The sequence below is a fragment of the Notamacropus eugenii genome, chromosome 7, assembly GCF_028372415.1.
Source record: "Notamacropus eugenii isolate mMacEug1 chromosome 7, mMacEug1.pri_v2, whole genome shotgun sequence".
Lineage (NCBI taxonomy): Eukaryota > Metazoa > Chordata > Mammalia > Diprotodontia > Macropodidae > Notamacropus > Notamacropus eugenii.
The window spans coordinates 122,829,274-123,117,631 of NC_092878.1; the positions used below are offsets into that span (position 1 = coordinate 122,829,274).

Sequence of the window (288,358 nt, forward strand, 5' to 3'; positions counted from 1 at the left end):
TGAACTCATAACTCCATTGAAACTATTCTTTGCAAAGTTACAAAAAATGATTTGACCCATTAAATGCAATATATTTTCTCAGTCTTCATTCTTTCTGTTCCTATGGACTCAATTGCCATCTCTGTACAAGGAAACTCCCAGACTGATACAGCTAATTTTAATCTCCTGCCAACTGCCTCCAGGACATCACCTGGCTGTCTCATTGGCCTTTCAAATTCAAAATGGCCAAAATGAAACTCATTATCTTTCCCTTCAAACTGCTGTTTCTGTTGAGGGTATTACCGTACTTAGAGTCACCCAGGTTCATTACTCAGTTGTCTTTGTTTCTTTCCTCTCCATTACCCCCTATATTCAATCAGTTTTCGGGTTAAATCAATTCTACCTCAAAACATCTGTCCCATCTGACCCTTTCTTATCACCTGTCCCCTAGGCTATTTTGTTGTTATTTCAGTTGTGTCTGTCTCTTCACCCCATTTGGGGTTTTCTTGACAAAGATACTGGAGTAGTTTGCTATTTCCTTCTCCAGCTAATTTTACAGATGAGGAAACTGAGGCAAACAGGGTTAAGTGACTTGCCCAGGGTCACACAACTAGTAAGAGTAAGAGGCCAGATTTGAACTCAGGAAGATGAGTTTTCTTAACTCCAGGCCCAGCACTCTGTGCACTATGGCGCCACCTAGCAGCTACTCACTTGATATTGCTTTTTATTTACTTAATCTATGTCTTTATGTCTTCTTCTAGACAAAATGTTAGCTCCTTGAGGGCATGGATTGTTTTTAAAGATTTTGGTTAGGGTCAGGTTGTTGTCCTTGTTATTGTTTTTTTACCTTTGTATAACAAGAGCCTAAAACAATGCTTAGTTTTTGGCTGGAGCTTAGTAAATGTTGGTTGGATTTAACTGAAGAAGCCCATGATGCATATTAAGGACATTCTTGAAGGTAGTAGACTGGATACTGGCATTGGAATCCCAGCTCCATCACTTACTGGCTTTGGGACCATAGACAGGTTATTTAACCTCTCTCAGAAAGCTGGAGATATTTGGGGGCCGTTCTAAATCTTTTGAGATAAAAATCATGCTGGGCAACCAAATTCTGCCACAAAAAGCATCTCTTGGTGTCACTGGCAAGGACAAACTATGGGTCCAGTGGTCAACTGATGCAACCAACCAAGCATGGAAGTTCTTATGTCCTGTAATGGTAATTTTAAGTGGGGAGATTTTTCTCATTCATTAATAGGCCCATGTGACCTGCCTGGGTCAAATGAGTCTGAGTCACATGGAGTCTATGGTGGAAGAAGTTTGCTGAATGGGTGGAACAGGTTAGGTGGAGCAGGAAGAGGCAGAGTTGAGAGGAAGTTAGTCTTGAGAGCAGTCAGAACTAGGAAGGATGAAGGCTGCTGGCTAGTGTGAGTGAAAGGGCTTGTTTGTGATTTTGTTTAAGAGGGTCTGCTTGCGATTTGTTTAATGGATCTGGTTTGTGGGAAGCCTAGCAGGGGGAAGTCTTAGGGCTGGTGTTGTCCTTTGCATTGTTATTGTGTATAGATTTTTGTTGCTGTGATGGATTTGAGTCGGCATAAATGTTTTGGTTCTGTCTTCCATGTGGAGAGTCTGTGGTATTTTGCCATTCAGAATTGTGCAGGGATATTCATGTGGGTGCTGTGAATATTGCATTGGTGTTACATGTCCTAAGATTACAGATGCTTAGTACCAAGCCTTTGGCTATGTCTTCATCACCAGTTTGGTTTCTCATTTGACTTATTGTTCAGGATCTGTTGATACTAAGTCTTCAGCTAGTCATCTTGCCTTGGGGCCATGGCTTTTGTTGAATGTGAATGTTTAGCTTGGAGAGGATGTCTGTAATTGGTCAAGCACATATTACCTTCGTTACTCTCACATCCTGTCTCTTCTTAAAATGACATGGTCTATTAAATGCCAGTGATTGCTGCAAGGGTGCATCTATGAAGTTTTAATGTGTTTAGGTAAAGGGTAGACAACACTGGTGATGAGAAGGTCATAAGATGCACAAGTCTTCAGTAGCAAATGAGTGTTGCTATTGCTGTTTCTGACTTCATTCCTTCCAAGGACTCCTGGCCATTTCTGATAGTCTCTGTCTGTGCTGGTGTTAAAGTCACCCAGAATTGCAAGCTTGTCCTTCTTCAACATATTGATGATGAACATCTGTAGGTCTTCAGAAAATTTTTCTTTGACCTCATCAGAGTTTGTCATGGTAGGAATATAGGTACTGATGATGGTGGTGTGACACTTTCCTGCAAGTGGTAATTACATTGTCAAGAGCCTGCCGTTCACTCCTTTTGGGAAGTATATGAGCTTGTTAACTAGATTAGCTTTGATTGCAAAAACTGTGCCAGCTTCACAGTACTCCCCATCACTTCAGTCACTCTAGGAAAAAAAAACATATATAAAGCTCTGATTTCAGTACTCAAGTCTTCACTGCTTTCATTTGAATTGTTTTAGGAAGATTCTTAAGATCACCTGGCAAGATAAGGTCCCTGACCCTGAGGTCCTTCCTTGAGCTGAAATGGCCAAGAAATCAAACTCTACTGCAGAGAGTACAACTCTGATGAACTGTTTGAATGTCAGATGTACATTTGCCTAAAAGACTATTTCACAGAAAACACGCAAGAAAAGCACTCACATGGAAGTCAGAAGAAGCGATACAAGGACACTCTCAAGGTGTCTCTGAAGAACTTTGAAATCGATTGGAAGACATGGGAGACACTGGCACAGGAGCGCCCAGGATGTCATGTCTGCATCAAGAAAGGTACTCAGCTCTTTGAACAAAACAGAATTGCAGTAGTTCAAAAGAAACACCAGATGCGCAAATTTAAAGATAAATCTGTTTCAAATGTTCATATACACTATTTGTGCCTGAACTGAGCTTCTACTGGCCTGAACAGCCACAGTCAGACATATCATACCTTTACCCCTACACAGTGATGTCATTTTGGTCCTCTTGGAGAACAAAGAACAAGAACCAACAACCTAAGGCTATGCTTAGGGTGTAGCGGTATTTCTCCTCATTCTGACAGTTTCCTGAATGGCCTGAGTTTGTCCTTCATTCTGGAAGAGGACCAATGACATCACAAGGGTGATGTCATCACTTGCATGGGTGGGTGCAGTGAAAATGTGCTGGATTTAAAGTTAGAGGACATGGGTTCAAATCTTACCTCTATCACATACAATCTAACTTGACCAATTCAGAATTCACCATCTTCTGTCATAAAAGTTTATGGCTAAGCTGTGCACCAGCTCTAAAGGTTTTATATGTACTTTGTAAATCTAATTATTGCTAAATTAGGGACATGGTCCTATACAACTGGGGCTTATAGTTTATAGTAGTATTTGGAGCTGGGGATAACTTTCTCTGGCCATTTAGTGGCCTTAGAAAAGAATTCCTCTCCAGGAATCCATGACTTGTGGTCTATGAATTTGTTCTTTTGAAGTATTTTGATAGCTATATTTCAGTATAATTGAATTTTATGTTTTATAATAAACTATATTACATTTTATATAATTATACATTTTATGAATTCGAAAACATTATTCTGAGAAAGGGTCCATAAGCTTCACCACATTGCCCAAGGGGGTCTATGACACACAAAAAAGGTGTCATATCATATACTTAAGTCCTATCTAGTACATCTGGTTTACTTTAAAAATCTCTAATTTCATCTGTATAAGTATTCTCTCCAACAATGTAGAAACACTTCAGTACCATAGTAGACAGTTGCTGTGGTCAAAAAAATTTTTTTTCAATCTTAGGTGAAATTTTTCTAGAGTGGTGCTTGAATTATAACTACAGAGCCCATGTCTAGGGCCATACATAATTCTTTTCCAGCTTGGTCACCTCTGTCAGAACTTATATTCTGTTAGGCATAGCCTGTGAGTATCCAGACTTTACCAGGAAGCATTGGAGTAGAATAGCAAACTTTATTAAGAGCTTTTGTGAGGACAGCACTATGATAGACATAGGAGGGAAGGAAAAAGGAAAGAAGGAAGGAAAAGAAACATTTATTAAGCACTCACTTTATGCAAGGAGCTGCACTAAGCACTTTCCCAAATATTATTTCATTGGGTCCTCACAACAACCCTGTGCTATTATTATCCCCATTTTTATAGCCAAGAAAACTGAGGCAGACAGAGGTTAAGTGGCTTTAAATTCAATGGGTGAAGAAAGGAGGAAACGTTCTCAGATAGAGGGGACCATGTGACCAAAAAGCCGGGAGGTGAGAGAGTATTGCCAACAAGGGAGGAAGAAATATGATTTGGCTGAAATTCAAAATATGTGGAAAATCATAATATGAAGTATTATCAGAAAAGTTGTGTGGCTCCAGACTGTGAAGGGCCTAGAGAATATTAGGCAATGGTTACTGAAAAGTCTTTGATCAGATGATTGACATGGCTGGATTATTTTTTTAAAAAAATCATTCTGGTATTGATAAGACATAGGGTTTGGAGGAGAAAGGAGAGGGTAGGAAGCCAGATACACTGGCTATTTCAGAAGCATAACTAGGTGGTCATAAGGACAAGTACAACATGATGACTGTGGGAGTAAAGAGGAGACACCATCTCAACTGATGGGAGAAATATCATAGAGATGGAGTTGAAAGGAAGGGTTCGGATAATAAACAGCTTGGTGTAGTGGAAAGAGAACTAGCTGCCAAGCTAGGAAGGCTTGGATTTGAATCCTAATTTTGTTGCTTCCTACCTGGGTCCTCTTGGGCAAGTCACCTAAATTCGAGCCTCAGCTTCTTTAGCTGTAAAATGAAGAGGTTGAAATAGATAACCTCAGTATTCTCTTCCCCCTCTGATTCTAGTCATTGCTATACCTTGTCTATGGTAGGTATTGCACTGATTCTTTTCATCTCTCCCCAAATACTGCCTCCTCTGCGCTCTGCCATCCCTCATTAAATGCATGGTTGTTTTAGTAAAAAAAAAGAAAAAATGGGGGTGGTTGCTTTAAATAATAGCAGCTCACATTTGTATGGGAAGGTTTTCAAAGTGTTTATATATGATTTTGGTTTTTTTTGGATCCTGTGATATAGATGCTCATATCCCCTATTTTACAGGTTCAGAGAAGTTACGACTTTTCCATGATCACACCGCAACTAGGGAGGCAGGATTCAAATCCTGGTAATGCATGGCTCTACCCACTCCTCCATATGTGTGTGTGTGAATGTACACACCTACATATACATATCTATACACACACACCTATACACACATACATATATATGCACATACACACACATGCGCACACATATGTATATGCACATGTTGTGATGTTTGTGTATGCATGCATATGTGTATATGTGCACATATGTATGCGTGTATATGGTATTCAACTGAGTATGGATCAGTTCTCTGCTGCTTTTGCTAATTTTGGCTTGACATTTAAACAGACGTTCTCCACCAGCCAGCACCATAGCATCCATATGTGGAACCATCAGTTATAGCAAATGGAGAAATTTGAAATGCTACGGATAAGGTCACTTACCTTGGTAGTCAGTATACTTTTCAGGGATGTGCACAGATGATGAAGTTGATGATGCATTGCCAGAGCTAGCTCAGTGTTTGGGAGGCTCCAGAGGAAACTGTGGGAGAGAAGAGACATTAGACTGCTTACCAAACTGAAGGTCTATAGAGCTGTTTTGCTGAACTCATTGTTGTATGCTTCTGAAACCATGCCAGGAAACTGAATCACTATCATTTGAATTGTCTTAGGAAGATTCTGAAGATCATCTGGCAAGGTAAGGTACAAACAACTGAGTTCCTTACTCGAACTAAACTACCAAGCATTGTGGTGGCAAGCAAAATAGGATCTTTTGCTGTTTTTATTTTAGTATAATCAAGTGCCTCTGATTGAATCTTGCCTTTTTCAATCAAGAGTCTTTACTCTTGACTGTAAAGCACAGAAACAAGAATTTCTTTAACTAGAATCAGTATATGTCTTTGTATATTTAATAATTTTAATGTAATTAAAGATCTTCCCTAGTTTGATTAGGGAAAATTCGTGGGAAGGCCCAAGTCTTTTGTTGATGAGGCACTGGTTCTCAAGGGTTGTGATGTCCTCTGGCTCTAAAAAAAGGTATACATACTCGGAGTTGGGGTTTTGCTTTGGGGCTTACTGACTAGAAGTGTTTGTTTGGCCAGAAGAGAACTCTGGGAAGTAGTTAAGTAGCCCCCTGGCTTTGAAAACCCAGATGACCAGTGCTTCCCTCTCTGGCAACTATGGTCAGACAGTTGAACCTGTCTGTTGAATTCAGGCAGAGGAAGCCTTGTCTGTTCATCTTTGATTTTTCTGTATTTTCTTTGAAATTCAGGGTGCTGACTCCCCTGAACTAGATGAATAATAATATGTGCTTGGTTAAAGGAATGATAAATGTGCTTGATTAAAAGTGATTGTTAACCCCTCAAAAGTTGTCTTTCCTTTTATGAATGCAGATCTAAGAACCTGTGGTAGCAGTTGTATGTTGGGGTGCTTACTGATACAAGCATTCAAACTGTACTTCAGAGAGTACAACTCTGATGGGCTGGCCACAGATGGGCTGGCCACATTGTTTGAATGCCAAACATATGTTTGCCTAAAAGACTATTTTGTGGAAAATTCACACAAGGCAGTCATTCACAAGGAGGTCACAAGAAGCAATACAAAGATGTTCTCAAGGTCTCAGAAGAATTTTGGAATCCACTGTGAGACTTGGGAGACATTGGCACAGAACTGTCTATTGTATCTGTTTCTCTGTCTCTGTCTCTGTCTCTGTCTCTCTGTCTGTCTGTCTGTCTGTCTGTCTGTCTCTCTCTCTCTCTCTCACACACACACACACACATACACACACGTGCAGTACCATCCAAAATAGCCCTTCCCACAGAGACTATGGTCACTGTTGTTTTATCTTTAGGAGTGAATAGAATCTTTGGGAAAAAAATAATTTAACTGATGTCTGAAGAGTTAATTTTCATGACTGAGAGAAAAAAAAAACTAAGAGGAATTCGCCTAGGTCTTCTGTCCCTTGTTTTGCATATTTATTTTGAGAAAGTATTGGTGATCAATAAAATGTAACAAATTCTTAAAAGAACAATAAAGGAGACAAACTTGAGGTCTGGTTGTTTGTTTTTTTTGGTTTGGTTTTTTAGCAAAACAAAACTACGGAGATTTGGTAGACTAGGCTTAGTGTCCAATGACATCTTCAAAATCAAGGCAAGATAAAGAAAGATTGAGAGCTTCCATTTAAAGTATAGACTTCTGAAATAATTATAAAATGATGCATAATGAGCTGAATGATTTTAAGTTTGTTCCTTTTTTTTTTTTTAGCATGACCTTATGTGTCTAATAGGCTAGCTTGCAAATCAGCTGTATGGAAGTTCTTTCAAGGGAAGGGTCATTGTTTCCAAGGCACTCAGCCAAACAGTAATATTTGTTGAACTGATTATAAGAAAGTTGATATCTCTATTGATTGCAAAGCTGCAAGCCTCACCATTTCAGGAGAAATTGATGATGGCCACAAGCATATGGCAAATTGATAGGAGTAGAGAGACAAGAGCTACACAAGGTGAGAGCAAGGGTGGGTGGGTTGTGGTCTCCTTCTTGAGAAGTAACATCAGCATTGATGAATTGACAGATCTGTTTGAATAGATATCTATTGAATGGCTATTATACACACACATATAGGAGAGAGTACCTCAACATGCATATAATTTGGAGAGAGAAAACAAACAGATGAAATATATACATGATTAAATAGTTCAAGATTACAGTAGATGAGATATAAAAGGAGGTACTTATTAATGAATTATACATGTGGTGACTGATGTCTACACAACATACTTTATGTCTGTATACCTGGCTTGGCTAGGAATGCCTCTGCCCTTTGTTCTAAAAATCTTGGTATGTGAGCCTGAGAGGTTCAAGATAGAAAAATCCAAGATTTTGAAGCAATCAAGGCAGGTCACTCTGTAAAGGGAGGGGGAAAAGCCTAAAGAGATTCTCCTTCCTCCCTCCTCCTCTACCGATTTCACCTCCATTGCTGGTCCAATGACTAAGAAGGTTTATTTTTCCTTTCTTCCTTTCTTTGTTCCTTCCTTTCTTCCTTTTTTTTCTTTCTTTATCCCTTTCTTTCTAAGAACTATGGAAAAGCTTCTGAGTTTTGAATTGAAGGAGAATGGCAGAACCCATGTTTCATGAAGAAGAGGTATCACGATACCAAGGACTTCATATGAAGTCAAACGGGAATGAGAGAGATGCTATAATGTAGTAGACCTAATGGACTGGCACTAAGCAGCATCTGGCAAAAAAATGCCTGGTAGAGGCTAGACGTTCAGAGGACAGCGTCCAGTGGAGTAGATTCTGCTGGAGACCATCAGGGAGCAGATCCTACTTGAGCCATTTAACGGTATTCCTAGCAGACATCAGCTCCCTTGCAGCATGGGAGACATAAATTGTCCCCGTGCATATATGCCTTGACCAGCTATGTTCCCTGCATGTGTTTATTTTTAGTAAATGTGCTTCCAGGTTTATGGGGGAAATGTCTAATAGCGCCTTTTTTTTTTTTTTACTACACCATTTTATTAAATGTTTTTGTTTTGAACTAATTGTGTCTTCTGGCTGATTATTAAAGGTAACTGTATCAGTAGGGGTTCAAAGTTTTTAGTGGGTATAGAGAAAGCAATTTGAACCATTTCTGAGGGAATTACCCTGCAAGTTCCGAGGTACCCCTAAGCACCACATTTCCTTTTTTTCATAATTCATAATCTTTATGGCAGACTGCAATAAGTTTTACATTGGACTGTATTTTAGACATTGCCTAAAAATCACCCATTCGCTGAAAGTTATGTTCCTCCAAAGCAACTAATCCATTCTCAGGGAAAGATTTAGGAACTACAGGAGGCAGAGAGATATAAGCAATGAAGATGTTTCTTATTCAATATTTCTTTTTCCAGGAGAGAAGAATTTGTCTCCAATAAAATAAATATTCTCTTATTTAGGCAGCTCTCTAGGAGTTTAAGTGGAAGAGGAGGTGCCAGTCTTCATTGGTAGAGGGAATTTCTCACTCAGAATGCCTTACACTGATGAAATCACAGGTTAGAATGGGGCGGGGGAGAAACTATTAACTCTGGATGAAAAACACAGCACTCATTTGTCTGAAGATTGATATTGGTCTCTGAAATATCTGAGGAATCTTCAACTGGCACAAAATGAATGTTAACAGAAAATCAGTGTTAACCTCAAGCTGTGCTTGATTAATACTTTTTTACGTTTGCAACAGACCAGAACTTTTTACCTAAGACTAAGACTTGTGGGCAAGGAGGTCAAGAGAATTCCACTTGGAGATCTAGGCTTGGCCAAAGGACTTTGGAACAGTTGCAGAGAGGAAAAGCAGGCATTTGTCATTGGGAAGACTTTGTAGAGCAGGAATGGAAGGCCCCTCAGTCTGTATTTAGCTTGTATGTACTTGGTTATATCTGTCTCCCCTGTTAGAAATGTCAGCTTCTTGAGAGTAGGGACTATGCTTTTATCTTATAGCCAAAGTACACATATAGTTATGTACATATGTAGCTCTTACATATATAGTTATATACATAGAACTTAATAACTAAAATATTGGTTGATTGATCAGGGAGTGGAAATGGAGATCAGGGCACAGATTTGTTTGGGAAAGGAGTGCACAAATAGAGGCAACAAAGGAGAAGAAATAAGGAACAGAAGCAGCATTTGATAATGGTACTCCTCATTCCTCCAGGCTACCTCCCACTAAGATTCCCCACCCCCACCCCTCCACTCCCAGAGTACTGACCGAAGATTGTGAGTCCAATCCTAGCCCAAGGAAAACATGCCTGAAGCAAGGAATCATTTCCATGCTGGAGCTTCCCAAAGGCAGAGAATGGCAATAGGGACATAAAAATATTCAACAAGAATCTTTCCTTTATTCTTCTGCAGCTGAAATACACTCTCCAGCAATGTTCTCTGGAGAAAATTTGGAGGGAAAACCATAGGGATTAAGGTGAAAAGCTGAGGTCAGCCAGATACACTGAAGGAGGCTTGTTGTGGTCTGGAAAGAAGGGAGTATGGGAAAATTCTTGCTGTTCCTAACAATGGGAAAAAAAGTTTAGCTTGGCCTCAGCAGGACAAATAAAACTTGGGTGGCAAGAGGGGAATGAGGAGAAAGAATACTTTTAAAGATTCTTCTCAGAGTGGAACAATTCCTTGTGAGGTAATCTGATTCCTGAGTTGGATCAGAAAGGATTCCAGACAAATGAATTACTTTAAAGTCATGTACATGGTAGGTAGTAAGGTCTTTCTTTTATGGAGATAATAAAATGGATTATTTTAAATATGGATGACAAATTTAACCTCATTCTTTTGATGGGGGATTAATAATAATCAAAATTTACATGAACACTTTAAGCTTTGCAGTCCTATCTTCACAAAAATCATGTGAGGTAGGTAGAGTAAGTTTTTGTTTTTGTTTTTGTTTTCAATTTTGCTTGTGTTTTGAAGCTGGGTTTCTCCTATCTCCCCCAGGCTGAAATTGCAATGGGCACTCATAGACCTGATCCTACTTCTGATCTGCAGGAAAATTTTAACCTGCTCCATTTTTCCAGTCCAGGAAGGTTTGCCCCTTCTTAGACAGCCTGGTGTCCTCTGCTCCTGGGGGCTCATCATCTTGGTGCCAAAATTAGTGTGGCCACCCCATTAGCATTTGCCTTACTGAAATTCTGAATTCCTGGACATCTACCAACCTTAGTCTCCTGAGTGCTCATCACCATGTTTGGTGCAAATACTCTCATATTGAGTTGGTTGGTTGTTTGGTGGTTGTCCTTCATTCTCGAAGAGGACCACGATAAAGTGACGTTTCAATGTGTATGATTCTGGTTGATCAGACCAATAAGAGCTTGGAATGCTCTACCACAGATTGGGCACAGATAGTCCATGTGAACATTAGGGGTAGTTACTCCAAATTCGCGCATCCTATATTTCCTTTGTACTGTTTCAATTCTGCTTTGCTCATAGAGCACAGCACCTTTTCTTATGTGGGCACACCATGCTGAGCGGTCCTGTGCCAGTGTCTCCCATGCTGCACAGTCTAATCCAAAGTTCTTGAGAGAGATCTTGAGAGTATCCTTGTATCACTTCTGACCACCATGTGATTGCCTGCCTCATCTGAGTTCTCCATAAAATAGTCTTTTTGGCAAGCGTACATTTTGCATTCAAACAATATGGCCAGCCCATTGGAGTTGCACTCTCTGAAGCCTAGTTTGAATGTTGGCAGTGTAGTTCAAGCAACGACCTCAGCATCGGGTACCTTATCCTGCTAGGTGATCTTCAGAATCTTCCTAAGACAGTTCAAATGGAAGCGATTCAGTTTCCCGGCATGGTGCTGGTAGACTGTCCATGTTTTGCAGGCATACAACAATGAGGTCAGCACAATGGCTCTGTAGACCTTCAGTTTGGTAGTCAATCTAATACCTCTTCTCTCCCGTACTTTTCTTCAGAGCCTCCCAAACACTGAGGTAGCTCTGGCAACACATGCCTCAACCTCATTGTCAATGTGTACATCTCTGGAAAGTATGCTACCAAGGTAAGTGAACTTATCCACAGCAATCAAAACTTCATTTGTTGTAACCGATGTTTCCATGTATGGGTGGTGTGTTGGTGCTGATGGTGCACCTGTGTTTTCTTCATGTTAATTATTAGGCCAAAATTAGCACAGGCAACAGAGAACTGATCCATACTTTGTTGTATCTCAGCTTCAGAGGCTGCATTGAGTGCACAATCATCTGCAAACAGAAAATCATGCACCAATACTCCTTCCACTTTGGTCTTGGCTTGTAGTATTTTCATATTGAAGAACTTACTATCCGTATGGTAGTTGACCTTGATACCATGTTCATTCTCATTGAAAGCATTTGACAACATGGCTGAAAACATCATGCTAAATATCATGGGAGAAAGCACACAGCCCTGTTTCACCCCATTGATGACTGGGAAGGCCCAAGAGCATTCTCCACTATCTAAAATCCAGGCAAATATGCTATCATGAAATCGATGTACAATGTTGATGAACTTCTCTGGGCAACCAAATTTTGACATAATTTTCCATAAGCCCTCATGACTAACAGCGTCAAAGATCTTGGTCAGATCTACAAGCGTTGTGTACAGACCTCTGTTCTGCTCCTGGCATTTCTCCTGGAATTGTTGGGCAGCAAATACCATATCTACTGTTCCTCAGTCCTTTTGGAAGCCACACTGGCTCTCAGGTATATGACCATCTTCCAGGTGAAGGATCAGCCTATTAAGGAAGACTCTAGTAAGAATCTTGCCAGCAGTGACTAAGAGAGAGACCCCCCTGTGATTGTCACAGGACAATCTATTCCCTTTACCTTTATAGAGATGGACAATGGAGGCATCCTTGAACTCCTGGGGGATAACCTCCTCTTGACATGTAACCTGGAAAATTTCAGTCAGCTTTTGTATGAGCAATGAATCCCCTGCCTTATAAATCTCAGCTGGAATAGAATCAGCACCAGGTACTTTACCACATGAAAGGAGCCTAATGACCCTCAAAATCTCTTATTCAGTTGATGGAGGGACTGACTTCAACCTGAAGTCAACAATCAATGGTCTCAGCATTGATTGATGACGGTCTGTTGAGAACACTAAGGAAATGTTCAGCCCATCTCTCTAGAATCATGTCCTTATCACTCATCAATGTGGTTCCATCAGCACTGAGTAACTGTGAGGCATCATGGGTTTTTAGTGCATAAACAGCTTTCAGGGAATCATAAAAGCACTTTGGATTGTTACTATCAGCATAAAAGTGTATTTCACCTGCCTTCTTACTGAGCCAGGAGTCCTGCATCTCTCTAAGCTTTGCTTGTGCTTTACTTTTGATGGAATTAAATGCTGCCTTCTTAGAGGTGGATGAACTGTCCTGCTAGTAAATCCTGTGGATTTCTCATTTTTCATTTAGCAGCTTCTGGATTTCTCCATCATTTTCATCAAACCAGTCTTGGTGTTTGCAAGTGTTCTAACCCAGATGAGCAAATACAGTGCTGTATGCCAAATCTCTGAAAGCTGCCCACTCCTTTTCTGCTCCACTGTTGCCAACTATGTGTTGGCTCAACTTTCCCCTTAAGTCAGGAACAAACTTCATGCTCAGAGAAGAGCTCTACTTTGTTGACATTAATTCTTCTGGTAGTCATTTTGCCTTGGGGACAGCACTTTTGATGAATGTGAATATTTAGCTTGGAAAGGATAAGTCTATGATCAGTCCAGCACTCTGCACCACACATTGCCTTTGTCACTGTCACATCCTGTCTGCCTCTTCTCCTTACAACCACATAATCTATTAGATGCCAGTATTTGCTGTGATGGTGCATCCATGAAATTTTGTTGCATTTAGGTAAGCAGAAAACAGTGTTGGTGATGAGGTCATACAGTGCACAAATCTTCAACAGTAAATGACTATTGCTTTTGCTGTTTCCAGCTCAATTCCTCCCTAGGACTCCTTGCCAAGTCTGGTAGTCTGAGCCTGCTCTAGCATTAAAGTCACCCAAAATTATAAGCTTGTCCTCTTTTGGCATATTGACGATAATGGTCTCTAGGTCTTCATAAAATTTTTCTTTGACCTCATCAGGGTTTGTAATGGTGGGAGCATAGTCACTAATGATGGTGGCATGGCGTTTTTCTGCAAGTAGCTATCACTTTGTCATGAGCCTGTCATTCACTCCTTCTGGCAGGCATACCAGCTTGCTGACTAGATTAGTTTTGATTGCAAAACCTATGCCAGCTTCATGGTGCTCTCCTTCACTGTGGCCACTCCAGAAAAATGTGTATCCAGCTCCAACTTCAGTAAGCTGGCCTTCATTTGCCAACCTTGTTTCACTCAGGGCTACTATTTGGATGCAATACCTATTGAGGTCTCTTGCAACAAGAGCAGTACATCTTTCAGGTCTACTGGATTTTATGTTGTCTGTAAGTGAGCGCATGTTCCATATGCCGATGGTGAGTGGAATCATCTTTGTAGATGTTTTTGTACATTTTGTACGTTTCTTTGTGTTTTGACCACAGAGTAGAATTTCCCACCTGCCACAGTGATCAGGCCAGGGTTGGGTAAGCAGACAATGTATAGGGCACCTTTTCTAGCCCCCTTCCTCACACCAGGAGGTGAGCAGTGCAATCCTTTAAAGGCTGCTCAGACACTCAGGGGGCTGCCGAGTCCCACTGCTGCTTCCAGTAAGAAACGACCCTATGGCCTATGTCACCTGTGTGCAGGGTTGTGATTACAACTCCCAGTGTATCCACACCTGCGTCTTCATCACTTCCCTGTTGCCACAGGACTTTGAGGTATAATAGTAAAATGGTATGGGTGATGTCTTTTGATTTGTGTGTAAACTGGATTTAAGTGAAGCAGAGTTGCACGAAGTCATCAGCCTTACTCTTTCCTCCAGAGTCGTCATAGTTCAGTGGCAGGACAGAGTCAAGATGGCTGTCAATGGCTCAGGATGCAGTGAATGACCTTGGCATCTTCGGTGTCTAACCAAGCTCTAAGCGTTGCACGTCGCCTGCTTCAGCTGCCTTCAAAGTCGTTGGAACAAATTGTTCTCATTTGCCCATTCCACCAGGGTAAGTCTTCACATGTTTGGGGTAGATGCCCCACTAACTTCTCAATGGGTTTGAGACTGCTTGGTTATCCCCTACCTGTTTTGGCCCATCTGCTGAAACGGTTGTAGGGTGTGTTCAGGGAGGACCAGTATCTTTAGTGTGATGGCTGCCAAGCCCTTTTCAGGGCTCTTTCCACCTTTGGTGTCTACCTACTCCACTCAACTCTCACCTGTGGTTCCAAGAAGCTGCAGCATGTGCAGCAGCCACCCCCTGGTAAATCATAGTCACTTAATGATAATAATAACAACAACACTAGCTAACATTTGTATAACACTTATTGTGTGCCAGACACTGTGCTAAGTACTTCAGAATTATTGCCTCACTTGATCCTCGCAACAACCCTGGAAGGCAGGTGCTATTGTTATCCCTGTTTTACAGACAAAGAAACTAAGGCAAAGAGGTTCAGTAACTTGCCCAGGGTCATACTGCCAATAAGTATCTGAGGCTGGATTTGAACTTGGATCTTCCTGACTCCAAGCCCACTAGGCTTCTTGCTATCCTCTAGAAACTGAGTCTCATTCAGTGAATGAGCTTTTATTAAGTACTTATTACATACTAGGCACTACAAAGAAAGATATTAAAAAATATCCTGTCCTCAAGGAGCCCACATTGTAAAGAGAGAGAGACAAAAAACATGTAAGTCACTAGGTCTATACAGTATAAGTATACAGAAAGAGTAGATGGATGGCAACCTCTGAAAGGCTCTAGTCTTTCTAGACTGGGAAGGGTCTCCTGCAGAAGCGTTATGTGAATACAAGTCATTCCCCAATTGATAAATGGTCAAAGGATATGAACAGGCAATTTTCAGAGGAAGACCTCTCTCAGCCTCAGTTTTCTCATCTGTGAAACTCAAATGCAAAGTGCTTTGCACACCTTAAAGTGGTTATGTAAAATGTTTGCTATCTTTATCATCAATATCCCCATAGGCCATCCTATAGGGGTTGGAATCCTTTCTGCTAAAAACTTCAGCAAGAGTCAAAACTCTAGTGCCAAAGCCTTATTTACTTGGCAGCTGTCTCAGTTCAGCCTTTTTGTCTTGATGTTCTCTCTATATGTCAGTGATTCCTAGGAAAACCCATTGTAGTACTCTACAATGAATTGTCAAATAGTTGAGGACAGGGTATCCTAACTGTAATCTGTAATATGATTGGTTTGGGGTAAGTACTGGCTCAACTGATTCCTCTCAGAACACCTTTAATCCCCAGTTTTTATTGAGAGAGAGAGAGAGACAGAGAGAGAGAGAGAGAGAGAGAGAGAGAGAGAGAGAGAGAGAGAGAGAGAGAGAGAGAGAGAGAGAGGAAGAGAGAGGAAGAGAGAGAGAGAGACAGAAACCCTGATGAGGTTCACAATCCCCTAAATCCCTTCTTTTTTGCCAGTGAAGAGGACTAGTAGGTTCTCTGAAAGTAACTTCCTACAGAGCTTAGGAAGGGCTATGGCTCCCTCCAGGATCTTCCTTATGTCGCAGTTCCCTTTTTGCTATACTCCCTGCTGTAATCGTCATGGCAAGAGTTTTTTCTCAAGAATTAGGACTTTTTGAACAGGGAGGGGGCTTACTTAGGACAAGAAGATTCCTTGTCATTAAAATTGATGGCAGAATAGTCAAGTGAACAGAACTAGAACATTGTACACAGTCATAGCAATATTGTGTGGTGATCCACTGTGAGTGACTTAGCTATTCTGATCAAGACAGTGATCCAAGACAATTCCCAAAGACCCATGATGAAAAATGCTACTTTCTCTAGAGAAAGAACTGATGAACTATGAGTGTGGATTCAAGTATACTTTTTTAAACTTTATTTTTTTATTTCTGTGTGTGTTTCCTTTTGCAACATGGCTAATATGGAAATACGTTCTGCATGACTTTACATGCATAGTCAGCACCATATTGCTTGCCTTCTCAAGGAATGGGAGAGAGACAAAAGGAAGGAAGAAAATTTGGAACTCAAAATTTTAAAAAATGAATGTTAAAAATTTTAGCATCAATAGGAGGAGGAGGAGAAGGAGGATATATTATATTATAATTGCTTTATAAACCAGTTCGGATTTCTCAAATTCAATTCCCCAAGCTCCCTGCTGCCCTGACAGGGGCAGCCTCAGCAATGAATTATTATTTTTAAGACTAGCTAGGTTCACAGGACAATCTAGCTACTTAACTCATAAGCAAACTACATAGAATGAATATAAAATCTCATCACTATTTATTACCCAGTGTATTAGAAAATGCATCTGCATTTCTAGTTGGAAAATATGTTCCTTTGCTTCCTAGGAGCAAGTGTTAATTTCATGATTGCAGTCACCAATTTGCAGTGTTCTTTGAACCCGTGAATATAAAATCTGACACTGCTTCCATTTCTTCTCCCTCTATTAGCCAGGAAGTGATGGGATGCCAAGATCTTAGTTTGTTTTTTTTTTTAATGTTAAGCTTCAAGCCAGCTTTTACACTTTCTTGTTTATTAATTCGTCTTTACTTTCTGCCACCAGAGTGGTATCGCCTGTATATCTGAGATTGTTGATATTTCCCCTAGCAACCTTAATCTCAGCTTTTGATTTATCCAGCTTGGCAATTTACATGTACTCTGTATAGGAGTTAAATAAATAAAGTGACAACATACAGCCTTGTCATGCTTCTTGTCCAATCTTAAGCCAATCAGTGACAGTAGCAGCAGAAAGCAGCAGAAGTAGCTGCTTCTCTAAATACCAGTGAAGGATGAGTGAAACACTCTAAGCACATTCAGGGTAAAATGATGATAACAGGGGTGTTCCTGGATCACACCAAGGAGCCAAATGACGCAAGGTTGAGAAGCATCTACATATAGTCAACTGCTGGAAGTCAGAGCTATGGGGAATCTGGAAGGAAAAGTATTCCAGCCACAGAGATAATTGAAAACTAAACCTTCCTGCACCTTGGAGAATGATTTTTCTAGGGATTTCTCAAAGGGAAGGCCCATCACTATATGGGGAATATGAAAATCAATCTATTGATTGAATGTTCCCCATTATTTTTTTTGCTATTCTGTCCCAATTAAAATACCTAGTTAGTTTATTTGTGGTTCCTCTAGAAACTGGGTCTCATTCTGTCTAGGTCTGATCTGTTAGTAAATTAGGCATTGGATAGTAGCTCAAATACTACATTGCCCTTACATTAAATCCACTGATGCATGGGAATTCCAAAGTGTATAGAATATGTATTGCACATGGTTTCTTTGAGGACTGCCTGGCTGCCCCCAGCTAACATTTATATAGCGGTCACTCATCTAATCTTCACAACAACTGTGGGAGCTAGGTACTATTGTTATCCATATTTTATAGATGAGGAAACTGAGGCAAACAGAGATTAAATTACTTGCTCAAAGTCACATAGCTAATAGGTTTCAGAATCTGGATTTGAACTCAGGTCTTTCTGATTTCAGGTCTGATATTCTATCTACTACACCAAAAGGTTTACCCAAGTCACCAAAACCATTCTTTACCGAAACAAGGCTGACAGAAAAAAAAATATTCAAAATCAACAATGGGGCATGTTAGAAAAGCTGAACTGGGACTCATGAGCCCTGCTCCCAGGTCTAAAACAAGCTGTCTGTGTGACTTGGGACAGATGGTCTCATTTTGAGGACCTTGAACAAGGAAGCAGGGTGAAATGATGACACCAGAATTTTTGCCCAGTTGAGTTGAACATGATTTTAAGGTTCTTTGAAACTATTTACCAGAGCTTCAGACAAGGAGCAAAATTGTCAGTTTCAATTTTCATTTTCTTTCCTTTCCTCAGTCCATGTTTGGTGGAAGATCTAATAGGTAGTTAGTAGAGAAGAGAATGAAAAGTGATTTATGTATCCATAAATGGACCCTCAGCCCAGGGAGAATGGTTTAGCTAAGACTGAGTTTTGTTCTGAAAGTTCATTGGCAAGATAATTAGAACATATCTTCCCAAAGAAACCATATGCTATACACATTTTCTATACACTTTGGAATTCCCATGCATCAGTGGATTTAATGTAAGGACAACGTAGTATTTGAGCCACCAACCAATGCCCAATTTACTAACAGATCAGACCCAGACAGAATGGGACCCAGTTTCTAGAGGATCCATAAATAGATAGAGCACTGGTCCTTCCTGGAATCAGGAAAGGCTGAGTTCAAATCCTGCCTCAGATATTTGACCCTAGCTATGCGAACCTGGGCAAGTCACTTAACCCTGATTGCCCCACAAGAAAAGAGAAAAAAAGGGAGAAAAAAATTAAAGATTAGCTATTATTATTATTATGATACCACAACTGGGTATAAATTATAAAGAGACCAAAGAAAGGGGAAAAGGACCCATACATACGAAATATTTATAGTAGGTCTTTTTGTAGTGCCAAAGGATTGGAAACAAAGGGATGCACATTCACTTGGAATGAAATTCTATGATGCAGTAAGAAATGACAAAAGGGATACATTCAGAGAAACTTGAGAAGCTTTGTATGAACTGACCCAGAAAGAAGTGAGCAAAACCTGGAAAAATGCATATAGTAAAAATAACATTTTAATGATAATTTGAAAGACTTGAGAACTCTGAGCAATACAATGACCAACTTCAGTTCCAGAGAACTAATGATGAAACAGTGCTACCTCACTTGACAGAAAGGTAATGAACTTAGGGTACAGAATAAGACATATATTTTAATGTGGGAATTTATTTTGTTTGGGGCAGCTAGGTGACACAGTGGATAGAGGGCTAGGCCTGAAGTTAGAAAGACTCATCTTCCTGAGGTCAAATCCTGCCTCAGACACTTACTAGTTGTGTGACTCTGGGCAAGTCCCTTAACCTGTTTGCCTCAGTTTCCTCATCTGTAAAATGAGCTGGAGGAGGAAATGGCAAACCATTCCAGTATCTTTGCCGAGAAAACCCCAAGTGGAGTCATGAAGAGTTGGACATGACTGAAAATGATCAACAAAAATAATTGTTTTTTCTTGACAGTGTAAATTTGTTGCAAGGGTTTTCTTTTCCATTTCAATTTGGGGGTAAAAGGAGTGGGAAGGACAGAAAAAAAAATTTTTGGTAACTAAAAAAAAAATGAATTTAAAAATAATGGTTTAAAAAGAATAATTTAACCCATATAAGATTGCACTCCATCTTGGGGAGGAGGGGGAGAAAATCTAAGACTTATGGAAGTGATTGTAGAAAATTGAAAACAAGTAAATTATTTTAAAAATAAAAAGAATACTGTTGGATAAAATGAGTTTTGATTATTATCTGTAGATTTAATTCATCTACTTACTTCTTATTTCCATTAGAAAATATAGCCTGCAACTGACTATTGCCTTAAAGTTCATTCATTTAATTTTGGGCCAACTGTCCATGGGAAATGTTCAGAGGGCAGTGTTATCAATGAACTGTGGCCTATCATCTTCCCAAATTCTGTTAGTTTAAAATATGTCTGCATAAAACTAAATAAATATTTGAATGCATCTTTTAGAAAATAACAAAATAAATATTTCCATCATGTAGTAGTGTTCTTTTTTTTATGAGAATTCATGATTTCTATGGAAATTTCCCGGAAAGTCTCTAATTCTCTGCCTTATTGAATGGAGTGGGGGTGGAAATAATGTCTTCCTTTCTTCATATGGGCAGTGGGTCTGCTCTGCCTGGTTTTGGGGACAGCCTCATAGCCCAGGGAGGGCTGGGGAAAGAAGGTACAACTGGAGGACAAAGAGTTAAAGGAATTCTGCTTGAAATCTCTTGGCTTTACCATGGCCTCCTAGAGACTGGATGTCTTTCATGGTGAAAACAAATATGTGAAGGGGTCTCCTCCTCTTCTGCAAAGAAGAAATAGAACATCTAGAAACAGAAAAATCTAGGTGGGATTTCAAGAGAGATTTGTTCCTTCTGCACTTTCCGACAAAAACAAGTTGATATTGCAAGGAAACAAACCCCCAAAGCCCCAGCTACTGGTGTCTATTTTAGAAGTGTTTTTGCAGCCCTCTATGGAATATAAGCAATTGGGGGGCAGAGACTATTTCATTTTTGTCTTTCTATACCCTATCTAACAATGTTTGGTTCCTAGAAGGTGCTTTATAAATGCTTGCTTGATTGGCCATAACTCTTAAGATGTTAACTCTTCTATGGCAAATGGAGCATGAGAAGATTTCACAGCCCTCAACTTACTGCAAACATGACTCTAAAGCATATTATATAGAAAAACAAGGAAGCAAATGGTCTATATTTAGCTACAAATGTGGGTTTTCAAAATGCAAGCTTTCAAAGAAAAAAATCAAGAAACTCATTTCTAAGAACTACCAAGAAACAGGATTTGGTCAGTCTATGATAATTATCTATTTATTTTCCTTTTTAAAAAAAAATCCCTTAAAGTTTAAGTATTCATCCTGTTCCCTTTCAATCCCCTTCTATTTCAGAAACTTGACTTCAAGTGGTTTGATTCACAAATTTAGTTTAAAACAACCTAATCTGGTAGGGAAATCCTTGAGCCTTGGTATGTTCTATACTCAGGGGTGGCTGAAGCATCCAGGGAATAACCTAGTGACAAAATTCTATGGGTAGCAGAGAGAATCTTATTAGCACTTGAGCAATTTTTAACAGTTCAATAAAAATTTATTCAACATTTATAATAATAACTCACATTTATATAATTCTTTAAGATTTGCAAAGAAATGTCCTCATGACCATCCTGTGAGGTAGTTCTATCAATGAGTCATTCAACAAACATTTCTTGATGTTAAGTACCAGGCATTTTACTAGGTGCTAGAGATGCAAAGGCAAAAATGACATGGTTCCTGCTTTTGAGGAGCCTCCAACGTACACGTGCATGCTTGTCTGCATGCAACAACACACATGTCTATACAATATATGTGCACATATGTAAACATATAATATACACACGTGTATTTCTGTACTGCTATAGTGTGTGCATATTCTGCACATGCATGCACATGCATGCATGTAAACACACATGCTAGGATAGATGATTGGCCCCTATTTTATTCCAGTAAGTATTAATTAGTTTGATATGATTCTATAGGGATGGTGATTATAAGTTCTAATAGAAGATCTCAGAGCTGTGAAGTACAGATTGTAAGTTCACTTGCTTAATCATAGGAACCTAACTAGAGGGCCTCTAATCTTGTTTTTCTTTATTATGGTGACTCAGCCCAGTGTGACAGAGGTGACTCAATGACATGGAAAGTCTCTCAGCTATTTTTGTTGTCTGTCTGTCGACCTTGTCATTTCTCTGTTGCCCAACATGGGGAGATGACCATGAGCACTTGGGCAATGAGAGGCCCTGGTGGCCAGCCCACGGGTATGCTCCTTGGCTTGGTAGGACCTCCTGAAAGGTCAAGATAGATCTGTCACAGTCTGTTCATTAGCCCATTTGTCAACCAGTGGGATTCTGTATTTTGTATAGACCCTTTCCAGAGGGTCAAGGACAAAGTCTATCCACCAATAAGTTTATATTTTTGATCTGTTCCACCTGTATTGTCTGAGGATCAAGTACTATAAAATTAAGGCACTAGAGGAAGGAGCCTTCTCAGATTATGAAGAAAATCTGAGGTCCTCTTCATTAGATGGGGCCATGGACCCTTTAATAAAGTGCCATTAGCTCATAGCTCTGGCTCAGTGGGTTTTTTCTTATAAATTGGACAATATTGAAATCCTCACGATGCACAATATGTATATATGGCCCTGTGTGTGTAAATATATTGGTGGTGGTGGTGTTTGTCCTTTGTTTTCAAAGAGAACCAATGACAGCATGGTGGTCATGTCTGGACTCATGCACTGTCAGTCTCACTCTCTCTTCCAGAGTCATTGAAATCCATATATATTCATCCACATATATCCATATATATTGTGTTCATATATATTAAACATTATATATCCATATATTATATGTTCATATGGACTATTTGTACCCGACCTGTGGTAGAACATTCTGAGCTCTAATTGGTCTGATCAGCCACAGCTGGACATATTGAAACTTGACTCTAGCACAGTGACGTCATTTTGGTCTTCTTTGAGAAGAAAGGACAACAGCCAACCAATAGATGTAGACAGATAGATAGAGAGATAGAGATATCAATATGGATATAGTTTTACAGATATAGATATATAGATAATGCTTGTACTAATAATATATACCATATGTTTAGTTTTATTTTTAGTTTACGTGTAGTTGTTAATGTTGTCTCTACTTGCAGATTAGGAACCTGAGAGATCATCCTCATCCAAGGCTGTGTCTAATGTCTTCTAACAATGAACATAGCTCTTTCTATTACACAACATTATCTTCCTGCTTACTCAAGTACAGCACATTTCTAGATAAGGAGATATAAAAATAATGAGATATAAAGATAAGTGTGACAGATTTCCTGCCCTCAAGGAGTTTATAAACCGGCACAGGAAATGTCATGCACACACACACAAAAGAACTTGGAATACATATTAGCATATGACAAGCTCATAAGAGCAAAAATTCAGGGTGAGGCTGCGTGGGGCAAGGATTACTTTTGGCTGGGATAGGGTGGGGATCTGGGATGATTTCGTGGGTGTTATAAGGAATGAGATTTGGCAGAGTGGGGATGGCAAAAAGGTAAGGGCCAGAGGCATGTTAGTAGTGGCAAAGGAAGCGCTGAAGTGCTCGTGGGAGTGAGGGATGGGTCACCCTCATTCCTCCAGCTGAGCATGCTGTTTATCAGGGTTGCCAGAATCTTCCAGGCCCACTTCTTAGAGGTCTGAATCAGAACCAAGAACTGCATCACCTAACTACCCACCTGTCTGGAAGGATTATGTCACACAGCCATTCATCTGACCAAATTCACAAGTCCAGTAGGGAACTTAATTCTTTGGATTTGATTTAGCACCTGAAAAACTAGGGACACTCCCAGAGATTATGTCCTTCTTGGCCGCTTGGTACAATCACAAGAATCCTTGTTCTGGAATCTGGCAACCTGGATTCATATTGTGCCTCTGATGCTTACCTCCTGTGTAACATTAGGCAAGTAGCTTAAACTCCTTGGTCTCAGTTTACTCATCTGTAAAAATGAGAGGAGTAGATTATATGGCCTCTGAGATCCCTTTCAGCTCCATTTCTTGGACTTCATAGTTTAAGAAGAACATTGATAATAACAGTGTCCACATGAAGGCAACTAGAACAGGAAAGGCCTTGAGTCTATGCTATATGAAAATAAGTGGAAAAAACTGGGCTGCTTAGCTTGGAGAGGAAAAGACTCATGGGTGATATGATTACTGTTGTTTAGTTATTTTTCAGTCATATCTTTTGTGACCCCATTCGGATTTTTCTGGGCAGAGATATTGGAATGGTTTGCCATTTTCTTCTACAACTCATTTTACAGATGAGGAAATGGAGGCAAACAGAGTTAAGTGAGTGTCTGAGGCTGGATTTGAACTCATGTCTTCCTGACTAGAGGCCCAGTGTTCTATCCAGTGTGCCACCTAGTTTCCCCATGGATAGGGTGGACTTGTGTCCAAGTGAGGGACTATGATGTGGAAGAAGCACGAGACTTGTTCCGTTGGCCCCCAGAGGACCAGAACAAGGAGAAATGGCTGTGGTTACCAAAAAGAAAATTTAGGTTTTAAGTGAGGAAAACCTCCCTAACAATGTCCCAAAGTGGAATGGTCTTCCAGAGCAGATAGATTCCTCTTCAGTGGCAGTCTGCAAGAAGAGGGTGGATGACCACTTGCTAGAGTGACGCCTTCTTTCAGGGCGGGGTTGGACTTACCAGTAGCTAAAGCACTTTCCAGACCTTCAATTCTATGATTCTGTGTTAACTAAGAATCCTGCTGAGTCAAAAGTTGTGAGGGGGGGCAGGTCTACTATAGGAACAGTTACACTGGGAGATATAGTATGTCTCATACCCAACTAGGAGGGTAGGAAGGACAAAACAAAGGACATAAGCATTTCTCAAACCCTTATTGTATGCCAGGAATTGTGCCAAGCCCTGGGGATAAAATACAAGCGAAAAGAAAGATGGTTTTGCCTTCAAGGAGCTTATATTCTGAGGGGGAAAAACAGCATGTGAGAGGAAGATGAAAAATAAAAGGGAGGGAGAGGTGAAGATGCCTGGTGTAGGGGAATGGTTTGGAAGTAAGGAATGCAGCCAACAAAGGGAGGCCAGGTTTTGTGACTTGGGCCCTTCCACAAGATATAAGCTGTAGGAAGAACTCTCCAATAGGGAGGCAGGACTTTGGGAGGGATATCTCTAGGTGAGCAGATCTCATGGGGGGGGCTGGGTTCTTCCAGGAAGCCCCAGATGCTGAGGGAAGCTCATTAATTAGTAAAGGAGGCTTAGTTTTGAACTCTAGAAAGTCAGGAACAGGAACTTGGACCATAGGTATGGTCTTCCCATAATGCAATGTGGGTCAATAGGGACCCAGAGATGATGTTCAGAGATGACAGTCGCTGCTGGACAGGAACATGTTGCCCTGGTATGTGCTGGCGACCTGAGTCAAAGCTCGGGTGGCCCCATCCTGGTTATATCTCTTAATGAAAGAGTTCAAGAGTCCTCTTCCAACTCAATATTGGTGGTTTCTAGTCTCTGCTATCCCTCAATAACAAACATGCTTAGAATCAGCATTGTATACATATATAACAACTACCAATGTAGCACTAAGATGTTAGATAAGTACAGCAGTGCCCTCTGTATTTGCTAGATAAGGAACAAGTGAATAATGTCTTGTGTATAGTAGGAATGTCATAAATACATATTGATAAAAAAGTGTGGAATGTGCCCAATCTACAAGTCAGTTTGGTAACATACTGATACACTTTTTTCCATAAATATGTTGAGCTCTGCCTAGGCTAGGACAACTCGGTGGCACAGTGGATAGAGTTCTAGACCTGGAATCAGAAAGACTCATCTTCATGAGTTCAAATCCAGTCCCAGATACTTCCTAGCTGTGTGACCCTGGGCAAGTCACTGAATCCTGTGTGCCTCAGTTTCTTCATCTGTAAAATGAGCTGAAATGACAAACCACTCCAGCATCTTTGCCAAGAAAACCTTAAATGGGGTCATGAAGAATCAGACATGACTGAAACGACTCGACAACAACACTAACAAAAACCACAAAAGCCTATGCTAGGACACTGTGTATTCTGTAGAGAAAAGCATTGGGTTTTAGTCAAGGGTGTACCTTGCCTTAAATACCATCCTCCCAGTCCCCCAGGCTCACAGCCTAGGAGTCATCCTCACTACCTCTCACCTCCCATTATCAGTCCTGTTTCCAAAGCCTATCAATTTTACCTTTGCAACGTCTCCTGAATACATCCCCATTCTCTCCTCTCCTCTAACATTGCCATCACCCTGGTGTAGGAATTGATCATCTCAAGCCTGGACTATTGCAATAGTTGCTGGTGGGTCTGCCTGCCTCAGGTCTCTCTCCACTCCAGTCTGTCATCCACTTAGCTGCAAAATGATCTTCTCATCTGACCATGTCACCACAGATCTGACCATGTCTCCCCCTCCCACTCAATCAACTCCAATAGCTTTCTATCACCTTCAGGATCAAATATAAAATCCTATTTGGTCTTCAGAACCCTTCATGAGCTATCTCCCCCCATCCCACCCTTCCTCCAGTGTTCTTATATCTTACTGCCTTCTTTCCCCCCACCCCAACTTGGATCAAGGGATACTGGCCTCCTTTCTTCCTTGCACAAGATACTTCCTGACTCCAGACATTTTCACTGACTGTTCCCTATACCTGGAATATTCTCTCTTCATCTCTGCCTTCTGGCTTCCCTGGCTTTCTTCAAATCCCAACTAAAATCCCACCTCCTACAGGAAGCCTATTCTGATCCCCTTTAATTCTAGTGCCTTCCCTGTGTTGATTACTTTTTATGTGTCCTGTCCATAGCTTGCTATAACATCATCATTTCTATGTTATTTGCCCCATTAGAACAGGAGCTCCTTGAAAGGAGAGACCATTTTTTTATCTTTCTTTATACCCCCAGCACTTAGCACAGCGCCTGGTATATAATAAACATCAAATAAATATTTATTAACTGATGGATAGACTTATATTTCATTAAGTTTTGGGCAGATTGAGGAGAAACCACTGAGGTTAAAAAAGATATCAGTTCCCTGAGCTAACTTTGTGAAGATGGAATTGTAGTGTAGAGGACAGAAAGCTAGCCTCAGATTCAGCACGATCTGGGTTCTAGTGCTGCCTTTGACTTATAGTGGCTGTGTGATCCAGGGCAAGTCCCTTAATTTCTCTGCGCCCCAGGTAATAACTTGCTTTGCAACTGCTCCAGTGAAATCTTAGATCCTGATAAAAGCAACCGCAAAAAAAATCTGTGCAAAGAGAAACTTGGTCTTAGACGTTAACTGCTGTGGAGGTATTTACAATAGCAGGGATGTTTACATCTTTATTGATCTCAGACAGCCCTTTTTAATAGATGGCCATAAATTATGCATGGTCCAGGCTGTGGAACAAATTGTAAGGGATCCACCCTGAAACCAAGTAGGAAGAGGACTGTTAAGTCAGCTGGCTTACAGAAAGCACTTGTAACAATAATGTATTTGCTAGAACTACCAGCTATGTGAAGAATGTTTCATAGGCTAGAGTATAAATAATACCAGGACTAATGCTGAGAAGATGATGCAGCACCTTGGAACACAGCCATAAGGAGCTGAAACTAAACCTCACATGAAGAAAATTCAGCTGAGAGTCAAGGTGGCCTGGAGCAGCACAGACGATCATGTGAGTAAAACCATGCTGAGATAGAAGGGTGGACCATTCCCTTACGAGTCGCAGCCTGATGCTGGGAGTGACTGTGTCCCATGTCTCAGGTGAAGGAGGTGAGAGGGCAATGGTTGGTAAAAGGAGAAAACAAAAGGGAGGGGTGTGACTAGACATAGACTCATCTGAAAAAGATCTGAAGGATTTAGTTACCGGCAACTTTGATACGTCAACATTGTGATGTAGGAGCCATTTATCAGAATGACTTCATCAAAAATCTCTAAGATTTCTTCTAGTTTCAAATTCTATGATCCTCACTTGAGCTCTGGGGTTGAATTAAGACTAAAGTGAATTTTTGGTCTATGGTTTAAGTGTACCACCAATATGGTGATCAGAGGGTCACCCGGTTATCTAAGGAATGCTAGGTTTATTAACAGTGCAGGTTAAAGCTCCCAAGTAAATTGGAAATGAGATCAAGCTGTGAGTGGCCACTGTACTTCCACCCTTGGAGAAATAGGGAGACCCAGTCTCCGCAAAAGAAAAAAAAGAATTATATAATGAAGATGATTCTATCATCCTGATAATGATTAATATGGGACAACTCTGAGTATGGCATTAATAAGAAGTCATGGTTCTGTTGCACTTTCAGTGTTGACAAAGCACTTCCCTTATAACAATTTTGTGAGGAAAGCAATGAATTTCCATTTTACACATGAGGAAACTGAGGCTGAGAATGGTGGCTTGATCAGGGTCATACAGTCAGTAAGTGTTGGGAATCATGACTAGAACTCATATCTCCTGACTCTAAGATCAGTTTTCTTTCCATTCCTTATGTTGCCTACACTCATGTCAGGGAAGACTGAGTGAAGTAACTAGGGAGGAGAAAGATTTCACCCCACCACAGGTTTGTTTTATATTTTAGAGGTTAGTATTTGTACAGGGTGTACAGTGATGTTTCTGGTTGCTGAAATCCCTAAAGAGGGCAGTGGTCCCATTCCTTAGAGTATACGTAGTCTTGCTGACAATCCACAGGCTGGGTGAGCCTACTCCTGAAAATATGAGAGGATCCTTAAAGGAAAGACCCTGCCCCTAATTCAGAGGATCCACAGATATTCTGTGACTGTTTCTTGTCTAGGTGAAGAAGAGCCTTTTAATTGGCTGCTGAGCTGTAACGGAGTGTGTATAACAGAAAAGGCCAAATTGCCCTATCACTTGCCTGGTGATGATAGAGGGAAGAAATGATATAAGCCTCCAGGTTGGGGATGAGGTCTCATACCCTGATCTTCCCAGTGTGGCCTGGGAATGCATGGTCTTGATGTTTTTTCTGCCCCTATTGTGCTTATTCTTTCTTGATTCTAGGTGAAGATGTACGGGAGATGGAATGACCTCATGAGCTTTGAAAAGTCAGAAGAGCCACTGGAGTGCCCATCAGGAGAGAGTTGGAAGGAGCCAACCATAAGGAAGTATTTGCTTAAATAAGGTTAGTAATGGAATGGATCAGTCAAGATATTCTATCCTGCAAGCAAGAGAGAAGCTTTTCTATCAGCTGTGCTGTATTGAGAAGTGAACTCAGTGGTAAAAATATTTTGTGATCACCACTTTAAGTCTGAGGCTACTTTCCCTAAGACTGAGGAGTGTATAGGGGAAAGCAAGCATTCCCAGTTTCTGATATATTTGTACTTTGGTTCTTAATATATCTTTTTTTAACTAAATACCCCTTTGCAAAAGCTACTTGATGTCAGTTGGTTATGGTAATTACAAGGAGATATCAACAGGTTAAATGGTATTAGGATGCTAATCTCTAACAATGATATTTGGAAAAATATGTTTCTCCACTCTCTAGAATAAGGGCTTAAGCTGACAGAATTAAAGTAATCTCATTTCCTTCAGGGGTACCCCTGAAGAACCTAGAACATTGAGGGGGAGACATTCCAGCCATTTTCTGGGGACCAAACTTGTTGGTGCACATGTGAACTGGAGAGTAAGACCAGAGCTTACTTCAGAGGAAAGAGAAAAACTTAAGGAATTTCAAACAACCTGAAAACATTCATGACTTTGGCACTGCAGAAAGTACAACCTGACCTGTGAAAGGGTAGCAACTAATACAGTATAAAGAGCTAACTGTTTCTGGTTATTTGAATAATCCAGTCCCACCTAATCCAACAAGAATTTTCTTTAACCATTTATTGAAGGAAAAAAATGATAGGGAGGACTGGACCCTGGAGTGAGGGGAAGTCACATGATAAGGATAAGGGGTCAATTTTAAGGCTGGGGAGCATAGATGGCCCTGGGATTTTGAGTGTGGGAGGTGAGATTGCTGCCTGGATACAGTCACCCAAGCTAGGTATTCAGCTCCACATAACTGCCCTTTGTTTAATCCAGTTCCAATTTCAGAGGTATATACGTGTGAAGATACTTTGTGTGTGTGTGTGTTGTGTGTGTGTGTGTGTGTGTTCCTTGTCTGATGGCAGGGGAGCAATACAAAAGAATCACTTTTGTTCCAGGGTGGGGAAGTGGGTCTGGAAATCAATCGTTATGGCAGAACAGAACATCATCTCCCTAAGTCCAACTCTTGGTGATAGGTTGGGAAACTGGGGTTCAAAGCAGGTAACACAAGGAAACAGGAACTGTTTCAACAAGCATTTATTAAAGACTTACTACATGAAAAGAACTGGCCTTAGAGTCAGTAGGTCAAGTCCTGAGTTCAAATACCACTTTCAACCCAAACTGTATGACAAGATATATAAGCTCTCAGTGTTCTAGGCCAGTGGCATTAAATTCAAATAAAAACAAGAGCCACTACATGTTACATAAAGATCCCTGAGGGAATAGGTTAAGTACACAAAACACAAGAGTAAATGATTATAGTAATCTACTGTTTGATAAGACTCCAGTTTCTGGGATGAGAACTCACTATTTGACAAAAACTACTGGGAAAACTGGAAAAAAAGTATGGCAGAAACTAGGCATAAACTCAACATCTCACATAGAAAACATTATGAAATGCAAAATGGATAATTCTGATTATATAAAATTTAAGAGATTTTGCACAAACAAAACCAATGCAACCAAGATTAGAAGGAAAGCAGAAAACTGGGAAACAAGCGTTTCTGATAAAGGCCTCATTTCTCAAATATATAGAAAATTGAGTAAAATTTATAAAAGTTCAAGTTATTCCCCAGTTGATAAATGGTCAAGAAATATGAATAGGCAGTTTTCAAATGATGAAATTAGTCATATAAAAAATGATCTAATTCACTATTGGTTAGAGATGCAAATTATAACAACTCTGAGGTACTGTCTCACCTCCAGCAGACTAGCTATTATGACAGAAAATGAAAATGATAAATGCTGGAGTGGATATGGGAAATTTGGGACCCTGATGCATTGTTGGTGCAGTTGTGAACTGATCCAACTATTCTGGAGAATAATTTGGAACTATGCCCAAAACACTATAAAACTATGCATACCCTTTGATCCAATAATATCACTGCTAGGTCTGTTTCCCAAAGAGATCTTTAAAAAGGGGAAAGGCCCTACATGTAGAAAAATATTTATAGCACCTCTTTCTCTGGTGGCAAAGAATTGGAAATTGAGGGGATATCTATCAATTGGGGAATGGCTGAACAAGTTGTGGTATATGAATGTAATAGAATATTATTGTGCTATAAGATGAATGTAATGGAATATTATTGTGCTATAAGAAATGATGAGAAAAAGAAAATAAGAAAAACCTGGACTTACATGAACTGATGCTGAGTGAAGTGAGCAGAACCAGGAGAACATTGTACACAGTAACAGCCACAGTGTGCAATGATCAGCTATGACTGACTTAGCTCTTCTCAGCAATACAATGATCCAAGACAATTTGAGAATGAAGGACAAACACAACAATTTCAACAATGGAAAATGCTATCCACATCCAGAGAAAGAACTATGGAATCTGAATGCAGATGAAGTATACTATTTTCACTTTTTGGGGGGTGGCTTTTCCCTTTTGTTCTGTTTCTTCTTTCACAACATGACTAATGTATGTATATGTTTACATGATTTCACATATACAGTCTATATCAGATTGCTTGCTGCCTTGAGGGGGATGGAAGGAAGGGAGGAAGAAGAAATTTGAAACTCAAAGTCTTATAAAAATGAATGTTGAAAACTATCTTGAGGGGGCAGAGAAAGACACACATACACTAGCTCTTACCCCACAGCCCATAAAATACCTGTAAAGAAGAACTCTCAACAAATCTAGAGCAGCAGAAGCCACAGAACAATGGAGTGGAGGAAATTTCTAGCCCAGAGTGATCTGAAAGATTGACAGGAAAGATCTGTCACACTGGAGGTATACACACAGCCCTGCTTTGGCCCTGCAGCACTAAAAGGAGCAGATCCAAGCAGGCTTCAGGGACAGAATCTCCAGCGGCAGTGCAGATCCCTCAACCCAAGGTCAGTGAGAGGATTTTTTCGGCTGGCTGAGAAGGGAGCAGGGTGTCCCCATAACTCAGGCCTCCTCAGGTGGCATCAGTGGAGGCAGCAGCAGATGGGGATTCCAAAGCAGACAGCAGCCCACATCTATTGTTGAAGGTCTCATTGGAAAGTCCCTGAGGGAACTGAGCCTATGTGGTGGCCCTGCCCTAACCTGAGCAGCTGATCTTAATATCACACTGAATATCGGCCCTGCCCCCTCACCCCTCCCACCCCACCCCTACCACCCCATCCCCTCCTGAAGTCCCTGAGAGATTGGAGCAGCTTATCTGAATGAGCCCCCAGTGCTGGCTTGGTGGAACTGGAGGTGAGGTGGGTGTGGAAAGGAAACTCAGAAGTCAAGGCTGGGAAAATGCCCAAAAAAGGGAAAAAAAAGGAGACCATAGAAGGTTACTTTCTTGGGAAACAGGTGTCTCCCCCATCCTTTTGGAAGAGGAAGAATAAGGCATACTGTCAGAGGAAGTCAAGGCCTCTACCTCCAGGGCCTCCAAAGGGAACTTAAACTGGGCTCAGGCAATAGAAGAGCCTGAAAAATGAGTTAGCAGCTTACTAAAGGAGAACCATAAAAATGCTGAGGAAAATAACAGCTTTAAAAAGAGGCTAACTCAATTGGAAAAAGAGGTCCAAAAAGTCAATGAGGAGAAAGAGGCTTTAAAAAGCAGAATTAGCCAAATGAAGGAGAAGGTTCAAAAGCTCACTGAACAAAATAATTCGTTGAAAGAGAAAACTGAGTTCAGGGAAATGAATGACTATAAGATAAACCAAGCAGTTAATAAACAAAACCAAAAGTTTTAAAAAATAGAAGATAATGTGAAACATCTCATTGGAAAAATGACTGACCTGGAAAATAGATCCCAGGAACAACAATTTAAAAATTATGGGAATACCTGAAAGGCATGATAAAAAAAAGAGCCTAGACATTATCTTCCATGAAATTATCAAGGAAAACTGCTCTGATATTCTAGAAACAGAGAGCAAAATAAATACTGAAAGAATCCACTGATCACCTCCTGAACGAGATCTGAACACAGAAACTCCTAGGAGTATTGTGGCAAAATTTCAGAGTTCCCAGACCAAGGAAAAAATACTGCAAGCAGCTGGAAAGAAACAATTTGAGTATTGTGGAAATACAATCAGGATAACACAGGATCTGGAGGCTTCAATATTAAGGTATTGAAGGGCTTGGAATGGAATATTCCAGAGGTCAAAGGAACTGGGATTGAAACCAAGAATCACCTACCTAGCAGATCTGAGTATAATACTTCAAGGGAATAAATGGCCATTCAACAATATAGAGGACTTTCAATAATTCATATTGAGGAAAAGACCAGATCTGTATAGAAAATTTGACTTTACGATACAAGAATCAAGAGAAGCATGAAAAGGTAAACAGGAAAGAAAAATCATAAAAGACTTTTTAAAGCTGAACTGTTTACATTACTACATGGAAAGAAAATATTTATAACTCTTGAATCTTTTCTCAGTATTTGGGTAGATGGAGAAATTGTACATACACATACACATATACACATATATAGACAGAGAGTACAGGGTGGGTTGAAACAGAAGAGATGATATCCACACACAAAAAAATAAAATAAAATAAAATAAAATAAAAATTAAGGGGTGAGGGAGAAAAATACCAGGAGGAGAAAAGGAGAAATGGAACAGGGCAGACTATAACTCATAAAAGAGATAAGAAAAATCTTGTTCAATGGAGGAGAAAAGGGAGAAGGGGAGAGGGGAAAAGTAAAGCTACTGTCTCCACATATGGCTGAAGGAGGGAATAACATGCTCACTAAATTTGATATGAAAATCTATCTCACACCATAGGAAAGTACGGGAGGAGGCAACAAGTGGGGTGAGGGGAATGATAGAAGGGAGGGCAAATGGGAGAAGGGAGTTACTAGAAATAAACACTTTCGAGAAGATACAAAGTCAATTAAAGGGAAAAAAATAAGGGGGGATAGAGTAGGACAAAGGGCAATATAATTAGTATTATACAACATGATTATTATGGAAGTCTTTTGCAAAACAACACATATTTAGTGTGTATTGAATTGCTTGCCTTCTCAGTGGGGTTGGGTAGGGAGGGAGGGAGGGAGAGAAGTTGGAATTCAAAGTATTAGCAACAAATGTTGAGAATTTTTATTGCATATAATCGGGAAATAAGAAATACAGGGAATGGGGTATAGAAATTTATCCTTCCCTACAAGAAAAGAGAGAAGATGGAGATAAGAAAAGGGTGGGGTGTGATAGAAGGGAGGATACATTGAGAGAAGGAGCAATCAGAATGCAAGGTATTAAGAAGTGAGGGGAGGGGAGTGGTGGGGAGAAAAATTGGTCATGTTACAAAGTGAGGTAAAAGCAATTAGTATTAAAACAACTGACCGAATTAATTAATGAGAATAAACCAATGACACCTTTAGTTTGTGGAAAAGAATTTTAGTCTAAATTTCCAAGAGGAAGGTAACCTCAGGTAAAATTTGGCATTGATGGAAAGGTTAAGGTTTTAATGGTAAATTTGATGTTATGATTGCTATTTAATCAGGAACCAGAACATGTACAGAAAGCCATTAAGATCTTAAGACTTGCCTCAAAAGATATTCCTTGGCCAAAGTGAAATTATAATCACATTTGAAACCTGGTTATTGGAACTTGCCATTTTTAGATTCTATGGGACTATTAAATGACTGTTCTGAGTCTAACTCCAGATATGGATAGCAAGAAAGGCGGTCTGAGCCTCCAATCCATGATGCCAGTAAGCCTGTGAGATGCTGGTATGAACTGCAAAAGGTGATCTCATGGGAAGGGTGGGAGAGCAGTTATTCGGCCTGGGGTGAGGGAGGATTCTCCTGACTCAATTTCCCCACTGACACCTGGCAGACTTTAAGCCTGACTGGATGCAAGTTGATAATCTACTCCTGCCTGGAACTGACATGAAGTTGGGGAGATATTGTTTCCCTGCAATGTCCCTACTCTTGGTGGCAATTTCCTATGGTCCAAAGGTTTATAAGCTTAATACCAGATCTATTAAATTATAAATTATTGCTAGGTGAACATCCGAGGGTAAGTCTAAAATTAAGCTATTAGGCATAGGACTTTAGGCCAACAACAAGTTAGGGTCCTTTAGTTGTTAGTAATACTGTGGAGACAATTAGGTCAAGAACTTGTGAAGTTAGCAAACATAAATATTATTTGTGTCTCAGATGGTTAATTTTTTTAAAAAAAATTCTTTTGTGGTCTGTATTGTAAATGCTTTAAAAAGAAGTATCACCTGACCAAAAAAACTCAAAAAAACAAAAAAAAAAAACTATCTTTACATATTATTGGAAAAAATAAACTACTTACAAAAAAATCCCTGAGGCTTGAATATTTACTTAGAAAAACATATATTAATTTTGTCTATTTTTATTGTATTTTAAACATTTTCTTAAATTTTTCTTAAGTTTATGTTAATTTGGTTTCTACAGTACTCAGGAGTGTTTTGGGCTGCATATAGCCCATACGATACATGTGTAACCTTAGGCAACTCTCTAAGTAGAAGAGAAAGTACTAACCTGCAATACTGGAGGGAATTCCCTCCTCTGGAAGTTCTCTATATTAATGTAATCACAGGTCCAGTCCCTTTTCCTAGCACTGCATAGTAGGCATTGAGGATGCAGAAACACTCCCATTCCCACTGCTTTCCTGTGGACAGTTTAGAAAACAAATTATTTTGGGGGATTGGGGTGCCTGTGAATAGGTGGAAAAAAACTCATTAGCAACTCTCCCCACCTACTGTCAAGGGGCAGGAATGCCATTGGAGGCAGACTACGGTCCTCACAGTAAACCCCAAAGAACTTATTTCCTGATGGATTTCCTTTCCCAATTCCAGTTGTTTTTACATTGAACCTATGGATATTCATAACAGCCCACAATGATTCCCAGACCTAATTGACACCCAATAGACTAACAAAGTGTGAGAGTTAAGATAGTTTTATACAAAGTATAGGCCTCTCACTCTGGGTTGGGCAGATAAGAGTCCAAAGACCAGCAAAATAAGGAAGTCATTCCATAAGAACACTGTTTACTGAACCTCTGAAGAAGCACATGTGTTTGAGGGCTAATGGGTGGTTACCATATGAAAACAGTAATAAATTCTTGGCTTTCAGCAAGCAGTATAGATTGAAATCATGCCTGCTCAAGAGCTAACAACAGAATGAGAAACTAAAACCTCTAGGAGATATTAAAAACAAAGATTAAAAAAAAAGTGAGGCCAGGGGAAAGAGTACTAGATTTAGTCAGAAGACCCAGCTTTGTTGCTTTATTGATTCTGAGCTGTGTGACCCTGGGCAAATCATTTCTCTCTGGTGTATTGTTTCATTGTCTGTGAAATTAGAGGATTTGACCAAATGATCTCTTTAGACATTTATTAATAAAAATGAATTAACATTTATCAATAAATCAATATTTAACATTAATACATATTGATATTTGTTAGCAAATTGACAGTTTATTAATGAACAGGCATTTATCAAGTGCCTATTGTGTGGCAGGCACAGTGTCATTGCTGGAGAACACAAAGGGGAAAAGAGAACAATCCTTTGTTTCAAGAAGCTTATGTTCTATAAGGGGAAACAGTGTACACAGATACAGCCATGCAGGTAGGAAAATTAAATACAAAATAAATATGTTAGACACATAGTAATTTCTTGAAGGAAGGCACTAGTAGCTGGTGGAGGGACTCCTCTTCCTCCTCTTCCTCTTAGCAACAATCATTTATATAGCATTTTAAGGTTTGCAAAGTGCTTTATAAATATTTTGTCCTCATAACAACCCTGGGGAGCAGGTGTTATTATTATCCCCTTTTTACAGATGAGGAAACTGAAGCACAGAGGCACTTGCCAAGGACAAACTGTATCAGCAAGGACCCCAGCATATATAGGAGAGCCTGCTGTACAGGTTCTTAGATCTGCTTTTCTAAAAGGAAAGCAAAGTTTGAGGGGTCAACAATCACTTTAATCATTCACTGATTTCAGGGGGAAAAGTCAGTACCCTGAACTTCAGAGAAAATACAAACACAGAATTAAAGACCAACAGACAGGGCTTCCAATTGTCTGACCATAAGCAATACAAACATCACAAATCAACAGACAGATCCAACTATTTGACCATTATATACATACATAATCACCAGAGAGAGAAGCACCAACATCTGGGTTTTCAAAGCCAGGGGGCTCCTTAACAGCTACCCAGAATCTCAACTGGTCTAATCACTGAAACACTCTTGCAATAATTTGAACCCCAAAGTAAAACCTCATCTCAGAGTATATAAATATGCACAAACACACATACACACACACACACACACACACACACACACACACACACTTTTCTCTGAAAAGTGCCAGAGGGCATCACAACCCTTGAGAGCCAGTGTCTCATTAGAAATTAACAAAAGGGGAGGAGCCAAGATGGCAGAGTAGAAAGACACACATATGCTAGCTCCAAACCCACAGCCCATAAAATACCTGTAAAGAACTCCCAACAAATTGTGGAGCAGCAGAAGCCACAGAACAACGGAGCAGAGGAGATTTCTGTTCCAGAAAGCCCTGAAAAACCGATGCGAAAGGTCTGTCATGCACCGGACCTGGAGCAGAGCCCAGCCCTGCCTTGGCTGAGTGGCACTGAGAGGAGCAGATCCAAGCAGGCTTCAGGGACAGAATCTCCAGTAGCTGCACAAGTCCCTCCACCCACGGGTGCTAAAGGTCAGTGAGAGAGTCTTTTTGGCTCTCCGAGGGGAGTGGGGTGTCCCCATAACTCAAGCCCCCTCGGGAGGCAGCAGTGGAGGCAGCAGCAGACAAGGGCTCCCAAAGCAGGCAGGAGCTCAGATCCATTGTTGAAGGTCTCTGCATAAACCCCCTGAGGGAACTGAGCCCTGTGAGATGGCCCTGCCCCCACCTGAGCACCTAAACTTAGTCTCACACTGAATAGCAGCCCTGCCCCTCCCAAAGCCCTGAGGCTGGGAAGCAGCATTTGAATCTCAGACCCCAATTGCTGGCTGGGTGAATCTGGAGGTGAGGTGGGTGTGGAAAGGACACTCAGAAGTCAAGTAACTGGCTGGGAAAATGCCCAGAAAAGGGGGGGAAAAATTAAGACCACAGAAGGCTACTTTCTTGGTGAACAGATATCTCCTCCCTTCCTTTCGGATGAGGAAGAACAATGCTTACCATCAGGGAAAGATGTAGAAATCAAGGCTTATGTATCCCAAACATCCAAAAGAAATATTCCATGGGCTCAGGCCATGGAAGAGCTCAAATTTTGAAAATCAAGTTAGAGAGGTGGAGGAAAAACTGGGAAGAGGAATGAGAGAGATGCAAGAAAAGCATGAAAAGCAGGTCAACACCTTGCTAAAGGAGACCCAAAAACATGCTGAAGACAATAACACCTTGAAAAATAGGCTAACTCAATTGGCAAAAGAGGTTCAAAAAGCCAATGAGGAGAAGAATGCTTTCAAAAGCAGAATTAGCCAAATGGAAAAGGAGGTTCAAAAGCTCACTGAAGAAAATAATTCTTTCAAAATTAGAATGGAACAGATGGAGGCTAATGACTTTATGAGAAACCAAGAAATCACAAAACAAAACCAAAAGAATGAAAAAATGGAAGATAATGTGAAATATTTCATTGGAAAAACAACTGACCTGGAAAACAGATCCAGGAGAGACAATTTAAAAATTATGGGACTACCTGAGAGCCATGATCAAAAAAAGAGCCTAGACATCATCTTTCATGAAATTATCAAGGAAAACTGCCCTGAGATTCTAGAACCAGAGGGCAAAATAAGTATTCAAGGAATCCACCAATCACCACCTGAAAGAGATCCAAAAAAGAGAAGCTCCTAGGAACATTGTGGCCAAATTCCAGAGTTCCCTGGTCAAGGAGAAAATATTGCAAGCAGCTAGAAAGAAACAATTCAGGTATTGTGGAAATACAATCAGGATAACACAAGATCTAGCAGCTTCTACATTAAGGGATCGAAGGGCATGGAATAGGATATTCCAGAAGTCAAAGGAACTAGGACTATAACCAAGAATCACCTACGCAGCAAAACTGACTATAATACTTCAGGGGAAAAATGGTCTTTCAACAAAATAGAGGACTTTCAAGCATTCTTGATGAAAAGACCAGAGCTGAAAAAAAAATTTGACTTTCAAACACAAGAATGAAGAGAAGCATGAAAAGGTAAACAGCAAAGAGAAGTCATAAGGGACTTACTAAAGTTGAACTGTTTACATTCCTACATGGAAAGACAATATTTGTAACTCTTGAAACTATTCAGTATCTGGGTACTGGGTGGGATTACACATACACACACACACACACACACACACACACAGAGCATAGAGTGAATTGAATAGGATGGGATCATATCTTAAAAAAATGAAATTAAGGGGTGAGAGAGAAATATATTGGGAGGAGAAAGGGAGAAATGGAATGGGGCAAATTATCTCTCATAAAAGAGGCAAGCAAAAGACTTTTTAGTGGAGGGAAAAAGAGGGAAGGTGAGAGAAAAACATGAAGTTTACTCTCATCACATTCGACTCAAGGAAGGAATAAAATGCACAGTCATTTTGGTATGAAAACGTATCTTACAATACAGGAAAGTGGGGGAGAAGGGGATAAGCAGGGTGGGGGGGGATGATGGAAGGGAGGGCAATGGGAGGAGGGAACAATTTGAGGTCAACACTCTTGGGGAGGGACAGCATCAAAAGAGAGAATAGAAGCAATGGGGGGCAGGATAGGATGGAGGGAATTATAGTTAGTCTTACACAACATGATTATTATGGAAGTCATTTGCAAAACTACACAGATCTGGCCTATATTGAATTGCTTGCCTTCCCAAAGGGAATGGGTGGGGAGGGAGGAATGAAGAGAAGTTGGAACTGAAAAGTTTTAGAACAACTCTCGAGTACTGTTCTTGCCACTAGGAAATAAGAATTACAGGTAATGGGGCATAGAAAGTTATCTGATCCTACAGGACAAAAGAGAAGATGGGGACAAGGGAAGGGAGGGATGATGGAAGAGAGGACAGTTTGGTGATAGGGGCAATCAGAATGCTCGGTGGTTTGGGGTGGGGGAGGGGACAAATGGGGAGAAAATTTGGAACCCAAAATTTTGTGAAAATGAATGTTAAAAGTTAAATAAATAAATTTTAAAAAAAAGAAATTAACAAAAGGTGTGGACCTTCTTACAAAACAAATCTCCGCTAATCAAACTTCTCTTAATGGGCAGGCCCATTAATAGATCGAGAAGATCTTTAACTCTCATTAACATAATTAACATTACAGATACATAACCAGTAAAGGTTTGAGGTCAAAATCCAATTTGGATCTTACTGACTCCAAGTCTAGCACTTTATTAACTGTGTCACCTAGATGCTAGTAGGAGGTGGTACTTAAGATAAGCCTTGAAGGAAGCTTTTGAGATGGGTATAGATGCAAGAGTGCTAGAAACTCCAGTGTCTCAGGGCTACTCCTAGAACCCTGAAGGGGACAGTAGTCAGCCATCTTTGAGGGACTCAGCCTGTGAGTGTGAGTTGGGAGAATAATCTCAGGAATGATGCTGTACTATGGGAAGTTCATTTTAGAGGTAATCTCTTAGGTCTCTTCCTACTTTGAACTTATGAGGTAAGGATCATTGGATCATTTCCCCCATCTCTATTCCCATGGTAGTTATTCAGGGAAGTTTAGAATGCATGTCTAAACTACTTACTACTTTCATAGTTGCATAGATAAGTGGTAGTTTCACACTTCAGGGTTGTGGATCTTAACTAATATTAACTTATATTTTACTTCATGCCCAAGAGTGACTTGATCTTTCTTTGTGGTAGTTTCCTTAACTGAACAATGAGACAGATCATATTAATCTACCTGACACTTTTGTTATAAGTGGTATTGTACCTTAACTACTAAAAATTTGTTATAAAACTCTAAGCAAACTTTGACTGGCCCCACACAAGTGAAGGTGTGATCAAGAGCCATGGTGAGTCTGACTGGGTTTAGTGAGCTGTGAAGGTTTTGTCTTCAGTACCTGAGACAGGGTAATCGGGTCTCACTGACTGCATGGGCTACATTGATTGGCTCCAGCAAATTGCATACATTTACAGCACAAAGTATCAGAAAGAGCATTAGACAGGAGGCAAGTCACAGTCCCTCCCCCTCTGCCTCAGTTTCCTAATCTGTACAATGGGGAAATGAAGTAGATAAGCTCTTAAATCTCTTACAACTTGAATTCCTATGATCCAGATTAACTGAAATTCATACCATACTGTATTTCTATCCATCCTACCTTAAAGTGTGATAGAAACACTTTATCAATAGTGATTCTCAATTGTTCTATTGAGGTCCATTTAGAAAAACTTTATAATCATATAATAAAGCTGCTTTCCCCCAAATTTTGATGCTTTCTTTGGAATTTCACAAGTCTAAAAACCACTGGGTAGTATTTTGGAAGAATCTGAATACTTACCATCACAAGGTACCCAAGAGATATTTTTAGGACCAATTAATTCCCTAACACATAGGACAAGGAAATTAGATTACATGATGGTAACAATCCTTTCTTACTCCCAAATTCTATAGGATTCTAAGTCATGCTGGAAATGAAACATACCTTTTTTATTATTACATGTGGTCATTTTGTAGTTGTGCTATTTAGTATTATGGTTTTGATGGATAAAGGTGTTATCAAAGTGAAAAAGATCACATTTCACATTTTATTAGGTGCCTTGAGTTATGCTTTATAAAAACAACCCAACTAGGATAATTCCCAGTGAAAATCTGAGAAGTCCTAGGTGTTATCCATAAAAAAAATAAATCAAACTGCTAAAATTAAGAAATGAGAACATTATGGATACACACTAGAGATCAAAAAGCTGAGAATGCTATTGCTTGAATAAATTCAAGAATGATACCTAAAAATTGACTTTGCATATCATGCAAGTATTTTTCATGATCATTACATATTTTTATAAAGTGTGAGAGGGATAAGATTGAACATAAAGTTGAGTGGTACCAATATCCAGAAAGGAACACCTGTTTTATTGAAGCCCATTTAGAATGAATGGTCATTAAATTAGTACAAGACATTGAATTAATACAGCTATACGTAAAAAAAAAAAAAAGCTATACATAACTACAGCTGGAGAAGATTCCTGTCAACAAAACAGCTGCCATAACTGGCACACAATTTCTTAGGATACAATGAGGGCTAGAAAGGAATGAGTGCCTGGACTGGTTTGAGTCTATGGAGTCTCTTGCAGATAAGTAAGCTAACTTGTTCTTAAAGTAGAGTCAATAAGCATTTACCATGTGTCAGATAGGGTGCTAAGCACTGGGGTTACAAAGAAAGACAAATAGTCCACAAAAGAGATAGTTAACCAAACAATTTCTCTTTTTGTTCAGTCATTTCAGTTGTGTTCAACTCTTTGTGATCTCATTTGGAGTTTTCTTGGTGAGGATACTGGAGGGGTTTGCCATTTCCTTCTCTAGCTTATTTTATAGATGAGGAAATTGAGACCAGATTTGAACTCAGGTAGTCTTCCCGACCTAGGCTTGGCACTCTATCCACTGTGATGCCTAGCTGCTCCACTACATTACAGAATTGTTTTATGTTCTAGGGGTGCAAGATGCCAAATGATTCAGTTTACTCTTAAGGAACTTATATTCATCCTTCTCCTCCTCCTCATCTACAAGTATTATGTGCCTACTCTGTATCAAGTACTATGCTAAGCATTGGAAATACAAAAAAAGGCACAACATGGTCCCCATACTTGAGGAACTCAGGGTCTAATTGGGGAGATAAAGATGTACAAAGATCAATAGAGACAGGGCACTGACATTAAAAGGTATCCATCAGGAAAGACTTCTTATATAAGGTGGGATTATAGTTGGGACGTGGAAGAAGCTAGAACAGGTAGATGAGGAGGAAGAATATTCTTTTTTTTTTTTTTTTTTTAATATTTTTTTATTTTTTTAATGTTTAACAATCACTGCCATACAATTGCGATTTTATCCCTCCCCACCCACCCCCCACTACCTCCCTCCCTCCCCACGACTGCATACAATTCTGTATAGATTCTACATATACTTTCCTATTGAGTATATTTTCACTATAGTCATGCTATGTAGTCAGACTAAGATAAATGAAAGAATCCGTATAACAAATCAGAACATGATACACAAACAGATACACATACACAAACATGATCTGCTACATTATGTGAGTGACTTCCATATTTCTCTCTCTGAGTGTGGAAGGCATTTTGTCTTGAGGTCCACCATTGGGATTTTTTTTTTTTTTCAGAAGTTCTTGTGTTATTACAAAAATCTAAGTCTACCAGAAAAAGCTCTCACACACTGTGGTTGTTGCTGTGCATAAAGTTCTCCTGGTTCTGCTCCTTTCACTCAGCATCAGGTCATATAAGTCCTTCCAGGCCTCTCTGAAGTCTTCTTGTTCATCATTTCTTATGGCACAATAGTACTCCATTACATTCATATACCATAATTTATTCAGCCATTCCCCAATTGATGGACATCCCCTTGACTTCCAGTTTTTGGCAACTACATAGAGTGCTGCTATAAATATTTTTGTACATGTGGGACCCTTTCCCATTTTTATGATCTCTTGGGGATATAGTCCTAGTAGCGATATTGCTGGGTCAAAGGGTATGCACATTTTTGTAGCCCTTTGGGCATAGTTCCAAATTGCTCTCCAGAATGGTTGGATGCGCTCACAGCTCCACCAACAATGAATTAGTGTTCCAACTCTCCCACATCCTCTCCAGCATTTATCATTTTCTTGTTCTGTCATGTTTGCCAATCTTATAGGTGTGATGTGGTACCTCAGAGTTGTTTTGATTTGCATCTCTCTAACCAATAGTGATTTAGAGCATTTTTTCATATGATTATAGATAGCTTTAATTTCTTCCTCTGAAAATTGCCTGTTCATATCCTTTGACCATTTATCAATTGGGGAATGACTTGTATGATTATTCATTTGGGTCAGTTCTCTATATATTCTAGAAATGAGGCCTTTATCCCCGAGCTTAGCTGTGAAAAATTTTTTCCCAATTTACTACATCCCTCCGGATTTTGGTTGCATTGGGTTTGGTTGTGCAAAAACTTCTCAGTTTAATGTACTCAAAGTTATCCATTTTGCATTTCATAATGCATTCTATCTCTCCTTTAGTAAAGAATTCTGAGGAAGAATATTCTTGACATAGGGAATAGTCGGAGAAAATGCCAGAGTGTGGAGATTTTTCAATTAATTAATTTAAAAATTAATTTATTCATTTTAGTTTTCAATAATCACTTCCATATATTTTAAATTTTCTCCCTCTCCTTCCATCCTCCCTCCCCAAGATGGCATGCAATCTTATATGGGTCCTACATATATATTCTTATTAAACACATTTTCACATTAGTTATGTTGCAAAGAAGAATGAAAAAGAATGGGAGAAACCATGAAAAAACCCCAAACAAAACAAAACATAACATAACAAAGGAGAAAATAGTCTGCTTCATTCTGTGTTCTGACTCCATAGTTCTTTCTCTGGATGTGGATGGCATTTTGCGTCGAGTCCTTTGGAAATGTTTTAGGTCCTTACATTTCTGTGAAGGGCTAAGTCTATCAGAAACAATCCTTGCACACTGTGGCTCTTACTGTGTATAATGTTCTCCTGGTCCTGCTCACTTCACTCAGCATCAGTTCATATAAGTCTTCCCAGGTTTTTCTGAAGTCTGCCTGTTTGTCATTTCTTATGGCACAATAGGATTCCATTACATTCATATACCACAAGTTTTTCATCCATTCCTCAATCGGTGGGCAATCCCTCAATTTCCAGTTCTTGGCCACCACAAAAAGAGCTGCTATAAATATTTTTGTACATTTGGGTCCTTTTCCCATGTTTATGATATCTTTGGGATATTATCCCAGAAGTGATATTGCTGGGTTAATGGGTATGTACATTGTTATAGCCCTTTGGGCATAGTTCCAAATTGCCCTCCAGAATTGTTGGATCAGCTCACAGCTCCAACAACAACAAATTAATGTTCCAACTCTCCCACATCTGGAGATGGAGAATATTATGAGAGGAACAGCAAGGAAGCCAGCTAGCATCAGTGTACTACAGAGCAGATGGTGGGGTGGATCTGGGGATGGGGTGTAAAGCAAATGATAAATAAATGCTGAATTGAAAGTATGATCCTATTATCAATAGAAATTGTAAAGTTGGAAGAATATTTGTGGGGCCAAACTGATAAGATCAGTCTTGGTCACACTGAGTTTGAGGTGCTAATAAGATACCCAGCTGGAGATGTCTAACAAGAAAATTGAAATGCAGACCCAGAGCTCAGGAGAAAGTAAGCTGACATATAGATTTCATAGTTATCCCAGGCTGTTGGACTAGCTGATTGGAGGTCTGGCTTGAATTTCAAGATGCAGAAAGTGACTCAGTGAAAGATATGTGGTCACAAAACATTATTGTAAGAGTACATAAGAACAAGGTAGAAACTGGAAGGATAATTCCTAGTGTAGTCATTGAAGGCCATGAATTGGCAGCCACATAAGCCGTGTGTTCGGCCTGAGTGCTAATTTCCCAATTCTAGGGTTCATGACAGTCTATTGGTATGGACTGTGGCACTCAGGGCACTGACTTCTTTGCTCCTATAACTTCAATTTCCCTTTGGGTTTTATACCCTTCGGAGATGAGGCAGAAACAAAACAAAACGTAACACAGTTGGATTCTTCCACAGAGGCTCATACAATGGAGAAATTCTCATGATCATCTAAACCTTGGGACTCTGGTTGAAGGTTTAATCATTGTCTTAACCCCTCCAAGATGGCCTGGTTTTGGGTATCTTTATTTTTATTTCTTTTTTTATTAATTTATTTAACTTTTAACATTCATTTTCACAAAATTTTGGGTTCCACATTTTCTCCCCTTTTGTCCCCTCCCCCCACCCCAAAACACCGAGCATTCTAATTGCCCCTGTCTGCCAATCTGCCCTCCCTCCCTCCCCACCCCTTCCCTTTGGAAGGCAAGCAATTCAATATAGGCCAGATCTGTGTAGTTTCGCAAATGACTTCCATAATAGTAGTGGTGTGTAAGAACTAATTATATTTCCCTCCATCCTATCCTGTCCCCCATTACTTCTGTTCTCTCTTTTGATCCTGACCCTCCCCATGAGTGTTGACCTCAAATTGCTCCCTCCTCCCTGTGCCCTCCCTTCCATCATCCCCCCCCCACCCTGCTTATCCCCTTATCCCCCACTTTCCTGTATTGTAAGATAGGTTTTCATACCAAAATGACTGTGCATTTTATTCCTTCCTTTAGTGGAATGTGATGGGAGTAAACTTCATGTTTTTCTCTCACCTCCCCTCTTTTTCCCTCCACTAAAAAGTCTTTTGCTTGCCTCTTTTATGAGAGATAATTTGCCCCATTCCATTTCTCCCTTTCTTCTCCCAATATATTTCTCTCTCACTGCTTGATTTCATTTTTTTTTTAAGATATGATCCCCTCCTCTTCAGTTCTCTCTGTGCACTCTGTCTCTATGTGTGTGTGCGTGTGTGTGTGCATGTGTGTGTGTGTTATCCCACCCTGTACCCAGATGCTGAATAGTTTCAAGAGTTACAAATATTGTCTTTCCATGTAGGAATGTAAACAGTTCAACTTTTTTAAAGTCCCTTATGACTTCTCTTTGATATTTACTTTTTCATGCTTCTCTTCATTCTTGTGTTTGAAAGTCAAATTTTCTTTTCAGCTCTGGTCTTTTCATCAAGAATGCTTGAAAGTCCTCTATTTCATTGAAAGACCAATTTTTCCCCTGAAGTATTATACTCAGTTTTGCTGGGTAGGTGATTCTTGGTTTTAGTCCTAGTTCCTTTGACTTCTGGAATATCCTATTCCATGCCCTTCGATCCCTTAATGTGGAAGCTGCTAGATCTTGTGTTATCCTGATTGTATTTCCACAATACTTGAATTGTTTCTTTCTAGCTGCTAGCAATATTTTCTCCTTGATCTGGGAACTCTGGAATTTGGCCACAATGTTCCTAGGAGTTTCTCGTTTTGGATCTCTTTCAGGCGGTGATCTGTGGATTCCTTGAATACTTATTTTGCCCTCTGGTTCTAGAATCTCAGGGCAGTTTTCCTTGATAATTTCATGAAAGATGATGTCTAGGCTCTTTTTTTGATCCTGGCTTTCAGGTAGACCCATAATTTTTAAATTGTCTCTCCTGGATCTGTTCTCCAGGTCAGTTGTTTTTCCAATGAGATATTTCACATTATCTTCCATTTTTTCATTCTTTTGGTTTTGTTTTGTGATTTCTTGGTTTCTCATAAAGTCATTAGCCTCCATCTGTTCCATTCTAATTTTGAAAGAATTATTTTCTTCAGTGAGCTTTTGAATCTCCTTTTCCATTTGGCTAATTCTGCTTTTGAAAGCATTCTTCTCCTCATTGGCTTCTTGAACCTCTTTTGCCAATTGAGTTAGCCTATTTTTCAAGGTGTTATTTTCTTCAGCATTTTTTTGGGTCTCCTTTAGCAGGGAGCTGATCTGCTGTTCATGCTTTGACTGCATGTCTCTCATTTCTCTTCCCAGCTTTTCTTCCACCTCTCTAACTTGATTTTCTATGAGACCTTCTATGGCCTGAGCCCATTGAGTGGGCTGGGATATAGAGGCCTTGACTTCTGTGTCTTTGCCTGATGGTAAGCATTGTTCTTACTCATCAGAAAGGAAGGGAGGAAATGCCTGTTCCCCAAGAAAGTAACCTTCTATAGTCTTATTTCTTTTCCCTTTTCTGGGCATTTTCCCAGCCAGTGATTTGACTTCTGAATATTCTCTTCACACCCATTTTGCCTCCGGATCCTCCCAGCCAGCGCTTGGGGTTTGAGATTCAAATGCTGCTTGCCAGCCTCAGGGCTTTTGGCAGGGGCAGGGCTGCTATTCAGTGTGTAATTAAGTTCAGGTGCTCAGGACGGGGCAGGGCCACCTCACAGGGCTCAGTTCCCTCAGGGGGTTTATGCAGAGACCTTCAACAATGGATCCAGGCTCCTGCCTGCTTGGGGAGCTCCGGTCTGCTCCCATCTCTGCTGTTGCCTCCCGAGGGGGCCTGAGTTATGGGGGCACCCCACTCCCCTCTCGACCCACCAAAGAGACCCTCTCACCGACCCCTGTCACCTGTGGGTGGAGGGACCCGCATGGCCGCTGGAGATTCCATCCCTGAAGCCAGCTCGGATCTTTTCCTCTTGGTGCCTGTACTCAGCTCCCAGTCCTGGCGCCCAGTCCGCAGCATGAAGGACCCTCCACGAGAGGTTTGCAGGTCTTTCTGGAACAGAAATCTCCCTTTCTCCAATGTTCTGTGGCCTCTGGGTGCAGAATTTGCTGTGAGTTACTTCTTTGTAGATGTTCTATGGGTTGTGGGTTCGGAGCTATGTGTATGTGCGTCTTTCTACTCTGCCATCTTGGCTCCATCCCCCCTCCAGGTATCTTTAAGAAAGAGGCAGAAGCTACTCAAAGTAGGAAAGATAAACAAGACATGTAGTCCACTACTACCATGTGAGTAGCTATGGAGACTTGCTGAGAAGATTCATGGGCCACACTAACCATCCACTCTCCTCTCCAGGAGTTATCTGCCATAGAAAACAGGAACAACAACACTGGATTTGATGTCTATGGATCTGGGTTTGAATTTTGACTCTGATATTTAGTAGTTGTGTGACTTTGGACAAGTCACTTAACTTCCCTAGTCTCCAGTCTCCTCATCAGTAAAATGAGGGCATTGGACTAGATGAGTTGCTTCCAAGGTTCCTTTTAGCTCCAAATCTATGATTCTATGGTCTTTATTTGAATCTGGCATTCAATTTCACTTTTGTGTTGACTAGCCCATAAAAATGGTAGTTATGGCAAAAAGATAAGAAATGGAAATCAAGGAGATAAACATAGGCAAAGAGGAAACAAAACTGTTCTTTTTTGCAGATAATATGATGAACATTAAACAAGAACACAAAAGAGTCGACCAAAATTAATTGAAACAATTAATGAATTTAACAAAGTGGAAGAACATAAAAAAAATCACATAAATCATCAACATTTCTATATATTACCAACAAAACCCAGCAGGAAGATAGAATATTCCACTTAACTACATAATTATAAAATACTTGAGTTAATCTACTAAGGTACACATGGGAATTTCATGAACGCAACCACAAAACACTAAAGGAATAAAGACAGACCTTTGACCAGTCGATGATTAAGATTTGACTTAAATAGTGGGTCACATTTATTTAGCACTTTAAAGTTTACAAAGCAATTTATAAATATTTTCTCATTTTATCTTGGGAGATAGGTGCTATTATTATTCCCATTTTACATATGAGGAAACTGAGGCAAATTAGTTAAATAACTTTCCTAGCATCACACAGCTAATAAATGTTTAAAACCAGGTTTGAACTCAGATCTACCTGATTGCAGGCTCAAAATTCTGGCTACTACACTTCTACTGCCTCTAGCCACTTGTTTGAAATTCAAAGTTCAACTGCGACTTCATGAAATATCACAGAGAGAATGTGCCTCATGTGTGATCTAGTGAGCTCAATTGTGTGTGACCTTTCATGTTAGTAATGTTCTATCTGTTATCTCTGGTGCAGTCAACAGAGTGCTGGGTCTGGAGTGAGGAAGGTTTGAGATCAGATCAGACCTTAGTTGTTTACTAGCTGTGTGACCCTGGCCAAGTCACTTAGCCTTTGGCTGCCTCAATTTCCTCAAATGTAAAATGAAGATAATAATAGCACTACCTCCTAGGGTTGTTGTAAGGATAAAATAAGATAGTATTTGTAAAGTGTTTAGTGCAGTGACTGGAACATAGTAGGGACTTAATAAACACTTATTTCTTTCCTTTCTTCTTTTCTTCTTTCTAACTTATTTTAAATCCCTATTCATCCTTAATCAGTCACTTACTTCTGGGACAACAAAACCTTTAGGTAATATGGCCAACAAGAGCAGTGTGAATTTTTGTGAATATTCTTCAGTGGATTGATTTGTGATCTCTTCAAAGTGGTTCTTGTTCCATCAGCAGGGACCATAAACTCATCCATGCCTCCCTCCTTACTTATCCTTGTCTGTGTCCTCCCATAAATCCTACACGTAGGATCCTCCCAGTGTACTTTGACTCTTTTAACATTTTGTGGGTGAATTATGAGTGCCATAAAAATAACATCAACAAAATGAATTATTCTTTTGTATAGAGAAAGCAGAACAATTTAGTGAAATGGATATTGGATTTGAAGTCTGAGGATCTGGGTTTTAGTAATATTGGTTCTGGTAATAAGTACCTATGTGGCCTTACATGATCCTTTGGGACTCAGTTTCCTCATCTGTAAAATGAAGGGGTTAGACTAGACATTTCTAAGGTCTCTTTTACCTCTAAATCTTATAATGTGTGACAAATACTCTGAGAACACAATCAATATTTTTAAATATGTACAGGTTATTGGAAAAATGTTTGCCTTTTTAACCAAGAACCTAGATTTTTAGATTTCACATTAACTACATTCTCTATTATAATGTCTAAAACACTATTTAGTTTTCAGTGTGGTATTGCTGCTGCTTCCATTCCCATGGTAAATGTGGAGGGGTCAAAGTGTGATGGTCAAGTTGATACCTCTGAAGATGTTCTTTCCTTGACTCTCAAATTGATTTCTCCAGTTAGTTCATATCAGAATTCCTTAGCCTTCAAAGGCTAATCATTCTACCTGAATGTTTCTCTGTTTGCATTGAAGTGAGAAGGGCAAATTTGTTTTGATATCAATTTGTTTTGTTGTGGTTTTAAAGTTTTGTTCTTATGCCCAGAAATTTTACAATGGTCATATCTTTAGAAACCTAATAAATTAATATTATATGAGGAAGTTACTTGTTCTTTTATTTAAGGCAAAGACTAATTGCTGCTATTCCTGCCCTCCCACTCCCAATTACCACTCAACTTTCAGGCTACAGGCATCTCTACTGCCATTTCATGGTGATAAAGGAGCCTACCTATTGTGAGCTGTGTTGCAGCAGTCCTCCCTGATAATGGCTGGCGTGGATCCCATGGTTTGCAGCATCTAAATGGTATAAAGTACTCCCTTTTAAAGACTGAGAAAAGGCAAACAAGAACAATGAAAGATTGATGTGCATTTTCCCTTACAGATTCAGAAGAGTTGTAACAGAGCTGACATTCACAAAGGTTTGATAGATACTTGGTAAGGGGTTACCTATCCATGATTCACTCCAAATGAAAGGCTCTGAATCAGAGAGGATATAAGAGTGTAAGAAAAAAAGCCATTGGCTTGCCTAGTTAGAGAGAGCTCAAAAACTTAAGAATTACTGGCTCAAATGTAGATGGAGACATTTAGAATGAGAGGTAAGCCTTTTATGAAATTGAGAACAGAATAAATTTATATTAATTAAAACTCCTTGTCCCAGGCTATGGCAACTGCTTTTTGGAGGTTTCACAGAAAAGGCAGATAGGCCAATCTATTCTAAAAGCAGTTGACCTCATTCTCTAGGGCAATGGCTAAACATAAAATGGATAGTTTCAGACTAACCTGGGAAGACTTGAATGAATGGATGCAGAATAAAATGAACAGCTTGAAATTATACAATAATTACAAATATTACAAATGGGGGAATGGTTCTGAACTCTTCTTCATGAGAGAGGCTAACTATCTCCTTTCAAGTTTCTAAGGGTACACCTGAGGATCTGTGGAGGGCTTTCTCTAATAATATTGAATTGAGACTCCATTCTGGTGCATTTTCCCCATTGTTAGCCACCAGCAATGAATGTCCTAGTCCCATTTAACCAGTTAATGTAAATAAGAGATTTGGAAAGAGATTTTTCTTTGAAGATATAGGAAAAATGTAAATAGAAACATTTACCCCAACACCTGGAGGGTATGCTATACCAATCTAATCTTCGGGGATGGCATGCACAGACTTCACATAATTTTTACATAGTATTTGTCCCACTAAATTCACTTCAAAATTTGACCTGACTGATGGGTGGATGAGACTGCATCTGTGCTAAAATGGACTGGGCTTGGGAGGTCACTCAGAATTTCTTTCCTTGCTACCTGCCTTCTGTAAAATCCTGGCAGGACCTCTAGATCTCAAATTTCTAGTGGCTGACTCTCCTGACCATTTGGAGCACATGAGATCTTAGCCAACTACAATCTCCTTCACTTAAAAGCAGGAAAAAATAGATACCACAAAGGCAGAAGAAATATTAGGACTATGCATTCCCAGGTTCATCCCTGTGCCAAGTGAGAGAGGGCCTGAAGGATTTTAAAAAGCACAGACAAGCAATTCAGCTTTGAAAACTGCAGGTTGTACTTACTATAAACTTTAAAAAAAGTGAGTAGAACATATAAATCTGCAATTTCATGTACAATCTTCCTTTTCTGCTCCATGATACAAATGGAAATGCACATCTTATTTGGTATTTGTTAAGTTCAGAATAAAAATAAAATTAAGAAGAATGCACTCTTATTAAGACAAATTTTCACTCCTAAAAGGGAAGAAAGGGGGACTAACTAGACAGTCCTAAAGGTATGTGGTAGGGAGGAGTGGATCAAAAGAGGAGAAGGTCAAGGTAAAGGCTATATAATAAAAGATTATGGAATGAATGATGCAGGATTAAGAAGTCAGATGAAATTCAGTTTTACGCTGATAGTAACAATCCAAAGCACTTTTATGATTCCCTGAAAGCTATTTACGGACCAGAACTTATGGTGTATCACAACTACTCAGGGCTGATGGAGCCACATTGATTAGTGATTAGTAGTGATGGAACAAATGAATGAATGAATCGAGAATGCACTCAACATAGAGACAAGGGGTGAAACAAGGATGTCCATTATCACCATATTCAATATGGTACTACAAAACACTTTTCACACAAATAAAGTCAGATCTAAGTAAATGGAAAAACATCAATTGATTGTGGATAGACCAAGCTAATGTAATAAAAATGACAACTCTACCTAAATTAATTTACTTATTCAATGCCATACCAAACTACCAGATAATTATTTTCTAGAGCTAGAAAAAATAAAACCAAAATTCATCTGGAAGAACAAAAAGCCTAGAATATCAAGGGAACTAATGAAAAGAAATGCTAGGGAAGGTGGCCTAGCCCTACCAGATCTCAAATTGTATTATAAAGCAGCAGTCATAAAAACCATTGGTTAAGAAATAGAGGGGTAGACCAGTGGAATAGGTTAGGCACTCAAGACATAATAGTCAATGAATATAGCAATCTACTGTTTGATAAACCCAAGGACCTCATCTTCTGGGATAAGAACTCACTGTTTGACAAAAATTGCTGGGAAAACTGGGTAACAGTGTGGTGGAAACTGGGCATAGGTACCAATGCCTGACACAGTACACAAGAATAAATTCCAAATAGATACATGATCTAGGTACAAAGACTGATACTATAACCAAATTAGGGGAGCAAGGAATAGTGTATTTGTCAGAATTATGGAGAATGGAGAAATTTATGACCAAACAAGAGATAAAGAACATTATGAAGTACAAAATGGATAATTTTGATTACATTAAATTGAAAAGTTTTTGCACAAATAAACCCTATGCAACCAAGATTAGGAGGGAAGAAGGAAACTGGGAAAGAATTTTTGAAACTAGTGTCTGTGATAAAGGCCTCATTTCTAAAATATATAGAGAACTGACTCAAATGTACAAGAATACAAGTCATTCCCCATTTGATAAATGGCCAAAGTATTTGAACAGGCAGTTTTCAGAGGAAGAAATTAAAGCTATCTACAGTCATATGAAAAAACGCTCTAAATCACTATTGATGCAAATCAAAACAACTCTCAGGTACCACATCACACCTCTTAGATTGGCTAACATGATAAAACAAGAAGATGATACATGTTGAAGAAGATGTGGGAGAATTTTAACACTAATTCATTGTTGGTGGAGCTGTAAACTCATCCAACCATTCTAGAGAGTAATTTGAACTATGCCTAAAGGGCTACAAAAATGTGTATACCTTTTGATCCAGCAATACTGCTTCTAGGACTGTATCCCCAAGACATTATAAAAATGGGAAAGTGTTCCACATGTACAAAAATATTTATAGCAGCTCTTTTTGTGGTGGCCAAGAACTGGAAATCAAGGAGATGCCCATCAATTGAGGAATGGCTGAACAAGTTGTGGTATATGAATGCAATAGAATACTGTTGTGCTATAAGAAATGATGAACAGGAAGACTTCAGAGAGGCCTGGAAGGACTTATATGAAATGATGCAAAGTGAAAAGAGCAGAACCAGGAGAACTTTGTGCACAGCAACAACCACAGTGTGCAAGGCATTTTTCTGGTAGACTTAGCCCTTCACAGCAATGCAAGGACCTAAAATATTTCCCAATGGACTCTTGAGGCAAAATGCCTTCCACATCCAGAGAAAGAACTATGGAATTGGATTGCAGAATGAAAAAGAACATTTTCTCTTGTGTTATGTTTTGTTTATGGTTTCTCCCACTTATTTTAATTCTTCTATGCAACATGACTAAGGTGAAAAATGTATTTAATAAGAATGTATATGTAGAACCTATATAAGATTGCACGCTGTCTTGGGGAGGGATGGTGGAGAGAGGGGAGAAGGAGTGGGAGGGGGAAAAAATCTAAGATATATGAAAGTAATTGTAGAAAACTGAAAACAAGTTAATTTATTAAAAAAAAAATAAGTTGCTGAGCCTCAGGTCCAATAACTGCTGGGTCACCAAAGGCAGAGGAAGGGTGTCAATAATCATGTGAGAGCTTGCCCTCTGGACTTTACACTCCCAGACTATGCCAAGCTCCCTTTAAACCTCCTGATTCAAAATAAGGACACTTGGATTCATCTGATGCAATAAAGAACTAAAGGTTTGTGGGCAGGGGCAATGTTTCCTTCAGATAATCTGATTAGTTTTCCATCTTTCATGTTATAGGCAGGGCAACCTGGGAGATTACTAGAAGATTCCTAGTATAGGAGTATAGCAGGGGTTTCAGTAACCTCCTAGTAATCAAATCGATGTTTAGGGATAGGAGTTCCAGTAAACCATCATTGCTGGATTGAGTCCCCATGATTGGCCACTGAGCCTGAACTTCATGGATATATTAAAGGGGCTACCCATTCCTTGGTCATCTCTTGTCCTTCTGACTTCAACATATACATACTCTGAACTAGTCACCATAGGGATTCTCTCCTCAAACCATGACAAGGATGTCTGCTTAAGGGAACTGATCCCAAACGTTGAATTACTTCCCTTTTGTGTGTTCTTCTCTTTGTTCATTTGAATGAATGAAAAAAATGCTTATCAAGTAGTTATTATGTACTAGGTACTATGCTAAGCACTAGAGATACAAACAGAAAAAGTAAGACAGTCTTTGCTTTCTAGAAACTCACACTCTAATTGGGGGAAACAACATTTTAGTTCAGCTTCTATGTGGATGGAAAGGCCCCAAAGTCCTGAGGGTACCACTGTGGCAAAGCTTGGGGCACCATAGGGCTTTTTAGTAGCTCATGTTATAGTACTTGGAGGTCTATATGGTAAAGAATTGGAATATTTAACATTTTTTGTATCATAGACCTCTTTGGCAATCTAGTGAAGCCTATGGATCCCTTCTCAGAAGAATGTTTTTGAAAGCATAAAATAAAATCCATAGGACAACAAAGTAAGCCAATTATAATGAAATAAAGTTATCAAAAATATTTAGAGTAGATGGTAAGGCTTAGAAGACTTAGTACACAGTGGCAGGGTAGATAATAAAGACTGCTGATCTTCCATCTCATGGAAAGGAATAAAGTTGGTGATATTCATCTTATCAAAGTGTTGTGAGTAATCATGTCACTCTTTCTGACTGGCAGTTCTAATGGGGTCTAGATAGTCTAGAATTTGGGGAAAGTATCAAGGGAAAGCAAGGGAGGAAAACAGTGTGGTTAGAAGACCCCCCCCACTATGATGGGGTCTGAGTGTCAGGGAAATGAGCAAAGGGAAATGGAGGATATTGATCTCATTGATAGGGTTTCCTGCCAACTGGTCATCCTGAGTGGAATCTGGGTGGCTTGGGAGTCAGGAGAGGGGACAAAGAGAAGGAAAAAAGTTGGGAGGGTGAACCTGATGGTGAGTACTTCTTTCCTGTGGTAGAGTGCCTTGTGAAAATGAGAAATGCCTAGAGGCTTGTAGTTACAGCAGCATCCTCCACTAGCAATTTTCAGCAGTGTCCCCAGGGAAACAGGGACAGCAGTCAGTGGTGCCAGTTCCAGTGGCAAGAAGTTGAAACAGCATTAAAAAGAAAACTGCTAAGAGTGAAAAGTCAGCATCAGAGAATAATAAGCCATTGGAAAGAAGAGACTGTTTAGTGTTTGATCAGACTCAATGGGGGTAAAATGTAAGACGGCTAATTAACAACCTTGTAAAAGATGAAAACCTGTCTCATTTGCCAAGGAGACTTGAATACTGGCTTCTCAATGGACTGCAAATAGTAAGAAACTACTAGATTCTGTTCAAATCATTCTGTCATGTGTGCTATAATTTTTCTGTGCTTGATACTTCCTTTTCTGCATAGGAATAAAGGATCTTTTCCATACTCAATTTCATATTTTTACATTTCCATGCTTTTTTTATGCCACCACTACCACCACACATTTTGGGAAATGCTAAATTAGAGGTAATAATAGAATTATCTGGATAGAAGTATCCACTGTAGGGGTGATGAGCCAATGAATATGAGAACTGGGGATCTGACTTCTTTTTATTGACAACTCAGGCTTCCTTAGCAATGAACCTGGTACATATCTTGGAACAGAGTATGGAGAGATGAACACCAACCCAGCCCCTGCAAGTCCTAGCAACAGTTTCTATATTAGAGATTTTCAGCACAGGAAATTCTAGCATGGAAGAATTCAGGTATTAAGAGTTTTTATAAAGGGGGAGGGTAATAGTGCCAGACAGGAGGAGGGGGTGTGTGTGTTCATCCTTTGTTGCCAAAGAAGACCATACCATCAGAGAAATAATGACATGACTTACACTTTGTTTTGAGTGAGGGCTGTGCAGATTACCAGCCTCACTTCTCCTCCAGAGCCATCTGAATCCAGTGACCAGATATTCTTCAGGATGACTGGAGATGACCCAGGATGAGGCAATTGGGGTTAAGTGACTTGCCCAAGGTCACACAGCTAATGAGTGTCAAGTGTCTGAGGTGAGATTTGAACTCAGGTCCTCCTGACTCCTGCACTGGTGCTCTATCCACTGCACCACCTAGCTGCCAAAGGAGGAGGGGGTATATCAAGAGCAGAGATATGACATACCTTCTCAATGGAGCTCCCAAAATAAAGACTTGGTCTCTGCCTCCTTCCCCTCTTCACACTATTACATTCTCTGATTCTATAAAAGTTATTTAACCTCTCTGTGACCCCGTTTCCTCATCTGTAAAATGAGAGGGTTGGAGTCGATGATCGCTAAGGTTCATTCGACTCTAAAGTTATGGTTTATCCCCCAAAAGGACCCGTTCAGCAAATTAATCATTTAAGATTCTAGCAAATGTGTTACCTATTTTCTATTGCTCTTCTTTTTATCAAAGTGATGCCAGAATGCAAATTTGTCATTAATACCAGATGTTCTTCTTTTCTTAACTGGGGAAATAAATTTAATTCTCTCACACTCTTTCACACTGCCGTTAAAATTATTAACAAAGAAAGCGAGCAGTGAAGAAAAATATTTCATCACCACCAGGTTGCCTAGTAAGTGGTGACTTTTTATTGCTCATGATAATTAATTAAATGGGTAGAATTAAAAATAGCCCTTGGTCAAGTATATCTCCCTCCCACTTCTACAGTGACAGAAAAGAAGAGGGACCATAAAGTTTCCAGACCTTCTGTAAGTATTACTCTTACTATTGGAAGCTAAAAGGAACCAGAAATTGCCTCATCCAAGTAAATACTTAATCTCTTTGCCAAAACACTTGGCAAGAAAAGGGCAACACTAGTTGAAGTACAAGCTCATTTACAAAACATTTCAGTGGAGGAGGGCAGATTATTTTAAGTAAATCTTTATAAAGCAGTGAAAAAAACAGCGAGGAAATGAACCTGCAGAGATTTTGGCGAGAGATTCAGCTGAATCAGATAATTCTTAGAACACTGAAAGTGGAAGAAAGATGAAAAATACATGCAAAACAGAACTTATCTGATAGTACTTTTGAAGAGATCTATTTTCATATGACAAATGGAACCATCACATTGACACTCCACCATCTCTGTACTTGATACACTAAAGGGAGAAAGTGGAAGTTGAAGTGATTAAGTGGCCAGTTGCCACAAAGTATCATTTAAGGAACAATTTTTCAAACTATCTCCAAGGAGAGAAGATTACAACTGAATGAAAAAAATCACAGGCAGTGGTTCTATCCAAAAAGATTATCAAGAAGATATCCCACCCCTGCTTTTTCACCTCTATATAATCTTTAACCTATTGGTCTACAAATGCATTGAGGATATCCTTGATGAAAATATGAAGACAAACAGGCTTTTGCAGATGATTTTTATGTAGCATCCACATCTTATGGCAGAACACACTTTTACAGGAACAAAACTTAGAGATATGAAGAATGTAAGATGCTTCTATGTCTCTTATATTTGATCCTATAAAATAAAATAAAGTCTTGCAGGCTTTCCACAAACATGGTTTCTCCCCAATGTGTTAAAATTATATAAAGCTCTATAAGGGACACAAGTATAAAGACAATTTTGTTTTATGATCTGCTAAGTTTGATTTCAAATAAAGTACAAAGCAGAGGCACATATGCTCACCTCAAGTGTTTCCCAGTGTCATGGAAGATATCCTATGCAACATATAAACTCTTCTATCCAAAAGAGAGAAAGTTCCCTATTGACAGTGAAGTTCTCAAATGCTTCTATTCATAGAAAATTGTAATAAGCCATAGAATACTGCAAAGTCTCCTGAAATATAATCCATGGTATAACCATACCTCTTGGAAACACCAGTAGATGAGAAGCACATTACTGAAGCTGTTTTGTAGGATAGGCAGCCTATTGAGTTTGTCTATCAGTATCTGTGTCTTATATACAACCTGTGTACATAGAAAATGAATTGGACCCAGAATCTAGGGTAAAGAGGCAAGACCTCTTGTGTTGGCCAGAATGTACCCTTTTTCATTCTGTTGCACCAAGCACAGTCTCTATTATTTGCATAGAACAAGAGACATGATGGTAGTAGGAGGAAAGGGGAGGGGAGAGTAGTGAACTTGAAAGTAATTTCTGTACCACAGCTTTACCTAGCTCTTTTGTAGTTTAATAAAGTAGAGGCCTGGGGATATTTTCTGGGACCTAATGTGTAATAACCAGAAGGGATTTGGGGTCAGAACTCAGATGAGAAACAGAAGGAGTCAGAGGAGGCTGCAGAGGAGCAGTTAGGTGGGTTTTTGTAAAATAGATTTAACCTTGTTGTAGGGGCTTCTGTTGACTTTCATTGGTTGCCTGACTACATAGGGTGACTGATATTCTTCAGCTAGGTATTGGAAGACCATCGGTCCATCTTTGTCATGGAAGGGTTTTCTAGTCATTGTACCAGATGGTAGCCGAGAACAGCAGCTGTCCCTGAGAAGGACAAATAATGGAGAGCAGGTCAGCCACCATAACGCCAACAGAAAGAAATAGTGGGGACAATTCTTAGCAAAGAGCATTGAACTAATACAGAACTCTATGCCCAGCAGAGAGCAGTAGAGACACCACAATGACATAACCAGAGGATATCTACAGCTTTGAAATGTTTGTGGGAGTTGCTGGCAGTGTACAACGTGGCACGACATGTCTCTGTGCGCTAGCCATGTGGGTTCTTCTTTGTCAGTATGTTCTCAATGTATGTACCATCCATTCCTCTTCTATGTGTGCATGATCTCCCTCATTTTGGATGTAGTAAATTGTAAGAGTACCCTATGTGGTCAGGGAAGTGTTTTGTTATTTGCTATGACAGTTAACGTAAATATATTTTGTTGAGATTAAATGTGACCTTGGGTTAGCTGGGAAAAAATATGCACATTGGTGGGGGCTTAAAAGCTATGGTTTTGAGTGGGTTGAGACCCACAGAAGACCATGAGTCTGGGCTAGCTTTGGCGGTGGCCCAGATATGAGGGAGACTGGAGTACAATTGGGAAACAAAAAAGTTTCAGTGGTTCCAAGTTGCTCACACAACTCCATCATCACTGATATATTACATCAATATTCTAGTAATGATGCTTTGACTACAAATCTTGGAACATAATGATTGGATCAGAATCACAAATAACCCAATGGATAGAAGGTACTCATGAGAGATATAAGTAGCTACAGAATATAACCAAAGAAAGTACATTTAAGAAGTGGCAAAAGAGACATTGGGCATGTGGGACCAAAAGAAGGGAGGGTCATTTGTATAGATGGAAATTCCAAACACCATATTGATAACCTTGAGATTTACTAAAATCAGATAAAGAATCCTACAGCATTTGGGTAAATTTCCTATGAGGATATATGGATGAGAATCTACTGGTGGAGAAGCCATGGAAAAGTTTTCATTTGGACTTATTGAAGAAGAACTAAGGAAATAAATGATTCATTAAAGTATTAAAATACGAACCTAGTTAAGGAACCAAGTTATTTTTCATGCATGATGCAATTGATAGAATGCTGAATCTGGACTCAGGAAGATCTAGGTTTAAATCTTGCTTCAGATTCTAACTGGCTGTGTCAACCTAGGCAAGTCACTTAGCCTTTATTGACCTCAGTTCCTTATCTATAAAATGAGACATTTGGAGTAGATGTACTTTGAGATCCTTTCCAACTTTTGATCCATATGATCAAAACATTGGACAGTGTCATTGCTAATATAATGGCTATACTAATTCAGATGGTCTTTATTCATTAAAGAATATTTATCAGAACCCCTAACCATGGTTGGTATTTTCTATTACTTAGATGCATTTGAAATTGTTAAAATTGTATTCCTTTAAACATCAACTATGGTTAATCTCTTCATTTAATTCAGATTGGAGATTCAGAGATGGAAAGAGTTAGAGTTAGAAGATATCTTGGAGATCACTGAATTCAACCTCATCATTTTACAGAGGATAGAACTGAATTCTAGGGAGGTCAAATTACTTAACCAAGGTAGTAAGATAACTACATTTGGAACTCAGGTCTTCAAATTCAGTACTTTTCACTCTGCCATCCTACCTTCCTCTAATCTACTCAAGCTAATAGGGTTTAACTATTTTGTGGTAGTTGAACCAGATACTATCACTGAGCCAAAAATACCAAGATCATTCCAACAGGGGCCCTAATATGAAAGAAATTTATCGTTGCATGGATCACATAACTTAGTAACAAAGATTGCTAGGTTGGACAAAGGTCATTGTATCAGAAACATGACACAAAACTTCAATATGAAGAACTTTTACTATTTGTATTTCTTACTTTGTATTAATTTGTATAAGTTTGTATTCCATTAATACAGATTGTGGCAGCAAGGTGGTGCAGTGGATAGAACTCAGGGACTGGAGTCAGGAAGACTCATCATCCCGAATTCAAATCCAACCTCAGACACTTATGAGCTGTGTGACCCTGGGCAAGTCATTTAACCCTGTTTGCCTCAGTTTCCTCATCTGTCAAATGAGCTGGAGAAATAAATAGCAAACCATTTTTTTTTTTTGCCAAGAAAACCCCAGATGGGTTCACAAAGAGCCAGACATGACTGAACAACACTTTATTAATAACTATGACTATTAATTTTTTTTGGTTCACAAATAATTCTGAAGTTCAATGGGACTGTGAGCCTTATGTTCTAGCTATTGTCATTGCTACTCCTGTATCCTCCAGACAATTTGCAGAAAAGAAGTCTGTCCCCCACAACTGAAAGTACCTTTCCAAAAGATAGATTTATCTGATAGGTATGAATAAAATTGAGAATACTGATGAAACAATAAGCAAAAATGAGTCATAATCTGTGGTAGGGAGGGAAACTTGAGGCATTCCTCTCAGGCTAAGTATTGCCAAGTGGTTGCTGATTTACATGGTAAAGGAGGGCTTCTTTATTAGTAGTTTTCTACACCAAGCATTCAAACTATGCTTCAGAGAGTGCAACTCTGATGGGCTGGCCACGTTGTGAGAATGTAAAATGTACACTTGCCAAAAAGACTATTTTATGGAGAACTCACATGAGACAGGTGATCACATGGTGGTCAGAAGAAGTGATACAAGGACACTCTCAAGGTCTGTCTCAAGAACTTTGAATTTGACTGTGCAACATGGGAAACATTAGCACAGGACCGCTCATCAGAAAGGGTGCTGTGCTCTATGAGCAAAGCAGAATTGAGACAGGACAAAGTAAATGTAGGATGCACAGATTTGAAGTATCCACCCCAAATATTCACACGGACTACCTGTGTCCCACCTGTGGTAGAGCATTCCGAGCTCGTATTGGTCTGATCAGCCATAGTCGTACACACTGAAACTTCACTTTATCATAGTGATGTCATTTTGGTCCTCTTCGAAAATGAAGGACAATAACCAACCAACCTACACCAAGGAAATCAACAGTCTAATCAACAAAAAGAACTGTTGGAGTCATTTCTGGAGTGGCCCCTGAAAAGGCTTCAAATGTTCATAAAGAAGTCTGAGAGGTGCTATAGGGATGCAGAACTTTGTAGCAAAGTAATAGTATACGCATACATATATACACTTGTCTCTTCTAGGAAATAGGGATAGGGTCTCAGTTAAGATCCAAGAAGTATAAACCAAAAAGCCAGTCTAGGTCAGGAAACTGAGGCCTGGAGAGGCTAAGAGACTTGTCTAAAGGTCACAGAGAGTAAAATAGCACCTGACAGCTGAGTCAGGATTTGTTGTATTATACTACCTAGCAATGTCGATTGTCTGTGTGATACAAAAGTCACAGAGTACCTTGAACTTGAGGGAGTTTCTCTACATAATCCAAATGTGGAAAAGGGATATCCCAGGTGTTTCAGAATAAAAGGATTTCTTTTTTTAAAAATTTTGTATTATTTTATTCAAAGTTCTCAGAGGGTCTTCACTTTTTCTTCTCCACATCCTGCTCTGCAGCCTCCTTGAGTCATTTTCCCCGGATTCCAAAGAGTAGCAAATGCTTTGAAATTTTCTCCTCTTCAGTAATGACATGAGATTTTCTTTCTTGTAGACATTTCTGATGGGCATGACTAGTCCTGTAAGCTGGGTGGCCAACTTGAGTTCTTCAGCAGAGCTATCTCCCTTCTTGGGTGCAGATGGTTTCCTTGGGAAGGAGATTAGTTTGGAACAATATTCTTTTGGCCACTGCACATTTGCTTGGAGAGACTGCAGACTTATTCGGCGACGAGGGTCCACAGAGATACCAATGGTCCATAGTACTTTTTTATGGATACCACCTACCTGAAGCTCTTTCAAGCTTTGATGTGGTATCAGACAGTAGGGCACCTCACGATGGGCCAGATAGGACCAGCTACAAGCCATGAACAATTTGACAGGCTTTTGCTTGACGAGCCCTTTGCCTTCTGATCTTTCTGGCTGGCAGGTTAAGCCATGTGGTAACTCGTCTTTGCCAGTCTTTGTGGAAATGGGGCTTCAGAATCATGCCATTTTGGCTGGGTGCCATGGGTGCTTAGAGCTCTCCTCACAGGCATCTCAGCTGACTGCAAAGCTAAAAGGATTTTTAACAATTATCACCATCCAAAACTAGAATGAGTTATCTCAGAAGGCAATGTATGGCTTCAAGGATAGAGTAGGTGCCCATTTGGGGCATGTTGTAGAATAGACTTGTCCAGAGATGGGTTAATTAAATGACCTCTGAGTTCAATTCAATCTGTGAATTTTTAAAAGTTTATAGTCTTTAGAACGGTCTATCCAGGGAACTGATTTATCTGGCCCAAATCTAGGCTTTTGTTACAGTACATTAATAAACATAATAGCTAGCATTTATATAGCCTTTAAAGGTTTGCAAAGTATTTTACAAGGATTGGTTTATTTTATCCTTATATCAACCCTGGGAGCTAGGTGTTATTATTATCACCCCCATTTTACAGATGAGGAAACTGAGGCAGACAGGGTTCACAAAGGTTAAGTGTATCTGGTGTCATACAACTGGTAAGTGTCTGGGGTCAGCTTTGAACTTAGGTCTTCCTGACTCCAGATCCAGAGTTCTATCCACTGTATCACATAGCTGGTTTTAAAACGAACTGTTTCTGTACATTTGGTTATATGAACACAATAGCAGAATGGGGAAAGTGGCTAGAAAGCAACTTCACAATCAAGAAGGTGTGTTTAAATCTTGCATGACACACAACTGAACTCAAGGCAATTCTTTCAGCCTAAACCTTGCCAAATAGTTGTTGATTGGGTTCAAATGGAGCCACTAGACTATGCCTTAAACCCAAATCACTCTGGCTGTCACAGACTGGCCAATAATAAGTCCTAGCCCAAGTCTTGCTTGCTCATTTTTGAAGTTTTAATGGCTCAGAGTGAGTGTAAATAGCAATTATTTCTGTCCTGCCTAGAAACCTTAGGGGTCTTCCCCTCCCAGACTGATTGATTGATTTTTTTAGCTGGCAAAATAAATCATCTTTTGCCTTTTTCTTACCTTAAATCACTGAATTAGTGACTGGGTGTTGCCTCAGACAAACTGAGAACTGGAAAAGACCTTAGCTTAAAAAGGTCAAGGTCTCCCCCTGCATCTGGGGCCATCTCCCAGTGTCTAGCCATTGGACTCAGACGACCCTGGAGAAGAGAATGAGGCTGATGACTTTGCACAGCCCTGCCTCATTTAAGTCCAATTTACTTCCCAGTCTAGACATCACCTCCTGTTGTCATTGCTCCTCTTTGAGAAGGAAGGACAAACAACGACAACAACAAAGAAGTGTTCTTTATTAGGAGTTTCCTAAGCCAAGGAAGTCAGGGGTCTAATCAGTTATGAAAAGAACTACTGGGGCCATTCCTATAGTGGCCACCAGAAAGGCTTTGAACACTCCTGAAGATGGTTGAGAGGTGCCATTAGGGTGCAAAACTTTGGGGCAAAATAATAGTATACACACACACACATACATATATTCCACATACATCTATACCTAGACAGACAGACAGACAGACAGACAGACAGACAGACAGATAGATAGATAGATAGATAGATAGATAGATAATATGAACTCCTTGAGGGCACAATCTATTTTTACTTTTGTTTTTGTACCCATTACATTTAGCACAGTAGCTGGAATGTGGTAGGTGCTTAATGATTTCATGTTGCTTAGATCCTAGGACCATAAAATTAGATTTAGAAGGAATTTTAGAGCCCACAAAGTCCAGCTTCCTCATTTTACACATGACATAGGCACGGAGGGGTTAACACACTAGTTCATAATCATTTAGCTAGTAAGAATCTGAAGCAGGATTAAACTCAGGTCTTCCTCATTCCCTATTGAGCTTGTTGTTGTCATAGACTTGGGAGAATTGGCTTGAACCAATCTGGCATGTTTAGCAGGATTTTGGGAAAAGGGGAGGATATCATGGAGATAAGCCACTTTGGGAAGGCCTTGCTTCTTGCTTGTCAAAGTAATCTATGGGACTCTAGGGGCTGTCTGGGGCCATATTTGCAGACTTCAAATGCTGCCTGAGGGAACAATTTACTTCCCATGGAGTAGACAAGGCACCTAGGAGCACTGTCAGCTTCTCAGAGATGTGCCAATTGTTTCCACAGCTCCATGGTCTCTGGTGCCACCTTCTGGGGATGGAAGGATGACCAGCAACTCTACCTTCATTAGGTACTGACAGCTGGCTTAAAGGACCAGGAACTGATATATATGGAAATGTCCAAGTCAGTCATTTTTCAGTCACGTCTGACTCTTTGTGACATATTTGGGTTTTTCTTGGCAAAGATACTGGAGGTGTTTGCCATTTTCTCTTTTAGCTCATTTTACAGATGAGGAAACTGAGGCAAACAGAGCTAAGTGGCTTGTCCAATGTCATGTAGCTAAGAAGTGTCTGAGGCTGAATTTGAATTCAGGAAGATGAGTCTTCCTGACTCCAGGTTGGCACTCTATCCACTTGGCCACATAGATGCCCCAAAATCAGTGTGGAGGCTTGATTGAAGGAATTTCCTAATCTACTTGGTAAGCCTTTGTTTGGGACACCTGATTGATTCTCCATATGGAGGGTAGGGATACAACCCTTAGTGCCTCTTAGAGGATAAATATAAAAACACAGATCCTATTATTACATCTGAAAAGCATCTAAAAGCATCTATCTTCTCATTTCACAGGTAAGAAATGGAGGAAGAGGGAGTTTAAATTTCTTACCCAAAATTACATGTGTAGTATCAGATGCAGCAATTGAACCCTAGTCTTTTGACTACAAATTTCTTACTCATTCCACTTTATCATGTTGGCCCCCATGGGTTTCACTGATGTTGGCTGAATGGTTTGGCTTCCATTGTTGGGGGACAGACTGTTTTGGAAGGAGTTACTCCAGTGCAGCCAGTCTGTGAAAGGAAGACTTTCATTTTATCTAAAAGATTTTGAAAGTTTTTCAAAAGGGGCACTGGGTGCTGGTGGATGGTGGGAATCATCTGATCAGAAAGACGCCCTGAGTCCTGAGTTGGGATCCAAGCAAGCATAAATCAAAAGGCCATGTCACACCAGTAAGTCCCCAGGAGGCCTGGGGCGGGGGTGGGGTTCCTTTCGAGTACTCAGGCACATGGAAAGGGTAGCTCAGACTGAGAGTTCTTTACCAAAGGTAGGAAACAAGAGCAGGAGTTTCAAGAAGATGGTAGTTCGTCTGACTCAATCCATCTCCTGAAAGCTTCGGCAGTTTTGTGGCATTTACTTGCCCTTCCTGAACTGAATGGTTCCTGTGATCTCATGCCAGAGCCCTTAGCCTGTTCTGACTCATCTGTGCCAGAAGACCATGGGCACAGACTCTGAACATCTAGGATATTCTTGATGAAATTGTGAATGAGGAACCTCTAGGTTCAGTGTGCTCAAGAAAAAAGCTGTGAATGGGGCTCCATCGTTACTTTATCTGTCATAAGAGTAATAATACCTAACATTTATACAGCTTTCACTATGTGGCACTGTTCTAAGGGCTTTACAAATATTTAATTTTCACAACATTCCTGGGAAATAAATCCTATTTATCCTCATTTTACAGTTGAGGGAACTGAGGAAGGCAGAGGTTAAGCAATGTATTCAGGGTCACCTAGATAGTGTCTCAAGCTGGATTTGAATTCAAATCTTCCAGAATCCAATTCTAGTGCTCCTCTATTCACTATGCCATGTAAAACAAGCAGTAACACAGATGAGATGATCCTCCCTTTTCCGAAGAGTCTAATTATGCCAGGATAAGAAGGCATCTGAGATAACCATGTGGTAGCAACAGCATGCAAAAGCAGAAAGGATGTTTTAAACTAAGTCATATATTGCAAGACATCTCCCTGGTGACCAACAGCCCTCTTGGGCATCAACTGAATAATGGAGATGCTCTCCTTGTTTCAATATAGTTTCAGCAACACTGGGCATTTTTGTCAGGGCCATTTAGAAAAATCACTGAAAGAAGAGATGTTGGGTTAGGTCATCCTAGTACAAGCTTCAGGAACCTAGATGCTTAACTAAAGCTGGGCCCACAGAAAAGTCGCAAAACCCAGATCCCTAAAGCAAAAAGCAAACCTCAAAACCATCATTCTTGGGTAAATAAAAAATAAGAAGAAAAAACTCTACTTTTCATATCTATCATATGTCTGTCATCTATCTATCCATCCAGTTGGTCAGCCATCTATCTATCTATCCATCCATCCATTCACCCATCTATCCATCCATTATCCATCATCCATCCATAAATTCATCCATTCATCCATCCATTCATCTATTCATCTATCCATCCATCTATCCATCCATCCATCCATCCATCCATCTATCCATCAATCTATCCATCCATCCATCCACTCATATATCCATCCATCCATCCATCTTTAATCTATTCTTTTGTCCTGTCTATTATTCTATCCCATCTTCCTATCATATATCTCTCTAGACAATGATATTGATATATATATATGTTGCAGTTTTAAAATATAAACGCACATGCACATAACACATTTATTGTTGCAAATTGCAGGAATACCACTGGCATCCTCCACTTTCTTGTGGTGCAGAGATATTTTTTTCTTCCTTTTTCTTTTTTTCTTCTGGTCATATCCCTTCTGTTCCAGAAACATTTATTTCTTAATGGCAAATCCGTTAGCTAGCTGCTGTAAATATTGTTAGAGACTAAGTGGGTATCTTGTCAGTGAAGGGAGAGGGGGATATCCTATGGAAATGTTTGGTGAATTGTATTCTGCCAGATTCTGGCCTAAAAATCACAGACTGACCTTGAAGCATTCTGCTAGGCCCCATAATTCCTTTTCATCCTGTTTTGATGCTCTGTCTAGTATGGGCCCAGAATTGTCAATTTAGGCCATGTGATCTTATGCTGTCTGAGGGAGTTAGTGGTCAGAGCTGAGTGGGTCATTGTTGGGGAGGAGTGGATAGCTTTCCTTTGGAAGGGAGGAAATCCATGGAATCTTTGCAAGAAATCAACCACCTTCATGATGCTGTTTCTCTAACAGGGGTGGAGAACATGCTCCCCTTGAGAACATGATGGACACAAGTGGCCTCGAGGATGCAGGTTCCCTACCCCTGCAAGTCTAACTCTTCCCATCGCTCCTTGTGATTCACTTTAGACCAGTTCAGTGCTTGGTTTTACCATTCAGGACCATTATAATGGCTTCAATACATCTTTCATGACCACTCCAATAAGTGATATGCCAACTGAATGAGGTCATAGAATTATTGATTTAGAGTTGAATGTGACCTTAGAGATTACCTAGTCCAACTTTCTCTTTTTAAGGAAGAAGAAAATGAGATCTGGGGACTTACCCAAGGTCACCCAAGTAGTATAGTAGTCAGCAAAGTCAGATTTGAAATGAGGTCCTCAGACTCCAAATCCAAATGACTCTGTTGTTGTTTTTTGTTGTTCAGTTGTTTCCAGTCATGTCCTACTCTATTTGGAGTTTTCTTGGCATTTCCTTCTACAGCTCATTTTACTGATGAGGAAACTGAGGCAAACAGGGTCAGGTGACTTGCCCAAGGTTACATAGCTAATAAGTGTCTGAGGCCAGGTTTATTATATATGGCATTCAATTATACTAAAACAAATTATAAAGGTAAATGAAAATATAAAAAAGGGATTTGGAATCCAAAGAGAAGTATGTTTGTTTGTTTTCTGAGTTGAATGAATAGTAATGTGGCCAATTTCTGGTTAAACTTAATGTTACAAATTTGACCACCCACTTCCAGCTCAAACCAGCTTGGCTCTCTGCTCCCATGTTTCCTAACATAGGATACACCAATCTAAGCCCTTTCTCCTTGACCTGGGCCCCATGATTAATCCTTTTCATTCCCACACTTTCTTTCTACCCCTTTCCAAGTTTCAATAACTCTATCAGGTTTGCTTTTCAGTTCCGTGTGTTCTCTTATTTCTTATTTTCCTGCTAGTGTCTGCCTACTCCCTGAGAGGAGGGATCATCAGTTTCCTCATCTGTAAAATGAGTTGGAGAAGGAAATGGCAAACCACTTCAGTACCTTTGCCAAAAAAACTATTTCAAATGGGGTCACTAATTGTAAGACACAACTGGAATGACTGAACAACATTTTCCAGGTGAGGAAACTGAAGGCAGAGTTCAAGTGACTTGCCCAGAGGTATACAGCTAAGAAGTGTCTGAGGCTGGATTTTGAACTCAGGTCTTCCTGAGGTTCAGGTCCAGTTTTCTATCCACCTTGTCATCTAGCTGCTTAGGTATATAAAATGTCAATTGAAAAATATTGCCCAGAGAGCTTATTACTGGTACTTATTCCTGAAGGAGGTGGGGGAGCAAATCCTAGGATTAGTTGGATTGGGGAGTAAGAGTATTTTTTATGTATCCAGAGAGAAGGATGAAAGATTGATGTTGATTGAGGACAGGCACTAAGGCATCAGAAGCAGCGTCCTTGTACTCCTCTCTAGTGAGTAGGAGTTTAGACCATCTACTGTAAATAGAAGAGGTTGGGGAGACTGGAGGAAAGAAGGGAGAAGAAAAGGTTTGGAACAGGTGCCGAGAGGAACGAGATAGGGAACCAAAAAGGGTAGAGATAGCAGAGGAGGACTGTCAAGCAGCTGAAGTTAATCAACACAGATCTGTAGTGGGTGAAGTTGCCTCAGTTCCATCATTTTTGTTAGCAAAGTTTGGCAGCCCTAGAGCAGCATCAGAGAAAAAAAGATAATGAAAGTTGGTCCCTGAAGAGGGGATGAGAAAATGTTCCTCCTTCTCTCCGCTGCAGATATGGGGATTCTGAGTAGGAAATGTTGCCTATGCTGGATCATTTGATGCGTTGTTTAATTTTACCCAATTGATTTCCCCTCATTTTCTTTTTTCTTTTTAAATTTTATTTTTCTTTCTTTTTGTTTGATGGAATGAAAGGCTCACTGTTGGGAAAGAGGGAGAGATGAATGTGCAAATGAAGATGATGTAAAAAAAAGATATGTCAATAAAAATTAATTCAAAAAAAGAAAAGGAAGATGGTTAATTTACCTGAGCATGAGGATCCATAGGTAGGGAGGGAAAGGAGGAATGTCAGTGTGAGGGATTTTAAGACAGTAGCTGGCGAAATGTTAAAGTGGATCATCTCAGAACCAAACCTGAGAATACAGACAGTGGAAGCCAGAGTGTGAGGATGGACTGGGAGAACAGGGACAAGTGAGGGACCCAAAGGTCATAAGGGTAAAGAGTAAATTTAGTATGAGTGAAAAAATAGAAGAGGCTTGTGATTAGAAAGTAAAACCTGGGGTTCCCCCATTGCCCAGTAAGACAAGCCACACTGCATCTTCTCTGTAGTGATCTATAGGCTCTGACCCTAAAGGCTATATCTAACTAATAATAATAGCTAACATTCATAGGGAACCTTATGATTTGCAAAGCATTTTTACAAATATTATCTCACCTCATCCTTACAGTGGGCCATTCCACCGTGGTGGAAAAACATCAGCCCCACCCTCTGTCCTGGAGGGAGAGGTTGTAAGACTTATTATGAGAAGGAAGAAACCAAGGATCTTTTTAAAGATCCACTGAGTCTAGGGCTCTTCCTGCTGGACAGCCAATAAGAGGCTTGCTTCATCATTCCAAAGTCCATGCTTCTAAGCTGAACTTTCTCCTAAAGAGTCCAGGTTATAGGCTCAGTTCTCCATGGGGATGTACACTAATCGAAACCCAATAACAACAATATTTGCATTATTGACCTCATAAAGTTGTTATGAGAAGTTTAAGAAGGAATTTATATGAAGTGCTTTGTAACTATAAAATGGTATATAAAGGAGGGTTTTGTTTTTAACAGATAAGGAAGCTGATGCCAGAGAGTTTAAAGGGCTTGGTTCAAAATCTGCCTCAAACGCTTTGTCACTGTATGGCCATGGACAAGTCTCTTAAGCTTTCTTTCTCTCTGTCTCTGTGGGGAGGGCAATTTTAAGTTTAAGTAACTTGCCCAAAGTCACACAGCTACTAAGTGTCAGTGTCTGAGGCTGGATTTGAACTCAGGTCCTCCTGACTCCAGGGCTGGTGCCCTATTCAATGCACCACCTAGCTGCCCCAACTTAATCTCTTTTAACCTCTAAGTTGTCATCTATAAAATGGGTATGATCATACCTACTGAGACACTGAGAGGTTGTAACTGGCCTAGGGTCACACAGCAATACCTACTTCCCAAGGTTGTTATAATGATACCTGGAAAGCACTTTGCAAACCTTAAATCACTTTATAAATGTTAGCAATTATATCATTATCATTATCCTTCAATGCCTCATAGCTAAATAGTGGAACGGCAAAGATTGAGCCCCCTGACTCTCAATCCAGATTATTTATACTATACTATGTAGAACAAAAGAAAAGGGAAAGAGATATTGTGATTAAAGTCATGCTGACTTATCTTTTGAAAACTGAAGTCAATATTTATTGGATTCTAAAAGACCGTAAGCTCTGTGAGAGCAGAGACTATGTCTCAGTCTATTTGGTAGATGGGCAGGTGGTACAGTAGATAAAGCACTGAGCTGGGAATCAGGAAGATGAGTCTTCCTGAGCTCACATCTGGCCTCAGATACTTAGCTGTGCCACCCTGGGCAAGTCACGTAACCCTGTTTGCCTCCGTTTGCTCATCTATAAAATAAACAGGAGAAGGTAATGGCAAATCACTCTGGCATCTTTGGCGAGAAAACCCCAAATGGGGTCATGAAGAGTCAGAAACGACTGAATAACAATAGTGCTTTGCACTACATTTTTTTTTTTTTGTACAGACCTGTGATTTCATTGTAGGGAGTAGGGGGCTCCCCAGTGTAGAAACTTCCTACAAATAGCAATCAGGATCTGCAGTCTACTGTCTTAGAGGTTTCCTGGGACACTGAGAGGTTACGACTGGCCCAGAGTCACATGGTATTTGTCAGAGACTGCACTTGAACTTGGGTCATCCTGACTTTGGTTCTCAGATATGTACCTTGTGCATAGCTGGAGTTTAATATAGATCTGTGAATGAACAAATTTATTCTAAACTAAATTGGAAAGATTTCAACTTTCCAATGCTATCCACTATAGGAGGACCTTTGGTTTTGATGTCAATTAAATTATCTATCTATCTATCTATCTATCTATCTATCTATCTATCTATCTATCGCATGTAAAATAAGACTGTATGGTGTAGTGGGCTGAAAATTGACCTTGGATCCATAAGAACTTGTGTTAGAGTACTGCTTCTGATACGTACTGGCTATTGACCCTGTAAAAGTTACTTAACTCTCAATACAATAAACAACTCTCTAGACTCTAAGTTATAGAGAAGGTGACAATTTGCATCAGTAGAGGGAGTGTCCTCACCTTTGAGTTCCACATACAAATGAAATCACAAGTCCAGTCCATACTCCTTATCCCTATGTAAATCTCAGATGGGAGTAAACATGTTGAAGGCACATTTCCCAGTGAGTGGATTATGACATGCAGTGCATTTTGATAAAATCTTTGGTTTGCCTTAACATGCTGCATTTCCTTCCTTTGATATGGTAAGTACCAGGTGGAGTAGGTGATAGCTATAGTAGAGAAATGAGAGAGTAGCTGTTATATAAACCAAAATTGTGAGTGTAGGGTATGGATGAGCAGATGGAAGAGCCATTGAGCAGATGGTAGGATGGGAGAGTCCCCATCTTTCCTTCCTTCTCCCAGAAAGCTGGCCAACTGAAAAAGGTTGGGAAGAAATAATTTAGACCACTTGTACTCTAAGACAACCTGCCTAAAAGGGAAAAGCATGCCAGATGTATGTGAATGATGCCTTTCAAACTTACTTTTGGATATTACCTGTTTAACAAATCACAGATATCTGAATGATAGGAATTAGGTGATGAAATTTCAAGGAACAAAGTATTTCAAAATGTACCAGAGCTCATTTATATACATTAAAAATATAGTGAAACCAGCTCAGGGAGATCACCATAGTTTCACAAGACCTAAAGGCTGCCATATGGAAGAGATTAGATTTGTTCTGTTTGGTCTGACACACCAGGCAGAACCAGGAGCTAAGGGTGGAAGTTGCTAAGAAGTAGATTTAGGTTTGATGTCATGAAACACATTCAAATAATTATAGGTATCTACAAGTGAAATGAGCCACTGCTGGTGGTAGTGTGTTTGTTGCCAGCTGTATTATCCTAGTGAGGACTCTTTTCCCACTACAGGATGGACTAGAGGGCCATGTAGGTCTTGACTTTGAAATTCTGTAGTTCTAAAAGAAAGGAATGTTATTTGATAGGCAGTCTTTGAACATGGGCTACCTTCTTTTAACTTGAATAAATCCTTGATGTATGTATATTGATATAAGGAAGGCCTGGTGAGGAGACGGTCCCCAATCAGGGGACCACAGGAAGGTTCGGGAACATTGATCCAAAGGATAGTGCTCCCCTGTTGTTGATGTATCCACCATTTTGAAAAATGGAAACACCTTGGGCTTACAATTGGAAACTTGCAACTTTATGTTTCTGGTGCTGGAGCAGTTAGTGTGCCATAGTAATGGTTTCAGGAGCAGATCACAGATGTACATTTCATTCCATAAAATATTGCTTTGGATATACATCCAACTGAGAGGCAATATGGTATAAATGATAATGATGTAATGGATAGCAAGCTGGCCTTGGTAGCAGGAAGACCTGGGTTCAAGTTCTGCCTTTGACACCTCCTGGCTAAGTGACCCTGGGCAAGGCACTTAACTGATCAGTGGTCTAGGCAAGACTATAAGTTTTGGAGGAGCTACTGACCTGGCAGAGGGAATATTTCTTGCAGAGGTACCATCTTCTAAACTAACTAAATCACAGGTCCAGCAAAAATAAATTAATTTGGGCTTAGGGCCCACAGAGATATTTTGACTCTAGAAATGAGAATGTATTAAGATGTTGCAGTGAACTCTTACGGTGACTCTAAGAAGGTCCTGGAATGACCTAATAACCTACCTTGGAGCAAGGATGAAACTGAACTGTCTTAGGAAAAGACTCTAAAGCCATATATAAATGTTCCATTTGGATGCTTCATTATGGCATGGAGAGATCTTGAAAGTGATGCTAGAAAAGTGGTAAGTTCTACCATGCTAGCAACAGAGTATGTCTGAATATCAACCCAGATTAATTTCCTTATCAATAAAATGAGATGGTAGATTGGATGACCATAAAGTCATTCTCAACTCTTAATCCATTATCCTCTAATGGGTGACAATGTTTTCTAAAACACCCATAAAAACTTCTTTGCAGTCAAATATTAATAATCTACATTAATGAAAGGAAATAGTAATACAGATAGATAATCCAAATAAAACATAACTCAAGAGTTATTTTTGGTTGGCTTTGGACTTTCACTTGGACATGGGTGTGTCTGATGTTTTGAGAATTCACATTCTGAATGAAAAATAAATCAACATTGTGAATAGCTAACTAAAGAGGAAATGGAAAAAATTTATTTTTGCTATTTTCAGAATTTTCCTGTGCCTCCCACTCTACATTGCAGATAAATAGACTTGACTCTCAGACTGAGTGGAAATTCTCCCCTACTGGCTTTTGTTTATGATATTTCTGGCACATGTTCCCTTGATTATAAGAGGTTAAGTGTTTCAACTTCCAAGGTCCCTTCTGATGCAAAATTGAAGTAAGCAGAACTAAGAAAACATTACACACGATGACTACAACAATGTAACTGTAAAAATAAATAAAGAAAAAAGAATGCTTTGAAATGATGACTAAGTTCAACCCCAAAGAAGAGATATGAAAATATCTCTCATCCTTCCCTGCCCCTCCCCCTTCTTTGTCGTTGTGAGGAACTATGGTTATGGAACACGTATAATCTCAAACTTTTCCCATATGTTGGTTAGTTTTGCTGAACTGTGTTTTTCTTTTTTAATTCTTTGTGATGAAGGATGATTCTCTGGGAGGGTAGGAGTAGGGATACAATGAGAAACACAGATGATGTAAAAACATAAGATATCAATTAAAATTTACTTAAAAAAATAAAAGGTCCCTTCCATATCCATTGCATTGGTAAAGATTATTTTCATAAATGACAACCATTTGGTGTTCTTGGTATTGTAGTGGAAAGTGATCTGGAGACAGCGTCTGGGTTTGAATCTTGGCCTTGTCACTTTATACTCTTGGGTAAATCATGTAACTTCTCTCGGTTCTCTCATCCATAAAAAGATGGGCTTGGAGCAGATGACCTGTAATCGCCCCTTCCTGCCCTAAACCTATGGTCCTAATGCAATAGGCAAACTATTACACTGCTGATAGAACTATGAATTGATACAACCCTTTTTCCTTTTGGAAATCAATATGGCATTATGCCATAAGAACTGTAAAATTTTTCATATACTTTGACCCACTGTGTTTGTGATAAATCACTCAATAAGCACTGATTCAGAATTTGTTCCATAATATACATTGTGTTAGGTATTAGAGATGTAAAGGCAACAGTAAAAAATTTTTAAAGAGATGACATTGTAATCACTCTACCCAAAGGATATTATTGCTAAGGGGAAATGAATAAGTATAGAAAAATATTTCTAGAATATTAGGTCTCTAGTATAAAAGAGTATGTTGTCAGAGGACCAGGATCTGAATCTCAGGCTTGTATGATTTGGAGCAAATCACCCAACTGCCTTAGGTTCCTTATCTATAAAATGAAGGGTTTCAACTAGGTGGACTCTATGGTCCTTTCCAGCTTTAAATCTATGATATGATGCTTTTAACTGTAATAGCAAAAAAATTTAAATAAACTGTGTGTCCAACAATTGGGAAATTGCTGAACAAATTGTGGTATTTGAGTACAATGAACTATCACAGCAGCATGCTGGTTTTTCAGCCTGATTCATGTATCTCCACTCCAAACTATCCATAACTTAGTTGTCCAAATGATCTCTTAAAGCTCAGGTATAACCATGTCACTCCCTTATTCAATATACTCAATGACTCTCCATTACCTCCAAGGTACAAAATACTCTGTTTGGCTTTTAAAGCTCTTCAAAACCTAACCTTTCCTAGCTTTCCAGTCTTCTTACAACTTCCTTCCTTCCATGTACTTTGTGATCCAATGACAGTGGCTTTTTTGCTGTTCCCATTCCCTCTGCTGCTCAGTTGTCTGCTCTGGCACTCGCAGCTCAGAGCCCAGCACTGGCAGTTCAGAGCTTTGCAGCATGGGTGCTTTCTGACTGCAGCCCTTAGCAGGCTTTTGTTCCTGAAGGGCTGTAGCCAACCTGGCTGTTGAAGCCCAAGCACTCTTCTGCAGCCTGGAGCCACATCTTCATAGTTGGAAAGAGGAAGGAAGAGGGAGGAATTGGAGTATAGGGGTATTGACATAAACCTGTGTCATGTCCCAAATGTCTTATGAAGTCCCAAATGTCTAATGAAATGATGTTCATGGCTGGGGCAAAATAAACCATCTCCAGTGTCATGCATAATGTCTGGCACATAGTAGGCATTTAAATAATTCTCTTCGACAGATTGATTCTTAGAATATTCTACCTGTGTTTCTAGCCCTTCACCACAACTGCTTCAGAAACATAAAGGAGCCTCCCTCCTTCTGTCCCTCCTTCCTTCCTTCCTTCCTTCCTTCCTTCCTTCCTTCCTTCCTTCCTTCCTTCCTTCCTTCCTTCCTTCCTTCCTTCCTTCCTTCCTTCCTTCTCTCTATCTGGAGGTGGGTAATATCCTTCATCACTGACTCTCTGAAATAGTGGTTAATCATTGTGCTGATGAATTCTTAAGTCTTTCAGCATGCTTTCTTGTTGTCTGTCTCCCCACCCTATCTCTTTCCTCCAAAGGGTTCACAAACCCACAAATCAGTCCCCTAGTTGAAGAGAAGAGAGTAAATTAAGTTTACCTTCTTTTGTTTGCTTTAATTATGGAAATATCAACTCTTCTTCCTATCCCATTTTTGTATGGAAGAGGTTTGCGGGTGCAATTTGTGGTTTCTCCAAGAATTGGTTACAAGATTGTCTTTATGGAGCAGATCATGTTCTACTGGAAAACTGTCCTGTGCTTTTACTACAAGATAAGATGGGTGTCTTGACTGCAACAGATGTGAACAAAAAATTCTAAAGGAATGGTTTTTCAAACAGGTTTAACAAATACTGTGTGTAGAGGGAAGATAATTTTCATGTCTGAGCATGGGTAGAGCTTGCCTTTAGAAACCTCATTATCATCCCATGATGAGCACTTGCCATGGAAGGTTTGGAACGACTCAGTGAAGTATAAGTTTGGGGACTGAGGAGCAACAAACTAGCTGACAGCCACCTTATCTAACAGACCAGGTTTATGATTTTAGTGATTTCATTACCCTCATTGCATTCCCTACTGAAGATGTAGGATTGGGGAAGGTGGGCATAATATTATGTCTTTTTGCTAGATGATATGGAGAAAACTAGATCTGAGAAACAAACAGTGAGTTCTACTGAGTGAGGCAGTGGGGATACTTTCCTGAACATAGAGGTCTTCTGGATGAGGAAATACCTCCCCCAAGTAGTCTGGCACCTTTTCTTAACTTATAATTTTTAATTAGAGCATCTCCCAGGGCATTGATAGAGTAAGTGACTTGCCCAGGGTCACCCAGCCAGAGGTGAGATTGGAATACAGGTCTTTCTGGCTCCAAGGCTGGATCATTAGTCATTCTTCCAGATTGCCTTTCATAGACCAATGATGTTTAAATAAAACAAGATTTATCACTGTGCAGAGGAGGCTGACAGGATAGGTTCAGTGCAAGAAATGTACTCAGAGGTCATCTATTCCAACTCTCTCATTTTGCAGATGAGAGAACTTGGTTTCAGAGAGGAGAAGTGGGTTGGGGTCATTTTGACTACTCTGGGAGCAGCAGTCAATCTTTGGAAAGACCCTTTTCTCAGATGCAACCACTGATGCTCCTCTAGGGGAAATGTCCCTGGCCTCCTGGAGCAGGCAACATGCCTTGGTTGGATGCTTATATGTCATTTCTTTTTCTGGCATAGGTCTTCATAGGGTGTGGTGTTTCTCTGCCTTCTCTACTGCCATGTCCCCCCTTTTATATATAGCAGAAGGAAGCTGGAAGTGGAATTTGCTGGCTCTTACAGGAGGAGGTGATCCATTCCACCATGCTGTAAAATAGGTGAGAATGCATGTAGCAGAAAGAAGATGGGGGAGAAGACAGGGGGCAGAGGAGGCAGCTTCTTCAAATAAGCTCAAACCTTGGGAACCATGGGAATTACTGTAGTGGCCAACTGCCTAGGTACATAGAGCTAGAAGGTGAGGGTGAGAGTGAATGGCTTGGAAATCTTAGAGATTGCAAGGTTCTAGGTGAGATTTCAATGGGCTTTATTCCTACTCAGGGCATACTACACAGAGGGAACAATTTGGAAGAGAAATAGACAGAATGGTAGACAGATAGGCAGATAAATAGGTAGGTAGATAGACATGTGCTTATTATGTGTCAGGAACTGTGCTAAGACCCATTCAAGTAAAAGCTGGAAAAGTCCTGAGAAAAGATAGCCTTTATATCTGGCTCCGTGTATTGATTTGAAGCTGCTGGTATCAAGGGAGATAGCTTTGAATCTTGGTTTTCAAGCTTGTAAGCTATGAGATTCTGGGTAAATCATTTATCCTCTGTAAGCCTCAGTTTCCTCATCTGTAAAGTAGGGGCAATAATATATGCACCCTTTTTGCCTCACAGGATTTTAGTGAGAAGAGTGCCTGTAAAGTTTAAATCTTTCATACAAAGTGAGTTGTTTTTATAATTATTATTTGTGCAAATTAAGGGATCATTTAGAGACCCAGATAATTTCCTGAGCTATTTATGCTTCTTTCTTTCCTTCCTCTTCTCTTCCTTCCTTTTCTCTTTCTTCTTTCTTTACTTCCTTTTTTCTCTCCGAAGTATGTTTGGATCTTATTTTTTTAGGAAGTCCAACTAGTCATGTGTCATGTATTGCACATCTGTCATCTCGTAACTAGTTGTTGACCTGGAATACATGAAAAGGTCTTAGCCTAAAAGACCAAGGTCTCCCATTGCATTCTGGGTCATCTCCAGTCATCCTGATGAATATCTGGTCACTGCATTCAGATGACTCTAGAGGAGAAGTGCACAGCCCTCCCTCACTCAAAACAAAATCAAGTGCAAGTCATGTCATCATTTCTCTGATGTCATGGTCCTCTTCCAAAATGAAGGACAAACACAATTTGTTGACCTACCTATAACTGGAGTAAAAGTTCCATGGGTCAGAGATATGCATATCACATGCCCCAGAAGCCTCAGTGCCCAGATGCTCCTAGAAAGGGACATTGCTATGGCTATCTTGGAGTGGCTCTACTCTATTATGATGGTGCTACAGTAAGACAGACTCTTGATTGTTGTGGCTTGAATAGGTGTGGGCACTGAGACTGTACCACCTTGGCATGAAGCTCATTCTGAAACTTGTGTGTGTGTGTGTGTGTTGCTGTTGTTATTATTTTGTTCTTGGGGACTGGGGAGGAAGAGAATGGAACCCCTTCCTGACTTCCCATTCACAGCTGTGTTTAAGAATATCCTATTCCCTCTGTCTGGGGAACCCAGGGCTGATCATTCATCACACAATCCTGTGAAAAAGTCACCGATGTATTACATACTGGCAAATTTCCATCACTTCCAGGAGAAGCAACTTGTTGAATAATTTTTAGTTGTGCAACCAGAACTAATTTATAGGTAAACTTATTTTATGTCATCTATTTCTTCATCTAAATACTTGCAACAGGAGAACCTATTTGGTGCAGTAGAGAGAAGTAGAGGCTTTGGAGTTGAGTTCCAGGGACCAAATTTTAGCTCTGATACTTAGTAGCTGTTTGATCTTGGGAAGGTTACTTAATTTCTGTGGTTTTCAATTTCCACATCTGTAAAATGAAAGTGTTATATTAGACCCTTAGGTCCCTTCCCTTTTTTTTGCATCATGGATTCCTTTAGCGTCTGGGGAAACCCCTAGACACCTTCTCAGCATAATGTGTTTTATCTATATTCATAAATGAAGGAAATGCTAAATTTCAGTTAGAGATTAGTAAAAGTAAAGATATACTTTTTCCCCCATTCAAACTCATAGGCGTTTTCAAAGCTGCTATCTGTTCTTCCTTCTCAAAGAGGGCCAATGGTATCAGGACAGTGATGTCTTGACTTGTGAGTGAACTGGATTTAAGTGAGGCGGGGCTGTGTAAAGTCATCAGCCCCACTCCCTTCTTCAGAGTCATCTGAGTCCAGTGGCAAGACATAGGTCAGGACAACTGGAGATGGCGCAGGATGCAGTGGGAGACCCTGGCCTCTTTAAGTTAAGGTCTTTCCCAGGTTTCAGTTTGTCTGGGGCAACACCCAGTCAGTGATTTAAGGCTAGGTAAGAATTGAGGCAAAAGATAGCCTAGTTTACCACTCAGAAGGATCAGTCTGGGAGAGGAAGACCCTCTGGGTTTCTGGCCACAACAGAAAACACTGCTATTTACACTCACTCAGAGCCAACAAAACTCAAACAATGAGAAAGTGAAGCTTGAGCTGGGACCTTTTTTTGGTAAATCAGAGAAAATTTACAGGGAGTTGTGGGGGAGGGGTAAAGAGGGCATGACAACCTATGCCTAAGAAGTTTTGGATCCCTGCCATACCCCTTTCTTATTTTTTCCACATTCCTGTTCCTCATCCTTTGCTTTCTTTCTCCTTCCTTTCCCTTCTGTTCTTTTCCCCTCTTCTCTTAAATTTTTTTTCAGAAGTCTCTGAAGAAGCTTACCTGTCTTTCAGTCATAAATAATTATTTTTTTTAACTTGAAGCCGTATTGAAAACTGTGTTCAGAAATCCAAACAAAGCTCTTGTATACTGCAAGTTAAATATACCTAGATTGTTTCTAAACAAGAGACTCAGTTTTTCCATTCTATAAGAGTTGCCATTTATCCATAAGTATCTAAATAATTGTATGCTTGTTACTAAGTTTATGTTCCCTCCATTAAATATATCAGTTTTATGCCTGTCTAATATAGATACTGGGGCAGCTGGGTGATGCAGTGGTAGAGTGCTGGACCTGGAATTAGAATCATTTTCCTGAGTTCTAATCTGACCTCATACACTTACTAGCTGCGTGACCCTGGGCAAGTCACTTAATCCTGTTTAGCCACAGTTTAAGAAGTGCTGCACCGGTCACAAGTGGAAAAAAGTTTAAGACGCCCTGCTCTAGAGAGTTGGATCAATGTAAGGTAGTCAACAAGTGTTTATTACAACATCTACCATGTGCCAGGTACTAAATTCTGAGGACCCAAAGGCAGAAGGGAAGTGGTAATTGTCCCTCAGAAGCTAACGTTCTGTGGGGGATGCAAAGGGGAAGGGGAAAGTCATAGAAAATGGATCAGAACCCAGAAGAGAGATATCAAACTGGGAATTATCTCCCCAAAGTTGACTGTTGAAACTTTGAGAGCTGACAAAAGAAGAGAATGTAGAGCAAAGGACTAATTAACCAGGTGGAGAGGTGATGAACTGATGAACCTATTTCTCAAGGAAATATGTTCATTGTAGTTTTTGGTTAGTGTTTAAAGAAGAAATGTTGTGAAGAGTTAAGGTTTTTAAAAAGTGAAACTGATCACACTTTAATTACAATGGCAAAGTTTGGCCCTAGAAAGAGATGAGAAAACATACCTCCAAGGTATCAGAGAATTCTGGGAAGACTTCTATGAAATGATGTACAGTGAAGGTCTAATCAATGCAATGACTAACCATGATTCCAGATGACTTACGATGGAACGTGCTATCCACTTCCTAAGAGAGAGAGAGCAATGGACGGGGGGGAGGGGTGGGAAGGTGTACATTGGGACATAATTTTTGGATGTATAAATTTATTTTGCTTAACTATACATATTTGTAGCAAGGATAAATAAAAGGTAGACTAATTATTGGGAAATATATCCAGGCAGAGCATCAAGTGGATGGGAAGAAGTCTGTTAGTAAAGGCAAGTGAATAAAAGTCTTGGCAGGGGTGAGGAACCTGTGGCTTTAAGGTCACAAATGGCCTTCTAGATCCTTGGGTGTGGCCTTTTGCCTGAGTCCAAGTATTACAGAACAAATACTTTTATTAAGGGGATTCAGTCTGTAAAGTTTGGATTCAGTCAAAGGGCCACACTTGAGGATCTAGAAGGCCACAGGAGCCTTGAGGCCTCAGGTTCCCACTCCTAGAGGCACAGCTCTGGTTCTGCTTCACTGCAAGAAGTAGCAGGGCTTAGTAGTATTGGGGTCCAGGTATATGTGATAGGACTAATATCACCAGTGTTTCCCCAAACATGGCACAGGCAGGGAAAATACAACAGTGACTTTCCAATTGCAAGGGAGTAGGAAAGTGTTTCCTGCTCAGATAATGGAAAGAGGATGGGAAATGGAGCATAATCCTTTCTAAGGTGTACTTTGGCACACCTCACAAGGTCCACCGAAATGGGGGTGCACTGAAGCCAATTGAATAGGCTCTTTAAAGCTGATTGTTAAATTTTTAGTGTGAGCATTTATACTTCAGAAATTGACAAATGGTATAAATCAGGAATAGGTGGCTAGGTGGCTCAGTGACTCCAACACCCACAGTACCTCACTGCCTCTCACTCAGTGGGTGTATAACAAACAGATGATGGATCAATGAATGAATGAGTGATAATTCACTGAGAGCACATGATTTCTTTGGATTTGGTCAGACAATGGACCATATTTCATTTCAATCACGTCTTACAAATGACTGGAAATTCTTTCAGCAAAAGTATGCAAGGAGAGAGACAAATCAAATGTGGGAGGTTTCATTTGAGAAATTCATTTGGCTGCTTACATGAGACAAGTTAAAATCTGTTAGTTTGAAGCAAAAGTAATCAGCTTGAGAAAATTCCAAGTTACAGGAGGCAAAGTGAGGTCAAATAAAAGTGTTCATTTCCCTGCATTTACTTGATTATAATAAATAAATAATTTATAATTATTATATGTAATATAATTATATAATATATTGTAATTATATTATATAATTATATTATATATAAATATAATAAATAATATAATAAATAAATTATTTTATAATTATATTATGTTATATAAATTATACTGTACTATATATAACATATTATGTAATATATTTATATATATTTTATATAATAATACATAATTATTTATATTATATATAATTAATATAAATAATAATATAAATTTTATATAATATATAAAATACATGTAATATATTCTATACATATATAATTATATATAATATAAAATTAATATAATTATATATAATTATATATGTATAGAATATATTACATATATAATTATATATAATTATATAATATAAAATTAATATACTATAATAATATATATTTTATATAATATATAATATAATATATTATAATATGTAATATTATAATATATTATAGAATTATATTATAGAATTATAATATATTACATATAAATATAATAAATAAATAATAATATGATAAATAAATAAACAATTATGTATTTAAACTTTAATGATGGTGACTATAAATTTTGTGAAGGCAGTTAAGTGGTATTCTAAATATGCTTCTTTAGGTTTCAACACAAAACAGTGCAAATTGACAGCTTTAGGCACCATTTGTGTTGCAATATAAACATTCTGCAGAATGTAAATCAGGGACTGATTTAAAAAAAAAAAAATCATTGTGCCCAGACTGCCTAGCCCAGGTCCTCATACATAACAGGTACATAATAAATGTTTGTTAAATTGATGTTTTTCAGTTAGTTGAAAATTTCCTTAAATTGGTATTGAAAGTTTTAATAAATGATGCTCATGAGCCTACAAGATGCAATTGTAATTCATAGATAAGCACCTGTAGCCTGTTTTCAACACTGATGTGTCCATCAGTATCAAAGTGAGAGAAAAAAAAAGATTTTACAAAAATTCTCTGGATGCATGCCTTTGCTTCATGTTTTTGGATGTTACCCAAAATGCCACTTTCCTAGGAGGAATGGACAGCTAGGTGGCTAGAGCACCAGGTCTAGACTCAGGAAGACTTATTTTCCTGATTTCAAATCTGTCCTCAGACCCTTACTAGCTATGTGACTGTGGGCAAGTCATTTAACCCGGTTTGCCTCAGTTTCCTCATCTGTAAAATGAGCTGCAGAAGGAAATGGCAAATCACTCCAGTCTTTTTGCCAAGAAAACCCCAAGTAGAGTCATGAAGAATTGAATTTGACAGAAAAAAATGACAGAACAACAACAGTTGGGTCCAGGGAAGCTAGGAGCCTACTAACAGACTCATTTGCTCCAGACATGCATATGGAGGAGCCTGAACATCTGCAGGTCAGATTCCATTTATCACACTCTTCCTTGCTATACTCCCACCCTGGAGCTCTGAAAAGAGTTGTTTGTAGCCTACGTTTGGCTCCTGTGCTTTAACCCTCACCCTAGAAATCAGTGTTCAGTGTAAATCAGGCAGGGGACAGTCATTTTTTTCCTCCACTCAAAAGAAATTCTTAACATGGAAGACCTACAAGTGAGTATTGACCTACAACTTAGACAAGACTCAGTAATACTGTTATACTCTCCAGGGAGACTGAACCTTCATCAGAGTATAAAGCATTTTGTGGGATTGCTTAAGAGGCATCTTAACATTTCAATTTGGCTCTGCACTATTCAAAAGAGTAGCGCTCCTTTGCCTGTTTGGGGGATCCTCTCTGACACAATTTCCTCTGCTGCCACTTAACTCTGATCCAGGAACCCAGGCCCTCCAGCCTCTCACACTCACAACATTGCCCTTCAAGACTGTGTATGTCCAACCAGGGATCAATGTTTGGTTATCTACCTCTGGGAAAGAAAACAGCAGAAAAGGCAACCAGGAACCACAAAGGTCATGCCACATGGGACTTGCTGCCATTTTTACCTCTACCCTTCAAGAGAGAGATCAAACATGATCTGTAACCAGAAACAGAAAAATACTACCTAGATTTTTCTTATCATAGATTGCAATCTTAACCCCACCTAGTGATAACGATTATAGTCTATAATTATGTAGGACTCATCAATTTCAAAGGACAGTGTATTATAGTAGAAAGAAGGCTTGGGTGTGACCTTGGGTACATTACTTAACTTCTCAAGTGCTCTGGGCAATTTTCTGAGACTATAAGTTTCAGAGAAGATAGATTACTACAGTGGTAGAAGGAAAGTCCTTCCTTCTGGGAGTTCTCTGATCCAATGGAATCACAGGTCTAGTTCCCTCTTCCCTATTCCAAATGGTCTCATTTGATCTTCACAAAATTCCTGTGGGGGACTTGGTATCTTACCATCTCCATTTTACAGATGAGGAAACTGAGACTCAGATAAGTTACACAGCTAGTAAGTGACAGAGCTAGAACTCAACCCAGGTCTTCTCACAAAATATGTGTCCTTAGTCACCTACTGTAGTAGGGGCAATGGTATGTGGATGCTCCAGTGTGAACATATTCCTATTACTTGATAAAACAGCAAAACCTACAGATAGTACTAGTCAGTTACGTAACCTTTTTAGGCACCTCATTGTTACCATAGGTTTGTACACATTGGATACTCTTCTCGTTTTCTCAGGACATAAATATTTTAAAAATATCCTTGGAAGTATAATTTACCTCATTTTCCAACTTCTGATCGATGCCAAAGACCAGACCTCATACATATAGCTATTCTTACTTCATATACAATATCTTGTAGAAATCTCTGGAATACTGGATCTGAAGTCAGAAAGACCTGAATTCAAATTCAGCTGCAGACACTGGCTACGTGACCCTGGGCAAATCACTTAACCTCTGTTTGTCTCAGTTGCCTCACTGTAAAATGGGGATAATACTTGCACAGTTGTGAGGATCCATTAAGATGATATTTATAAAAAGTGCTTAGCACAGTGCCATAGTAGCACGTAGTAGGTACTATATAAAAACTTGTTTTCTTCCTTTTCCCCTAAATCTTCTATTTCCTACCCCAAGGCTGAATGCAGTGCTCTGCATGTTGTAGCCACTTAAAAAGTATTTGATAAATTGAATTCAATTCATTAACATAGGCATTAATTTCTATAGGATCAAATGTCAATTGTTTCTTGTTCTTTTGATGAAATATACATACATGACTCTATCTGTGATTTGTTTTAAAGTCTCATAGTTTTCGTCTTTGCTGTAAATTCATAAAATGGAAGCAGCTCCTTGTGGATTGGATTGGAATTCAAATTTTAATTAAAAACATCCTACATTTCTGACATGAGACAAAAAGGATTCCAGAAAAATTGGTGTCATCAAATAAAAAGGCTTTCAGCTTTTCTTTTCTCTTAGATTTAAGAAATTCTGTGTAAAATGGGAAATCACTGGCATTTTATATTTTTGACTGTTGCAGGAGCCAGAAACCATTCTACTGTTAAGCACAGTATAATCACATTAGGTCTTTTTCCCCACAGTCATTTGTTACTATAAAATAAGACAGAATTAAATTAGATGGACATGCAGACAAAGAGAGCTTTTGAACCAGCTCGAGTTTAAAGCTGTATTTCATTTGAGCTACCCGGCTCCACAGTCACCATCTCTGAGCTATTTACATTACTGCATTGAATAGGTTTTATTCACCGAATCATATAAAGGTAGATAGGCCCCCTTCTGCCTTCCACTTCAAATAAAGGAATAATTTGCTTACCAAATGATTCATCAAAAGGCTCCACATGCACCAAAATATGTATGGCAGCTTGCTTCTGGAAGCAAAGACCTGGAAACAAAGCAGATATACATTGATAGAGAAAGGGTTGAACCACCTGTGGAACATGAATGAATGCAGTATTACTGTGCCATAAGAAATGACAAATACGATGAATACAGAGAAGCATGATGATGTAAAATAAAGGAGGAAGAGGCAAGAAAACAACATACAATATGATCACAACAATGTAATGGGAAAAACCAATGATCAATCAAAAATGAAAGCTGCAAAGTTACAAAGAACAAGCATGGCTTGAAAGAAGAAATATTCAAAGATACCTATACTCTTACTCCTTTGCAGAGTTAGGAGGTCCACAGGTATGCAGTGGTGCATATAATTTTGGATTTTTTTGTTTATTTTTTTTCCTTTAATAAAAAAATCTTTGTTAGATGAGACAGCCATTGGAGGAGGAGGAAACATTTTTGTTCAGTTCAATCATGTCTGACTCTTTATCAGCCCATTTGGGGTTTTCTTAGCAAGGATACTGGAGTGGTTTGCCATTTCTTCCTCCAGCTTGTTTTACAGATGAGGAAACTGGGGCAAACATGTTTAGGTGACTTACCTATAGTCACATAGCTAGTAAGTATCTGAGGCCAGCTTTGAACTCAGAAAGATGAGAATTCCTGACTGCAGGCCTGACATTCTATCTGCTGTACTACCTAGCTGCCCAGAGGGAAACATACAGGAGGAAATTTAAGTAACATAAAAGATATTATTAACATTATTTTAAAAAACAAAAAGATTCATCATAGAATTTCTTTAAACCATGAGTGCCATTACTTTAATTTGTACAATTAAGCAGAATCATCATATGCGCAGATACTCAATGTTTATTTTTCCGTAAGCTTTAAGTTTATGAGAGCCTTAAGAAAATAACAATCTGGAAATGTAGCCATCTAGTGGTAAGTTTTAGACTTTCTTCTGTGATGCAGTTTATACACCCAGGTTATAAATAAATTGTGTTCAAGTTTGTAAGTTGGTTCTTTGGCATTTGAGGGGAGGGGAAACAAAGTACGGGAGGGAATAAAGTCAATGGAAATCGCCAGTACTAAATTGCCTGCTCTGTGCTGGACCCTGTGCTAAAGAAAGGAAGGGAAAGTACAAAGAGGATGAGGAAGAGGAGAGGGACTGGGGAAGTGAGAGAAAGAAAGGGAGGTATAGTGAGAGACTTTCCTGAAGAAATTGTACTAGGGTCACTAGAGAGTAAGAAAAGAAGGGGATTAAAGAAAGTGTGTAGATATGTGTGAGAAAGCGATTGCTGATCCGTGCTGGATGAACAGGGGAAAAGGGCAGCACCTTATCCTGGAGAGGGAAGAAAGATTACTGTTAGAGTTCTGGATTTTGCAGGAGCCTAAGCTAGGAGGTTCACAGGTGTGCAACGGTGCACATTTCTGGATTTTAGTTTTTTTATATATTGGTTGGTTTCACAACAGAGGAACCCCAGAGACCCTGTGGGGAGTTCAAGTGTTCAGTACTAGGCAAGATGCAAACAACCCTGTACATGCTCACTGCAGCCATCCCTATCAATAAACAGCTGTCAGTGACTTTGACTTTCCAAGCCAAGATGCCGCAGGAAAGCAATGGCCACTGTGTATGACGGTGTGAAATCCCCCAGTCATGGTGACAGTTACACTATGGTACTTGGTAGTCACAGCTCCATCCAGAAATTGGCCAGCAGTGGGAAGGGCCCCACATTGGTGATCTGACTGATGCCATATTCACTCTCTCAAGGCCCTCCATCCCCTCTCTGTGCTTTTACCCTCCTATCCTATTTGGGTAGAATGTCCTTTCTTCTCACCTTCATCTCATAGAATTCATTTAGCTGGTGCAGTGGATAGAGTGTTAGATTTGAAGTCAGGAAGGCTTGAGTTCAAATCCAGCCTCACACATTTCCTAGCTGTGTGACCCTAAGCAAGTCACTTCATTGCTGCCTCAGTTTCCTCAACTATAAAATTGGGATAATAAAAGCACCTACTTCCCATAGTTGTTGTGAGGATCAAATTAAATAATTTTAAAGTTCTTGGCACATTGTTGCTGTTCAGGCATTTAATCCTGCCTGACTCTTTGTGATACTGTGGATCATAGCACAACCATACTGTCCATGGCGTTTTCTTTGAAAGGATATGGCAGCGGTTCGCCATTTCCTTCTCCAATGGAGAAGGCACGTAGTAGGCACTTAATAAATGCTTGTTTCCTTCCCCTTTCCTTTTCCCTCTTCCTTCGAGACACATTCAACCACTCTCTTCTGCATGAGATCCTTCCTGATTCCCCCAAGGCTTAGTGGCCTCCCTCTTTTCCAAATTACCTCTGTAGAACTGCTCTATATCTACCATTTGCTATCTATACTGCATAGACTTATATGGAAACTTGCCTGTCCAATTAGAATACAAGCTCATTATGAGTAGGAATTGCGTTATTTTTTTTCTTTTGTGATCCCCAACACCTAGCCCAGAGCCTAGCACAAAGTTGGCTCCTAATAAATACTTTTTGTTTAATTGGTTGCTGGATGGATGGCCAATATAGGGCCCAGCTCCACATACCTCAAACTTTATCTCACCTCGTGTTGACTATCCACTTCCTAGGGGACTCTTCCATACTCTCCCTGGCTCCATATGATACCCTGAGCACAGAGAAGGTACTAGCTGCTGGTTTTTAAGCTAATGCTTTATGTAAGCCTTCTTTCTCCCTTTCAGCAAGAGAATAGGGCCCAGTGATCCTGACTTTCCCTTCTTTGAAACAATAATCATACTGTACTGTTATTTTAGCATCACAGACTTGTTCTAACTCTCCTTTGTCTTTTCATCATAAATCAATTGCCACGGAGCAGACAGTGGGAACAACTGTTTGTGGTTGGAGGAAAAGCTTACACTTCTATAATGAAAGTGTTCTCTCCCTCTGCAAATTTGCTGAGACCTCCTGGGTTTTTCTTGCCCCCCTTGTTCCACACCTTATACTATACTTAGAGGTATCACATTCCCTCTAACAATATTCCCCAACATCCCTCTAACGATATCCCCAATATTCCTCTAACAAGATTCCCCAAACTAACATTTTGAATAATAGCATTTCAAAGATTATGAGATCCTTTGCATACCTTCTGTCATTTGATTCTCAAAACAAGTCTCCAAGTCGAAAGGGTATTTATTGTTTACTACAGGCCAAGCACTGTGCTAAGCCAAACGAAAGGCAAGCCCTTCCCTCAAGGACGTTATATTCTAATTGGGGAAAGACAACACAAAAAAGCGGAGCTGTCATTCAACCTTTATTTTTGAAGAGGACCAAAGTCCTCATTTTACAGATAATGACAATGAAGTCCAAAGCCTTTTGTATCCTCAGTTGCTTAGGGAGATTAATATGATAGTGACTTCTTGGTTTGGGAAGGGAAAAGGAAAAGAAAAGGATTTACAAAGCACCTATTATGTGCCAGAGACTAAGCTAAGCACCTTGTGGAATAATATTTCATTGGATTTTCACAACACTTCCAGGTAGGCGCTGATATTGTCCCCATTTTATAGTTGAGGAAACTGAGACAGAGTTCAGTGATTGTCCAGGAGCACACAAATAGTAAGTGTCTGAGACCTGATTGGAATTCAAGTCTTACTGACTCCAGACCTGGTGTTCTCATCTATCTGCTTCCTAGAAAAGTTAAAACTTTATGTTTTCTAAATTTCTAAATTCTAAATGTCTTTCTAAATTCATCAGTGACTGCTCCATCTTAGCTTAGGTACAAAGACTTTAGTTTTCTGTGGGTTTTTTTTTTTTTGGTTTATGGAATACAAGTAAATTTTACTTAAGAAAATTTTTAAAATTTTCATTTCTTCTTGATGACTCCATCGTAGATTTCACATAATAAGTGCTTAATACATATTGATTGATTGATTGATTCACTAAGTGCTTCCATAGGGCACTTTGTACATGCCTTCTGAATCAAAATGAAGGGAAAGGAAGAAATAGAAAAGAAGAAAAAAAAAGAAATGCGTGGGGCTATAGCTAGAACCCTCAGACATGTAAAGGAAAGATTCTAATTTACTGATTTTCAAAATTTACTTTTATGTTAGAAATTCACATCAATAATTGAAACTGAGAACTTCTGTAAGCTTACGTAAGCAGATGTGCCTTTAAATTAGATTTTCATTGTTAAAAATAAATGGATGTCTCTATTTCAATCCAGTTCAATTTTTCTTGGTTCTCTGTCTGTAGTAGTCTTATTTATAATATGTTATGAAATATGTATAATTAAGATTGATTTTTCTGGGATTAAATACTTCATAACTTTTTATTCAATTTACAGGTTTTAATTTTACTGATAAAATGGTTATTTGCAAAAGTAAATTAAATGAGATAGTTTCTATAGTCAGGTGAATTATTAAAGTATTTATAAATAGAAAATCTAAGTACTACAGTCTGCATCATGGAAAGCAGTAAAGAAGTCAATGGGGCCACAGATCCATCTGAGTATTTATAAATAATGGAAGGAAAGGAGGAAAGTACTTAGCGAATTAGACAGTACTAGGTACATATGAGAGTTAGCATTTATACAATGCTTTCAGGTTGGCAAAGCACATTACAAATATTATATCATTTGATCCTCACAACAACTCTGGGAGATGTTCCATTACTATCCCCATTTTCATCGCTGTTGTTTGGTCGTTTTTCAGTCTTGTCCAACTCTTTATGCCCCATTTGGGATTTTCTTGACTGCAATGGTTTGCCATTTCCTTCTAGCTCGTTTCACAGATGAGGAAAGTGAGGTAAATAGGCTTGTCATTTACTCAGGGTTGCATAACTTGTAAGTATCTGAGACTGGGTTTGAACTCAAGAAATTGAGTCTTCCTGACTCCAGGCCCAGCACTCTATGTACTATGGTGCCGCCTAGCTGCCTCATCCCCATTTTATAGATTAAGGAAATTGTGTGAGAGATTGTGCATAGAATTACATAGCTAGTTAGTCTCTGAGGCATGATTTAAAGTATTCAGGTTTTCCTGACTACTCTAGTCCTAGCACTTTATCTATTGTATCACCTAACTGCTTCATAAGCTATTATTATACAAACACACACACACACTCATGTGTGCAAATTCACACATACATGTGTGCACATATATGTTCATATATACATATATCTGTGTATTTGTGCAATTTTTAAATATACACGCAATGTTTAAAATATACACACAAAATGTACATGCAAACACGTACAGGTATTCATGTATACACATTCTGAGAGACAGTATCAGCATAAAGGGTCAGTTTTAGAATTAGGAAGAACTGGGTTCATTTACTAGAAATCCACCATTGGAGAGACTAATAATCAAAACTAGCATTTCCCTTTTTTTAAAAAAAAAACAAGCATTATCTATTGTCATATTGTATTTTTATCATGTTAAACATTTCAAAACTATATTTTTATATTTTTAATTTTTATTTTCAATTCCAAATTCTCTCCTTCCCTTTAACCTCTCTCCCATACATTAAGAAGGCAAGAAATAGGATACCCATACATATGAAGACATGCAAAACATATTTCTGCATTAATTATGTTTAAAAAAAAGTTAAAGACAAACTATGCTTCAATCTGCACTCATTCCATTTGTTGTCTGTCTGGAGATGGGTAGCATGTTTTATCATGAGTCCTTGGAAGTCGTAGCGGGCCATTATGTTGAACAGAGTTACGAAGTCTTCCAAATTTAATTATTTTTACAACACTGCTGTTTCTGTGTAGATTTTTCTCCTGGTTCTACTTTGCTTTGCATCAGTTCCTATGAGACTTCCCAGGTTTTTCTAAAACCATCACTTTCATCATTTCTTAGAGCACATAGTATTCTATCACATTCATATACCATAACTTATTGAACCATTTCCCAAGTGATGGGAATCTTCTCTATTTCCAACTCTTCGCTACCATGAAAAGATCTGCTATAAAGGTTTCTGTATATATGGGTCCTTTTCTTTGGTCTTTGATCTAGTAGTGGTATTGCTGGGTCAAAGTGTACACACAGTAGAACTAGCATATCTTAATCAAGCACCATAATTCAAATCTTAGAAAGTCCCCAGCAGATAGGAAGGTCAGAAGAGTCTTGAGGTAAAGACAATCACCCGATCCTGGAGATGGGAACAGGGCCACTAGAAAGTAAGAGACCTGTGTTATAATTCTAGCTCCATAACCAGTTCTTCCTGGATATGCAGGACAAATGATTTTCCTTCAGTTCTCTCTAGGTCTCACTTTCCTTCCTCACTTTTCTCCTCCAGCTTCTACAATCTGTGGGTGCCTAGTATGGTACATCTATGGAAATCAGCAGGGGTAGGAAACCCTATTTGGAGGGCATACATAAAGGAAGAACAGTGGGAAAGCAAATGCTGTTGGTGTTCACCTTTGTACAGTGGCTCTGACAGTTTCCGATCTAAATGTAAAGGTGGGCTTTCATTCCCACCCTAATCGTCAATCAATCAATCAACAGAATACATTTAGTATTAAGGAATTTTCCCATAACTATCACAATGTGAGAACAAGTCCTTAAAGGACTTTTGGCCATTGGGTGAGAGGCAGATGATGCCACAAAGGGAGGATCTTGTGATTGGTTGAGAAATTCAAGTCTTGAGCTCTGTATTAAAAAAAAAAAAAAAAGAACATTTAGTTCTTCCGTGAGCATTGAAAAAGAGGTGGTAAAGGACTTTAGTGGTAAAAGACTCAGGTTTAGATGAAGCCTCTCTTGGATGGTGGGGTTGGGGCAGGGAAGAAGGAAGTTAGGATTGAGTTCTTCCTATACTACTCATTAATATTTTGTTGAAGAGTGAAGCAGTAGGAGAGACAGCATCCAGCAGGGGACAGAGAGACACCACCCAAAGGCATCTTCTTGAGAAAAGGAGAGACTATATATCTCTCTCTCACATTTTGTCTTGAAGGTGATAAGTCTTAGGGCTTAGCTAAAGGGAGAACGGCAGTTGCCTTGTCTCCCACCTAGCCATGGAGACTCTCAAGCACATAGCCACATTGTGTTTATTATTTCCTGATATAGGCAACCTCACAATATCCAGAGACATAATTAACCAGGTTATGATCTTGGGAATTACAAAAGGTTGGAAGTTCTAGAGGTCTATCAACCTTGGTAACAGTATCCAAGGGAGCCACAGTAGCTGATGGCATCATCTGAATCCAGAGCTGAGAGATATATTGGATGCAAATTTGAGACACCAAAGAAAAGCAGATTCAGGGAGCATGAGCAATTGGGATGGAGAAAATGGGCATCTACGAGCTCTGACAAGGGCACTGACCCTCAGAACCCAGAAGACAGCTGTAGTTAAGGGGAACTTCATGCAGACTTTACAAATGTGGAAAAGAACTTCCACTAACTGAGAGCTGGGAGGTAAGTCTGCCACTCACTACCACTATTTAGTTTGAACCCACTCTCCCTAGGGACTTGTCTGTGCTGTTTGGGGAAATATTTTTTTTGGTAACTACTGTTCTCACTACTGCTTCTTAGTAGGATACCTTTCATAAAAGTTTTAAGTCTAACTGATTGTCAATGAGATGCGTACCAGTGGAAATTGCTGGTACTAGAAGCCCCAGTCCTTCAGAACCCTGAATGGAGAAGTGACATCCACTATCTGACACAGAGGGCTTCATCTGGAATGATTTGGGGTTCCTTTGGATTTGCAAAAACTCATAGGACAGAAGATTCTCCATCTAGGATTCTTGTTCTTGGATACTTTAATTTGCAAGGGACTACTAGAGAAAAATAAGCATTTTTTTTCTTTTCTTTTGAACTATTTGTCTGTTTTATAATAGTATGTTTCCTTACAAGTCAGCCCAGTTCCCTTGAGATAACTTTTGCTTGTCTGACTGCTTATGTACCAATATCCATTTCATTAGTCTGCCTTTATGATTGTGGAAGTTAATGCGAATATTGTGGATTGTGAATCCTTAAGATGATGGTGCCTAATAGTTTGCTTGGGTAAATAAATATCTATGATAGATAAAAGTTATTTTTTTCTTTTTCTTTTAAGTAAACCTATACTGCATTTCCTATTTGCGATATGAATCCTGATAACTTGTTTGAAATCCATATGGAATGCTGGTCCATAAGATAAAGTTTGCTGACTGTCCTACATACACTGAAGAATTAAATCCAACTGCATAACACCCTTTGAAATACCCAATAGCTTTTTGGGCCTTTTTAAAATGTGTATTCCTCTTAACTTGAGAAGTGAATTATAAACTCCATTTGAATTGCCCTAGTGCATTGGCAGGGATCCTTTGGGAGAGTGGAGGTATCTTACAGTACAGGGACTCAGAGGAAATTTAAGTCTGGACCTGTAGTAGCATAACCTTATGAAATGGATGACTGGAGACATTTGGAATGCTCTACATGTGAATGGATCTAAGATCTTCATTTGGATTGCCCTACAGTAAAGCGAATTATGGGAGAGTCCAGTCAAACCTAAATGTATTCCGTGTGATGGAATTAGGATCTGGGAGCTCAGAGGAATTAGTTTCCCTTTGATAAGAGAAGTCTCATTTCCTTTACTTTTTCTTGTCTTTTATCACTTTTAGTTTGCGGAAGGCATTTGAAAACAAGATGGGGGTGATCTATGAGAATTTTACAAAATGACATATCTTGTTAAATTTTATAACTTTACCTTTGGAAGTTTGGAAGAATGTTAATTTCCAGATTATTTATGAACTGTTTCCCTCAGAGTTTTTCTGAGGCCTTGCAAAAGTACAAGGTACAGAAAAGAACAACTCTTGAACCCTCTCCCTAAATCATAAGAGACCTACAAATTGCTGTGGGAAACTACTTCCCAGTATTTCTAGATGCCTTTGACTTCAGGTGAAAGGTTGTCCCTTCAAGCTAAAAACTTCATGAGGAAGGTAGGGATGGTGAAAGGAGTGTTTTCATTTTTTTTCCCCTACTGTCAGAGATAGAATGGACAACAGGGAGGCTAGAAGAGTAGTGTAGATTTTTGAAAAATTAGGCCACCCTAGGAAAACCTATGTGGTTGTGACCTCACATCCATTTGTTGGTGTATGGTAGAGCTACCCTGAAGGGACAGAGGTGTGGAAGGCCAGCTGCCTCTGACATATGGTGGCCACATGACTATGGATCAATCACTTAACTTCTCAGTGTCTCAGGCAACGGTACAGAGGAGTTGCTGATTTGCAATGGTGGATGCCGCTTTCATACAGGAAGTTTCCCAGGCCACATTAATACAACAACTACATGACAGAACTATGGGAACCAATTCTAAAAGGTAAAAATAATTTAAAAAAGAAACTTGCCTAGGAAGAAGAATCCTAGAATCAGAGCTAAGAGGAACTTTCAAGATCATATCCTGGGGTGGGAAGCCTGCTGCCTCAAGGCCACATCTGGCTCTCTAGGTCCTCAAGTGCAGCCCTTTGACTGAATCCAAACTTCACAGAACAAATCCCCTTAATAAAAGGTTTTGTTCTGCAAAACTTGGACTCAGTCAAAAGACCATACCCAAGGACCTAGAAGGCCACATCTGGCCTTAAGGCCTCAGATTCCCTACCCCTGACAGTCCCAGGGGTTCTCTTAACCTGAAATCTATAGACCCCTCCCCTTAACAAGGACTCCTGGGATAAATTTCAAGGGTTCCATGAACTTGAATGAGGAAAAAATTACTTCTCTATTTTCACGAAGCTCTACCTGAAACTTAATATTTCCTTCATTATTTAAACATATTATTCTGAGAAGGGGTCCATAGGCTTCACTAGACTGCAGAGAAAGGGGTGGATGGGTTATGAATCAAAGTGAAGAAGCCCTGATCTAGTCCAGCCCTGAGGATATTGAGGCCCAGAGAGGGTAGGACATTGTTCAAGGCTGCAGGGCTAGTAAGTGATGGAGCTGAGATTTAGAACCCAGGTCTTCTGACTCCAAGTCCCATATTCATTCTATTTGTCTACTCTGCCTCCTCCAGACCTCTCTGATTATATCCACAAAAAGGGGCCACAGGCTATGGAGAAGAGTTGTAGTGATGACATCATAATACCAAACCAATCAGGTGACATACAGCTCTTTGCTTTGAGAAGGGGCTGGGTTTCTGGGTCACAGACCTCATGGAGTGAGTGGGACATATGTCAACAGGATTTAGTAGCTGTTGTTTTCAGGCTTGGGAAAAATGCATTTGAATTTGAATATTTGAGGGTTAGCAGAAAACGAAAAGGCTGCTGGGTGGCGCAGTAAGTAAAGTACAGGTCTGGAGTCAGGAAAACTCATCTTCCTGAGTTCAAATCTGGCTTTAGACACTTACCAGCTGTGTGACCCTGGGCAAATCACTTAACCCTGTTTGTCTCACTTTCAGTTTCCTTATCTGTAAAGTGAGCTGGAGAAGGAAATGGCAAACCACTTCATTATCTCTGCTGAGAAAGTCCCACATTGGGGTCATAGAGTCAGACATGACTGAACAAAGAAAGCCAATGATATGTTTGCTTTTATGTGTGAAGTTTGATTTTTGTAACTCTTATTCTCTGTTTAGATAACTTGTTTTAGGGTGTTCTAATAAAAAAATTTCCTTCTGTCATTGTCTTGGCTTATAGGGCATATCACATTACCAGTATCATATATATAATACACACACACAAATATACACACACACACAAATATATACACACACACACACATATATATACATATATGTGTGTGTGTGTGTGTGTGTGTGTGTGTATATACAAAGATGACATTATAGATCTGTCCTCTGCATGTTAAGATAGAGATAGGACCAGCCTTGTGGTTTCATTAGCAAATGAAATTCCTATGCAAGGAAACTCCCTCTACCAATGTAGGTTAAGAACTTCTCTATAATTTATAAACTCAGAGAGATGCCTAGGGCAGTTAGAGGTTAAATAAGACTTTCCCAAGGTCACACAGCTAGGATGGGTCATTGGAAGGGACCTTAGAGGTTACCTAATTCAGCTTTCTCATTTTATAAGGCCAAGGGAGGTTGAGTGACTTGCCCAAGGTCACATAGATATTAAATGTTAGAAGGTTATGTTGTCTTTTGTATTATTAGTGTGTACATGATTGAGCTGTCTCTGCCTTAGAGGTGATGAACTACAAATCCATCCACACCCTTTTTTAGCCTGAGCTCTTTTGTGATCAATGGAATGGAATTCTGACTAGCCAGGATTGGGATGCTGTGTATAGAACAAGATGAAGTTCACTGATTTATACTTGGATGAAAATTATCACCTTGGCTTTGTTACCTCTCTAATGAATTAGTGTGACATCCTCATCCTCTCTTACCAGCAACCCCCCCCCCCCCCCCAAAATATATCAGGCCATTGGGTTTGATTACCTGTGATTACCTTTGGGATGGGTTACTCCAGTGTAACTAGGTAAAAAAATCAACCAACAATTATTTAAGTGTTTCCCATGTGCCAAGCACTGTGTAAGCACTGAAGATACAAAGAAAGACAAAGACATGGTCCTTTTTCTCTAGGAACTCACATGCTAGTGAGGGAGAAGAACCAGTCAGATCTACCTCATAAAAGAAGGGACTGATAGACTTAGCAAGGATTGGGGTTAGATTTAATAAATCCCTGGTACCTGGAGAGGTACAGAACCTTCCAACTCAAGATACTATCTGTGTATGGCAACTAATAATGACTTTAAAAGATATAATTTTGCTTAGTGACTTTTTAAAGATACTTTGTCCAGTGATCTTAAGATTCTTTGTTCACGTACCTCCCCCTAGTGGAGAATACATGCTTTTACAATTTTTGCTGCCCTAAGATTTAATTCAATTCAAAACATTTCCTACACTGTGCAAGACATTGGGTATTAAAAAAAAATACATAGTGCTGTCAAAGAGATTATATTCTGTTGATGTAATATCTCCACTAAACACAAATCTTCTCCGACATACAAAATGATGGAGATACTCAATGGGGGCTAACTTGGGTTCTTGTGACTAGCCCTGGTTCATCAGTGTTGAACAAGAAAGCTTCTCTGAGTCTGGGTGGGTCTTCTTAACAGGTGTGGGTGGTGGGGTACAGACTGGGAATCTCCTTGAATCTTCCCACTTAATCCAGCTTTTCATACCCAAATCTGTTACCCTTAACCTAGCCTGGCAGTGTCTTGTCTGTAGCCTCTGGATTGTCGCCACCTGCTTCCCACCCCAGCCCTCCATTGTCTTGTAACCTTGATTGCTTCCAGCTGTTTCCCACCCTTGATCAGTGACCCCAGTACTATCAAGACTACTTAGCCACCTCTAGATCTTTCCCACAGTCTTTCCGCATATACTCCCTCTTGCTTCCATTAAGGCGCTCAGATTCAATCCAGCTCTGACTCTGTCTAGCTCAGATTCTATCTAGCTCTCCTGTCAATGCAAGGCTGCTTAAGAGTCAACCCAATATGGTGAATCTTTAATAAACTTTGTTTTACTTTGGCTGAAAAAAGGCTTGAGTCAATTTCATTCGGCAGGACCCGGTGGGTCGGTATTTCAGGGTCCTGAGCACCCCAAACCTTAACATTATGATTCCCTGACCTCATCAGGGGCAGCCCCAAATTGGTGGGCAGCCCCAGAATTGGTGGTTTCTGAAACAGTCTGATGAAATGTAGTCATGAGCGGTGCGTATCATATGCAGATGCATGTCTGACTTGTATGAATATATGATCTGGCTCAAGGTACTCAGTGCCCTTCTGATTAATCCCAACACCAACTGTATTCAAATCTGCTGCCAAGAAAGATTCCATACAAGTATTTGTACTTTAGTGGGAATTTAAGTTAATGTCTTCTCTCAGCTGTGATGACTTTTAAACTTAGTCACTAACTGTAATATCGTTTTAGTCTCTGTTAAACCAATTTCAGGAACTGCAGGATCACGTATTTACATTTCTGGGCCATCTGGTTTAACTCTTTTATCTTACAAACAGCGGAATGAAGGTGCTGAGATTTGCTCAAGGTCACAGTGTCAGAGCTAGGATTTGAACTTGGTTCTGCGACTCCAAGTTCTGTACTTTTTCCATTGTACTATATGCCACCTAGCTGGCTGCAATGTATTTGGGGCTTGGCTCATAAAATAACATCATCTTGGATGCTCCCTTATAAGGCTGGCCCTGATTGTAAGTTTAAAATAAAAACAAAAAATCAACTTTTGTGTAGTGTAGGTAGAAGTCCAGCTATTTAAAGGCAGAAGTCAGGTGTTTTTTTAAAATATTCTCTAGCTCTTCTTCCAAAGAACTTGTTGATGGAATCTCAGCCCAGAACTGCCCTCCTCTCCCTCCAAATAAAGGCAGATTTTGGAAAAAATGGTCTATTACTCTAGTCACATTTGAGTCTGCCCTTCTCCAAAAGGACCCTCATGTATAAAAATACTCATAGCAGCTCTTTCTGTAGGGGCCTAAAATTGGAAACTATAGGAATGCTTTTCAATAGAGGAATAAATGAAAAAAATTATGGTGTATTAAGTAAGGAATTGTGGTATATTATATAAGAAATGATAAAAGGGATGGTTTGAGGAAAAACCTGGGAAAGTTTGTAAGAACTGATGCTGAGTGAAGTGAGCAGACCAGGAGAACAATTTATATCATAACAACAACAATGAAAGATTTAAGTTGGATCAGTGCAATGACCAGCATGATTCTGGAGGCTGATGATGACCCATCCACCACTCCTGACTCTATGGAGCTCCTCATTTGTCATATCCTGAAAATAGACTTTGCAGAAGGCACTGCTCTGTCTCTGAATTCTAGGTAATTATTCTGTTTCATTATTTTTATTGTGGGTCACTATTTTGAGACATCAGTCCCAGCAGATGCACATATTTCTTCTTTGAAGCCAGCATCATGTTGGAGCTGGCTCAAGCCAGAGTCATTTGTCAAATTTTCAGTGTAATCAGCAAAAGTGATGAGGGAAAATGGTAAACATTTACCAACAGAGCCCAGCTTGATACACATTTATATGTGTTTGTGTGCCTATCTTTAATTCCAGGAAAATGTTGCCAGCTCTAAAGTCAAGTTCAAATCCTATTGTAGCCACTTACTAGTGGTGTGACCCTAGGCTAGTCTCTTCACCTCTTTCAGCCTCAGTTTCCTCATCTGCAAAATGGGGATAATAATAGCACCTCCCTCCCCAGGTTGTTGTAAGGATCAAGTAAGTAATCTATGTAAAGTTGTAAAGAACTTAGGTGAAGTGGATAGAGCACTGGACTGGGAATCAGGAAAATTCATCTCCCTGAGTTCAATTCTGGTCTCAGACACTAACTAGCTGTGTTACCCTGGGTAAGTCACTCAACCCTGTTTGCCTCAGTTTCTCATTTATAAAATGAACTGGAGAAGGAAACAGCAAACCCCTCTAGTGCTTTTCCATGTAATTAGAAAATGTCTTCACCATAGGCAGTTGGCCTCTTAGTCTGTTGTCAAATTTCTTGTTCATCTGGTAGCCTATGTGCCTACTAATGTACTCCTTTTAATATTATTTTTTCCTCAGATCGCAACCTCCTGCAGAATCCTCTGAAGTCTTTTCCCCAGTTGGGCTCCATGAGACATATAAATGCGGCCTTCTACCATATCTTTCCTTGGTAAGGATAAGAACTGATCTTGCAAAATTCCCAAGAACTTCTGTGCATGCTGTGCATGCATTAGCAACAGATTGGATTCCTGATGTTGTTAGCTTTTTATTAGCCCCCTGAAGGCATAAAACCCTAGTTTCCATTTGTAAGTTTCTCTTCCTGGAACATCTTGGGACAGTTAGTAGGGGAATGGGATAAATCTTTATTCATGATCATCTGAATTGCTTTTTCCCTCAATGTTTTTTTGTCACTGTCAAGTTGCTAAGTCTACTTTAGATGATAAGGTCATCGAGCTAAAGTGGGAAGGCACTTTGGAGGTCATCTGGTCCAATTTCTCATTTTCAAGAATGCACAAGGTCATACAGGCAGTAACTATCAGAAAGTTGACTTAAAAAAAGATAGTTCTCTTTCCCTTATCACATGCTGTCTTCAAAAAAAAAAAAAAAAAGAGTGAGAGAGAGAGAGAGATAAATCCATCCTTCAGTTGAAATGTCTATGCATGGCTACTAGAGATCTTCATCTTATATAATAGGTTTTCTTGAAAAAGTTTTGCATAACATTAAGAAAACCCAAAATTTTACTTTAAATGTACCAAGGGATCTTATTATTTAAAGGTATTCTAATAATAATCTCCTGATTTACTTATTTCATAAATTTGGATTTTTATATATCAGGTTTTCTTCAACTAAGGCACACTGACACAACAGTCAGCAGTATTATGGTCTTGTAAGTGGGTAGATTAAGTCCAGGTGCTTGTGGATACATAAAAGACATATTTAATTTAGCTTTGCAAATAGTTTTCAAAAATTACAAAGCCCACAAAAATTCTACAGGTTCCAAAGATTGCATTCTTGAGTATTATTACTGTCTCATTGGATCTATTTCTCTGTATACATTCTACTGATACCTTGTCACAAGATCTGAGTGCAGTATAAGTTCAGTTTCTATCAACTAAATTGGTCTATATCATACTAGTTTTATATGTGGAATTAAAATTTTACTACTCTATATCTATCTGATTCCCCTAATACTGACTAAACTATCTCCTCATTCTCATTCATCTCCTACACTGGAATGTGCCCAAGCTGGCTGCAAGAATTCACTAATTCAACCAGGATTTTAGAGATTCCTCTGAGGTACTGTGATAATCAGGCCTAGAAGCCTAGGAGACCAGAGTACAGTCCTACCTCTGGCTATGTGACCAGGGGCAAGTCACTTAACTTCTCCATGTTCTAGGTGACTCTCTAAGAGTAAAATTCTATAAATTGCAGAGAAGCCTCCAACGTGTATGGAGATAAAAACTTTCTCACCTGGGAATTCCTTAGAGTAATGAAATTATAGGTACAACTTCTATCCTATGTGTTTAGCACTTAATAAGACACACTTTCATCTTCAGTGGAGAGGCAATGGGAACTCTTCAGGACCTTCTGCCTAATTTTTTTTTCCTGTAGCATCATCTACCACTTGTTTTCCATATTTGGAATGTCTTCCCTCTTTCACCTATTGAATTCCTGTCCTATTCATTGAAGCCCAACTCAAATGCTTTCTCTTTCAAAAAGTTTTCTTAGATTCTCTCTCCACTTCATATGTACTTTATCTTGTACCTTTCAAAGGCAAGGATCATGGCTTATATGTTATAGTTATCTAGGTTAGTGTCTTTTCTTACACAGACTGCAAACTTACATAGACAGGAATCATATCTTATCTAACCTTTTTGATTCCCTCCAGTGTCTTGTACAGTGTTCTATATACAGGAGACACTTATGAAATCTTTACTGATTAATTCATGTATGGAACATCAATTCATGTAGGGAGAGAAGTGTTATGGTAGATTATAAGATCAAGATGAGCCATCAGTGTTAGAAGCTTTGCTTAAGTAAAGGGAGGGCTAGATTTGGAATTGGAGAACCTGAGTTCAAATCTTGGCTCAGTCACATGCTACACATTAAACACAACCTCACTGATCCTTATTATCTAAGTAACTGGAGGACATTGGAGGTCATCTGAGATCCTACTGAAATGACTGGGCATCATTCACTCTGTGTAGGAACCACTCCAGTCTGACTTTCATATTCCAACTTGCCCTTAACTTGGATATCTTGGATACAGCCCCATTACAAAGAGACAGTCAAACTCTCTCGAAGTCCTAGTGTTGAGATTTAGGGGTGCAGGCACCTCGAAATAGCAGATTCTGCCCAAATGAATTTGACCCAAGCTTTCTTTCAGCCAAAGAAAAACAAGGCTTATTAAAGATCTGCCATGTTGGCCAGACTCTTAAGGAATATGAATACTTGTATTGCTAATGTAATGAGGCCAGACCGAATCTGAGCCATTTCAACAAACAGGGAAAACAGCAACAGAGACAAGTTTGATTCATAACTGGGCTTTAGGACTGGAACATGGGTCTTGCAGGTGCTTGTCTAAGCTCAGGGACCACCTGGGGCTGATGGGAAACAATTCTGGGATTTTGCTCTGACTGAGTTCACCAGAGTGTAAGCACAAAGGAGTGTTGTCATGTCAGGGCACAGCTTGCTTGCTGGACTTTAACTCTGGAAAACGGGGTGTCTCCTAATAGTACAAAGAGAGGGGTGGTCTTGGCATAGGGATCCTGACATACCTAATTGCTTCTAGTTGCTGCCATTCAAAACCACCACAATAGCACAGATTTCCAACCCAACTGCTATATCTTTAATCTTCACTGCAAATTCTTCATATCACTAACCTGTTATATTATGTTCCTATGCCATGTTCTTAAATATCTATTGACTTAAATGAGGTTGTCCTGAAATTCAGTGACTCACCTTTCACTTTATAGGTAACCAGCTACTCAACAAATTTCCCCTATGAAATTAATAGCCCTTTTAAAATCATACCTCAGTCTCTAAATGTTACTTTGATTTTCTATTTTTAGTTATACTATGTATTGATAAGATTATATGTAAATGACCCAAGACTATAAGGTCCTGCAGTTCTAAAGACCCCAATGTGGTCCTTCAACCCATTTGGTGTCCTTGAATTTAAATACTTATATTTCCCTGTTTTTTTTTTTTAAAATAAATGAATAAGAGTTCTTTATGTAAGCCCTCACAGGATGTTATTCCACATCGTTCACAAGGTGATTTGAGTCTATATGTTAATTTTTCTATCTAAATTTTCTATTTTTCTATCTATCTAAAATTGCTCAAATTCCATTTGAAAGTTGTTTTTAATAATTTAAAATTTTAAAAATATATTCTAAAATTCTCTTCCTACTATTTTCAGGTATCAAAATGTTAATGTATAGGCGCCATATCTTACAGTCTTTAACAATTGATATAGCTCTTTTTTTTTTTTTTAGGTAAAATGTTTTCCGTCCCTTTCAGTACTACTGAGCTCCATATAAATGGCACAATGTCTTAAAAGGACAGTACATTTTATACTATGAATTTGATTGAAACCATATTTTACTTGCCTGAAATGCTCTCTGTCTTCATCACTTTTATAAAACTTTTAGATGTACTAGGAAAGACTTCTTTCAGTCCTTAATTTAATAATAAGAAAAGAAATAAGTATAGAAAAGAGATGTAAAAGGAAATTTGTTGTTATTCAGATGTATGGGACTATTTGTGACCCTCTTTGGGGTTTTCTTCGCAGAGATATTGGAGAGTTTTGCCATTTGGAAACTGAGGCAAACAGGGTTAAGTGACTTGCTCAGGGTCACACAGTTGATAAGTGTTCTGGGACCAATTTTGAATTCAGGAAAAGTCTTCCTGACTCCAGTTCCAGCACTCTTGTGTTGTGATTGTCCTTCATTTTCAAACAGGACCATTTAACCAGGGAAATAATGACATGACTTGCAGATGACTTTGATTTGAGTGAGGGATGACTAAGCAAGGTCACCAGCCTCACTTTCTCCTCCAGGGGCATCTGGCTCTAGTGCTTAGATATTCATCAGGACAACTGGAGATGACTGTAGATGCTTTGAGAGACTCAGGCCTGAATTTAAAATCAGGTTCTCACTTTGAGTGAGGTAAGGCCCATTCAGTGAATGGGCCTCTTTGAGAAGTGAGTCAAGGGATGACCTTTTTTAATTAAAAAAACCCATTAAACCCCAAAAACTCAGGGTTGCTGGTCAGAAGAGATACCGTTACTATTGACATTTACTTTGAGTCTAGAGGGCCCAAAATATAACCATTAAGTGGCCTCCTCTTCTTATAAATGGGTCACCTAGCTGCCCCTAGGGAAAAATACAGCTAGTCTTTTATTCTCCTGCTCTCTCTACCAACAGCAACCAGAACTCTTATTCCTCTTGCTTCTACTTCAGGTTTTCCATACCTTCCTTTTCCATAGTTGGGGAGGCTTCCAATGCCTTAGACCCATCCCTGCCCTAACTTCACTTGCTATTTCTGAATGGACTTTATGAAGCACAAGAAATGAAGGAGGAGAGAAAACTTACGATGTCTTACTTACTTGCTGTCGCTCTCCACAAACACTCTTAGCCACATTCTTTACTGGCCCCTAGGATCTCACCTTTGCTTACTCTGGTAATTCATCCCACAGAGCTCCCATCAGTAAATTACATCTGGATGAGTTTGCTCCAGTACTACTGCAGTTGACAATGAGTTCAGTGAATGAACTCTAGTTTACAGAAACATTGTCCTAGATTAGGTTTTATTGTACAGAACTTTGAGGAAATTATGGTTTAAATGAATTTTAAATAAGCCTGTCCTGGTAATATTGTTTCTGTGGGAAAATGTTGAGTTCAGGTAAGTTGGGTACTGCCTATACTGTTGAGAAGGGCAATTTTAGAAATAATATGGAGAATGTAATCCCTGGTTGGTATGTTCCAAAGCCTAGAAAAATAAACATGCTATAAAATTATAAGGGGGGAACTAGAAGCAAGAAAGTAAGCTTAGGCTTTAATGACAAAAATCAAATAGAGTTAAATTGGTGTACTTGATTAAGTGACCCCTCCAGTTAAGGTAATCTATTCAACAGTGAGTGAGATGAGGAGATTGTGAAGACTTTTCATAATAAAAATATGGGGAATATTGGATTTTCTAAATAAAATTTCTCTTCCATAAGGCCTCTCTCCTTGGGTATCCAACGCTTGTGGATGGTCAGTTGGTTCCCGCCCCCTTACCAGCTACCAGCTTTCTTTGTGAAAATGCTGTGGGCTGTAGCCCACTTGAAAGGTACTCAAATCTCCCCATTGTTTGTTGTACTGTTGCCACATCAACTCTACCAGCTCCCGCTTCTCCCCCTCCCCTCTTTCCTAAAACTACATCAGCAGTTAATTTAGATATTAGATGAGGTAATTGTGTTGGGATAGGTGAAGATTTCCTGGGGTTTGTCTAGTTTTTCAAGCTTAGATTGTGAGCCCGCCTCCCAGCCAATGGAGAGGTGGGATAGTGGGAAGGTGGGATTCTCTGCGTTAGGGTATAAAAATTGTGCTTCAATTTCTGTAAGTTGCCTCCCTCCACCAGGTTCTCCAACCTGGTGGAAGGATGTCCCTTTCTAGAGAAATGTAATAAATCCTTTTCCTTCTGTTCTTATTGAGAAGCCTCTTCATTTATTTAAGATTTTGAGTAAGGGTCTTTTTATCCCACACAACAGGAAAATAAAATCACTATAAATTTGTTTGGGATGGACTAGGACCCCCAAACTAAAAAGGAAAAAAAAAATAACAAAAAGTGATCTGACAAGTGCTTCTGGAATGTAAGAGGAGAATAAGGTCAAGTTTAAGGTGAGGGGTAGAAGCAACATAGCAGAAAGAGAGAGCACGCATTAGAGTCTAGCTGTCCTCTCATATCTCTTCAACAAAGGTCTAGAGAATATGTGAAACTCAGTTCTTACCGGAAAACTGCGAAGTCATAGTCAGTCATTTTTCCAGCCCAGGGTGGCTTCATGAAACAGGTAAAGAGGTCAGTGGATTTTGGGGAGGGGATCTGGCTGCGAGTTCAGGGTTGCTATGGTGTGCAGCATTCTAGCACTGGGCGATTGAGAGAGGACTAAGACAGAATATTATGAAAAAGAAATCAGAGCATCCTTGAGGATGTGCCAAGTGTGGAAACAGGTACCATCTGGCTACTCTGACACCCAATGTAGGGTCATCGATCCAGGGCAAAGAGATGCTGTTTTCAGGATTGGTACTAGCTTCAATTGAGCATGGAACAAGTTCCAGGAAGCAAATGTGGTTCTGGATCCCAGCAGCAGAGTACAGTTTCCAGAACCAAAGGGGAGCTGGCCATTCAGTACCTGTGAATGTACAGAGCCTTCAAGTGGGTCAATACATGCTGAATCAAGCAGCAGTTTGCTGAAACTCTCAACCAGAAAGAAGCCTATAGACCCAGACCTGGGTCAGTAACTTGTAGAACTCAGGCCAGTGAACAGACCCCTCCCTAAATCTTCCCACTTTGGGAGCACTAAAAGCTTGTTGGGCCTTAGCCAGAGCTGTGAAAGCAACAGGACATAAGATGGAAACTCAGGTCAGATATCATTCCACCTCCAGAAATGTCTAGAATTCAGTAAAAGTCTAAATAAAAGTCTAAAGTTAAGAAGCAGGCTGGAAGAAGCAAACAAAATAAGTCTTATAATAAAGAGCTATTATGGTGACAGGGAAGTTGAAGACATAAACACAGAAGAGAAAAATATAAAAACTTCTACAAGCAAAGCCTCAAAGAAAAATGCAACTTGATGAAAAGTCCAACAAGAATTATAAAAGAGATAAGAAAAAAGAACAAAAAACAATTTTAAAAACCAAATGAGAGCAGCAGAGTAAAGAAAGGAATAAGAGGCAAGAGGTATGAAAAGAGAATTAACAGCTTAATAAAAGAGGTACAAAACCCTTACTGAAGAAAACTCCTTGAAAATTAGAATTGGCAATTTTCAGAGGAAGAAACCCAAGCTATCAATAGCCACATGAAAAAATGCTCTGCGTCATTAATGGAGAAATGCAAATTAAAACAACCCTGAGGTACCACCTGACACCTATCAGATTGGCTAAGCTGACAATAAAGGAAAATAACAGCTGTTGGAGGGGATGTGGAAAAATAGGTATATTAATGTATTGTTTGTGGAGCTGTGAACTGGTCTACCTATTCTGGAGAACAATTTGGAACTATGCCCTAAAGGCTATCAAAGTTTGCATATCCTTTGACCCAACAATGCTGCCACTAGGGCTCCGCCTCAAAGAGATCAAAGAGAGAAGGTTAAAGACTCATATGTACAAAAATACTGGTAGAGGTTCTTTCTGTGATTGCGAAGAATTGGAAACTTGAAGAGATGCCTATCATTTGGAGAATGGCTAAATGATGAAGCAGGATGGTTTCAGAAAAACCTGGGAAAACCTATATGAACTCAGGCAAAATGAAGTGAGAAGAACCAGGAGAACAATTTATACAATAACTATAATATTAATAATTAAATTTGAAAGACTTAATAACTCCGATCAACACAATGAACCACCCCAGTTCCAAAAGACTTATGCTAAAACATACTGCTCACTTTCAGATAGATGATAAACTCAGATTCCAAACTGAAGCCTATGCTTTTCTTTTCCTTCCTTCCTTCCTTCCTTCCTTCCTTCCTTCCTTCCTTCCTTCCTTCCTTCCTTCCTTCCTTCCTTCCTTCCTTCCTTCCTTCCTTCCTCATGGCTAATGCTGGTATTTGTTATGCATGGTTATATATGTCTATAACACATATGTATACATACATGCACATACATGTGTTATTGTTTTTTTCCTTTTCAATAGGTAAGGAGGGGGAGAGAATGGGGAAAATTTGGAAATGAAAATAAAATAAAATTGAATTAAAGAAATGCCTGGGGAAAAGCTGAATTCTTGGCAAGTGGATTAGTCTAACTAGTTCTTGTTTGTTTTCGGGAATAAGGTAGATCTGAAAGCCTTGTCTTAAAGAGAGCAAACAATTATATCAAGGGATGATTGTAAAGAACAGATGGTGTGTATATAAAAGTTGTTTTTTTTTAAACCTAAGAGAGATATTTTTAGAGGACAGAAGGCTGGGGGGTGGTGGGGAGGGATGCCTATATTGAACCTAGAGAATTAAAAAAAATTGAAAAGGGACCTCATAAAATCATAGACTTGAAGGTAGTTGGGACCTTTGAGCTCATCTAGTTCAACCTTCTCTCTCTCTCTCTGTATATACATACATATATATATATATACACACACATATATATATAAAACACTGTAAGACAGTTAAGGAAATGCAGGCAGATAGGTGAAGTGATATGCCCAAGGTAGAACCAAGTCATCTAGGTGGCAAAGTAGGTACAGCCCTGGACTTAGAGACAGAAAGACCAGAGTTCAAATCCTATCTTAGAAACTTATCATCACTTTAGACCTGAAATACTTTGGTAGTTGGCTTGTTGGTCTCCCCACCACCCTCCACTTTGGCTTGTTGGTCTCCCTACCACCCTCCACTCAGCTGCCATGCACTCTGTGATCCAATGACATTGGCCTCCATGTTTCTCCAACAAGAAACTTTATCTCTGAGCTCAAGGTATTTTCACTGGCTTTCCTACTCCTGGAAAGGTTTCCTTTCTCATTTCTACCTCCTACTTTCTTTGGCTTCCTTCAAATCCCACCTAAACTCTCACCTTCCAGAGGAAGGCTTTCCTGGGGAAGGGACGAATTTCCCTTAATTCTAGCACCTTTCCCTCTGAGATACCTCCACTGGAATGTATATATACATATATATATATATACACACACACGTGTTTGTATATACATACATACATTTACTTTATACACACATGTATGCTTGTATATTCGGACATACATATACATATATAGAGACACATATGCATATCTATCTAGTTATCTATCTAGCACCTTTCCTTTTGAGATACCTCCACTGGAATACACACACACATATGTATATATACACATATGTATGTATGCATGTATATACATATATGTACCCATACCTATCTAGCACCTTTCCCCCTGAGATCCCTGCACTGGAATACACAGACACACACATATATGTATATACACACATATGTATGTATGCATGCATGTATATGCATATATGTACCCATACCTATCTAGCACCTTTCCCCCTGAGATCCCTCCACTGGAATACAGACACACACATATATGTATATATACACATATGTATGTATGCGCATATATGTACCCATACCTATCTAGCACCTTTCCCCCTGAGATCCCTCCACTGGAATACACACACACACATATGTATATATACACATTGTATGTATGCATATATATACATATATGTACGCATACCTATCTAGCACCTTCCCCCCTGAGATCCCTCCACTGGAATACACACACATATATGTACATATACATATGTATATACGCATATGTACATATATGTACCCATACCTATCTAGCACCTTTCCCCCTGAGATCCCTGCACTGGAATACACACACATATATGTACATATACATATGTATATACGCATATGTACATATATGTACCCATACCTATCTAGCACCTTCCCCCCTGAGATCCCTCCACTGGAATACACACACATATATGTACATATACATATGTATATACGCATATGTACATATATGTACGCATACCTATCTAGCACCTTTCCCCCTGAGATCCCTCCACTGGAATACAGACACACACATATATGTATATATACACATATGTATGTATGCATGTATGTACATATATGTACCCATACCTATCTAGCACCTTTCCCCCTGCGATCCCTGCACTGGAATACACACACACACACATTATCTATCTACATATCCATATATCCGCCTATCACTTTTCCCTCTGAGACACCCACCGCCACCGGAATCCACATCTAAACACACACGACGTACACACGTGCGCACACACGTATACGAGTGTATCTCCGGCTCTCGCAGTCACGTGCACGTACTTTCTTCCCCCTTTATCCGCATCCCCACGCTCAGCACGCGCCGGGCACTTACATGTTTATTCCCGACACCTCCAAATTGCTTTAAAAAGTCTACAGGAGATGGGGGAACAAGATTAACTTTATCAAGTTAAAAAACCAGACACCATCGTGCCCAAATTGGGCCACGATGAAACTCGAGGTCTACCGCAGACAGAGGTGGGCGGGACAAGGTTAACTCCGAGTTAAAAAAGACAAAGCCACGCCCACATCGGGCCCCGACCGAGGATGTTCCCGGGACAGCCACGACGGCCGGAGTCTGGCCCGGATTCGGGCGGCGCCGCTCCAGTGCGCACGCGCAGTCCTCCCCCCCCCCCCCCCCCCCGGGGCTCTCCCAGCTCCGAGGGGAAGGAGCCTGAGGCTGCGAGGGGAGCGCTTCTACGTCACGACATCAGCCTGGAGGCGAATCTCGCCCACCTCCGGCCTCCCTCCGAGATCCCAGCCTTCTCCGCGGGCTCGTGCCCTCTCCTTTCCACCCTAGCTCCTTCAGGGGTCGGGGACGCACGCACGAGCGCGCCGAAGGTCCGGACGCCGCTCCTCAGCCCCGCCTCCTCCCCTGGCCCCGCCCCTTCTGAGGGCTCGCGCCGACGCGAGCGGTCTCTGCCTTCTCCTCTCTTCCCCCCCACCCCTTTCCCCATTGGTTTTCTCCGGCGGCGCACGCGCGCGCTCCTGCTCCTCCCCACCCACCCTGTTCGTTCCTGGACCATCGTCTCCGAGGGCTGTCCTCCCTCCGTGTGGTTTCCGCGCACGCGCGCGCTCGTCCATCCTATCCGCCCCGCCCCCTAGTGCCCTGCCCCTCCAGGCCCCGCCCCCGTCCCCGCCCCGCACGCGCCTTCCTTACTTTCTACCCCCGGCCAGTGGCATCCTCTAGTCTGAGTGTGATCCTCGGCCGCCATGGACCTTCCCGGGAGCTTGTGCAAGAAAGTCAAGCTGAGCAACCAAGTGCAGAACTGGGTGAGCGCCCGAGGCCGGGGACGAGGCGGCGGGAGGAGGGCGGGCGGCCTGGGGTCCCCCGGAGCCGGTGCCGGGGGCGGGGCTGGGGGCTGTGCTGATGTGGCAGGGGCTGCTCGCGCTCGGGGCTGGAGACCCGTGGGACACCGCCCCCCAACCCCCGCCCGCCCCGCGAGGAGACATCCCCTCCTTCCCCCACCCCGGGCCAGCTGGGGAAGGAGCCTTCACTTCTTCCCCGGACCTCGGGGCAGGCGCCTCTGCAAAGGGGACTTGCCAGCATCCGCAGCCTGGGCTATTCCGGGTGCCCACTGAAATGCAGCCTTTAAAAAGGTTGCACTCCTCCCCCATTCCCTCCTTCTGTTCCCAAGGGGCTGGGGGGAGCTTTTGGAGAGCATCCCTGCGCTGGTGCCAGGTGGGCACCTTCCCTGGCCTTCCCCGGGCTCCGCTTGGCCCAGACGTGCCGCAGCCTCGGGGAGCTGGGCTCCTTCCCCCCCTCCCCCGTTTGTGGTTGAACGGTAAAAAGCTTGCAACAATGTAGCCATTCACGGGCCCGGGGCAGACGCGAACTGAGCAGCTTTTGTGGCTGTGGTTAACTGGGGACACAGTGCAAACCCTTGTGGCCAGCCCTGGAGGCTGGATTTCTTGGAAGGTGTGCGAGAAGATGGGGTTTTTACCGTTGTACTTCTTCCCAGTCAGTTTAGTTCTGGGGAAGCCACTTGGGTCCCGAGGGTGCCCAGTTCCTTCCTCACTTGCTGTCATCGATGGGCCTCACTTTTGGGCCATGGAACAAGTTGAGGGATCCAGGTCAGATCAGCCAGCGCTTATTCTATGAACCAAGCCCTGGGGACCTTATCGAATGCCTAATTACCTTGTGGGGATTAAAAAATAAATCCACTTCAGGCAAGCAGTATGCGTTTTATTGTATGACCAGTATTTCTTGGTTGCTTAGGAGTTGATTGATTCGCCAGGTGTCCTCTTACCTTCGCTCGAGCAGACAGACAAACCCTCTGAAACTCTACCCCGAGCAGTAAAGTAATCCTTCATGGAAGACAGCTTTTTACCTGGTGACCCTAAAGTGTGATCCAAATGTGGACCCCCGCCCCCCCAAAAGGCTAAGGAATCAGGTTGAAACACTCAGTCCTGGAAGTTCTACTTCATTGTTGTAAAGGCAAGGGCACAAGGAGATAGAGGTTTAACAATAACTATTACTGGACCTGGGTTCCAGTGCTGAAGGCTAGTGGCATTTATAGAGAGCTTTAATATTTGCTAAGCATTTTATCAATATTATCTTATTTGATCCTCACAATAACTTTGAGATGTAGGTGCTATTTTTCTGTCTGTTTTACAGAGTGAGAAAGAGTGGAACCTAAGCAACTTGCCAAGGTCATACAGGTCCAAGGCTGGATTTGAACCCAGTTCTAATCCTAGTTACTATTTATTGTACAACAGATAAATCATTTAACGCTAAAAGGACCAAGTGTGTCAACTGAAGCAAAATTTTTATTATTTTTATTTTGAAATAAAAGTTTTCATCCTATCTCCATTTCTTTGCCATATTAAGGATTAAAAAAAAGCACTTGCAACAATTGGCTGCCTCTTGGTCCTTTGAAAAAGTCTTCAGTTCCTTTGCTAGGTTAACTTCCTTGGGTCTCTGTATTCATAGGTGTAGAAGGGCTTGGTTTCCCATATTATGGCAATTAAATGAGATGGTATATTTTAAAGTGCTCTTCAAACTATAAAATACACATTTACTTAATCTTTAGGATCTTAGGTCTGGTGCTGTAAAACAGGCAGCAAATGGTGGTTAAAGGCTTGCTGTGTTCTAAGTACTGGAGATAGAAATACAAGAAAAAAAGACCAGTCCCTGTCCTGAAGGAGCTTACATTTTTTCCCCCCAACATGTTTCTATTTCATTAAATATTTCTCAATTACATGTAAATTAATTTTTTTTTTTAAATTTTGAGTTCCAAATTCTCTCCCTCCTAAAGAGGAGGGAGCTAAGTTTTGGGGGTGAAGCTGCTTCTTCCCTGAGGGCACACTGTTCTTTCCTCACTTAATGTAAGACTTAAGTTTATAATGGCATCAGCTTTGGGGTGTGGAACAAGTTAATGGATCCAGGTCAAGCCAACAAATGCTTATTAACCACTTACTGTATTGAATCCCTGGTTGCCCTAGGTGGGTTAAAAAAAATTTACACACATACATATACACATTCTCTTTCCCCACCTTCTGTCCCCCTTCTCTCTGCCTTTTCCACAGGCAAGCAGTACATGTTATGTTTAACTTCTTTTATGACTTATTTTAACTTGGTTGCTCAGGGATTGATTGGTTAGCCAGGTATCTTTTTACTTTTACTCATTTCGGTGAGAAAAGAAAGGTGAAAGGCACCTTTCCATAAAGAGAAGGCAGAGTAGGAAAGGACTAGGTAACTAGGTTGACTCCTCCCTCCTTGAGAAGGCAAGCAATTTGATATACATTATACGTGTTAAGTTGTGCAAAACATTTGCATGATAGCTATGTGGCAAAAGAAAACGCAGACAAAAAAAAGGCTCCAAGAGAAATAAAGTAAAAAAAGGTATGCTTCTATCTGCATTCACACTCCTTCAGTTCTTTCTTTCCAGGTGGGTAGCATTTTTCATCATAAGTTTGGAATGGTCCTGGATCACTGTATTGATCAGCTGAGTTCACCGTTGGTCATCCCTATTGCTGTTACTATGGACAATGTTCAGGTTCTGCTCACTTCATTTTGTGTGAGTTTTAATATGTCTTCCCAGGTTTTTCTGAAAGCCATCCTATCCTGCCTGTCATTTCTTACAGCATAGCACAGGCATTTACATTCTGATGGGGGAAGACAGCTCATAAAAGGGAAGCTGAAATGAGGTGTGGGGAGAAGAAAGTACCTGGATAAAGTTGAGAGGGGAAGGAAGCCTGGACAGATGAGGTTATCAGAGGATCAATCATTAACTAGTATTTACTAGGCATCTTCCTGTGGTACTTTGCTAGGTCCCAAGGAGCTTACAATCTGAGGACACGTACAAACAGCAGAAATATAAAGTGAATAAATACACATATGTACAAAACAATTAAATACAAGGTAGTTTGGGAAGGAGGGCTGGTATTAGCAATTGGAAGAATCGGAAAAGTCTTCACGCAGAAGATGGTGTTTTAGCTGTTTCTTAGGGAGACTTATGTGACTGTTAACTTTTACTACCTCTTGCAAAATGTTTAGTGGGACATAAGGTTTAAACTAAAGGCTCAACTTTTGTGATTATCTTAGGTTAGTTGTCTAAGACTCTGCTGTTGCTCTGATGTTTATTGTGAGCCTCTTGATGTACATAATACTGCTAGACTTTGAGGAGGATACAGAAGAAAATTAAGCTGACTTGGTGGGACAATGAATAGTTTACAGGAACTTGTCATCAGGAACATCTGAATTCAAATTTTGCCTCAAACACTATAGATGCTGGGCAGGTCCCTTAATCTCTTCTGACTTTCATTTTCCTCATCTGTAGAAGGAGTGACTTGGACTGCATGGCCTCTTCCAACTTTAAGTCTCTGATCTTATCCAGAATTTTTAATTTTATTTTTTTTTCCAGTTTTTCAGTCTTGTCCTATGCTTTGTGACCCCATTTGGGGTTTTCTTGGCAAAGAAAGACATTGGAGTGGTTTTACCTTCTCTAGCTTATTTTTTACAGATGAGGAATTGAGGCATACAAGGATAAGTGACTTGCCCATGGTCACACAGCTTGGGAAGTGTCTGAGGCTTGAGTTCCAGATTTCCCACCCATGGTCTATGCACTTTGCCACCTATCTGAATACAGACTGTCCGTACAGGAGATGGCGACGCACTGGATAGAGTACTGGGCCTGGAGTCACGAAGCTCAAATACTGCCCCAGACGTTGCCAAGCTGTGATCCTGGGCAAATTGCTCAACCTTTGCCCACCTCAGCTGTAAAATGGGCATTATGATAGCACCTACCTCACAGCTGGGTTGTGCGGATCAAATGAAGTTTGTGAAGCTCTTAGCACAGTGCCTGGCATATAGCAGGTGCTGAGTAAATGTTCTTTTTCTGTTCCCTCTTTCTTTCCCTAATTAGTAGTTCAGCAAAGAGGGAGTGTGGAGGATCAGTCTGTGGAAAAGGGGGCTTGGTCTTAACCTTGAAAGCTGTAGTAAGATCTGGATGTAGTGGGGAGGGGAAAGCATGATCAAAGAATTCCAAATGACCATGATGATTATCTGGGATAAACATCTTCCGCATCTTCTTAAAATTCTTTCCCTTAACCTCCTGCTCAACTGTGCCCTGGGCTAGAATCTACTCAGATTTTTATACCGCTGTGCCTGGACCTTTCCTTTGAATGGCTCACATTTTTTAGAATCATACTTAAGTGTGTCTGTTGACCTGCTCCCTTTATCAGATTATGCTTTTCTTGAGGGCAAGGATTACTTTAAAAAATATTTTTATATCCCTAGTGCTTTACATATAGGAGAAGTTCAGGACGTGTTTATGGTATTTTCATTGAACAGTGAGGAGACTTTTGTAGGTGGGATTTAACTTAGTAATGCGAGATGGCTGAGGTGGTAAGGGTTACAGGGTCTGATATGTGAAGCTATTGGAGATTTCTGACAATTTGTGGTCTTATTAAGTTTCTCCTCACTAAAGGTTCTCGTAGTTGATATGTAGGATCTAGCAAGTGAAAGAAGACACAGGTAGCAGAAAGGCTAGTTAGAGAAGAGTGTGGCTTTTGACTACCATTAAAGTGGTAGTCAAGGGTTTGCAGACAGAGGCAGGGGATGATGGAAGGGAATCTGAGGTTATGTCAGAGGAAGAGGAGGTAGAACTTGGTGAAGGAACAGTTAAGATAAATTTGTGGTTTTGGGCCCAAATAACTGGGCAGATAGTGGGGTCAGGGCTGAAAATAGGGAAGTAGGGGAATGGGTGGTTTTTGGGGCAGTGGAAACTAAGTTCAATTGTAAATGCATTTAAGTTGAATTTTATAAACATTTACCAAATGCCTAGTATGTGCCAGGCACAAATATTGGAATTTGGGGATACCAAGACAAAAATGAGAAAGTCTTGACCCACAAGGGGCTTCTGTTCTACAAGTCCTAGTATTTTCTCCTCTTTTCCCCGTTTTGAACCCTTGGTGAACCAATTCAGCTCTACACTGCCCTCTCATCAAATTGATAATTCTGTGCCAGGCCTCAGCCTTGGATCACTCCAGCTACTCACTCCCATTCATGTGCTGCTGAATGAAGGTGGAGAAAATGCCCCCCTGACTGGGTCTGCCACAGGTTCATGTTACACACCCCAGCTGGGCTCTCATTAGCTTAGCAATTTTATCAGCTCACTGTCCCACTTTCCATGCTGACTGTCCCAAACTTTTTAAACCTTTCTCAGACTTCCCATCCTTCCCCTCCCTGTCCTCCCTAAGTTAAGAACCTTGCCTTATATTTTTAAAAAAATATTGAGGCTACATACAGTTCTCACTTTGTGTGACTTTATGTAAAGAATTCTGAAAGAAATCTGCATTCTAAGAAAAAAAATTATGTGAAGTTTATTGTATAATACTGTACTTTTTCTCTCTGCTTTCTGCCCCTCAGCTTAGTGCTCTGTGGCTCCTGTCCCCTCCAAAAAAAAAGTCCTAAAAGAAACCTTCCAAGTGAAAGCAAAAGAATTGAGGTAGAGAGACCACCACCTCTGCCATGACCAGATTGAGGCTTTGGTTTGAGACCTCTGTGGTCAGAGACAGACAGACAGACTCAGGTACACCTTTGTGCTGCTCTACCCACCCATCTGCCCCTGTTTCTAGTTCCCTGTCTTCTGTTCCTCCAAGCTTGGGTATTGCGTGTCTGTCCTCGGCCCCTGCATGACACCTGTCCTCTCCTCTCTGGGTTTGTGTCCAGCCCCCACATATCTGTCTCCTACACAGCTGGGCCTGGCCCCCCTCTCCCCACCATGTTCCTTCTGCTATCCTTTCTTTGTGCCTAGCCCCCTTTATGTGTCCTTGAACCTTGTACTGACCTCTCCTTCCAAACACATGCAGTCTCTTTCTTGCTTCCCTCCCTTCCTCACATCTTTGGGCAAATTTGCATGATGTAAAAATTGCTTTGTGTAGAGGTCTGGGGAATATCCATTTACATAGAGTAAGAACTGTCTGTATTAACTGTGTGCCTTCTTTTCTTTCCCCTCTTCCTCATCTCATTCTTCAGATGACTTCGGGTACTTTCTCCTTCACCCTTGTCTCACATGGTGAAGGGAGTCTTCACTCCTTAACAAAGCTAATCCTTCTACTTGCACAAGTGATCCCATTCCATCGAATCTTCCAACAGATCATCCTGTCTGTCATACCTATTCTTGGGCTGATTTTCAGTTTCTCCTCTTCTGGCTCCTTCTCTACTGCCTACAAACATGTCTATCTTTTGTCTTTAAAACACTGTCTTGATCATTTCATTCTTTTAACTATCGTCCTATATCTCTTCCGCCCTTTGTGACCAAACTCCCTTGGAATAGGCTATCTACAATAGGCGCATTCAGTATCTCTCCTCACTCTTAACTCCTTACAGTATGACTTCTGACCTCTTCAACTGCCTGAAACGGCTTCCTCAGAAGTTACCAGTGATCTTTTATTTTTTGTTGTTTCTTGTTTATTCTTCATTCTCGAAGAGGATCATGACATCAGGAAGGTGATGCCATGACTTGGAAGTGAATTGAAGTGAGAGGGCTTAGAGTCTTTCATCTGGCACACAAACTTTCTTCCAAAAACTGAGCCCCAAAATACCCCCCCCCCCACCAGTATACATTTTTTAGTGCCAGAGGGCAACACATCCTTCTGAGAACCAGTGTTTCATTAATAAAAGGCATGGGCCTTCCTATAGATCTTCACAGGCCCACATGGGAAAGATCCTCCTTAATCACATTCAGAGGCATTGTACTTCTTGGTATAAACAAAAACAGCAAAAAATCCTACTTTGCTTGCCCTCACAAGAGCCATTTGGGTCTAGTGGCTAGATAACAGATCAGGGTGACTGGCCGGTGGTCTTTTAATGGCCTTTTCTCCATCTTCACTCTTCTTGTCCTGTCTGCAGCCTTTGACACTGTGGATCATCTCCTCCTTCCTGGTTTTCCTACCAGTCAGACTGCTCCTTCTCAGGTTCCTTTGCTGAATCCTCATCCAGTGAACTATCAGAAAACTACCTGTTCATATCCTTTGACTATTTATCAATTAGGGAATGACTCATGTTCTTAACAATTTGACTTAATTCTCTATATATTTTAAAAATAAAGCCTTTATCAGAAATACTTGCTGTAAAAAAATTGTTTCTCATCTTTCTACTTTCCTTCTAATCTTGATTGCATTGGCTTTTTTTGTGCAAAACCTTTTTAATTTAATGTAATCAGAATTATCCATTTTGTATTTTATAATGATCTCTATCTCCTGTTTGGTCATAAATTCTTCCCTTCTCCATAGATCTGATAGGTAAACTATTCCTTGCTTTCCTAATTTGCTTATGGTATCACCCTTTATGTCTAAATCATGTACCCATATTACCTTATCTTGATATATGGGCACCCTCCCGCTTTTCCTTTTCCAAGCTGTTGTGAAGGCCTTTCAGTTTCATTTTTTAGCATCTCTTGAATATTCTCCCTTCTCTCCTCAGATATTGCCAGCATTCTAGTGCAGGCTCCCATCACCTGACACCTTGATTACTGACTTAACCTGCTGGTGGGTCTGCCTGCCTCAAGGTTCTCCCGGCTCCATCCATTTGCTAGTCAGCTGCTAAGATGATTTTCCTATTGTACAGATCTGATCACATTATTCCATTACTCAGTAAACTCCAGTGGCTCCCTGTTGTCTCCAGGAGCAAATACAAAACACTCTGGCATTAAAAGCTCTTTGTTAAAAGCTCTCCTACCTTCCCAATCTTCTTACAGGTTATTCCCTGATAATATGCTCTTCTGTCCACTGACACTGGTCTCTTGGCTGTTCTATGCAAAGGCACTCCATCTCTCTCCTCTGGTCATTTTTTCTGGCTGTCCCCCATGCTTGGAATGCTCTCCCTTCTGTGCTCCAACCATTGCTGGCTTTTAGTCCTAACTAAAATCCCACCTTCTGCAGGAAGCCTTCCCCTACTCCCCCTTCACATACTTGAACCAAAACAGCATGTTTGCTACTTACTGAATACAGAAATAGATATGAGAATCTGTCTAGTTGTCTTCTATTAAACAGATTTAAAAAATATGTAAAACATTGCTTCTTTTATTATTTTGGGGGTAATTTGAATAAAATATGTCATTTATGTTGATATGGAATGGGCTTGTTACTTTTAATAAATTAATACACAAACATTTTAAAAATGTATCTTTGTAATTTCAAACATGAGAAGTATTAAATAAAACCCACATAAACCAAGGCTCTTTGGGGTCCTTAATAATTATTATTTTTAAGAGAGTGAAGGGATACTGAGACCAAAAATTAGAGAACTGCTACATTAGATCATTTGTCAAATGAGGAATGGCTTGTATTATTCCCTAATTTAGTTTGGAAATGAGATCTTTATTAGAAAAACTTTCTGTAAAAGATTTTTCTCCAGTTATTTGCCTTTTATAATTTTAGCTTTATTCTATTTGTATAAAGCCTTTACATTTTTATCTAACAAAAATTAACCGTTTTATCTTCTGTGATCCTTTCTATCCTTTGTTTGGTCATGAACTTTTCTTCTCTCCATAGATTTGGATAATTCTTTTGCTCTTTTTCCAATTTATTTATGATATAATATTTTATATCTAGGTCACATATGCCTTTGCAACTTATCTTGGCTTGAGGTCTAAATTAATTTCTTTTGTACTGCTGTCTAGTGTTCCTGGAGGGTTTTCTTATTTCATCAAGTGGTAAATCCTTCTTCCAGTAGCTGAGGTCTTTGTATATATCAAACACTAAGTGACAAGGTTTTTTGTGTGCCTAAACTGTTGTAATGATCTAATTTTTGGCCAGTACTTAATCTATATTTATAGCCGTATATAAAAATGTACTTTAAATCACTAAAAAGAGAAATGCAAATTAAAGCATTTCTGAAGTTCTGCCTGATACCTATCAGATTGACCAAGGTGAGGGAAAAAAGAAAAATGTTGGAGGGACTTGGGGAAAAATGTTCAGTCAGTCAGTAAACATTAAGTAATCATTTATAAATATTTATAAAATTATGGTTTATAATTTAATTATGCATAATATAATAAATACATATATCAAAATAATTAAGCACTGGAGGTACAAAGAAAGGCAAAAGAAAGTCCCTACTGTCACCATCTAATGAGAGAAGACAACCCCAACCCATTAAAAGAAACTGAAGAGGGTGAGGGCAAGGGAAAAGAAGACTACATGGGCACTGGGATGCGAGGAAGATGTGCATCTTGGGATGGAGGATCTGGGAGGACCTCTGTGCTGTCTACCCTCTACCTTCTTCAGGCAAGGAGGGAGAAGAAGTCCTTGAGCCAGGGAGTGCTGAGGAAGGGAGAGTGTCAGGGCTGGGGATAGTGGTAAGGTCCAGGTGGGAGATGAAACAGACACATGGATGGCCCCTGTTACTGGACTTGTCACTGTTGTTTGTCCTGAGAACCAGTAATACCACAGGTTAATCGCATTCAAGTGAGGCATAGTTGCACAAAGTCATCAGCATCTCTGTCTCTCTCTGAGTCATCTGCAACGTCCAGTCACAGGACAAAAGTAAAGAAAGCTTATGATGGCCCAAGATGCAGTGGATGACCCTGACATCTTCAATGCCTGACTTAAGCACCCCATGGCGCCTTCTTCAGCCACCTTCTGTTGGAACAGAATTGTTCTCATCTGTCCGTTCCATCAGGGAAAATCTTCTCATGTTTGAGGCTGACATCCCACTTGTGAATATGTAAAGCTATTCTGGAAAGCATTTTGGAATTATATACAGAAAGTTGTTAAGTGGTGCAGGCCCTTTGACCCACCCATAACTGTTAGGTCTATACCTAAAAGAAATCAAAGGAAAAAGCCCTATGTATACAACAATATTCATTTTGGTGTCAAAAACCAACAAAACTCCCAAAATCCAGAAATCTGGGGGATACTTAACATTTTGGGCATGGCTGGACAGATTGTGGTATATGAATGTAAAGTAGCAGTATATGAAATAAGGAAATAATTTCCAACGGTCATAGAAAGATGTTTTTGAACTGAATTAGAGCTGAAGTGAGCAGAACCAGAGGAAGAAATTTATACTCTAAGGTTTACATTGTAAAAATTACAAATTTGGGGGATTTTTATAAACTGATGAAAATGAAGTGGGCAGAATGAGGAGTGCAATTTATAAAATAACACTTCAAAGGCACAACTTTGAAAGCTTTGAGGACCATAATCAATACAATTATCAGCTATTCCACAGGGCTGATGAGGAAATATATTATTTACCTGACTTATCATCCACCTCCTGGCCGAAAGGTGTTGGATTTAGGGTGCAAAATGAGACAATTTTTTTTTTTTTAACTTGGCCAGCAAGGGAATTTGTTTGCTTGACTATGCATGCTTGTTACAATAAATTTGTTGTTTTTAAAGATTTATTCCAATGGGGTGTGGTTTGGGAGGGAGAGACAATGGGTTTCCTGTTAATTAAAAAGAGGCAAATTAATGTAACTATCTGTCTATTGCAATTTCGGGTTTTGAAACATGAAAGGGCTATCTGAAAAGCCACATTGTTCTGTTGATTGCATTTGCTTATAAAAATATCTAACATTTAAATTTATTACCAATTTGACAGTCATGAACAAATATGAACATTTCCACACACAAAGGGCTGCCAAAGAGATTTGCATATGAAACAGCAAATCTACACATTCAATTTGTTTTTGTTTTAAAGTATACATCAGCTTTAACATAGTGCGACACGGCCATTCTTGGCTATGTCCCTTTCTGGCTAAACAGTTTTTTTGTGTGTTATTAAAATCTTTGCTTTTGAACCCCTTCCTATCCCCACAACAGTTTACTCCCCATTAAAGCTACTCCTTTTAACAAATAAGTATAATTAAGCAAGCATTTGTGCTGTGTAATGGTTGTGTCTGAAAAATGTATGTCTCGTTTTATACTTAAAGACTTTAATCTTCTTGACCTGCCAAGAAGGTGAGAAACGTACTTCATTATCAGTCCTCTCAAGTTACAAGTGACTGTTCGTTGTATTGATCAAGTTATTAAGTCTGTAAAAATTGTTATACTGTAACACTAATACTATAACACTGTTATACAGTGTTGTAGACCACGTAAAAACTGTTTTCTGGTTCTGTTCACTTTGGTCTCCATCAGTTCATACAAGAAAAGTCTCAGTTTTTTCTAATCCATCTCCAATTTGTCATTTCTTATGGTATGGTTAATATTCCATTGTAGTTATGTCCTTGTTTGTTCAGCCACTCTCGAATTGATGGCCACCCTCTTTATTTCAAGTTCTTTGATATAACAAAAGTGCTGCTGTGAAGGATGTTTTTGTTCACAGGATCCTTTCCCTCTTTGATATCTTTGGGGTGTAAGGTGAGGAGTGGGTATCACTGGGCCAAAGGAGTTTTAGTAACTTTTGGGATATCATTCCAAGTAACTGTACAGAACAATTGGACTGGTCTTTTACGTTTTTAACGAGCATTGGGTAAGAAGGGAGCAGACAGTGGTGTTTGGGCAAGCACGTCCTGTGGTATGGCTGTCCATACAGGGTCCATATTCTCTTCGTTGTAAGTAGCCTAGTTTAGGAGTTCCCTTAACCCTCTAAACTATTTAAATAATCTCCTAATTGGACTTCTTGTCTCTCACATCCTAATCTGTCTCATCCATGTCACTTCCCAAGAAATCTTGCTAATATTCCACTGTGATAATGGTACTTCTGTGTAATTGGAATAAAAACATTAGAATAACATGAGGAAAGATTAATGAAAGAGTATTAGACTTTAGAGAAAGAGGAAGCTGGCAATTGATAAATGCCATTTTTGTAGAGCCTCTGTTAGGTATGTGGGTCACATAGTATCTTAGCAAAGGAGTGACCACTGATCCAGAAAATATAGAAGCACTCTTCAGCTGGCCACGATCAAAGTGTCTGTGTGAACTAGTATCTTTTCGAGGATTCAATGACTTCTGTCAGAAACTGGTGAAGAATTATGCTGCTGTTGCCAAACCTCGTTATTCAAGGATATATGTGTATGATTGCAAAGAATAAAAACATAATGACAAGAAAATCAAATTACAGATGCCTTTTGGAGACCACTGGGATGAAGAATGGGAACACACTTAAATATTTGGTCACAAATGCCTCACAGATGCACCAGTTTTAGCTTATGCTGACCTAAACAAATGCTTTACTATAATGCCTCAGTGTAGTGGAAGGCTTGGAAGCATTTTTATGTCAATAAAGTGGTAGTCAGAAAAACCTGTATTTGCTAGTAGAGGATTTGTGGAGAAATTCAGTATATAATATGCAAAGTAGAATTTCTAGCTTTAAAATGGGCTGTCACTGGAAAGTTTAGATATTAAATGTCTGGAAATAGATCTGGGTTTCTCAGAGAAGGGCTATCTTTATGTGGTAACAAACACTATCAAATATCCAGATGCTAGGAATAATTCTGTGGAGGAGGCTGAGTCTCCACCCTTTTGTTTTCCATTTACTCCCAAGTCACTCATGATCCCATTTTATTCTATTTTTTATTTTAACTGAATTTTTCACTTCCAGATTATCTCCTTTCCTCCCCCCTTCCCTCACCCTTTGAGAAGGCAAGAAAAACAAAACCCATTGAAATATGTTAGCCATGAAAAAACAAGTTTCCACAATAGTTATGTTCCACAAATAAAAGGCAAGAAAAAGAAATAGAAGAAAATATGCTTTAATCTGCACTCTGAATCTGTGAATTCACTTAGTCTGGAGGTAGATGGCATGTTTCAATATGAGTCCTTTGGAATTATGGTGGGCTATTGTGTTGATCAAAGGGGCAGCTAAGTGGCATATTGGATAGAGAGCTGGTTCTGGAGTCAGGAGGGCTCATCTTTCTGAGTTCAAATGTGGCCTTAGACATTTACTAACTGTGTGACCTGGACAAGTCACTTAGCCTGTTTGCCTCAGTTTCCTCATCTGTCAAATGAACTGGAAAAGGAAATGACAAACTACTCCAATACCATTGCCCTCCCCCCTCCCCCATGGGGTCATAAAAAGTCAGATATCACTGAACAAGCAACTGAACAAAAAAAATTGTTGATCAGTTAGTTACTAAGTCTTTCAGATTTGATTATCTTTACACAATATTGCTGTAACAGTTATGAAACCCTTGGAACTTGTTTTTAGTTGACACTGTAAATTATTCCCCTGGTTCTTCTCATTCCATTTTGCATTGGTTCATACAAGTCTTCCCAGGATTGTTCTGAAACTGTCCCCTTCATCATTTCTCAATATAATGGTATTTCTTAATATAATGCAATAGTATTCCATCATAATAATATGCCACTCCTTGTTTAGTCATTCTTTAAATGATGGGCATCTCCTTTCTAGTTCTTTGCAACCACAAGAACTGCCGCTATCAGTGTTTTTGTACGTACAGGTCTTTTTCCCTCTTGGGGTTATAGTCCTAGAGGCAGCATTGTTGAGTCAGAAGGTATGCACTGTTTAATAATAGCTTTTTTCATCATAGTTCCCAATTGCTTTCCAAAGTAGTCGAACTGGTTCACAGCTCTACCAACTTCTATTAAAAAAAACTGTTTTCCCTTTATTAAATTGCCAACTGTCTCAGGGAGGGAGTGGTGAGGGAGGGATTTGGAACTCAAAATTTTTAAAATTTATAATAAAAAAATAGCATATAAAAAAGAACCATTTTTCTCATAGTCCCTCCAGCGTTTTCCTTTTTTGTCAGTGTACCTACTCTGTTAGGTGTGAGGTGGTACCTTGGAGTTACTTTAATTTACATTTCTCTAATTAGTGACTTAGAAGATTTTTTTAATATGTCTATTGATAGCTTGGATTTCTTTCTCTAAAAGCTGCCGGTTCATATCTTTTTACCATTTATCAGTTGGGGAATGGCTCTTACTCTTATAAATTCGACTTAATTCCCTGTATATTTGGGACATGAAGCAGATTTCATCCTTTGTGTCTGAATCATGATCCCATTTTGAGCTTATTTCGCCATATGATGTTAGATGTTGGTCTTTGTCTAGTTTCTGCCAGACTAATTTAGTTTTCTCAACAATTTTTCTTGAATGGCAGGTTCTTGTCCCAATACCTGAGATCTTTAACGGACACTGTGTTGCTTTGGTCATTTGCTTTAGTACATTGTATCCTTAATCTCTTCCAAGGGATCAGCCTCTATTTCTTATCCAGTACCAGATTGTTTTGACGATCACAGCTTTGTAGGTACTGCTATTCCTATTTCTTCCTTTTTTTTCCATTGATTCCCCAGGTGGCAGTGTGCGAAGCTGGGAGTCAGAAATACCTGAGTTCAGATCGCTGCAGTTGGTTCAGGGAAGGGAGTAACATACTCGGTTGGGTATAGGAGGAGAGAAGGAGGGGAAGGGGATAAGAAAGTGGGGGGTGATAAAAGGGAGGGCAAATTGGAAGAGGTGAAAGGTAAAGCAGAACCCTTGATAGGGTGAAAGGAGAGAGTAGACTAAACGGAAAATAGGGTGGAGGAAAATATATAGTAATTATAACTGAAAGAAATTATAGCCAGTTTCTTTGTTAAAACCTCATTTCTCAAAAATATAGAGAATTGATTGAAATTTATGAAAATAAGAGCCATTCCTCAAGTGACAGATTAATTTATCAACACATTACATTTTCCTACTACGTGTATAAGGGACTTTGCTTGACGTAATACAGCTTCTAGCTGCACAGGGAAGGTGAGACAACAACACAGAGAACAATAGCTTTCTATCTTAGTTCCTGGAAGAGTTCTGGACACGTAGTTGTTCCTTCCTTGCTTTTCTTTTTTTGAAGGGCAGGAAGGTGATGCCATGACTTGCAAGGGAATTGGATTTAAGTGAGGGGCCTGTGTAAAGTCCCCATTTCGGAAGAGCTTCCTATTTATTTTCACCCTATACTGTATCTTCTTTTTTTTCTTCCTCTGTACCCAAAATCACACAGATGCTTCATTGCTCATTTTTTTTTCTAAGTTTCTAAAGTGGGAAAATAATTTAGCTTTATAAAATAAGATCTTTCTATCAATTCTTTTGGTGTGTCATGTCTCCCTGTGTCAGTATTTGAGGCACTGCCTCCGATTCCTTCCATTTTCTCTCCTAATTCTATTTAACCTTTTTCAAGGTCTGATTACATGTCCAACAAAACCTGTCTGACTTGTTCTTTGTTTGGAGAAAATAAAAATCCACTGGAAATTTAACCTTGTTAGCTTTGGACAAGAAGGGACTTGAATTCTGAAAGTGCTGTGTTTTTTAAACCAGTGAAATGACTTTTTTTTTTTTTATTTAATTGGATAAAATTTGCTGGGAGTGTAGCAGTAGATATTTGTGAAAAGAGAAAAAGTTTGCCTTAGTGTTTTGCTGGCCATTGGTTTTTGAAAAACAATTTCTGGCCTCCTTGAAAAGATTTCAGAATTGGAAGGAGTATTTGAGTTGTTTGACTCATTCAGTGTCAACCAACGTTTATCAGGTGGTCATCATATGCCAGACACTATGCTAAGGCAAAAAAAGAAAGGCAAAAAAACACCTCTGCCCGTCTAATAGTAGCCCACTCCATATTTGGGCTGCCCTAATTTAAAGAAAGGAAATATTTTATTAAGCTGAAATTTACCTCCTTCATATTAAGCATCTTTATCTCGGGCTTACTCGTCCCCTCTGGAGTCATAAAGTACAAATCTAATGCTTGTTTCAGTTATTTGAAACTGGTAATTGTGTTTCTTCTTTCTTTCCTCTCAAGTGTTTTCCAGCCTAAATATTCTCAGTTCCTTCAGTTCTTTCATATGTGATACTTGGTGTCAAGTCTCCTCACCATCTTGGTTCCTGTTGTAGTTTGTCAGTGTTTGTCCTGAGTTGTGACATAGACACAACGCTTTAGTTGTAGAATTGGGTAGTGGTTTTCAAACTTTTTTGGCCTTAAGACCCCCTTACACTTTTAAAATTTTTGTACACAGAACTACCTCTCCATTAAGAGCTTTTGTTTTTGTGAATTATGACTATCAACATTTACTGTATTAGAAATTAAAACATCTTAGTATTATTGTGAAAATAGTTTAAAAAGTCTTAATGGACTTCCAGGGGAAGTTGGACTACACTATGAGATCCACTGGTCTGGTGAACTTGTTACCTCCCTTGTTCAGTTTTTTTGTTATACAGCATATGGAGGAGTACCTTGTATACTGGAATTTAATACTGGAAAGACCCTATAAAAGTAGAATGATTCTCTTTCTGTTTTTTTATAGGGGATGCAGAGGGCCACCAATGTCACTTACCAAGCACATCATGTCAGCAGGAATAAACGAGGTCAAGTGGTGGGAACCAGAGGTGGATTTCGCGGTTGTACAGTTTGGTTAACAGGTATAGTCAACCAAAGCAAATTAATTTTTATACCAACCCCAGACGCTGTAAGTAGACTGCTTCACAGACCTCTCTGTAAAGCAATTTTTATGTAATGTGAATTTGCCTGTGGAGGGAGGAGGCCACATATGGTTCAAGGGTGTGTGGGGACTGGATGCAGATACAGACAGGAGAGGATGGATGACATGTGGGGGCCAGTGACAGACAATGTAGTCCTCAAGTGCAGACTGACAGAAAATAGAGATGTGGGGGGGGCAAAGTTCTGTCTGTCTCTTGATAGTGGAGGTCTCAAGTCAATCTCCTGATCTCACAGTGTTGGCCATCTCTCCTCATACATTCTTGTGCTTTCACTTGGAAGGTGTTGGGGTTTTTTGGTGGTAGTGGGGTAGGTGGGAGGCTTTGAAGCACCAGGTCACAGGGAACAGAGAGATAGAGAGCACAGTACTGTGTGGTAAAGTTAACATTTTGGGAGGTGGGGGGAATGTGGGTTTCTTTCAGTGTTCTTTGCAGAAAGTGGAATTTGTGATTTGAATTTCTGTAAAGGGAGAACTGTCTGTAGGGTAAGGCCCACACTATTTAAACATTTACATCTAAAACAATTTAAATCATTTAAATACTAGGGTGTTATTTGCCTATTAAAATCTCTCTGTTCCAACTATATGTTTGTAGGGACAATTTTCTTCACATATCAACCAAAAAAGCATATCAGACAGATTTACTGTGAAAGTGAGAGTCCAACTACCTTCTGCTAAATTAGATTTTAAAGATATTTGCAAAACTGTGTACATGCCACTCTTTTCATTATTTTTTTTTTTTGCTTTGGAAAATAGTTACTTTTCTTAAAAATATCTTAACATATAATGGGATGGGTTTACCATTCTTATTTTTAAAGGAATATATAAATATTTTAAAAATTCATCAGTTTGAATTTCTAATATGGCAAATATTGATAGATGTAATCCACATTAATAAAAGGTCTTTGGGCCCTCAGTAATTTTTAAGCATATAAAGGGGTCCTGAGTTCAAAAAGTTAGAGAACCACTGCTTTAGAGGACACAGAATTTTTCTAGAAACTCAGATTTGGAATTTAGTTTTGGGTTTCTGCTTTTGACTTTACACAAATTGCACGACAGTTTGATACCTAAAAGTTTCGTGTGGGCAGCCAGGTAGTGCAGCGGATAGAGTGCTGAGCCAGTTCACATCTGGCCTTGGACACTTAGTAGCTGTGTGACCCTGGGCAAGTCCCTTAACCCTGTTTGCCTCAGTTTCCTTAACTGTAAAATGGGAATAATAAGAGCACCTACCTCCTAGGGTGGTTGTGAGAAACAAGTGAGTTAATATTTGTAGAGCACTTCACATGGTACCTGGCACATAGTGAGTGTTCTGTACATGTGATGACTATTGCTACTTGCTGAGTCAGTTCAGGCATCTCTGACTCTTCATGGCCCCATTTGATGGTAAGAATAGTTGTATCTTTGCTTCTCTAGAAGGATGCTGTGAGAATAAAGGTCCTCTGTAAAGTAGGACAGGGAAAGGAATAAGCCTATCTACCCCAAATTTTATTTTGAGGAAATCTCCAGAATGAAGCTTAGGTGTGAGTTGTGGCTAGGTTTCGGCAAATGTTGGTAGTGGGGTCCTCAACACCCACAAGAATGGGAGTCAGTATACAATGCTGGTATCAGTTAAGGGACACGCTTCATTTCGCCCACCACAGAAACTATAGATAATGGGAAGGACTCAGAGGAGCCCATGGACAAATACTGAAGCGTAAAATTGCTCAAATAATATCCCATTGGGCTTCTGACTGGGCTACCACGCTACTTAGTTGGGAGGGTATAGGTGGATTCTATGATGTCCAAATAAACAAGTTAGGGAGTGGTACCTTAAAAAATCCCCAGCTACTGGAAACTATTCTAGAATGTGTCTGCCTCCCTCTTTCCATTCCTCTATCAGACTGAAAAAGAACCCTCAGAATTGAGGGGGATACAAAGAGCATGTGCGAAAGGGAAGGAGGGGTAGCTGGGTGATAAATTGGGTGACCACATCACTTCAGTGAAATCCAAACCTTTCTGCTAATAGTTTATGGATGTTATGGAAACGATTCTTTGGTTCACTTTTGTCACTCTCCTTCCCATCCTAGAGTACTAGAATTTAAAAGAAGGTACATTGTTCTTTTTAAATGATGAAACTTCAGTAAGTAAGTAATGACACAACAGAGTCCAAGGGAATGTTTGAAATTTAAGTATCACTCAGATGGGAAAATTAGTTCTTTTGTAGATCCTCAGTGACTTCCAGATTATGTTGAATTGTGTATGCCAGGATTATCGCAGACACACGTTTTCATCATTTCAGAATCGTATATGCTCTCCTTTCAGAGATAGCTGCTGAGGTAACGAAGTCTCCTTTGTTAGAATTTATTTTTGTTGGTGTTCTGAGTAAACAGTGGAACCTAGATGGTATCATGACTTCTTAGACATCTTGATGCTGCAGCTCGTAGAGTGCTGGATTTGGAGGAAAGAAGACTCGAGTTTAAATCTTGCCTCAAATATTTACTAGCTCTGTGATTCAAGTCACTTAATCGCTTATCAGCCTCAGTTTACTCACCTGTAAAATGGAGCTATTAATAGCACCTACTTCCATGAGTTTATTGTGTGAGGATCAAATGAGATAACATCATATGAAGTTCTTTGCCAATATTAATATATATATTTTATATATAAATTCTATGAATTTATATATAAATTATAATTTTATATATAAATTCTATTATATGAAGATATTATAATCCTTTTTCTTTGCTAGTAGTTCTCAGACCCATATTACATATGAGGTCTAAACCAGAGAGTCTTAACCTTTCCTGTGTCCTGAACTCCTTTGACTAGTGAAACCTGTATAACATAAAATGTGAAACATTTACGTCTAACTAACACTGACATCTACATCCAAAGGAAACACATTATCGAAATAGCATAGTATTTAAAAAACAAAAAAATTAAAAAACATCAACAAAACCCTAAATTCCGAGATTCCAGGTGAAGAACCCTGGTCTAAATTGTGCTTGGTGGTTTTCAATTCCCAGGTTTGTCTGGTGCAGGGAAGACCACGGTTAGCATGGCGCTGGAGGAATACTTGGTGTGCCATGGTATTCCATGCTATACTCTTGATGGTGACAACATACGTCAAGGTCTCAACAAAAATCTGGGCTTCACGCCAGAAGACAGGGAGGAAAATGTCCGTCGCATTGCAGAAGTTGCAAAGCTCTTTGCAGATGCTGGCCTGGTGTGTATCACCAGTTTTATATCTCCTTATACCCAGGTAGGTGTCTTGGTTTGTATGGTCTTTCTTTTTTTAAGTGATACTTTTTAATTCTAAAGGAAGCAAAGAAGCAAAGCAAATTATAAAGAAAGCAAAGAATTTTTACTTTGATTCACTTTGAAAATTAAAAGGCTTGCTGTAGTGATGGTGGGTAGCTACATGACACAGTATGTAGAGTACTGGTCTTAGAATCAGGAAGATTCATCTTTATGAGTTAAATATGCCGTCAGCTGCTTACCAGCTGTGTGACCCTGAGCAAGTCATTTAACCCTGTTTACCTCAGTTTCCTCCTCTGTAAAATAAGCTGGAGAAGGAAATGGCAAACCACTCCAGTATTTCTGCCAAAGAAAACCCACGAAGAGTTGGACATGACTGAAATGACTAAACAATAGTAGTGACTAGTTGTAACAGCAAGGACCCCAACATACACAGGAGGGCCTGCTAGTACAGGTTCTTAAATATGCTTTTCTAAAAGGAAAGGTAACTTGAGGGGTCAACAATCACTTTAATCAAGCATGTGTATCTTTCACTTAGTTCAGGGGGGAAAGTCAGCACCTTGAACTTCAAAGAAAATACAGAGAAATCAAATTCAGCAGACAGTGCTTCCAGCTGCCTGACCGTAAGCAATGCATACATCACAGATCAAAGACAGATGCAACTGCCTGACCATATGTACTTAGTTACCAGAGAGAGAAGCTCCAACATCTGGGTTTTTTTTTAGAGAACATTCTGTTCTCATAGAAGTGTAGTCAGAGAAACGTATTGCAGAATTTAATCAGATGAGGCCATGAATTCATGGTGACCAGATCCACTATGTATTTGTGTTGTCTGATATCAAGTGAGCCCTCACTGGAGCAAGGCGGTCCTTTTGCTCCTTTCATTGATGCTCTTTCCCACTGCCCTGTTTCAACTCTCTTTTCTAGACTCCTACAGCATCTCCTCCTTCCTATTCTCTCACCTCTTACTTTTTAGAGCAAGTCAAGGCCCTTTGCTGTAAGCCTGCTTTTCTTATCTCACAATCCCTTCATCTCCTATAATCTTATAGTTTACATGTAGTTAGCATTTTTATAGCACCTGGTATCTGCCAGGCATTGGGTTCATTGCTTTACAGTTATCATCTCATTACCTCATAGCAGCCTTGGCAGATTCCCATTTTACAGTTGAGGAAACTGAGGCATAGAGGTTGTGATTTGCCCAGGGTCACAGAGCTAGTAAAGTTATCTGAGGCCAGATTCAAACTCTGGTCTTCTTGACTCCAGGCCTGGAACTCTAACCACTGAGCTGCCCCTTCATTCCTTACCAAAACCACTCTGTACACATGAACCTTTGATCCCATCTCACCTCCCATTCTCCTGCAAATTGTCCTTATCTTGCCTATCTCTAATCTTCAATATCTCCTAAAACACTGGACTGTTTTCCCTGGATCCTACCATCAATGACATAGGAACTATCTTGTCTTTCTTAGCCAAACTTCTTGAAAAAGCTCTCTGTGTTTATCCCACTTCCTCTCGTCTCATTCTTCTCTAAAACCCTTAAAATCTGATTTCTGACTTTATCAATCAACTGAACCTTTCTCCTGAAAATTACCAATTTCCTCTTAATTGCCAAATCTGTTGACCTTTTTGTATTTCTCATCCTTCTTGACTTTGCAGCATTTAACACTATTGACCATACTCTCCTTAGGAGTACTTTCTCCTCACTGGGTTTCTATTTAAAATTTGATTTTATTGAATTTCTTTTTTCTCTTTTTAAGTACTGTTTTCCCCCCAATTACATGTAAAGATAGTTTTCAACATTCATTTTTTGTAAGATTTTGAGTTCCGAATTTTTCTCTGTCCCTTCCTTCCCTCCCCCCTCTCCAAGACAGCATGCAATCTGATAGAGGTTATGAATGTCCTCTCTGGGTATTCATGACACTGCTCTGTCTGCCTCCTTTGCTGGATCGTCATCTGTGTCGTGCCCCCTGAGTGTAGGTGGTCCCCCAGAGCTCTGTCTTGGACTCTCTTCTCTTTACCCTCTGACTTGGTGTGAGAGCTCCTGTCGGTCCTATTATTTCTATGTGTATCACTCTGGATTTGTGGCTTTTCATTTCATCTCTCAGGTCCAGGTATTTTTTGGGCTGTCTGACCACTTTGGCATCCTTAGTCCCAGCTAAAATCGCACCTTCTACAGGAAGCCTTCCTCAATCCCTCTTCATTCTAGTGCCTTCCCTCTTAACTACTTTCTATTTATCCTGTATATAGCTTGCTTTGGATATGTTTGCATGTTTTCTCCCCTATTAGGTTGTAAGCCCCTTGAGGGCAGGGACTCTCTTGCCTCTGTTTTTATCCCTATTGCTTAGCACATGCCTGGCACATGGTAGGCTTTTGATCAATGTGTACTGATTATTTGATACATTCAGTCTCTTGATCTATGGTCCTGTGTCATAAACTCCCTGTTGGACATTTCAACTGAATGTTCCATAGTGTATCAAATGTGTCCAGAACAGAATTCTTTTTTCTCCCCTAACCCACTCCTCTTCTAGACTTCCCTTTTTTTTTTTTTTTTGTATGTACAACCATCTCATCCTTCCAGTCACTTAGGTTTTCAACCTGTTGTCATATCCTCAACCCACTCACTTCCCTAATGTATAGATACACTCATTTGCCGTATCTTGTTTTTTTCTCCTCCACTCACACAGCTACCTCTATATGTAGCTACTCTGTCACTATATACTATCCATGTACTGCATATCAGTACTATAATAGTCTTCTAATTGGCTTCCATGCCTCAAATTTCTCCTGGTTGCAATCTGATCTCCACACAGCTGCCAACATGATTTTCCTGTTGGACAGATCTAATGAACTCGTACTTCTACTCAGTAAACTCCAGTGACTCCCTGTTACCTCCAGAATTAAATTTAAGCTTTTCTGTTTGGTATTTAAAGCCATTTCCATCTTTTCTATCCCTCTCCCCCTCCCCCCACAGCCTTGTTGAACTAACTGTTCCCCATTCTGGGAATGTACCCTCACTTTGGAATTCCTGGTTGCTTTCAAGAACACAGTTCAAGCACCAGCTTGGTTATGAAGCCTTCCCTCATCTCTTGGCTGCCAGTGCCTTCCCCTGAGATTGCTTTGTCCCTGCTTTGTGTGGGTTTAGTATCTGCCTGTATTCTCACGTGTCATCTCTTCTGTCTGAATGCCATCTCCTTGAGAACAGGTGCTGCTGCCTGACACAAAGCATTTGCTTAGTGATGCTCATTTCTTGATCCATTCCCTTAAGGATGATGCAGTTCAGTTTTGGGGCATTCAGACCTTACCTGGTCTTTTGTCTGTATAATGTGCCAGTGATACCGTGTAAGTACGTAAGTGTACTTGAAGAAACCTACTGAGATATGTTCCATAAATCTCAATTACATTTCCTGTTTGTTCGGAAATATTTAATGTTCCATTGAAAAGCACCATTATTTTTTCCATGATTAGCAAATAGCCAGTCATGGTGTTTTGTGGTTTTCACATACATCATCTCAGATGCTCTTTACAATAAACTGGTGTGGGAGTGGAAGTGAAATTCCGATTTTTGGAAAATAAGGAAGCCTTGGTTTCCAGAGGCAGAGTCCCAATTTTTCATACTTCAGTGCCTGCTCTTTGAGGCCTTGGAATGGAAATGCTTCTTACAGGTTCATTTGTTTTTGTCCTTATCTTTGTTGTCTTTTAAATTTTTAGCTCCAAGGCCTGAATTTGGCTTTGGGGAATATCTAGTCCCAGCCCCTGTTGAGATAAGGCATTTATATGCCTACTAAAAATTCCATCCCTTGGGTGGAGAGTTCTGAGAGCCCAACCTAGTTCCTCCTGAGTTTTGTGACTCTGGGCAAGTCCCTTAAACATTTCCTTCTTGGGAAAACTAGATAAAGAAGCCCATCGGCTTACTTCCTTGAGGGTTGAGGAATAATAACTGAGAGCTGCCTCATAGAGTGCTTGTAAGCTTTGCAAAGCACTTTACGAATGTTATCTCGTTTGATTCTCACAGTAACCCTGGAAGGAGGGGCTGTTATTATCCCCATTTTACTGATAATAAAACTGAGGCTAATATCGAATGACTTTCCAGAATCTTGTCCAGTGACTCACCCTTGTTTACCCAGTTATTCCCTCTAACCTTAGCTCAGCCTGTGGGATTCCAGCTGAACTTGTGGATGGCTTGTCCATAATAATTATAGCTAGCATTCATAGAGTGCTTTGCAGAGTATAATTATCATTTTAGTTGATCCTCATAGCAATCCTGAGAGGTAGGTGCCCTGCCATTTTACAGTGGGGGAAACAGAGGTAGAGTGAATTGCCCAGGGTCACAGCTAGTAAATATCTGAGTCAAGATTGGAATCCAGGCCCAGTATTCAGTGCACACTGCTGTTTCAGTGCCGAAATGCATGAAGATAAACACACAGCCATTGAATGCCCCCTTTCTTTGGGCTTGTCGCTGAAGAACATGCTGAGATTAGCTGGACAGTGTTCTCTGCTGCTGCTGGCTCACCATGGACCGAGGGGCCTTGAGGGCTTCCTCTGTTCATCTCTTATGGTGACAACAGCCTTCTTTGGTTGATTTAAATAGTTTTCTTTATGCAAAAGTACTCTTCTGCTCTCTTTCTGCATTAAAGGGTTCCCTATGAGAAGGGCTCAGCTAAGAGACAGTTGGTCTTCATGGCTGTGAAATCTTTCATGGCTGCTCCTTCCAAACCCCAAAGCCCAGCTCCCAAAGCCCTGGCAGCCCCTCTGACTGTATGCAGGTGGCCTCTCCTCCGTAGGAGCCCCAGAGCCATGTGCCAGGGATAAGCAACTGCATGCTTTCCATTCTCATTCTGCCTGTATGTGTTGTATTTATCTGTTAAAATTATACTTGGTCTTCAAAGCCAAGTTCCAATGCCATTTAGTGAAGCTTCCTTGCTCCTGGCTGGGTGTGTGCTTGGGTGCTTGCTCTCCTCTTTCCCTCTCCCCATTCCTTCTTCCTCTCCCTCTTTCCTTCTCTCTCTTTCTTGTTTTTCCTCTCCCTCTTCCCCCTTCTTTTGTTCCCTTCTCCTGCTGTCTCTTCTCCCTCCTTCCCACCCTTCTGTCCCCTGTCTCTCCTGTAAGCCTTTCACTTTCTCTCTCTCTCCCTCTGTTTTTCTCTCTCTGGGTTTCTCTGTGTCTTTCTTGCTCTGCCAGTGTGTCTCTGTCTTTCTCTCTGTCTCTCTCATTCTCTTGCTTTTCTCTGTCTCTGTCTCTCTGTCTCTGCCTGTCACTATCTCTTGCTCTTTTTTCCCATCTCTTTCTGCATCATTCTTTCTGTATTGGGCTTTTTATCTTTTTGTCTCTTATTTTAACTCACATAGCCCTCCTTTTTGCCCCCTGTATCATAACTGTTTGAATTATCTCCATTGTACTGTAGTCAGGAGCTGGACTGTGTGTGTATGTAGGTTCCTTAGCACCTAGCACAAAGGTTTCTTCATAGTAAGTGCTCAAATGTCTTTTGAATTGACTTTTATCTTTATTCTGTGAGGTTTTTCCCCCCTCAAGATGTATCAAGTATTTGGGTGAACAAATCTTTTCCTGAACTTTTAGTTTCAAAGCCTCAGTGGGTTGTATGGTTTTGGATGACTATGCCAATGAGGCACAGTGACTTGGTGTCTGTAGATCCAAACAAGGACCATCTGCGGTGATAGTGCTCTTCAACGCCAGAGACAAGGTCATAGGCATCTTGAAGACTATAAGGGATCTTGGTCAAGTCAAGAGCAGAAGTTAGTTTTTGTTTTTTAAAATTTTTAATTTAATTTTTAAACTCCTAAAATGGTTTTCTTTTCCCTAAGGATCGTAATAATGCAAGGCAAATTCATGAAGGAGCAAGTTTGCCTTTTTTTGAAGTGTTTGTCGATGCTCCTCTGCATGTGTGTGAAGAGAGAGATGTCAAGGGACTGTACAAAAAGGCCCGAGCTGGAGAAATTAAAGGTAAACAAGGATGGTGTTTTCTTTTCTATGTTGTCATTGGGGATTTATCTTATTAGTGAAGTTGGCAGTTTGGGCAAATGGGCAGGACTCTTGTCACTGCCCGGCTTCATAAACTGCAGTGGCTCTAGAAGCAAAGAGCTGGGGCCATCTCCACTCATCTTGGTCTATATCTGACCACTGCACCCAGATAACTCTAGAGAAGAAAGTGATGAACAATAATAAGGAGCAAAAACAATGCTCCTTGGGGATTTTAAAGCCCTTCCCAGCCCTGACTCAGCCTTCCTTCCCTTTGGGCCTCTGCCTCTTAGAATCTCCAATTTCCCTTTATGACTCAGCCCAGGCCTCACTTTCCATGGATGAGACCTTTCCTGAACCTCTCCTTACCCCCTCCCCTTCCTGCTCTTCCTGCTCTTCCCCACCTATGTCCTCTGGATTTGTATGTGTTATAGGTCTGTTAGACTGGAAGCTCCTTGATGATAGGGCTGGTTCCGTTTTTGTCTTTGTCTCTTGCATTTAGCACAGTGCTGGGTGCATAGTGGGGTTTAATAAATACTTGTAGGGTAACCAACTGGTGGGAGACTCCCTGAGATCAGGACACTAGAGAGGTGGAACTTGTGGAGATTGGAGACAACCCACCTGAGAGTCTTAGAGGCTCAGGATGGAGGAAAAGTGGCAAGCCAGTGCTACTTTCTGTCCCAGGGAAGGAAGTTGTAGCTCACATAATATTAAGGAAAATTCTGAAATTTTGAAATCTGAAGATTGCTTGGGGTTGGATCTGGACCTTGTTTGTTTTTGTATATAGATTTGTATATAAAATTTGTTTAAGTATTTGTATATAAAATTCACAGATCTGGATGGAACCTCAAAGGTCAGTTATTTCAACCCATACTTTTTCTCTACAACATTCTGATAAGTGGGTCATTTGGTCTCTTCTTAAAAATCTCTGGTGATGAGGTACCCTTTCACCATCGCAGAAAACTCTCTCCTTTTATCTAACCAAAACTTTCCTGTAGTTCTGCCCTCAGTATAAGAAGGGATTATCTGGAGATACTTCGAGACAGTCATTATGTTTCACACCCCCCTCTCCTTCTTAGTTATCTCTGGTTCCTTCTTTCCCTTGTGGTTAATCTTCAATCCCCAGCCTACCTGGTTGCCTTTCCCTAGATGTGTTTCAGTTTGGCATTGTACTAGGAGTGGAGATTGAGAGCATTTTAGGAATTATGGGCTCTGGGCTCAGGGCTGCACTTTGCCTACTTTTTATTAGAGCCTCGACAGGACAGAATTTCTTATTGCCTTGCCCGAGGACACGGCTGAACTTTTTTCCCTGTGCTGTAGTGAATATCAGTCAGAGGACTTGGATTCATATCTGACGTTTACTACCTGTGTAATAGTGACCTGTGGTGAGTCACATAATCACTCTAGGACTCTGTTTGCTCATCTGTAACATGACGGTAGTAGATTAGATAACTTTTCATGACATATCTAGATCGATGATCCTTGGGTGAATAGTTGCTAAGAATCCCTGTCCAGTGAACCCCAATTCCTCCTTAAACTTATATTTACAAATACCTTCCTGACTGGATCTCCTGACCATTCAGTTGTCTGAACAAAAATTATAATACCAGGAGGAAAGCAGTTCAGATCCCTGATAGACACACTCTCATCAATAATAATGATAGACATACATAGTTCTTTAAGGTTATCTCATTTGATCCTCACCAACTCTGAAATAGATATTCCAGGTAGTTTTTTCAGATAAAGAAACTGAGGTTCAGCCGAGTGAAATCACCTGTTGGGTCAAGCACCTGTGTCTCCCTGACACTGAGTTTAGCACTGAGTTTAGCACTGCGTTTAGCACTGCGTTCAGGTAGTGCTTCCCCTTTGACATCTACTGGAAACTTATTTTTGTTAATATTGGGACATCTGATCTCCTTCATAGTTTAGTGTCTCCAGAGTTGGAGGAAACCTTGAAGGGAAGCTATTACTCTGGTTAAGACCAACAGGAAGAAATTGGGGGATATGAGAAGGACGAGAACTTGAGGAGAAAATGACTAACTCAGTTTAACAGGCAGGGATTCAGTGCTTTCTGTGACCCAGGAGCAGTGAATAGAGAACTGGTCCTGAAAGTCAGGAAGACCTCCCCTCCCATGTTCAGGTGATAGATACTGGCTGTGTAGCTGGCTGCTCAGTGACACCATAGTGCTCTTTAAAGTTACAAACTTCTGGACATTTGTTTGCTGATCTGCATTGACCTAGGGAGTTACTTACTTGGAGATTTCCTATTGTGATGAAAAAGCTTAACTGGGCCAGAAGTATGCCAGGCAGTAGGGAAAGAAGGATAAATAGAAAACAGGGCTTACTCTTAATGTGGAGAAGTGGTTAGAATGTTGGGCCTGGAGTCAGGAAGACCTGAGTTCAAATCCAGACCCTGGGTTAAGTTACTTAATTTCTGTCTGTCTCAGTTTCTTCAAGTGAAAAATGAAGATCGTAATCACACCTCCCCCTCAGGATTGTTTGAGTATCTAATGAGATAATATTTATAAAGCACTTAGCATGGTGTCTTGAATTTAAGGCCCTGTGCCCTGCTCTTGCCTTCCTTTTCAGCAACATGGGAGACACTGGCACAGGACTGCTCAGCATGGCGTGCCCACATAAGAAAAGGTGCTGTGCTCTTTGAGCAAAGCAGATTTGAGACAGCACAAAGTTAATGCAGGATGTGCAAATTTGGGATATCTACCCCAAATATTCACATGCACTACTGTGCCCAAACTGTGCATTCTGAGCTCGTATTGGTCTGATCAGCCAGTTGGACACACTGAAATTTCACTATAGTGATGTCATTTTGGTCCTCCTAGAAGACGAAGGACAACAACCACCAATTACTCTTATTTGTGCCATTTTTTAAATGTCCTAGTTCACTCACTGCTACTCACTCCTTTTCTCTCCCCATTGGAATCCTTTTGTCCCTTCGAGGCTCAGTTCAGGTGTTCTCTCCTCTGTTAATCCTTTCCTCATTCTGCCCAACTGAACATGTCCTTCCTTCCTTCTCTCATCCATCCTCGGTCATACTTCTTTGAAATACATTTTGTATTCCCCTCTAGTAGATTTTAAAGTCTTTGGGGAGAGGAATTAATTTACATCTTTATGTTCCGAGTACCTAGTGTAATGTCTCCCACAAGACTGGTTTTTATAAATATTATGTAGAGTGACTCTGACCCTTATGAGTATGTGTTGGTGTCAGGAGATTTCAGATGTGCCGATGCAGTCTGGTATTCAGAAGAAAGTGAAGGAAGCAGATTTCGGAGGCCAGTGACCAGCACCTTCACCTAAATTCCTGGCACATTTCTTGAACACGTTGTCACGGTGACTGGTGAACGTTTAGAAAAGAAAAGAATAAAATCATGAGGAGCCAAGTCATTTTCAGGGTCAGTTTTCTTCTTGGTAAAGTCACTCAGCTGGCATTTGTACAGCTCTTTAAGGTTTGCAAACCGTTCTACAAATGGCATTTTATGTGCACAACAACCTGAGAGGTAGGTGCTTTTATAATCCCATTTTACAACGGAGGACGCTGAGGCAGACCGGTTAGACCCTGACTTGCCCACATGCCGCAGCTCTCCACTCCCTTACTCCCAAGTGCAGAGCGCCATCTAGTGCCTCAGGCCGAGTAGTCCCTTAGATTGAGGTCTGAAGAGGTGACATTTCTGTAGCGTGTCTGTTGTGCAGAGCTCCTTAAGTAGATGATCTCATTTATTCCTGGCAGCAGCAGCTCTCTGAGACAACTGCTGGAGGCCTCATCACCTTCTTCTGATGAGGAAGCTCAGATTGAAGAAGTCAGTGACTAGTGGGTGGTCATGTAGTGTCTGAGGCAGGATTCACACTCTGCTCCTTGGCTCAGACTTTCACACTGTGCCCTCTGCCCACTCCATGCTTCCTCAGTCTGTGATCTTCGTAGCCTAGATTTAGGACTGGATGTGTAAAAATGGGTGTTTCAGCAAAAAACCATTTCATATCTTTGTACCTCTGCTGGTGAGTCATGGAATCACGGTATTCCTGGGGCAGATTTTGCAGCTGGTTGAACGACCGTACCAGCCCAGAGTGCCAATCAGTGCCCTTTGCTCACTGCTGAGGAGGTTTCTGGTGGGGTCCCTGGGGCTCTGTCCGGGTCTCTGTCCTGGCTCTGTGTGTTTACCTTTCTTTGTAAATGACTTGAATGATGTTAGGCGTAACTGATAGGATAAAGGACAGAATCAGGATTTAGAGTGACTGTCAGAGGCCTAAACTCCACAACAAAAATCACAAGGTAACATTCTGATTGGGATGAATGTGTAGTGAAAATCTGAGTACAGTTTTGAGGGGAGACCTGTCCTAGCAGTTTTTATGAGAAAGATCTATAGGGCAGAGCAACGTGTTTGTTGAGGAGTGAGGCTAATAGTAATGAAATATTTTAAGGTTTGCAAAGCACTTGACCTGTATAAAGTTCATACTCATTTGATCTAAAAGTCATGAATATTGTCCTTATTTTACAAATGAGTTTTGAAACAGAGGCTAAGTGAGACCGTGAGGTTAGATAACTTTCCTGAGGCCATACAGCTAGTAAGTGATATGGATTCAAGTCTTCTGATTCCAAGAGCAGCACTCTGTTCCCTGTTCTGAGTTGCTGCCTGTGTGGGTTGATAGCAAAGTTAGTATACATTGCTTAAACGGCTAATTAGCAAGCTGCATTAGTAGAGTAAGGGAAGTCTCCAAATGACAAGAATTTATAGTTCTCCTACAATGCACTGAACTGGTCAAGGCCACATCTGGAGTCCTGTGTTGAATTCTGCGTGCCATATCTTAAGTGTCTCTCAACAAGCCAGAATGTATCTGGAGGGTGTCAGTCAGCTCAGAGGAGGAGGTGTCTACACATCACCTCAGATGATGGGTGCTTACCTGGTGGGTAGGGGCTGAAAACTTTCTTAAGCTATTTAAGGGAAGACCATGTTAAAGAGAATGTAGACTGGGTCTGTTTTGATCCTAGGACTAGGACCAGTGATGGCTGGAGGTTACAAGAAGGACAATTTCATCCTTCTCCTATTCTTTTGAAACCTCCTAGCTTGGAGGCAAACTTCAGTTCTTGAAGACTATGCCAGTGGATTGTTGGAAGCATGTCTTAGAAAACTGGAAGGATAGGAAGTCCACCTCAGACAGATTGTGTATCTGTAGACTACTCTAAGTCAGAGGAGCTCATCACCAGGCTGGCCACCAGGAACTTCTAGACTGAAGTCAAAAAACCTGAATGCAAACCCTTCCCAGACACTTACTAGCTCTGTGACCTCAGGCAAGTCACTTAAAGTCTCTTTTCATCAGATTCCATTCTCCATTCAGTAATCTCTGTGGTCTAGCTCTAATTCTGTGATTCTCTGCTGTGGCCTACTGTCACCCAGTAGTTATGATCTGTGCCTGTAGTAGCAAAATCAGAGGTCCTTGAAGTATTTTTTAAAATTTACTTTAATTTTGTTTTGGATTAACAAAATCTATTCCCCCCACTCACAATCCCTTTTAACAGATTGTACATAGTCAAGCAAAAATATTTATGAAATAAAGAACTAGATCAGTCCAGTAATGCAACAGGTTACTTGGTCGAAGTAGTGAACCTGCTGTCCCTGGAGATTTTCAAGCAGGGGGACCGGTGGTTATGAATCATAGCTCCTGTGAGAGGGGACCATGGCAGTGGGAGCTTGCATGATGTGAGTGCTGATATAATTATAATATAATCTAATTCCAGGCCTGTCTCTGTCATTAACATTTGGGAGATGAATGTTATTGTTCCTTTAGAGTTACTGACTGTATTTAAATAGGGGGTGAGTCAGTGTGATTGTCTCATTTTTGCAGAGGAATCCAAGACACAGTCACTTTGTTGAGGCCACTTAAGGGGTACATTAACTATAGAAAGTCCTCCTAATTTCTAACCACAAACAATTTTCCCCTTCATTCTCACGATTGCATTCATCACCAGAAGGCTGACCGTGCAATGAACATTTCTTTTGGCCGTTGTGACTTTTGAAACCGTTTTAGGCAGAGTTTCTTACCTCCTGTGTCATGGATCTTTTGGGCAGTCTGCTGAAGTCCGTGAACCCCTTCTCAGAGTTAAATGCATAAAATAAAATGAAAAAATAGAGATATACAAAAGAGGCCCATTATTTTGATGTATAGTTACTAAAATATTAACATCCTCCCTCCGAAAAAAAAAATTCATAGACCCTAGGTTAAAAATTCTTGATCCACAGCATTGAATTATGACCTTCTAGGAGGAGGTCTTATTGCAATCTGAAAAGTAAATCCATTTGGAGAGGATTGTAAGCCCTCTTCCCAATGATTTCTCCTTAGTTTTTGAGCTTGTTTTGAACTGAGGCTGAAGTTAAAGTGTTTTAAGTTTTTGAGGACCATGTTTTATTTATCTTTCTCTCTCCTTCACTTCCTGGTGCATTGTGTCCCACAAAATGGACACTCAACTAATTGTACACGGCATAAAGAGTTGTTTGAATGGAGAGTTTTAATGAACACTTTTAGATGTGCTTTGCCTTAATGACAATGAATTTAAATAGCTTACTTACAATCCCTTAAAATTCCTGCTTTCCACATCCCAGAGTGGGTAGGTATGGAATGAGCTGCTACACAGGTTGGAAAGGGTTTGTGGCCCGACTTAGAATTCTCAGGAGTTGTCTGGGGCATTGAGAGGTTGAGTTACTTTCCAAGGATCCCATCGCCAGTGCACAATGCATCTTGTAAGTTAGCAGAAAAAGGTCAGCTGCTTTTCTTCTGGGAAATAGACTTTATTCTCATTAATTTCTGCCATTGATCATTATTAGTCATAAATAATATATAGATATGTAAAGGGTCCCTGAGTTTTAGCAGTGTGAAGGATTTCCTGGCATGGGAACTGACTTCTTACAGATTTCAGTGTGACTGATTTATTTGATAAATCCTCGCAGTTACTGGAGACAAAGAGTTTAAGTGATCTGTGCAGGCTCACAGCTAGTTCCTGTCAAAGTTGGGGTTTGACCCTGGTTTTCCTTATGCTAATCCAAGCACCCTACTGTGGCATGCAGCCTCTTTAACAGTATTGCTAGTAGTTAACAAATCCCTTATATTTGCCCATAATATGTTTTAAGAGAGTGGATGGCCAATTTTCCTGATGTTTAATTTATGTTTTTGATTTCTGCTCCTTAAACATATATACTAATTGGCTAGAAAGAGATGTAGGTAGTTAGTGTGCTGGCCGGCAGAAGGAAGCTAGGGTAGATCTAAAATTATCTGTGGATAATCTACATGCAGATTTAAAGCTTCCACTTATAATACTTGGCTGGCTTTCTTTAGGCTCAGGAAAGACAGGTTAAATTCTGTGCTTTCCTTGGCCCTTCGTAAGGACCTGACCAAGTGGACACTTCCTCTCTTCCTCTCACGTACACAACACTATTACTGTCTCTCTGCCTTTGCACTGGCTGTTCCCCAGGCCTGCAGTATGCCCCTCCATATTTCTGCTTCATGGAATCTCTTCAAGGATGTCGTCCTAATCCCTCTGGCTTTTAGTGCTGTCCTTTTCAGATTACCTTGTATGTAACTACTTGCACTTATTTGTGTTTTTGCTTCTATATTCTGTATGTTTTCATATATATCCTTGTTTCCTTTGTTAGAGTATAACCTCCTAATAGGATTGTATCATTTATGGTCCTCAGTGCCTAACACAGTGTCTGGCATGTGGTCAGTGCTTGTTAATTGATTCTTATAAACAAACTGGCTCACCAGTTATATAGAACCCCACCCCTTTCCACCCCTATTCCATCTCAGGCTGTCAGGAAAATTGCATAAAATTGTATTTTGATGCATATGTTTAATGAAGAAATAAAGCCAAACAGCCTTCTTCTAACCAAAAAACCTGCCCAAAAGAAAAACCAACCAACCCCTGCCATACTTGAGCAGAAATGTTATGTCAGGGAAGCAGAATTCATTTTTTTGTATACCTACTTATGACCCAGTGTGGCTGTCAGCACTGGATCAAGCAGAAGTGAGTCTGCGCTGGAGAACCCGTGTGTGTGTGTGTGTGTGTGTGTGTGTGTGTGTGTGTGTGTGTGTGTGTGTGTGTGTGTTGTGTGTTTGTGTATGTGAGGGTGTGTGTGTGTGTGTGTGTGTGTGTGTGTGTATGTGAGGGTGTGTGTGTATTTAAATTCTTTTCTCCACTTCTATTTATAGGCTTCACTGGAATTGATTCTGAGTACGAAAAGCCGGAGGCCCCTGAATTGGTGCTCAAAACTGATTCTTGTGATGTGAATGATTGCATCCAGCAGGTTGTAGAGCTGCTGCAAGAAAGGGTAAGGAGAGGTCAAGGAGGGTCAGGTGGGTTTATTCTGCACACACTCGGTCCCCTCCTCACATGTAAGTGAAAGTGAAAAATCAGAGTCTGAGGCAAAACAAAGGTCATTTGTACAAGGTCATGAATTGTTATTTTAGAAATTTGGTTGAAAATGATGCCAAAGGTGGGTTATAAGGACAAAATTTAAGTCCAAGAGGGACTCTTTAAAAAAATTTGTTTTATTTTTTGTTTTTTTTTCCTTTGAGACAGTCAAGAGGTGTTTCTTTGTCAAAATTCTCATTTTATATTAATGAAGGAGTTGATGTTTTTAGGACTTTTGATCCAATGTAAATATTTTATTTTTTCAATGTTTATTTTTAAATTCATTTAAAAAATTTTTATTTCAAAATTTTCTCCCTCTAGCCCCTCCCACATTGAGAAGGGCTATCAGTATGATGCCCGTAATACATATAAAGTCATGCAAAACACATTTCCATGTTAGCCATGTTGTAAGAAAAAGCTAGAAAAATACAGGGGAAAATTTATTTCTTTCTGCATTCTCACATCAGTTCTCTATGGAGGTGGATTGCATTTTTCATCATGAGTTCTTTGGAATTGTCTTAGATCACTGTCTGGATCATCCTTAGAATATTGCTGTTTCTGTCTACAGTGTTCTCCCGATTCTGCTCATAGCACTTTGCATCAGTTCCTATAAGTCTTCCCAGGTTTTTCTGAAACTATTTTTCTCATCATTTCTTACAGCCGATGGATGGTATTCCATCACGGTCATATACCATGACATTTTCAGCCGTTCCCCAATTGATGAGCATCCTCTCAGTTTCCATTTCTTTGTCACCATAAAATGAACTGCTATCAATATTTTTGTACATATAAATCCTTTTCCTTTCCTTTCAAATCTTTGGAACGCAGACCTATTTGTAGTATCCAAGGTAAATATTTTCGTAAAACGATGTCATGTTTTTTACTTCAGTGAACAAATAATTTCTTTTTCCATAAGAAAGCTAATAATAAAACCTTAATGAAATTAATTATTTGTCCTTATGTGTATATTACAAGATAGAGTTAGAAATCGAAGGGACCTTTTGATGTCATAGGATAATGTGATCATAGTTTTAGGGTTGGAAGGAAACTCAGAGTCTGTGCAGTCCAACCCTCTCATGTTATAGATGAGGAAACAGGTCCGGGGGCTTGTCCAAGGTTAAAAAGATAAATAAGAATCAGAGCAGGAATTGAACTTGTTTTGTGAATCAAAGTAACTCTGCTCTGTATAGTGCTTCCTCCAGCCCTCATTTTGTAGGAACTGAAGCAGGCCTTGAGAACTTAAGGGAGTAAGTGGCAGGTTTGAGTCCTGCTCCTCAGACTCCCCATTTAGCATTCTTTCCCCTTGTATTCCATTACCAAGTCAAGGCTGTCATTTTCCAGAAGGTCAAACTGAGCTTCAGGAGGTTCAGTAATTTTCCAGGTGTTTGCAGTTGTTCTCCCTTTGCCCGTGACTTTCTAAGCTTATAAAGCATTTCCCTCTGGGCTCTCTGATTTGCTCCTTTCCACCCGTCTCCCCATCCCCTCCCCACCAGGAGGTGGCTTTTGTTCTCCTTCTACAGGTAAGGAGGTGGGCTCCCTGCGGGTAAGTGGTTTCTTTGTGACTCATCCAGCTCTTCTGACTGATTGTGCCCTTTGAGGATTGGTGATTGTTCTGATGTGGGGAATTCCTTCACTAAAGGAGGATCGCAGCTGCTCTGTGACTTGGTAGATGCCCTCCAGTTGTGACGGCTCCGAGATTCATCACCACCTGGCCACCTCAGTGAACTTCGAACTCTCAGTCACCCAGCATGGTACCATCACCAGCCAATAGACGTCATGTGAATTGCCTTGATTCAGTAATTCAGCAGAATTGTTGCAATTCAACAGAACTAAAATCAGCAAGCATTTTTTTTTTATATATGGTCATTTTAAAAATTAATGTATTTGTTTTCAGTTTTCTACAATCACTTCCGTAAGTTCCCTCTCTCCCCAAGATATGGTATGCAATCTTATGGGTTCTACACATGCATTCTTATTAATAACATTTTCACATTAGTCATGTTGCATAAAAGAATTAAAATGAATGGGAGAAGCCATGAGAAAAACCCAAACAAAACAAAACATAACACAAGAGAAAATATTCATTCTGCCTTCCAATTCCATAGTTCTTTCTCTGGATGTGGATGGCATTTTGCCTCAGGAGTCCTTTGGGAATGTTTTAGGTCCTTGCTTTGCTAACGCCCTGTGGTTGTTACTGTATACAATGATCTCCTGGTTCTGCTCCTTTTATTAGCATCAATTCATATAAGTCTTTCCAGGTTTTTCTGAAGTCCACCTGTTCGTCATTTCTAATAGCACAATAGTATTGCATTGCATTCATATACCACAACTTGTTCGGCCATTTGCCAGTTGATGGATATCCCCTTGTTTTGGGCCACCACAAAGAGAGCTGCTATAAATATTTTGGTACATGTGGGACCCTTTCCTGTCAGGCCTAGAGGCCTGTGTGGGCTACCCGAGTCTTCTTACCTCACCTCCGAGGTCTTCGGTTAGCCAAAACCGGATGCTCATATGAGAGAAAGGACGTTCCAGAGTCGAGCAAGGGTTGAGCTTTATTTCAGGGTCTCGGTTACAAGTGCAGGGGGGTCTTCCTTAGGAGGAAGAGGGGGAGATTTCCTAAGGAGGCTAAGATCTTAAGGGATTGGAAGTAGAAGTACAAGCGGGGAGAGAGGGGGAGGGGAGAGAGGAAAGAAGAGAAGCGGAGCCTACTGTCCTCTTTGGCTCCTCACGTGCTAAGAGCGCTTTCAGGCTTCCTCAATCCTGCTTAACCTTCAGCCTCACAGTTTGCATCTGAATACCGTGCTGTTAGATAACAATAGTGTGCCCAGATCCGGGAGGACCTCGAGGGCAGGGATACTCCACCCATCACGTATCTCCCGGGGAGAGGCAGAAATACCCGAGCTAGCCGAGCTAGCTCAGTCTGACCTTCTTGAATCCCCGCTGTTCATGGAGGGCCTCGTAAGACTCTAAGATTTAGAAGTCCCACTTTTACCCGCCCGAGACCGTCCACACGGATTTGAACTTCCAATCCCAACACTTTCCCATTTTTATAATCTCTGTCTTATACAGTCCTGGAAACAATATTGCTGGGTCAAAGGGTGTGCACATTTTTGTCCCTTTGGGCATAGTTCCAAATTGCTCTCCAGAATGGTTGGATCAGCTCACAGCTCCACCAACAATGAATTAGTATTCCATTTCTCCCACATCTTCTCCAGCATTTATCATCTTCCTGTTTTGCCATATTAGCCAACCTGATAGGTGTCATGTGGTGCTTCAGAGTTGTTTTGATTTTCATCTCTCTAATCAAGAGTGATTGAGCATTTTTTCATATGATTATAGATATCTTTAATTTCTTCCTCTGAAAACTGCCTGTTCATATCCTTTGACCATTTCTCAATTGGGGAATGACTTCTGTTCTTGTACATTTGACTCAGTTCTTTATATATTTTGGAAATGAGACCTTTATCACAGACGCTAATTCTTGCAGGAGTTCTTCGCCAGGCCTGTAGTTGAACCTGTGCTGGGCTATGTTGAAGTGCTAAAGTGTAAATTGTGTAGGATGCTCCTTAAGAAAACTGATTTTTCATTCTTTTACTTTACTCTCCCTGCATCTGACTCATACTCTGGCACATAGTGAGCACTTAATAAATGCTTATTGGTTGAAATAAAGTCCTACGCTGCCTGGAAGAAATTAACTTCTTTAATAATTGTATGGGATCCTGAGATACCATGGGTGAGTCTGCATGGACAGTATATCTAATAAGAACCATAATATGTTAATAAAGGAAAAACTCTGGTTAGAAGATACGCATGCGTGTCTATACCTGTGCCACCTCCTATCCAGAGAAATTGCCCACCAAACGTTTTAGAAGGGAAACTTTGAGAGAAGCCCTGTTGTTTTTCATCATTAGGAATCACATATTTCTACCTAGTAAAGCTTTGGTAGAGAAGCTTTACCCCTGGTTAAGATCTGTAGCCTGACATTTAAAGTCCCTCATAGTACACCTTCAGCCTCTGCCTTCTCAGACCTGTTTGTTATCATTTTCCTTCATGAACTTTACAAACCAACTACAATGGCCTGTAGGCTGTTCCCCAAACTGGGGAAGAGCTGCCCTCTTCTGGCCTAGATTCATTCCACCCTTTTACTTCTTAGAATCCTTTGTTGTTTAGTCATTTCAGTCCTCTCTGACCCTTTGTGAGCCCATTTGGAGTTTTCTTGGCAGAGATACTGGCATGGTTTGCCTTTTCCTTCTCCATCTTATTTTACCGAGGGAGGTAACTGAGGCAAATAGGGTTAGGTGACTTGCCCAGGGTCACACAGCTGGTAGATGTCTAAAGCCAGATTTGAATTCAGGAAGATGAATCTTCTTGACTCCAAGCCCAGTATTCCATCCGTTGTGCCATCCAGCTGCCCCTTTGTATCATTAGCTGCCCAGCAATTCCCGCTCAGCTTAGGTTCTTTGTCTACACAGACCCTTTGCTGATCCTCCTCTTTATTAGTGCTTTCACCTTCAGTTTATTTTGTATCAACTTATCCATGTATCCCAGTGAATGTAAACTCCTTGAAGGTAAGGACGGCTTGGTTTTTGTCTTGAATCTCCAGTGCCTAATGCAGTGTTTCGTGTATAGCAGGCAGTTAATAAACACTTGGTTGAATTGGTTTCTTAGACCAACAGTATTTCTACTTAAAAATTTCACAGTTTTAAACATTATAAACAGTCTCTTAACATTTCCTCCTTTGCTGCACAGAATGTATGGTATTCTTGGCAGTTACGGCTAAAACTTGTGAGGCTGATTCTGTTAGGCTCTTGAAGTCTGTGAGAGATCATATAACAGCTCTCATAGCTAATTTTAATTTTATGTATTCTATAGACATGATTGCATTTAAAATGATTATTGGCAAAGATACTCAGAATTCCTTTCTCCTTTATAGGTTATGTGTCTCTTTCTATACTTGCTTTCTCCCCCCATTTCCCTTTCTCTCCCCCCTTTCCCTTTCTCTTCCCCTTTCCCTTTCTCTCCCTCCCTTCCCATTTCCCTCCCTCTTTTCCCTTTCTCTCTACCTTTTCCTTTCTCTCCCCCTTTCCCTTTTTCTCTCCCCTTTCCCTTTCTTTCCCTGCTTCCCCTTTTTCTCCCCCTTTCCCTTTCTCTCCCCCTTTCCCTTTCTCTCCCCCTTTCCCTTTCTCTCCCCCTTTCCCTTTTTCTCCCCCCTTTCCCTTTTTCTCCCCCTTTTCCCTTTCTCTCCCCCTTTTCCCTTTCTCTCCCCCTTTCCCCTTTTTCTCCCCTTTCCCCTTTCTCTCCCCCTTTCCCTTTCTCTCCCTCCCTTTCTCTCCCCCCCTTTCCTGTTCTCTCCCCCCTTTCCCATTCTCTTCCCCCCCTTTCCCTTCCTCTCTCTCCCTCCATTCTCTCCAACTTTCCCTCAAAGTTCAAATCCTACCTTTTAATCATTTTCACTCTGTGACCCTGTTCATTGCCCATTGGAAGTTCCTCATAACAGTGAAATTACGTATCTGGTCACTATCTCTGTTTACAGTCTTTTAAAATCTTGGGGGAAAAAAACTCCACGAACAGTTTCATAATGCTTAATATATGGATTGACACTGGCACCCTCTCTTAGTCTGTAAGTCATCTGTCATGTATTTAAGTATCTTCCCTGTCACTGTAATGTGTGACCTGTTATAATGTACCAGTGCCCAGTTAAGTGTATTTTTAGGCTAGATTATCTAGTTTTAACTGAACTAACCCTCAAAAAATTGACAAGCCAGCTTAAAAAGATTCTTTCCCAGAAACCATACTTCTCCTCTGAGTAGTCCATCTTTATCACGTTAAGAGGTAAACACAATAATTGTCTAGTCAGATAGGACAAGAAATCAGAAAGTAACTATGAAAATCTTTTGTACCACACAAAACCTTGTTGGCTGTCTGGGGACAAAGGCATGGCATTATCCTACTTATAGGTGGGTGAAACATACTGTTTCTGTGATAAGTAGTATGTGGCTTGTAGATAGTTTGGAAAAAAAAATACAGATAATCAGTTCCTTTAAGATAAAAGTAACTTTTTAATAATGTGAAAGTGAATACTTTTTGAAATGAATGAAAAAGATTCATGCTGAGGAGAGAGCATTTTGTAAAGAACTGTTTGGAAATAATAAATAGAGGAGAGAGCATTTCAAAAAGAGCTGTTTGGAAATAATAAATAGTAATAGTGTTTCTGTAAGTGCTTTAAAGTTTTATGAGCACTTCATATGTTACCTCAGATCATCCGTATTTGAAATATATCCATCCGCATGTAATTTAGTTGCCAAACAATGTAAGTTCATTACCTATAAAAATTCTCTTATCTGTGTACTTGAAAAACTTGGAAACAGGATTTGAAATGTTTCTATTTTATGAGATTTCATTGCCAAATGATCTAAGTGTTTTACCTGTAAAAACTCTTTATGTGTGTATTTTAAAAACTTGGTGACAGAATTTCCTAACCTATGGTTTAAAAAACCTTCCAGATGAAGAATTTCAGTCAGTTTTGAACTGACATGTTAAAAATATGATAATGAAATTCACTTGAATTAGTGTTCAAGATCAAGTGATTGACATCTGTGAGGATGGACATTTATCCACTGAATTTCAGCGAAAACCTTTGCAAAATTGGTGACTGAACCTGAAAAGTGAATAGTGTGATTTTTTTAGTTGGATGTAGTCAAAGTTGTGCTTATTCCATGTGGATTTACAGCTGTTTATGAGGTGTGTGTTTTAGCCATGACCACGTTTTGAAAGAAACTCATCTTCGAACCAGACCTTTTTGTCACTGCATCAAAAGAATTAAAACAAATAATGAAGCAAACTCAGTTGCATTGCTATTAATACTAAAAATTATTAAAAAGGAGATAGAGTAAAGAATACCTTAAAATAAGTTTTATTTTTCAACAATACAAAGAACTTGTTCTCTCTAGAGTATTCTTTATTTTTTTTTATATTTTGTGATGTAAAATAGAATGATAATACATGCTTATAATTAATTTCTAAATAAATATATACAATGGGAGTACATGCTTAAACTTTTTTACTATTGGAATGTGCAATAAAAATGATTCAGAGAACGTTTTTAGAACACTTAGAGGAAACTTGACTTTGCATTTTAAGTTGGGGATTGCTAGCATATTGGGAAAATTCACCAGGCCTTGGATATTATTCGAGACAGTAGAATAGTCAGTTATGAGACATATTATACCAGTCACTGTGTGAGGCACTGAGAATACAAATAAAAAGAATGAAGTTATCTTTGCTGTATCTCTTAATTGGGGGTGGGAGGATGGGGTGAGAGGAAGCCAGTCAGGACATATAATTGAGAAGTGGAAACAAAATCAGTATAAGGAGAAAAATACAATAAAGTTAAATTCAAGTTAGGGAAAGAGGGCACTGGCATTTTGGGGACCAGGAAAGATTTCAAGCTGAAGTTGGTCTTCAAGGAAGAGAGGGATTTTGTGGGGCAGAGGTGTGGATGCCATGCATTCTAGGCCACTGCGGAGTGGCCCTGGGGTCGGAGGTGGAATACCATATGAATGACCTTTTGGCTGTGCCCCAGAGTGTAGGAGGATGAGTGAACATACAGTGAAGTTAGGAAAAAAAAATAGATTGGGGCAGGTTGTGAAGGACTTTGAAAGCTAAGTGGAGGAAGCTGTAGATTTAGCCTTGAAGCAGTAGAGTATCACAGGAGTTTTTTGAGTAGGAGAGTGACATGGTTTGATGTGAGCATGTGAAAAGTCACTTTGGCAGCTCTATAAGGGTAGGACTAGAATAAGGAGAGACAGGACAAGGAGACCAGTTGTTATTAAGTCATTTTTCAATCCTGCCTGACTTTCCATGACCCCATTTGGAGTTTTCTTGGCAAAGATACTCGAGTGGTTTGCCATTTTCTTCTCCAGTTCATTTTACAGATGAGGAAACTGAGGCAAACAGGGTTAAGTGATTTGCCAATGTTCACATGGCTAATAAGTATTTGAGGCCAGGTTGAGTCACTTAGTTCTAGAGGAGACCAATTACGAGGGTGTTTTTAATAATCTAGGCAGAAAGAGGATCAGGAAATGAAGAGATGAATTTGATAAATAGGATCTGATAGTAAAATAAAGGCACATTTAACTGGATATGCTTTGCCAGGGTAGATTTTGCAGTGCTTCCTTGAAAACCCAATTTCTTAACTAACAATAACCTTTTCCCTATATTTTGTCTCCTTTCTACTCAGCAAAGAAATTAGTCCTTTTGGTTTTGTTTGGGGAGGAAAAGGTGCTAGATGGACAAGCCATTAGGTACCCAGAGATCTTCAATAAACAGACCTTTACTATTTAAGCACCTACTACATGCAGAGGAAGAGGAGATGTTGTTCGGGACAGCAAACTCGAAATATGGAATAGCTTTAGAAAGAAATTTACTAGGTCATTGGGTAGACGAGAGTGAACTGGAAAGGAGGTGTGTGACTCCCTCTTTCCAGGCTCTGGAAAGGTTTATTTTATATAGTATTTAGACAAAAGAACGTGGACCACCTGTATGCAATTAGGCAGTGTTGTCACGAGGGCAACTTGGGAGTATCTGCAAACTGAGATAAATATTAGTAAATATAAGCAAAAAAAGTGAAGTAAAATTTGGTCCAAAACAGGAAGGTTCAGAACACAAGCTTGGGTGGGCCCAAAATAAGATTTGGGTGAGGAGAATCTAGAAAACGACTATTTTGGGTGAATCTGGGACTAGGAGGAATCCAAAATTCCTTGTAACCATCTCCAGCATTCCTGGAGAGCAACATCCTAAGTTCAGTTTCTAATCACATGAAGTTGGATTTAAATAGTATAATAAGTTATTTGAACAGTATAATAAATGATGATTAAAAATCCACATTTTGGTGTAGTGAATAGCAGACAGACTTTGGAGTCAGGAAAACCTGAGTTCAAGACTTCCTCTTAAGACATACTAGCCCTGTGACTCTGGGCAGGTCTGCTTACTGATCCGTTGGCCAGGCAAATCTCAGAGACCATCAGTCACAGAAAAGTTGCTAATCTACAGAGATCCACAGGGTCAAAGACAGAGAAAGAGGAAGAGGAAGAGGGTGAGGGCAGGACAGGGGGCCCTGAGCTAGGTGCTGGGGACACAGAAAAAAATGCGTCAAACCCTGCCTGCCCTGTGGAAGCTCATGTTCCAGTGAATGAAGAGATTTCATTATCATTGTTGTAGTGTGTACCACAGGCAATGGAAATGCCAGCTTTTCTTTCTGGATAATTTAGTACTTGGAAGAGGCTACATTTTGGAGAGATTGCTGGTTGGAGTGCCCCTCTTAATGCATTTCCATTAGAGAAGGTTTGTTTTGTTTTGTCTGAGGAGATCAGGTATTATTCCTCACACAGCCATCTGTAGCGAACCAGCCTTAGGATATCACTATCCACAGGTAGCTTCTGAGTGACATGGATCCCTCACCTGCTCACAGTCTCAGACTCTGCAGTGCCTGTAGTCATTGGTCCCTCTTAGTTTGTACATGTGTGATTCCATGAGTCACAGTTATGTAGTTACGTAGTGTATATGAGGATCTGGGATAGAAGTTCCTTCTAACCTTGAAGTGGTCACTAGATGGCCTGCTAGCATTGTCTTTTAACCAGCCTTCTTGTGGCTGAAGGGAGTAAGACTTTCTGCTGCTGTTTTTAATCTGAAGTGATGTTTTAAATGCTGTTTTTAAATCTAGATTTTACTATTGCTATAAATTGTTTAAAGGTTTATCTTTCTACAAAATGGTGGTTTAATGCCCTAAAATGTCTTTTACTCTGTACATAAAAACCAGACTTCGCAGCTTGGTTCTCAAGTGTTGCCAGAATGTTCTGTGTTGGTCTGCATGCTTGGGGTGGGTGCTGTTCAGATAATAATTTAATAGGTACATAAAAAATAGGAACGTCTTAGCGTTCAAAGGCGTACTTGGCTTAAGAAAAAAGTGCAGAAAATGGAGGGGGAAACTTTTAAAATGTGGTATCATTGTGCTCATTAACTTGTTAGTGGCTTATTTATGGAGAATGAAATGGCTACTATTTCTAGGGGTGTCTGTTGTATGACCTGTGCATCTTCTCCCCAAGAAAACAATGGTGTGCGATCGTTGCATGATAAAGCTATAGGGCCAATGTGTCTTTTATTTAATCAGTTATGTAGTAAGTGCTTATTAAATGCCTTCTGTATACAAGTCTTATTGGGCTTATTTAAGGTATTTCTAGGAGAAGGAAAAAGAGTACCTCAACTTTAGTTATTGGGGTTCATAAAACATATTTGAGGGACAAGATGGTGTAGTGGATGATAGAGAGCTGAACTCAGAGTCTGGAAGACCTGAATTCATGTCCAGCTGCCGCCTCCTCCTGTGTGTGTGACTGGACAAATAGCTTAACTTTTTGGTATTACCATGTAACTGCACAGCAGGTGCTGATTTGCCTGAGTAAAGGAAGTTTCCTGAATGAGAGTTACCTGTGTTAGCATAATTATGGGTCTGATCCAAAACAGGCCCCTAAAACCACACTGACTCAGTTTTTTTTTTGTGGTAATTTTTTTTTTTTATTTTAAACTTAAATACAAAATGAGAAAAGAAAAAAAAAGCCAACATTGCCATGTACTCAGCAGACCATCAGAGAGAATTCAATATAAAACAATAAATTTCCATTTCAAGAAAAACTGTATAGTCCTATACATTGTTTTCAAAGCTGCCCAGCTTTTCTTTGCTGTCTTGTTGGGTTTTTTTAGTTCTCTGCCGGGCACTTTGTACTTTATTTTTTCCCTACATTCCAGAGAAAATGTGGCTCTACATACATATTCGTAGCTACCTCTAACCCTACACATACACATGTATGGAAGACCATCCTCCTATCCTGCATTTCTCTGAAGGTAGAGAGTATCTTCCTTCACAAGTTCAAGTCTTTCCATGTTTTTATAAATGAACCATCTCATCATTTCCCACTGCACAGCAATACTCCAACCCAGTCACCTGCTATCTGAGAAACTCTATAAAAGGTTTTCCCTCAGTTTTCATCTTTCTGTTTTTGGATACATGGGTTTTTATTTATATAAGAAAATTTTAGTTTAAAATAATCAGCAACTTCAATATAATATAATTTAATTATATGTATCATTTAAGGTCTGATACTGCTGAATCCACTTCTTCCCATCTTTTTTCCCTGGTTTCTTTGAACTTCCTGATCTTTTGTTCTTCCAAATGAACTGTTATTATTTTTTCTAACTCAGTAAAAAAAGTTTTTAGTAATTTAATTGGGATGACATTAAATAAGTAGATTAGATAGGTAAAATTGTCATTGAAAAATTATATTGGCTTTACCTACCCATGAACAGTAAATATTACTTCATTATTTAAATCTAAGTTTATTTGTATAAAAAGTGTTTCCTGTTTATATTCATTTAGTTTCTGTGTCTGTTTTGGCAGGCATATGCTCAGGCATTATACTGTCTAGGTATTTTAAATAGTCTAAAGCAATATTGAATAGTATTGATAACAGTGTAGTTTCTCTGTTTTTCACTTCTGATTAAATCCATTTTAATTTTAACTTTGTCAGATCATGATAACTATCCCTGCTGTTTTTTACATACTGAATTCTACTCCTGCCTTTTAGTATCTTTGTGCGTATCTCTCATTTTTATGTTTCCTGAATGCAACATATTATTGAATTCAAATTTTTAATCTGCTATACCTTTCCATTTTGTGGATAAATTTGTCACAGTCGCATACAGTTACTTGTGTATTTTCCTCCTGATTTTTCCTCGCTATCCTTCTCACTCTGTTTAAATCTTACCCTCTCACTCTGTACTCCTCTGCTTCACTTCTGCCAGCTGCTTTACCTTCCTGTTCCTTAACCAGCCAACCTTTCTGGTATCCTTTCCTTACCCTCTCCCCCTACTCAATCCCCTTGCTCTCTTATTTCTTTCTGAATTTAGAAGACTTTTTACATACATGTGTGTGTGTGTGTGTGTGTGTGTGTGTGTGTGTGTGTGTATGAGAGAGAATTCCCTCTTTAGCGCATTCTCATAGAAGAGGGAGGTTGCAGCACTGCCCTGCCTGTGACCCACTAGCTTCTTCTGTATCCATTTTTCCTTTTATGCCTCATTTGTATGAGATACTTAGTTATTTTTCTCTTCCTGCACAGTTTTAATTTTTTTAGAATTGCCGCATCATACTCACCTCAGTCCAAGCCTGTCTTTCAAATTACCCAAATAATGGTGTCAGTCGTAAGAGTACTGCTACTATTTTCACACATGAAGTAAACAGTTTGACCTTATTGAATCACTTGTCATTGGTCTTTAACGTTTACCTATTTCTCCTCGATGTTATATGTCAAATTTTTCCTTAAGTTCCGGGTTTTTTGTCACAAATACCTGAGAGTCTTTGAATTCGTTAGGTGTCCATTTTTTTTTTCCCTTCAGTATTATACTTAATTTTGCTGGATAAGTTACTCTTGGTCATAATTTCAGCTCTCTTGTTCTACAGAATATAGTATTCCAAGACCTATGGTCCTTCACATAGTAATTGCTAGGTCTTGTGTAATCCTTATCATGATATTAAACATTTTTTTCTTGTTGCTTCCAGCATTTTCTCCTTGCTAGGAGCTTTTAAATTTGACTGTGCTGTTCCTGGAAGTTTTCCTTCTGGGATCCCCAGTGATGATCAGTGGATTCTTTCTATTTCTGCTTTGCTTTTTTGTTCTAGAACTTCAGGGCAGTTTTCATCGATAATTTCTTATAATATTGTATTAAGATTCTTTTTTTTTAATCATAATTTTTAGGTAGCCTGACTATTCTTACAGTATTTCTCCTTGATCTGTTCTCCAGATTGGTTTTTCTGATGAGATATTTCACTTTCTTTTCTATGTTTTTCATTCTTTTGATTTTGTTTTAAAATTTTTTGGTGTCTTAAGGTCATTAGCTTCCCCTTGCCTGATTCTAGTTTTTCAAGGAATCATTTTCTTCCTATTCTCTATTTATGGTTTATTGACTTTCTTTTTATGATTTTCTTGATTTTCTTGAATTGTTATTTGCTAATTTTTCTTCAGTCTTATTTGATTTTTAAAGTCCTCTTAAAATTCTTCCAAGAACTCTTTATGTTTGACACCATTTGATGTTTCTCATTGAAAAAGGATCTTCTCTATCCCAATGGTCACTATGTATGAGTGGGTGTTCTCTCCTTTGCTTACTCTTTTTTATGTATTTAATTTTTGTTTTATTTTGTTTTTAGCCGCTATTAGTGTAATCAAGTTGTAGTCCTGAGGTATGGGGAGTGATGCCCCAAGCCTCAAGTTCTCCTTACTGTTATTTTATGAGGTCTGCCTTGGCACCCAAATTTGTGTTCTCCTCTCCTTAAGCCACAGGTAAGGCCCCCAGCCACACTGTCCTGCAAATGATTTTGTTCCCAGCCATCCCTCCTGGGGCTGCAAACTCCAGTTGCCCTCTCTGCCCAGATCCCGCAAGTGCCTGCAGCCAGCAGGGCCCCTGCCCCTTGCTACTGCATTCACAGCACACCTGTGCTTGGCATCCCTCAACAATGAAAGGTTCCTTCCATCTTCGCCTGCTTAGTCCTCAGACCCCTCTGCCTCTATATGCACATGCACTCAGGGCTTGTTGTTTGATTCTCCAGAATTGGCCTGGGGGTGTTTGTACTCCACTTGGCTAAACCTTTGCCCCTGGTGGTCAGGTTTTTACGGAGGTTAAATTGTCTTGGTAAGATAACTGCTATACCCCATATTTATTTCTGCTGCTCTGAGTTGATGTTCTGTCTTTTGGAGAGCTGAGTTTTTTTGGCCTACTTTGCCATCTTCTCAGATTCAGTCTTCATTTGGATCTCTAATTTTTTAAATATTCCTGCCAACAGATGGAGACTGGATTATAGAGGAAGACCTTTAGAAATTCCCCTTGTTGGCTTTCTTACTAAGTACCCATTGTTCTGATGTTGGGGTTAGGGGTGAGGCATTTAGGCCTGTAATTCATTGCTACTTGGTTGGCCTGTGATCTATTATTTTTGTTTTAAGGGAAATTGTCTGAAATAAATTATTTTATGTGCAAGTTGCAAGGAACAGACACTGTTTCCAAGAGCAGATTGGGTGTCTGGAGAGCCTAAGGAATCCCAAGTCAAATGGACAACTTGTGTGTGTCAGGGAAGTAATTTCAGTTTCTGCTGTCCAGATACCCTGGCTTTCTCTTTGAGGTGGTTTTGTCCCTCTTAGAGGTTGGATAGCGGTTTTGTGACAGCTCATGACTTGTCACTAGAATGTGCTAGAAATGATTTGAAGCTGGAATTTTTTGTCCTCCTTTGCCCCTCTCTAGATTCCCGCTTGACTGATTGTATATGTCCTTGTCTCTGTCGCTAGTGTGGCAGCAATACGGTACAGCTTGGAAGTTCTCTCCCCCCACCTCCATTCCTATTTTGCTGTGTCTTTGTGTGTTAATTCTAGCAGTATAATTTAGATGCTTTTTTGAAAAAAGAAAAAAAAAATCCACAATTTTGATCTCTTAGCTTTAATTTTGTTTAGGCAACAAAAGCATTTGGTGTCTGAATTCTGAGACTATAAATTAATGTGAAAATTTAGCTAAGGTAGGGTTTAAAAAATAAGCACTATAGTTTTTTTTTTTAATCAGGAATTTTGTATAAAGTACATGTGACCAAGGACTTATCCCAAGAAACAGACAAAGAAATGCTTAAAGAGAAAGAGAAGAAAGCATTTTTACCTCTTGACTGCCTTTAGCTTTCATGTTCCCGGAAGAATGATTTTCTTTTAAGCATGTTTTCTTAATTAATAGTGTCTTAGATCCTAGAGCTCGAAGGGACCTCGGCCTGTCTAGTATAATTTCCATATTTTACAGAAGAACCTGAGGTGTAGGAAAGTTTGAGTGACTGGTGCAAGTGACAGGAGTAGGCTGCATCAGGCAAGATTTGAATCCAGCTCCTCTGACTCAAGCCATTATGCTGTGCCCTGCTGCTTCCCCATAAAGGACTTATTATAACATCAGCATTTGAGATGATCATGAAGCACTCTTCTCTCTCTTTGTCCAAAGTAATATTCTTGTAAAACAGCGAATTGCAAATTCAAAAAATAATGTGTTTGTTTTCTACAGGAGAATATGTTTGAAATGAAAATATTGGCTTCAACATACTTAGTGATGTTAGTGCTTAAATTTTATTTTGAAGCACAACCCTTCTTTACAAAGGCAAATGGATTTAGGTACATCTTGAGACTTTTAATATTAAAGTAAAGCCAAGTAAGAGTTTTAAAAAGTCATACCTCGTAGCATGGGAGCATTATGTGTAGCACTCTGGAATTGAAGAATTATTTATTTTTTAAAATTTAGTTTTTCAGTTCATGAGCATTCATTTTCTTATTCTCATATCTATCCCCTGCCCTGAATTGAAAAGAGAAAAGAAATCAAACAATGAAAATAAAACTTCGTAATAAATAAGCATAGTCAAGCAAAACAAGTCCCACATTGTGTGTGTTTAAAATATGTATCTCGTTCTGCATCTGAGTCCATCACTTCTCTCTCAGGCGATGGTCTTTGTAGGTCATCAGTGGCCCTTTGGCATCGTGAGTGATCCTTCGGTCTTTCCGAGTTGTTTGTTTTTACAGTTTGATTATAGAAAACTCACTGTCACTTCCTACCGGTCTTCCCAGGCATCGCCTGCTGTTGTATTCAACAGAAAGAAATAACCCTTAGTTAATGGTTACCTCTTCTACATTAGTGGGCTTAGATGGAGAAGTAGCTTAAAAATGAAACATTTTCTGGGTTGCTATTCATATCATTTGTTAAAATAACAAAGCCTTTGCAAGAGTTAAGGTCCTGCTTCTCCAGCACTTAGGAGTTTTTAATTGATTTTTTTCAAGGTCCCTTTATCCTCTGGCATCCAGACCTCGCTAGGCAGCCTGGGGGTGGTTGTCGTCATGGGTCTCTTTTACATAGGATTTTCCAGATTAGGTTTGTGTTCTTGCCCTTTTAACATTTTCTCCCCTGATAATAGCGTAGCTATCTTAGACCCCACAAGTGAGTGGGGCAAAAGAAGGCTTCATCTATAGAATTTAACAACTTGTGCTAAAAAAAATCAACCTACTCAGGAATTGGCTATTTGCTATCATGTGGAGCATGTATTCTCAAAAAAGTCCCAAACCAACCAACAAAGGAAAACTGCCCCTACCGTTTGGACATTAATGCATAGTAAACCTCAGAATGTTTAATCCAAATGAAATATATGTATTTAGTAGCAGTAAGAATACCTTTTAGGTAAATCTGAACTATCTGAAAAAAAATTTAATGTCACTATTTTTTCTTTATGTAGGATATTGTGCCTGTAGATGCTTCTTATGAAGTAAAGGAGTTGTATGTTCCAGAAAACAAGCTTCAGCTGGCAAAGACAGATGCGGAAACTTTACCAGCATTGAAAATAAATAAGGTAGGGGTCAGAGGATGTTTATTTTCCATGGCTATCCCTACTAGTGAAGGAAAGTAAATTTATAGTACAGAGGTATTCAGAGTTACTAGAACTAATATATTTTTAACTAAAGAGTAATGGTAACTGACAATCATATGGTATATTAGTATTTGCAGTCTAACAAAATAATAACCATAGTGTTGTTTTTATACATGTATATACACATGTACACACCCCTTAGCTTCCCTTTTCCTTCAGTTTTTTAAAGGTTTTCATTTATCCATTATTTCTGACTTTAATAACCGCCATATTTCTCATTGATTACTGTTATATACTGTTGCTTCCTAATAGATGGACCTGACTTGGTGATAGCCATTGTAATTTCTTATTTTGATGTGGACAGTTTTGCTGAAATGAATCTGTGATCTCCTGTACATGCTCCATGCTGTGAAGATCAGTGCCCTGTGCCTAGCCTGTGCTTTGCAGCTGGCCCCTTGCTGTTGTCCTTTCTGCCACTGGTGCTGTTAGAAGTATTAGCAACAGCACCTACTATTTCCTCTTTCTTCGTCTTCTCTCTCCTTTTCTTAGCTCTTCTTCTGTATTTTTTTCCACTACAACATTCTTCTCCCTCTTTTTTTTTTTAATGTTGTGAAGGACAGATTTTATTTCTGTTGACCCTCCAGCAGCCCTTTTAGATAAATGCTGCCGTTTTCCCTGTTTTACCGTTGAGGAAACTAAGGCAGATGGGTGAAATGATTTGCTTAGGATCACACAGCCAGTAAGTGTCTGACGCTGGATTTGAACTTGGGTCTTCCTGATTCCCAAGTCCAGCACCCTGCTGCCTACTTTCCTCTTACACCATGCATCTCAAACAAGCCTGTTCTGCAGTCTGTGGATAATTTAGCCAACTGTAACTTAGTCGCTTCCTGGCTACCAAAAATTGGAGATTTGTGTTCTTTGTGTGGCTTGTTAGATTATGGAAAATGTGTGTTCTTCCTTGAAAAGTTGGTCTCTACTTATTTCAAAATAGAATTCTTAGAGTCCATTGGTTTGCTTAAAAGTGTGCTGAGCACAGCGTCAGACTTAATCAGTGTTGGTCTGTGGATGGATGGGTGTGATGCTTTTTTTGTACTTTTGGAAAATAATGGGTCTGTGTGACTTTGCTGTTCTCTGTCATCTCTTAGTTGGACATGCAGTGGGTGCAGGTTTTGGCAGAAGGCTGGGCAACTCCACTAAACGGCTTTATGAGAGAGAGGGAATACCTGCAGTGCCTTCATTTTGATTGTCTGCTGGATGGTGAGACCATTTTGCATTAAATACTGCGTTGATTTAGAGAAATTATATGCTCTGGAACTGCTGTTACTTACTTAATGCTTTATATTTCTAAGTTTTTCCTAATAGTACAGTGTATTTTAATACTGAAAATTCATGAGGCCATATGTTTTTATTTTTTAATTGATTTTTCATTTTACTTAGATTTTTCAAAAAAAAAAAAAAAGATAGGATAAGTTGAACGTGGACCTAAGAAGCAGAATCCTTTTCTTTTGCCTTACTGTTGTTTGATGAATGAGTGTTATATCTTTCTATTAATAAACAGAATGACCCATTGCAGAAAGATCCACATGTATAAAAACTTCCTTATGAAAAGATTTGTAGGCTTTAGACTTAGAAGGGACTTTAGAAATCATAATGCTGCCTCCTCATTTTACAGATGAGTAAATTGAATTTTCAGGGCAACTTTGAACTTGGATGAGGAAAGTAATACATCTTTATTTTTAGTAATCTGTGGTTTCCTTTGTAATCCTTTGTAGTTTAGTTTACGCATTTTAGAAAATGATCCTCAGAGAGATCCCCAGGGGATTTGAACTTGGGTGTTTCCTATGAGGCTAGGACTAGTTGGTACATTTTTTACATCTCATTAACCTTTGCTTCCCAGAAATAGTTGTATCCTTTTGATTTTTAGAGAAAAATTGTTTGTAGGGTCTAAAATAGTTACCCTGGTCTTTCAGTTCAAAAGTGATGAAAAAATAGTTTATCGTTCTCTAATTATCTTTATTTCACCAAACTAAAACAAAAAAGATGGGTAATAGAAAGTTTAAAATTCTTCTCAAGAGGTATTTAAATATTATGATGGAAACATCTGCAGAATTCTTTCAACCTTTTCAAAACATAATTTTCTAAGAATTTAAAGACATTCATTTTTGATACTGTCATGATTTTGATTTACTGACAAATACCTAAAATTATAAAAGTTACTGAGGATCATGGTAGTTATTCTTAGTTTAAAACAGTTAAAACCCAGACTTAACCTTTAACTTCGCAAACTAATTTTTGTTGAGAAGTATAACTTCCTGTATTGAGTAGAGTATTATTTGCTATGGTGGTAGCCTATTAAACTACTACTAATCTCGCTCTGAGTGCCGGGGAGTGAAACAGGTTTACAAGCAGTATTTCTGAGATCTGTTTTTGGACCTTGGTGTGGTAGCCATTCTTTCCTGGAGATCTTATTGCAAACGTATAGATGAACTATCACCCTTTGGTTCTCTCCCTCAGTGCTAAATGTAAGAGCCAGTTGTCATTTCCCCTGTTGCAGGGGTCTTAAGCTGAGCTCCATGGATCCATTGGCTTCAGGGCATCTGTGAACTTGAATGAGGAAAAAAAATGCATCTTTATTTTTACTAATCTTTGGTTTCCTCTGTAATCCTTTGTATTTTAGTTTATGTGTTTTAAAAAATGATTCTCAGGGGGCTCTCCAAGTTTCACCAGACTGCTAAAAGGGGTCCATGACATGCTGAAAAGGTGAAGAATTCCTGCTCCATAGGAATGACTGTCTCTATGTGATGCAAATGTACCCTTTTATCCTTTGCTTCATCTGAAAGGAATGTTAGTAGTTTTAAGGCAGTCAAGCAGATATTTTTTAAATTTTGTTTTTGCCTCTTTTGTCCAAAGAGGTTTCTGCTGATACTTTGATTCCTTAAACAAGTGTAGTATATGTCATTTCAGCCTGGGTGACTTCACTTAAACAAAGCCACATGGATTTGTTGTACAGTCAGCCAAGAAAATCTTGTATTTTCTTAACCATGTGAGCAAGGAGCAAACACAGACTAAAGGTTCAGGTTGGATCCTGACCAGCTGGTCAGGTTGGAGTGGGGAAAGGAGGAAGGTCCTTGAATTGAGCCAGCCAACCTGTGGACCTTACTTTCTGTCCAGTGATAGTGAGATTAGTTAGGGTCTGGCTATGTTATAAAGCATTTCTGCCCTCCTGTTATATATATATAAGAACTGGACTTTCTGCCACAGTACACTTGCTTATGTCTGTATGCTCTCACCAGCAGGGATTCTATTATCTTTGGAAAGATGGTATGTAGTGCAAGATGATATGTAGTGCATTCCTCTCGTGCTCAGGGGTAGGGGGTACTGCCTCTCTTTGGATGTGTAGTATCTAACATATGGGTGCAGTGGATAGAACCCTGAGTTCAAATCTGGCCTCAGACACTTATTGGCTGTGTGACCCTGGGCAAGTTACTCAACCAGGTTTGCCTCAGTTTCCTCATCTATAAAATGAACTGCAGAAGGAATTGTTAAGCCACTCCAGTGTCTTTACTAAGAAAACCCCACACAAGTAGTTGGACGCAGCTGAATGGACCGAATACCACCACTAACACTACCACCATATAGAGCACACCAGTTAGAACAGTGCAGTCAGGAAAAGCCCAAGTATGTTTGAGGAGTAAATCATTTCATATAGATGATCAGGGTCGTATAGAACCACGGTTCTTAATCTGGGGTCTGGCTAGATTTTTGAGAGTTTGTGGACTTAGAAATAAATGTGTAATATCCATCTCAAACGGAAATTTAGTATTTCCTTCAATTGTTGAGAAATATGATTCTGAGAAGGGGACTCTAGGCTTCTTCAGACTGCCAGAGGGGGCCAGACCCCTGGTGTAGAGACCTCATTGGAAATGAAGTGTTCAGTGACTGTTTAATGAAGATGACGGTAGCAAGTCAGGCACTACAAACTACCTTCTTAGTACACTTTCCCTTTTATGCATTGGCTGTATTTTCTCAAACTGGTTATAACCAGTAGCTCTGTGGTTTGCAGCATGAGCCGGTGGTTCATGGGTTGATGCAGAATCACTGTGTCATTTACATATCATTTGCCCTTTTTTCTAGAACAGGTGCTGGTTGGTGGTAGGTCTGCCTGTCCCAGTAGGGTACTGCTTCTCCATCTGTACCTATATTTTCCAAGTACCAATGGCACAGCGTTATAGACTTGAACCCTAAAAGTCTTAGCATTAAGAATCACCCCTAAACTGTGAAGTGTCTGAAAACCTGGATCTTATGTTTGTGTTTTTTTTTTTCCTTATATCATAGGAGGAGTAATTAACATGTCAGTGCCTATAGTTTTGTCAGCTACTCAAGAGGACAGAGAGAGACTGGATGGATGTACAGCATTTGCCCTGATGTATGAGGGTCGTCGAGTGGCCATTCTCCGGAATCCAGAGTTCTTTGAACACAGAAAAGAGGAACGCTGTGCTCGACAGTGGGGTACAACCTGCAAGGAACACCCGTACATAAAGGTCATATTAACCCCTCTCCCTAAGTATTTGCATTTATAGTGATCTGTGTTAGCTTATGTTTTATCATGACCATTGTGATCTCCCTGTTGGCTGCTTGATTGAGGTAGCAAATGCTTTGTAGATTCAAGATCACTCTTGCCCAGGTGGAAATTGAAACCATTTGTTCCTGACCTTGTGTCTTAGGTGTGGATGAACAGTTCTAGGATGCATCATGGGTAAACCAGGAACATGTCATATCAGAATACTCTGATCACATTGCTTTTTCACAATAACTGGGCTTGGGGTTTATGAGAATGCTATGGAAGTAGTATACTTGGATTTCAGTAAGGAATTTGGCAAAGACTCACAATATCATCGTGAACTGGATGGGGAGATGTGAACTAGATATCTTATGAGCTAGACATATTCATAATTGATTTAGGGCAGACATTCTTAACCTTTTTTGTGAATCATGGACCCCTTTGTCAATCTAGTGAAGCCTCTTACTCCCAGAAAAGTTATTATAAATACATAAAGTAAAATATATAGGATTACAAAGGAAACTAGTCTTAAAGACTTTACTACATTTTCAAAGTACTTTTAAAAAATCAGATAAAAAAATCAGCTCACCATGGTAATTTTTTTTTTACATGTTTCAATATCACAATTCAAGGATATTCATAGATTGGAGAGAGTTGGTAGAGACCATGGGGCCATCTAGTTCAGCTCCCTGACCCACAGAAGAATTTCTTTTACAACATCAATGGCCACACCTCCAGGCCAGGGAGCTCCCTGTTTAATTTGGAAGCTACTTTAAAATGCATTAAGACTTTGAGGACATCCTATATTGAAATATAGTTATAAAATAACTTGAAAAAAGTCATCGTTTTAAGGTCTAAGAACAGATTTTATGGATCCATGTGAAAACTAAAAGGAGAAGGGATGCTACAGGGTTCTAACCTCATCTGGGTTATGTCCAAACATTTCCTCAGCAAAGATAAAGTTGTAGTTGTCACCTTCCTCAAAATTGCAGGTGGCATGGGCTAGTAGGAATAGAAGACATTGTGTAGCAATCCTACCTGTCTATTCAACAAGTCAGCTGCATTAGTACAAGATGGAGAAGACCTGAGACTTTTAGGCACCTGTTGTTCTTCATCCTTCCTCTTCAGAGAGGACCAGGTGCTGGGCTTGACTTGAACGGGATTTAAGTGAGGAAGATGAGCACAAAGTCAGCAATTCCACATCTCTCTTCCTGAGTCTTTGAAGTCCAGGGGCAGAACAAGTCAGGATGACTGGAGATGGTCTGGGATGCAGTGGGTGACCTTGATATCTTAGATATCTGACCAAGCTCCACAGCTCCTTCTTTAACAGTCTTCATGGCCACTGGAGCAAATTGTTGCCATCTTCCCATTTCCCCAGGGGAAGTCTTCACATGCTTAGGGTCAGCATCCCCCTTACTCGCCAGCAGGTTTGAGGCCTCTCAGTTACCCTTAACATGGTTTAGCCCATCTGCTAGAGTGTGGTTGCTACAGGTGCCACAGCTTCTTGGAGCTTGGGTGACAGTTGGATGATCAGCCCTGAAAATATAACTTGGCAAGCTCTCACACCCCCCTGAAAACCCCATACTCCTCTGGTTGCCTGTAAGTGTAGAATGAGTCAAGTTTGCTGCAGCTGCCAAAAAGCGAACTCAGGTTAAGGCCATAGTCATAGAACCATCATGTCTAGAAGGAGAAGTAAGACAGGATGCTTTGCTCCATGCTGGGCAGGTCAAATCTGGAATCATATTTGAACATGCATATTGAGCAGTTAGAGGAAGGTGACCAAGGTGGGGAAGAAACTGGAGGGCATGCAATTTGAAGATCCTTTTAAGGAAAGTGGAGGTCTTTAGCCTGGGGAAGGAAATGTGTGGAGGGAAATGATAGCTGACTTGAAATACTTGAAGACCTGTTTTATAAAAGAGTTAAACTTAGTCTGCTTTGTTTTGGACCTAGAACCGTTAGGCTCTTTGATGTCAGATTCACCTCATTCCTGTGCCCTCTTTCTAGTCATTCCTTCTACCTGCCTTAATAGTGAGAAAGTTTTTAGGAGTTACAAGTATCATTTCCACATGTAGGAATACAGACTGTTTATCCTTATTGAATCTCTTATGATTTCTTGTATGTGAAAGTCTCCTTGAAAATTTCTCTTCAGCTCTGATCTTTTCATCAAGAATGCTTGAAAGTCCTCCATTTTACTGAATATCCCCCCTGTAGGGTTATACTCAGTATTGCTGGGTAAGTGATTCTTGGTTGTAATTCTTACTCTTTTACCCTCCAATACGTTATATGTCCTTTAATGTACAATCATAGTAGTTTGGAGGGGTTTCATGGAGAGCTCCCAAGAGTCCCTGCCTTTTCTCTGCCATCTGGTCCCTGCCTCCCTCTTTAATGTCATTGAAATTACTTTTATTCAATTAATTGGATGAAGAATCTTTTTTTTTACAGTCTTCTCCTGCTACTCAGACTATTTCTACTGCTTAAACTACTAGGTTGTACTATTTTTTTTATAGATAAACGTCATTTGAGCGCTGTCTGAATTATCACAAATTACTTGGAGTCCAAATTAGTGAAGTCTTTTTTTTCTTTTTGAAAAGCATGCTGGATTTCCTTTTTCCCTTTTTTATTCACATTAATATGTATTTATGGAATAGAAATCATTGTCATAACATAGTACAATAAAACCCATGATTGTACATGAAACTGCAAATTACTAAGCACACCTTGCTATTGCTTTCAAATATACAACAAAGTTTATCTTGTAAAATTTTTTCTAACTTCCCCCAGAGATGGCTACCATTAGACACAAATAAGCATGTATATTGTGTGTGTGTGTGTGTGTGTGCGCGCGGATGTGTGTGTGTGCGCGTATGTGTGTGTGGTTACTTTATGCATACTTATCAGTTTTTTTCTGAATGCAGATAGCGACTTTCTTCATATGTCCTTTATATTGAGTATTTATAATAGTCAAAATAACTCAAAGTTGTTCTTAAAGCAGTATTTCTATCATTGTATCCAGTGTTCTCTTGGGTCTGCTCATTTTGCTCTTCGTTATTTCGTACAACTCTTTCCATGTTTTCTAAAATCATGGAGCTTATTAATGACAGTATTAACGAAATCTTAAAATTATGTTGGATCAGACGACCGTCCTGCAGTCAGACAACAGCCATGCTAGCTAACGTTTACACGGGGCATTGGAGCTTACAAGGTGCTTTATATATACTGTCTCATTTGGTCCTCACAACAGCTCTGGGAGGTCGGTGCTATTATTCTGATTTTACAGATGAAGAAACTGAGACAGGCAGTGGTGAAATGACATGCCCAGGGTCACATAGCTACTAAGTGTTTGGGGCCAGATGTGAACTCAGCTCTTCCAGACAACAGGCAGTACGCTTCCTCCCCTTGTAAAGCAGCTGCCTGTGGTAGAGTACATAATAATTGGAAATGACTGGTGTTTATTTGAAAGTGTCACTCAGATCACTAAACTACAAGTGTAGAAGAGTCAGTCACCAAATGAGATTAGGATGCACATTTCAGTTGCCCCATTAAAATAAATGATTTAAAAAGATGGAATTGAAATGTTTCCTGAATCCTTCCTTCTCTGGAAATTGAATCCTGCTTTACTAGCTTTAGGCTTTCTATTATTTCCTTTTCGGAAGCTTTGTCTGCTGAGATGGCACCATCCCACTGTCCACCTCGGGTTGTGTACAGTGAGCTGGAAAATTTAATTGTTTGTTTCCTGGCTTCACGGGAACTCCCTATTTTCCTATTCCTGTCACAGTGGATTAAGCAGTTTTTGTAATTGTTCTTCTTCAGGGCAGTGAAGCCATGGCTAGGGTTACAGGGGGCATGTTCCATTCCATACACCGGACACGCATCACTTTTTAATTGTTCATCTTCTGAGAACAACACATCATTGTATCCAGGACTAGCTAATAAGTCTAAATTATATTAGACATAGTTCATGGTAAGCTCTCATTGCTCTGTTCAGACTTTACCAGATTCTCATTAGCAGACTTCAAAGCAGTGTTGTACTCTAGCAATAAAAGCTTGTTGATTTTGGCTAGATTTCTGTGGGTGTGAGGCATTTACTTCTATTGTATTTACTACTCCTAGTCATAGGTATTTGTGGTTAAAAATGATCGTTCTCATTTTTCAGTCCTTCTCTTGCGATGCTTAGCTGTTTGTTGTGAGTTTTGTTCTCCTAGAAGGTGCCCTGTCACACACGTATGGCGGCTCAGAATGACATTGACCTCTCCAAGTTGGACTTCTCCTGGCTGTTCTCCAACTCTGGCAATTAAGAAAGCTGGGTTGTTTCAGCTGATCAGAAACTGCTTTATAATTGTCTCCCCTGTTGGCCATTATTGATGAGGGAGCCTATCCTTCGTGACATTTATATGATGTGTTATATACTGGCATGCTGCTAGCTATCTTAGGTATTTGTGTGTCATGGATTTTGTTTGAGAAGGAAAGAACAGTTTAGGTGTGATAGATGTGAATGTTAAATGTGATTCGATTTTCAAAGAAGCCCATATAATGACCCAAAGTTTGCCAAAATTAAGTCACATCTTTGCTTTGTTGGCAGATGTTTGCTTATGTACACAGAACTCTCTTAGTAATGCAGTGCTATGGAACATAGTTTTCAGATGTAAAGGTCTGTTTCTCGTCATGTTTTGGGGTGATGATAGTAGCTGGAGCTTTACCCTGCTTTCAGAAAACCCTGTACTTGGGCCAGTTCCATGTAATATAAGAGAAGACAAGTAGGATTTATACACTTGGCATCTATCTTTTCTGTTAGGTGCTCAAACACCTGGGCATTTTTTTCATGTATTTTGAGGCTGTTTTCTTTTGAAAAGTAGCATTATCAACAAGATAGTTATTTGATTTTTAAATGTGTAACAACCTGTGCTTTGATTTTGAGGTTGATGCTTTTAATTTGCTTATTTGTTTTATTATCCATATTTGATTCAGTAATCAAAACTTGTGGTTGTTTTCTACTCAATTGACTGAGGTAGAAAATATGAGAGAAGCAAGTGATTTTGTTCAGGAAGAACGTGGGGAATCGCTCTCAGTTTTTTGTTTGTATTTTTGTTTACGTATGTTGCTGGGTGGTGAAGTAGAAAACTGAAGACTGAAGTCGAGATCTGGGTTCTCGTCCTATTTTTGTTCTCTTTCTATGAGCAGATCACTTTATTTCTTTGTGACTTGATTTTCTCTTCTGTAAATTGAAATAGATTTTTCAGTCTCCTTCTGGCTCTAAACTTCTGTTTGTCTAACAAACATGTATTGAGCATTTATTGTGCATTCTGTGCACAGAACTTTGTAAGGTATGGTAGGGGATGCAAAGGTGTGCCATGTAAGGCAACTTCATGGTACAGTAGACAGAGTGTTGGCCCTGGAGGCAGGGTACTCTGAGTTCGAATCTGGCCTCAGACAGTAACCAGGTGACCCTGAACAAGGCACTTCCTCACAGCACTGTACCATCGGCACATAGTAGGTGCTTAATAAATACTCATTTCCTTCCTGTAACTTTCTGTTTGGATTTGACTCTAGTGCTGTAGAGGAGTCTAGAGGGGTTAGCTTTAAGGAGAAGTGATAGCTCAGTCCCTGAGGAAAGAAGGTTGAGATGGGTAAAAACAGACACAGAGAATTCTCAAGATTGGATGAAAGTTGAAATAGCTCCACCTTTATGACTTGGACCTCTGACTTTATGGGAGAGAGAAGGAGGCTCAGACTGAAATTGGGGGGGCTGCAGGGCCCTGAGAGAAGGATTCCCCCAACAATCGCTGTGGATAAATCAGGAAGATTACTAAACAGCAGTAAGAACCAGTGGCTGCTAAAAGCACTGCTCTTTAATGAATCCCCATCCATTTCATGGCTGTCCAGGAATGTGGCTGAAGAAAGAAAGTGGTTTGGGGGAGCATCACCCAGAGCTCTTTGTTGCCAAATACTTGTTAACAAAAGCACCTTCTCCATGTATCTGTGGAATCAGAGGAGTTTACTCTTGGAAGGTGATCCGGCACTATCTCATGGGTGAATTGATTACACCGCTCACATTGAGGGTTCTTTCAGGCTCTGTCTGAATGCAGCAAGGACATCCCGCAAGTTCACAGCTCATGAGTCAAGCACTTTCGTGTTCAGGCAGCTCTAATAGTTAAGTTCTTTCTTATACTGAGTCCAAACTTGCCTCCCTTTAACTCCTCCTTACTTTTCCTACTTTAATAATGATGATGGTGGTGATAATGATAATTAACTGGTATTTATTATATAGTGCTTTAAGATTTGCAAATTGCTTTACATATGTTTCTCCATTTGGTCTTCACTACAAGCCTGTGAAGTAGGGGCTGTTATTAACACCATTTTATGAATCAGGGAACTAAGGATGAAAGAGATTCAGTGATTTGCCCAGGGTCACAACTAGGACGGGTCTGCAGTGGTGTTTACACTCAGGTATTCCTGACTCTTAGGTATCTCCTAGCTGACTTCTAGCTCTACATCTGTCTTCCACATGAAAGTTGTTTAACTGTTTGAGTATTCCCCTGCTAAGTTACTTTGACTGCTTGGAGAAGGATGCCTTCTCCTTTTCTGAGATTATTTTCCACTCACTTTCTCACTTGTTCCTAAGATTCTTGCACATTTGTTTAATTAATTTAAATTATTTTTCCTTTTAAAAATTTATTTATTTCTTAGTTTTCAACATTCACTTTTATAATAAGATTATGAATTTTCTCCCCCCCTTTCCCTCCTCTCTTCCCAAGATAGTATGCAATCTGATATAGGCTATATACGTACGATCATATTAAACATATTTCCACATTCATCATGTTATAAAGAAGAATCAGAACCAGAATGAATTTAAATTATAAATTAATATAAGCTCTTGTGGGTAGGAGTTGTTTCATTGCATTTGTGTCCTCAGTCCCTAGCACGGTGCCTGGTACCTTGAAGGGGGATAATAAATACTTGTTGGATGGAAGAAGTTATCACATCTTAAAATCACTGAGGAGACATTTGCATTCTATTTATTTTCATCATTCAGGCTTAATAGGAATCGAAGTCTTTGTATCCATGTAACAGGCAGCTAGGTGACCCAGTGGGAAGGCCAGCGGACCAGGACTCTCAAAGATCTGAATTCAAACCTGGTCTGAGATGGGTTTTTTGTCACTCTGGGCAAATCATTTCACCTCTGCTTCAGCTTTCTCCATTGTAAAATGGTGGTAACCACAGTACTTGCCTAGAAGAACTGTTGTGAGGAGAAATGAGATCATTCGCCTCTCACGTAATAGGTGCTGTTTAAAATCTCACCTCCGTCCCTATCCCTCCAGAGAATTCTATTTGCTTATTGGACTTTGTATTTTTGCTTTTACAGGCAATGCTTCCTTGACTTTTTTTTTTTTCAGTTTTTCCCTTTTCTTTCCTCACAGATGGTGATGGAGCAAGGGGATTGGCTGGTGGGTGGTGACCTTCAAGTCCTGGACAGGATTTATTGGAATGATGGCCTTGATCAGTACCGCCTCACCCCTGCTGAGCTAAAACAGAAATTTAAGGAGATGAACGCTGGTGAGTCATTCACATTCACCTCCTTTTCTAATCTGGCGTCATTCTCACCGCACTTAGATGGCTCATGTTACCAGCTCAGAATGGGACAAGTTAGAATTCCCACTTGGGAGGAAGTGGTAATTGCTGAATTTCAGATTAGACCTAGCCAAAAACACTTGCTCAGTGGCTCTCTCTTAAGAACCTCTGGAGGAAAATGGAAGCTCTCCTCCTTGACACTTATATCCTGTCATGATCTGACTCTCGTAGCTTTTCCAAGCTCTTTACACAGTCCTCCTTTTGCATACACCCTCTACTTTCCAGGCTGGCTCTCCTGCTGATCCCAGTGTGTGACTGTACTGTATGTCTCCTGTCTCTGCCTTTGCACAGGCTGGATTGGATCCTTCCCCAGTGCCTGGAAGGTCCACTTATTTCCACTCTCTCTTTCTTCAAGGTTTGCCTCTTGATTTTTATAAACTGGTTCTTTAGAACAGCTGCTATGCTGGAAATGGTTTTTCTGGCCTCATCTTTGGACATTGGATCCTGTTCAGGATCACCCTTAAAAGCAGCCTGAATATTAACAGTAGTTGCAGATTTCCTGAAATGCTCATTGGGTTTGTAGTACTTTCATGTTCTTTTGTATCCTCAGTTTGCAGCACAGTGCTTGAAACATATTAGGCACTTGATAAATTCTTGTTGTTAGTTTACTTTTAAGAATGGAGGGAAAGATAGCTATAGGAAAGAAATTTATACTGGGAAGAAAGGCAGGGCACACCAGAGGCATTTTCATATCTTCATATGTATTTTTTTAGAATACAGTTTGATGTACTGTGTGTGAAAGGAATATTCCAAAAACTGTTCAGCAAGTTGTACATTACAAAACTTGCATATAAAAGTAGCAGTTTTAAGACAAAATAAAAATTTTTATTTTTAATAGTCTGTACAAATTAGGTAGCTGGGGGCTCAGCTACCAGAGTGCTGGACCTGGAGTCAGGACAACCTGAATTCTAATTCTGTCTCAAACATTTACTAGCTGTGTGTCCCTGGGCAAGTCCCTTATCCTGCTTGCCTCAGTTTCCTCATCTGTAAAATGAGCTGGAGAAGGAAATGGCAGACCACTCCTGTGTCTTTGCCAAGAAAACCCCAAATGTGGTCACGGAGTTAGACGTGATTGAAAAATGACTGAACCACAGCTGTTTAGCATAGTGCCTGGCATCGAATAAATATTTAACAGCTAACTTTATGATTGAAGGTCTTCTTGCTAGTATTATAGGTCAAGTAGTAAAAGCTTAAATTGAGTTTATCAAAATTAAAGCTGAAGGGACTTTAGTATCATTGAGCCCAAGCTTCTCATTTTACAGAAGAGGAAACACGACCCTTGGGAAATTAAATGGCTCATTTGATGTCATAGACATCAGTCTGATGGCACATTCCAGTAGAGCTGGGACTTGAACCCAAGTCCTTTGGCTCCACATCTAGTCTCTTTGTTACTCTTCTTACAAAGAGTGAAAAAGGATTTTAGCTTTTTTTTTTTTTTTTACCTGCCCTGAGTGCTGTATACTTGGAAACTTAGTGAATTTGTTACTTGTTGACATTTATTTTCTAATAAGCAGAAAATAGTTTGCTGGAGGCCTTGTTGAGGTTCTTATACATTAAAAAATTCATGAATATCTTTTTTTATATTATCACCTAAAATTCTCCCCTACATCCCAGTATCTCTTCCTCTTGACCTTCCTAGAGAGACATCCTACGTGACAAATTTATTTTAAGAAAAAGACAAAACATCAACAAAACCAATCAATCCATTGAGAAAATCTGGAAATACATACAATAATTCAACACTGATGAACCTTCTGTCTCTGAAAAGGAGTGGAGGGCTTGACTTAAGGTTTGAAATTTGTATTTGAATTAATATTAGAATTGTGTGTGATAATTGTGACAAAGAGCCTTAAACTTTGATTGTTTACACACACACACATACATATGTGTATGTACACACATATATGCACACATGTTACATACATGTTAAAGGAAAGATAACTATTACTCAGAATCAGGCATCATTTTAATAAAAGAGGTACTGTAAAATTGGTAAAAGCAGTTAGGACCTAATGTCATTAGCCTGACATCAGAGAACAAAGAGCCACGGAGTGTTGTTTTCTTCGTTTTTATATTTCCTGGCCTCTTTGCTATTAGACAAATAAGTAACAGATCCAAGGGTTCTGCTCTGGCATGGGCATTCTGGTTTGTTTGTTTGCTCTGCTGGTAGGGCAACAACAAACCGCGACAGAAATCCAAGACACACTGCACAGGGGACAAGAGCGACGGATGGCTTGTCGAGAAGGCCTTCTTTGTTTTTTTCTTCCTCTTTATCCTAGAAGTAATTGATTATTTTTGCTGTGAATGGTATAATGCTGTTTTCCGACTGTTAAATCGCTTTCTGTCTTCATCACCCTTGATGGCCCATAGAATGTTTTGCCTCTGATAAGATTAAAGGTCTATTTTTTTTAGTATTCCCCATTAGGGAATGTGAGAAGTGGGCTGAGTAATTGAGTTGATCTGTTGGTGGACCAATTTGCTGGAACAGGAGGAGAAGGTTCAGATGACTCAAGTAAAACCCAGTCAATCCGTGGTTATTGTACATTAAACACCTTATGTTTAGCAGTGTCTGGTACATATTAAAAGCTTAATAGGTGTATACTGAATGATTAAAAGGTTGCAAAATAATCATTAACATGGCTTCTGCTGTCAAGAATCTCATTTAATAGGAAAGTCTGGGAAGGATTCTTGAAAGAAATGAGTTGTAAGGAGTATTTTAAATAACTCTCGCTCGTATTTATAGAGTCTTGCAAGATTTATAAAGCATTTGCTAGCAGCTCCCTGAGGTAGGTAGACAGGCATCGTTTATCTCCGTTGCACAGATGAGAAAAGTGAAACCTAGAGAGTTTAAGTGGTTAGAACAAAGTCCCCTAGTTGTAAGTGTCTGAGCCAGATTTCACATTCACATATCTCTTGCATTTCCAGTTCCCTGTGGTATTTATTCCCTTCCATTCTGTTCTTTAGAGTGTCCTTAACCTGGGGTCTGGGAACTTGGGGGCGGTTTTTGTTTTTCATCTCACAATGACTATTTCAGTATAATTTTTTTCCCATTGTAAGTCGGTATATTTTATTTTATGCACTTGAAAGCATGATTTTGAGAAGAAAAAGGTCCTGTGGACCAGGGTGTAGCCAGAGGAGCCCATGGCACAAAATAGATTAAGAAGCCCTGCTTAGTAGGAGGAATAATTCTAAACATTGGATAAGTATTTCAAACAGTAGAAGCAGATGGTATGTGTGAAGACTGAACTTTGTGAGAGATATAGCTATATCTTTTCTGTAGACTCCATCTATTATACTCTATATTCTGTAGTACCTTATATGCATTATATAATATACATATATGTCCATATGTATGTATACCTACTCATATGCTGGCTGGGGAGGAAGCTTAACGCACAGAAGCATTAGGGTTCAGAAATGCATTGGCTAAGTGTGTATGATGTGGAAAGCGCTGATAGTAGTTCTGGATTCAGGATGATTTAAAATGAAAGGAATGGAAAGAGAAAAATGAGCCTGGGAAAATGTGGATGAAGAATGTGGAAAATTTAATGATGGCCTGGATTAGGAATCAGCAACCCATGGTAGCGTGTCTCAGAATTGTGCCACAGCTCATTGCCATCGTCACACTCCATTGCCCATTTTTAGTAGGAGAGGATGTTTTGGGCCACTTTACTCGAAGAGGGGGTGACAAATACTTGTCTCCTTCTCTGTGTTTTTTTTCATAAAGCATCACAAGTCAGTTGTCTCTGTCCCTGCCCCCCGCCTCCCTCTCTCTCCATCTCTCTCTCTCTGTCACGTGCACACACACACACACGCACACACACACACACACACAGACACACACACAGACATACACACACACACAGAGACACAGACACAGACACCCCCACACCCCCTCAGTAGCCAGGAGATGGATCTTAAACATGGCACCATAACCTTCCAAAGGTTTCAGATTCCTGCATTACAGGCTAAAGTACAGGGGGATCTTAGAGAAATGCAGTGGAAGTGAGTCTGGGAGAATGGGGAAGATTCATATTAGAGATGATGAGACAGGGATTGGAAAAGTGTGAGCATTTAGAGGGAAAGTTAAAGAGCATAGTTTTAAGTTGGTTTATTTTTAGGTTTGGGGATATATTATAGGCAGCAATAAACACAGAACTTAGAGATCTGAGAGATCACGACATGAACTATGGATATGGAAATCATCTGTATGACTTCTGTGACAGTGTGCTCTCCTGGCTTTCCTTCCTCTTCTTTGACTGTTCCTTCCGTTTCTCTTGCTGGCTTATAAACATGAGTGGTTACCAGAGTTCTGTCCTGGGCCCTCTTCTCTGCACATGCATCCACTCCAAATACTTCAGCTGTCATCTTCCATTTTGGTGTCTTTACCTGTAACCTCTTATTTCCATTTTCCTGTGGGACGATTCTCCCTGGATGTTTGTTAGCCCTTTAAACTCGTCATCCCTCCTCACCCCAAATTGAGCTCGTTAACTCTTCCTAGGTGCCAGCTCCCTTTGCCAGTATGTCTCTCTGAACTTTCTACTCTTTTCTACTTTTTTCTTCTCTTTTCTACTCCTTTTTGATACGACCAAGTCACCTATGCTTGAAATCAAGGTTTGAAATGACTTTTAATGCTTCCTTTATTTGAATATTTTGTTGCCCGGTCTTGTTAAGTCTGCCTCTGCCGTAACTCCCATAGCCTCAAAATCAAACTGTTAGGAAGGGCTAAGAGGCTGTCTCAGCTAATTTATGGACACACTGGAATTCTTTCTGCCACATTTCCCCAAAGTGGTCATCCTTTGCTTCAAGGTCTCTGTTGTAGTGATATTTGGGCACGGGCTAAACAAATTATGCTATATGAAGGTAATGGTGAGCTCCTAGAGAGTAAGGGCTGGGTGTTTGTTTGTTTGTGTTTTCCTTTTTTTTGGAACCCTGATGCTTACCGTAGAGCCTGGCATATAGTAAGGACTGTATAAATGTTAGCTGTTGTTAAGTAAAACCAGTTTGTTTATCTTCCACATGAGAGCTCATCAGCACTTGAAGGAAGAAGTCACGTTCCCTACCTTCTCTTTTCCAGGCTAAATATTCCTTATTTCCCTTAACTGCTTTTTCTATGGCACCAACTCCAGTCCCTCCCTTTAGCCTGCTTGTGCTATGAAGACACTGCAGCTTCTCAGTTTCCTTCCTAAAACATAGCATACTCTGGTTTCACCAGTGCAGAGTGCCATAGTATCTTCATCATCTAATTATAGTATGATAATATTAATAAAATTATAATAATTAATAATCATTAAACAATTTTAATAAATCACTAGCATGTTAATTAAATAATATAAAAATAATGTACATGTAGATGAATATAAACAATTGATACACAATAGGAATAATTCAATAATTAAATCGAATCATTAATAAAAATAATTTCTTTAGGTCATAAGATTGCATTAGCTTTTTGGGCTGCCTTTGCCACTATTCACATATTGAGCTTGAAGTCCACTAAAATTCCTAGATCTTTTTTCATAAGAATTGCTTTCTAATCATACTTGCCCTTTCTCATAGTTATGAAATTCACTTTTTTGAAACCACATCACAGTTTTATATATGTGTATATATGTGTATATAAAACCACATATAGCCTGACAGTTGCCTTTGTTACAAATTTAATTTTCGTTTTCACCTCTCAGGATTTTTAGATCTTGACTGTCCCTCCCATGCCACCTATATGTTTGATAAGCAGGCCATTGAGAAAAATGTTGATTCCCATAAGGCCATGGATAGAGTCCAGGGCACTGAGCTAGAGATTGCCCTCCAAAATGACAATGAGCCACTAATTACTACTCTTTGTGCCCAGTTATTCATTTGATATGTTAATATGGTTTGGCTAGTCTGGCATGACTCCTCTTTCATTAATCCATAATGGCTGTAGTGATCACCCTTTCCCTTTCCAGACATTCACATGACCTCCATTTTATTATACATTACAGAATTTTTACCAGGAATTGAAATGAAGCTCAGTAGTTTAAAGTTTGTACATTCCACTGTCTTTTCTCCATCCCCCCTTTTATGGGGGGAGTGGAGAAAGGTAAAGCCTTTTATTCAAGATGGTTAAAATTCTGTGTTTCCTAGTTCTGACCTAGGCTATCTTTCCCTGGTCATTGTCTTTTTTCAGTTCTGTCACACCTGGCATGTTAACTCTGACCTTTCAGGTAGTCCTTGATGGTGGTTGAGTATTCACACTCACCACGATGCATACTAGTACACTACGTTGTGATTCAGCTGGTCCTTTCTCTTGACTTATCTTCTTGCCACCCTGGGTCCAGTCCACTGAAAATGCTCATGCCAAGATTGGTGGTCCTAATCCCATTTCTGCCACTGACTGGGCTTTGTGTTATTTCAAGCACTTTCCTCACAACAGCCTGAGAGTAGAGGAGGGGGCGAGGGGCACAGTCTTTTCCCTAATTTTACTGAGGCAGAGCAAGCTATAGCTTACAGAAATGGAGCAGCTTTACCTACAGGCACATAACAAGTGTGACTGGAGGCAGCTAGCTGATGTAGAGGGCAGAGTGCTGGACTGGGAGTCAGGGTTGCCTGAGTTCAGTCCCCCCTCAGATACTTACTAGCTGTATGACCCTGGGCAAGTCACTTTACCACTCATGGCCTCAGCCTCCTCATCTGTTAAAAAGAGCTAATAATAGCACCTCTGACCTGGGGTTGTTTTGAGGATCAAACTAGATGATAATACAGCAGTATTTGTTGGGCCCATGAAACCAGCCCAGCAATATTTCATTACATTCATGTGCCACAGTTTGTTTAGACGTGATTCTTTCCTCACCCCCTTTTCAGAGGGAAAATGTGACAAGAGGTGCAAATATGACAAATATGGAGCAGTTAGGCTAATAGCTTTGGAGTGTAAGGTCATGGACTATGTCTGCTCAGTTCATGGAGCTCTTCTCCCTCTGTGCTCTGCTCCATGGTTGTACAGGTGCTGTCTACAGAAGTCTGTACCACAGAGAGACAAGGGCATTCTTTTCATCCTTCTGCTGAAGACTGAGAGGGTCGATGGGGGGTGGGGGGCAGAAAACTATAAAGCTGATGAGTGAGTTGAAATGCCCCAGGATTCTTGAGTTCAGAGGATATTGCAGCAAACACATTTCTGTTTGAAACACTTTTGGCATTAAAGTCTTATATATATACTGCTAATATGGACTTTTTATAGATGATCAATCTTAAATGTTTGCATTAACTAATAGGGAACTAGATTAGTCCTTTTTGGGAAGGAAGCCTAGGTAGATAAACCTATGGAGTCATCTATACATGCATATATTCTGGATTTTTTTTTAATGTTTCCTGTTGGAAATGTGTGCCTGTGAATAACATTGCTAAATGGCTATATTTTAAAACCATCTTTGACCTGCTAGTTATTCAGGGCTTTACTCATTGTTCTCTTGAGACATGTTACCAAAATAAATGCCCCATTCAAGGGTTGGGAGTCTATTGCTTATTAATTGGGAAGGAGGACGATTTATCAGAGCTGCAGAACAAAAACACCCTTTATCTTGGCAAGTCAGGCCAGGGATCAGTGCTCTAGTGAGCCTTGGGTAGCTAGTGAAAGGGACTGGCTGAGTTTAAAGGTAAGAGTGGTGCAGATATAGAGCCTGGTAAATTTTTGAAGGGCGTCCTCAGAATTGGAAAGACGAGCTCAGATCCCATATCCTGATATGTACCAGTCAGATAAGGTGCGTCATAGACCTTAAAGCCCTACATCAGTGTTGGTTCTTGTTACTACTGTTACGCTGGCTATGTGAGCCTGGGGAAGTTAACAGTGAGAATTGTTCTAGACAACTCTCTAAGACTCTCGAGTTAGAGGGGGTTGTTGTAGTGAAGACAAAGATCCCCTGCCCCAAACAAAAACTCTGCTGTTGGAGTTATGCCAACACAATGTAGTGATGTCTGATTTACTATACAGAATCATAGCACTTGAAGTCCCTATCATGTGCCTTATGACAGGTTTCATTTTGTTCATGTTGATGTCATTTTGTTTCCCTGCCCCCCACCCCCCCAATCACAGTGGTTAAGACTACCCGGCTCTTTTGTTTACTTCTCAAATAAAATTATGTGATTTGCAATCAGGATCATAGGCTAGAAGGCAACTTGCCACAGAAAGACCTTCATCACAGCTTCCGTTTAGGGTTTCTTTTTGGTTTTGTCAGGTTAAACAGTCAAATATTTCCTTGGACTCACATCTTTTTGTACTACTGGTGTAAATAAAAAGTCCCTGAACTCATACTTTGTATGAGTTTTAAATAACAACATGTCTTTCAAATAAAGCCTGCTTTTGTTTGTAATTTAACAGATAACTGCAGTGTAAAATAGACATGACTTCCTAATAATGCTTGGGGAAACATCTAGAGGGAGCTGTTGTTATGGACAGGCAGTTAGCTGGTACAGTGGCTAGAGCTTTAGAACAGGAGTCAGATCGTTCTGAGTTTAAAAAATCCAGCCTCAGACCCTTAGTGATCAGAGAGACTTGTGTCAAGGATTCTAGTCTAAGTCAGGGGGGCACAAGTAGGAATTAAATTAAGGCTGCCAGGGAGAAGCTGGGATTTAGGGCTGGAAGTGATCTTTGAGAGCATTGCAAGCTTCATGGGAAATGAAAGGATAGAGGATGCCAAGAGAAATCGAGGAATTTGCCTAAGGTTGCACAGAGTTAGCATAGGAACCCAGGTCCCCTGATTCCAAATGCAGTGTTCTTATTGGACCAGTCCAGCCATCTAGAGAAAAACACATGATGGCTTACCTCAGGTCCATATAGCCATGCCAGGAACCAGGAGGCATAGAATTAACCACCTTCAATTGGTACAGATCTGCTTCTTGAGTACAAGGGTAGGATGGTCTTTAGATTGTGTATAAGCCAAGTCACACAAATAGAATAAATATGTTTATCTAAACATATTCCTGTCATTTGTTGAACCAACAGTTCAAGTTCCCTGGTTTCTGTAAGGTCAGTGCCATGGATTCCATGGATGGATTCATCCTGGAGGATAGATATTAGGGTGGGCTAAAGCTTTAGACTGATTTAGAGTGTCTCAGCCCAAGTTGAAAACTGAGCATAAAGCCAGAAGGAAGGTGGTTAGATAAATCTTAGTAATTATTTGGGTGGCCCCCTTGACTATGGAACATACCCATATACTATAAATGCCTGACCATAGACAGTGTTTACATAATGAAAATATATTTTAATACAAATAAGTATAATATATTATTACATAATATTGTTCATAAAAATTTGCTACTTGCCTTTGACCTAGGATAAAATCAATTCCCTTCCTCTCTCCCCACCCTCCCAGGATGGTTTGTGTCTGTTAAATGGGGGTTCTACTCTTGCATTCATGTTTGGCTAATCCTTAGTACATCCACTAAACCAAATCTAGATAGAGTTAAGATACTGTTTTTCCTTCAGGTTATAATCTGTGACTGAGCTGCATCTATGTTAATGTTGGAAATTATCTTCCCAGATGCTGTCTTTGCATTTCAATTACGAAACCCAGTGCACAACGGACATGCTCTGCTAATGCAGGATACTCATAAACAGCTTTTGGAAAGAGGATACCGGCGCCCAGTTCTCCTGCTGCATCCTCTTGGTGGCTGGACAAAAGATGATGATGTTCCTTTGATGTGGCGGATGAAGCAGCATGCTGCAGTGTTGGAAGAGGGAATACTGAATCCTGAAAATACAGTGGTGGCCATCTTCCCATCCCCCATGATGTATGCTGGACCAACCGAGGTAGACTTGTTTCCACGAACTTGTCTTACTAACATCTTGTTTTCATCTATGAGCGCAGCTCCTGTTTATTTCCTTGATAAAGGGGGCCAGGCACATAAGCAGAAATGAGAGCTTCTTCTTTTCCTTCCCTCCTATTTCTTGTGTCTTATTATTCCTTTGAAAAATTACATCCTTCCAAACAGGAGTGGGGGAGACTGGCCTCTGGGCTCCTGGGTTGTCTGCAGTCCTTGTAGGGAGTTTGAGAGTGAGAAGTCTTTGCCCTGACAAGGGAGAACAAGAATTCCTTAAGGAAAAACGCGTTTGTAGTGGCTGTGGACTGCTATGGAGACTTGGTGTTTTCTTCTTTTATTTTCATTGACCTTTTTCATTTGATCAAGGCCCAGCTCTTGATGCATCTGTGGGCTTTTTGGGTAAAAAGTATATAGGGACCACTCTGTGGATTGACCAGGAGGTTCTTGTGAGCCTCTGTACCTTCTTTTGTGACTTTCTTTACCTTGTTGGTCTTTAAAAATAATTTCCTTATTGACTGTGTTTATCGTGGGAGGGTCACCAACTGCATGTTCAGTAAATTAATTATCTTTAGCTAGCTGCCAGTGATTCATTGTACCTGAGTTGGAATCCGTCCCAAGAAAGCTGCATTTCTTGCTTTTTTCCAGTACGGTTTCAGGACTGTACTTTCTTTGCACAGGATTCTCTACAACAGGCTGCATCTTCACAGTTGCAGTTGACTAATAGATGCAGAAAGTATAAGTCCCTTGGTATTCATTTTAATCAGTGATCAGTACAGTGAAATGGTCTAGAGGCTTTCCTCCATCTAGGAATTTCATGTATCTTCTAAGTCTATATAGATATCCTTTTTAATTTGGAGGATAGGATGGTTAACATCAAATGAAGCATGAAATAGGCAGATGGAGGCTTGCCCAAAGTGTTTGCCACTCTTGTGAAGAAATCTTGCATGAAATTGGACTGACAATCCACATGGGAAAATCTAAGTGAATGAAAAATGCCTGTTGTCCCTACTGTGGTGTGATGAATGGTCAGACTGTTGAATAAGTACATTATTGCATATATGGAGGACATACAGAGTAGATAGACACTGAATTGGTACCATGGAAGAAAGAGTGGACTGAGTAGCACTTGAGAAATTGCTTAGTGTTTTTAACAGTCCTAAACTGCTTCCTGGTGATCTCGTGTTCTTGTGAACCTTGGAACAACACAGTTCTCTTACGCAGTAATGTCAAACAGAAATATAAAGGGGGGCCCGCTAAGCCATACGTAAGAATCCCTGTGGGTTACATATTGACAGTTTTAAAATGTAATGTTATCTGTGTTTTATTGCATTTTTATTTATTTTGGTAAATCTTTCCCAGTTAACATTTGGGCAGCACTCAGAAATGTTGCTGGCCTCATGGTTGACATCTCTGCTCTAAAGAATCAAATTTGGGAATGACCAAAGGGAAATGGATGATGGGTGAGAGTAATTTGCATCCTATTTCCCGTGATGGTCTACCTACCTATACCCCAGAATGGCAGAAATGACATTCTTGAAGAAGTATATGAATAAAAAAGAGGCTAGGCCAGTTGTGTTAGCAGAGCTAGGGAGGACAGGGTTGGAGTGATATCCTGGTTCCTGCTATGTAAAAAGGCCTAGAGGAAGTCTGAGGATCTGTGGCATAGGGTATGCTTGGGAATCTGCTAAGATGAGAAGGAGCAGATGGATTGCAGTCTTCAGTGGTGAATGGAGGATCCAAACTGATGAGAATGATGATTGGTTGAAGTAGAAAAATACAGTATTTGGTTTTCATTGTTACCTTTTAACTGTTAACACCATTCAGTGAGGCCTCAATGTGTTTGAAGGACATGTATGTGTGCGCATGCGTGCATATGTGTGTGCATGCGTGCGTGCATGTAAAGGTTGGAGATAAGGGAATCCTCTATAAAGAATGAAGGGCAGAAGTTGTTGCAAGTATGAGAATAGCAGTCTTTCCTCCACATTTTTCTCATTTCTCTTTGCTTTCGTTATTCTACTGCCATCTTTGTAACACCAAAAAAAAAAGGCAGAAATCTCCTCCACTTATTTTTTTTTTTGTTGAGGCTTCTCTCAAGTAGGTGTTGAGATGATTAAAACTGTTGACTCTTAAGGTTTCTAACCTTCCTGAGATGTTATTGCATCTTCAAAAAGGGTTTGTTAATCAACCCCATCAAGGTTGGTGCTGACTCGGGCATCTTCTCAAAAAAAGTTTTTTTCTGGAGTCCCCCCTTGCAGTTTTAAGCCTTTCTGTAAATGTCTTTGAGTAATCATATTCATTCTGTCCCAAGCAATTCATACTTATAGGGATAAACTAGCCTAACTCTTGGGAATTGACAGGCCAGAATCAATGTCCCAGGCCATTCTTGCTTTGTCTCTGTGTCCTCCTGGAGCTGCCTCAGGTGTCCCACGGACTTTACCCTGGGAGTAGCCCACTTGCAGCTTCTTCCGCATTACACCTAGATACGAAGGGATAATTTCATAGGATCGTATACCTGGAGCAGGGAGGGATCTTAGAGTCCATTCTTCTCATTATCCAGAGGGAGAAGCTGAGACCTGGGGAGAGTTCTAAGTGACTTTCCTAAGTAGCCAGCAAATTAAATGGCAAAGGTGAGTCCAACTCCGCTTTCTTCTCTGTTTGCTTTTTCCCACTAGAGTACCTGTTGGAGAGCAGGAGAGAGGAGGTTTGTTTTCTTCTAAAGGATGCGAACTCTAGTGTCCATTTTCAAAAGCTTCTAACTTCTTAATTTATGGGTTTAGATTTATGTAAAGAAAATAAAAACCTGTTACATCAATTTCTAATAGAATGACTTTTTTTTTTTTGAAAAAACAAAAAGTATTTAAGAAAAAAGTACAGATGCAAACTACTTAATGGTAGCAGTTGTGTATGTTTTTTAGAGGGGCAATGGGGCTGGTGACTAAATGAATTGTGTTCTTGCTTTGAAGTTTGGCATCAGTTTTCTAGCCACCTGTTTCTATTCAAGTAGAGTTTGAAAAGCATGTACCACTAAATAGAATGACTTCTAAGTGATAGCCATTGCTTTTCTCCAAGGGTGTCTGCTTTGTGTGTGTGTTTCAAGCCCATCTTATCCACAGCCTTAAGTGAAGGGTTTGTTTTGTCAAATAAGAAAACAAGTATTTAATTTATGCAGCTTTTCCAGTGACATCAGGAAGAAGGCTGCCAATAATTTTTTTTGCCAGCTAATAAAAAACCCCCAACAAGGACTCTTCCTTTAATCATTTTCTGTAGGTCATTTAGAAGACATTGGTACCAGATTTATTTCTGTAGAACAAATGATTTACAGAATAGCAAACAGCTGTTAAGCCAGTTTAGTTATCAACAGGATGTCCATGGTTTTCCAGTCTGTAAAGATTTAATGGGCATGTTTCTTGAGTTCTTGTTTAGGTCTCTCTCCTCCTGCCTAGCCATTTTGTACTTTTCTAACAGTAAAGAGCTGACGGTACATGCATTTTTGTGCATGGTTATTTTTTTTTTAATGGAGCATTACCAGCTCCACCAGAAATTCCATCTGCTACCTCTGCAGATAGCTCCAGAAAAAACTAGCTCATTTCTCAATAAAGTAGACAGTGCTTGAGTATATACTTGGGAATGTGAATACACGTAGGTTGTCTTGTTTGAAATGTTCCATTGTATCCCCTGATTACCAGTTTCAAATTAGGCTTAATATCATCAAGAGAAGCAGCATAACTTTTCAAGACTCGAGAAGACCCATGTACAAGTCCTAGTTCTTGCGGAACCCTGGGCAAGTCACTTAATGTGCCCCCTGGCAACAGCCCTCTGAAATGAAATACCCGACAGTTGTTGCTCTTGGTAGAAGGAATCTCCACACATCCATGAAGTTACATATTCAAACCAAAAAAAAAAAAAATCATAGAGCCCAAACAGAATGATCCTTTAATTATAAGATGTATTGGATATAACCACCATCAGTTAGATTTGCAAATGGAATAAACTACGTAGCTGATGGATACCCTATTAGAAAAATCAAGTGTGGGGGAAAAAAAAGGCTAGCATTTATATAAAATTTTTAAGGTTTGCAAAGTGCTTAACAAATATTAGGTTACTGGGTCGTCACTACAACCTTGGGAGATAGGTACTTTTATCTTCATTTTGCAGATGAGAAAATTGATGTAGATAGGGGTTAAAGTAACTTCCAGGGTCACAGAGCTAGTAAATGTCTGAGACCATATTTGAACTCAGACCTGCCAGTCTCCAGCCTAGCATTGTGCCACCTAGCTGCCTCAAAATGCTTATACAATGCATATTTTAAGTCTAAAAGAGTAAAAAAAGTGGAATGGGGAAATTCATAGGATTAAACATTTAGTGCTGTAAGGGACCTTGGAGGTGATGGGATCTGCCTGCCTTGTACTGATAAATATAATTAAAGAGTTTATGTGATTTGGCTAATGTCATCTAAGATCCTCATAATGTGCATTTGATGACCTCTGAGCCTAAATCTAGTCCCCTTTCCATTCATTGCTAAAAGATCATCATATGATGTGTGTACGCACCATTGTTATGGTTCAGTTAGAACCTACATAATGCAGTTCCACAGGGGCCTCTTAGTCTCAACTACTTATGGTGATGGCTCCAGAGAAATTCTTTTAATATCCCCATAAGTCTGATCTGAACTGAATTCTTAGGGTTACAGATTATTAAATCTTAAGTCTTTTCATTTTCTTTGGAGAGCTATGTAAAAATATTTTTGATTTCCTTTGCTTTAGGGATTTTCTTAGGTAGCTCAACTGTAATCATTCAGAATTTCATTGAGTTTTGTAGTAATGGGACAACCCAAAATGTCCCCAACCACATGGCAAGACCACATTTTTAACTTTGACTGGTTTTTAGTACTAAAATCAATAGCATGAATTCAGAAAAATCAAGGTATTTTTGAATTTCTTTAAGAAGTTGGTAAGATGTCTAAGCTATATATATATAAACATCATTTTAACATTCTTTAAAAATATTCTTTATTTGTGGCTGTTAAAGCAAAGGGATTAACTGGAAGCCCCAGGACAGATGGTAAAGAGCTGAGGACAGGCTCTTGATGAACATACATTAAATTAAAGGGTCAGAAAAGGATGAGAAAATAGGGAGGCAGCTGCTGGGGAACAGACAACAAAGGGAGTTTAAACAGTGGCATCTTTAAAACCAAGGAAGAAGAAAGTATCTACCTCATCAGAGAGTTTCTTAATCTAGGGACCATGAACTCATTTTTAATAATATTCTGGTAGCTGTATTTCATATAATTGATTGTGTTTTATTTGACATAGAACATTATTCTAAATAGACTTCACCAGGAGGATACAACATACAGAATGGAGGAGAACTTTCAGTCTGACTCAATTTAATCCATAATCTCAAAAGAGATCAAGGAGGATGAAGTCTGAACAAAAGGTTATTGGGTTGGCACTCCTGGCAGTTCTTGGTGCCTTTTGAGAGAGCATATTCACTAGAGTAGTTCAGAAAAGGTGGTGGACCTCAGATATAGACAGTATTTTTCTATGAAATTTAGCAGTGAAGGGAAGGAGACCCATTAATTAATGGGATAGAAGGGCAAAGGAAAACTTTTGTTTGTTGTTAGACTTTGGGAGACCAGAGCATGTAGGTAGTTGGAGGGTCCAGAGAATTCTTTGCTCTCTATATACTGGTTTTTTTTCTTTTTTATTAAGATTGGGTTTCCCTGTCTTGTTCAGGCTAGAAATGCAGACCTGGTCTCATCATTGATCAGGCATGGAAACTTTAACAACCTGTTCCATTTTTCAGACCTAGCCAATATCCTCCTCCTTAGGGTAGCCTGGTGGCCTTTTCCTCCAGGTAGCTTGCCATATTGGTTTTCATGAGGGCGTTTGATCAGTTTAGCTTGGTTGCATCTCAGAATTCCTGAGCTCAGGTGATCTACCAGCCTCATCCTCCCCAGTAGCAGGAGCCACAGGAATGCTTCATTATACCTGGTTGACTACATACTCTTAAGTGATTTCATCAATTTCCATTGGTTCAGTGACCATCTTTATGCAAATGATTCTCAAATCTGCCCATGGAGATCTCTGGGCTTATGGGTGTGTGATACCAGCTATGACTAATACCTCTCAAATGATCTACCCTACGCTGGTTTGTTTCCTGATAAATTTTGTCTAACAAGCTTCAAATGTGGTCTGCTGGTTTCTGTGTTTTTGATGAGAAGAAATTAATCTTATAAGCCAAAATTCTGTCATCTTCTTGAATACTTTAAAGGGCATATTGATGCCCTTTGATGAAATGAATAGCCATTGTCATTTGTGACTCATTCAAATATCTGTTCATTAATCCTTATTCTTGTGAAGACACTGTCTTTCATTTTTCATGAGGGGAAGCAAACTGGAAAGTCATTGTAGCCTAGGAAATTGGTTTCAGGGCTTATATAGATACAGAATAAAAGACAACTCACCTGCTTTTATTTAGACTCTTCACCATTTTTGGTCATTTTAAGCTATTTAAAGATAACCGAGATAACTAGAAACTGTTTGCAGTCCGTTGACTTGTAGCATCTAATATGTCCCAACAAAGAAAGGCAAAAGATAGTCCCTGTTCTCAAAGAGCACGATCTAATGAAGGAGACATTATCTGGATAAGTACAAATAAAATGTGTGCAGGATAAATTGGGTAGAATGTCAGAGGGAGGGTACTAAGATTAACAAGGACATGGGAAAGGCTTCTTGTATAGGCTAAAGCTTGAGATGCTGATGGTGACTGTGGGGGGGGGAGGGAGAATGGGAGAGAGAGTCAAAAAAGTAGAGAGATGAAATTAGCATGTTTCTACATAATCCTTGTTTTGCATGAATTGTTGCTGGCCTGTGAAAGAGTCCACTTTAGAGGTTCAAAATGTTAATCCTTATGTCTTTTATATTCATGAATATTATAAGTATTTTAGAGGTATGGCTATGAAGTCCCTTGGTTTGTGGGTGTTTTAAATGTGTAAGGAACTACATTTTAAAGGAGACTCTGGACCAGTTTAGAGATTTTCAATGCAGTCATTATTGAGCACAGATTTAAGAAGTAAAAGCACATTCAGTCAGTAGGAAAGACATGAAAGATAGGACAAGAATTAGGTAGAATTCTTCATTCTGTTAGTGACTAGTTCTCCTTTTTGGGCCTCAGGGTCACCTGGAGGAGCTAACTCAAAGAGGGAGGGAAAATACATTTTCAAGCAGGCAGTGTTTCCCTTCAATTTACATGGCAGCTTCAATCACCAAAAAACCTTTATGTAAATTTTCTGTGTCTTCATAACATGGAAGACATATATGAAAATCCAGATTCTCGCAGTGTCAGTATTCAATCCTAGAAATAAGTCTCTGTGTCCCAGGATAGCAGGGAAAGGATTTCAGCTAGTAGATTTCCCCCTCCCTCCTTTAATTTTCTCTTTTGGCTCACTTACAGCTATTACCAATTGGGTAAGTGTTTTACATAGGTCATCTAATCTGTACTGTATTAATACTTAGGATTAAAACATGTTGTTTACATGATTTTTTTTTTTAATTGCTTTTACTGGTTTTTGGCAACCACCTCCTTAGGCAGCGTGTCATCTCTCCCCCCCCCCCCCCCCCCCCCCCCCCCGAGAATGAATGTTTTCCTTTAGACTGGGAACCTGGAATGCGATTGCAAAAGCCTCTCCTTCCGGCAATGAAATGTATTCATGTTTCATTGCAGCCTAATAAAATACAAAAGAGAGGAGAAAAAATAAAACACTTTCAGAGAAACTTTCAAGTTATGTTAGAATATTGTGGAAAATTTGTTCAAAGTTTAGGCATTCCTCAATTTCTTTTCCTTCGTATGAACTCCAATACATCATCAGATTCCAGGCATCTTGGCGTACCCTTTTGTGTCTTTGGAAGAACCTGATGACCTAGTCCAGACTTGAGGCATAATTTGTGAAGTTCATTTTAGTCTTCTTAGGTTTATTTAATGTACTTTAGAAACACTGTACCTGATTTTAGTGAAATGATTGGCCCTATGAAATACTTAACCAGGAAAGAAGTGAACTACAGAGCAACAGAGGGTTATTTTACTGTGAATACTCTGGGTAGAAAACCTGTGTGTTAGGACATAACGTAGAGCCATAGATTCCCATTTAATGGTTCGTGATGATCAATAGGTCTGCATTCAGTTTTTTCATAGCACTTTAAGCAGTAAATAATTATAGAAAGCATTAATAGCATATTCAGTTTCTCTGGGGGTTCACAACACTTTTTTTCTCCGTTAAAAGGGGTTCATAGAATTTTTTTAAAAAGCACCAAGAATCACAGGTGTAAATGATAAAGCCAGTCTTGAAGCCTCTAAGACCTGGGCTCAAGTCATGCCTCTGACACTATGTGACCCCAGGCAAGTGATTTACCCTCTCAGTGCCTCTGGTGACTCTGGAACACTACACTGTAGAGAAAGGGCCAGCTTGCATTGGGAGATGGCTTTTCCTCACCCAATGGCTCCATGTACCAGTGATACCACAAATCTAATCCCTGTTCCTTATGGGGAAGCACTGCGGCCTAGTGGAAAATGATGATTAAAAAACTGCATGATCAAATTAAATGTATACCGAAAGAGGTGGGAGGAGCCTTCCCTCTAAAATCTTTTTCCTTCTTCAAAGTTGATTGGACAGATAGAGGTACAGAATTTTAGAGTGGGAAACAACCTTTCTAGTTCTCACTATAAGTGAAGAATTAAGTCCTGTGTTCTGTGTCTCTGTGTCCAATCACCTTTAATCTGATTACCCCATAAAAGGAGGCTGAATGAATTAATTTGAACTGAATCTTGCACATATAAATAGATAAAGGTACATACATCTTGTCCCTTCTCCCCACCCCTAATAAACTCCTTGAGTACAGGGATTTTCACTTTTTTGTGTCCCCAGTTTCAGGCATATATAGTAGGTACTTAAATACTTGTTGGTTGAATGATTATTCATGATTTTAGGATATTTTTATTGTTTTTGGCTTCTTAAGGTGATACATGCTTAATCTAACATGACTGTCTTCCACTCAGATTTTATTATTGTGTTTCATCTTCGTGAGGAGAGGCATTAGGTCCTACCACTCTTAGACAGCTTTGTGAGGCCCTCTTAGTGCCCTACTGTGTGTCTACTTGTCACCGGAGGACTGGCCTAGCTGAATCCTGAGAGGCTTTGTTACAATGTTGCATTCTCAGCAACATTACCCAACCTTCAGAGAGGAACTCTTCACATCAGTGCGGTCAGACTCAGCTAGAAGTGGTGGTTTCACTGTCCATAAGAATATCTACAGCTGTGTATTGACTTGGTTTTAAAATGTAATGTTATCTATGTTTTACTGTATTTTTATTTATTTTGTTAAATATTTCCCAATGGCATTTAAATCTGATTTAGGTAGGACTCAGGAGCACTGTGGTTCCCATGGGCTTCCCATGTTTCCCTTTGCTCTACACTGATGGAGGGAGTACCTATCCTGAAGAAATCACAGATTTTTAAAGTATTGAAAGATAACATTGCTGGATGTTGGTTGTAGAGGAGGAGATTCATAAAGTGGAAATAGTGTCATCTAACTTGTTTATCTCTTTGTCTCTAGGTCCAGTGGCATTGCAGGTCACGAATGGTGGCAGGAGCTAATTTTTACATTGTTGGAAGAGATCCTGCTGGCATGCCTCACCCAGAGACTGGGAAGGATCTTTATGAGCCAACCCATGGGGCCAAAGTATTGACGATGGCCCCTGGCTTGATCACCTTGGAAATTGTTCCATTCCGTGTAGCAGCGTACAATAAGAGAAAGAAGCGCATGGACTACTATGACTCTCAGAAGTAAGTTTTAAACTCTCCTCTTTGTTTTCCATGAGGCTTCATTATGACGGTCTTTGGACACATTTCTTAGAGGAAACTGGACCACCTAATTTTGTTTGTCATCACTTTACAATCAGTGTAGAGTCTGATCCTGAATCCCATCTCATAACTTTAAGCCTTTATTGACTTTCTCATAAATGCTAAAGTTAACTGACTTCTTAGCTATCTGTTTTTTGGATTACTTGAACCTTAGGAAGGTCTATTTACCCCTTTTGCCAAGGCACGTGGCAGTTTTTGCCTGGAAGGTAGGAAAGTGAATTCTTAAGATTTATTTTCTGTGTGACTGACTTCTATTATAGAAGCTCTGACCTTAGAACTAGGAAAATCTAGGTTCATATCATGACGTTTAACTAGTTGTGTGACCATGGATAAATCATATAACCGTAGAGTAATCCTAGACTGGGTGGCTCTGTGTTAGATTGTAAAGGCTGTGTTTTGCCCCCCTTTTGTAGCCTCACTGTTAACACATGTTGACCTGAAAACTTGGTTAAATAAAAGGCAACAGGCTAAATGCATACATTTTATGATTTAATTAATTAATCAATTCCCGATAAAGAAAACAGTTACACAGCGCTACGGAGCCAGTATTGGAACTGGCTGACTTAGTACAGAAATTGACTGTCTTAAGTACATTTTGCCAGGAGGAAGGAGTTCTCTTAGATAAACACATTGTAAACAAAGTGACATCAGTTGGGTTTTATGATTCCAAGCTATGGGCATCTTCTTTCTGTAGCATATCTCTGTGATTTAAGATAAGGAAAAGGTCCCATCACCCAGATAACAGACATCCTGTCCTAAACAGGCCTTTGAAGTTGTTATCTTAACAGAGTTTGACAAAAGCTGAAGTCATACCCCAAGGTATCTGTGTTTTTCTCTTAACACTAGGATGCTAGAAGAAGAGTCTGATAAGGAAGTCCCATTTGCCCATCAAAAGGCATCCTCTAAACAAAGGAGACTATTAGGTCCAGGCTCTTCTTAATTAAAACTTTGGCCCTTATTAAAGTCTAAAATTTATATTAAATATTATCACACAGTACCACATAGTAGGTGCTCAATAAACATTGATTGATCAGTATTGATGGATATAGACTGAGAAACCATGTTGAGAAGTCATAGCTTTTTGGAGTATTTCAGTGGTTTCTGTTGTTTCAAGTCTGCTGGTAGATGGTTTAAGTACACTGGGAATTCTTAGTCTTGAATTTTTTTTGAGATTAGTTTTTATTTCGTCTGACTTTCTGCATGAGGAACTTAAGGGTAGACTTCATCTGGTAGGGATGGACATCAAGAGCTCTTCAGGGTAACACTGAGAACTCCATAACCCCTTCATCTCTAGATCCCTCTTTTCTCATCGGTGCTAATTTTGGAATAAATAATAGCTAATTATTTAAAAAAAAAAGCCAACCAAATTGCTAATTATTTTTCCTCATGCCATTCCTAAAAAATACTTGTTGATTGTTAATTCTTAGTAAAAGCCATAATTTTTGTTCAGCTGGAGAAAAAAAAAGAAATTGAAACGGTTTTGTTTTTTATAATTTTTCCCAGCACAGGATATTGCCCTTTTTTCCCCTTTTTAAACATTAAGTGACTGCTATATTTGCCAAGCTCTGGGCTACAGACTAAGGATACAGACACAGAAGGAAGGTAGTCATTGCCCTTACAGAGTTAAAGGAAGGTTTGTTTGGATTCATATCTTCACGACAAATACTTACGTAATAATAAGAGCTAGCATTTGTAAATTACTTTAAAGTTTACAAAGTAGATGAGATGAGAAGGCAGTTGAGCTAGGTTAAATGCCTTAAGCAGACTTTACATAACCAAAGTTCCTTTTTTGCTTTGAGTTAGGGAAAAAATCCTAAAGAAACCCAGGCTTTTGTTTGGTAAACTCTATTGTATTCGTGGTGTTTTGTTTCGATTACATGCAGGACCTTAGAATTCATGTGTGTGTGATTGGCTAATGTGTCAGAAATGTCCTTGATAACTTTCATGTTTCCTTCAATCTGTTGAGTATTGCTTTAAAACAGTCTTTTAATCATTCAGAAGATAAATAATTACGTCCGCTCTCATAAGATTTTCCAAAGATGAATTCTATGTTAGTTACACGAGTGGCTCATTTTCTTGGAAGTTTTTTTTTTGTTACCAAATCTTAATAAATTTTGACTTGGGAAGCTTTAAACCCTTCTTAGTTGCCTAACTTTTTATTTTTATGTATTCAAATAGAATTAAGTTGATGGGACCGTGTTGGAAAATGATTAAAATTTTGTGGTAAAGAGATAGTCTTTGAAGTATTTAGAGAAACACAGTTATTAATTATGCACATATGAGGTTGTCTAATGTTTGATTAATGGAAGTCATACCATGCCAACTTTTTAGTAATGAATGATTTTGCAGTTTCTTATTTGGCCAGTTTATTATGGTGTGGGATGATGTTAAAAAAAACTGCATGCATTTATGAATTCAGTCATAGTATTGGTCAGTAGGGAATATCTAGGGGAAAAGAAGACAGGTTTAAATGATAGGACCACAAGGGGCTCCTTTTTGTCAAGAAATCTTAAGCAAGGAAAAAAAAATCTATTTTTCGTAATTGTATCCTTTTGTTTCATGCTTTGCGGAGAACATAGGTCTTTAATAAAATTCACACTTCTGTAATTCTAATTACTGAAATCTCAGTGAGTCACCACAGCATCTTTTTCCTTCTTACTGGGGGAGGGAGCACCGGGTAGCATCATGCTTTCCTAGGTGCCTTTGGGGAATAGATTGTCATCTTACTGTTCTTCACATGTTATTGCTAGTTGTCATTAAGTTAGCCTTAAACCAAGACTTTCAAAAAGTTACTTATTTCAGTACCTAGATGGATCTCATTGATTTTGGTACTCCCTCCAGTGATGTAAATCCTACCTCTCTGTGCCCTCTCATATCCTGTGTGTCTCTTGTCCATATCTACCATTCATCTTCTACAAGGGATTCATTCACTCCGTATGTGTTGGGATGATTTATTGCCTCCATGTCAGGGGTATGTAGGTGAATTCTGGAATGTCTAAGCCTGTGCCTGGAAGCCCAGGTTGTGACAGGTTCCGCTGTTCTAGAAAGGCTTCATATGTAGTCCAGGCAGGAGATTATCATTGCTCTCCAAGCATACATCCAGCTAAGTACAGAGAGGCTCATCTTCACTTAATGATGAGTTCTTTGGCTATGGAAACCCATGAAATAAAGAAGGCTCTGCACCAAATTCCGGAGTTCCCTGGTCAAGGAGAAAATATTGCAAGCATCTAGAATTAAACAGTTCAAGTATTGTGGAAATACAATCAGGATAACCCAAGATTTAGCAGCTTCTACACCAAAAGGAGATCAGGAAGAGGGCAAGTCAGCTCTGCCACAGAAACATAGGACAGGACTCTAGGACTGGGGTTAGTTCTCTCTTCTTCTTTCAGATGACTTGTTCTTTTCCAACATCAGCTATGCTTTCACAGTAGAGATGAGGAAGGAAAGGGACCAGTGAAAATGTTCATGATTTAGTTATAGTATTTCTAAACTGATAGCCTTTTTTCCTCAATTTTTACCATGTGAGGCCACAAAATCCTCCCTCTAAAAGCCACAAAGATTCAAGAATAGTCTTTTAAAATGTCCAAATGTGAGCTTTTCCCAGGGATTAGTCTCTTTTCTTCCATTCATCTGTTCTTCTTGGGAGAGCTCATTTCTCTTATTTCAAATTCTTCCCTCCATGTGAATCACTCTGAAAACTATGAAAATATCAAAATTACTTTTACCTCTTATTTCTTCTGTATTGATTCTATAATGAATTGATTTTATGTTGTATTAAATTTATAACTGAGTCAGCTTTTCCTCTGAGTCACTTTAAAGTTACAAGTTAACTTGTTATCATCCCCCAGAGGTATATTATTCATCCTTGCCTGTCCTTGTACAGTTAAGGAGGATATGATCTCCATAACAAACCCTTCTAGGCACCGGTGAGTCTGCTAACCAAGGTCCTTTAACAAGGTCTGTAAGATATGGATGGTTCTTTAAAATAGCCATTCATGTTGTTTCTACCCTGTAATCAACCATATTGTCTTCCTCATCTACTTGACTCTCTCCTTCCCAAAACTATATTAAGGCTGGTGAGCCCTACCTCGAGGTCTTTATGTGATCATCAAGAGAGGCCATTGTCCCAGTATGTTGGTACTTAACTAATAAATTGATCATGCTTAGACCATTGTCTCTCAATTATCTTAATTTTCAAAGTAACAACTATCCCTCCTGTTCTGGTCTCTTATCCAAGCTCTGGCTGGGGTTTCCAAGTGCCAGTTGGACATTTCCATTTAGGTCTCTTACTGTCTTCTAAAGTCCAACATGTCCAAAATGGAATTCTTCTTCCTTCAAACTATGCTATCTGTTTTCTCAGTCATGCCACCTTATCTCCTGTCTCTGTGCTTCTGAAGGCTGTCCCTTATGTCTGAAATGTACTTCCCTCCTTTGTTGTATAGAGTCTCTCTCTTCCTTTAAGTTCTAGCTTGGATACTGTCTTCTGCATGAAGCCTTTGCTGATCCCTCTAACTACTGGTACTCTCATAGTACCTTGCGTTTGACTACTCTTTCTCTTTCCATGTGAATGTGTATGTGTATATTTATTGACTTTGTATTTGGATTGAATAGTCTTTGTATCCCCAACACTTAGCATAGTAGCTGGTTCAAGGTAGGCACAAAATAAATCCTTCTTGGCGTGGTTTGTATATACTTGTCTCCACAATTAGAATGTAAGTTGATTTTGAGTGGAGATTGTTTCTACGTGTAACCAATCTCTGGAACAATGTCTGGTGCATAGGGGATTGATAAATACTTGTTGACTACTGAGTGGTTGAAACCATTCCCATTCCTCTGTAACTACCAGTTATATCACCATTTTTTTTAGTCATTGAGTCTTAAAGCCCTTTTGACTTGTCTTGTGTATCTGGTCACCAAGTCTTATCATTTCTTGCATGTTTTTTTCCCTTTCCAGTACCACTGTTACCACTGTAAGTCTGGCTCTTTGACAGCTTCATGTCTTAACTTTTGTAGTGGGCCTCCTAGTGTCTAATGTTTGATACCTTGTGCCTTCTAAACTGCACCATATGCCACATCAGATCAGCATTCGTGAACATCCAAGGCACTAGAACATTGTTTTCATCATTATTCTCAATTAAATGCCATGTCTGTCTTAAGACCAATCTCTGAGGTTCCTTCCCACCCTGTCATGTAAAATTCTCATTGTCATTAAAAACCTATTCTGAGCAGAGTAGGATCTGCAAAGCAGTCAACTAGAAATAAATGAAAGGATCATTGAGCTGCTAGTGCTAAGGGCTTACGTAAGACAGACTTCATGAATGACTCTTGTGTCGACATCAGTGCTTTTGTGTGTCCTTATAACAGAGGGAATGTTGAAACCGAAGAACCAAGGATAAGGATTTGTATAAAAGGCGAGCTGAAAAGTCAGAGATGGTGACTGTAGCAGCCTGAGTGTAGGAACAAGGGGAAGGTTGCTTTAGCGGGATGTGGAATCTAGATTAGGGATGCAGTCATCTTTGCAGGGTGGGGAGAAATGGGAGACATCCATGGGTATGATAAAATGGAAAGGACTAGTTGGCAGAGAGGAGGTTCTGTGGGAGTGAGGTGAGGAGAGGTTGGAAAACAGGCCTGGAAAAGTTGGATTTGACTGGAGGGGAGTGCTAGTTGTGACCTCTTAGAAATAGACCATTGCCTTATGATGGTGAATTTACAGGATTTGATCATAGCATAAGAATGTGAAAGATAGTGAGGAAGCAGGATTTCAAGCAATTCTGCTTCAGTATTTTCATTGAGCTCCTCATGCCTTCCTGTATAAATTCCTCCCCTTTCACCTTTCCAACATTGTCTGATTTTCATTTCCTATCATAGGGGCTTTTCTTACCCTTTTTGTGTCTTGGAGTCCTTTGTCTTGTGCTGACTGGTGAAGCCTTCCTCAGAGTAATGAGTTTAAATGCATAAAGTAAAATATATAGGGTTACAAAGGAAACAGATTATTTTGAAATAGTTATCAAAATGTGGTTTTTTTAAATTCATAGACCCCAGTTGAAGCATGACCCCCTGCTTTAGAAAATAATAGAAATATCACAGAAATAATAAAAAAAATAGAAAATGTAAAATGCTATTTTTTTTTGGTAGGAACACAGCAAAATTAGCACTTTCCATCATAAGGTTTACAGGAAACTATTGACAATAATATCTTGAATTTTGAGACCAGCCTCTTTCTTGTGTGCACATTTTTCACGTGTTCAGTGGGATGCATTCAGAGTTGAAAGACTGATACCTAATTGGAAATTCATACTTTGTTTCACTTCAGAGAAAGTATATAAAATACTTTATTGTATGTTTAGATTCTAGTATTAGTATTCCTATCAATATATGTTTATGCAAATCGGAAAGTGGAATGATTAATGCAGAACAATTTTCATTTATTTTTTGTTTATATACACCGTGTTTGACTGGAAAAGAAGAGTAGAAAAAAATGAAAGCGGACTCCCTTACGGAATCATCCTTGTATAACTGAAAAAAGAGTTTTTGATTAAGCAAGTTGATAGTTTTTATATTTTCATTAGACTGCTTACCAGGAGAATTTTTTTTCATATTGCCTTTGAAGCCTGCCATCTACCCCCAAGATCTGCATGTTTACTTCCCTAGACTAGCATAGTTACTTCCTCCTTTAAAAAAAAACATTTATAATTTTCCTGGCTGTCAAATGATGTTGGCCTTCATCAGTTTTGCAGAAGTTTCAGGTTTTGTTTATTTTTTGTTCTGACTTTCACATAATCCGGAATGAAACAGAAGTGGGGATGTGCTGTGTTAAGCATGGAGTCCTGGAATTGTGGAGTAGAAAGGACTCTAGAAGCCATTTTAGTCTGTGACCCAGAAACGCGCACCAGCCCCCAAATGAAGCTGTCCAGAGGAGGCAGCCTCACTCGCCGAGGGCAGCTGGTTCCATTCTCTTTCCTGTTCCTTGCACTTTTCCTTTTGGTCCTGATTCTACCTCCTTGAGCCAAGAATAATGATTCTGATCCCTGTCACAATCCTGTGTGTGACAACTTCCCTTCTCTACCCCGCTTAAAAAATCCAACAAACGTAAACCACAACAGAATTCTCTTTTGTTCTTTGCTTGATACTGCTTTGAAATAGTTTATTGTCTGTTCAGCATCCTGATTCCCATTGTCATGGCACCTCCACATGGATGTTATCCTATATGTCTGATCAAGGTGCTAAGTATATTGGGACTATCACTACCTTTGCTTTGGACATGACTTTTGTGAATATTTGCAGCCCAATAACCTGTTAGCTTTTCTTGGTCTACTACAGTACATTGGTGAATGAATTACTGAGTTGGAAGTCCACTAAAATTCACAAGATTTTCCATTTATCCTCCAGTATTTCACAAGGCTTGTGATTTCATTGGTGTGACACAAATCACTGGTGCAGATTACAGCCTTTCCCAACATCATAGATGGTCCTTAGCGATTATTCTGACCCTCAGAATTTCTCGGTCATCACCAGTCAACGTTTTAGTGACAAGCCATCCTCTCTACCCTCTAGGCTGGTTCTCCAGTGACAGACCAAGTTTCCTACCTCACTTTTTTTGCCCACTTTGAAACCCCATCTTTCAGAATGCCAGCATCAGGGCCCACCTTCACTGATCTTTCAAGCAGAGATGGTTTCCTTTCTCCCCAAATATTTCTGGAGCACTTTGTCTGGATATGTTTTACTCCTTCTTCCCAGCATACTCTACCTTGTATTATCCTTACTGTGTATATTTCACTAGGACAGTGCATGGTTGTTTTTGTGGAATTAGTGATGCAGTTGTTTTGACACAGTAGACGCTTCCCAGCAAGCATCCAAATAATGCAAAGTACATTCTTGGGGAGGAGAGGGCAATTATTACTTGCAAACAAATAGGAGGCATGTATCTTCCAATTCTGAAAGCATGCTAATATTAATGTAATATAATAAGGAGTATAATTTCTCTTAAATATTTCATATTCCCAATACCTAGCATTAGGTACTTAATTAGTCTTTGCTAAATTGAATTTTATTGGGTGGCTGCCAGACCTTGTCTTGAAAACTTTTCCAGCTTGGTAAGACCAGTCAAAGCTCCCATTCCACTGGCTTGGCTTTTTTAAAACTCTGATCACTTCTCACCTACAATAATAATAACTTGCCTGTAAATTTTAAAATTGTAAACTTTAACTTTTTCAAAGCATTTTATCTTGTTGAATACAGGAACATTAAGGAGATTTCTACAAATATTTGAATGAACTAAGTGAGATTAAGGGACCTTCCCATTATCATAACTCTTGAGTATCAGGGGCAGGTCTCTTAACTTCAGCTATAGCTAGCGATCTGAGCCCCACAGCACCATTCTAAGACAACAATAGTGGATGCCATTTATACCACTTTAAGATTTACTTAGTACTTTACGTATGTTGTCTCATTTGACCTTTACAACAACACTGTGAGGCAAATGAGGATTGCAGGTGAGGATTCTGAGGTTGAGAGGTGAGTGACTTGCCCAGGGTCACACAGCTAAGACAGTAAGTGCTCAAGGCAAGATTCAATCTTCTTGACCACCAAGTGCCCACAGAATAAAGCTTGAGTAAAGGCTTGCCCATGTCCCTATTAAAGTCAACAAGCATTTATTAAGCACCTACTGTGTTTCAGATGTTGCTAAGCTATGGGGTAACAAAAAGTAAAAATTTTCCCTGTCCTCAGAGAGTTTAGATTCTAATGGCATTGGATGTTACTGTATTAAATTTGATCTTCTTTGTCTCAATTCCTGATTCCAGCTTGTCTAAGTAATTCTAGATCTCCTTTGGCCGTTCAGGATATTAATTAAGGAAATAGAATGGAAAGAATATTGGATTTAGAGACAGAGGACCTAAGTTCAAATTCTTGTTCTGCTGCTTGCTGGCCGTGTGAAAGCTGCTTCATCTCTGGGCCTCACTCTCCTCATCTATAAAATGAAGGGGTTGGACTTACTGGTCCAGAAGTTTTCTTCTAGGTCTAAATCCTGTGATGTATGGATTCTCTTTCCAGCTTTGTTCTACCCACAGATTTGATGAGTATTCCATATCTATGCCTTTATCCCATTCATTGATGATAAAGATGTTGACAAGAAGAGGACTCAGGTCTTGGTTCTTGTGAAAGGTTCATCCTATTGGAAAAGAGTCTGACTTTTTAACACTTTTTTGGTCACTAGGTTTTGCAGCTACTTAGTGATGAACCTTGAATTATAAACTTGGATTCTGACCTCCAATCTAGGGTTCCTTCCGTTATACCTTATCTGGTACATTTAGGAGATAGGAAATCATGATGATTTAATTTTCTAGTCAGCTCAGAATTAGCTGTGAAACTTTTTGTGTAAGTTGATCTTGATGTTGATTAATTCCTGTCTAATAATTCTACAATGGGTAGAAGATAAGAACCTTTTCTGGATTAGTGTCTCGCACAGGTGCGAGTAACAGCTTAATCAGTTAAGGAGCTTAATCAGTATGTGCCAAATTAGAATTAAAGTGTTTTCAAATGTTAGAATAGCTTTCTGCTACCCAAGGATCATAGATTTAAGGCTGTAAGGGACCGTGGAGGTTATCCAGTGCAACCCTCATTTTAAAAATAGGAAACTGAGGGAAAGAGAAGTGAAGAATGCCTCGTGGTTATCCAAGAGGCAGAATGAGTATTTGAGTCCTGGTCCAGTGTTTCCAAACCCAGATGTTTAATTTAGAGGATCTTTTCAAGTTCTCCATGAGTTTTTCTCCATTTGTTCATATTCTGCAGCAGATGTTGGTCCATGAACTGCAGTTGTTATCATGGTGGTCTGTTTGCTTGTGTTCATTTTGAGCACTTCAGGGCAGGATGACCGAATGCCTCATAAAATGGCATTTTTTGTTGCTTTTAGACCCACAACAAAACTGATTCCTTTATTTGCTTCCAAGGAGAGCCTGTGAACCAACTTTCCATTAAGGAACAGTTTCTTTGTGTCTTCTGGTTTTGCTTATGGTGGGAATATCAGTATGATTGTGGCTCATTTCTTTCACAACTGTGCTATTGGTAAAAGGTTGTATGTTGAGAATCAGGCATTACCCAAATGCTTGTAGACTGGGATAAGGTAGTTGATCTAGGGTCAGGAAGACCCAAGTTCAAATCCCACCTCAGACATGACTTGAGCAGTCCAGGGGACTTCGTTTAACCACTCTTTCCAACTCTGTAAAATGGGGATAATAATAGTATCTACCTGACAGAGTACTTGTGAGTATCAAATGATGAGCTGATACTTAATAAAACTCTTTGCGAACCTTAAATCTCTAGGCTACTTATCCTTATGTGTGAAAAAGCTTTGATGACATGAGCCTAATCCTTAGAGAATTTAACTTCCAAAGTATCCAGAATTAAATTATATAAATGTCAACGGATATAGCCATAAACATTCACATTTTCTACATGTTCTGAGCATGGGTTTTCTTTTCCTGGTTCAAGATGATTCTGCTGTGAATGTACAACATCCGAGTTTTTTGTTTGTTTGTTTGTTTTTTCTTTTGTTGTTGACATTTTTTTTTTTCACAAAATTTTGGGTTACAAATTTTCTCCCCTTTTCTCCCCTCCCCCCCCAAACACCAAGCATTCTAATTGCCCCTATGACCAATCTGCTCTCTCTTCTATCATCCCTCTCTGCCCTTGTCTCTGTCTTCTCTTTTGTCCTGTAGGGCCATATAGCTTTCTATACCCCTTTACCTGTATTTCTTATTTCCTAGTGGTAAGAACATTACAGTTGATCCTAACACTTTGAGTTCCAACTTCTTTTCCTCCCTCCCTCTCCACCCCTTCCCTTTGGAAGGCAAGCAATTCAATATAGGCCAAATCTGTGTAGTTTTGCAAATGACTTCCATAATAGTTGTGTTGTATAGGACTAACTATATTTCCCTCCATCCTATCCTGTCCCCCATTACTTCTATTCTCTTTTGATCCTATCCCTCCCCATGAGTGTTGACCTCAAATTGCACTCTCCTCCCCATGCCCTCCCTTCTATCATCCCCCCCCACTCTGCTTATCCCCTTATCCTCCACTTTCCTGTATTGTAAGATAGGTTTTCATACCAAAATGAGTAGGCATTTTATTCTTTCCTTTAGTGGAATGTGATGAGAGTAGACTTCATGTTTTTCTCTCACCTCCCCTCTTTGTCCCTCCACTAATGGGTCTTTTGCTTGCCTCTTTTATGAGAGAAAATTTGCCCCAATCAATTCTCCCTTTCTCCTCCCAATATCTTTCTCTCTCACTGCTTGATTTCATTTTTTTTAAGATATGATCCCATCCTCTTCAATTCACTCTGTGCACTCTGTCTCTATGTGTGTGTGCGTGTGTGCATGTGTGTGTGTGTAATCCCACCCAGTACCCAGATACTGAATAGTTTCAAGAGTTACAAATATTGTCTTTCCATGTATTTTTGTTTGTTTTTGCTGAATCCCTTTCAGGAGTGCATTTTCTTTTATCTGTTGTAATAAAACTGAAATGTAGTGGTAAGGGACAGGGGAGAGAGCATACACTATTGATTGAGAATTCTGATTATATAGATTCTAGTTAATTGAAAGTTTCATGTGATATCTGAATTATAATTCTTTGAAAGTCAGTCAGTCAACATTTATTAAGAGCCTACTATGTTCCAGTCACTGTGCTAAATGCTAGGGATACTGAAAGAGGCGAAAAATAGTTTTTTTGCAAGATGCTCCCAGTCTTCTGGTAGAGACAACAAGCAAACAAATAAGTACAGACAAACTATATACAAAATTATTAAAAGAGAAAGAAGTTAGTAGAATTAAGTGGGTTAAAATTGTCTAATGACTAGCACCTGTCAGCCAAGCCTTTACATATATGGGGATAAGCAGCGTATAGGAAAAGTCTGTGATATTAGTATTTCACTAGATTTTAAAGTAACCCACTTGTAAGCCGAAGTCTTAAGAGTATTTAGTATACATTATAAAAAGGGTCAATGGTGGCAGGTAGAAGACTGGTCTTGGAGTCATAAAGACTCAGATTCAATTCTGTCCTTGACATCCTAGCCATGTGGTCATGGCAAGTCATTTAGCTAGCTCCTCATCGTTCCAGGCAATGTTCAAAGACTGCAAGTTAACCAAGGAGATGCCAGTCTGCACAGGTGGAAGGAATTTCCATACAAGAACGTTCATGCACAGATGAAATCATGTCCATCACTCCAACAAAGGTGTGCTCTTTTGTGCAGGAAACTTCAGTGTCTCTGTCTGGCATGGATTAAAAATTAATTGAAGCCCCATCACAGGGTGATAATTTCTTAAATTGCAAAATGCTTTGTTGCATTCTCTCCATTAGAAAAAATTTCTCGTGGTTTCTGTGAAAGTCTCATTGTGTAGCTTGTTCTTGTGAACTGGCCTCTCAGGGACAGGCCATCTGCTGCATCACAATGCACGGCTTCTGCTGATGTCAGTTGAGTATTGCACATGTGGGTAGAAGGGCAGCAGATGGCTGTGGGATGAGAAAAGCTTCACAAGTTGCCAGGGCACACTGTCCTCTGTGGAGTCAGTCAAGACACAGGCCCTATGTGGTTAGTGGATAAGTGCAGGACAGCACAGGGGATTGTTGCTTGTTGGGTTTTTTTGCAACACATTGAAACTGTTCCTAAGTCATGGCATTCTTTTTATACTGAATACAGGAGTCACTAAGCCAAGTGTTTTTTTTTTTTTTTAATTTTTAATATTCTTACAAAGTTTTTTTGAGTTCCAAATTCTCTCCCTTCTTTCCACCCCTTCCTCACCCATTTGAACAGGCTAACAATATGATATCAGTTATACATGTGAAGTTGTGCAAAATAAATTTCCATATTAGCTGTGCTGCAGAAGACACCAACAGGCAAACAATAAAAAAACAAGAAATATAAAGAAAGTGAAAAAAGTTTGACTTCAGTCTGCATTCAGAGGTCATCAGTTTTCTTTTTGGAGTCAGGGAGGATTTTTCGTCATGAGTCTTTTGGAATTGTATTGCTTAGAGTAGCTAAATCTTCCACAGTTGATCATCCTTAAGGTGTTGTTGTGTGTACAATGTTCTTATGGTTCTGGTCACTTCACTTTGCATCCGTTCATACAAGTCTTCCCAGGTTTTCTGAAACCATCCTGCTCATCATTTCTTTTAGCACAATATTACTTCTTCACAGTGTACCACAACTAGTTCATCCATTCTCCCACTGATTTCCAGTTCGTTGCTGCCACACCAAAAAAGCTGTTATAAATATTTTTGTATAAATAAGTCTATTTCCTTTGATCTGTTTGGGATACTGACCTAGTAGTGGTATTGCTGTATATCCTTTGTGCCTAATTCCAAATTGTTCTCCAGAATACTTTGACCAATTCACAACTCCACCAACAGTGCACTAGTATCTCTATTTTTCCACATTCCTTCTAACATTTGTCATTTTCTTTTTCTGTCATATTTACCATTCTGATTCATGTGAAGTAGTACCTCAGAGTTGTTTTAATTTGCATGTATCTAATCCCTAGTGATTTTGAACATTTTTCATGTGACTATTGCTAGCTTTGATTTGTTTATCTGAAAGCTGCCAATTCATGTCTTTTGACCATTTATCAACTGGAGCAGTGCTACACAACCTGTGGCCTGAATTATGGCCCTGCCGAAGGATTTCCAGCGGCCTGTGAAAATTGTAGAGGAAAACATGCTTTGTAAGTAGAGGAAATCCTTTGATGTGCTGCAGGCAGCCCACAGGCTATAAGTAGCCCATGGGCCAGATTGTACAGGTCTAACTAGAGAGTGGCTCATTTTTTCCTCATTTCCCTATATATTTGAGAAATATGCTGTAATTCCCCTTCCTGGCACCACCCCCTCCCTTCCTTCCCCCCAGTTTCCTGCTTTTCTTCTAATTTTGGCTGCATTCATTTTGTTTGTGGAGAACCTTATTAGTTTCATGTAATCAAAATTATCCATTACTTCCTGTGATCATCTCTGTCTCATGTTTGATTATAAACTTCTCTCTTACCCATAGATCTGACAGGTAAATTTTTCCGCTCTCTGATATTCCCCTTTAGCTATGTGGTTTTGAAAAGAAAAACCTCTTCCCAGACATGTCTGTGTTTCTTTTTTCAGGTGCCATAAGAGATTTCCTAATTGCTGCTATAAAAAACTGTGCTTAGAATAACTTTGGAAAGCAAGCCTCCATGGGTCCATCAGTGTTTCCTTCCTGCCCTTATCCCATCTTACCATCTACTCCAAATTCCCTTCTGTGCATCCTAGGTGAAGTACAGGGGGAAAAATATTAGAGGAAAGCTTTAGTTTATGCCAGTATTTTTCTGTTTCTTCACCTTAAGTTATTTTTTTGCTCCCTGTCATCAGTTTAAGTGGGATATGATACTGCCAAATGGGCTTGGATTGAAGATGGTATTGTCTCTGTTTTGTGGTCCCCAGGAAATAATGGAGATCTGAACTTGTAGTCAAAAGACCTGGGTTCACATCCCAACCATGACATTAACTATTGACTTTGGGCAAGTTACTTAACTTATCCAGCCTCAGTTTCCTTTTCTGTTAAATGGGGGGTGGGGGGCTTGATTAGATGATTTACATAGAAGAGTTCTTTGCTAGCCATAAATCTTTGATGCTTTGGACCTATTGTCTTATGCCACAACCTAATAACCAAATGACTGAATAAAGTCCAAATGACTAAAATTAAAATCCATATGTGACAGACAGAACTGAAAATATGGCAGCAGCAGGAAGATATCTTTTCCTTTACCATTATGGAGTGGAATCAGCAACATGTGGAAGCAGAAACTCTTTTTTTGCTTGATGAAGAAACATTTGTGGCATGCAGGCCAGATGGAGTGTGAAATAGCTCGAGGCGGGAAAAGTTACCTAGGGACTTCAGTTTTAATTGTATTTTTAGGAACAATGCAAGCAAACTCCTGGATTTCAGACAGTTTGGCTTTCTGGGAGAAGACTGGCTTTTAGTTGGTCCGACTTTTTTCCCCCTTGAATCAGAGTTAACACAGAAGTCATCCTGCAGGCCCATTTTCCTATTCCTTTTGAATTTCCATCAAGTCTGGGTATATTCTGTTTGTATACAAAGGGTCTTCCTCCTCCTCCTTTGAGATCTGAAATTTAGTGGTTGACAAACTTTGGAGCCAGAATTCTCCTAAGTGAATGAAAAATGGGTAGATAGATGACTTGTAAAGTAGTATTGTCCCCTTGTATATGCAAGATGAAAGGTTTTAAAGCCTTCTTTCCATACTTCTCATGCTTTCCTGAAGAACTCTTGTCTACCTTTCTCCATTCTCTTATCATTTCCTTTCTTGTATTATATACTTCATTGTACAGGCCATCTCTCCCTCTGACCTCAGTAGAATGTTAACTTCTCAACGGCAGAGAAAATGGCAGAGACTGCCATTTTCAAGTCTTTGTATTTTTTCTGCCCTGCGCATTATAGTTGCTTAATTGAATTTGTCATTTAATTTTCAGTTGAATCAAAACTAGAATCTAAGAGTTTGGAAGGAGATATAGAAGCCTTCTAGTCCCCTCATTTTATAGTCGAGGAAGCTGAGACCCAGTAAAACTAAGTGACTTGGGCTAATGAATAGGAAAGCCAAGGTGTCCCAACCGGTGGTTCTGTTACCATACCAATCCTTGATTAGTTAAAAGAGTATTCAGTCTGTGCATGGAAATCAAATTGGGGCAGTAGAAGATTTACTCTGGATTGGACTCAGTGACCTTTGAAGTTCTGTTTTAGCTTTGTTTCTCATTATCTTTCCAAGCCCTCCATTCTTCCTAACTTTCATAGTACTATCAAGGGCATTAGCATTTCCTCTAGGCTCCCAATATTGATATTATCCTGGACTCCTCACTCTGTCCTACCAGCTGTCTCAAATCTGTTGCCAAGTCTTGTTAGTTTTATCTTTTCAATATCTCTGCTATATGCTCCCTTCCTACCTTAGTGCGGGCCTTCACCAACTTGTGCCTGGACAAGGTAATAACCTTTTGGTTGGTTTCCCTGCTGCAGGTCTCTTCTCTCCTCAGCTGTGAAATTATTTTTCCTAAAGTACAGGTCTGGCCACATCTCCACTTGAATAAACTCCAGTGGCATCCTGTTTTCTTCTCCAATATAGCATCTGCCATTCAAAGTCTTTCAGAAGCTTTCTACCATTCCAGGCTTCTTATACCTTACCCCCCAATTCCCATCAGTGACATCTGCCTCCTTGCTGTTGCTCACACAAGAAAATTAATCAGCTGTGGGCATATTCAGAGATTGTCTCCATGCCTGGAATTCTTTTCCTCTCCATCTCTGTCTCCTGGCTTCTCTGGCTTTTTTCAAGTCCCACACTCTATAAGAGGCTTTCCCTAATGCTTGTTAATGTCACTGACCCTGTTGATTACCTCTAGTTTTTCCCATATATATATTGTTGGTACATAGTTGTTTGCATACTCTCTCCCCTATTAGACTTGTGAACTCCTTGAGAGTAGAGACTTTTTTTAAACACCTTTCTTTGTCTCCCTATTGCTTAGCACAGTAGCTAGTACATTGTAGGCACTTAATAAATACTTATTGAAGGGTGGTGGAGCCAAGACGGCCAGGAAGAAGCAGAAACTTCCTAGATCTCCCCCCACCCACCCCATCAAGCCCAGCCAAATACCTGTAAAAATGGACTCTGGACAAATTCTGGAGCTGCAGATCTCAGAGGGATGGAGCAAAGCATATCTCCAGCCCAAGATAGCCCAGAAGGTCTATGGGAAGTGTCTGTCACACCATACTGGGAGCAGAGCCCAGTATAGCATGGGCTACACTGGCACAGTGGGGACCTGAGCAGGCCTCAGGGGACTGAATCTCTGTCATATATGGCGGTTTCCAGACTTCACAACTCACAAACGCCAAGGACAAATTGGAAGGTCAGTGGAAAAAACCCATCTGACCTGTGTAAGAGAGTAGAATGGTCAGGCCTCAGTCCTGGGGCAGTGGAGGGAGTGAAGGAGCCCATGGCAGCAGCAGCAGCGGCAGAAGCAGAGGCTGTTTCTGGAGCTGTAGACCCACAGATTGTGGGGGAATTAAACAACTCCCTTCATGCCCATTCCTCATGCCCCCTCCTCATGCCCCCTCCTCACCCCCCCCCCCCCACTGGAAGCAGAGAATGACCTTGACAAAGAGCTGGAAAGTCAAGGAAATGGCTGGGGAAATGGACAAAAACTGGAAAAAGAGTCAGACTATAGAATCTTACTTTGGTGACCAGGAAGACCAAAATATACAAGCAAGAAGAAGACAACAAAGACAAAGCTCCTCCATCCAAAGCCTCCAAGAAAAACATGAATTGGTCTCCAGGCCATGAAAGAGCTCAAAAAGGATTTGGAAAATCAAGCAAGAGAAGTGGAGGAAAAATTGGGAAGAGAAATGAGAGCAGTGCAAGAAAATCATGAGAAGTGAGTCAACTGCTTGCAAAGATTCTCAAGAAAATTAACACTTTAAAAAAGATTAACCCAAATGGCAAAAAGATCCAAAAAGCCAATGAGGAGAAGAATGCCTTAAAAAGCAGAGTTGACCAGATGGAAAGGGAGGTCCAAAAGCTCACTGAAGAAAATAATTCCTTAAAGATTAGAATGGAGCAGATGGATGCTTGTGACTTTTATGAAAAATCAAGAAATTATAAAACAAAACCAAAGAATGAAAAAACAGCAGACAGTGTGAAATATCTCATTGGAAAAATAACTGACCTGGAAAATAGATCCAGGAGAGACAATTTAAAAATTATGGGACTACCTGAAAGCCATGATCAAAAAAAGCCTAGACATCATCCTTCTCTAGGAACACTGCCCTGATATTCTAGAACCAGAAGGTGAAATAGAAATGGAAAGACTCCACCAATCACCTCCTGAAAGAGGTCCCAAAAGGAAAACTCTTAGGAATATTGTAGCCAAATTCCAGAGTTCCCAGGTCAAGAAGAAAATATTCCAAGGAGCCAGAAGGAAACAATTTGAGTATTGTCTAAACACAATCAGAATAACACAAGATCTTGCAGCTTCTACATTAAGGGGTCAGAGTACTTGGAATATGATATTCTGGAGGTCAAAGGAGCTAGTATTAAAACCAAGAATTATCTATCCAACAAAACTGAGTATAATACTTCAAGGGAAAAAATTGTCATTCAGTGAAATAGAGGACTTTCAAGCATTCTTCATGAAAAGACCAGAGTTGAATAGAAACTTTCACTTTCAAACACAAAAATCAAGAGAAGCATGGGAAGGTAAACAGGAAGGAGAAATCCTAAGGGCCTTACTGAAGTTGAAGCGTTTTCACTCCTGCATGGAAAGATCATATTTGTAACTCTTGAGACCTTTCTCAGTATTAGGATATTTGGAGAGATTATATACATATAGACAGAGGGCACAAGGTGAGTTTTGAATATGAAGGGATGATATATAAAAAATAAAATTAAAGGGTGAGATGAGTATATTGGGAGGAGAAAGGGAGAAATGGGGTAAATTCTCTTTCACATGGCAAAAGGCAAAAAGCTTTTTCAATGGAGGGAAAGAAGAAGAAGATGAAAGGGAAAGAGTGTACCTTACTCTCATTGAATTTGGCTTAAGGAAGGAATAATATACTCAATTTCATATGAAAATCTGTGTTACACTCCAGGAAAGTAGGGGAAAAGGGGACAAGTGGAGATGGGGGGTGGTGGAGGGATGATAGAAGGGAGGGCAGATGGGAGGAGGGGATAATTAGAAGTAAATACTTTTGAGGAGGGACAGGGTCAAAAGAGAATAGAATAAAGGGACCAGGATGGAATGGAGGGAGATGCAGTCTTTCACATCATAGCTGTTAGGGAAGTGTTTTGCATGACTATATATGCATGACCTATATTGAATGCTTGACTTCTCAGCAAGGATGGGTGGGAAGGAAGGGGAAGAAGTTGGAACTCAAAGTTTTAAAAACGAATGTTAAAAATTATTTTTACATGCAACTGGGAAATAAGACATATGGTTAGTGGGGGTATAGAAATCTATCTTGCTGTACAAGAAAATAGAGGGGAAGGGTATGAGAGAAAGGAGAAGTGTGATAGAAGGGAGGGAAGATTGAGGGAAGGGGTAATTGGAATTCATGCAGTTTTGGGGTGGGTGGAGGGGAGAGAAGGAGAAAATTTGGAAACTCAGTCTTGTTGAAGTGAGTGTTGAAAACTAAAAATAAATAAATTAAAAATGTTTATTGAATCTCTGATTCTAGATCTGTGATCTTATGATCTAGTTTAGAACAAGCTAGAAAACTGTGTAGGGACAGTTGCATGACACTTTTCATCTCTTTATAGAGGATTTCTCATCTAATAAACTGCTGTACCAGTGCCCTCTCAATTGGCAAATAAAGTTGGAGCTAAAAGTTTTGTTTTGGTTTGGGGCATCTCAGTAACTAATAGATTGTGTTAGACTAGAGGTCAGATCTTAGAAGATGGTGGGGGTTGAGGCTGGAGATTATGCTAAGATCCCTAGAATTAATTATTAGGTGGGGGTGGGGTTTGTGTGATGACCATTATCAGAATCAGAACCAAACAGATGTAGTCTTCATCTGATATCTGTAAAACAAGTAGTTGAAGTGGGACACTCCCTCAAACTGAACTCTTTGATAGAAAGCTTTTCTAAATGTTTATTCATCTAACATGTTTATTGAACACCTGCCAAGAGTGCCTGATAGTATGGTGAATCACTTTGCTCTTTCAGTCCATGCAATGAAGGCTAAGAGCTGTGAACAGAAGTTAACTCTGATATCCCATTCAGTAAACATTCATTCAGTGCCTCCCCAGAGGGAGAACAGTGCCAAGGGATGGGGATTAAGTTTGTCTTTCTGATCTTATTTTTGTTGAAATCGATTGTGTGAGAAATGGCCACACTTTGTTCATTTTTATGCCACAGTGACCACAGTGCTTAGCACTGTCCTTTACACAGTGTAAGTGGCTCTATCTGCAAATGAAGATTTTAAGAAATCATTAGTTGTTTTAGCCAAAGGGCTGATTTGTGTATAAGTATAGATCAACTTCCCCTATTGCCATTGGGTCTTCTAACTTTTGCTATTTAGTAATCTAGGGTATCCTGAAAGTCTTGGGATATGATTGCCCTGAGACTTTTGGTTATGTGTGTGCACACACATACATTCTGTATATTATGTATAAATGTGTTATAGCCATACATACACATGATATGCTAGTACTATCAGATATCCAGTTTTCTCTTGTTATGTCAACATATTCCACTAAATAATTATTCACACTTGTGTAGTGCTTTAAGATTTTCAAAGCAGTTTCCTCACAAGTACCCTTAAGGTGGGTAGTTTCATGTTTCATTTTATAGACTTAGACTCTTAGGGGATTGTCTTCTGTTAACGGCCACATAATAATGTCCTTTGAAGTAGGATTCAAATTCATCTTTCTTGACCTTAGGTTCTGCTTGATGTTTCCACTGTGTCAAGCTTATCATCTTGAGCTTAAATCTTGCTTCATTTTTAGTCCGTTAGAATTTGCCTTTTGCCATGTTCTCTTTGTAGTTTTTGTGAGTGAGTGAATTAGCAGGTGCAATAATAATGTACGTGTGTGATATTAGGATAATTAATGTTACTAGGGTAATTAATATGTGAAATATTTGCTGATCTTATTGAAAAATATAATTTTGGAACCTAAAGATCTTACATTTAAAATGTTTTACCCTTTCCTTGCTTCTTAGTAGCTTGATGGTTGGGATCAACTCCATAGTATGCTATGTCCTCACAGAACTAAAATTCAACAGTTTTTGTTGTTTAACGAAGGATTGGTTGCATTTATTTTTGTTACTTGATATTTTTTCCCAATTACATGTTAAAAAAAAACAATTTTAACATTCCTTTTGGTCAAATTTTGAGTTTCAAATCTCCCCACTTCCCAAAGGCAACACCTTTCATCATAAGTCCTACAGAATTGTCTTGGATTATTGTATCCATCCTACGCTGCTGCTAATGTTCTCCTGGTTCTGCTCATTTCAGTTTGCATCAGTTTGCGTAAGTCTTGTCACTTCATGTAGCACAATGACATTCCATCACAATCATTTGTACGCATAGGTCCTTTTCCTTTCCTTTCCTTTTCTTTCTTTTCTTTTCTTTTTTTTTTGATCTCTGGTATACAGACCTAGTAGTGGAATTGCTTAATCAGTGTATGCATGATTTTATAGCCCTTTGGGCATAGTTCCAAATTGCTCTCCAGAATAGTTGAATTGGGATACAACTTCACCAGTTGTGTATTAGTATTTTAATTCCACATCCCTTCCAACATTTGTCATTTTCTTTTTCTGTCAAATTAGCCAATCTGATGGCTCTGGGGTGAGTAATTCAGGATTGTTTTAATTTTCATTTCTCTCATCCATAGTGATTTAGAGCATTTTTTTTCCCACATGACTATAGATAGCTTTGATTACTTTGTCTGAAAACTGCCTGTTCATATCCTTTGACCTTTTATTAGGTGAGGCTTGCTCTTATTTCTGTAAATTTGACTCAGTTTTCTATATTTTTGAGAAACGAAGTCTTTGTCAGAGAAACTCACTGTAAAAATTTTTTTCACAGTATTTCCCTTCATTTTATTTTCCTTGTTTATCCTGTTTTCTCTCTCTCTCTCTCTCTCTCTCTCTCTCTCTCTTTTTCTCTCTCTCTCTCTCTCCATTCTCAAAAGTGTTTTGCTTTTGACTTTTACTTCCCCTAAACTCCCCCTTCTATCACCTCTGCCTCTCCCCCCATCCATCTTCCTTGCTATTTTCCTTCATGGTAACATAGATTTCTACACCCAAATGAGTGCGTATATTATTACTTCTTTGAGCCAATTCCAATGAGAGTAAGGCCCATGTAATCCCCTCACCACTTTTCCCGTTTTCCTCTCCACTGTAAAATCTCTTTCCGGCTTCTTTTGTGTCACATAACTTGCTCCATTCTGCCTCTCCCTTTCCCTGTCTCCCAGGGCATTGTTCTTTCTTATCACTTAATTAGGTTTTTAGATAATCATACCATCACGTTCGACTCATACCTCTGCTTTCTATCTTTGTACTCCTTCCAGCTACCCTAACAGGGAGAACTTTTTAGGAGTTATAAATATCATTTTCCCATGTAGAAATAAACAGTTTAGCCTTATTTAATCCCTTATGATTTCTCTTTCCTTTTTACACTTTTTTTTTTTTTTTTTTGCATCTTGGATTTGAAAGTCAGATTTTCTTCTCAGCTCTGGTGTTTTCATCAGGAATTCTTGAAAATCCTCTATTTCATTGATTGTCCATTTCCCTCTATCTCCCCCAAGCCTTAAGGATTATATACTTAGTTTTACTGGTGATTTTGTAGGAGGTTCTTGGTTTTAATTCTAGCTCTTTGTCCTCCAGAATATCATATTCTATACTGTCTGATTTTTTAATGTAGAAGATGCTAAATCTTGTGTTAGTTATCCTGATTGTGGCACCACAATATGTGTATTTTGTCTTTTTGGCTGTTTGATCTGGGAGGTCTGGAATTTGGCTACAATATTCCTTGGAATTTTCATTTTGAGATCTCTTTCAGGAGGTGATTGGTTTTTCCATTTGGTTCTAGAATATCAAGACAGTTTTCCTTGATATTTTCTTGAAAGATGATGTCTAGACTTTTTTTTATTGTGACTTTCATATAATAATTTCATATAATAATTCTTAAATTTTATTTCTCTAGATCCATTTTCCAGTCACTTGTTTTTCCAATGAGATATTTCACATTGGCTTCTATTTTTTCATTCTTTTGATTTTATGTGATTGTTTGTTAATGTCTCATAAAGTCATTAGCTTCAGTTTGCCCAATTCTGACTTTTAAGGAATTATTTTCTTTAGTGAGCTTTTGTACTTCCTTTTCCATTTGGCCAGATTTACTTTTTAAGCAATTCTCTTCAGTGAATTTTCAGACGTCTTTTTTGGCTATTTCTGCTTTTCAAGGCATTTTTTCCTTCTTTGGATTTTTTGCGCTTCTTTTGCTGTGTGGTCTATTTTGGTTTTTTTTGGTGTTGTTTTCTTTAGTATTATTTTGTGCTTACTTTTACCAAGCTGTTCACTCATGTTTCATTATTTTCTTGTATCATTCTCATTTTTCTTCCCAGTTTTTCCTCTGCCTCTCTTGTTTAATTCTTAAAATCCTTTTTGAGCTCTTTCATGGTCTGAGGCCAGTTCATATTTTCCTATGAGACTTGGAGTGCAGGAATTTTGACTTTGTTCTTCTGAGTTTGTGTTCTTATCTTCCTTGTCATCATAGTAACTTTCTGTGGTCAGATTTTTTTTTTCTGTTGGCTGATTTTCTGTCCTCTTGCTTGACTTTTAACTCTGTGCTAAAGTGGGGCTCTGCTTTTCAAGTGGAGGGTGGATTTTCTCAAACTTCAGGTTATTTGTGCATCTGTTTCAGAGGTAAATTCTGTGGAACGGTAAGTTTTTGGTTTGTCCAAGGAGGTATGATTCTAAGGAGAGGTGTGTTTACTACTTTTTTGTACTAAGCACTATATACCTGTGAATGACCACAAACTCTCACACCCCCCTGGAACTGTGGCCAGATTTCCTGCTCCCCTGGGGCTGTGATCTCTGCTGTGTTAATACTCCTTGCACTGGGACTGTGATCCAAGAGTGTGACCCAGATCCAAATATAGGCAGTGCAAGAGTCCTGCCTCTTGTGCCAATAAAAGGATGATCCCTATAAATCTCCTTCTGACCCGTTGTCCAATCCTTTTACTGTCTGTGGACTGAGAGGACTGGAAACTGCCACTCCTGCCACTGATTCAGTTACCCCCAAGGCCTGTTCCTGGTTTGCTGGGGCCAGGTCTGTGGTGTACTGGTCTCTCTCACTCTCGTGCAACAGATCCTTCCTGCCAACCTTCTCAATTGTCTTGGTCTGGGAAGTTGTTTTACTCCCATCTTTCTGTGAGTTTTATGCTCTAGAATTTGAGTCCTTATTTAAAGGTATTTGGAGGTTGTTTGGGAGAGAACTCAGGCAAGTCCTTACTTTCACTCCGCCTTCTTGGCTGCACCCTGCATTTATTTTTCACAGTAATTTCTACTGGAATTAACATCTGCGGTCAGTTGTGGTGAGGTTTGCGTCATGTCAGAAAAGGAAGGGGAAGAACCCTAACTCGTCTTAATTTGAACCCTGATGTCTCCTACATCCAGCCAGCTGTGAGAGCTTTGTTGATGTTTACATTGTCTTCTCCTTAGAGTTCCTTGCACCTTGTAATGGTTTTCACATTGTCGTGTTACCCAGTAAGTAGCTACTTTGGCCTTAGCGTGTCTTTTAGCGTGTGGGTTTTCACAGATCATCTCATTTCTCTGAAGAGAGAATGATCACGGGACAACCAGCAGTGCCAGTGACCACGTCATCATTTATTATGATTTCATTGGTCCCTTAATACAAAGGAAGAGGGAGACTTAAGAGGTTGACCCAAAGGTGTACAAATCTCTACTTAGTCCTGGAGCTCTAAGAGTGGTTGAAAACTAAGAATGTGCCAGAGTCAACCCAAATTGGTTCTTGAGACCTGGTTATTAAATTTTCAGTGAGTATTTACACCTAAAATCTGCAAGTGCCACAGACCACTGCTCAATTTATTGAGTTTTTTTAATTGTCTAGATTTAAGAAAGATGGAATAAATGTTCATAATGCACATTAAACTTAAAATTCTGCTGTACATTTTTCATTCCTCTCCTCCAAGCCACTTGTTAAATATTTACCAACACACCCCTGATGGAAAGTGTACAGCTCAGAAACTTGGTCTAAATCTAAGAAGACCAAGGATTATTTATATCTGGATTGACATTGTTATGAAGATACGTGCCAGTTTTTAGTTTAGGGTCAGAATGGGGGTATTTGTGCTTTTTTAAGACTAAAATTTATCTTATTCTATGCTTTGAGATCTTGTTATTAAGAAGCAATGCAGAGCTCTATCTTCTCTTGACATTACTTTCACGGTAAAATATAAATTTTGCCACTTAACTGCTGTTTAAGAAATTGTAATTCCCTCTACCCTTGGTTCAGTTCTGACATGAGAGTTGCATTTTGAGTTTCAGGTTAGCAATTTTCTGGAAATATTTTCAGTCTGCGTTGGCAAGTTGAATTTAACGAGAGAAAAACATTTCTTGACTAAAAGCATGTGATGTTGTATGTTAACGTTACCTGCATCACTTTCTGGAATCACGTTTGCATTTACATGTTAACCAAGTGGGTTTCCTGCTAAGCTGCTGTCATGATTAAGTCCGTGATCACTTAGTAAGCTCAGTGCCAAGAACTGTGCTATGCACTGGGGACAAAAAGGAAGGCAAAATAAATCTGCAGGCAGCAGGGATGGGAACTCCTGGAAGAGGAAGTCCACACATTTTTGGCAGCACATTGCCTGGTGCACTGAGAGGTACTTGAACCCAATCCTGGCTGTGTGCAGAAATGCTTTTTTTCACTACATTTTTTTTCTTTCTCTTTTTCAGTCATGAAGACTTTGAATTTATTTCGGGAACCCGAATGCGGAAACTTGCCCGAGAAGGACAGAAACCTCCTGAAGGTTTCATGGCCCCCAAAGCGTGGACTGTGCTGACTGAGTACTACAAATCCTTGGAGAATGCCTAAACATTATTAATGACCCATCAACCTTTGATGCTCAATTTATTAACAGAAAGGGGACCACACAATTACCATTTGCACAGCTTTACTGTGGTGTCTGGGAGGACATCATTCCTTAAAAATAAATCTTTTCCCTTTAACTTAGAATCCTTTTTATTTTTTGCCTGCTTTATGGGTTCTATTATATACTGCTGATTTTAATGTATCTTTGCATTTTATTATGGTTTGTAATCCCACATTAGGATTTTAGAATCTTGCCTTTTTATATGATTTATGTTTCTTTTCCATGTTTTTTTTGCAGCTTTTATGTTGATATTATCCTTTAAAAGGGAAGGAAACATTTCCCCTCCCTTTAGAAACAAAACACCCTCTGTCCCATACTCCCTATCAAAACAGTGTAGAGATGGCTTGATCTTGCTTTTGTACTGTAACTGAGCTGCAAGACATTTGTAGCAATTATAAATTTTACTACTCTGAAATATAATCAGACTTTTTATTTCTGGTCCTTTATTGAGCCCCAAACCATTGTGATCTAAAGCTTCCTTATTATGTATGTAAATCCAGAATCAGCTGATTTTATGCAACAGAATTAAACTTTTGGCTTTTTATTTATGATATTGCTTTCCTTGCTTCTTTGCCTGCATTTTTTTTCTTTGTTTCTAAATGCAAAACAATTTTTACTGCATAGGATTTGGTTCAGTTTGCTTCATTGTCTGAGCTTGTCCAGTTCTGTTATCTTTTGACACATCTTCTGCATCTTATACCTTCTTCATGAATGGCTGGAAAAATGAAGTTTCTCTGCTATTTTTTTTTCTTTTCTTGATTTCAAGTGCCTTTTCAAGCATAAAGTAGTTAAAATAATGCAGGTCAAGCTGGCAAAAATGAGGTCTCTTCTCTTCCTGCTTAGAGGAAAGTTGAGTTTGGTATAATGTTAGGCTTTATTTCTGGACCAAATACCTGAAGAGGTTGGTCAGTCAAGTAGCATTTAGTAAGTACTAACTTTGTATGAGGCACTGTGCTAAGTTCTGAGGATACAAAGAAAAACAAAAAACCAAAACAACAAAAAACAGTCCCTGCTTTCAGGGAGCTCATAGTACAATGCAAACAACTATGTCCAATATGTATCTAGATAGATAGGTAGGATAAATTGGACTTGGTCTCAAGGAAGACACTAAGATTAAGGAGGCTGGAAAGACATCTTCTAGAAGGTGGGGTTTTAACTGTGACTTGAAGGAAGCCAAAAGGCAGAAATGAGAGAGAGCATTCCAATCATGGGGTACAGCCAGTAGTGAAAATAGTAGGAGTCTGGAGATGGAATGTCATGTGTGAGGAACAGCAGGGAAGTCCGTATTAGTTTCAGAAGGAAGACACTAAGATTAAGGAGGCCTGGGAGAGACTTCTCTACAGAAGATGGGATGTTAGATGAAACCAGAAGGAAGCTAGAAAGAAGGCAGGGATGGGGGGGCTGGGGTCCCAGGTAAGGGGAACGCAGGTAGGGAAAACTCAGTCCAGACATGGAGTGTCATGTACAAGTAGCAGCAAGAAGACCAGTTGTCCTCGTTGTTTGATCCCACCACATTAGAAAATGCTTTTCAGCTCCAGGACCTTCATGTGATGCTTGGTTTGTTTTTATGTTAAGTACAGCAGCAGTGTTATTATCCAGTCATTTAGTAAGGAATCTCAGAGAAAGCTGCGTAGTCTGATTAAGTGCTGGAGGTATACATAAAAATATTGCTATTGCATAATATTTAAGCTTCTATTTTATTATTTTTTTACAGTTTGGGAAGTAAAGTTTGAGTAGCTATATATGAACAACTGGTCTTAAACGTAGAGATTTTCCTTTTTTTTATTGGATACAAGGAAAATGAGATAGATCACTTGCCACTTTGTATCTTCACCAATACACACAAATGCATTTCATAGATAATCATAGCATTTTAATAGTGTAAGAAAAACTATAGTTCTTTCAGATTTAAGCCTCTACAGTGTCCTAGTTGAAGCTGTCTTTTAACATTTTCTGAGGGGAAAAAAAGTACTTTTTGGCCCTTTTAGAACTATGGTAGACTAAAAGATCTTTGATGGGTAAATCTATCAAACTTTGTTGTAAGATTTCAGAGGTTAATAAAGAAGGCAATTGTATATTGATTTTCGTTTCCATTTGGAGTATTGAAGCAAGCTGGTGTAGTGACCTGGGAGGGAAGTGCCTCACAATGCAAATGGGATTTCTTAAGATATCTGTTTCTTTGATTGTTGCTCACAATTATTTGTCACTTTGTACAGCTGGTAATTTGATAGTAATTAGTTAGACTTTATTTTTAACAAAGCTAGATTTGTAGAGGAATCACAGATTTTCAGAGCTGGAAGTCAGTGATTATATAGTCAAATCCCTGCCCCTACCCCCCAGTCTCCTACTGTATACCCAGCAAAGTGGTCACACATTCTTTACTTGAAGATGTCCATTGAGGACGAACCCACCACCTCTCAAGATAATCCCTTCTTTCCCTTTTTTGTAGCTCTATTTGTTTAGGATACGATACTTGGTAAGAGTATTTGAGTAACGTAGAACTCCAGTAGGTCTCTAATGCTAGTAATGTGGACATTCCTTGTAACATGAAGCCTATATTTACCTCTGTAACTTTTATTAATGGTGCCTACTTGTGCCCTTTGGAACCAAGGAGAGCCAAGTCTAAAACCTCTTCCTTATGATAACCGTTCAAATACATGAAGATAGCTCATATGTTATCCCAGAACATGGTCTTCTCCAGGCTAAAATCACATCCAGTTCCTTCAACTGATTAATATACAGTGTGAACTTGAGACTTTTCCCTATGATCCTGGTTGGCCTCCTCTAGACTTTTCCTGGCTTATAAATGTCCTAAAACGTGGATGCCGAAGGAAGTACAATGCTACAGATAAAGTCTGACCAGGGCAGAGTACTGTGAAGACTCTCACCTTGTCCCTTCTGGAAATAGCTCCTCTTGGAGCAGCTTAAGACTGCATTAACTTTTTGGACTGCCCTGTCACATTATTTACTCATTGAACTTACAGTCTTTTAAAACCCACAAATCTTTTTCAGACATTTTTAGCTCCTCGAGGGCAAAGAACATAGGGTTTCTTGTTATTCTCATAATGACAAAAACAAAAAGTAATTTTTCTTTTTAAAGAAAGGATACAATTTTTTTAAAAAATCAGGTACACTTGAGAAGACAGAAGACTTGGAAGGAAAAAAAAGACTTGAATGACTGGGGAGATAATGAACTGGTACTGTTTTCACTAGTGTGTGGGAAATTGGAGTAAATGGGTTTATAAATGGGAGAAGAAAGTATATAAAGTGGTGGATGGGATGAGACAGTAGGTATTTCATTGTGATGAGCATAGTATTGCGATAAATTTCAAAATCTCTCCTTAAAAGGCATTTTAATAGGAAGAAGTTAAAAAGAATACTCATTTGGTTATGGATCATCAGATAATTTAGTATCTTCATAAAGTGCTAAGGATCATCTACTCATATAATCAAGGTAGTAAAATTCTTAATAAAATCACTTAATTTGGGGCATAAATCCAGAAGGCATCAATGGTATGTATGATGATAGGGAAGCATTATGGAGAATACTAAGTCAAGCTAGATTTGGAATAATGAATAGGAAAATGAATGAAGATTGAAAGGCCTTCGAATTTGGTGATTCATAAGTAGATGTTGCCTTTAGAGAAGTTTCAGTAGACATGGGTTTGGAATTTCAGGAAGAGGAGCAAGTGTGGAGTGAGGAAATGACCACTTTTTTAGGGGGCAGAGTAGGGAAGAAGAAAAATATAGAATTAATGAAATAGAAGAGTCAAGGGAAGATTGATTAAGGTTATAAGGTGGATGGGAAGGAGCTAACTAAAAGCAAGGAAGAGACTGGAGGTGCCTGATAGAGAATGAGAAAGGAGGAGGGACTGGATTCACGAGTGCAGGGAAGAGATTCACCTTGGTGAATGCAGCTCTTCTACGTATGGACTTTTCTGCAAATCAGAACCCAGCTATACCCTTTGCTTTTAGAAGAAAAAGAATTATAGGGGCATGGTTCTTTGTGGCTGATCCCTTGGACTTTGCACCCCATCATTTTTCAGCGAGGGTGGAGCAGAAGAAAAACAGACAACCAAGGAATTATATGCATATTTAATGTAGCAGTCAGATGTAGCCAAAAATTGTATTTTTCCCTCTTCCTAGTCCATAAAAATGGGTCCAAACATCCACCCAAAAACTCCCCCTTCAAAGCCTCTTTTGCCAAATAGTTTTGGAGAATTCAGCCCAATTTTTATCAACCCATCAGCTGGAAAACTGAACGGAAAAAGCATTTTAAAAATGGAAGAAAACATACAATTGTCCTGGGCAAGAATGTTATGTTTTAAATCTGGCAATTCCTTACTCTACAATGATAATCAGGAACACATATTTGAGTTTCATTTTTAGCCAAGAAGGGACCAATTACACATGAGTACCTATTTGGAAGTTATTGCTCAAATATTTAACCTATCAGGAAAAATTCGGAAGTTATGCTTCCTACGTATGGTATCTTTGTATTGGTACATTTAGAGTTGGATCAACTCAGGGAGGTATTTGCCCAGTGGGCCTTTACTTTGTGGGTGGAGGGGGAGGTCTATTCTAGAGGACCAGTAAGTCCCTCTGGCACTATTTCTGTTGGAATCCTTTCTCTGCCTTACATAAAATCTCACTATTTATACAGTTACATGTTAGGCAAATAAAAATCTGTACATTTAACTCCAAGTTAACTTCACGTCTTTAAGGATTTGAAAATTTTTAGCCTTGGGCCAATGCCAACTCTTCAGTTTCACTGATAGACTTTACCATTCTTTGGATGGAGTAAGAAAAAAAATGGAACATGCCTAATAAAGAGAATTGGAAATAGATTTCAGAGGAGATTGAGATGACACAGAAGCCAAAGCTGCCCTTTTGGGCCTGGATTTTTCATCTCTAATCTTCATCTCTAGTCTTTTAGTCAAGTAATTCTCTGTGACTTTGTAGGGTCTTTATCTCCCAGTGCCTTCTTTCCTGAGCTTTTAGACTTTGATTTCCAGCTTTGTCGAAGCATTTCAGCCAGGACATCCCATTGACACCTCAAAGTCAATATGTCCTTCCTTCTCTTAACTACCCTATTTTTGGTCATTGTTCCCTGATCCTCCTTATCACTCTTGTTCTATATTGATGTCTTCCTCGGCTTCTCCCAGGCTTCCTACATCCTTTCAGTCACCAAGTCTCTTCCATCCTACCTCAGCAATACCTCTTGCATCTTTCAAGATCCAAGTCATATATCCTAGATTTGGAATCTGAGGTTTTATTTCCATAATCTGTTATTGCTGTTACTTCCATGAAGGCTTAGATGGAAGCAAGACATGTAGTCTGGGTACCTTGGCACTTCCCATAGATTTGGGCCTTACCTGCCTGTTGGTAGCAGTTGGCCAGCAGTTGGTGGCAAGGAGAAGGGTTGCTGTAATAGTAAGCACCCCAACATACACAAAGGGGCCTTAGATTTGCATTCATAAAAGGAAAGGCAACTTTTGAGGGGTTAACATCACTTTAATCAAGCACATATATCATTCTTTTAACCAAGCACATATATCATTCACCTAATTCAGGGGAGTTAGCACCCTGAATTTGAAAGAAAATATAGAGAAATTAAGTTAACAGACATGGTTTCCTTTGCCTAACCATAATTCAAAAGACAGCTATCTGATCATAGTTACCAGAGAGGGAAACACAACATCTGGGTTCTCAAAGCAGGGGTGGAGGTCCTTAACAGCTTCTCAGAATCTTTATATACTTTTTAGAGCCAGAGAGCATCACATCCCTTGAGAACCAGTGCCCCTAACCAAAGGTGTGGACCTTCTTACAAATCTTCCCTAGCCTGGCAATGGGAAATATCCTCCTCAGTCACATTCAAATGGAGACATTATACTTCTTGGTTATACTAAAACAAAAACAGCAAAAGACCCTATTTTACTTGCCATAACAGTTGTTCCCTTCAATGATAGATGCAGGAGATAGTCTCTAAGTAGGATTGATGGCCTACGTAGCAGTTATCCCCAAGGATCTTGGATTCTCTTCAGTGGAGTTGAAGGTAGTTTTATTGCCAAGATATACAGGAACATAGTCAATGTGACATAGCATAGAGAGTACTGGATTTGGAGTTAGGAAAACCTGGGTTCAAATCTAGCCCTGGACACATCTGTGTAGGCCTGGCCAAGTCACTCTATGGCCTCAGCTTTCTCATCTGTGAAAAGAGGAAGTTGAACTCAATGTCCACTGAGGTCACTTATAGCTCAAAATTTATATTCCTATAAGAGCTAATAAATAGCCTGTTTAGCAAGTGGTCACAGCAGATCCCAGACTGTCATCCATGTCAGTTGGACAGTTTCTGTAGGTCTTGAACCTATAGTCTCAGCAGCTAAGATTCCCCATCAGTGGAGCACACAGCAGGCCCCATCCATCTGAACAACATTTGGGACCATTACCACAGAGTTATCCCTTTTGGAGAGGAGTAGAAAAGTACTGACATCTGTTTTGTTTATTTCTTATTACCACTGAAGCTAATTCCTACTGGGTAGAAGAATACAGTTGGACTTCTGACCATGGGCTGGAAGCATGATCACCGTAATATCATATACTTCTTAGCTTGGCCTTGCATAGCAAATCTATAAAAAGGAGAATGAAGCAACCAAGGGGAATCTGATTCCTAGGAAGCAAATAAGCACAAAAATCAAGTTTAAGACATGAAGTATATGTCTACTGCATAGAAAGTAAATAGAGAGTTCTAGGTGACATGGTCAAGATAGAGAACTAGAATTTTCTCCATTCTCCACTAACTTAAAAAAATCCCAGAAGGGAATTTTGCATAAAAAGTAAAGAAATTATAAGAATTTCCAAAAGACATGAAAGCAAGAATCAAAGAAATAAGAACGTTATGAATTAACAGTGGAGAGTACTAATCCCTAGGGCTCATTCAGCACTCCTCCCCCACCAGCCTCCCTGTTTCAGCAGAATGAATCATAAGAACCACAAAGCTGGCTCTGGGACCTGTTCAGAAATTATTGCTTACACATGCTACTCTTGTATTTACCGTAACATTCTGTTTCAACAAGCAGGAGACCTCAACTACCCATTCATGTATGAAGGACATGCTTTACCTGTGACTCAGTTTAACTCAGGCTCAGTTTAAGTGGCCACAAGGTTAGGGAACACCAATGTGGCAGAAATTCTGACCAGAACACCCACTCCACTCTCTTCTCCTCCCCCCCAGCCTGCATGAAGTGGCAGACATTGACTCCAACTGAACCTATTAACTAAAGAAAGGAAAGGACTTGGCCAATGGGCCAGTGTATAGGGCTATACTATGTCCGAAGGAAAGAGAATTAGCATTTAGCTGGAGTCAGTCCTGTTTACCCAGAAGTTACTGGAGTAGGGGACTGAGACTAGAGAAAAGTGAATTCTCCAAATAGGAAGAGGCTGAAATAGTTTTGAGGTCCAACTTCAGCCAGGGACAAATGTACCATCAAAGGGGAAGGAATCAGAAAGTGAATGACAAGAGAATATAAGGAGTAAATATAAAGGAAAAATACTTAGGTAGAATCAGTTACAAAAATGCTCCTTAAAGAAATAAAGAACAACTTCAATAGTTGGAGGAATAGTCAGGACTTGTAGCTGGGCTAAGCCAATATAATGAAAATCACAACATTATCAAAGTTAATTTTCCATTTTAATGCTATCCTAAAATATCAAAGTGATCCTTTATAGAACTTGATAAAATAATAACAAAGTTTGTTTGGAGAAAGAAAAGACCTAGAAACAAAGGGAACTAATGAGAAAAAACAGATACACATGAAAGGGAAATAACACTTCCAGACCTCAAATTATTATAAAACAGCAGTTATGAAAACCATTAGTTAAAAAATAGAGAAGGAGATCAATGGAACACAATAGACATGGGATAAACAGAAATAATGCAACTCAGTAATCCAGTGTTTACCCAACCTAAAAACAAATTACTTAGGAAAGAATTCCTTTTGATAAAAATTGGGGAAAACTGAAAAGCAGTCTGGTAGAAATTATGTTTTGACCAACCCGTTTCCCCATATTCCACGATACTTTCAGAATAAATACGCAACCTCCATATTAAAAGTCACATCACAAAAAATGAGGAAGATAATATAATAACGGCTATGGGGAGGAGATATAGTCTTAATCAAGAAAAGGATAGAGGCAATTATAAAAGATAAAATAGATAATTTTTGTGACATAAAATGGCAATTTTCATGTGTCATGGATAAGAAGGAAAACAGTTGAATGAGGGACAATCTTTGAAACAAATTTCTTAGATAAGGGTTTGGTATCCAATACATATCTGTATCTATACATGTATGTATATATATGTGTATGTGTACATACATATGCACACACATATGGCAAAAGCTATTCATAAAAAGATAAGTGGCCTAACAATCTAAACAAACAGTTCTTGAAAGAATTGCAAATTATTAAATATCTGAATTCCAAAGAGAAAGGCAAATCAGAACAACCAGGAGGTCTTGTATCACACTCAGGAAACTGGCAAAGATGATAGACAAAATTTGGGAAGAATCAATGTTGGATGGGTTATGGAAATGCATTGTTAGTGTAGCATGGAATTGCTGCAACCATTTGTAAAGAGATTTGGAATTATGCAAATACATGTTCATATTCTGTCACTCATAAATTCCATTCTGCCCCAGACTAAGCATGTATCCTAAGGAGATCACTGAAGCAAAGTGTAAATATACATGAACATATTTATAGTAACCTTTTTTTTTTGTAGTAGCAAGGAACAGGAAACAAAGTAGATGCCCACCAATTGGGCAGTGGCTAAACAAACGAGTATATTAATGGAATGCAGTGTTATTATACTGTAAGAATGATGTGTGTGATGACTACAGAGAAATGTGGAAAGACAAGCCAAGAAAATCATATCTTACTGCAATGTAAACAGAAAAAATAACCACAAAATTATGAAAAGAGAATGTTGCAAAATTATAAAGAACAAATGACCTCAAAAAAGAAATGTGAGAAAACACCTCCCCCTACTCTGCTTAAGTTTTTTCAATGTATTGATTTAATTTTTTTCTCTCATCCTTTTTTTCTTAAAAAACATCTTCATTATATGTGATGGTGTCTGGGAGGGGTGAGGACAAAGGATACGGGGGAAATTTAGATTATGTAAAAGACAAAAAACTATTAAAGTATATTCCTTTTCCTAAAGAAAGTAGAGGGAGTAAAGGAGTGGTAGGTAGACCTTTTAAACTAATCTATAGAACTATTGCTCTTCACAGAGGGTTTTTAGGGTGAAAGACTTCAAATTCATGCTAACCATGTATCTTTCACCAGAAATGTATGTTTCTATGAATGTCTTGAGATGGTCTTTTTTGCTACCATATATGCAGTGCCCTCTTAACTTGGGATATCCTCAGGGATAAAGGTTCATTTCATTATCATTTTAGTCCCTCTTGTTTCCAAGTTATGGAAACTGGTTGAATTGAATATCAAAATGATACTCAAATTGATTTTCTGTCAGGCTACCAGTATTCCCCCTGTAGAACATTAACATTTTCTGATTTTTTCAAAGCACCCCCTGAGAGACTAATCTCTAGTAGTGGTTTCATAAATAATGATAAGGGCAATCACTTTGTAATTTTCACCATGGTTTCTGATGGATTGCCTTCTTGGAATATTGAAGCTATCAGCAAAGCATATGATGTTTTTATTTTGGGGAGGGGAAGCCTGACACTTGGGAGTGCCCTATATCATATCATGGGGACAAATGACAGATTCTCCTCAATGCTTCACAGGCAGAGAAAAGGCTAAATAATTGTTAGACATTGGTTTGTGGGATAATTCTAAGTATAGATGGGAAGTTTTAGATATTTTCAATTGGAACACTGTTTTTGGACAGATCATGATATACATGGACATGTCAATATGTCCAGTTTCACAGTCAGTGAAGTGTGCTATAGTTTGCAAATATAATAATCATTGCTAGGTCGATGTCAACCTGGAGAGAAGTTCCTAGTGGAGGATGACAGAGATCTGTCCTTGGTCCTGTACTGTTGAACAGTTTTCTCAGTTATTTGAATGATAGCTGAGCTAGTCTGGTTATATAATTTGCAAATAAAATAGACCTGGGAGGGATTGCTAACATATTAGATAGCTGAATCAGAATCCAGAAGGCTTTTAAAAATGCTGTAGTAGGTCAGAGGCTGAATGTAATGTGTGAAATTTTAAAAAGATGGGTTTCATCTAATTAGATGAATTTTAATGGGAATTTATGTCAAAGCCCTTTACTTGAATTAAAAATAATGAACTTCACTAGTATAAGATGCAGGAGGCAGGGCAACAGTTAATATGACAAGAAAAAAACCTATGGGTTCCAATAGACTATAAATTTAATATGTGTTAATAATAGCTGAAAAAGCTAATGTTAGTCTATACTGCAGTAAGAGAGAAGTAGTTGCCTTCTGATACATGATAGCCCTGCTGTATTTGGTCCTGGTTAGAATACACATAGCAAAGTGTTTGATTCGGGCTGCCATATTTTAGGAAAGATATTCATTCACCAGCTGGGGCACATCCAGGGAAAGCCAAACAAGAGAATGGGAGGATTAGACACTATGCCATTCCCTTGAAGGAACTGATAATACGTAGGGCAAAGAAGAGAAGACATGATGGATGAATGAGCAAGATGCTTGTCTTCAGGTATCTGAAGGTCTGCCATGTGGAACAGGGATTAAACTTCTTTTTTCTGTCTTAAAGGACAGAACTGGAAGTGATGAGTGGAAGTTGCAGACAAGCAGTTTGCAGCTTGATAGGAGGAACTTCCTAACAAATCTAGTAGGATTACTTGTTTATTTATTCATGCAGATGATAGCTATTCAGTGCTGATTGTTCCAGACATCCTGCTAGTTACCTGGGATTCAGAAACAAAGACAAAACACTACTCAATTCCAAAACAGAATGGGGTGCCTCATAAATGAGTGAGTTAAAAAGAACTTTTCCAGTTTAAACTTTGGTTCTGTCTGACTCTTACTGTCATGGGCTTATAGTGCTTAAGAAGGAACGTGTGAAGAATGTCTGATCTTTTTTCCATGCTGAAGAGTTTGAAGATATTGAACATTATTCTTAAATCTTCTTTTTCCAAATTAAATACTAGTTTTCAGTTTTAAAATTGCCAAGTAAATAATAAGATACGAGACATCAAAGGAGAATTAATTGAATTTCTATACCCAGAGTATGTGACAATCAACTTTTTTTTTTTTGGCCCACTCTTGCTACAACTCTCCAGGTAAGCTGGTTAGCAATGACTAAGGTGGTGCGCAGTCATAATAAAAGGAAATACAAATCTGCAGAAGAAAACATTTAAATACCTAACCAGAGTGCCAAAAGACCATTGTACGCATATGTAGTATAAGTGACTTAATAGTCCTAAGAGAATATTCATTTTTTGGTGTTTCCTGACTTCCATGTTTAAATTTCATTCCATGGGCTACAAGAATCATTTCCCCTCCCCTTTCATTTCCTTTTTACAAAAGAGAGAGAAAGAAAGTATCGTGGAGTAGACACTGTAGATAATTCAAAACTGCAATGAGGTCTCTAGGAAATGCTTTTAAAATTGTTCTTAGAACAACAGGGAAAGGATTTGATTTTGTATTCTCATGTCTCTAGTGTGGTCATAAGTGTTATTCTGCAAGTTTGTATCAGCCACTAATCCCTCACTCCCAGGAGAGGGGAAAAAATGTCACAGCCAAAAAATATAACCTGTCAGCTACCACTGTGGAAAATTTCATCTCAAATGAAAACTCTCCCCCAAAACTTCTTTGTGCATCATATTGGCTTTAGAATGAAAACATTAGGGCAGTGAAAAAACCAGAATGTTTAGGAGTTACCACCTCCTGAATGATAAAATTTGATCCAATAGTGTGTTATAATTCCTGGCCTCAGTGAGTCCTTATAGTTTATCAAGCATTTAGCACAGTACTTGGCACACAGTAGACATTTAATAAATGTTTATTGACTGACTATAGCACCTGCTTTGTTCGTCAGATATGTGGGGCCATCTCCAGTTGTCCTGATCTATATCTTGCCGCTGGACCCAGATGACTCCGGAGGAGAAAGCCAGGCTGGTGACTTTGCACAGCTTCATTTAAATCCAATTCACTTGCAAGTCATGGCATCATCTTCCTGATATCATGGTCCTCTTCAGCAAGGACAAACAAGTCAGATATGACTCCCTTCTCCCATGTATTCCTTTCCACATCTCCTTTCTTGACCCCTTTGGCAACAATTAACTAACCATCATTAAGGCAGGTCCTCTGTAAAAGAGAGTTTTAAGACTAGAAGCCACATGTCCCAGCAATTTCTTCAGGCCATGTTTTCTTCTCTGGAGCCCCACCTGATGAGTGAACAGCTGTAAAGGAACTGGTGATTGAGAGACAATATTTAAGGGTTTCTGTGCAGCTGTGTTATTTTTCCTTGAGGAAGGTCCAAGAGCTGAGACAGCAGAATTTCTTCTAAATCTGTTTTATAGTTTTTCATGGTATATTTTGCTTTGAAAGTTAAATCCATTTTGATTTTTATAGGACTTTCAACTCTTCAACTTGACTGTTAATTACCATAGTGTTTTGGCAAAGCTGAAGTTCAAGATGGCAGAGTTTGTATTGTTCTTTGTATATGGCATTCTATTTCCCATCACCATGCCTTTTTTAATGGCTGTGCCCCATGCCTGGAATGTAGTTCCTCTTCACCTTTACCTCTTAGAACCAACCCACATTTGCTTCAGGACAGACTCTTAAGTACTACCTTCTGCATGAAGCCTTTCCTGATCCTCTCTCCCTTCCTGTGATGCCTTGTATCTATTTTGTATGTACTTGTATGTGTATGAGAAAGGCAGGGTGGTATAATAGATTACATTTGTCCTTCATTCTTGAAGAGGATCATGACATCAGGGAGATGATGACATGACTTGTAGTTACTTTGATTTGAGTGAGGGAGGGCTGTGCAAGGTCACCAACCTCCCTTTCTCTTCCAGAGCCATTTGGGTCCAGTGGCCAGATATTTATCAGGTCGACTAGAGATGGCCCAAGGGTACAATGAATGGAGATCTGGCCTTGAAGTCAAGAAGATTTTGTTACAAGTTCTACCTTCAAGACATATCACCTGTGTGACCTTGGGCAAATCATATAATCTCTTAGTACTCTAAGCCAGTGGCATTAAATTAAAACAGAGATGTATAGCTGTGGGTAGCATGTTGACTTAGAAAACCATAAATTAACATCTGTTTTATTGTACTTTTATTTAGTTAAATATTTCCAGTTATATTTTAATTTGAGTGGGGAAGCATTCTTCATTGTGCAGGTAGGTCAGGAGTCTGACATCTCTGCTCTAGCAACTCTCTAAGATTCTAAGGTGCAGTGCAGTTCTCTACCTGCATTGGTAGAGGGAGTTTCCATACCTGGGACTTCCCTATACAAGTAGAATCATAGGTCCAGTCCCTACAATGAGAGTAAATTTAACCTATGTCTTTGTGCCTCCTGGATTTAGCACAGTATCTGCCATAAAGTAGGTGACTGAATATATTGAAAAGAGATGAAGTCTTCATCTTCATTTTTAGCTTGGGACTTGCTTCTCACCTGGAGTTGTAGCATTTGATGAATCTTTTCAGTCCTGCTTAAGGAGCTCTTCAATGTTCTCTTTGGTTTCTGAAAAACAAGATATCCATCTCAGAGTCACCCTGAGTTAATCTGTTTTCTCAGTTTCCAGAAGGGCACATATACACAAGCTCACACATGGAGAGCACATATGCAGGGAACCCATGTAGGTAGAGAACATACATGAAGGATCATGAAACCAGAACCCTATGGTCAGTGTGTATATATGGAGTGCGCACACACAGATCTCTGATGGCTAGGGGCCATGTGTCGCTGGAATAACTTGGACTTTTGATCCTCAGCTGCCCATGTCCTTGGGTGCAATACTTTCTTCAATTGTTTCAGTTCTTTCTGACCCTTCATGACCCCATTTGGAGTTTTCTTGGCAAAGATACTGGAGCGGCTTGTCATTTCCTTCTCCAGCTCACTTTACAGATGAGGAAACGGAGGCAAGCAGAGTTAAGTGACTTGCCCAGGGCCAGTGTTTGAGGCCAGTTTTGAAATCAGGAAATGTTCCTCTATTCACCGCACCACCCAACTGTCTATACTTTCCCTGCTCTCCACATTCTCTGCTAATCATTGGGGCTCTGCTCTCTGCTGAGCACATTCCTGCTCACCTACGGGATCATCTCTCTTGTCTGGTGGTCACTCCCCTGCTTTCTGCTACCTTCTACCGGACTTCTCCATATGCTGCTTTCTGCTGCCACCTATTGGGAAAGACATTTTCTATATATCTTTACGGTACCACCATCTTTTCTGTCATTTAAGTTCAAAACTTTGGAGTCATATTCCTGTCATTTTCCATATTCTTTCTTGCCTCCAGTCATTGGGATACTGGGGAAAGATCGCTCAATTAAGGCCCCTAAAAAGACTTGGCTTTGAGTTTGAGTTACAGCATTTTTACTTGCTATCTGTTTGGGTGAATATCTTAATTGGTCTTCATTTATATGGTCATTTGTATAGTCTCTTCTAGCTGTAATATTTTGTGGGTCTGAATTCTATAAATCTGAGGTCAAATAATGTTAATTCTACCTTTAAAATATCTTTTCTCATCCCCCTTGCTTCTATTTTTGTTCGAACCCTTGTTGATGTCCAGTCATTTTCAGTTGCGTCTGACTCTTTGCAACTCCATTTGGGGTTTTCTTGGCAGAGGTAGTTGAGTGGTTTGCCATTTCCTTCTCCAGCTCATTTTGCAGATGAGGAAAGTGAGGCAAACAGGGCTAAGTGACTTGTAGAAGGTCACACAGGCTCGTAAGTGTCTGAGGCTGGATTTGAACTCAGGGAGTTGAATCTTCCTAAATGGGAGAGCCAAGAGAAAGACCAAACCAAACCAAAACATAACAAAATAGAAAATAGTCCACTTCATTCTGAGTTCCAACTCTGTAGTTCTTTCTCTGGATGTGGATGGCATTTTGCATCGAGTCGTTTGGTAATGTTTTAGGTCCTTGCGTTGCTGTGAAGGGCTGAATCTGTTATAAACAGTCCTTGCACACTGTGGCTGTTGCTGTTTATTATAATGTTCTCCTGGTTTTGCTCATTTCACTCAACAGCAGTTCATATAAGTCTTTCCAGATTTTTTTGAAGTCTGCTTGTTCATCATTTCTGATAACACAATAGTATTCCATTACATTCATATACCACAACTTGTTCAGCCATTTCCAGTTGATGGTCATTCCCTTGATTTCCAGTTCTTGGACACCACAAAAAGAGCTGCTATAAATATTTTTGTACATGTGGGACCTTTTTCCATTTTTGCAATTTCTTTGGGATACAGCCCTAGACATAGTATTGCTGAATCAAAGAGTATGCACATTTTTATGGCCCTTTGGTCATAGTTCCAAATTGCTCTCCAGAATGGTTGGATCAGCTCACAGCTCCACCAGCAATGAATCAGCGTTCCAACTCTCCTATGTGTCCTCCAACAGTGATCATTTTTCTGTTTTGTCTTGTTAGTCAATCTGATAGGTGTGATGTGGTACCTCATAGTTGTTTTTGATTTGCATCTCTCTAATAAATAGTGATTTAGAGCATTTAAAAAAGTTTAAATAGGCTTTTTAATCTTTGCTTAAACATTTGAAAAAATATAGGGCAATAGAAAGAGGCATATAATCACAATATAATTAGTATATTCTTGAGTAAGGAGTGACAGAGGAGGGAATGGCAAATGTTTCATGGATGCTGTTTTGGCTCAGGGTAGAGTTGTCTGGTTAGCTAGCTGACAGCTAGCCTGTCTCTGGGGTATTCTTTGTTCTCTCCTTCAAGAATGTCAAGCTCAGTTGCCAGGAAGATCTAAGGAGGCAAGGCTGACCTCTGCTTAGAACTGTCTTGTCAGCTCTTTGGTGCTATATTTCTAGCATCACTTAGATCTGGAGCCATGCCTAGACTCAGGGAAGATACCTTTTAAAGAAGACTTTGCTTTTTATCCATGTGTTTTGCCATGATGTGACCTAATTGCATAGATACATAAATACTTAAAAGGGCAATTGGGCATCATTGGCTTATTAAATGATCTCTACTATGAAATAATCAGATTAATTCTGTATCATTTTAAAATTGATCCTATTTGCAATTGATTGATTTTTGTCCTGTAATTGCCTAAGACATGATTCATTGACTCTGAACTTAGTTTGGAAATTCAGCTGTTCTATAATGAGTTAAGTTTAGAAATCTAGTTCTCTTGTTAATTACTCACTATTCTAGTCTTGTATCACGAATGTCTGGTTTGTCATTGAAAGAATTCTGGTTTGCTCTCTCTGTTCTTGCAGACAGAGTTGAACTCAAACAATGAACATTTCTTAGTCACAAGAGGGAAGGAGGGGGTTGTTACTAGCCCTCCTTCCCAACTTCCATCCAATTATATTTTCTTCCATCATTGATGCTAGCCTTCCCATTTTCTGAACTCTCCAAAACTCCAAAGGGGAGCTGTCCCTCTCATGTTAGTTCTTACCTTTGCAGGGGAAGCTGAAATCTTGTTAATGTAAAATTCACACTTTACTAATAAATTGATCCTACTCAGAACTTGGTGCCTCAGTCTACCTTAATTTCAACTATGGGGGGAATTTCTAACAACCTGCTCTTCCTGAAAACATTGTCTTGTTTGTGCATCGAGACAATTCCCTGAACTTTCTTTGCTGAGCTAGCCCAAACCTGTCATGAGAGTCAGGAGAGGTGTCTTTCCCTAAGTCTGATATTTACCAAGTATAATGAAAGGATGATAGATCTAGATGTGGAAAAGACCTTACAGGTATTCTAGCTTAATCCACTTCATTTTGCAGAAAATAGAGACCCATAGGCATTAAGTTATTTGTCGTAGGTCACAGAAATTGTAGAACCAGGATTCAATTTTGGGTCTTATGACTCAGTACTCTCTCTACTGCATCTTGTTGTTTCCAAGGTAATACCTATATAGTGCTTTAATGGTTGAAAAGTACTTTACACATGCTACCTCACTTAATCCTTACAGCAATCCTGTGAGGTGGGTGTTATTGTAATCCCCATTAACTGAGACTGAGAAGTTTATGTGACTTGCTCAGAGTCACACAGCTACTATTTAGTGTCTCAGACCAGATTTGAAGTTGTTATCCTGATTCCAAGTCTAGTCCTTTATCTACTATGCCAAATAGCCATGCCTTCATCCATTAGTGATATACCAACAATTCAAAGGACTTCAGACATGAATAGTGCTCAGTATTGAAGGAGGATGTACAGTTTTCAGTTTGTAAGGTAAGGTAAGATTGAACCTGTCCAAATGGATGCTCATAGCTCCACCAAGTTTCCTGGAGAAAGAGAGGCTGTATTTTTTGTTAAGTTATTTTTCAGTCATGTCCAATTCTCTATGATTGTATTTGGAGTTTTTTTGACAGATATCCTGGAGTGTCATTCATTCTCCAGCTCACTCTATAGATGAGGAACTGAGGGAAATGGGTTAAGTGTCTTGCTCAGGGTCACATAGTAGACTTCAGACCCAATACTCTATCCACTGTTCCACCTAGCTGCCCAGAGACTGTATTAATAAGTGATAAATTACATGATGAAAGAGATATTTAGAGAGTAGAGAGATCAGCACTAAATTACTCTTACTGTATCTATACAATTCCATGGCAACGTGTGCTATTTTTTTTTTGAGTTAAGTTTTCTATTTAATGATACAAAAAATATTTAGTAAAATAGACCAAATAAAGTCCATGTCATCATCAAACTCCTCTGATTTTTCTTTTTTTTTGACTTCATCTTTCTTCTCCTTGGCAGAAGCAGCCACTCCAGTAGGGGTGGCACCACCAGCTTCTGGGGCAGGTCCACCAACTCCTACATTGCAGATAAGACTTCCAATGTTCACATTGGCTACAGCCTTTGCAAGTAATCCAGGCCAGAATGGTTCAACATTTACATCTACTGCTTTAATGAGGGTATTCATTTTATCCTTAGGTACCTTTAGCCATCTTTAGAATACAACTCATGTACCCTCTTCTGCATGAAGACTTTCCCGATTGCCTCCCCACCACCAACTACTAGTACCCTCCTTCCCAAACTATTTTTATCTTTATCTTTCTTTATGCTACACATATTTTGTATGTACTTCTCTCCCCATTAGAATGTAAGCTCATTGCGAATAGGGATTGTTTAATTCTTTGTTTTTGTATCCTCAGGGGTAGCAGGGTTAAAATTATTTTTAACATATATTAATATTGATATCTTTTATTTTCATATTTCTTCATTCCTCTTCATACAGAGCACCCTTTATGAAAAATATTATTTTTAAAGAAAAGAAGAGAAAAATAATCCTCAAACCCAATAAATAGAGCAAAAAAAAGTCTGAGGATCTATACAATGTTCCACACTCAGCAATTTCCCACTTCTGCAAAAGAATCAGGAGATGTTTCTTCTTATGTGATTTCTTTGCAGTCATGCTTGTTTTTTCTAATCCTTCAACATTCATTGTCTTTTTAAAAAAATAAATTTTTATTGATATCTTTGGTTTTTTCACATCACCAGAATTTCTCAAGCTGTCTTCTTTCCCTTTCCTAGAGAGCCATACCATAAAACAAGTTATATTTTTTAAAGAAAAGAGAACAAGAGAGGATTCTGGGAAGATGGCAGAATAGGTCAGAAAATTCCATACTCTCAAGATTGTACCCCTCAAAAGAGTTAAAATAACACCTTAGGGTGAACCAAGTGTGTGTGGAGATAAATAAAGACAGGGGTACAATTGGGGTCTTCTTGAGACAATTTGAGAAGATTGGAAGAAAAATCCCAGGAGGAGGTTTGGTCCCTGTGAAGAGTTAACACCTCCAGTCTAGGGTCCACTTTAACAGAAAACTACAAGCCCTGGGGTCAGTTGGTTTGAGAGGCTGCCTCAGCCCCAGCCACAGGAACTTTAACCCCCCGGGAATAAGTGAGGGGAGTTGGGCATTTGAGCCAGGTAAGATTGAGGGAACCTCTGCTGATTAGGAAAGTCAGACCCAGCTGTATTGCAGAGATCAGCAGGGACGAGAAAGATCCAGCACACGCCTGGTGAGTGCAGAAGCAGTGGGGTAGAAAGCCCCTGGCTGTGGGCACTTACAGGAGGTTGGAGGTTTGGCTTAGGTTCCAAGCTAGAGGGGAGAACTGAAGATTTGGGGCAAGAGGCACCATCCCCCATGCCTCTGGGTTAGAGGTGATCATACAAGTTAAGCCATTACCACAAAAAATACACAGGCAAAGGAGAAAGAATCCAACCACAGAAAGCTATTATGGGATTAGAGATGACCAGGATTCATCTTCAGAGGAGGATATTGAAGTAAAGAAACCCCCAAAGGGTAACATCAAATGGTCACCTGCTGAGAAAGAATTCGTAGAAGATCTTTAAAAAGAGTTAAAAATCAAATGAAAGAGATAGAGGAAAAATTAAAAAAAAAATCCAAGAAAAACAAGAAGGTTATGAAAGGAAAGTCAATCAATTAGAAAAGGAGATCCAGAATCTTAAAGAAGAAAATGACACCTTGAAAATTAAAACTGGGCAAAGTGAAGCCAGTGAAATTATAAGAGATCTAGAAATAATTAAACAAAATATGAATAATGAAAAAATAGACAGGAAAATGAAAATCTTATAAGAAAAACAACAGATTTGGAGACTAGATCAAGAAGAAAAAATATAAAAATAATTGGACTAAGTGAAAGTTATGATCATAAAAGAATATTGATAAATAATACAAGAAATAATTAAAGAAAATTGTCCTGAAGCATTAGAACAAGGGGGCAAAGTAGAAACAGAAAAAAGAAATCATCAGTCACCACTTAAAAGAGATCCTATGAGGAAAACTCATAAGAATATCATAGTTCAGTTCTGAAACCCCCAGCTCAAGGATAAAATATAAAAAATATCAAGATTAAAACAATTTTAATATCATGGTGCCACAATTAGAATCATACAAGACCTAGCAGCAGAGACATTAAAGGATCATAGGTCTTGGAACACAATATATCAAAGAGCAAAATTACTGGGGTTCCAGCTGAAAATATCATATCCTGCAAAGTTAAGTATTATTGTGAATGAAGAAAAATGGACATTTGATGAACTCTCAGACTTTCAAGACTTTGTTAAAAAAATCATGAACTCAGTAGAAGATTTGACTTACAAGAAACAAGGGATGTATAAGGTACATATCAAAGACTGATTATAAGGGATTCATAAGGATGGATTGTTTACTTTTTATATATGTAAAATGCATAAGATTCTTATTAATAATTGGGTAGGTCATAAGAACAACTGGAGAAAACCTGAGTATGACATGAATTTAAAAAGTAAAACTATTTAGGAACAGCTAAAAAGAGTCATTATTTTTATACAAATGAGGTACAAGAGGAAGAATTGATACAGAGAAATTAGATGGGGAAGGAAGGCTGGTAGTTCTGGTAACTACTTTCATCGGGAATGGGTTTAAGAGGGAATATATATATATATATATATATATATATATATATATATATATATATATATATATATATACACACACACATTTATACTCATATATATACTCACATATATAATATATATTTATACTCATATATATGAGTATAAGTCTCTCTATATAGATCTATATATACACATTTATACTCATATATACTCACATATATATTATATATGTTTATACTCATATATATATGTCTTCTAAATTCAGAAGAAATAAAATGGTAGGGGCATAGGGAAGGGGGAGAGGACAAGGGAGGGATCTTTAGAGGGGAGAATGAGGGAATAGGTAAAAGGGGGATATACAAGGGTGTTTAGATTTATGGGAATGGGAGGATAGGGGAGGGATCCTAGGGGGAGGTAGGCAAGTAATTGGAAGGCAAGGTATTGGATAGAAGTAAAGTAGAGGATACAGGAGGGAAAGGAAAGAAGAGATATGTACAAACATAAAAACAAAGATCAGAAGTAGAATATATTTGAGAAAGTATATGTCTTGTCTATGTCTATATCTGTGTCTATCTCTACAGCTATAGGGAATTATATCTTAACTTTATTGTAGCCTTCTGGGAGTTGGAGAAAGGGGAAAAAGAACAAAGCAGAAAAGCGCACAGCAGAGAACAAAAGAAAACTCATAAGGAAGCAAAGAAAAGAGACAATTCTCATCAAAATGTGTATTACTTATCATACAAGTTTTCTTGAAGTAAAAATTAATTACATATTTTGAATCCTCTCTTACGTTTTGCTCTAATACCACATGCTTTTTTTCTTTGCATTTAAGTTCCAATATTTAAGTTGATATGTTTTTGTTTCTTTTCTCTATTCTGTATTTGTATTCTGGCCCTTGAGTCTAAAATAAAGTCAAAAGAAAAAAAGCAAAAAAAATTCCCCAAACCAGTTAATATAGTGATAAAAGCCTGAAAATATATGCAATATACAGCATCTATGGACCTCCCACTTCTGCAAAGGAGTGTGTGTGTGTGTGTGTGTGTGTGTGTGTGTCCTTTTAATTTCTCCTGTTTAGGGTCATGCTTGTTCTCTGTGATTTTAAATCATTCACTTTTATTTTGTGCTGATTCTTTCTGCTTACATTATTGTAGTCATTATGTATATCATTTTCTTGGCTCTTCACACTTTGTTCTGCATCATAAATATTTCCAGGTTTTTCTGTATTTGTCATAATCGTTATTTCTTACAACACAAAAATATCCACTATATTCATATGCTACATTTTGTTAGTCATTCTGCAATTGATAGACATTTATTCTTTTTTCTTCTTTGGTACCACAAAAAGTGCTACTATGAATATTTTGACATAAATATAGGGTCTTTCTTCCCACCATTGCCCTTCTTGGTGTATAAGACTACTAGTGGAATTTCTGGGTGTAAAAGTATAGGCATTTCAGTCACTGTGTATGCATAACACCAATTGCTTTTTTGTTCTTACTGATTCACAGTTAAGTCAACAGTACAGTAATATACCGTTCTTCCCACAACCACTTCAGCATGGACAGTTCCCATTTTTTGTCTACACTGTTAATTTTCCATGTGTAAGGCAAAATCTCAAAGCTATATTAATTTGCATTTATCTTATTATTAGTGATTTGAAGCATTCTTTCTATGACAGTTAATGGCTTGCAATTCTTTTGAGAACTATTTGTTCAAAACCTTTGACCACTTATCTATTGGAGAATGAATTTTGGTGCATATCTATCTATCTATCTGATCTATCCATCCATCCATCCATCCATCCATCCATCCATCCATCCATCCATCCATCCATCTATCCATCCATCTCTCTCTCTCTCTCTCTCTCTCTCTCTCTCTCTCTCTCTCTCTCTCGACACAGACATATGATATGCATGTACATCTATCTATCTATCTATCTATCTATCTATCTATCTATCTATCTATCTATCTATATCTTAAGTTATTTTTATATCTTGGATACCAAACACTTACCTGAGAAATCTGATACAATTTTTCCCCCTGGCCATTTAACATCTTCCCTTTTTATCCTAGATGCATTCATTTTCATTATGCAGAATCTTTTCAGTTTTGCTTAGTCAAAGTTATCTTCTTTTGTAATTGTCTCTATTCCTTCTTTGGGTGAAAAATAAATCTCATTTAAAAGGCATATAGTAGGCTACTCTTCTATGTTTTTATGGTATGAATTTTAATATTAAGGTTATATGTTAATTTGGAATTTGTTATGAAACCTAATATTAGATGTTGGATTAAGCCTAATTTCTTCCAGACTGCCTTTTAATTTTCTCAGAAGTTTTTTTTAAACCAAATAGTGAATTCTTTCCTAAGTAATTGATGTTTTCTGGTTTATCCAGTCCTAAGTGATTCCTACAGTTTCAGATTCTGTTCCATTGATCTATGTCTCTATTTTCAACCAATTCTTCATAGTTTGAATAACTGCTGCTTTACAGTAGAATGTGAGATCTGGCAGCATGATTTCCCCCCTTTTTCATTATTTCCCTTGATATGCTAGATCTTTTTCATACTCTAAATAAATTTTGGTATTATTTTATTGAGGTTTGTAAAATACCCCTTTGTTAGTGTGACTGTAATACCTCAAAAGTATAATTTTACTTTGGTATTGTATTGGTATGGCCCAGCTATGAACAGTGAATATTCCTCTAGCTATTTAAGTTGTTCTTTATTTCTTTCAAGAACAATTTCTAATGGAATCTATGCAAATAATTTGTGTGCTCTGGTAGATTGACCCCTAAATACTTTTTGTATTTTGTACTTATTCTAAATGGTACTTCCCTACTCTTGCCTTTTGGGTTTTGTTGTTGTTACGTATTATGGTATGATGTAGAAAGGCTATTGACTTTTGTTTATTTTGTTTCCTACAGCTTTGCTGAAGCTTTTAATTGTCTCAGTATCTTAGCCGATTCCATCGGGTTTTTTAAGTAAACCATCATATCAGTAACAAGTGGGGATAGCATTGTCTCCTCTTTTCTTAATTTTATGCTAAGTTCTTTTCTAATATTACTATTGCTAGCATTTCTAGAACCATGCCAAATAGTAACAGGGAGAGTGGACTTCCTTGTTTTACTCCCACATTTATTGAAAAATCATTACATGTGATGCTGGCTTTTGATTTTAGATAGATACTTCTTATGATATTCAAAGTTCCTCTGTGCCTATACTTTGTAAGGTTTTTTTTTTTAAAGCATAAATGAATATTGTATTATATCAAAGATTTTTTCTTCATCTATTGAGATAATTGTGTGGTCGTAAATGTTTTTGTTTTTAATATGATTATCTTGACTGTTTTCGTAATGTTGAACCTCTTTGAGAAGTGAATGACAAACAAGAAAAACAACTACAATAATGTTGAACCTTTCTTACATCCCTGGTATAAATTAAACTTGGCCATAATGAATGATTTCTTGGATGAATTGGTATGCGGTGCTTAATATTCCTCTTGTTCATAGGAATAAATTACCTATGATTTATAGTGTGTACATTGAGGGTCTTTTGAACTCCTCATTTTTGTAGAAAACCTAAATTTGACAGGACTTCATAAAAATTTGAACCAGTATTCATGAATGATGTTAGTTTATAGTTCTTACTTACATTATCCTCTTTTGGAGGTGTTAGCGCTATATTTGTCTCATCAATTAATATCACTGAGTGCTTTCTGCACTTTTAAGAATAATTTGTACAGTTCTGGCATTGATTGTTTTTAAAAGTTCATAGTAGGCACTTCATAAATGCTTAATGATTGATTGACTCCTCATAACTGTGCTAAATCCTTGGTCTTGAGTTCTAAGATTCTACTTTATCATCATAATCTCCTGTCTTTCTATCTTTCCATCTGCTTCTTCTAATACTATTCTTTACCACAATCTTTAGTCTCTTCATGTATCCCTTTCCCCCAGTCTATCATCTTTACTTTGACTTGATTTTCCTCTCTTCACAGTCTTTATCCTTTCAATGATCACTCCAACAATATATTGCCCTCCACTTGATACTCCCTTGCCTTTTGTTCTAAAAGCATTAGTGATTTGCCCATCCTCAGCCCTAGACCAACTTTACCCTATTCCTTCTCTGCTCATATTCCTAAGCTATTCAACAATATCAGAAGTCATATCACTTCCAGACTTAGTCTACTATAAATTCATGTCATCTTATTTCATCTCATTTCACACTGTTACACACTGTTGCATAGCAACTTTTTATTTTTCCTTTACTTATCCTCTATTGCCTTCTCCAAACCTTCTCTTTTATCCTCAGGCCAATGCCTCTGCTAACCTGTTATCTCTCAGCAGATCTACGTCTCCTACTCTATCCTGGAGGCATTGCTGCTGGGTCATCACAGTAGTTGAGAGAAATGCTCAACTGCTGGGTCATCACAGTAGTTGAGAGAAATGCTCCCACTCCCTGTTCTGTATCCGGGTATGAAGTCTGAACCAGAGTCAGTTCTGGAAGAGCCTGCCTCTGTTTAGAAGGGTTAAGTTTCCAATTTTCACACTGTTTGGTTCCAGGTACACAAGGACAATTTTATTTATAGCAGATTAGATTATTAATCACATTTAGGTTCTCCCCCAAAAGAAGAGTAAAAACGATGATCAATGTACAATATGAGTCAAGTATACAATAAGTAATTTATTCCTACAAACAGAAAGAATAGTAATCATGGGTCATTTACAAGCATACGTTTTTCCAATACAAACTTAAAATAGGATCCAGCAACCTGATTTTTAACTATTGTTACAAATAGATGAGAGGCTGATATGTAAATCTCATCAGAATATAAATCAATTTTTAGGACTTTTCAGCATTTCACATTTTGCCTGGGCTTGGCACTATCCAAACTCCCGATAAATGTATATTGGTAAAATAGCCAGTCCTGATCCAATTTTCCTTCCAGTTGCCATCATCTCCAGATCTATTCAGAAAAGGAAACATAAAAGAACAGCTGATGCAAGTTCACTGAGTTAAGTTTCCAGCACCAATGTGGGCACCATGATACTCCACTTGCTGGAACTCAAAGATATATGATGCCAATTGGAGAGTCACAGTCACTTAGAAGCTGTGTTTTCCTTCATCTGATGCAGAACCTTCTCCTCCTGAAACTCTCATAGGACAAGGAGAATGAAGGAAGGAAGGAAATAAGCCTTTATTAAGTTCCTGTTATATGCCAGGCACTGTGTTAAGTGCTTTGCAAATATCTTATTTGATCCTCACAACAACTCTGGGATTTAGGTGTTATTTTCTCCTTTTTACAGATGAGGAAGTGGAGGCAGAGATTAAGGGAATTGTTTGGGATTACATAGCTAGTGTCAGAGACCAGATTTGAACTAAGATCTTCCTCACTCCAAGCTCAGTACTCTAGGCACTGCACCACCTAGCTACCTATCTATAACATACTCATAGGATCAGATTTATTATTAGCAATAATAATAGCTAGCATTTATAAAGCATCTTAAGATTTCAAAGAGGTTTATAAATATTATTGTCTCCCATTGCATCCTGGGCCATTTTCAATCATCCTGATGAATATCTGACCACTGGACCCAGATGGCTCTGGAGAAGAAAGTGAGGCTGGTGACCTTGCACAGCCCCGCCTCACTTAAATCCAATTCATTTGTAAGACAACGTATCATTTCCCTGATGTCATGGTCCTCTTCAAAAATGAAGGACAAACCCAACAATAACAACACCACAGTAAATATTATCTCATTTGATCTTCATAAGAGCCTTGAGATGTAGGTGTATTGTTATCCCTATTTTATAGAAGAGGAAGCTGAAGCAGACAGTGGTGAAGTGACTTTCCCAAGATCACACAGCTAGGAAACCAACCTGAGGATGGATTTGAACTCAGGTTTCCCTCTTTCCAGACCCAGTGTTCTATCCTTTGTGTCACCTAGCTACCTATCCATAATAACAATAGTGGAGACAAATCCATGTTTTTAATGATCTTGATAATTTCATATGTTTGCGGATGTCCTTTTCAGATCTCATTGGATAGTGATTGCCTTTCCTTCTTAACATGGCCAGTGAAGACATAATAATTAGAGGTATAATCACCAGCTTAGACATTTTCTTCTAGATTGCTTGTGTTTACATTTTAATAATAAACTTAAATTTATTATTATAAATTCATATAAATTGTGTTTCATATAGCATTTGTATATTATAAAATATATAAACACATTTTATATAAATTATAAATTTACTATGATAAATAATATAATTATATACAATAAATTTAAATTTAATGTGACAAATTAATATAACATAAAATACAATAATAATATAATACATATAATATAATATAACATAAAATAATAATTTAATATAATAAGTTGAAGAATAAGAATTTTTTATCTTCAATCCATGACATCTTTGCAGGAATTTTGAAAAGTAAATTTTCCATGTGTATAGGGTTAGTTTAGCTAAACTAGTTAATATATGCTATAAATCCACGTAATTGACACACATAAACTGCAATGTTTTTCAATATTCTGAAAATGAATGAACAAATGAGGGTACTACTGTCTACTCTTCCTCCAATCACTCCTCCTCACTGTGGAACTTTTACTCTTAGGATACTTAATGTACTTTATGGAACATGAGCATTTAGTGCATGGCTCAAACTGTGGGACCAGTGTTAATCTGTATTTTAAATATTAGTAAAGGCTAGTTTCCTTTTTCTTTAGATAAAAACATATATCAATAGAAATGACTACCTATTCCCTAATTAATTTCTTCATTCATTCCTGAGGGATGTGCCTCTCACTTTGGAGACTAGCACTCTGTCATGTTTCCTCATGTCTTCTCTAGAAACTCACTTCAGTGATTATTCTCTCATCTTCAGCCTTCCCTTTTCTGTTGATTATTTCCCTGTTCCCAACAAGCATATTCAGATCAACCTGACCTTAAAACACCTTCACTGTCTTTAAAGCTATTTTCTTATATGTTTCCTGTCTTTTACTATCAAGCTCCCAGAAAGGATTGCTTATATTTGCCTCCTCTGCTTCTCAATTACATCCTCATTTAACCACTTGCCATCTGACTTCATTCCCGCAACTGGGTTAAAACTCCACAGTTACCAAGAATCTCTTTACTACTAAATTAATTAGGTTTTCTCATTCTCATCTTCTTGACCTCTCTGCAGTTTTTGATATTGGTGACCACTTTCTCCTTCTGAACACTCACTTTTCCTTGAATTTCATGACACTGTCCTCTTCTGGTTTTCCTCCAACTAATTTGACAACACCTTCTTAAGTTTGCTTTGCAGGGTCATTATCTCTAGGCAATTTATCATGGGAGTTGCCCAGGGTCTTATCCTGGGTCCCCTTCACTTCTACATCCACAATGTACCATAAGCTTTCATGAGTTCACTTTTTCACAGTTGACTCCTATGTTTATGTAGGGTGCCCTGAATAACGTGCAGTTTTAAGCTTTGACAGCTACTCTTATCATGTCATCAATTACATGCTTTTTATTGCATCTTGGATGTCCCATGGTCATCCTAATCCCAATGTATGCAAAACAGAACTTATTATCTTTCCTCCAAACCAGTTCTTCCTCTAAACTTCACAGTTTTTGTTGAAGGCACTACCACTGGTCCAGCTGTGTTACCCTAATTAATTCACTTCTATTTGTCTCAATTTTCTCAGCTAAAAATGGGAATAATAATAATAACATCTACCTCACAGGGTTATTGTGAAGATCAAGTGAGATAATGTTTATTAACAGCAACAAAAAACAACTTAGCACAGTGCCTGGTACATAATAGACATTATATAAATGCTCATTCTCCCCTTCCCTCCCTTCCTTCTTCCTGAGTTGTAACCTTTGGATAACCCTTGATTCCTCTCTCCTTTTCATATCCCATATCCATTTTGTTGCCAAATGTTATCACTTCTGCCTACACATTTCTCATATTCATCACCTCTCCACTCACACAACTATCTTGGTCCAGCTTCTCACCACCCCTCATCATTTCCTTCTAACTGGGCTCTTTTCTCCAAGAGTTTAGTCCTTCTTATATGTAACTACCAAAAGATCTTCCCAAGGGACACGTCTCCTTTTCTCTCTTCAGTTCATCCCCCATATAGCTATGTATCTATGAGTGAGCTGCCTAACTTCTCTGAGTCTCATCTTCATCTATAAAATGAACCCACAATTTCATTTGATCCTCACAATTACCTTGCAAGGGAGGAATGTTGGATTCATATTAGGATTTTAAAATAGGGAAACTGAAGATACATCAGACTTGGTCATTTACCCAATGGCTCATGAGGGTTGAAGCTGAGACTTGAATCTATGACTTTGGATTTCAAGGACAGTGCCATTTATTTCCACTCCATTTTCTCATTGATGATAGAATATTTAAATAAACAGATGCCCCAGTACCACTGGTCTCTTTCCACTCATAAAGACCTTCTTAGGGTTTTAGGAGTCACCATGGCCCAATAGGCCATGAGTAACTCTTAAACCAATTTTACAGAGCCAATGTCATAGTGATATCTTTTTTTGTTATTATTTAGATTGGGAATATGAACTTGGGCAAGTCATAAGTAAGTAATAAGTCATAATTAAGTAATAAGTAAGTCTCTTTGGGCACCAGTTTATAATCTATAAAATTCAGGGAGTTTGACTTGGTGTCTTCTATGGTCTCTTATTCTGAGACAACATGCAAATTGTTTAGCAAACCTTGAAGCAATTTATAAATGCTAATTCTTTTTCTTCTCCTCCTCCTCCTCTCCTCCCTCATTATTATTGTTTATTTATTTTTATTATTTTTCTAGTTGACCAAAAACACCACATTAAGTGTACAGCTATTACTTGTTGCTATGCCAGTTCATAAGATTTAAAATAATATGTCCATCTGTGAATGTACTGTCGCAAGGGAAGGGAGGAGGTCTTAGTGTTCTATGTTGCCTAATACTGGACCAAATACACAGTGAGCACTCAGAAACTGTTTGGAAATCCTATTGCCGACAGCCCTTTCTATGGTGCTGGTCTGTGTTTGTCCTTCACCACTGTGTTCCAGGAGCCAGCACATCTGTTAGCTGCTACAAGCAGCCTTTGTTAGCAAGAATTATAAAATCTGCCAAATACATTGGCGACTTTATGAAAGACCAAAGTAGAGATGAGGTGGCCTTTCTGCCATGTGGACTACTTGAGTGTAGAGGGGCCAAAGGGGGCTGAGCAGGAATCTACCCTAAGTCTTTGAAAGATGATTGACCATTAGCTAGCTCAAAGCTAATGGGAGCTGAGCTCCAGCAGGCAACTTATAGGATGTGGGGGAACACTGTGGATGCTTGTAGATATGTAAGAGTCCAAGAAATACTTACAATGATGTTGGCTAAATTCCAGCATTTCCCAGAGTCTGTTAATGGGGTAAATACCTCCCTTCCCAAGCTATTTGAATACAAATATGAATCTATTTTTCTTTTTTTTCCAAGCAGTTTCTGTTAAAATAGTTCCATTCCTATAAGATATATTTAAAAATTCTCACTTTGGGGCATTTAAGTTTCTCCAGGTTGTGTAGGAAATAGCCAATTTACATCATATAGTATATGAAGGTGGGAAAGGATCCTGGCAGCGTAGTTTAGAGGAAAGTGTATGGATTTAGAATTAAGAGCCTTGGATTTGAATCCTAATTACTTTTTGACTGAATGAGCTGGGTCAAGTAACTTAATCCCTTTTAGTCTCTGAGGATGGATTGCAGAGGGGAGAGCCTGAAATCAGGAAGATCAATTAGGAGACTATTGGAACAGTTCAGGTGTTGAGGGCCTGAAGGAAGGTGGCTGCCATATTCATGGAGAAAAAGGAATGGATGGGAGAGATGCAAACTAGTAAGATTTTCCTGTGATATATTTTAAGGTTAAATGACTTTGCAAATAGATGTTCCAAAAGTCTTAGTACAATTTTAAGTGTTAGTAACTTCAGCAGTATAAATGTTACAACTTAAAAAGCCACATTTGAAGGGTTAATTATTTTTTAAAAATATATACACACACATGTTATTGGAATCTAGTATAATCACCTTCCTGTGCTATGCCTCATTCTAGTTGTTCTTTGAACTTTAAAAAACTTTCATTGGCATCTGCTCAATGACTGAAAGGATGGCATTATCATAGCCTTAAGATGATCCAAAGAAGGGAGTTTTGATGCATACATGACAGTTTCAGGTTACCAAGGCGAACAACCAAGAGCATCTCCACTGACCATCCACAATTTGTTGTACACACAATGTACAATGACGGGACACTCCATCTTATTAAAATTAATATTAAATGTTATTATTCAAAACTCCCAAAATAAGTAGACATTACAAAATAATTATACTTTGAAATGATGGAGTTTCAGGTAAGTTTGTAGCATTTATACTTCTAAAGTTATTGAGGCTCAAAACTGGACTAAGATTTTTGGGACACACAGTATTAAGTGATTTTTATAGACGTCGTGCATTTATCTTGCTGAGATAATACATTTGGATTATGAGGTGTGCATAGATTTTGTAAGACAGTATTTTTCATAATAACCTATATGTATTCTCTTCAATATGGTTCTCATTATAACCTCTAGTTTTCAGCTCCTAGCCATTTTCTCCAAATTCTACTTTAAGGTTGAAATTTTCCATCTTTGTTTAAGCTCAAAGGTAATTTAAAAGCTTAAAGCAAAATTTGGAGGGAAATTCCTTTGGCCAGATCTGGAAAATGCACAGGGACTTGCTCATTCTGTAGTTGAATGAACAGGTTCCAAGTGGTGAAGAGCCTTGCCTGGGGTCACATGGCTAGTAAGAGGCAGAGCTGGGACTTGAACCCAGGACTCAGGATTCTACTGCATCAACTAGCTTGCTTTGGACAGTAGTGGAGTTCATTTTGCCCATAGAAGCCAGTTATGATGTAAACCAAAGAGGGGGACAGAAAGGGATAGATGTGAACCTGAAACTCCTCCTGCCTGAGTTGTTTCCTCACACATGTGTTTATCACTTCCTAGTTTCTCCTTCAAATAGGCATCTAAAACATTATGTACTATCTATGACTCTAAGCTGGGGCATGAAGGCAAAAATTGCACCTTTTCTAAAATTCATCTTTCCCAGGGCCTTTTTACAGTATTCTGGACATAGTAGGTACTCTATAAATATTGTTGGAATTTAAATTTCATAGTCCTTGAAAGGTTGGTCTCTGTTTTGTCTTCTTTTTCCTTGAAAAATTCTTGTGAGACTCAAACAAGATATTCTAGCTTAAAGGACTCAGGGAACCTTAATGCATTGTGTAAGTGTCAGAATTTTGATGAGGAAGATGATAAAGGTGGAATGGACAATCTTTAAGATCTTGTGTCCTTATGTTCCTTGTGGCCATGGAACTTATGTGGAAAACTAATGGGACCTGGACTTCCCCAGGGTGGTGTAGGACTGCCAAGATCCATGTGGGGTATTTTTCACTCTAGATGGGGGGACTCAGTGTTGTGTATAGTGACATACTTCAAAGCCATAACACTACGTCTTATAGCACAACCCGCCATATAAATTGTAATATATACCTACCTCTTTCAATTGTCATTGGGGAGGATGAAAAGCCTATGAAGGAGAAATACAGTTCTAACATTATTTCTATTTTCAATTCAGATGGCAAAAAGACTTGCAGAAGTCTGCTTTTATAATCTTTCCATCCCTTTCGTTTGCTACAATGACTGGGTGATGACAAAATTATTTGGTATGACATTGGCCTTTATAAAGACTGTTCATCTGCAGAAAATAGATGGTAAGTATAGGAAAAAAAGATTAGAAAATGATTAGATTTTGGTGGTCTTTAAACATTTATTTTCAGTTACTTGTTGAATTCAGTGTTTTTTCTGTATTTGTACAGCACCAGTGAGGTATCATTACACCTGGATTTCCCTAGAATCATAGTCATTTTAGAGTTGGAGAAAACTATAGCATTGGTATGACAGAGTGGAAAGCATGATGGAGTTGGAGTTAGAGGACCTGGGTTTGAGATGTAGCTCGGCCACTTTTCATCTGTGTGACCTTGGTCAAGTCACAACCTCCTTGTGCCTTGATTTCCTTATCTGTCAAATGAGGAAATTAGACCAGATGACCTCTAACACCCATTTCACTTCTAAATCAAATATCCAATGATCTCTGGTGACCAAAGTGGCAGAAATTGATATTGGTGGTTGGTCATGAAGTCTTGCTTGGTTGGTCCATTGCTGGTAGCCATTGCATCCCCACATCTGTGTCTTTCAGAGGTGGGAGTTCAGCTAGCAGTTGTTGATTCTTTCTGAAACCTTCCACAGGTAAGTGATTTAATCTGTCATAATGACCTCCTTTTCTCATTGGCCATTCTCAGCAAATGAAACCTAACTCCTCATCAGGGAAAGGCTATGGACTCTTGTATTATGTTACTTTTGTTGTTATTTGTCATTTCTTTTTGAAGAGGACCATCAAACATGATGTCCTGACTTGCATGTGAATTAGATTTAAATGAGGCAGCTTGGCTCAAAAGTCAGCCTCACTTACTCTTCCAGAGTCATCCAAGTCCAGTGGCAAGACAAAGTCAAGACAACTGGTGATGGCCCAGGATGAAGTGGGTGCAGGCATCTTCAATGTCTGATCAAGCTCTAACTGCCTTATGATGCCTACTTAAGCTGCCTACATGGCTGTTGGAAGAAATTGTTCTCTCTAACCACTCTGCTGGAGAAAATCATCCCATCAACTCCCCAAAATGTTTGTGGTCTATGGTTACCTTCATCTTGATTTAGCCTATCTGCCAAGATGGTTTTACTGGAGTGTGGCCTCTATGCATGCTACAGTTGATTAGAACCACAGTTTGGGTGAGAAGTGGACAGCAAAAATGGATGACCAGTCCTGAGAAGGGCTTGGCAGCTCTCACACCAGAGTTGCTGGTCCTCCCTGAATAACCTCTATTTTATATTCTAGAATAAACAATATAGAGGGGGTATGTCTGGATTTTACCTATGTTCTCCTTTACTGTAGAAGTTGGCTCAACAAAGACATATGAGGCCACTAAAGTTTCTTTGAATAGTTTATTACCCCCTTTGGACTCCTCACAACTCCCACAATCGTTGGCAAGTCATGCTGTAAAAGGCAGCTGAATATTCTACGGATAATCCCAACAAGTTGTGACTTTCAATATTATCCCCAGAGTAGTTAAATGACTTATGTAGGGTCTTACAGCCATATATAGCTATTAAGCATTTATTACGTTCAAGGTATTTTGCTATATTGAGGATATAAAGGCAAAAACACAGTTTCTGCCCTCAAGAAGCTCCTATTTCAATGTGACATCAGAGGAGTCACTAGATAGATACCATGTAAATTGAAGCTACTTGAAAGTAAAAGTAAGTCTTCCCATCTTCATGGCCAGCTCTCTTTATCCACCGTGCCAAATTCCCTTTCTTTTGTGTGGAAAAAAGAAATTAAGTTTCATCCAATTTGTGATTTGTAACTCTTTTCAAGATTTTTGTAAGAAGAGCACAGCTAAATGACGGACTTGAATAAATCTCTTTTATCTTGCATTGAAAAAGATTTCTTCTAACCACTTTGGGTTTGGTTCTGACAGACTGACGAAAGTCGATCTTTATGTCTTACTTTACTCATCTTGTAATAATAAACTTGGATCCAATGATCTCTAAGGTCCCTTCTGCCTCTAAATCTATTCTCTTTTAAACCCCTGAAGGGCATCCTTTCCCCCAATCTTTCCTCTAGATTAGGCTGCAGTGACCTACTTTCACCCAAATGGAAAAAGAATGACGCTTTCACCTTAGTCCTTGATGTTCACCGAAAGGTCAACACAAGTAGTCTTCCTGATGACAAAATAAAGGTCAACTTTTTTGGGGGGGGAAGAGGTGGTGAGTGAGGAAAAGGGAAAGACAACAATGCCCTCTCACATTTATTTATTTTTTGCTTGTGTCATGAATCCGTTTCTTCCCTTTGGGTGATATTTAGATTTCAGCTAAATAGCCCTTGGAAATCACCACTTTTGAAAAGATGACATTTGATATCTGCTGAAGACCTGCCTTGCATGAGAAACCTTTCCCAGTCCTATTTTATCTTAGTGCCATTCCTCTGAGACTATTCCCGATTTATCCTGTACATGGATCTTGTTTGTTTATCGTAATTTGCATGTTGTATCCCCTATTATACTGTAAACTCCTTGGGAACAGGGACTGTTTCTTCTCCCATTTTTCTTTGTATCCCCAACACTTAGTATGATTCCTAGTGCATAACAGGCACTTTATAAGAGCTAGATTGTCTGACTGACAGAATGTATGACTCTCCAAACATTTGAAATGATGTGATCCCAAGTAACCTCTTAGTTCAGGCATATGATATATACCTGCATACCTGACACAGGCTTGTTCTACATGCATTTGGTTAGGGTCCTCTCCATGTATTCCCTAGAGGAAGCTCTCCCATGTAGAGATACATATAACTTCCACATATATCCTGACTTCCATGAGGAACAAAGGGGAACTATAATGAAAAGCAACCTTTTTTTATGGATGCAAGCCAACAGACCAGATCCTTATTCTCTTCCACTTTATTTATCTTAATGATACTCTGTCAGGCAAGTCTTTCAGAATTCTGCATAATATCCTTTCCAATCAGAGCAACATGCTTGCCTGGGCCTCCCAAAGCCCAAATGGAGATTACTGGTCTTTCCTTTGCACAAGCCTCCCTGCATCATCACTGGTGACCTGAGACCAGTTACCACTGGAGGAATGTGATTGACAAAAAGCTTTTTCTTTTAGGACCTATGGTTAGAGAAATTAATTTTTATGACTGTTTAAGCTTTTCCAAAGCCTGTTTTGAATTTGAACCCCACTCTTCATTCCTTTTCCTCCATTAGACTTGGTCTGTGAAATCATGGTTCAAATTAGTTTTATGTTTGGGCAGAATCCAGTGTTAGTGCATTCACTGGGCAACCCCTCCCTTCAGCAGAAGAGCGGAGGCAGAATCCTGAGCTAGACAATATAAAATAGAGTTTAGCTCCTGACAAATCAGCAGATGCTTCTGGAGAAGGCTAACTTGTAGAGTGAACAAGCCTCTTAAACTAAGCCAGTGGAAAATATGAAAGCAGATTCTTTCCTTCCCTGGCCTCTGTTTTGTCCATTAAGAACTTTGAATTTACAACCTTGGTGATCAAGAATTAACCAAGGGAAACAGATTCTCTGCAATGGTTAAGAGGAGTCTCAACTGACCAGAAAGATTCAGGGAGACTTGGTGACAATTAGTCAATCAAAAAACTTTTATTAAGTACTTATTATGTGCCAGGCACTGTGTTAAGCACCAGGGATACAAGGTAAGGCAAAAAAAACCCAACCTGTTTCTGATCTCAAGAAACTCAGTCTAATAAAGGAGAAGAAATGTAAGCAGTCATGTACAAACCAAGTATATACAGGATAAATTGGTGATAATCAACAGAGAGCAGTGATGAGCATTATAAAGGATTAGGAAAGGCTTCTTATAGGAGGTGAGAGTTCAACCATGGTTTAAAGGAAGCCAGGTCAGCCAGGAGATGATGATGAGAAGCAATCAATCAGTCAATAAAAATTTATTAAGCATCTACTATGTGCCAGGCACCTTGAGAAGCTGGAGACTCAGAAAGAGCCAAATGATAGTCCTTGCCCCCAAGGAGCTCTGACGAATTAGTTAGAGAATTCTAGGCATGGGGGACAGTCAGTCAAAATGCCCAGAGTGTGTGACTTAGTGACCCCCCCGTCAGCATCACTCAGGTGGCTTTTGAACTAGAATTCAAGTCAGTTCAATCTAGCAAACACATATACTGTGTGTAAGACACCAGTTCTGGTACTGGGATAAAAAGATAAGCCCCCCCGCAAATCCCACCCCCAAAAACAAACACCAAAACCCAACCTCATCCCTGACCTTGAGGAGTTACATTCTACTTATAAAAAGAAGTGACTTTTTGAGGGGAATAATTTTTCTCTTGGTTTAGTAGAATGAGTGCTAACTCTGGAATTCACCAGTTCTGCCTTGTGGGTGAGCCATTTGTTTCTTTTTGGGCCTCGGTTTCCTTAACTGTAAAATTGAGGGGGTTGGCTCCTGCCAAGAACTGATGGGCTTAAAATGTAAAATGAGACAAACATATTTGGACATGGGCAATGTGGGAGTTTGTTATGCTGAATTAGACATATTGTTAGGAGGGTTTTCTTTTTCTTCTTTAAGTTGTTCCATGAAGAGGGGACAGTGGGAAGGAGAGATGAATGCCTGTAGAAATAAATGCATCAATTTAAGTAATAAAAAAATGATGGGATTGGCTTAGATGACTTCCGAGGTATCTTCCATGTTGATTCTTTGATCCCAAATGCTTTTGTCTCTGTGTGATTGAGAAAGTCAATGTGCTTTCAATGGTCTTTTCTACATAGGTGGACACATCATAAAACAAAACTTTTCTTTGGATTTCTGACTGCAGCTGTACCTTCTTCCCCATTCCACTTAAGATTAATTTTTTTCCTTGGAGATTCAGACTCAGATTCCCTCTTGTGCTAAAACACTCTCGATCAGCAAAGGCTTTCTGAGTGCTTACTCTGTGCTTTTTGGGTGGACGTGATGCAACCTTTCTTTCATTGGTGTTTGCCCATCTGTTAGTAAGGGTGCATCATTTGACCTTTTACTCCAGTGTATCTCTGATTAATTTATTTGGCTTGATGCCTGCTGGTTTCAGCTGACACCAATTGCTTGAGCTCTCAGTTAGCCATTTTGCAAATACCTTGGCCAGCAGACTTATTGGAAGGTGAACGTAGTGTCTGTGCTGTCAGAGGAAATACATTTCAGGTCTTCTTTGTAAGTGATCCTACTTTGTTGTAAAGGTTGTTAATGAATCTGCTAGAGTTAAATGGCATTTAAATTCAAGCTCCAGAAATAAAGAAGTTTATCATTTCCACTTAATTCATTAATAATTTGATATTCATTGACTATTATATGGTATCTGCCCTGCTAACTGCTTAGGGAGATAAAAAATTTAAATAATTAATTGCTCTTATGAAGCTTATAATCTAGTAACTCAAATAACTATATTAAAAAGGGCACAAAGTCACAGTGGTGGGGAACTTGAGGCCACAAGACCACATGTGGCCCTCTAGGTCCTCAAGTGCAGCCCTTTGACGGAATCCAAATTTCGTGGAACAAATCCCATTAATGAAAGGATTTGTTCTGTGAAACTTGGATTTAGTGACAAGACCACACCCAAGGACCTAGAAGGCCACATGTGGCCTCAAGGCAGCAGGTTCCCCACCCCTGGTAGGAGGTATAAATAAAGTGTAATGGGAGGTCCAAGGCAATGCTGGAAGTCTTTATAGTTCTGAGATGAGGATTCAGAGCAATGTTCCTGAAGGTAATCACATTGGATTGGATTTTAAGGGTAAGGAGGGCATTCTAAGTATAGGGAAAAACCATAGCAAAACCATGGAAGCCGGAAAGCATGAAAGATTATTAAAGTTCAGCCACTTATTTAACTAGCTGGAGTATAGAGTGTGTTAAAAGGGAATATATGAGAAAAACCTATAAATAAAAGTCCAGATGGTAGGAGACCTGGAGTTGGGTTCAACAATAGTTTATTAAGTATCTGTTATGTACCAGACCTATGGACTATGTACTATTATGCCCTAGGGATACAAAACCAAAAACAAACAGCCATCACCTTCAGGGAGCTTATATTCGAATGGGAGGAAACAATATGTGCCAGGCCTAGAGGCCTGAGGGCTACCCGAGTCTTACCTTACCTATATTGCAGGTCTTTGGCTGGCCAAACCGGATAAACGTATGAGAGAAGAGACTTTCCGGAGTCGAACAAGGGTTAGGCTTTATTCAGGGTCTTGGTTACATGTGCAGGGGGAACTCTTCCTTAGGAGAGAGAGAGAAATCTCCCAAGGAGGCAAAGATCTTACAGTAAGAGAATGAAAGCAGAAGTGGAAGTGGGGAGAGAGGGGGGAGGGAAGAGCGAAGAGAGGAAAAGGGGCCTTCTGTCCTGTAAGGGCCCCTCAGCGCTAAGAGCGCCTTCGGGCTTTCCTGACCCTACTTAAGCTCTCCTGCCGCATAGTTTGCACCTGAATACCGTGCCTGTTAGATTACAATAGGTGTGCCCAGATCCGGGCCAGTCTCGAGGGCGGGGATGCTCTCTCCCATCACGTTCTCACGGGAAGAGGCGGAAATACACGAGATCTTACTCCTCAATTCCCTGCTGTTTCCTGGGGGGCCTCATGAGAACTCTAAGGTTTAGAAGCTCTCACCTTTACCCGCCCGAGACTGTCCACATGGAACTGATCTTACACCCCCAACAAATATGAAAAAAGATAAAATACAAAATTTGGGGGAAGGGTAAGAGGAAGATACCAACAACTTGAGTTTGTGTGTGGGAAGGGTGGGTGGATGGAATCAGGAAGCGTCTTTATTTAAGCAGTGGCATCTGAATCAGTCCCTGAGGGGAGCTAGAGATTCCAAGAGGCAAGGGAAGAAATGTGAAAGTGTGGGGGAGAACATTTTTGCTGGGGAAGAACCTATATAGAACCCAGCATCAGGAGGTGGAACATTGTTTAGAAGGAACAGCAAGTAGGCTAGTTTGACTGGGATGTTAAATGTGAAGGGGAGTAAGGAATTAAAGATGCCAGTCTGGAAATGATGAGAGAGGTCGGGGCTGGAGTATGGATGGAGTAGTTGTCTGCATAGAGAAGAGAGAGGAAGCCATGGGAGTTCATTTTTATCACTTTGTTAGCCCTTTACAAGCACCTAATGGATGCTTGTGGGATTGAATTGAATTGTCATCTGCTACTCTGTTTAGCCACCTTCCCAAAGGATACACTGACTTTAAAACAAAACAAAACAAAACAACTTCATTAACTGGATCCTAATTGGGTGGTTTATTGACTAGGAAATTGAATTCAATGATAGATTCTGCTTCATGTGGTCAATGGCAGTCTTCATCTGTGGCTAGAGTTTGTTTGGTGCCAAGTGGTTGTGGATGTGTCTTCTCTCTGCTACTCATGGACTCAAAGAAGAAAATGACTGTTATGCTGGAATGTGATTCATCTCTGCTTCATTCACTCTGTACTGCCATGCCCATGAGCTTGGGCCAATGGTTCTAAGCATGTGCAAACAAACACCCATTCTCAGGAATGAGCAGGAGATGTGCTGGAACCAGCTTGATGAGGATTGAGAGAGCCAGTTGAAAATTTTAGTGGGAATATTTTCATTTCAGAAATTGGCAAGCTACAAGTCAACGTTTGATTTTCTGTCTTGTTAATTGCCTAGATTTATGACAGGATGGAGAAAACGTTAATGCATATTAAACTAAAAAATGAGTCCTGAGTGTGCTTCCCCCTTCCCCCAAAAAGTCAATTATTAAGCATTTACTAGCACACCAAAGCATGGGTTCCAGGTCTTTCTCTTGGGAAGCAGTGACTGTTGTTTTTCTTTGTTATTAGTGATGATGACTTCTATAATGGGGGTAAAGAAGAGAATTTTGTGAAGGGGAGGATCTTGTGCCCCTATGGAACTACCATCCTGAGCTATTCCCATTAGGTGTTTGACCATCAAAACCACACTTACCACTTCTACTACTTGACATCAAGTTGTTCTTGTTGGTTAGTCATTTTTTAGTCATGTCTGACTCTTTGTGATCCTATTTGGGGTTTTCTTAGTGGAGATACTGCAATCGTTTGCCATTTCCTTTTCTAGCTCATTTTATAGCTAAAGATACTGAGGCAAACAGGGTGAAGTGACTTGCCTAGGGTCACACAGCTAATAAATGTCTGAGACTAGATTTGAACTAGGTCCTTCTGATTGCAGGGCCTGCACTTCATCCACTGTGTCACCCAGCTGCCCTACTTGATCTCAGAACAACATGATTTTGGAGATGAGAAAGGACCAGGTGGACCAATTAGCCTGAATTTTCTCATACCTAAATAGAAATTCTAAATTACACATATTGCATTGTTTTAAAAGAACCTGGTGTGTGTGTGTGTGTGTGTGTGTGTGTGTGTGTGTGTGTGTGTGTGTGTAGAACTATAAATACATGCAAGTGATCTCTTACCAACTTAATATCTTTTTCATAGGATCCTAGATCCAGAACTGGTGTGAAGCTTATAGATCTTCTATCTCTCTTCTCTCTTCCCTCTTCCCTCGTTTTATTGATGAGGAAAAGGGGGCTTATGGAGATTAAATGACACATCCAGGGTAACACAGTAAGTATCAGAGATTGAATCTGAACCCAAGTGTTCCCACTACAGAGTCTAGGCATTTTTCCTCTGCATCATAGATGGCTTAGTAGATAGAAATGCTATGCCTGGAATTAGAAAGACCTGAATTTACGATAGCCTCAAACACTTACTAGTTGCATTACCCTGGGAAAGTCTCTTAATTTCTGTTTGCCTCAGTTTCTCTATCTGTGAAATGGAGATAATAATAGCACGCACCTCCTAGTGTTGTGAGAATCAAATGCGATAATGGTTGTAAGGCACTTAGTACAATGCCTGGCACATAGTAAGCTCTGAAGAAATGTTAGCTATTATTTTTATCCTTATTTCAAGGAATTTCATATGAGCAAAAAATTCTTTTTTTAAAAGTTAAATGGATATAATTAGGAGTGATTTTTGGAACATAGCTTATAGCTTTGTGGTGGCAATCCTGGGATTTTTCAGGAACTCTCACTACTCTGGTACAAAGAGGATCATAATTCAAAGGTAATAGGGGAAAAAAGACCTCTTGCTCTGCAATGTGCCTTGATCCCTGGATGTCTGCCTTGTACTTGGACAGCCTAACCTTACATGAAAGGACTCCATCAGCTTTTAACAAACCATATGGCAAAAACATCTTTGCATATTTCTTCTGATACCTTGAGGCTCTGTTAAACAGCTGGTATTAATGAATCAGAATAGCCCTTGAAATCATGGTATGCACTTACTAGGAAGGAACAACTTATAGCCAGGAGTATTACAGATTATGAGCAGAAAACCTGCAGGCTTGGAAAGCCTGGGTGATTTCTGAATTTCATCTACGTTTGGGCACCTGTAGTGCTTAAGGCAATGCAATGTTGGACTGATTAACAAGTATTAATTTTATTCCTATTGATGGGACTATGGGAAGTGGGATCCCCAAATCCTACCTCCGATTCTTGTTGTTTTTGTAAAGCCTCTTTGCTTTATTCTGCCCTTTTATGGTGACAGTACCCTATGATGTCATCCCCATCCAGCCCAAGAAACTTTAGAAAGGAAGTTAGCTTTCCATTTCACTTTGGTACCTATCAAGAGAGTTTCATGACCAATAACCCTAACAAAGAAGGGGAATGTGAAAAGTGTCTCTGAACTAGGAGACTACCTAATGCAAAAAGTAGTGAAATTTATGACTTGGGTTTGGTTCACAGCCCTCTTAGATTTTCACACCTTTCTTTACTTTCAAGTTCTGTAGGGCTCAGTGCCTCTTCTAGAAAAGCAGTGATTTTTGGAGAGTTGAATGGGATGACGGAATTGCTCACCTGCCTGGAAGCCTGAATCTTGCTAAAATTTCTATGTTTAAAGAACCCAGGCTGGCTCTGGTTCTCCCTTACCATGAGTACTGTCTTTCTGAATGCCATGTAAAAGGAGATAAACAAAAAATAAAATGCTTTATTCTCATATCCTTTGAAATAACCTTGATGTTTTGAAGGTTGGGTTAAGATTGAAGCGAGGCAAGCTATTTTTATGGCAATTCCGTAGTTCTGAACCTCCTCAATTACATCACTGAAATATTCTTTATTGAAATTTATATCCTTTCCCACTCTACATCCCCCTGTCCCCCCGTATTTGTGTGGTCATTTCTTGGACATTCCGGGTAAGGAGCCCTGTTGTTTGCTATGAAGCAACCCAAGACAGAGTTTCCTATGCAACCTCTAGTCACCTTCTTGTTAGGGATAAACAACTTCCCATAGCAAGTCTACAAATAAAAGTTCCTATTCAAGGTGCTCTTAAGGGCTTAACAGTTTCAGAGGATGCTCAAGAGAGATGACTAGTACAAGAACATTGAACTTGGAGTCACCATGAAAATCCTGCACCAGGCACCAACTAGCTGCGTAATCTGGGGCAAAATCATTTGACCTTTCTCAGCCTTGGTTTCTTTATCTGTAAAAAGGGGACAAAAGTAGTACTTACTTCCCAGAGTTGTTGAGAAGATGAAATGAGGTAGCATGTACAGTGCTCTATCAAACCCTGCAGTGCTATGTAAATGTTTTGTTGTTGTTCGATCTTTTCAGTTGTGTTGGACTCTTTGTGATTCCATTGGGGGTTTTCTTGGCAAAGATCCTGGAATGTGTTGCCATTTCCTTGTCCTGCTCATTTTATAGATGAGGAAACTGAGACAAACAAGAGTAAGAGTCTTGCCCAGAGTCATACAGCTAATAAGTGTTTGATGTCAGATTTTAATTCAGGTCTTCTTGACTCCAGGCCTGGTGCTCTACTGGGTCTTCTAGTTGCCTCATATATGTCTTAGTAACTTTGAGGGAAAGACCTATAATCACTTACCCTATGTAAAGACTCTGGCCATAATGATTCCTTTATTAAGCCACTGAAGAGTGTTTCATTTTTAATGTTGGCAGTTATATAGTGTCACATGTTCCCTTATCAAAAATTCCCTAAATTTACTTTCTCCCTATCCTCAAATTTCAAGAAAGTATAATAGAGGAGTCTCTTCAATAAACACAGCTGGCGCTTTGTTTATAACCAATTGTTTGACTTCAAAGTTTCATAGACTTAGGTTCTGAGGTCATCCATTCTAACCTCCTCATTTTACAGATGAGGAAACTGGGTCCCAGAGAAGGCCACATAGGGAGTGACAGAGCCAGAACAAAACTTCTATTCTTCTCCAAATCCAGTGTTTTTCCCCCCACCATGCTACACCGTGTTGATACAGTAATTTAGAAAAGGAGCAGGAGAAAATGCTGTCTCTTTGGAAAATGTGCATCAATCAGGCATCCAGGGAGATGTCACAGGTAATTCCAACAGTCTGGAATCCCTTTTCTATCAGAATGGGACTCATTCATCATGTTACCTTCATTTCTTTCTCTCTTTTCCTCCCTCCAATAATCTCCTATGGAATCTGAATCTGGTTAGGGGGAGTGCAGTTTGGATGCATTCAACTCTGGTGCTTTGTTGCCATTCTGAAAAAATAAAAACATAATCCCTCAAGGGAAAATGAGAACGGCTATGTTGTATTCTTCATGCACCACTAGTCCTGCTGAGGAGGATCAAAATCTAACATCAAAACCACCATGACCTCAGGTCCCTTGTATGTATCAAATTAATTCATTGATGATATAGTCCATGAAGAACAATCGTGGTAAATTAATCTCACATCATGAAGAAGAAATACAGTATTTATTTCTTTTGTCCCTAAGTAAAAGCCCTGTCCAGCCCTCAAAGAATGCTCCCAGATCCCTTTGCTCAGCATGGAATTACTTTCCCAGAATTGTGCCATGTGTGTAAATAGCTTAAACCAGAAGTCTATAAAAGTGAAATAAATGAGACTCTTACTTTTTGCCGAGATAAACATTCCCTTGGTGTGATGGCAAGAGGAGGTCTAGGATGGCAAGTTTTCCATTTTGGTCACTTAGAACCATGCAGAAACATGGCTCTCCCTCCACTGATGTTTCAGTTAGAAGTGGGTAAATTCAGCTGTGGTAGAGCCTGTTTTGTATCGCTTTTTCAAACATTTTGAATTTGGGAAAAGTCTAAATGTGTCTTGTCAGACACTTTTTGCCTGTAATTCTTTAAAACCATGTGTGACTTAATCCATATGCTTTCCATTCATTTATACTCAAATCATCCAAATACCACTTTTAAAGAGCTATTTCAAAGAGACCTTTTGAAACAAGCATTTTAAAACCCTTTGAGGGGGAAAAAGATGTGATGCCACATTTTTTTAAGTCACATTTTTTCAAGGGTAAACAAAACAGCCAAGGACACACATGCCCTGAGAAATCTAAGCATCTTAATTTTGATTGGGCTTTATATTTAAATTCAACAAACAGCTATTCAACAAATATTAAATAGCCTATGTCAGTAGCATGGCATCAGTGTTGAGGGAGCAGAAAGTGTAGAAAATCAGAGAATCACAAAACCTTAACACTGACAAATCAAATCAATGAGCCTTTATTATGCACTTACTGTGTTCTAGGTGCTGTGCTGAGCACTAGAGATACAGACCATGCCATCAGAGAAATGATGACATGACTTGCACTTGACTTTGTTTTGAGTGAGGGAGAGCTGTGCAGGTCACCAGCCTCACTTCTCCTCCATAGCCATCTGAATTCAGTGACCAGATATTCATCAGGATGACTGGAGATGACCCCATATGCACTGGGAGACCTTGAGCCCTTTAGTGCAGGTACTTACTTAGAGTGAGACAACACCCATTCATTGAATGGGCTTGTTTAAGAAGTAGCCATGCAGATGCCAGGGCATGGCCCCTTTAATGAGGTCAAGAAAATCAAATCAATGAATCTTTATTGTGCACTTACTGTGTTCTAGGTACTGTGCTAAGCACTGGAGATACAATGAAAGGCAAAAACTAGTCCCTGTTCTCAAGGAACTCACAATCTAATGAGGAAAACAATTATGTACAACAAAAAAGATACATACAGCCAAAATTGGAATTAATCTCTGAATGAAGGTACTATAATAGGACAAGTGATAGTGATTGGTCCCAATGGTGGTGGGACACTAGGGAAGGCTTCTTGTAGAAGAATTTGTCTAATCCAATCCACATCCCGCATGGAATCACTTCTACAACATTGTTGATAAGGGGTCATTCTCTTAAAGTCTTTCAATAATGGTGATCCTACTATTTCTTTAATCAGTTGATTTCAATTTTGAACTCTTCTAATTACCAGAGTTTTCCCTCTTACATAAAACAAATCAAAGCCTGTTTCTTGGCGATTTAAAACCAACCACTGCTTTTCCATTTTCCTTCTGGACCCAGTCAGAACCAAGTCTAAGTTCTTCAAATACTTGAAGACAATTGGGATCATGGATCTACTCTTCTTCAGGCTAAATGTCCCTCATTTCATCAACAGATTTTTGTCACTAGTCTCCTCATCATGTTGGTTACTTTATATTGCACATGTTTCAGCTTCACTATCCTTTCGAAAATGTGGCACCCAGAACTGAACAAAACAGTGCAGATGTAATCTCACCAAAGCAAGGGGACACCAGGGTTACAACCTCCTTTGTTCAGAACACCGTGTCTCTCAACAACGACTGCAGTAGTTTTTTTGCTTGCCTCATCACATTAACTCATTTTGAGTTTCTAGTGTATTAAATTATCCTCAGATGTTTTTCATAGGAAATGTTGTCTAGACCTACCTTCCCCCATACCTTCAATACTTGGGAAATTTGGTTTTTGAACTCAAATGTGGTTTTTCACATGTCCTCCCATTAAATTTCATCTTACTGAATTTTGCCCAAAGTTCCAGCCTGTTAAGATCTTTTGTGCTTGTGACTTGGTGATTATCTGTGCTAACTATTCTGCCCTAGGTTGTATCACTTATAAGTTTGATATAAACTTTGGCTTTTAGTCAAAGCATTTATAAAAATGTTGAACAGGACACAGCCCAAGACATTTTTGGAATGTTCTACTAAATACTCTCTGCTAGACTGATACTGTCCCATTGATTCTTTGGATCTGGTCATCCAAAGAGTTCCCAATCTACCTAATTATCATCATCTAGCACACAGCATTCCATCTTGTCAACAAGGTTAGTATGAGAGATTGTTAAATGAGTAGATTTGTTGAAATCTTGGTAAACCATGTCTTTTTTCACTATCCTGATCTACCTATCTAGTAACCTTGTCAAAGAAAAAGAAATCGGCATTTCTATTCTCATACAACTTCACTTTTGACAATCACTACTTTCTAAATGTTCACAAACTGTTTCTTTAAATAATATATTCTAAAATTCTGACAGAAATTTAGGTCAAGATAGTCTAAAGATTTTGTCCTGTTCCCATTTTGCAAAATTAGGAGACTCTCTTCCATTCTCACTTAATTTCTTTTGCTGCTGTCTTTGATTTTTAAAAATTAATATTTTTTTGAATTAATTAAATCACTAAACATAATTAATAATATAATTAAAATGATTAATGAATTAATTAAATTGTTAAATATAAATAAACCTATAAATATAAAATAAATAATAAATCAAATTATTAAATTAATTTAAAAATTAACATTTTAATGATATCTTGATTTTATATCATGGTCATTTTCGGATATGACCAAGTCATCCAATGAGATATTTTTTTCTAACAAGGAAAAACAGTTAAATAAAACCACCTGGTGCGATGGTTATATCTAATGCCATGTGCAATGTTCTGCCTTCCACACGTAATAGTTCCCCACTTTTCTAAGGAAGAGAAGCATTCATTTTTCAATCTTACTTCTAAGTCTTCTTAAAATCTAAGTTAGATAATAGGTCCCTATGCATTCGCACTAATCTCTTTAGCCTCCCCTCCCCTTTGTTCCTCATAAAATTGTTTGTGTTTATGTCTCCTGAATTTGTTAGAAACTTCTTATATCTCTTTTGCTAACTTTCTCCATCAAATTTTAGATCATGAGAACCTGCCTATTTTTTTGTCTGAACTCTTTAAAATCTCCTTCCAGAATTTTTACATTGTCTCTCCTGATTCTATTTTCCAGGTCAGTTGCTTTTCCAATAAGATATTTCACATTATCTTCCATTTTTCGAATCTTCATGCTATGTTCTGTGATATCTGTCTTTCTCATAAAGTCCTTAGCGTCCATCTGTACCATTCCAGTTTTGAAAGATCTATTTTCTTCAGTGAGCTTTTGAATCTCCTTTTCCATTTGGCTAATTCTGCTTTTGAAAGCATTCTTCTCCTCATTGGCCTTTTGAACCTCTTTTGCCAATTGAGTTAGGCTAGTTTTCAAGGTGTTAATTTCTTCAACATTTTTTTGGTTCTCCTTTAGCAGGGAGCTGATTTGCTTTTCATGCTTCTCTTTCATCCCTCTCATTTCTCTTCCCAGTTTTTCCTCCACCTCTCTAACTTGATTTTCAAAATTCTTTTTGAGCTCTTCCATGGCCTGAGCCCATTAGGTGGGCTGGGACACAGAATCCTTGATTTCTGTGTCTTTGCCTGATGGTAAGCATTGTTCTTACTCGTCAGAAAGGAAGGGAGGAGGTGTCTTTTCTCCGAGAAAGTACCCTTCAATAGTTTTATTTCTTTTCCCTTTTCTGGGCATTCTCCCCAGCCACTGGCTTGACCTCTGAATATTCTCCTCACACCCACCTTGCCTCCTGGTCCTCCCAGCCAGCGTTTGGGGACTGAGATTCAAATACTGCTTCCCGCCTTAGGGCTTTTGGCGGGGGCAGGGCTGCTATTCAGTGTGAGAATTAAGTTTAGATGGTCAGGTCGGGGCAGGGCGACCTCTCAGGCCCAGTTCCCTCAGGGGGTTTATGCACAGACCTTCCACAATGGATCCAGGCTCCCGCCCGCTTGGGGAGCCCCTGTCTGCAGCCGCCTCTCAGCTTCTATCTCCCGGGGGGGCCCGAGCCATGGGGGCACCCCACTCCCCTCTTGACCCGCCAAAGAGACTCTCTCACCGACCCTCATCACCTGTGGGTGGGGGGCTTGTGCCGCCGATGGAGATCCCGTCCCTAAAGCCTACTCGGATCTGTACCTCTTGGAGCCCCGGCCGCCGCAGGTCTGGGCTGGGCTCCGCGTCTGCAGCACGACGGACCTTTCGCGAAAGGTTTGCAGGTCCCTCTGTGTGTGGAGGGACCCTCGTGGCCACAGGATATCTCGTCCCCATAGCCCGTTCGGATCTTTTCCTCACGGGGTCGCGGCCGCTGCAGGGCTGCACTCAGCTCCCAGTCCCAGCGCCCAGTCCACAGCGCGAAGGACCCCCCGCGAGAGGTTTGCAGGTCTCTCCGGAACAGAAATCTCCCTCGCTCCAATATTCCATGGCATCTGGGTGCAGAATTCACCGTGGGTTGGTCCCCTCTAGCCGTTCTGTGGGTTGTGAGTTCGGAGCTATGTGTATGTGCGTCTTTCTACTCCGCCATCTTGGCTCTGCCCCCTTTGAAATCTCCTTTCCCCAAAGCTGGGGTGTGTGTCTGATTATGTCTAGATTCCCTCTACTTTTTTCTAAGACAGGGGAGACCTCTTCCCCTTCCAGGTTTCCATAATTTTTATTTTAGCATCCAGTTCATCCTTGCTTATCAGAATCAGAGCCAGAGTGGCATTTTCCCTCATTTCTTCCACCTGATTTTAGTGAACAAAATCATCATTAAAGCAAGTCAAAAGTTGACTAGTTGCATTGCCTTTGGCAAAGAATCTAGTGAGTGGCAGATGCCTGGATAGGTGAAGTTTTCTCCCCCATGTCCAGCCCCATGATGCAGTGTCAAATGTCATGTTTATAACATGTTTCTTGAACTCCTTAAGTATTTTCTCTTTCTGTTCGGGGGGTTTGTAGTATATCCCTACTATGGTATCATTTCTGTTTCTTCGTCCTTTGATTAAATTCCAAATACACTACACCATAATTGATGCCCTTGTTCCCTGTATTTCTCCACATGGGTATATTTTACTCATATGTAATTCTATATATGAGCTATCTCTGTTATCCATTTTTTCCTTTTGAATATATTGTACTCTTTCAATCCTATTCAAGTCATGAGTTCCATCCTATTTCTTAGTTATTATTCTGATGCTTCATCCCCTGAATTGAGATTTCAAGTTCTTCTTTTTATTACTCAGACTTTGTACATTTGTTTTTTCTTTTTTTCTGTTAAAATTTATTTAGTATTTTATTTTCCCCCAATTAAATGTAAAAAAAAAATTGTTTTTTTAAAACTTTGAGCTCCAAATTCTCTCCTTTCCTCTCTCCCGACTCTCCTTATTGAAAGGCAAGCAATTTGATATAGGTCATACACATATAGTCATTCATGCAAAACATATTTCCATACTAGTAATGTTGTGAAAGAAAATATAGACCACAAAAAACCTCAAGAAAAACAAAGTACCAATGTATGCTTAAATTTGTGTTCAGGCACCATCATTTCTTTTTCTGGGGATGGATGGCATTTTTCATTATAAATCCTTTACAGTTGTCATGGGTCATTGTATTGCAGAGAATGGCTAAGTCATTCACAGCTGATCATCTTACAATGTTGCTGTTATTTTGTACACAGTACATTTCACTTTGCGTCACCCCATGCAAGTCTTTCCACAGGTTTTTCTGAGAGCATGCTGCTTATCATTTCTTATAGCACAATAGTATCAGAGCTAGAGTGGCATTTTCCCTCATTACTTCCAGCTAATTTTAATGAACAAAATCATCATTAAAGCAACTCGAGTTGACTAGTTGCTCTTCCTTCCATCACAATCACATAGCACAATTTGTTCAGCCATTCTCCAACTGATGGGCATCCTCCTAATTTCCAACTCCTTGCTATCAGAAAAGAACTACTATAAATATTCCCATACATACAGGTCCTTTCCCTTTTGTTTTTTATCTCTTTTGGGATACGGACCTAGTAGTAGCACTGCTAGGTCAAAGAATATGCATGGTTTTATAGACTTTTGGGCATAGTTCAAAATTGCTCTAAAGAATGGTTGAATCAGACCACAACTCCATCAACAATGCATTAATGTCTCATTTTTCCCACATTCCCTCCAACATTTGTCATTCTCCCTTTTGGTTCTATTAGTGAATCTAATAGGTATGAGATAGTACCTCAGACTTGTTTCAATTGGAGTTCCTCCAATCAATATGTATTAAGAGAACTTTCTCATATGACCATGAATAGCTTTGATTACTCCATCTGAAAACTATTCATATCTCTTGATCCTTTATCAATTGGGGAATGGGTCCTTTGTTGTTATAAATTTGATTCAATTCTCCATATATTTGAGAAATGAAGCCTTTATCAGAAAAAAAAAAAACTTGCTCCAAAATTTTTTCTCACAGTTATGATTGCTAAATGTATTTCCCTCCATCCTACTCTGCTTTCCCTTCAATTTATTCTGTTCTTGATTCTTTCCTTTTACCCTGTCACTCCTCAACAGTGTTTTGGTTCTGACTACCACCTCCCCAATCTGCCCTGTGTTCTGCTACCTACCCCTCTCTCATCTCCTTCCCCTACTACTTTCTTGTACCCAATGGAGTGTGCATGTTATTCATTCTTTGAGTCAACTCTGATGAGAGTAAGGTTCACTCACTTTCCCCTCCTCCCTCATCTTCCCCTCCATTGTAAAAGCTTTTTATGATAAAATTTTTATGAGATACAAATATCATCTTTCCATGTAGGAATGGAAACAATTTAACCTTACTAAGTCCTTTATACTTTTCCTTTCCTGTTTACCTTTTTATGCTTCTCTTGAGTCTTGTACCTGAAAGTCAAATTTCCTATTCAACTCTGTTCTTTTCCTCAAGAATGCTTGAAAGTCTTCTACTTCATTGAATATTCATTTTTTTCTCTTGAAAGTTTATACTCAGTTTTGTTGGGTAGGTGATTCTTGATTATAATTTCAACTCCTTTACACTCCAGAATACCACATTCTAAGCCCTCCAGTTCTTTAATGTAGAAGCTGCTAAATCTTGTTCTATTCTGCCTGTGGCTCAATAATACTTGAACTGTTTCTTTCTGGCTGCTTGCAATTTGGCTGTAATATTCCTGGGAGTTTTCCTCACTTTTAAGAGGTGACTGGTGAATTTTTTCCATTACTATTTTACCCTCTGGTTCTAGATTATCAGGGCAGTTTTCTTTGATGATTTCTTTATTTTTTTTTTAAATTAATTAATTTATTTTTAGTTTTCAATATTCACTTCCACAGATTTTGAGTTCCAAATTTTCTCCCCATCTCTCCCTTCTGCCCACCCCAAGACAGCATTCATTGTGATTACCCCTTCCCCCAGTCTCCCCTTCCTTCTATCATACCCCTCTCTTCTCTTCTCCCCACCCCCTCTATTTTCTTGTAGGACAAGATAGAATTCGATGCCCCATTGCCTGTATGTCTTCTTTCCCAGTTGCATATAAAAACAATTTTCAACATAAAACTTTGAGTTCCAACTTCTCTCCTTCCCTCCTTCCCCACCCATCTCCCCTGACAGCAACCAATTCAATATAGGTTATACATATGTAGTCATGCAAAACACTTCCATAACAGTCATGATGTGAAATACTTACTAATTTTCCTCCATTCTATCCTATCCCTCCCATTTATTCTATTTTCTCTTTTGACCCTGTCCCTCCTCAAAAGTGTTTACTACTAATTACCCCTTCTCCTATTTGCCCTCCCTTCTATCCCTGCCCCCATTTATCCCCTTCCCCCTTACTTTCCTGTAGTGTAAGATAGGTTTTCATACTCAGTTGAGTGTCCATGTTATTCCTTCCTTAAGCCAAATCCAATGAGGCTAAGGTTCACTCTTTCCTTCTCACCTACCTTATCTTTCCCTCCATTGAAAAAAGCATTTTCTTGCCTCTTTAAGGTGAGAGATAATTTAACCCACTCTATTTCTCCCTTTCCCCTTCTCCCAATATATTCATCTATCACCCTTTAATTTTATTTTTTTAGATATCATCCCTTCATTTTCAACTCACCCTATGCCCTTTGTCTATATATATTTAATCCCTCCAACTACCCTAATACTGAGAAAAGTCTGAAGAGTTACAAATATTATCTTTCCATATAGGAATGTAAACAGTTCAACTTTAGTAAATCCCTTATGATTTCTCTTTCCTGTTTATCTTTTCATCCTTCTCTTGATTCTTGTGTTTGAAAGTCAAAGTTTCTATGCAGTTCTGGTCTTTTCATCAAGAATGCTTGAAAGTCCTCTATTTCATTGAATGACCATTCCCAACCCCCCCACCCCCAAATTTTATACTCAGTTTTTCTGGGTAGGTGATTCTTGGTTTTAATACTAGTTCCTTTTATCTCTGGAATATCATATTCCAAGCCCTCTGATCCCTTAACATAGAAGCTGCTAGATATTGTGTTATCCTGATTGTGTTTCCACAATACTCGAATTGGTTTTTTTTCTGGCTGCTTTCAATATTTTCTCCTTGACCTGTGGGTTCTGGAATTGGTCTACAATATTCTTTTGAGATCTCTTTCAGGAGGTGACTTTCAGGTACTCCAATAATTTTTAAATGACCTCTTCTGTATCTATTTTCCAGGTCAGTTGTTTTTTTTTTCCAGTGAGATATTTCACATTATCTGTTATTTTTCATTCATTTGGTTTTGTTTTATAATTCTGTGATTTTTTTATAGTGTTATTTATTTGTTTTTAGATTTTGACATTCATTTCCACAAAATTTTGAGTTTCAATTTTTCTCCCCATCTCTCCCCTCCCCCCACCCTACAACACCTTTCATTTTGATCACCCCTTCCCTCAATGAGCTCTCCCTTCTAACACACCCCACCCTTCCCTTATCCCCATTTTCTCCCCTTTTTTGTAGGGCAAGATAGATTTCTATACCCAATTACCTGTATTTCTTATTTCCCAGTTATATGCAATAACAATTCTCAACATTCGTTTCTATTACTTTGAATTCCAACTTCTCTCCCTTCCTCCCTCCCCACCCATCCCCACTGAGAAGGCAAGCAATTCAATGTAGGCTATATATGTGTCGTTTTGCAAAAGACTTCCATAATAGTCATGTTGTGTAAGACTAATTATATTTCCTTCCATCCTACCCTGTCCTCCATTTATTCTATTCTCTCATTTGACCTTGTCCTTTCCCAAAAGTGTTTACTTCTAATTACTCCCTTCTCCCATTTGCCCTCCCTTCTATCATCCCCCTCATCCCACTTGTCCCCTTCTCCCCTACTTTCCTGTAGTGTAAGCTAGATTTTCATACCAAATTGAGTGAGCATGTTATTCCCTCCTTAAGCCATATGTGAAGAGAGCAAACTTCACTTTTCCCCTCTCACCTCCTCCCTTTCCCCCTCCATTGAAAAGGTTTTCTTATCTCTTTTATGAGTGATAATTTGCCCCATTCCATTTCTTCCTTTCTCCTTCCAATATATTCCTTTCTCACCCCTTAATTTTATTTTTTTTATAGATATCATCCTTTCTGATTCAACTAAACCTGTGCTCTCTCTCACTCTGTGTGTGTATGTGTGTGTGTATAATCCTTCCACCTACCCAAATACTGAGAAATGTCTCAAGAGTTACAAATCTTAACTTTCCATGTAGGAATGTAAACAGTTCAGCTTTAGAAAGTCCTTTATGATTTCTCTTTCCTGTTTACCTTTCATGCTTCTTTTGATTCTTGTGTTTGAAAATCAAATTTTCTGTTCAGTTCTGGTCTTTTTATCAAGAATACTTGAAAGTCCTCTGTATCACTGAATGACCATTTTCCCCCCTAAAGTATTATACTCAGTTTTGCGGGGTAGGTGGTTCTTGGTTTTAATCCTAGTTCCTTTGATTTCTGGAATATCCTGTTCCAAGCCCTCTGATCCCTTAATGTAGAAGCTACCAGATACTGTGTTATCCTGATTGTATTTCCACAATACTTGAATTGTTTCTTTCTAACTGCTTGAAATATTTTCTCCTTGACCTGGGAACTTTGAAATTTGACCACAATATTCCTAAGAGTTTCTCTTTTTGGGTGTCTTTCAGGAGGTGATAGTGGATTCTTTCAATATTTATTTTACCCTCCAATTCTAGAACATCAGGGAAATTTTCCTTGATGATTTCATGAAAGATAATGTTTAGGCTCTTTTTTTGATTATGGCTTTCAGGTAGTCCCATAATTTTTAAATTGTCTCTCCTGGATCTATTTTTCAGATCAGTTGTTTTTCCAATGAGAAATTTCACATTATCTTCAGTTTTTTCATTCGTTTGGTTTTGTTTTTTAACTTCTTGGTTTATTGTGTGGTCATTAGCTTCCATGAACTGCACTCTCGTTTTTTAAAGAACTATTTTCTTCAGTGAGCTTTTGAACCTCCTTTTCCATTTGACTGATTATGCTTTTTAAAGCCTTCTTCTCATTGGCTTTTTGGACCTCTTTTTCCAATTGAGTTAGCCTATTTTTAAAGGTGTTGTTTTCCTCAGCATTTTTTTTTCATCTGATCAGTTGTGCTTTTCAAGGCTCTCTACTCCTTAGCTTTTTGGATCTCTTTTGCCATTTGGGTTAGTCCATTTGTTAAAGTGTTATTTTCTTCAGCACTTTTTGTGTCTCCTTTAGCATGCAATTGACTCAGTTTTCATGATTTTCTTGCATTACTCTCATTTATCTTCCCAAATTTTCCTCTACTTCTCTTACTTGATTCTCAGAATCCTTTTGAGGTCTTCTGTGGCCTGAGACCAATTCCTATTTTATTTTTGGAGGCTTTAGATGTAGGGGCCTTGACCTTGCTGTCTTCTTCTGTTTGTATATTTTGTCCTTCCTTGTCACCAAAGTAAGATTCTATAGTCTGATTCTTTTTCTGGTTTTTGCTATTTTCCCCAGTCATTTACTTGACTTTTGAGCTCTTTGTCAAGATAGTTCTCTGCTTCCAGGAGGGAGGTGGTGTGCTGCCAACCACTCAATCTCCCCACAACCTGTGGGCCTAGAACTCCAGAAACCACTGCTGCCTCTGCTGCTGCTGCAGTTGTCACAGGCTCCCCCACCTCCACTGCTGTCCTCGGGGTGGGGCCAGACCCTACTCTCTCATGCTAGTCAGACAGGTTTTTCTCACTGACCTTCCAATTTGTCCTTGGAGTTATGGAGTTGTGAAGTCTGGAAACTGACAGGTGCTAGAGATTCAGTAACCCAATGCCCACTCAGGTCCCATCTGTGCTGGCATGGCACACACTGGACTGCATTTTGCTCCCAGTGTGGTGCCATAGATGCTTCCCATTGACAACCATCCAGGTTGTCTTGGGCTGGAGATTTGCTTCACTCCATCTTTCTGTGGGTTCTGCAGCTCCAGAATTCATTGTTATTATTATTTTTTTTTTTACTGATATTTGGCTGGGATTGGGGAGAGAGCTCTAGCAATTCTCTTCTTCTATTCCACCATCTTGGATCTGCCACTCACTAATTTCTCGAAAGATGATTTCTAGGCTCTTTTTTAAATCATGGCTTTCAAGTAGCCCAATAATTTTTAAAATGATCTCTCTTTGATCTTTTTTCTAGGTCAGTTGGTTTTCCAGTGAGGTATTTCACATTGTCTTCTATTTTTCATTCTTTTGGTATTGCTTTATTATTTCTTTATTTCTCCTAATGTCAGTAGCTTCCACTTCTTAGTTCTAATTTTGAAGAATTATTTTCTTCAATTAGCTTTTATACCCCCTTTTCCATTTGGCCAATTCTATCTTTTTAAGGAGGTTTTTCTTCAGTAAATTTTTGTGTCTCTTTTTCTATTTGGTCAATTCTGCTTTTCAAGGCATTCTTTTCCTCATTGGCTTTTTGTGCCTCTTTTACCATGTGGCCTATTCTGTTTTTTTTTTTTTTTAATGATGTTATTTTCTTCAGTATTTTTGACTCTTTTTTCATGTTGTTCTTGCATCACTTTTATTTCTCTCTCCAAATTTTCTCCTACCTCTCTTTCTTGATTTTCAAAATGCTTTTTGAGTTCTTCTATAGACTGAGACCAATTCATATTTTTCTTGGAGACTTTGGATGTTAGAACTTTGACTTTGTTATCTTCTTCTGAGTATGCATTTTGATCTTCCTTGTCAACATAGTAACTTTCTGTGGTCAGAATTTTTTTTTGCTGTTGTTTATTCATTTTTTCCAGTCTATTTCTTGACTTTGAACTCTTTGTTAAAGTAGGACTCTGCTTCCAGGGTGGAGGATGCTCTGTCCCAAGCTTCATGGATTTTGTGCAACTATTTTCAGAGATACTTCCAAGGACTTGTAAGTTCTTCCAAGGTGGTGTGATTTAAGAAGAAGTGTGTTTACTACTTGCCTGGCCTGGGTTCTAGTCTGTGAATGACTGCAAACACTCTTTTTTTTTGCTCTGGAACTGTGATGGCAGTCCAATCTCTACTGTGGCCCCAATCTCTGGCATTCCAGTGTTCCTTCTTGCCCATAACTGCCAGCCAGGACTAGGTATGAGTATGGGCAAATCAACAGAATCTTGCCTCAGTGCTAGCAAAGAGACCCCTGTAATCTCCTTCTGACAATTGTTTGACCCACTGTCTGTGAACTGAGAGCTCTGGAAGCAGCCACTGCCATTGCTGATTCAAGGGCTCACAAGGCCTTCTTCTGGTTTGCTGGGGCTGGGTCTGTGCTGGTACAACCTGTGCTAGACTGTGCTCCGCTCTCCCCAGGTATGACAGACCTTTCCTGTTGACCTTCTAAGTTGTCTTTGGCTGGAAAATAGTTTCACCCCTTCCTTTTGTGGGCTCTGTTGCTTCAAGAATCATTTTATGTTATTATTTAAAGGTGTTTGAAGGAGTTTTGGGAAGAGCTCAGGAGAGTCACTGCCTTTTCTATACCATCTTGGCTCTGTCTCTCTGTATGTTTGGTTTTATACATCTTCAGTCATGATTACATTAATGGATCATTTTTGTGAATATTATATCCTATAAAATATTAATTTTCAAATCAGGCATCATGGTTTATACCTATAACTCTCAGTACTGGGGAGGTTGAGACTGGTGGTTCACTTAAGCTCAGGAGTTCTATGCTTCATTGGGCTAAGCTAATTGAGTATCCTCATTTAGTTTAGCATTAATATGATAAGATACCCATGGCAAGGTATGACTGGGTTGCCTGAGGTGGGGTACACCAGTACACATTAGAGAATGGAGCTGGTCAAAGCTCTTATATTAATCAGTGGAGCTAGACTCACAGGTAACATCTATACTTTCAGTCAAAGTTAGAGACACCTAGTCTTTAAAAAAATTTAAATAGAGATATATTTTTGTTGCTACACTGTATCTGATGTTCTTTGTGGTATCACTCTTGGAAGAAAAAATGTGGGAAGGATTATTTCTCCTCCTCCACACACCCCCATTTTCAGTTTGGACTCGTGTCTTTTTTTAAAATAAATTACTTATTTATTTTTCAGATCTCAACATTCACTTCCACAAGAATTTGAATTCAAAATTTTCTCCCCATCTCTTCCCATCTCCTTCCTCCATTCTGTCCTCCCTTCTATTACCCCTCCTTCTGCCATCCCCCTCCCCTCTATTTTCCTGTAGGGCAAAATAGATTTCAATGCTCCATTGCTTGTACCTCCTATTTTCCAGTTGCATGCCAAAACAATTTTTACCATTCATTATTTGAGTTCCATATTCTCTCCCTGCCCCCCTCCCCACCCACCCTCATTGAGAAAACAAGCAGTATAATATGCGTAGCCATGCAAAACACTTCTGTAATAGTTATGTTGCAAAAGGCTAACCACATTTCCCTCTATCCTATCCTACCCTCCATTTATTCCATTCTCTCTCTGGACTTGTCCTCCTACAATAATGTTTGGTTCTGATTATCCCTTTCCCCAATTTGTGGTCCCTTCTATTATCTTCCCCCTCCTATTGCCTCTCCTCGGTCTTTCATTGAAATTCCATTTTCTGCCTAAGTATTATACACAGTTTTGCTAGGTAGGTGATTCTTGGTTTTAATCCTGTGTCCTTTGACCTTTGGAATATCATATTCCAACTCCTGTGATCCCATAGTGTAGAAGCTGCTAAATCCTGTGTTATCCTGATTGTATTTCCATAATACTTGAATTATTTCTTTTTTTAAAAACATTGTTTTCAGTTTCCTACAATCACTTCCATAAATCTTATATTCCCCACTTCCCCACAATACTTTCCCTCCTCAAGACAGTGTGCAATCTTATATGAGTTCTACAATACATTCTTTTTTAAAAAATATTTATCTAGTTTTAATTTTCAACATTCATTTCTACAAGATTCTGAGTTCCAAATTTTCTCCCCATCTCTTCCCTTCCCCCACCCCAAGACACTGTGCATTCTGATTACCCTTTCCCCCAATCTGCCATCCATCTATCACACCTTTCCCTTCCCTTATCCCTATCTCCTCTATTTTCTTGTAGGGCAAGATAGATTTCTATACCCCTTTACCTGTATTTCTTATTTCCCAGTTGCATGTAAAAACAAATTTTAATATTCGTTTTTAAAACTTTGAGTTGCAACTTCTCTCCCTTCCCCTCTCCCCAACCATCTCCACTGAGAAAGCAAGCAATTCAAAATAGGTTGTACATGTGTAGTTATGCAAACGGCTTCCATGAAAGTCATATTGTGAAAGACTAACTATATTTCCCTGCATCCTATCCTGTCCCCCATTTATTCTATGCTCTCTTTTGACTTTATCCCTCCCCAAAAGTATTTAGTTTTAATTGCCCCTCCTCCCATTTGCCCTCCCTTCTATCACCCCCCACACACCCCACTTATCCCCTTCTTCCCTACTTTCCTGTAGTGTAAGATAGATTTTCATACCAAATTGAGTGTGCACGTTATTCCCTCCTTAACCCAAATGTGATGAGAATAAGCTTCACTTTTTCCCTCTGACCTCCTCTCTTTTCCCCTCCATTGAAAAAAGCTTTTTCTTGCCTCTTGTATGAGAGATAATGTGCCCCATTCCGTTTTTCCCTTTCTCCTCCCAATATATTTCTCTTTCACTCCTTAATTTTTTTTAGATATTATCCCTTCCTATTTAACTCACCCTGTGCCCTCTGTCTATATGTATATAATCCCTCCAACTACCCCCATACTGAGAAAAGTCTCAAGAGTTACAAATATTATCTTTCCATGTAGGAATGTAAACAGTTCATCTTTAGTAAGTTCCTTATGATTTTTCTTTCCTGTTTACCTTTTCATGCTTCTCTTGATTCTTGTGTTTGAAAGTCAAATTTTCTATTCAGTTCTGGTCTTTTCATCAAGAATGCTTGAAAGTCCTCTAATTTATTGAATGACCATTTTTTCCCCTGAAGTATTATAGTCAGTTTTGTTGGGTAGGTGATTCTGGGTTTTAATCCTAGTTCCTTTGACTTCTGGAATATCATATTTCAAGCCTTTTGTTCCTTAATGTAGAAGTGCAGTATCTTGTGTTATCCTGATTGTATTTCCACAGTACTCAAATTATTTCTTTCTGGCTACTTACAATATTTTCTCCTTGACCTGGAAACACTGGAATTTGGTTACAATATTCATAGGAATTTTTCTTTTGGGATCTCTTTCAGGAGCTGATCAGTGGATTCTTTCAATATTTATTTTACCCTCTGGTTCTAGAGCATCAGGGCAGTATTCCTGGATAATTTCACAAAAGATGATGTCTAGGCTCTTTTTTGATCATGGCTTTTAGGTAGTCCAGTAATTTTTAAATTGTCTCTCCTGGATTTATTTTCCAGGTCAGTTGTTTTTCCAATGAGATATTTCACATTATCTGCTGTTTTTTCATTCATTTGTTTTTGTTTTATAATTTCTTGATTTTTTGTAAAATCATTAGCCTTCATCTGCTCCATTCTAATCTTTAAGGAATTATTTTCTTCAGTGAGCTTTTGGATCTCCTTTTCCTTCTGGCCAACGCTGCTTTTCAAGGCATTCTTCTCCTCATTGACTTTTTGGATCTCTTTTGCCATTTGGGTTATTCTATTTTTTTTTTTTTTGCAGCGTTCAAATGTTTTATTCACTCTTTTGGATGTACTATAAATAAGTGTTTCCACTATGGAAAAGAATGTTATGAGTGCAGTACATGTGACTGGGAATGGGTTTGCTGAAGACATCTTCGAAAGGGTAAAAGCTTAGAAAACAACCTGGAGGCTGGGATTCAGTTCTTTATATAAAGTCCCTTGTAAAAAAACAAAACAAAACAAAATGAAACAAAAATAAAGAAAATAAAAGGAAAGAAGGCGAGGCCTGCGAGATGATTTATTGCAGTAACACGTCCTGGTCCTTAGTCTCCTTCTCAAGCACCTCGGGGCTCTCAGGCTCTTGGCTGCCTTCTTTCTTCTCCTTCTTCTCCTCCTTCACCGACAGCTCCGAGAACTTCTCCACCACTTTGTCAGTGTTTTCTTTGCCTGCTCCTGCTTTCTTTTCTTTTTCTTCTATTTCATTCCTGCATTCTTCAAATTTTGCCTTAAACTTCTGGGCATTTTCTGCATTTAGGAATCGAATCGCCAGCAGTTCAGGCTTGGGGCTTTCATCAGCAAAATCCGCGTGTGTGTTCCAGACCCAGGCCCTGTCACTGCCTGCATTAGGCTTCAGCTCCATCAATGGTGTTATATAGTGATTGGCACAGATCTTCAGGGTTTTGTCCCTTCTCATGAGGAGGCGAATCGTCCCTTTCTCCTTGTGTTTCAGCAGCTTCACGTCACCCGTCCCTCGCTCTTTCCATTCTGGAAGGTCGTTCTCAGATGCAAATCGGAACAGCTTGGCCTGCATCTTAAAGAGCTCTTCTTCATCTTCTTCAAGGGTCTTAATCTCCTGCTCAGGAAGAGACACGATGGGCTCAAACTGTGGGTCATGGTTCGAGTCGTCCACATTCTCTGTGGATGTGTCATGCTCCTCATGAGTTTCCTTGGCAGCCGCCATCGGAGCAGGAGGCGATGCGGCGGTGGCGGTGCTTGGTCCCGGCGGTGCGGCGGTGCTTGGTCCCGGCGGTGCGGCGGCGCTCGGTCTGGGCGCTCAGTCTGGTCCGGTCCGTGCCTCGTCTGGCGCTGGCGTCTCCCAGCCCCACGCTTACCTCAGCTCAGCCCCGCCGCCCGCCGGGTTATTCTATTTTTTAAAGTGTTATTTTCTTCAGCATTTTTGGGTCTCCTTTAGCAAGCAGTTGACCTGTTTTTCATGATTTTCTTGCATCACTCTCATTTCTATGCCCAATTTTTGCTCTGCTTCTGTTACTTGATTTTCAAAATCTCTTTTGAGTTTTCCCATGGCCTGAGACCAATTCATATTTTTCTTGGAGGCTTTGGATGGAGGAGCTTTGACTTTGTTTTCTTCTGTTTGCATGCTTTCCTTTTCTTTGTCACCAAAGTAAGATTCTATAGTCTGATTCTTTTTTTTGTTTTTGCTCATTTCCCCAGTCATTTACTTGACTTTTGAACTCTTTGTCAAGCTCTTTCTCTGCTTCCAGTGGGAGTGGGGAGGTGTACTGTCAGCTGCTCCATCCCCCCACAATCTGTGGGCCTAGAGCTCCAGAAACAGTGGCAACTGCCTCTGCTGCTGCTGTGGCTGCCTTGGGTTTCTCTGCCCCCTCCCCTTTCTGCTGCCCTGGAACTGGGGCCAGACCTCTCCACTGTCCTGCACTTGTCCCACAGGCTTTTTTCCACTGACCTTTCAATTTATCCTTAGCGTTGCTGGGATCAGGAAGTCTGGAAACCACCATAGATGTAAGAGATTTAGTTTCCCAGAGGCCTGCTCAGGTCCTGCCTATGCTGGGGCAGCCCACAATGGACTGTGCTCTGCTCCCAATGTGGCATGATAGACTCTTCCCAGTGACCTTGCAGGCTGTCTTGGGCTGGAGATTTGCTTCCCTCCATCATTCTGTTGGTTCTGCAGCTCCACAATTTGTTTAGAGCCATTTTTTTACAGATATTTGGCTAGGTTTGGCAGGAGTGCTCTAGAAAGTCCTTGCTGTTACTCCACTTGCTTGGCTCCACCCCACTACATATACATTCTTACTAAATACATTTTCACCTTAGCCATGTTGCATGAAAGAATTAAAATGAATGGGAGAAACCATGAGAAAAACCAAACCAAACCAAACCAAACCAAACCAAACCAAAACAAAACACAAGAAAAAATAGTCTACTTCATTTCATAATCCAATTCCATAGTTCTTTGCCTCAAGAGTCCATTGGGAATTTTTTAGGTCCTTGCATTGCTGTGAAGGGCTATGTCTACCAGAAAAATTTCTCACACACTGTGGTTGTTGCTGTGTACAACGTTCTTCTGGTTCTGCTCCTTTCACTCAGCATCAGTTCATATAAGTTCTTTCAGGCCTCTCTGAAATTTTCCTGTTCATCATTTCTTATAGCACGATAGTATTTCACTACACACAAATGCCACAACTTGTTCAGCCATTCCCCAATTGATGGACATTCCCTTGATTTCCAGTTCTTGGCCACCACAAAGAGAGTTGCTATAAATATTTTTGTACATGTGATACCCTTTCCCATTTTTATGATCTCTTTTGGGATACAGTCCCAAAGACTCTTTTCTGCCCCAGAACTGGGAGTAGGATTCGCTCTCCACAGCTCCCACCTGCTCCACCATGCCAGGGCTCCTCCTTACCCCAGGCCTACCACTCAGGACTGAGACCCAAATCAGCTGATTGATTCCCCCAGGGTCTTTAGACCAAGGTCTCCAAAAGTAGACCTGCTGCTGCAGTGGCTGCCACAGCCCTGGGACCAGGACTGGGGCTGGACTGTGCTTCTCTCTCACCCATGTGAAAGAGCTTTCTTACTCACCTTTGAAGCTCTCTTTGGCATTTGTAGGTTGAGAAATCTGGAAACTGCAGTATCTACCCATGATTCAGTGCCCTGAAACCTGCTCTAGTCCTGTCTGTGCTGCATGGTCCATGCTGGGTGGCACTCTGCTTTGAAGTGTGATAGACCTTTCCTGTCAGCGTTCCAGATTGTCTTGGGCTGGAAATCTGTTTCACTCTGTCATTTGGTGGCTTCTGCTGCACTGAAATTTGTTTAGAGTCATTTTTTTACAGATATTTTAAGGGCTATGGCAGGGAGATCTAGAGCATGTCTGTCCTTCTACTCTGCCATCTTGGCTTCCCCCCTCCCCCGCCCTGGACTCAGGTTTTAAAGACTTTGAAGCCCTCTTAATCAAAATTTCAGTACTCAGGCAAATATGTTTTATTTTTAATTCTTGTTAGATACATGTTATCCCTATTTAAAGGCTAATTATAAGGTACTAATCTTCTTATCTGAGATTCTTTGATATGCTTTCTAGGTTATTTCCTATCATATTTATCCTTATGTGAATCAATAGACATAGGTAGTGGTTGCCACATCTCATATGTTTGAGAAGCCCTTTTGTCACCTCCTGAGCTTTGAGGGAGAAAGTGTACATTAAGATTGTTCATTTCAGGTCGTACCTCTCAGTGGAAATTCACTATTTACTTGTGCCTATCTTTCCTTTCTCTGATCAATTCTGGGCAATTTCTCTTGCACTGGCACTTATGGTGTCTCATTATCATTCCTTATAGCACAAGAAATTGCTTTTTACTCAGACAATTCAATCCTATCATCCACACCTGAAGTTCTGAATGTGGGTTCATGTACCCTTCAGGGGGACTGGGGATAGATCTAAAGGGTCCATGAGCATGGATGAGAACAATATAAATCTTTATTTCTGTATAATTAATTTCCCTTATCGTCCTATGTATTTTATTTTAGGCATTTAAAATCACAGTTCTGTAAAGGAGTCCAAAGGCTTTTCCACGAACCAAACAAACAAAAAAAAAGGTTAAGAATTTCTGATTGATAGGAGAAGGATTACATCTATTACTTAGCTCCAAATATTTAATGATTCTTTTAGACTTTCTTCTCATGGCTATATACTTGCCCCTACCAGCCTTCTGACACAGCTTATAATTCCTGCATTCTTTTTCACATTAAAAAACAAAAGTTAGATAATACTATGTTTTCCAACTTTGAAAGACTTAGGAACTTTGAGCAACCCAATGGCCAACCATGATTCCTGAGAACTTGTGATGAAACACATTGCCCTCCACCTGAGAGAGATGTTGGACTCAGATGTAGATGGAGACATACTTATTTTGGACATGGTAGATGTAGGAATGTGTTTTGCTTGACCACACATATATGTAACAATGATATTGTTTTTCTTTCCTTCTCAGTGGGGGTGAGGTAAAGAAGTAGGAGGGGGAGAAGGTATATCTTCATTTGAAAAAAAATAGAAAAAGGCAAATTTTATGGTTTCTTGGAAGCACTCTATCTAAGATAATTCAGAAGGCATAGAGGTGCTCTTCTTGCTTTCTCTGATTGGAGGATCAATTTTGATTTTGAACTTCTGTTACTGTTTCGTGGTCCTGGAAGAATAGTGCCACTTTGCTTGCTGAAGGTCCTTTTATTTTCTTTTTTTTAAAATTTGTTTATTTAACTTTTAACATTCATTTTCACAAAATTTTGGGTTCCAGATTTTCTCCCCATTTGTCCCCTCCCCCACCCCAAAACATCGAGCATTCTGATTGCTCCTATCACCAATCTGCCCTCTCTTCCATCATCCCTCCCTTCCCTTGTTCCCATCTTCTCTTTTGTCCTGTAGGGCCAGATAACTTTCTATATCCCATTACCCGTATTTCTTATTTCCTAGTAGCAAGAACAGTACTCAACAGTTGTTCCTAAAACTTTGAGTTCCAACTTCTCTTCATCCTTCCCTCCCCACCCATTCCCTTTGAGAAGGCAAACAATTCAATTTAGCCCATATGTGTGTAATTTTGCAAATGACTTCCATGATAGTCATGTTGTGTAAGACTAACTATATTTCCCTCCATCCTATCCTACCCCCCATTGCTTCTATTCTCTCTTTTGATCCTGTCCCTCCCCAAGAGTGTTGACTTCAGATTGCTCCCTCCTCCCATTGTTCTCCCTTCCATCATCCCCCCCACTCTGCTTATCCCCTACTCCCCCACTTTCCTGTATTGTAAGATAGGTTTTCATACCAAAATGAATGTACATTTTATTCCTTCCTTTAGTCGAATGTGATGAGAGTAAACTTCATGTTTTTCTCTCATGTCTCCCCTTTTTCCCTCCACTAAAAAGTGTTTTACTTGCCTTTTTATGAGATAATTTGCCCCATTCCATTTCTCCCTTTCTTCTCCCAATATATTTCTCTCTCACTCCTTAATTTCATTTTTTAAAGATATGATCCCATCCTATTCCATTCACTCTGTGCTGTGTGTGTGTGTGTGTGTGTGTGTCTGTGTATGTAATCCCACCAACTACCCAGATACTGAAAAGTTTCAAAAGTTACAAATATTGTCTTTCCATGTAGGAATGTAAACAGTTCAACTTTGGTAAAGTCCCTTATGACCTCTCTTTGCTGTTTACCTTTTCATGCTTCTCTTCATTCTTGTGTTTGAAAGTCAAATTTTCTTTTCAGCTCTGGTCTTTTCATCAAGAATGCTTGAATGTCCTCTATTTCATTGAAAGACCATTTTTCCCCTGAAGTATTATACTCAGTTTCCTGGGTAGGTGATTCTTGGTTTTAGTCCTAGTTCCTTTGACTTCTGGAATATCCTATTCCACACCCTTCAATCCCTTAATGTAGAAGCTGCTAGATCTTGTGTCATCCTGATTGTATTTCCACAATACTTGAATTGTTTCTTTCTGGCTGCTTGCAATATTTTCTCCTTGATCTGGGAACTCTGGAATTTGGCCACAATGTTCCTAGGAGTTTCTCTTTTTGGATCTCTTTCAGGCGGTGATCTGTGGATTCCTTGAATATTTATTTTGCCCTCTGGTTCTAGAATCTCAGGGCAGTTTTCCTTGATAATTTCATGAAAGATGATGTCTAAGCTCTTTTTTTGATCATGGCTTTCAGGTAGTCCCATAATTTTTAAATTGTCTCTCCTAGATCTATTTTCCAGGTCAGTTGTTTTTCCAATGAGATATTTCACATTATCTTCTATTTTTTCATTCTTTTGGTTTTGTTCTGTGATTTCTTGGTTTTTCATAAAGTCATTAGCCTCCATTTGTTCCATTCTAATTTTGAAAGAAATATTTTCTTCAGTGAGCTTTTGAACCTCCTTTTCCATTTGGCTAATTCTGCTTTTGAAAGCATTCTTCTCCTCATTGGCTTTTTGAACCTCTTTTGCCAGTTAAGTTAACCTACTTTTCAAGGTGTTATTGTCTTCAGCATGTTTTTGGGTCTCCTTTAGCAAGGTGTTGACCTGCTTTTCATGCTTTTCTTGCATCTCTCTCATTTCTCTTCCCAGTTTTTCCTCCACCTCTCTAACTTGATTTTCAAAATCCTTTTTGAGCTCTTTCATGGCCTGAGCCTATTGAGTATTTATTTTGGTTGTTTGGGATACCAAAGCCTTGACTTTTATGTCTCCCTGATGGTAAGCATTGTTCTTCCTCATTGGAAAGGAAGGGAGGAGACATCTGTTCACCACGAAAGTAACCTTCTATGGTCTTATTTTTATTCCCTTTTCTGGGCATTTTCCCAGCCAGTGACTTGACTTCTGAATTTCCTCTCCACACCCACTTTGCCTCCAGATCTGCCCAGCCAGCAGTTGGTGTCTGAGATTCAAATGCTGCTTCCCACCCTCAGGGTTCTTTGTGGGGGTGGGGCTGCTATTCAGTGTGAGATTAAGTTTAGGTGCTCAGGTGGGGGCAGGGCCGCCACATGGGGCTCAGTTCCCTCAGGGGGTTTATGCAGAGACCTTCAACAATGGATCCAAGTTCCTGCCTGCTTTGGGAGCCCTTGTCTGCTGCTGCCTCCTGAGGGGGCCTGAGTTATGGAGACACCCCGCTCCCCTCTTGGTGAGCCAAAAAGACTCTCTCACTGACCTTTGGCTCCTGTGGGTGGAGGGACCTGCGTGGCCACTGGAGATTCTGTCCCTGAAGCCTGCTCAGATCTGCTCCTCTGGGAGCTGCGGGGCCAAGGCAGGGCTGGGCTCTGCTCGGGGTCCGGGGTGTGATGGACCATTCATGTCAGTTTCTCAGGTCTCTCTGGAACAGAAATCTTCTCCTCTCCATTGTTCTGTGGCTTCTACTGCTCCAGAATTTGTGGGGAGTTATATATATATACATATATATACATATATATGTATATATATATATACACACACACATATATACATATGTATACATATATACATA

General features: G+C 39.4%; 1 protein-coding gene and 2 pseudogenes across 3 annotated transcripts; 1 reads left to right on the plus strand and 2 right to left on the minus strand.

Moving 5' to 3' along the window:
• Positions 1-63,022: 63,022 nt before the first annotated feature.
• On the minus strand, positions 63,023-63,659 carry LOC140513753 (large ribosomal subunit protein eL13 pseudogene; annotated as a pseudogene).
• A 30,796-nt stretch (positions 63,660-94,455) lies between these two features.
• On the plus strand, positions 94,456-221,517 carry PAPSS1 (3'-phosphoadenosine 5'-phosphosulfate synthase 1). 3 transcript variants are annotated; one of them, XM_072622536.1, is made up of 13 exons: positions 94,456-94,649; positions 101,734-101,824; positions 129,092-129,206; positions 132,286-132,521; positions 138,337-138,475; positions 146,705-146,823; positions 163,246-163,359; positions 164,523-164,634; positions 167,713-167,918; positions 175,357-175,492; positions 185,083-185,351; positions 194,974-195,203; positions 220,770-221,517. In XM_072622536.1, exons 3-13 carry the CDS (start codon positions 129,095-129,097, stop codon positions 220,906-220,908), a joined length of 1,812 nt encoding a protein of 603 aa, XP_072478637.1. In that variant the 5' UTR covers positions 94,456-94,649; positions 101,734-101,824; positions 129,092-129,094; the 3' UTR covers positions 220,909-221,517. The 3 variants fall into 3 exon arrangements, with proteins under 3 accessions (XP_072478637.1, XP_072478635.1, XP_072478636.1); XM_072622534.1 differs by lacking the exon at positions 94,456-94,649 and adding an exon at positions 95,582-96,534; XM_072622535.1 differs by lacking the exons at positions 94,456-94,649; positions 101,734-101,824 and adding an exon at positions 112,501-112,682.
• Positions 221,518-281,147: 59,630 nt separating this feature from the next.
• On the minus strand, positions 281,148-282,143 carry LOC140514589 (ran-specific GTPase-activating protein pseudogene; annotated as a pseudogene).
• Between the last annotated feature and the right edge of the window lie 6,215 nt (positions 282,144-288,358).

Excerpts from the sequence above, each read along its gene's own strand:
- PAPSS1 (XM_072622534.1), top strand. The coding sequence starts at position 96,446 with ATGGTGGATGCCGCTTTCATACAGGAAGTTTCCCAGGCCACATTAATA. Across the intron at positions 129,207-132,285 it reads TTGTACAGTTTGGTTAACAG|GTTTGTCTGGTGCAGGGAAG; the intron begins GTATAGTCAACC and ends TTCAATTCCCAG. Across the intron at positions 138,476-146,704 it reads CCGAGCTGGAGAAATTAAAG|GCTTCACTGGAATTGATTCT; the intron begins GTAAACAAGGAT and ends TTCTATTTATAG.